Genomic DNA, 288358 nt, shown 5'->3' on the forward strand with positions numbered 1-288358 from the left:
CTCATCTATGGATCTAGGAATTCCAACCTCCATAGCTTTTTCTTCTCTCTTTTTGTGATAGGTGTTTGCATGCAGATGATTCTTGGGAGCTGTGGGGTTGATCTTTCATCAACTTCAACATGGTATCAGAGTTAGAAGGGCCCAAAAAATAATTACTACCTCAGGATCCATGCCAAAATACATCAGAAAGCATGCACAGCAATAACAAAAATTACCTCGCAAAGTGCGACAATTTTGTATCAAAATTGCCTTGATTTGTATGCCAAAAAATATTGATTTGTGTATCAAAAACTCTTGATTTGTGTGCCAAAAATCTCATTTTGTATGACAAAAAATCTTGATTTCATGCCAAAAAGCATAAAATCACCACCTCAAAAAACATGCCTAATCTAGAACCAATATTATTTTGTCTTAGATTCTAACTGTGTCTAAATTGGACAAATTTTATATGAAAACAGGGGTTTTTGGGTGCACTGAGCTCAACAGTGTTGTCTATATGGGCTCAAAGTGTACAAAAAATTAGTGACCCCTAGATTCAATACAAAAATCCTCTTAAAAATGAAACCCTCTAATTCTTGAAAGAAAAAATATAGATCTGAAAGTCAAGCCAAACTTCTTATAAATAGTTTAGGGGTATGAAGATCTAGAGCTCTGATATCATATTGAAGTTGATGAAAGATTAACCCCACAACTCCCAAAAATCACTTGCATGCAAACACCTATCACAAAAAGAGAGAACTAGAAGCACAAGGTATGGAGCCTGGAATTCCTAGATCCATAGATGAGACCTTCTTGATAAGCAAAAATAGAGATTTTTATTATCAAAAGTGAATGAGTTTTTAATTACAAAGAGATAGCATCCTTATAAAGGAGATCAAAACCCCAAAAATGTCTAACCTAGGTTGCATCATAATAATTAATAAAAGAATTAATTATTAGATGCCTAAAGTATAGCTTAAGCAAACTAGAGTTAAATGGGAAATATCTATTTACTCTAACAGTTACTTTGTTAAAGACATATTTGAATACAAAGTATATTAGTAGAATGATCTTGAGCGTAATCTTCACATATTAGTAAATTAAGCTTTTTTTAATTTTAATAAAATGTGATAATATATTTTTAGGCTTTGTTTATGTTGTCTAATAATTTGGAAATTCATAACATGCATATTAATGTATATAACATGAATCTTTTTCTTAGTCATAAGAAAGATTAATCTGCCAAATCATAGAAGTAGATTAGCCCATATGATAAAATTCAATGTGATCCAATTGTTCAGAAGTTCATTTTGAATTCATCTTCAATAGAATTTTTTTAGGTTTTATTTTATTTAGGATAAGGATTGGTGCTATCAATCTAGATTTAGATGGAACATGTTTCGTGTTATGTTGTTTTGATTTCTTATTCCCAAACAATAAATTATAGTTAACTAATCTTAATTTAATAACAATTCTAGGACGTTGTAGTTTTATTATTGATTCAAAAGGTCTAAATTAGTTAGCTAAATCTTGTGATTTTTTGGATATAGGTGTATTTTTATTTGTTTCAATCTAAAATCTTGTCAGTATGGAGCACATAACCCTAATAGATTTTGAAAGTATTGGTTTAAAATCTTTCTTAGATCTTCAAGTGTAAGAAATAAAATTTTAAGTTTCTCAAACTTTGAAATCTTTATAAATATATTTATTTGCCCTTATTAAATTCAATTGATAATGATGTTAAAATTAATTTTTATGAATTTTATTAATCTAAGTTTCCAAATAGTAAAATCATTTCATCTTTAAATACAAATTATGATAGTGAAATGAATTTGTAGGCTAATAAATATTGTCTTTTTAGATTTTTTTGTTATTGTCTCTTATCATTCTAAGTCTTTGGAAATTTTGAAAATATTTTTTTCAAAGTGCTTAATTTTTTGTTAGGGTAGGAATGTTTTTCCATATGTTTCTTCATCCAATTAGTCTTCATTCTAGCTTGTTGTTTCAATTCCCTTTTTAGTTTTTCTCCTATTTTTCTCATTTCTCCTAGTTGAATCCTTTTCTTTAGGTTTTATTTTGCATTATGTTTTTGTCAATGTTCTATATTTATTCTTGTATGATTTTAGTTTTCTAGAGGGTAGGATTCTTATGGTAGAGTTTTAGTCTTTTTGCTCTCTTTTTCTTTGTCATTTTCATTGGTAAGGGAACTAGTCTCTTTTGAAATAGTATATTTGAGAATTTTCATTCCCAATGATTACTACATCTCTAGGATTAATCTTCCCTTTTTTTATTCCCTCTTAATCTTTGTTGGCTTATCATCTTAGGCCATCTTTAATTTTTATTGGCTTATCATCTTAGGCCATCTTTGTTTTGTTTTCCTTGGATTTTGGTTCTTGGGGTGACCATCTAAAGTAACATTCTATGTTTGAGAAGTTTCTTCTTGAACATAACAATGTCCCTTGAAATATTTTATTATTGCATCATTTCTCTCATTTCCTTCTCTAATTTTTATATTCTGAAGATGGGCTTGTTTGAGCAATATAGCTTGTGCCAGTTTCTCTTTTCTTTTTGGTTATGTCCAACATTTAGGTTTGTTTCTCATTATTATGAAGAATATCATTCTAGTGAGAGAAATTCAATAAATTTTGTAGATAATTTTGGATCATGTGTATCCCAATGTCACTTCTTTTCTTTTCTATCTATATTGTATGCGGGTGTTATTTACAATAAACCCTCAAATGGGAGCGCTTCTTCTATGATTCCATTCCTTCTTATAGGTTTTTGTAAGTATGATGTTTTTCTTTAATTTTATTTGGTTAGTCATTTAATAATAAGGAACCATTTTTATCGATGAATTGTTATATTGTTATTCGATTTTTTTATAGTGATTTAGCATTTCTTGACCTTTCATTTATTAAGTAGTTTCTAATTTGACCCTTTTGATTCTCAGATCTTTCATATTCCATCGATCTCGATTATAGTAATATAAAAAATGCATTTCACTATTTATCAAGTTTAATTATGGAAACCATAATAAAGCTTTACAAACCATAAAAGGGTGAATGCACTAGGTTGTGGTGCCAAAAACATGACACACATCTTTTAAAAAGAAATCAATAGTGCATGCACACTTTTTAAACCACTTATTTATGGGTTGTAACCCATGGCCATCTCATTTTTTTAGTTTTCTTTTTTTGGTTTCCTTCTTTTCCCCCAACCACACACATGCATTTTGTACAAGGTGAAATCTTTGCTCACTCTCCTCCTCCAAATACCTCCTCATCACCGAAGATCAAGATCAAAATCTTCAAGTATGTTTTCTAATCTTGTTTTTGCACTTTTCGTATGTTTTAGCTTTTTTTTAGTTTTTATTCAAATTTGATTATTTATTTAAAATGTAATTGGTTTCTTATAAGAAAATGTGAATAATCAACCACCAAATCCCTAGCCTAGTCAACAAAATCAAAATGAAAACCCTAGTGAGGAAGAGCAAGAACCTCTGCAACCTCCATTGACTGAAAGACCTCCTGGCACCTAAGAAAATATAATGAATGCAATAGAAAGAGGGAAAATTGAATTAGAAGAAATCAATGGTAGGTTAAAATCTTGTGAGAAAACTAATCCTATGAGAGCATAATTAGCATCCTCCCTGGAGTCCATTATGAGCCATGTACCTTATGTTAGTGGTCAGTTAGATATTTGGGATGTTAAGAGAGAAGAAAGAAGAAGATATTATGCAAAAAAAAATTATCCTATAATGAAATAATGAAAGGTAGCATATGTGTATTGTTTAAAAAGTGAGGAGAACAAGGCACTATTAAACTACAACTAAAAGGTTCCCCATCCACTGGTGCATCCATGATGATATTAGAAATAACTTTTGGGATAGATGGTGGATGGTCTGTGATGCCCCTTCCTGCAATAATCATGAGGTTCCAATATAATTCTTATAGAAATCGTATTGTAAATTTTTCCTTTGGGAGATCTTTTTAATTTCACATGTTAGATTCTCAGGGTAGAGGTGGGGGGTCGTTATTTGAAATGTCAAAGGCACAACATAATCATAATTTAGTTAGGGTTCCTATTGTCAAGCCATAGGGTGAGCATTTCATTATTCATTCAGTTGTGAAGGAACATGTAGAAACCAATACTCTAGAGACTAGCAATGCTTTGACATAGACCCGCATTCATTATGTCAATCCATTAGTTAAGGAGGAGTCTTCTTTATGCCACGGTCACATGTTCATGTCATGTGGATCCTTATACATGTTTGGCTATCACATTGGTGACACTATGGATGATGGGCTAGTCACTGATGACTTCCTAAGTGAGACATTCGGCATTAACACATAGGTAAATTACAATTATAATAAACTAAATTGATCACATTTTGTATGTACAATGAATGACTAATAAATTAGTATATCTTGACATTGTTCAAAATTTAGTGTAAGAGTGTTGATGGCACCAGTACAGATTCCCTTACCCCATTTTATGTCTCATCAATGAGTTGATAGGTATGTATCGACTTAACCATTTAAAATATATATACATATATATATATATATATATATATATATATATATATATATATATATATATATATATATATATATATATATAAAGTATTGATTAAAAAAAATTATTTATGTGCATTAATTCTCTACTGGACCATCGACATTCACAAGGGATTCTGAGCCTAAGCATGATATGAGCTTCGTAGAGGTACATTGGTTTCATGTTAATTACTTGATTATATTATATTCTATAAAAAAATATGTAAATTGTATTATATGATTTGTAGTTTTTGATGTCAGAGATTCCTAATCTTCACCAGTGCATCTATCATGGAGTTGGTGTCGTCATGGCTAGTTCAGAGCCATTGACTGAGGTATGAAATTTTTTTCATAGTTTTAGTTACTATTTATAATAGTTATTATTGAAATTTCAAATGGTATTTATAAGTATGATCAGAAGATTATATTGATTGAATTGTTGTAGGGCCTTGTTACTCATAATCATTTACGAGCCTTTGAGCTAGATGTACAGAGTGACTATTTGATGGCGGTAAGAAATTAATTAATTTTGTGCGTACATATATTTGATTTCAATGTATAATAATTATTGATTCATATATACTTTGTTTTTATTAGTTCCAGTTAGAGAGGAGACTAAAAAGAGAATGAGCAAGTGTGTGAGGAAGACCTCATCATCCCCATCATCTCCCTCCATGCAACGACTGAAGATCTCTAGGGATTTGTTTTCTTCCCCTTATGGGAAGGAGAAGATATAAGGATGGATACAAGTATAGGCATTAGTGGACATATATCTTGGATATATGTTAGTGGACATATTCAACATACATTTGATGTATATATGATATTTTATATTTGATGTATGACATATATCTGATATATGATATTATTAGACTTAAAATTTTGATGCTTCAGTTTGTTCATGTATGAAATTATTGGTTATCATAATATATATCTTTTTTTTCTTGTTTACATTTTAAGTATTTCATTTTAATATAATTTGCATCCAAAATAAGCGTAGGAACCATTATAATAAGATTTGATAGTATCTCTTGACATGTGAACAAGGCTATGATATTAATTTGTATTTATTTTGTACAAGTTATGAGTACTTTTGATTATGATTAACTTATTCAGAGTTTTTGTTAGGATGAGAACAGTGAAACTTGAATTCTTATTACTGTTATACAATTAACATTGAAGTTTGACTCTTGAGTTTGCTACATTATGTAAATGTCTAAGCTTCAATCTTAATGTCATCATAAACATGTCAAGATTTTATATATTTTTTATCATCAGAACATGAGAAGACTTGAAATAAAGTTTTTAATTTATTCATGGAATTTGATATCAATATTTATTTCTTATCCATCTCTTTAAGAGCTTCATTCATGGAAATGTGTTATATATGCTCTTCTTAAGATTCTTATAGCTATAGTTGTTGTATTTTTTCTTGGATATCTTTTATTTGTCATTATCCTGATGTAGGACACCTAACAACCCATGTTTTGGCTTTGTTTGTGTTGTTGTTGTTATGAGGATTTTTGTGACTCTAGCCAAGTTAGGGCGGTGTATTGGTGTGCTTAGATCAAGTTGGTTTGACTAAGCCTTGTTTAGGTATGTACAAGCTAATAAACACTAGGCGGGACACTAGGTGGTCAAAGTGGGTCAAAGTCCATGCAAGCCATTGGTAAGCTAGATATGACCCAACTAGGTCCTAAATTATGATTTTTCATCTTGTTCAAGTGTTTAAAACTCATAAAATATAATGTTGGTTGATTAGGATCCCAAATGTCAAAAGTTTCTTAGTTGTCAAGAAGTTACTCAAATGGGTCTAGGGGACAAAAAGAGGCATAGTGGTTACCAGGGGACCACATTATGTCTAAAAACCTTTATTGAACCTTTTTTATTCCATTCAAAAAGGTTTCAAGGGTCTAGAAGTCAAAAATACAAAAATTGCAATGTAGTCATCAACTTTTAAAAATTGCTTCACAACATTTTGTGCAACTTTTTAGTTATGGTGTGAAAGGAAGCAAAGATAGTTTGTTTAACTAAATGCATGCCTTGGGAGGTCCTAAAAAACCTAGAAGAAGACAAATCTACTGGTAGGATGGTGCAAGAGTTCATTCTTGAATTTGAATACAAACATTTTGTTACATTTCCTTTAATAATTTTTGGATTTTGCAAAGAAAGTTTGAGATAATGGACTAAATGTTGAAGTTTTATCTTGGATTAAGTTAGTTCATGTTTGTAAAGTAATTTTTTCTTCATTAAAATTTTATTTAAGTGTTCATATGTTAAGGTTTTAGAAATTGTTTTGAAAACACCTTGTGTGTTGGTCTTGCCTAGGCAATCCACACAAAAATGACTCTCCCATGATTTCAAACCATGGAATCATCATGAAACTAAGGGAGATGGGAGAGGACACATTCTACATAATGCATCATAAATCTTGGACCTTGAAAATGGAGTTAGCTAATTTTCCAATGATACCCTAGGAAAGTTTTGGATACTTGGCTAGGGAATTACATTGTTGATTTGAGGAGTTTGGGGTTTGAATGTAGATGATAGATCAAACCAAATTTGGAGAAGGTAGAGGGATGAGAAATCATGTTTTGTGAAAAAGGAGGCATCCCCAAGAACAATTCATGTACCCCTAGGATTTCATCTTCAACTTATTGTATCTTTTCTATTCTCCCAAGTATCAACACACAATAGTTAGTGACTCTTAAATTCAATTATGTTTGGTGTGCCCGATAATGTTCAAGAGACTCACCAGTTGGTGACTTTTGAACTATCCAACACTACAAGTTTTAGCATCATCCAAGATGGGGCCAAAAAATCAAAATGGAATCTAATCTCCAAAAAGTGAGAGAGGTTGTTGTGAGTATCAACAACATGATCTTGTAGCACCTAGAATTGAATCCATACCTCACATGAGCTCCGAGTATGCCCCATCAAAGATTGTTTCCCTATGGCATTTAGTAACTCTTAGGGTCAATTTTGTTTGGCATTCTTGAGAATGTTTGAGCGATCAATAGGATGGGACAAGATTTGGACTAGGGTTTACCTATCCACTTGGAGTTAATGGAGAAGACAGCTTGATCCCACAACAAACGATTAGAGAGATTGACTAGTTGGCGACTTTGTACTAGCCAACACTACAAGTTTCAAAATCATTCGAGATGGAGCCACAAAATCAAAATGGAATCCAATCTCCAAAAGATGAAAGAGATTACTATAGGTGTTAACAACACAATCCTATGGCACCTGGAATTTCATCCATACCTTACACGAGCTCTAAGATATGTCTAATCAAAGATTGATGCCCTATGGAATTTAGTGACTCTTAGGGTCAATTTCTTTTAATGTTTCTAAGAACATTTAGGTGATCAACAAGATGGGACAACCTTGGGACTAAGTTTTACCCAAACACCCAGAGCTAACAGAGTAGACAATTTGATCCCATGACAAATAGTTAGAGAGATTCACCAATCGGTGACTTTGTACTAACCAACACTACAAGTTTCAACATCACCTGAGATGGGGTTGAAAAATCAAAATAGAATCCAATCTTCAAAAAGAGATTTTATTTTAGGTGTCGACAACATGACCCTATAGCACCTAGAATTGCATCATCTCACTCAAGCTCCAAGATATGCCATGTCAAAGATCGCTACCCTATGGCATTTAATGACTCTCAGGGTCAATGCCATTTGGCATGCCCAAGAATGTTTGATTAGTCAACAAGATTGGAGAACATTGGGACTAGGGTTTACCTAGCTACTTGGAGCTAGCAGAGAAGATAGTTTGATATGATGATGAACAGTTAGAGAGATTCACTAGTTGGCAACTTTGTACTAGCCAACACTACAAGTTTCAACATCACCTGAGATGGAGCTGTAAAATCAAAATAGAATCAAATCTATAAAAAGAGAGAGAGGTTATTGTAGGTATGGATAGCATAGTCTTGTATCACCTAGACTTGTATCCATACCTCACACGAGCTCTGAGATATGTCCTGCCAAAGATCGTTGCCCTATCAAGATATGTATGCCTAGGCCACTTTGTGCAAGATATGAGCAAAAGTTGCTAATTAGGAAAATTTGGGTATTTTTTGAGTTTTTGGTCAAAATATCCTAGGACTAGGTTTTTTTTTTTTTTTTTTTGAATAATATGGAACCTTTTTCAAGTACTAGAAGTGAAATCTAGTGAATATTGCAAAAGTTGCACTTTTTGTGCAAAATTAAAAAATTGTAAAAGTTGCTCAAAAATGTAACTTGGCTGGAAAGGAGTTATAACTATTCAAATAATATTTGAAGCCATTGTACTATGCATGTGATGGACAAATACCTCATTTTTTAGGCATGAAGGGACATATTGTACAAATTGGGAGAAGTTGCAATAAAGGATTTTGAGTTTTGAAGTCATTTTTACTGTTTTATGTACATTGGCCATACTCTATGGATTGGCAATTCTGATCTAGTAATTGTTTGAGAAGGATATTTGACTTACCTTTTTTTTGGGTTCATCTTTCTAAGCATAATTTTTCTCAAGTTATTCATGATTTAGTGCAGTTGGGTTTATAGGACAGCAATTTTGTGCATATTTCATAAATTGTCCTCTAACTATAATCTCTATGGTTAGATTTTCATGGTTTCTAGGGGAATGGTATTTAGTAGGGTCCTTTCAATGATTCTAGGGTTTCAAGACTAGAGAATAAGTGTTGCTATTTTTCCTAACTAGTCCTAGGTCAAGTACCTAAGAGGATTTGACCTTTTAGAAACATTATTTGGAGTATGATAGGAGTTATTCATTCCTAAGTGTTGGGTGTCTTTCCATGAATCCATTTTCTCTATGTTTCTTTGTAAACCAAGCCTAACTTGATCAATTAGGTTTATGTTTCCTAGTGAAGGAAAGGGAGTTGTGGAGTGGAACTAGAACTCAGTGTTTTTTTATTTTCTCCAACTTTGAAAAGGGTACCAAAAACCCTTATCTGTTTTGGGTCTTGTTTGGGACTTTGAGAAGTTAGATCCTAAAAACCTCTTAAGGAGGGCCAATAGGGGCTCATAGGGCTAGTAGGTGAAATTGGGGTTTGATACATTGTGCAAATGTGGGAATCAAAGCGTTAGTGTAGCTTATGTTTTCTAAGTGCCCTAAGTCCATTACATACCTTAAAACCCTTGGGAAAAACCTTTATGGTATTTTTCTAGTAATAATATAGCTGTGCGAAATAGGTCCTAAAACCATAAATTGGGTGAACTTGGTTCTTTTTCCTTGTATTCTTGGTGAAGTTTGGTGTCTTATTTATCTGATCAATTGGAGGATTGAGACTTGCTGAAACCTTGTGAGAATGTTGGATGTTTGGTAGTTTTTTGGTTAGGTGAAAGAGTGGGAAAGTCTATTTGAAGCTACCTAGTTGTGCACTCTGCATCACAGAAAGAAAGAGAGGTTATTTCAGGTGTTGACAACATGACCCTGAAGCACCTAGTATTGCATCCATACCTTGCATGAGCTCCAAAATACACCTCATCAAAGTCCACTGCCCTATAGAATTTATTGACTCTCAGGATCTCGAGTATATAAATGTTACATCAAATGTTTTTGTAATTATATTCAATCTAATGAACTAGTTGGATCTATTCTACATTTTAATGTCTCAAGTGTTGGCTCACATTTGACACGCGAACCTTCCAAAGAGTCTTATTATGTGGTTTTCCTTCATATTTTATCAAGTGGATATTCGACATGACAATAAGGTTTGAATAACGAAGAATCTTCCTCTCTATTTTCCAATCCTCGAATAACCACAAGTTAGGGTTCTTCATAGAATAACATCTAAGCTATGTACCAATTGCAACCACCACACCTATATGGTACTCTAAAACTTCACCATCTATAACCAAGTGATCCAAAAAATAAATGGCTTGGAAAAAATGACACAAATAATAATATGTCCCTTCCTCATTTTCTTCAAGTGTAATAATAGCAAAATCCATCCTGTAGTGATAAATGTACATAATGTGGTCATTAATTCAGGAAATACTTAGGTAAAAGTTATAAAGTTACGTATTGAACTTATAGATGTGTGTGTGTGTGTGTGTGTGTGTGTGTGTGTGTGTGTGTGTGTGTGTGTGTGTGTGTGTATTACTAGGTTGCACTAGATTAGACAAGTGGTCAAAGTCAATGGATAAATCCATCTCTACTATTTTGAGTGCTTGTGGGGGTTGATAGGTGTCAATTGGGTCCAAAACCTGTATATCCCATTCAATCAACTCACACTCATCCCAATTTTATATGCACATGATGGACAAAAGCACACCAAATTTTTGTGTGTGAATACACCATGAACTTGCATCAAATCTTCTAAAAGAGTCCAACTCACTTGATCTTGTCAGTGTGCAACAATCCTCATATGGTGCAATGTTAGTATTATCTATCAACCAAAAAAATTATGAATCATAGACTCACCTTCCTTACCTAGACGCATTGTAGTGTTACACTACTGGATGATGTATTTTGCATCTATAAATGTTGCTACATATTTGTACTTTAATTATTCATGAGCTAAGGCTTATTTGATACATCCATCTACACCAATGTGTTCTCTCTTTCCATGACCAGCCTCTATGAAATTCCACATATATTGAGTTCTAGACAACCTATGCATCCTGCTAAACCATTAGAACATCTATGCATTCTTGAATTGAGATGCACAATTATCTAACCAAATAATGTGCTAATTATATGGTATACCCCTGTTAGCCAAATCTCCATAAAATAGTTGAAAACAACCATCTACAAACTTTGTAGAATGTGATTGATCATCGCTGATGTAAAAATGGTACTCCCTCAAAATCTTTCTATCATCCTCTGTACTTGTAGGTGAATGCATAAATGTTATGTGAACAAATATGGAAACCTATTGACCAGTATAATACTTTGCTTGTGCCTCATTTTGTGGTTGTAGTGAGTAGTTATCTGTGAAGTCTACAATCAAAAAAATGTATCCTTGCACAAATTGAATTGAAAATCCAGTCATTGAGATCTATGACATAAATAATCTTTTCACGAAAAATCTTCATAAACTCATTGTTGATCTCAAATTGGTTTTGACAATTAAGTTTTAATACACTTAATTCATTTGCTCAGTTCATGTTAAACTAGTAATGCATGCCGAGTATAATATGTAAATATATAGATGTCAAGTTACAATGAGTGTCAAGTCACTCATGTGTCAGGTCACTCAAGTGTCAAGCAAATAGACCATGTCAAGTGATTAAAGTGTTGAGCAAGATAGTTGATGTCGAGTAGTTTAGGTGTTGAGTCAAAAACAAAATTACAGTATGTGTTGAGCATCAATAACATCAAGTGTCGAGTAACATAGATTGGACATTGTTGTTTTTGATGGCACAAACAACTCTGTAGACCATTTTTATGCCAACTTATGGATAGATATTGAAGCTTTGAAGATAAGGATGAATCTATTTGTATTTCCTATGCAATTACATGCAACCAATTATAAAATAGGAGTTAAGCGGCATAATGTATGAATCTTAGCCATAGATTCATATCTAATCCTAAGCCACCAGAGTCTTTATAAGGAAGATGAAGCCCTCAATATGTAAGTCTACATATGGTCAAGAGAGAGAAGTGATATCAAGGGGTGAATTAATGAATTGTTCAAAAATCATTCAAGGTGACTTAGTAAAGTGAAAGAATTGCAAAATTAGTTTGTAGAATAGAGGATCAAAGACATAACATTGACATATCAGATCGAAAAGTATCAAGAAAGATAGAATTGAGATCTAAAATTAGCAAGATAAAGTTGTAATTTGAATCAGATCAAATACTCTATTGTACTTTCTAACAACTATATTAGTTAGGGTAAAATCCTTTGGACTAAGGTTGACTTAACAATCATTGCAAAATCCTTTAACAGGGTGACATTTCAAATGAATGTTCTAAAGTCCTTTAATCAAGAACACTACTAATAGGGTGTTAAAATCCTCTAACAAGGTGGGACCAATAGTCCTTGTAAGCCTTTAATAGGGTATGTCTTTCATAAGGAAGATCATGTTTCATAGTCAACACTTTGTAACTATAATTGGTGATGCTTTATTGCTATAGTAGAGAAATGAACAGAGCTTACTAGAATCTCCAACATGCAATTGGATACCCTAAGCCAGATGATCAATGCTCATCATGAGTTGAATGTCAAAGACATTGAAATAACTGCATTGAAATTGCAAAATGAAAAACTACAAAGTGACCTGAAAAGAGAAACAGAGATTGTTGAAAGTTTCAACAAGCCAAATGAAGCCATCAACTTCTTTGAGAAACTATTAAAATATCCTAGAACCAAAAATGATACCACAGGACTAGGTTATACAAGCACTGAAGAAGGAGAATCATCCAAGATTGCTAAAGAAAGGAATGACAAAGTTAAGAACTCCAAACCCACTTGTCATTATTGTGGTAAGAAGGGACATACTACTAATTTGTGCAAGAGCAAGAATGCAAATTAGCATGTCAAACCTAAGAACATGGTTCACTATCATAAGTACAAAAAGAAAGGTCATCACAGCACATGAATGCAAGACTAGAACCATGCATGCACCAAGATCTGAAGGTTACTGCTACAATTGTCAAAATTATGGACATGGAGCCTTTGAATGTAGATTTAAATCCATGTGGTCACCAAACAAGTCAGCAAAAGAAAGAAGTCATGGACACTTCTATAACTGGGATTACAACAGAAGAAAAAGTTGTCATTATTGTTAAGAGTTGAGAGTTCCATTAGAACACACTTTAGTGGTAACTAAAATAGATGGTTGAGTCAAACTGCATGCTTTAGCTATTTGAAGACTAGTCATATCAGAAAACATTTTCCAACAAGGTCAAAGGCACCCAATTGTTAATTCAACAAAGGAAAAGGTAAAGAAGATATTGAAGACACTAGAGGAGAGGTGAACAAGACATGGAAAAAGAGAGATGCATGTAGTACATCAAATGGAGGGATCACTTTGCCTAATAGGTCAATTGGTCACACCTCATCAAACTAATTAAAAAGAGGTATGTGGGACTAATACTCAAAGTATTATACCTTACATCAACTCCAAAAGAGAATAGCACTAAAAAGAATAAATTATCATGAATAAAGATGCAAGATGATGAGGAAAGTCTAAGGTCAAATCTTCAAATTTTTATGTTACTACCAAGTGTGAGAAGACTTCTTCAGATGTCGAGTAAAATACTAGTAAGTGTCAAGCTATCAGCAAAGGTTAGTTAGAGTCAAGTTAATGGTAGTTATTGAGGAAGGGTAATATCAATATCTATCAAGTGAGGGAAATCTCTATAGATGTCGAGTGGAATAGAAATTGTGTTGAAGCTGAGTTTACAGCTGTACAAGAACCATGCAATAAATGTGATTTTTTGAAGGGTATAAGGTCAATTTTCACCTATTTTTTGTCACAAAGAATTCAAAGAAAGAATGAGAAAATCAAAGAAGTGATTCACTAACTAGTTTGAAGCATTTGCAAGGATCCTAGCAAAGATCAAAACACCAGTTCATCAAATTTTAAAGGTATTCTTCATAAGCCGAGCTATGCAATTTAATATTTGTTAAACCCTAGTTTTATGCAATGGAATCTATTTCAAAGAGTTTGAAGAATAAAGAGGCTTTTGAAGTCCAATTAGTTAGAAATTAGGTCAAACAACCCAATTTCAAAGCCATACCAGATATTACCTATGAACAAAACCTGTTAGGCGCATTATCCATGATTCCACCCAAGGTCATAATGGTTCAAGATGTGAGAAAATGTTACAACTATGAAGTATGAGGCATAGGTGACATGGATATAAGACAAGCATATGATAAATTGTGTGAAAGTGGTGTCCTGAAGGAGGAATTTAAGATTGTAGAGAGAAAGGGTTTGACCCGAGCCCTAGAATTCCCTATGGTATTCAAAACTGAGTGGATCAAGATAGTTTTGAGCAGAATACATGATGGATGTTTGTGGTTAGAATTTGGACCTATCAAGATTTCAAAAAGAATTTTTCATAGGATTACTAGTTTTCCAACCCTAGATCGGCCAAAGACCCTACGTAGTGACTCCAAAGAGGTAATTGAGAAAAATATAGGTGCAAAGTGGAATAAGAAAGGAATGACTATAGATGCCATTAAAAATCCACTTCTTGACTTTGCAATAAGGGTTATTTCACATAAATTTTATTAGTCAAGAAGGTTAAATAGTGAACCCTACATAGCAATTGATGTTGGTTACAAAATTGTCAAAAAAGATCATACCTATGATCTTGCAGAGTTTCAACTACAACAAATAATGGAGAACCTTGGAGCAATTAGAAAAACAAAGAGTGCTCAATGCAAATTTGGATCAATTCTAATTTTAATATTCTTCTATGTACAAAATGAGTTCCCATATATTGGTAAATTTAGTTGGAAGACAAATAGATTAGTGGTTGTCCAAATTAATGAGTACATTGAGAAGATGGGAGAGAATTTTGAAACTATGATGACAAGCTATTTTGAAGACTTTAAGAAGTCTATGAAGCAGAGGTTGAGGATATATGTCTCATTATTTGAACAATACTACAATGGCATATCTTTCCTTTTAGATATTGATTACACATACATTTAGGCTATTGCACCTAGGGTTAGATGGCTAAGACCACTAGGGTATGAAATAAATTTTGATGAAGTCTCAACTGCCATTACTACACTCCTAGTAGAGGAGATTGACAAAATAGCCAAGATATTTGGTAACTATGATGTAATGAAGACTAAAGTTGAAATGGAGTTGAAGATAGCCTCCACACTAAAGAAGAAAGAAAAATTAGTGAGGAAATTGAAGGCAAAATTTGAGGAAAGTGCAGGAGATGAAGAAGAAGAAGATGATGAAGATGATGAAGATGATGAAGAGGAAGAAGAGGTACAAGATCAAGAACCTCTAGCTTTGACCCAAGGCATGATTGAGGATCAAGAAGAAGAAGAAGGTGTTGAGGAAGAAGAAATTAAAGAGGCGCAAATGCCATCAACAGCTAAGAAGAGAAAGGCCAAGGCATAGCCTATGGAAAAAACCAAACGCAAAAAGATTGCCAAGCCCAGTCTAGAAAAACCTAAAGCACCAACAACAAGGGAAATTACAAGGGCCACCACACAAAAAGAAAAAGAGAAAACAAAAGCTACTAAATATAAGGGCCTAGTACAGAAGAAACAGAGGAGAAAATACAATGCACAACCTATAATCGTAGATGAAAGAATAAAGGTTGAAGATACAAGTCAGTTTAGAGTGGTAAGTCATGCACCTAAATCTGATCTTGAAAACATTTTTGATAATGTTAAGAATAATGCAAACTTGACAGGATTCAAAAGTATTAACTTTGAAAAGCTTAGTAGAGAAGAGCAAAACCAAGTAGAAGAGTTAGTTTATGCAATGATGTCTAAGTTCAAGAATACGCCACTTGAATTAGACAAGAATGCCAAAAGAGTTGTATACAATTGTTGAAAATTAATGGCATTACTACTTGAACCTAGAGAAACAAATAAGGGAATCAACATTAGCCTACATGATGACAGAACTAAAAAAAGAGAAAATTATCAAAGCAAATAAGAAGTATGGTAGTAGATTTGCACCTAAGTATAGGGCATTTGGCATACTTTAGAACAATATTGAAGATGTTGTGAAGAAATCCACTCAAATATAGAAATTAATATATGGTCTAACAACAGTCAAAGAAGGAGAAGAGGATCCCTTTGAGGGAAGAAATAATGGATATGGGGATGAGGACAAGGAGGAAGAAATAGTGAAATAAAAAGATGATACTACTATGGAGGAGACACAAAAGAAGATAGGTGTGATGGCTACAATTGAAGAGCAGCAAGAACAAAAGAGTGTGCAAGACACACAAATGTTGAGCATGAGCCCTCCACATGACACAAGCATGCCTATAGACATTATAATTGTTAAGGGTGTTCTTGATAGCTCAGCTTAGAACATCAATCCTTTCACTACAGAAGACCTAAAGAAGACCCTTGACTTATCCACACTGCAAACTAGATTATGTAAGAATCTAATATTGGTCAGTGTTGATGAACTTTAGAAAGATAGTAGCTAACATTACAAGGGAGAAGGTGAACACACAAGAACCACCTTCTGGCATCCCTTTAGCTACTAGTACTTAGCCTTTGGTGCAAACATTCAAAGATACATCTACAAAGGTTGGCACAACTATAAGAGTTGATTTAGTTGAACAAACATAGACTGCAATAAAAGAAAAAGAAGAAGAAACAACCAATGTTGAACCTGATGCACAAACACAAGGTGCAAGTTAGATAATGGTAATTGACCAAGGCAAATCTGAAGAAAAGGACATACCAAAGGAGAAGGAGCAAGAATCCATACAAGCATTGGTAAATCTACCAACATCTGGCTCTCCTACAAAAGTCCTTTAGAGGTCGAGCACTAAAGCCATACAATTTTAGATTTCAGCACAAGGCTCCAATTCATCAAAGGTTGCTAAGGTATTTCACTATGGAGATGCAATTCTAGATGAAGAAATAGTGATACCTAAATATGATTATGCAACCATGACATTAGAGTAGATAGGCATAATGCAAGAAGCCTTGGAAAGAAAGAAAAATCAAGAAATACTCAAAAAGGAGTATACATAGATGCAAGCATTGCAAGAAATAAAAGACATTTTCTTAGATGCTTTCAGTTTGGCTAACCTAAAGAATCAAAGCCAATATTAGAATAGCTATTATAAATTGTGGAATAGGTGAACAATGAAGACCAGGAGACTAATGCCAAACTCATGGAATGGTCTAAAAGAAAATTTCAAGGGAAAGTCAATGAAAAGATATATGGTGACATAGCACTATCATAAGTTGAATTGGATACAAAAATTGAGAAAGTGAAGAAGGTACTTGTGAAAATATTATCATTGTACACAAAATTGTGTGATCTCACACTCTTCACACAAGAAACAAGACATAGGATTTTCAGTCTGGAGAGAAATCTAAAATTATCAATTATGCAACTACCTTAAAACCTAGCTCAAAGTGAGAAGCATTTCCATTCATTGCTTCATACACAAAGTCAACTCACTATGTTAATAGCAGAAGAGGCTAATATAAGAGCCAAGTTGACTAATATCCAAACCTCCCTAACCCCTCACATGGAGATACTCCACAAAGAACTAGGATTTGCAAAAACATTATTGAAGAAAGATCCAAATCTTTCAACGCTAGATGGACTAGTTCACCTTGCAGCAAAGATAGCAATCAAAATAAAGTCATTAGATGTTGCATTAGACAACTAGGATGTTGCTTTGAAAATAATCATGGAAATCCATAAATCTTTTTTGGACAATATACCCTAAGCATATAGCCCATTTGAAATAAGTGTCAAAAAAGAGGAAGATTAAAGAAAGGGGGAGATACAAAAAAGATACAAAAAAATAAAGAAAAAGGGGGAGATAAACCAAAAGGGGAGCACAAAAAAAGGGGGAGAAAATAGAAGAATAGCAAACAAGAGCAAACAGCATAAAAAGAGAAGAAATAGAGCATATGAGACAAAGAGTATCAACAAGAGATAGATTTACTTGAAATGAAGAACAAATTTTGAATAAAACGGGCACATTAACTTAAGGGGAGTTACAAAATTTTTAGGCATATAGGCTATTACAAAATTTTGAGAAATTTTGAAGTTTTGTATATATGCCAAGTTGTGAATGTATTATACTCAAGGAGATTAGATTTTTTATGTACAATTAAGTGTTTTTGACACTAATGTCAAAGGGGGAGATTGTTGATCTCAGATTAGTTTTGACAATTGTGTGTCAACACACTTAAGTCATTTACTAAGTTCATGTTGAACTAGTAATGCATGTTGACTATAATATGTAAATATATAAATATCAAGTTGCAATGAGTGTCAAGTCACTCATGTGTCGATTCACTCAAGTGTCGAGCAGATAGACCATACTAAGTGATTCAAGTGTTAAGCAAGATAGTTGATGCTAAGAAATTTAGGTTTTGAGCCAAAAATAGAATTACAATCTATGTCGAGCATTAGTAACATCAAGTGTCAAGTAAAACAGATTGGACATAGTTGTTTGTGATGGCACAAAAAACTATGTAAACCATTTTTATGCTGACTTATGGGTAGATCTCAAAGCTTTCAAGATAAGGACAAATCTATTTTGTATTTCCTATGCAATTACATACATCCAATCAAAAAATAGGAGTTAAGTGGCAAAATGGATGAATCTCAGCTATAGATTCATACCTAACCTAAGCCACCAAAGTCTTTATAAGGAAGACAAAGCCCTCAATATGTAAGTCTACATATGGTCGAGAGAGAGAAGTGATATCAAGGAGTGAATAAATGAATTGTTTAGAAATCATTCAAGGTGACTTAGTAAAGTGAAAGAATTGTAGAATAGAGGATCGAAAACATAGCATTCACATATTAGATCAGAGAGGATCAAGAAGGACATAATTGAGATCCAAAATCAGCAAGATAAAGTTGTAAGTTGAATCAGATCAAATTCTCTATTGTGCTTTCTAACAACTATATCAGTTAGGGTAAAATCCTTTGGACTAAGGTTGACATAATAGTCATTGCAAAATCCTTTAACTGGGTGACATTCCAAGTGAATGTTCTAAAGTCCTTTAATCTAGCACATTTTTAATAGGGTGTTAAAATCATCTAACAAGGTGGGACCTAACAGTCCTTGTAAGCCTTTAACAGGGTAGGCCTTTCATAGGGCAGATCATGTTGTTTAGTGTGGAGCCTGATCAGTCCCCAAGTGGGAGATTGTTAAATTGTGGTGATTGATCAGAAAAGTATTGTACATACTTCCTAAATTCTTTGGGGTTCAAGCCCTATTTTATCAATATTTTGTGTCAACATGTAATTACTAATTATAACCCTAAAGCAGTTAAAATACTTGTATAAAAGGGCTTAGGGTTAGGGATTATTTCATAAGGTGTGATACAAAATTGATTCTTGCAGTGGTATTGAGTTGTAAGGGATTACGGATTGTAATTAGGTTGTAATCACTAGATCATAAAAATATTGGACTTGTTGTTTGGTGGACGTAGCCCAGGGATTGGGTGAACCACCTTAAATCTTGGTGCCTTGTGTTCTTTTCTGTGTGATCTATTATTTTTCTATTATTGGTTATATTTTTCTGTAATTGTTATTTCTATCTGTGGTTTAATCCTAACAAGTGGTATCAAAGAGTAATTGTTTTTTAGTTATCCTCTGTAGGAAAGTTTCACGGTTGAGTGGGAGTCTCACGGTTGAGTGGGAGTCTCATGATTGAGTGGGAGCAATGGCAGATGAGGGTAAGTTAAGGGTGATAGGTTTAATGGGCAGAACTTCCAATTATGGAAGATGCAAATGGAAGATTATCTATATCAAAAGGATTTATGGAAGTCGTTGGAAGGCAAAGCCAAGAATTAGGGATCTATGTCAAATGATGAATGGGATATTTTGGATAGAAAGGCACTTGGAAGCATTCAATTATGCTTGGCACCATCAATGGCATTTAATATTGCAAAAGCAAAGACAATAGAAGAATTGATGAAAACCCTAGCGACACTATATGAAAAGCCCTCCACTTAAAAGCAAGGTATTTCTTGTGAAGCATTTATTTAATATGAAAATGGCAAAAGGTGGATTTTTTACGAATCATTCAAATGAGTTTAATACTATTTCTAGTTAGTTATCTTCTATGGGTATCAATTTTGAAGAAGAAATTAGGACTCTCTTGATTTTGTGTTCTTTCCCTGAAAGTTGGAATGGCTCGGTAATGGCTATGAGTAATTTTGTTCCTGGATCTAGTACCCTAAAATATGATGATGTGATTGGTGTTATTTTGAGTGAGGAAACTCGTGGGAAAACCCCAAGTGGATCTACATTAGGAAGTGCTTTAAATGCACAAAACAGGGGCAGAATGACTGAGAGAGGAACCAATTCTAGAAATCATGGGAAATCAAGAGGAAAGTCAAAGGGGAGGAGGTATCAATTGAGAGGACCGAATGACTATTTGTACTATGAGAAACTAGGGCACAAAAAGAAAGATTGTTGGAATCAAAATAAAAATGAAGGAGATAAATAAAATGGAGACAAAGAGGAAAATGTAGTAAGTGAAAAATCCAAAGAGGATGCTTTTCTTCTATCTTTAGAAAGTGTTGATGATTCATGGGTTTTAGATTCTAGTGCTTCATTTCATGCTACACCTCATAGAGGTTATTTCATTGATTATGTCCAAAGGAATTATGGGTTTGTTTATTTGGGTTTGATTATGTTCCAAGGCTTAGTAGGAATTTAATTTCAATAGCACAACTTGGTGATGAGGGTTGTGTAGTTACTTTTAATGATAAAAATTAGAAGGTTTCAAAAGGCTCCCTTGTAGTAGCAAAAGGTGTGAAAGTAGGCACCTTATATCTTTGTACAGGTCATATTGTTCCTTCTACTTTAATTATTTCAAAGAAAAATGAATGGTCAGGAACAATTGTTGTAGTTGAGCAAGAAGAACAAATAGCTGTTGTAGATTCCGATACAGCACTATGGCACAACAAACTTGGGCACATGAGTGAGAAAGGTATGAAAGTACTTCATTCAAAGAAAGTTTTAATAGGTCTAAAATGTGTTAATATGGATTTCTATGAAAGTTGTGTGTATGGAAAACAAAAGAGAGTGAGTTTTACAAAGACTGGGAAGGAAAATAAAAGGGAGAAATTAAAGCTTGTGCATATTGATGTATGGGGACTGGCTCAGGTATTTTCCCTTGGTGGCTCTCATTACTATGTTACATTTATTTATGATGCAACTAGAAAAGTGTGGGTTTATTTCCTTAGATAGAAATATGATGTATTTCAAAATTTTAAGAAATGGAAATGCTTGGTTGAAAATGAGACTGGTAAAAAATTAAAATGTCTCAGATCTGATAATGGTGGTGAGTATTGTCATCATGAATTTGAAGATTATTTCTCCACTAATGGTATTCGTAGACAAAAAACTATTTCAAGGACTCCACAGGAAAATGGAGTGGCTGAATGCATGAATAGGACTATAATGGAATGTGCAAGGAGCATGAGGTTGCATGTTGGGTTGCCCTTACAAATGTAGGTGAAGGTTGTCAATGTTGTTGTATATTTGATTAATAGAGATCCCTCTACTCCTTTGGGTTGTGGTATTCCAAAGGAGGCATGGACTCATAAGAAGGTGAGTTATTCTTTTCTCAAAACCTTCAGTTGTGAAGCATTTGCTCACATAGATTCTAAAAATAGAACCAAGCTAGAAGCTAAGTCAAAGAAATGTGTGTTTTTTGGATATGGCATAACGAGTTTGATTATAGGCTTTGGGATTTTGAAAATCATAAAATTGTAAGAAGCAGGGATGTCATATTCAATGAGAAAGTGTTGTACAAAGATCTATTGCAACAACATGAGAAGAAAGAAGATGATTATGTAGTGCTAGATGATACTCCAAAAGCTAATGTTTCAGCCATCCACATGATGTGCAACAACCGCAACAACAAATACCACATACACTGATGAATGTTAGATGGTCAACAAAGCAAATTAGACCTCCAGAAAGATTCTCTCCCCTTTGTAGTCTATTTTACTTATTGATGCTGGTGAACCTGAAAGTTATGATGAAGCTATGCAGGTGGATACTAAGTTTTAGTGGGAGTCTGCAATGAAGTATGAAATGGACTCTTTGCTAAAGAATAAGACATGGGATTTGTGCAAGTTTCCTATAGGTAAAAAGGCTTTACAGAATAAGTGGTTTTACAGGTTAAAAGAAGAGGATGGAGGTAAGAAAAGATTTAAAGCTAGGTTAGTCATAAAAGGATTTGCACAGAAAAAGGGAATTGATTTTGATGATATATTTTATCTTGTTGTTAAAATGACTTCTATCCATATTGTTTTAAGTCTAGTAGCTACTAAAGATTTGCATTTAGAGCAGCTAGATGTTAAAACAACCTTCCTTCATGGTGATTTGGATGAAGAGATATATATGGCTCAGCCACAGGGATTTGCAGTCAAAGGTAAGGAGAACTTAGTGTGCAAATTGAAGAAAAGTTTATATGGTTTGAAGCAAGTACCTCAGCAATGGTATCTGAATTTAAATAGTTGTATGCATGAGCATGGTTACAGTAGGTGTCCTTCAAATCATTATGTCTACTTTAAGAGGCTGGATGATGATAGCTACATTGTTTTATGATTATATGTTGATGATATTCTTGTAGCTGGGTCTAACATGGATCACATTAAGGGGCTAAAAAGCCAATTAGCACATGCATTTGCTATGAAGGATTTGGAGGCAACAAAACAAATCCTTGGTATAAAGATTTGCAAAGATAGAAAAAATAGAACATTGACGCTATCTTAGGTTGATTATGTTGAGAAGGTGTTGTAACATTTCTCTATGGAGAATGCTAAAGTTGTCTGCACACCTTTACTTGGTCATTTGAAATTGACTATGGAGATGTGTACCAAGACACAAGAAGAGGAGGATAATATGTCCAAGGTACCCTATGCTTCATATGTAGGAAGCTTGATGTATGCTATGGTATGTACTAGGCCAGATATTGCACATGCAATGGGAGTTGTTAGCAGGTATATGAGGCATCCATCAATTGAGCATTGGAATGCAATCAAATAGATTCTCAAATATTTAAGAGGAACATCCAATAAGTGTTTACACTTTGGGGGCTCTACTATTGATTTATAAGGTTGTGTTGACTTAGATTTGGCAGGGGATATTGATACCAAGTGGAGTACTACATGTTACATCTTTACTTTTGGTGGGGCAGCTGTGAGTTGGGTTTCTAGGTTACAAAAGGTTAATGCTTTATTCACTATAGAGGTAGAGTATTTAGTTGCTATAGAGGTAGCCAAGGAGATGATATGGCTTTAATTCTTCTTGCAATAATTGGGACATTCTCAAAAGGATAATTAGTTGTTCACAAATAGTCAGAGTTCCATTCATCTTGCAAAGAATTTAGCTCTGCATTCAAAGACCAAACACATATAGTTGCGGTACCATTTCATTCGGTAAATTTTGGAGGATGGATAGTTAAAACTAGAGAAGATACATACCAATGACAATCCAATAGATATGTTGACAAAGGTAGTAACAAGGGACAAGCTACACTTCTCTTCAACTTTGATTGATCTTCTAGATTGAATATGAATAAAAGAACAATAGAGTTCAGGGTGGTTTGATCCAATGGGAGTGCCATGTGGTAGCGGTATTCCTATAGGACCATTCTCCAAGTGGGAGATTGTTGTTTAGTGTGGAGCCTGATCAATCCCCAAGTGGGAGATTGTTAGATTGTGATGACTGATTAGGAAAGTATTGTACATACTTCATAAATTCTTTGGGGTTTGGACCCTATTCTATGGAATTTTGGGTCAACATGTAATTATTAATTATAACCCTAAAGTGGTTAAAATACTTGTATAAAAGGGCTTAGGGTTAGGAATTGTTTCATAAGGTGTGATGCAAAATTGGTTCTTGTGGCAGTATTGAGTTGTAAGGGATTACGGATTGTAATCAGGTTGTAATCACTAGATCATAAAAATATTGGACTTGATGTTTGGTGGACGTAGCCCAGGGATTGGGTGAACCGCATTAAATCTTGGTGTCTTGTGTTCTTTTCTTTCTGATCTATTATTTTTCTGTTATTGGTTATATTTGCATGTAATTGTTATTTCTATCCATGGTTTAATCCTAAAAAATCATGTTTCATGGTCAACACTTTGTAACCATAATTGGTGACACTTTATTGTTGCATTAGTGAAGAATTGTGGGTGTCATCCCCACCCCAGTTTTACCTTCTCATTTGGAGGGTTTATGGGTAATCATATCAGGTGTCAAGTGTGTGTGTGCTTATATATTTTGATGCATTTATTCTACATGTTATTTTTAGTTCATATATTTGATATATCTAATGAATGGTAAAAGGTTTTAAGTGCTAAAGTTTGAACTTCTAATTCACCCAACCCCCCCCCCCCCCCCCCCCACTCTCAAAAGTATATATTTCTTATTTTTAATTCCAACACCCATACACTAGAATCTTTTCAATGATTGAATCACATCTTTTACATTGTTTCCCATCTTCTAGAGCATATGTCACTATCTTATATTTTTTGTAATCTACTATTTCATTTCCAATTGCATGTGTACTATCCATATGTTCACAAGTTGATAAAAGCTACAAAGAACCACAAAATAAGCATGTACCATCCAAGCATGACATCTTGTAAAATTTTTGACCATCCCCTATTTCACATAAAATTTTGGATATGAATTCCCTTGAAGATCTAGGTGGCTCATTCATGTCACAATCTTACAAAACAAACTTAGAATGCAAAAGTACACATATATGCCTTAAACATCAAAATGGTTAAAAAATTCAATATGTATCCTACAATAGCAAGAAGTGCATGTGTGATTTATCTTCACATAAAAAGGTTTACACATCACAAAAAATCTTTGACTTATTCGAATTTGAGGGTAATACCAATAAATTTTGCAAAAAATTGTCTTTGAGTTGAGTCCAAAAAATGTTTTGCATGTGGATTGCAATTTTGGCTACCAATCGTCCTTCTTACAATATCTCTTTGATTAGGGGAAACACACCTGTTATTTATCTAAAAATCTTCAATCAATGATTTCAAAGCTTCATTAATTTCTTTATCCTTTCACAATAGTCTACCGCTAAATATCCATTACTCATTTTTTGTTGGATCTTCCACTCTCTCATGTCTTACCATGGCTCATCAATCTCATAAGCAACTAGCCTGTCTTGACAACCCGCATCATAATTTGCAAAAATAATATGAAAAAAAGAAGTAACACCATATATTTGATCTATGAACATTATAAATTGAAACAAAAGATGCAACTTTATATAATTAGTATACAATGTTTTAGCTTCCACATAGGAAAACTATGGATGCCAATAATTGTCATCCCAAGCATTATATATCATTGAAGAACTCAATGAATAGTGTGAAGTTGTATGCTTTAAAAAATTTGAAGAAAACTTTGGTAAAATAAAATGTTATGGCTTGGGATCCTTGAAGATTAATCCCTTAGGGCCTATTTGGTTACTGGAATATGATTTGGGAATTGGCATTCAGAATCCTAAATTTGGGATTCTAGAACTTGAAATCCAAATTTTGGTTTCAAGAACTTTATTTGAGATCGAGAATTCATCATGAAAGTACATATTTCACACATTTATGGAGTTGCAATACCAATGAGAATCCATTCCAATGTTGCAGCATATCAAACCATAGTGTGTTCAATTGTCAGAAGTACAAACAATTACGGACTCAAAAACAACATATGCATGCCTTCACTTGTAAATGATGAGGTGGTCATTGTGGACTCCTCTAGTAGGCGGTTGAGTTTTCATAGAGACCATTTGCTAAAAGATAGAAAGTTGAACATGTTGCTAAAATGATAAGGGACTTTTCTAGGGTATTTTGTTAATGTAGAGGCTCACATAGTCTACAAAATAGCCACTACTTCCTCAAGGAGTTTCTCATTGTATAAAGTTTTGATTTTTTGATTCATGGTGTTTGGGTTGTAATCGACTTATATTAATATGAGTTTGTGTGTTTGAGATGTAGCAGTACATGAAATCTTGTAGAAACTGTGAGAAGGGAAGGAGACATTGGTGTGAGGACTGAACAATCTGTGGGAGTGATAATTCTGGGTGATCAATAGGTCAACATCCATTTTAATTATTTTCTAATGTTCATTTTGGGAAAATTGGAATTAAAATCATAATTAGAGAAGTTCTACCTATTTAGATGGAATACCAAATCTAGGTTTTAGGGGGTAAATGGGCTTACCAAATTCTAATTTCTTTCAATTTCAATTTTGATTTTTCGGACCCAAAGAATGAATTAGAAATTCTTAAATATTCTCGATGTCAATTCCATTCTAATTCTAGAAACCAAACGGGCCCTTAGGCGCCTCTGAACATGTACTAGGTCTTAAACTCAAATCTCACTGAACTCACAAGCTAGTTAAAGCAATGTTGATGTTGATAGAAAACTAAATGGGTTTCTTGTAGCATTCATTTATAAATCATGTTTTATAGTAGGGCTTGCATTGTTTATTTCCACAGATGAAGGCAAAATAAGTTCTCCTTACTGTAATTATGTCTCATTTATCTTCCATGGAGTTGTTGGTGATCTAAACCTTCCAACCCTTGATTGCTTTCCTTTCCTAGGAAATCCTTGACCTAAAATTGATGTAGCTAGTGAGCACTTTTTCAAAACATGGTCATCACTCAAATTTTTTATTTATTTTTGAAAACCTACAAAAATTATAGGACGTCATGAAAAATACATTGTAAGGTCCCTCCTCACATGTACTTTTTAAATATGAATTCCCTTGTTAAATTGTTGTAGGCGATTAGAATGGATATGAAATAATGTTTTATGGTTTAGATGTCCTAATAAGAATTGAGATCCTCATACATTAATGTTTTAAATAATTAAGTAATTCAAGAACAAACTACAGTGTCTCGACTGTTCAAACAATAAATTTGCACTAACAATAATACAAGGTGTTTCACTTAATGATGATGTTATTGATTTTGTGACCTTAATGACTATTCTTGTATTTAATCTGAATTAATGAATAAGTTTTATGTCATATTGATTATGTAATTACTGATGATTAAATGTGAGTAGAAATGAATTAAATAGTTAAGTAATTGAAGCATTATGTTCTGAGTTGCTCCGATCCATCCTAGCATAGTGATACATTACTGTTATTTTGATACTCACGAATCGAGATGTCGAGACATTATCTAATGCTTGAACATATTTGATTATTTCATGGTGTGTGATGTTACTTTTAGATATTTGATATTCGTCATTTAAGGTTTTATGTATATGTATGTTGATGAATTAAGTAAAATGTAGGATTAACACATTGATTTTGGAATCTTTATGACTAAGGATATAAGTAGGATGAAAGAAACCCTGATTGATGTATGTTTAAATTTATGTGGATTTCTTATATGTATATATACATATGTACATGTGATTTTACGGGACTACTGATGTGTGCAATGAGTGTGCAGATATTTTAGCTGAGAAACCCAACGGAGGAATAGAACTGATCTCTATGTGCTAATCTTGGAAACCTTGTTGTTCATAATTAAATTAATTGTGAGATGTATGTATGTATCTTTCTATGATCGGTAAAAGTTAATGTTCGTAACTGTGTTCTTATAGTGTCACTTGACACTCATGAATTTGCTTATGTTCTTCAGCATGCTAGTTAGGGTTAGCTGTGTAACCTTTGGACCTAAGTCAGATTCAGTTAGTGTCTTTTTGCTAATTGGGTTCTTAATCGAATTCAGTCACCCTTAATCTAGATTAGTGCTTAATCTCCTTTTTAGAGTTGTTAGTTGGTCCTAATTATTTCCTAGCTTTTGGCTTTAAAACATGAAATAATTATGCCCAAGGGGTATGGGTATGGGTTGGGGGTCTTTTCCAACCCCTAAGCCCCTTTTGTTGACTTTTGAGATCACTCAAAAAGTCTCATTTTACCTTTGTGCGAAAATTGCAAGTGGTTACCATGAGTTGCCTTACCTCACCTCCGCTTAGTGTTTAACCATAGTGTGGCTTGAGTTAGAAGCTTCTAGATTTGTAGGTGGGTGGGAGAAGTTATGGTCTTTTTGGTGGTTGAGTTTGAGGCCTTTTTAGAGGCCCTTCTTGGAGTAGTTTAAGGGTTACCCAATCTCTACATTTAGAGAGGAGTTCTTGAAGATTGAAGGAAGGAAGTGGAAACTCTACTCAAATTTGTTCATTGCCATTACCTCTTTGTGAAGGTAGAAAATTCTCATCTCCCTTATTCAGTTTTCATATTTGTTTCATGCTTATGCTACTTTGTTGTTGTTTCAATGTTTGTATGTTTGTGGGTATGTTGGAAAGATTTGAAAACCATGTTATTTTGAATGATTTCCTTTCATGTTTATGTTTGCAATTTTGAGACTTTTCTTGCATGGGTGTTTTGGTATGACTCACCCTTGGAGAGGGCAGAAGTGACCAATTTTGGGAAAGGTCTGTTTAGTTGGACTCCAACCAGTGTAGAGTCTCTTCTTAGGATGAGAAGAGGGAGAGAGGGTAGGGTGTTATGGGCCCCTACCCGTCAGCACAAACCTCGTATGAGTATGGCATTTTAAATGGTAGAACGAAAGTTCTTGGTTAATAGCCCCGATTGGGCATCTGATTTGGTGTTGTGATTGACTTCTCCTAGTTGCAAGAATCCACCTTTCCCTAGTGTTGATTCATTGTAGATCTTGTTGAGAAAATCTTGTATGAATATGTATGTTTGAATTGTTTTTGGTCACCTGATCAGATTTTGTTCCCTCCACAGTTCTTAGAAATGTGTTGCAGAAATTGATATGGAACCCTTGATGAGGGTCATAAAGGAAATTCAATTACATTATTGTAAATTTTGGGATTGGAATCCTATGTATTTTGTATTTCAAAACCTTGTTGTAATGGCAACGAAGCCGAGTTTTCTTATTGGTTCTTTCCTGACGGAGCCTTTGAACCAGGTAGGTTTATAGAAAAAGTGATTGAGTAAATATTCTTGCATTGAGTCTTATAGTTTTGTTTTCAGTTTTGCAAATGTTACTTAAAAATTAGATGTGATGGTGTTACCTTATTGCACATTTTTATGATTGGTAATCACATTCATTTAATTTAGATTAATCATAGAACATGTTGATATATATACTTAGCTATGAAATTTTAAGTTTAAAATATGTTAAGAAAATACTTATGTATTACATTTAATCCTTTTATCACCTTAAAATAAATAAATTTGTTAGTGTGTTTTTGCCCTGTATTTTTGGGCATGACATTTTGGTATCAAAGCGTCTGATTTCATAACACTTGAGCAATAATGGGTCCATATACAATATGGAAGTTTAAAACTGCATGGACTAAACCTCCTCTTAAATTTATGTATTTGATTTGAAGGAGAAATAATCCTATCTTATTGTATTAGCAAGATTTATAATTCAGATAAAAATAAAATTAAAATTATATATATATATATATATATATATAGGCTTTCAAAGAAACAAGAGAAAGGTTTCAAAAAAAAATGTATACTCAAAATAAGCATCTACCGGATGCTGTATTTTGTATGAGGAAAAGTTTAATTTTTTTTTTTTTGCAACAGAGCATATACCCAATAAGAATTTTTTTTTGTAAAACCTTGTTTAAATTTAATTAATATTAAAAGAAATAAATTTACAATAAAAGTAAAATAAATAAAATATCTTCTATCCTAAGTCTTTACCTAGCAAACTTTTTAACTTAACTCTCCATCCCCTAAAGTCTTCATCTACCCATTCCACTTGAATCCAAAAGTGCATGGGAAACTGCACACATCATTGTTTGATCGATATGAGATAGAGATGGGCAGTTAAGAGGAGGACATTTCTTCTGTTTCATGGCACCATTGGGTTTAATTTGCCAATATTTAATGGTCTTAGTCGATGCAAAGTTTATTTGTTCAAAATTGAAACACATGTGGGAGAAGGGAATTTTTTTTAAACACAAAAGTCAAACTTAACTTGAATGAAATTTGCAAACATTCAAAACATTAATATCCCCTGTCCATACGAATTCATTTTCCCAGCAACTTGATTTGATGGATGGGACCACGGGCGGCCTCCTTGATGCGATTTGCAGTCTTTGGGTTTTGTGAAGTGCTGGTCGGCTAGGGTCAAAAGGTGGGTGGCTTAGATATGGGAGGAAAGTCTTTTAAATATCCCCCTCCAACATGTCACCTTTAACCTTCTTGAAGATCATCATCCTCAGCTAGCGTGCAAGTCCAAATCAACATATTATGTGCTTGGGTAGTGAGCCAAAAGACCCTTGGAAAGCACCATGTTTGGGTGGCTAGGGTAGTTGTAAGAAATCAATGTGTCTGATGGAGTGGCAGTCGATTGGAACGAAGGACAATGAAGTCAATCAAGGAACGGGCAGCGACTCGATGCAAATATGTTGCATCGTAGCCGGTGCTATAGTTTTGTAGTGTTGCGGGATGTCGTTTCCAAATAAAAGCCTCCTAGTTTAGTCATATCCTGTGCTTGGCTGGTCTTGTCAGCTTAGAAATTGCGACCTCATGCTATTCTTTCAAAAGCCAGTAGGCTTAGATTCACATCATTCTTTCTCAAGATTTGATCGACCTTGATCATACCCAAATAGCTAGTCATGAAGGGATTTCAAAGATTTAATTTAGGTTTCCTTGTTTTCGTACTGTTCTGCTTATCTTTTTTGGATTCTTTGGCTGCATCTCAGTCTGCAAGTGTAAATGCTTCTTCATCCGACGTGAAATTTTGGATCGTAAATGGCAAGCGGAGTTCTAAAATACTTGCAGATGTTTGTGGAAGAGATAGATTGGTATAATAGATTGGTGTTGGACTCACTTTTTCCAAGGTACATTTGGTCACCATGGCCTAAAGTTTTACAGACATGGTTGCACAATTACATTGCTGGGATTATTGTTTATTTCGCAAGCGCAGGCCTCTGGTGCTTTTATATATATTACTGGAATCGCAATGCTTATTTCACCACAGAGGATATACCTTCAAAAGAACCCATCTTCTTGCAGATAATGGTCTCTATGAAGGCCATGCCTTTGTATACTGCTCTTCCTACATTGTCAGAATATATGATTGAACATGGTTGGACAAAGTGTTATGCTCGTGTAAGTGATGTTGGTTGGCCTGCTTATATTGCATTGACTGCTTTATACTCAATAATGGTGGAGTTTGGGATTTATTGGATGCACAGAGAGTTGCATGACATAAAACCTTTGTACAAGCATCTTCATGCAACTCATCACATCTACAACAAGCAAAATACTTTATCACCTTTTGCAGAAGTGGTAAAATTATTTGCAAATTGAACCCAATGAATGAGGAAACATAGAATATAGTCTTGTTCAGTAAGTAAGATCAAGCGAGGAATACCCAGTCAGAGAATTGACACTTAGCTATTTAAGTATGGTTTAGACCTAGATTTATATAATTCAAAGAATTGTTTTTAAAGGACATGCCTTTTTAATATTCCTACATGAGAGATGGATAATCCATTATGTTTGTGGGCATGTGAACATCCCATTCAAATGGTGTCATTTTGGCTCAACACTTGGGTTTGTGGGAGATGAACGATTGGAAAAGCACTGAAGGTATTTATAAAGAAGGGGAGATATTATGTCAGAAATATTATCATTACAATTTTTATCACTAGCTAGGGCCGCTATGAACTTATCGACAGCCAAATGTATGCTCATTTGTTAGTTTCCCATGTCTATAAGTCATGTTTTGACCTCCATTCATAGCGCCCATCATCTTTGACATGAGGTGCAATAGTTCAATGAATAATGAGGTGCGAGGATGAATGCAGGCACCAAAGAGAGGGGTGAAGCCAGCGGCGCCTATGAAGAAGAAGGTGGCCAAAGTGGTCAATCCTTTGTTGAGAAGCATCCCAAGCAGTTTGGTATCGGAGGAGCACTGCCGCCCAAGAAGGATCTACACCGCTTTGTCAAATGGCCCAAGATAATCCGCATCCAATGGCAGCACCACATTCTCAAGCAACGCCTCAAGTCCCACCCCCTCGCTCTTAACCAGTTCACCAAGACTCTCGACAAGAATCTCACACAAACCTGTTTAAGACACTTTTAAAATACAGACCATAAGACAAATCTGCAAAAAAAAAAAAAAAAAAAAGAAGGAAAGACTTTTGAAGAAGGCACAGTCAGAGACAGAAGGAAAGCCAATTGAAGTCAAGAAGCCATTGTTGTGAAATATGGTATCAATCACGTAACTTACCTTATTGAATAGAGTAAAGCTCAATTGGTTGTAATTGCACACGACGTTGATCCCATAGAGCTTGTAGTGTGGCTTCCTGCACTTTGTAGGAAAATGAACATTCCTTACTATGTTGTTAAGGGGAAAGCACGACTTGGAACTATTGTTCACATGTCCAAAAAACTTGGTCAGCATTTCATTTTGGCACCAGTGAGAAAGCGTGTACCCATGTTTAAAGGGACTTCAATTTATTAAAACTCCACTTAATTTCCCCCATCTTTCCACTCCTAGTGCATGCAATACGGGGGTTTACTACATGTTAACGATGTGGGGCAGGTCTGCGCACCTCTGACATTGTATTGGGGCAGCGCGCATTGCCTTGAGGTCTGCGTAGAGCGCCTTGGGGTGTGGGTCAGGTAGGAGGCCAAGGGGCCAAGGAAATAGGTAGATCCTAGGCTAGTTGTAAATTAGCCTACCTAATAGCTTTGTCAATATGTTTTGGTGTGTGTTAGTAAGATTTAGTTATATTTAACTTTGGATTAGTATTAGTGATAAGTTAGTAATAATGGTAGGATAGTTAGGATTTATTTGATGATAGTTTATCTATTTAAAGTTTTAAATTATTTAGTTTTTATTCATTTATTAAGTAGTTTGATTTATATATTAGTTGGTTATTATTTTAAGTGGGTTGTGTGGGTTAGAAGTTATTAGTTAGTGTTAGTATTAGTTAATAGTGTGATGATAGTTGTTAGCCTAGTTAATAAAGTCGTGTCAATATTTGATAATTTTAAACTTGAATTTTATTAAAGTGTATTTAGTTAAGTTGTGTTCAATGTACATGTTTTGTTAATGTTAGTTAATTAGTACCTTAAAAATATATATATGTATATGTAATAAATTCCTTTTTCGATTATATTGTCCTGGTTAAAATTTTAATTAGTATTATTTTATTTTAATTTTAGTATGATAGATTAAAGAAAGGTTGCAAATTATAGATCGTTAGTTGTAGTGATTGAATTAGATTAATTGAAAATGATATTATGTTTCATTTATTTTATCATTGAGTTGTATCTTATTTTAGTTATAATGTTATTATTTAGATGTGTTAATTTAAATAGATTATAGTTTTAACAAAATCGTTAGTAAAATAAGGTTGTAATTATAGTTAAGAGTTTTGAACAAACTTTTGAAATATAAGTAATCAAAGGTGTGAGATTTAAGTTATAAATTGGAAATTAGAATTCAATTTATGTTTTGAGAATGTTATAGTTATATTAAAGTATATTATGATCTCTTTGAGAAATCAAAATTTTATTGAACACAATCACCTTAAGGGAAAACTAAATTAAGAACCCTAAAACAACTATGAATCACGAAAGTGGATCAATCAAACAACCTAGAAGTCAAAGAGAAAGTGTTTCTCAACATCTCTAGAAGAAGTCAGATTTGGGCTAAACCGATCACTCGTAGAAGCATTGTAGTTAGTACGTAAGATCAATCATAGTTGAGCGACATGGTCATTAGACCTCCATCTTATTTCAATTCTTGATACCTGTGATGTATTTGGGGAAAACTAAGATTCCTTATTTTCTCAGAGACCTTGGTATGGTCACATTATGTTAGCAATTTAAATTTTTGTGAGTAATTGGATTTATTTCCTCATTTGCCTAATTTCTTATTTTGGTACTCTTAATGTTCTTCCTTTTTGCCGACAGTGTGATGTGGGGCTGTTTAGCCAACTGTATTATTGACGATTCTATTTTGCCTCTTGGTTATGTCTTTATTTCTTGATTAAAATTTTACTATTGTGGCCACTCTTTATTTCTTTGATTTTTGACTTTTGAGTTGGATGTTTCATCCTTGATGTCGAATTTAAATTGTGAGGCACTTTCTTTTAAATTTTGTTGGCAAATGACATATGATGGGCCTACAAAAAGGGATTCCTGACGATTAAGTGGATGTTAACATTAGGGTTGGGGATTACTAGTGAAAAATATTCGTGCCCCACCCTCTCCAGAACTTTGAGTATAGGACTAGCATAGCATGAACATTTTAGTTGAGTGACTTCCAGGAGGAAGCCAAAGGCTAGTGGGGGAGGATGTAAGGTCCCTCCTCACATGTACTTTTTAAATATGAATTCCCTTGTTAAATTGTTGTAGGCGATTAGAATGGATATGAAATAATGTTTTATGGTTTAGATGTCCTAATAAGAATTGAGATCCTAATACATTAATGTTTTAAATAATTAAGTAATTCAAGAACAAACTACATTGTCTCGACTGTTCAAACAATAAATTTGCACTAACAATAATACAAGGTGTTTCACTTAATGATGATGTTATTGATTTTGTGACCTTAATGACTATTCTTGTATTTAGTCTGAATTAATGAATAAGTTTTATGTCATATTGATTATGTAATTACTGATGATTAAATGTGAGTAGAAATGAATTAAATAGTTAAGTAATTGAAGCATTATGTTCTGAGTTGCTCCGATCCATCGTAGCATAGTGATACATTACTGTTATTTTGATACTCACGAATCGAGATGTCGAGACATTATCTAATGCTTGAACATATTTGATTATTTCATGGTGTGTTATGTTACTTTTAGATATTTGATATTCATCATTTAAGGTTTTATGTATATGTATGTTGATGAATTAAGTAAAATGTAGGATTAACACATTGATTTTGGAATCTTTATGATTAAGGATATAAGTAGGATGAAAGAAACCCTGATTGATGTATGTTTAAATTTATGTGAATTTCTTATATGTATATATACATATGTACATGTGATTTTACGGGACTACTGATGTGTGCAATGAGTGTGCAGATATTTTAGCCGAGAAACCTGACGGAGGAATAGAACTGATCTCTATGTGCTAATCTTGGAAACCTTTTTGTTCATAATTAAATTAATTGTGAGATGTATGTATGTATATTTTTATGATCGGTAAAAGTTAATGTTCGTAACTGTGTTCTTATAGTGTCACTTGACGCTCGTGAATTTGCTTATGTTCTTCAGCGTGCTAGTTAGGGTTAGTTGTGTAACCTTTGGACCTAAGTCAGATTCAGTTAGTGTCTTTTTGCTAATTGGGTTCTTAATTGAATTTAGTCACCCTTAATCTGGATTAGTGCTTAATCTCCTTTTTAGAGTTGTTAGTTGGTCCTAATTATTTCCTAGCTTTTGGCTTTAAAACATGAAATAATTATGCCCAAGGGGTATGGGTATGGGTTGGGGGTCTTTTCCAACCCCTAAGCCCCTTTTGTTGACTTTTGAGATCACTCAAAAAGTCTCATTTTACCTTTGTGCGAAAATTGCAAGTGGTTACCATGAGTTGCCTTACCTCACCTCCACTTAGTGTTTAACCATAGTGTGGCTTGAGTTAGGAGCTTCTAGATTTGTAGGTGGGTGGGAGAAGTTATGGTCTTTTTGGTGGTTGATTTTGAGGCCTTTTTAGAGGCCCTTCTTGGAGTAGTTTAAGGGTTACCCAATCTCTACATTTAGAGAGGAGTTCTTGAAGATTGAAGGAAGAAAGTGGAAACTCTACTCAAATTTGTTCATTGCCATTACCTATTTGTGAAGGTAGGAAATTCTCATCTCCCTTATTCAGTTTTCATATTTGTTTCATGCTTATGCTACTTTGTTGTTGTTTCAATGTTTGTATGTTTGTGGGTATGTTGGGAAGATTTGAAAACCATGTTATTTTGGATGATTTCCTTTCATGTTTATGTTTGCAATTTTGAGACTTTTCTTGCATGGGTGTTTTGGTATGACTCACCCTTGGAGAGGGCAGAAGTGACCAATTTTGGGAAAGGTTTGTTTAGTTGGACTCCAACCAGTGTAGAGTCTCTTCTTAGGATGAGAAGAGGGAGAGAGGGTAGGGTGTTATGGGCCCCTACCCGTCAGCACAAACCTCATATGAGTATGGCATTTTTAAATGGTAGAACGGAAGTTCTTGGTTAATAGCCCTGATTGGGCATCTAATTTGGTGTTGTGATTGACTTCTCCTAGTTGCAAGAATCCACCTTTCCCTAGTGTTGATTCATTATAGATCTTGTTGTGAAAACCTTGTATGAATATGTATGTTTGAATTGTTTTTGGTCACCTGATCAGATTTTGTTCCCTCCACGGTTCTTAGAAATGTGTTGCAGAAATTGATATGGAACCCTTGATGAGGGTCATAAAGGAAATTCAATTACATTATTGTAAATTTTGGGATTTGAATCCTATGTATTTTGTATTTCAAAACCTTGTTGTAATGGCAACGAAGCCGAGTTTTCTTATTGGTTCTTTCCCGGTGGAGCCTTTGAACTAGGTAGATTTATAGAAAAAGTGATTGAGTAAATATTCTTGCATTGAGTCTTATAGTTTTGTTTTCAGTTTTGCAAATGTTACTTAAAAATTAGATGTGATGGTGTTACCTTATTGCACATTTTTATGATTGGTAATCACATTCGTTTAATTTAGATTAATCATAGAACATGTTGATATATATACTTAGCTATGAAATTTTAAGTTTAAAATATAATAAGAAAATACTTATGTATTACATTTAATCCTTTTATCACCTTAAAATAAATAAATTTGTTAATGTGTTTTTGCCCTGTATTTTTGGGCATGACATACATCATACAAGGTAAAATTGTCAAAATTGGATAGTTTTGACTACAAAAAACAAGATGAAATATCATTGAAGAAAAAGAAACAAGATTAATCAAGTACACAGAGAAATCTTACAAATTTACTCATTACATAATTCTTCTTTTATCTACCTAAATAATAGCCAATGATTTTATTTTTCTTGTTTCAAAAAGTGTACATGCATGGCCAGGTAAATCTTTGAAACTATGTCTTAATTAGCCATTTCGCTTGGTTTCATTGAAGGAAACTATTATCAAGTAGCTATTTTCATTTTAATATATATCATAAAGCTTTATCACTCTTGAATTTCTCTAGGGCTCATGAATTTTGGGATCACCTTGTTTAGTTAGGATTTTCCTTGTTTTACTATTGCTTACTTTCAAGATGTTGTAATTCTTTTTAACACTCTTTGCTACTTGATGTTAAATGCCTCAATATTTCACAAAATATTAAAAATAAAGGCAAATTATTACATTATACCAAACTCATACTTAAGTGTATTAGGAAAGCAACAGTGCGGATATACCTTCATAATGTCAATTTATGGGTGAAATAATAAAGAGTTCAAATCTACTTCAGAACATTGAGATAAGAAAAAGAAACAAGAACATAGAAAATCCAATGCACATAATATAAATAAAGGAGACCATATTTAACCTAGGAAACCCTTTCAAGGAAAACCCAAGAGCCAAGAACCCAAGCAAATTCTTTGTATTGTGGTATATACAATGAACTATGGATTCTTACATAGGCTCAGATTATGTTACAATCAACTTGAAATTACACCCTTGTTATGTCCAACAAGACATATAGTAATTTATACACACTACAATTTGTTACGAAATCCAATGCATTAACTACCACAAAACAAAACAATTACTAAAAACCTTATTCACTCCTCCAACAATGTTCTGGACAGTTACTCCCTTCAGCCTTAGGTCACTCCCTTCAACATCACATTAGTCCATTTAGATTTGGTCACTCTTCTTGGCTTTAGAAACTCCCTTTGACATTGAGTCACTCCCTTCAGCCTCGAACACTCCCTTTGTCATCTAGACATTCTATTCATCTCTAAACACTCTCTTCAGTCTTGGATACTCCCTTGAGTTCCTAGACACTCCCTTTAGCCTCAAACTCTTCCTTCAGCATATGGACACTCTCTTTTGCCTCTAGATACTCCCTTCATCCTCTGAAACTCCCTTCTACCTTAGAAAATCCCTTCGTCCTCTAGACACTCCCTTTGGCCCTTCAGAGTAATAACTTCTACTTTACTTCTTCACCATACATGAGATTGATTATCTATCCAAGAAGTTGCATGCCCAAACACTCCACTGTTAGCCTACTTCACCATTAGACAAGTTTCACATCGTGTGATATCTCACTGTATGGTGACACACACTATATGATGGTCTTACCATTGAGTATTATATGTGCTTCAGCATACCCAAGAATCTCCCACTTGATGAAGTAGGTACTCACATGGACATGAAGTTACATAACATGACCATGTACACTGTTCAAACTAAATTTTTCTCATTTTGATGCCTCCAAGGTATATAACATGAATTCAAAATCAACAACATATACAACCTATAACTTACAGTCTCGAGCCTCAAAGCCAATCTCCCACATATAGACTAAGAACTACACAAGTAAAGTCAATATGATATGAATCCATTTAAAAACATAACCATAGTTTCTAAATATTTATGAGCACATGTAACTAATCATTCCATGCAAACTCCAAATGCAACATTGCAATTTCAAAAAGTATCCAGAAAACAATCAATATATTCAATATATAGAAACTAAACCAAGATCAATGTCAAAATTCCAACCATAGCCTCAGGAACATAAACATGACAACATGGCCTAAAAAATCTCAACCAAAGAGATAACATGCTCCAAATGACCATACCATAATCTACACCTTTATCAAAGACTTTGTTGAGCTTTCAATATGTCAACATCTTCAGTCACATGAAGATTAGCATCTTTAAATAGTACTTTAGCAAATATGAAAAGATCATTTTGCAACATTTGAATCGCATGCCTTCAACATCTACAATACTAATGAAGATCATTCACTACCTCATTGCCAACAACTCTTGATAAATTTTGGTGACAACTCCCACTAAATTATGGTGTCACATCACACATAGAATCTACCTCACTACCAAAAACTCTCACTCTACAATAGTGTCGAGTCACACATGACATCATGACAAACATCTTCCACATGAAGATTGAATTACACTAACTAGTCATCATCATGATTGATTAGAAAAAGCATCATTGATTGCAACTTCATCATCACTCTAAGAAGGCTAAGAATTAGAAGAAATCTCCATTTTCTTATTCTTCTTCTTTTTGTAATCCTTTCGGATATGACTAGTCCACCTGCAGTTCCAACACTTCACTTTGGACTTCTTTCTAGAATATTCAAGCTTCATGTTATTCTTGCCTTTGTCCTTCAATATGACTCAAATAGTGAGAGCCTCTTTAGCCACCTCAAAATGTTTCCTTGACATCTCCTTTGATAGAAGTGCAGAAACTACTTTATCCATTTTAAACTAGGTGGTAGTACTTCCAATGATCATCACACGATGATCCTATGAACCAAGGAACAAGCACAACATTAACATGCAATGCTCTTATTCACTAACGAACAAACCAAAAAATGTTAGTTATGCAATTACCAAATTGAATGCATTGAAATGATTTGTCACAATTGTTCTCTATCCATCTTTAGAGAGTACAACTTATATCTCAAGAAGATATTTTTTTACCAAGTATTGTCCCTAATAAATATCTCCCAACTTCTTTCACAAAGAATGTGCAGCTTTCTCCTTATAAATGTTCAACAGAACAGAATTCGCAAGACACAACCTTATCAATCATCTAGCCTTTCGATCTATTGGATCCCAATCTTCCAGCCTCATGCTTCAAGGCTTGTTGCCAAAAATAGCAATCCCTAGACCTCAGTTAACCAACATATCTTCAACTTTAAGTTTCCACAACTCAAAGTTTGTGTTGTTGAAATTTTCAATGTATATTCTCCCTAAAACTCCTGACATCTCAACTTCTAGATGAATACTTTGCAAACTCCCACTAGAACCAAATTGACACAAATGACCAACCTTGCTGAACAAGGATAAAACAAAATGGTTTGGATCTAATGCCACTTGTTAGGAAAGCTATTCATGGAAATTTCTTCCTAATGCGAATTTATAGGAGAAATCATAGAGAAAATCTACTTCAAAATATTAAGATTAACAAAAGAAACAAGAACATAGAAAATATGATGCACACAAGATATACAAAGGAGACCATATTTGACGTGGGAAACCCTTTTGGGAAAACCCATCACCCAAGAACTTGAGAAAATTCTTTGTATTAAAATAATTAATATTACATACAATGAACTACAAATTCTTACATAGGCTCACGGGCTCAGATTTTGTTACAATCAACATGATATTATGCCCTTGCAAGTCCAACAAAACATGCAGCAATTTATACACATTGCAATTTGTTGTAAAATTCAATGCATTAACTATCACAAAAAAAAAAATGGTTAATGGTAGCCTTAGTCACTCCTCCACTAATTGTCCTAATAGTCACTCCCTTCAACCTTGAGTCAGTCCCTTTGGCCTTGGAAGCTCCCTTCTCCATCCAGACACTCCCTTTGCCTCTAGAAAATCCCTTCAGCCTTTGACACTCCCTTCAACATCTCGATACTCCCTTCGACCTTTAACACTTCCTTTGGCCTCTAACACTCCTTTCACCTTCAAGCACTTCCTTTGGCCTCAAGAGTTTCCCTTCATCCCTTCAGTGTAACAACTTCATTGTACTTCACCATGCACAATATTTAGTGCATGTCCAAGAAACTAACATGCCCATACTCTATCATGGGCCTTCTTCGCTATTGGGCTAGTCCTCCACCGTACAATATCTTAGTATAAGGTGGTCTCACCGTTGAGTACCGCATGTTCTTTGACACACTAAATAAAGAAAAACCATCTTCTATGATCTGGTGGTGAGGTGAAAATTACATGACAGTGATCCCCATTATAGTCAAAGTATTCTTCCCTAGCCTATACAAATCCAATGCTAAACACCTCAACTAAGTTTGGACAAGTCTATGGCTGATTTTATTGTAAGGTTGTATAAATATTCTTAGATTGTTGTTGATTGTTCCCCAAATCAAGAATAGCATGCCAAGCATATAGCATTTTTTTTTAATATCCAATTTCCCTTTGATGTTGTTAAGAGAGTTGCAATCAATTACATACTTTTGTGAGATGACCCAAAATATTAACACATCACCAGAGTCATCTCAGTCATCATTGCAAAAAAAGGGATGCAAAAGTACATTATTTTGAACTCAACCACCAACGTAAAATATAGTCAGATCCAACAATAAGCGACTGTAATGACCAAATGTAACACCCCACTTGGGAACCCAAAAGAAATAAACCTAATATGTTACAAAGTTTACTGGACTTTCTTTTTTAGGTTTAAATAACATCAAAGTAATAATAATGTGAAAGCAATATATACATACACATCAACAACACATAATCAATTATAAATACAGTTTCAATTCCTTAAGGATTCCTTCACATTGAGTCACATTTAATAAAATTTTATTAATAATTTTAAGTCTCAATTACAATGTCCATAATCATAAAATGAATAAACACATACATAGTCATATACAAAAATGAATAAGTACAACTAATAATATGAAAGCGCATCTAATGAATAACATTTGTTACACATGTCATAGGATATGTGAAAATAGATACAAGTACATCAATATACAACATAATATCTCATAGGATCTCAAAACACGTTAACATAGATACATCAAATGAATAGAAGTCTTGAAGATAAGAGGAAGAATGATAATGGTACCACTGTATCAAGGAGAATCCAACATCTATTAATCTGAGGGGGACCCAAATGGTAAGAATACACTATCTCCCAACCACGTGGTCACCTAATCAAGCTCCCACTATCATCGTGTAGAGAGATAATGTACGATCCACACACAGATAATCAAATCATAAAATAATCCTAGGCAAGGAAGCTTGATAGCCGAGACTACCTCAAGGGTAACACAAACTACTCAAGAGGAAGAGATAATTGAAATCAAAAGGACACTCATTTCAATACTAACATCTCATATCAAGTCAACATACAAATACCAAGACCAAAAATATACAACCATTTTGAAATCAATTTCAAGTGTCATAAGTACAATGACCAACAAATAATAATTTTTATCAATAAAAGTAAACTACTAATCACTAACTCCAACAATAAAAACACCACCAATGAATAATTGATCATTCATCAATTAAAGTCAACTGCCAAGAATAAATGACATCCAATCAATGAGTAACAACTCCTAATAAATGCACCATGAAAAGTAATATCCAACAAGTACACCACTACAGGAAAATATAAAAAACCATGAAGAAGACTCAAGCTACATACTATGGAGTCATCACATGAGCCAACTCTAAGGTTACCCTGGTAGTTTCTCAAGACCCCAACCCCATAGTGACTCTATGAAAAACTAGGATACCCTCTCATGAAGATGAGAAAACTAGTCATATCTCTCAAGGTATCATCTCTATCTCATTCCTAGTCTATACAAGCACTCAAGGCATGGACGAGGAAAAATCTCCAACTTATCTTTTTAATGTATCTCAAGGAAAGGGCTAGGCAAGGTACTTTAATTATTATGTTATCACTTGTTACACAACTTACAATGAGTTACCCTGGTAGTCACTTTGGGCCCCGTCCCCCATTGCAAGTCACTCCCATAGACATGCACATAGACTACCTTCCCAAAAATCATAAACCACAATAGTGTCCCATACCACAAGAGTAATATTGATCAAATTTGGTTCCTTAACAAGCAACCCAAAAAATAACATTGGTTCTCGAAATCCAAGTTCTCATAAATGCTCAAAAGCATTAAGCTCATAAAACATAAATCTCAATTCAAATAATAAAGTTCATCATTAGATCCAATCAAATAATCATAAAAGAAATCTCAAAAATGCCTCTAGTTTACATCCTAACTTGGCCAAATAAACAACACAAAGAAAAAATGCAAGACTATAAATAGAATATTAGAAAACACATAGTTTTTAGCCACATGATTTAATTCCGTCAATTTCTTTTGTTTAATTTGGGTCATAAGGATGTGTTTAGAAATAAACGAAGAATATACATGTTAATATAAATTTTTATACTAATATACTTATTTAAAACAATAAGTATTTAAATATCCAATCGTTTGTGCATATAAAATATCATGCAATATTATCATATTATTAATTTAAATAATCTTAAATCATAAATAATTTAATTAATAACATAAATGTATATTATTATATTTAAATATTGATATTAATTTCAATTTCTAAAATATTAATATGACTTTTATTTAAGTCTATTATTAATATTTACTTTTCCTTTAATTCATAATGCAACTAGAGATAAAATTATAAATTTAATTTAATTATTTATAATTTCTCTCATAAAGTCAAATAATTGTTAACTAAATGATTACAAAATGAACTCTACCACAACTTCTCTTAAAATATAATAAAATTATAAATATTTATTTATTAACTTCCCTCTTGCATTAATAATTGTATTTATATACAACTAAGAGTTTAATTAGACTTAAATATTCACTAATACTAACAATCACTTTATAACTAAATGGATAATATTTATTTAATTTTAGAAATTAATAAATTATTATTATTATTTTAAATAAATAAATCTAAAAATTAAATTATTTAAAATAAAAATACACATGCAATTAGAATTTTCACGTCTTTGATCTCTCAAATCATGCAATCATACTATACTTAATTTTCTATTTTTAGCATTTTTGTTTTCACATGCAACCATACTAACCTTCCTATTTTTAGCATATTTGTTTCACATGCATGCAACCATACTATACTTAGCTTTCTATTTTTAGCATGTTTGTTTTCACATGCATGCAGCCATACTATACTTAGTTTATTTTTCCAATAAATTTCGTAATTAAATTATTTTAGATGTAAGAAGAATATTCATCTATATTTAGAAAATTCATAATAATCACACAGTTCTAATGACAAATTTAAAGTTGAAACCCTAACTATTCAATTTATTAGTTTCTTCCAAATTTTCATAATCTAATATTCCCTATATTATCTAAAAGGGTTTAAAAGAATACATTCATAATAATTTTCTATAGTTTTTCTATAATTTTTCCCAGTCAAGTTTTCTTGATTAATAAGTTTTATTTTTCAAAATCTACAACATAATTCTTTATTCAACAATCACTACAGTAAATTAATAATCAATATGCAAACACCCAAGAAGACACAAAGTAGACAGATTTTTTAATAAAATTCTACAATGGGTTTTCAAACCTTACCTCAAAACCACATCTAAAATCTAAGACAATCTATGAATGCATGCAAATCCAAACCCTCCAAAACTTTCAACAATTTTTTTGATCCAGTTCCAAATTTTACTCCTCAAAACCTACGTAATTGCAAAATGAGCTCTAGATCTTTGATAAATAGTTCTCCCATAAATTGGGGCTCTAATTGTGCAATCATGAGAGGGAACTCACTAATCCATTATTGTTTATTACTTTATTACTTTTTACCTTTTCATAAAAAACTATTTTAGATATTTAATTACAAAATATCTTAATTTAAATAATTAGCTTTCTCTCTTTAATTAATTTTTAAAGTGTTTTTAATAATATATTTATTAATTTAATTAATAACATTATGTAAAATGTATTATTAAATAAAACTCCTAAATAATTATCATTAAATTAAATAAATATAACTACGCCACAATTAGAACTATAACTTTATCTTTAAATTTCATTATTTTAAATTTTATTTTCCTCCAGTTTATTAATTAGTACAAGCACTAATTGAAGCAGAGTTCATCATTTAAATTAATAATAACAATCAAAGCTCATTGTTTAAGTGCAACTATAATTTAATTATTATTCAATAAATAATTATAATAAGACAATATTAAATCTTTAATATTTTAATTCTCTGTTTCCAACTTCACAAATTAGACTTTTAAATTAAATATTTTAAACTGAAGTACATATTTAATTAGTTTATAATTAATTAAATATCATTATATTCTAATTTCTCTTTAATCAATTTCCTAAATTTAGACTTCTAAATTTAGATTAATACTTTTAAATTAAAACACATATTTAATTAGTTTGTAATCAATTAAATATTCTCATACTTTAACATCTTTTTTTAATCAAATAATATTTAATAATTCTCAATATTATATGATTAACCAAAATATTATAATTAAATCATTTACCAAATAAATCACATAGTGAAATCCACATAAAAGCAACATTACCAAAACAGACCAAAGCTCAAAATCAAACAACACAGACAGAGATAAACTCATAGGTTTTAAGAAGGGTGGAAAGTCAGTTATGAGTCCTCCTTGCAAGACAAGTATTTAGGCTATGGCTAGGATTGGACCTAAACATTATCTCCCTATTCTTACCATTGAGTTATTGTGATAGGGCACGCTCATCCTAGCAATTCAGGGAAGTCGATGCCCAGTACCTACATTTTGCCAAAAAGATGAGCATGTACATGTATATAAATTTATCTAAACTAAACAAGCAATGGCAGCGAATGGTACATCTGCAGATCTCGACTAGCAGGTGACTACGACTCCCTCCCTTAACCACATCAAACACAACAAACACAAAGATAAAACAGACGCACGCACCATATATATGCAAGTATGGGGTAAATACCATAATAGGTATAATTCAAACATCAAATTCTTAGATAAAATAATGTGTCATGACAAATATGAAGTAATCATCATTAATGTATCATCTGACATTGCTATGAAAGAAATCACATTTATTAACGATGAATCATTAAAGCATCATTAATGCACTAGTAACCATATACATTAAACAACACATGAAATATAATCAACCAAGTAATCATCGTTGATATATCTCTAGTCCAAGTTATGAAATAATATCCTTGAAACTAACACGTCCATGAAATAGGCATAAAAGAGTTCAATAAATATAACAAAAAAATAAACTATGCGTGGGCACTACACCAAAAAATAAGATTACATATATCTAAGCCTTGGAGAACAACCCAAACTAATATAATGTGTCAAAAGAAAAAGAAAAAAAAAAATGTTGAACAAATCAATAAACACAACCATGCAAAAAGATAAATGATATAATCATTCTGTATGGAACCTGAACCTCTCTCCACATTCAACGAAATGAACTCCCTCAACATTAAAACTTATATGTCAAATACAGAAAATTAAGTAATTCTTAAAAAAGAACCAAAGAAAAATCTAATTTGAAAATTTTACCTTTCTCGAATGATTTTGAATGCTTTCTTTGTTGCATAAGGCATTTCAGTCTTTGAGTCAAGATACCTACAAATGTTGAGACCAAAAAAATGGTCAGGGAGAAAATAAGTAACAAGATAAAAATTCAAAATAAGTTTGTTTCAATCTAGTGGAGCAAGGAAAATTGTATCTCTTGAAAAACTATGTCTTTCCTTGTGAATCTAAAAACATCAAGGGCTTGTTTGGCAATGGAAATACAATTGGAATAGGCATATGTAAATTCTTAAAATTTTGAATTCTTCATTCAAATGCACCAAAGTGGAATTGGAATACAAAGTAAAACAGGAATACGTATACCAATTTTGGCCCAAAAATGGGGTTTTGTAATTCCACCCAAATAGATGTTATTGGAATACGTATTCCTATTCCACTTTTATTTATTTTAGAAAACATAAACTTTGGGGTCTGCAAATTCCCCATCAAATATTGGCTGAACCAAATAGAGAACAAGAATACGTAGCCCCATTTTCTATTCCAAATTAAGTATTCCAAAATAGTTATTCCTATTCCAGCAGCCAAACAGGCCCCAAGCTATGTTATACAGAATGAGCCTAAAACAACATGATATATTCCCACTTCTTCAAGCAATGGCATAAGATATTTAATTTAATAGGCGGCTCTACAAATCAACATTAAATATCAGTTATTGACTTAGCAATCAACTAAATAGTATATTTGTATCAAAATTTCTAGTATACCTCGTTGGTATCTCTTATGCATAACCATTAGTCTTGCTACTTTACAAAACTTTTGGCAGATAACAATACACATTTCAACCCAAATTAGCATTGAAAGAAATAAATCGGGTTTACATGAACTAGCCAAAGATGGAATTTTCTCTAGTGTTGAAGCTTCTTTTTGGTTGCTTTGTAAACTACAGGATAGTAAGCTTAATAACCTCAATCATAACCACACCAAGGGCTTAAAATATTGTGTCCTACATTAGCCCACCCAATCAAATGATAATATTGCAACAGTTATAAATGAATTTAATCAATAAAATTATTTTTCCTTCAGCTACTCTGCTCAATCATTTTGAAAGAGTTCCCCAAAAAACATATTGTTGCAACCTTGTTGTTTAGACTTAGATAGGAATTGTTGGGTAAATGAGTCAAAAGGATTATGAAAGCATTATGGTTATTAAATATTTGTATGTATCAAGGATAATTAGAAAAAGAGTTAGAAATATTAGTGATGCAAATCTATAGGAATTCACACCCATATTCCTCTATTTTAGATTAGGTAAGCAAGTGTTTTGAAAGGGGACATGCCCCTTTATAAGCCAGAAGATTTACCATATGTAGCATAGATAACTAGGAAAAGGTTAGAAATATTATTGACAAAAATATGTAAGAAATTAAACCCAGCTTCCTTTGTTTTAGGCAAAACCTTTCAAGCAACCAACCCAAGATCAGAGTGGTGTACAAAAATGATTTAATGGTTTCTGTTTTACCATAGTAAAAAGATCATTGTCCTTGTTAAACTAAATTTTAATTGGGCTTAGAAGTCACCTAGATGCTTATTATGTTCGAGCATTATTGAGACCAAATTCTACTAAAATTCTTAGATTTATGGTTATGCATCTTGGAATGATCTCTAACAAGAATACAGATGGTCACACCTTGTTCGCCCGCATTAAACCTACTATTTGTTCAACGTCAAAATGATTCATGTAGAGAATGATTTGTGTCTGATCTTGAGTGGCAGGATTGGAATTCAATGGTGGTTTGAGTAAACTGCATGTTTATCTGGAGGTCTCCTAGTCAGTCACCCTTAAGCATCATATACTAATGGAAAAAATGAAGTTTGGAAAATTAAGTCAATTTTGATTGTTTAACACTTTTGGTTTAGGAAACAACCTTTAAGTGTGATATTTAAGTCATGGGCTCCTTGGTACAAGTACAACTACTTTCCAAAAATAGAGATAAGAGATAGGGTTACTTGCAGATGGCAATTCTTTTTTAGTAGTTTAAAGAGTCTCTTGCTAAATAAAAAATAGTAATACTTAAATCTAAAAGATGAAAGTAAATACTAACAGGAATGTCACATTAAAATAGAGTCAAATAGTTCAAAACTTGTCTACTCTACTAGGTTGTTATCCACAAGTTTCATCTTTAACAAATTTTCACAAAGGTGTGTTGTTGTTGGTAGGGTTGGGAATAAAATTAAAAATAAAGAATGATGTTTATAAAATAAAATATTTGTAATATCCTTCAATTCATTAAAATAAAGTGGTTTTAATAATCATTGGTTGGGTTAGATTCTAGAATTATAAATTATAAATGAGAAATGTTTTTAATATTTTTAAGTTATTAAATAAAAATATTTAAATGATTAAATCATTTAAATTGCCATATGAATTTAAAAAACATTACAGTGAAGGCCAAAATGCATAAAATAATTTAATATTATGTTTAAAATTTGTTTTTTAATCGGGAGACTCCAAGGAGACTTCACTTTTTGGATTCAAAGACTTGGAGTCTTTAGGAGACTTCTTCATCATTTTTGAGGTCTCTAAAGACAAAAAATATCCAGGGGGGGTGGAGATGAGTCTCCTCAAATCAATAACTCTCTTAGACACTCTATACAAAGGTTGAGCAAGATTGTAGGTGGACGTCTTAAACAAGAGATTTAAAATTTAAAAACTTAAACATCAAAATGCTTCAAGTAGAGAATGACATGGACCTAATCATGAGAGACAAGATTGGAGTGCATAAGGAGTTCAAATAAAATTGTGTTTCAATAAACTTGAAATGGTTGTTAGCAATTCTTGTTGTGCTATATAGATAGATCCATTAACATCATTGTAGATTTTTTCAATATAGTTGACAAACACTTTCATGATTTCTTTAGGCTTTGTTACCCAATTTTTGTTTGTGTCCTTGATTTTTTTTAATCTCTTGATTGTTCTTTTATTTTTGGTGCTATTGTGGAAAAAAATTGTGTTCGCGTCTTCTTCACCCAGCTACAATCTATGTTTTTGTTTCCCAAATATTTCCTCAATTAGAATGTTCCCATGTTTAGCGAGTAGCTCTTTTTCTTTATAATAACATTCAAAATTCATACCATTTTTTATTTCTTCATTGTTAAGTTCATCTAATGAATTTTCTATGGATAATTTTTCTTCAAAAATATTATTAAAACATTCTTTCTTCCATTGTAGCAGTTTATTTCTAAGGGCTTCTAATTTTGAGACAAAACTAAACATCTTTGATCCTTTAGAGGATTCCTCATCCCACCATTTTTCTATCAGATTCTTAAATTCTCTATGTTGAAACCACTTATTTTTTAATATGAATGGGTTTCTAGTGGGTTTGATAGGTTCATTGATGTCCAGTCTAATCCAAAAGTGCTCAAACCCTCATTTTGTTAGGACTTTTGATCTAATGAAATGTTGAAGTGCCTAAGGTCCCCTTTGAAAAAAAAACTATCTAATTTCTCAGTTATATGGTTGAATCATGTCCTTTTGTTCTTTCAACTAATGTTGTCATTTGTACTTTTTAATTTCAATAAGATTCTTATGGATTGCCCATTGGTTGAAGTTTTTTTGTGACTGTGAGATGATAGAGGGGCCTCCAAATTTCTCACTGATTTTGTCCACAATGTTAGCTTTTGGCCATTATGTGTTGGTTTGCATACATTAGTGATAATAAAGATTAGATTAGAGTTTATACTATGAATACTACTTGACATCTGATTATTGATTTTGCTTAGCAGTCCATATGATACTTTCTAGGGATCTCATATTATTGCTAAACCCCTGAAGCCCGTGTAGATTCTACTCAATCTGCCTTCCAAATTCCTATTTTGTTTTTCAATTTTTCTATGTTTGCTTGACTTAATTTAGTTTCTTGAATTATAGTTATTTCTACTTCAAATAATTTAAAATGTCTATTAATTATTCTTTCTTTGTTAAGGACGTTAATACCCCTAACACTTCAAGTTGTTATCTATATTGCTCCTTGGCTACCCCTTCCCTACATTAAATAGATATATTTGTTTGGCCTAATTTTCTTCATCTCTAACTTTATGTCTTAGTTCCATAAGTGATTTCCAGTCTTTATTTTTTGGTTTTTTTGGCATTTACTATACTTCCAACCCTACCTTTGTAGTCGTCAATTGTCTATCTGATCTAACTTTTGATAGATTATTCTGTGATTCAAGCTCTGCTTCTTCCTTTGTTTCCAATTCTACCCTCGGTGATCTTTCTATAATATTGTTAAAATTTATATCATTCTTTGCTTCATTTTGCTATGTTGGTTCCTCTTCCTCTTGATCTCGTATTTGTATGATATCATGTTTTGATTGAGTTGTAATTGTTGAACTCATTACCCTTTTTTACTTTGCTTGAATTGATTCGGTTTTGTCCTCTACATCCTTCTCATGTATATCTAATGTTTGTATTCTTCTCTTTAGTTCCTTTCTAGTGTTTCCTTATAGCTGATTGAACATGTTTGTCTCTAAGTCCTCTGTGTTCTCTGCTAATTCAATTTTTGGTTGAAGATTGGATACTTTTTTTGTTCTAATTCATTTGTTGGGATATTATTCATGTTAAAAAAAATTGTTTGATACCTGATCAACTACTTGTTGATGTGCTTTGCGAGCATCTTACCACAATAGCAACTGATTACAAATATCATTATGGACTAAGACAGTATCTCATGCAGGAGCATCCTAGGTGTACGGGCAATCTTGCATCACCCAAGAATATTTAAATTTCTAGTTTTTCAGTCTTTGTCTTTTCAATAAGGGTTATTCATGTATAGAGTTTCTATTTGTGGGAGCTTGCTAGTTTTAGTAAGTTATTATTATGTGCTCAAATTGTTCTAATCTCATATATGAAGGTTCATCTTTGACATATTAGCCTGTTGGATGAGTTTCATTGTCATATCATATGTATTGGTGTAGTTAGTGCATATTTTCGGTATGGATTTTGGCTATTTAAACTTTAGGTCCAGCGATGAAGGCCTAAATGGCTTTGAAACAAGGTAAAACCTCAAATGATGGACATGTGTACAATCATTCGATGTAGATCGGTAGCCGAGGATTCTGAGTGGGGTTATAACAGCCCATTGGGTCAACAATTTGCTACTTATAGGCTTTGGAAGTGGACCCATCCGAAAATGTAATTTGTAAATTGTCCTGAGTCGATCTTATGTAATAAAGAATAATGAAATGATATAATTTGAGGTTGGTCAACCTCAAGGGTTAGGGCTTATTGTCTAGAACCTTCTCAGGCAGTTAAAAGTGTCTATATAAGGAAGGCTTGTAGGTTATCTAGGGCAATTCTAGGTAATAGTCGTAGCTTTGTCTTGCTAACTGTTGTAAGGAAGGTTCCCGTGTAGGTTTGCATATTGTAATTTTGTAATTTTGCATTTGTGGCAATAATAAGAAGCCCATAATTTGTTCTCTCAATTTGTGTTTTCTTTGTTTCTGTATTAAATGGAGCACCCTTTATCAATATCCTTGATCAATTTGCTATGAATTTGGATATTTTCTCTAATATCTTCTATATATGAGTTATGTTGTTGGCACATCTCTTATTGCCTCATTTTATTTATTATTTCATTGTAATTGTTCCTATCTTGGACACTTCTTTCTATAATCATCATACTCATAATATCATGTGTTAGAGTCTTTGTTGGATCCTCCTAAGTGTTATTTCTATTATCTATATTTGTAGCCTGAATATGCTCTTGTCCACCTTCAATTTGGTTTAGTTGTGGATGGTTTATTATATTATCTTGTTCCCACTCTTCCTCCATTACTTATCATTCTTCTATGTGCTTCTTTGGAATATAAATTTGGCTTGCTAGTCAGGATGATGGTAGTTTAAGTTCAACATTTTCTCAGACTTTTGTTGTGTCTATGTTTTGACAATCCATACCCTTAGTACTATGTTTATTCTCTGGGTCGTCATACGCCTTGTAGTTATAGGAAATATCTTCTTTAGGTTTTTGACTTTGTTCATAGTTTTGTCTAGATTCTAAATTGAAAGATATATGTTGTAAATCTATCTATTGGTAATAATTTTAATAGAATCAAAATCATGTGTATGCTCTCAAGTTGATTAATGGTTTGACTATGTTGGATTCTTTCCAATGTGGTTCAACCCCTAGAACTTCTCCTATTGAGTTGCCCATTGGTATTGCACAACCCTTTCATACTTCCTAATTTGTATTACCAAATCAATTGCATTAGGTGGTGTATTAAGTACACTTCTGATTTGAACATTATGACATCACCCCTTAAATCTAGATTAGATCATGTACCAAAATTATATTTTAGAATTTAAAACATCTTATAAACTATCATAACAAAATTCTACCAAGCTTATTTTAGAAAATGAATAGTTTATGTACTCCGACATATTAAAACCATCTTTGAATGTCTTTTTTCAAATGAATTTGTGTCTATCTCATAAGCAACTAACCTAAACTTGATTGCCCACATCATAATTAAAACATTATAAATTGAACACCATATGTTTGATCTATGAACATTATAAATTGAAACAAAAGTTGCAACTTTGTGTTATTAGTATGCAATGTTTTAACTTCCACATAGGAAAGTTATGAATACCCATCATTGTCATTCCAGAAATTATGCACCATAGAAGAACTCAACAAAAATCTATATAATTTTAAAATATTTTCTTCCATAAACCTAGGCTTCAAGTGTTCAAGTTACAACAAAAAAAAATTCTGAAATTTTATTATGTCAACAATTTACATTACAATTTTAATAGAGAACTTGAAAATTCCAAAAACCTGAAGATTTCAAACTCTAAATAGCTTAAAAATTGAAACTTAGATTTTATTGTTCATTTATTTCATTGACACACTAAAACATACATCATTTTGCTAACTTATGGATATTCATAATCATACCTTCTTCTTTTTTGCAAAAAAAGGGTAGATGCTTACTCTTCCCATTTGGCTGCAAGAATTGTCGAATGCAGAATTCATTTATGCTGGAATAAGATCTCTTATGGTATTTGTGCATTCTTGGAATTAGACTAAGTTTTGTTTTAAAATTTTAATAATTAAATTATTAGTTTTAGTTTGGTCATATTGTAAACACTCTCTCTCTCTCTCTCTCTCTCTCTCTCCCTCTATATATATATATATATATATATATATATATATATATATATATATATATATATATATATATATGAAAATTGATTTTTTATTAATTTTTTAAAAAATCATTATTTTAATTAGCCTTTATTTTATTTTTTAAATTGACTTTATAATACAACCACCTTTGAAATTCATCAAAATTCAAAGGACATATTATATTGTATATTATAAATTTAAATCTAAATTAAATCAAATTATTTTAATAAGTATAAGATCAAAACTAAAATCGTTCTATTTTTAATATATTAAAGAAAATAAAAAATATAAATAAGTCGAGATCATTAATATGATATTTAAATGATCTTTCAACATAGTTTTTATTATAAAACTAAACACAAAATTTATTTGTAAAAATAATTTTATGAAAGTTTAGAAAAGATATCAAATCCGGTATCAAGTTTTTTTGTCATTTAAAAAAAAACACATTAAATGTTAAATAATGTTGATCTAGTTTATATTTTATGATGAACAGAGAAAATAGTCCAAAAATGTGATTAAGTGGCAAAATACAATCATGAACCCGACTACCCATCAAATTGGGTTTATTAAAAACGAGAATAAGAATAAGCTATTCTTATTCCATCTATTTTTAACATTTCCGTTATGCTCATTTTAGAGTCAAATTAGAATAGGCAAATTCTAATTCTAATTTTGTATTTTGCAAACAAACGCCAAATTGGTGAATGCAGGTATTATAGATTTTCATATTCCATATTCCTGTCCAATTCCTGCAAGCACTCATATCCATACAAGCATGTTCTATTTTTCCTTATCAAAAAAGAAAGAATAAAGAGACAAAAGTTTTCACTTTATGCTTCTTACAAAACATTTTAAGATATATATTAAATATTAGAGATTAACCAAAAAGTTTTTTAAGTTACAAAGTACGCAAATGATTTTGTACAATAAGAGCATACCTTATGTTGTCTAGTTTTAATGAAATTTACTTGCATCTCTATCTAGCATATTATGTAACCCTTTTAAAATATAAATTCTATTTATATACTTAGAGTTTGCATCCTCATTGGTATTGATGCCATGTTGGGTTTTACAATGTTTTCATACATTGACGACTCATCATAATGAGAGGATAAAAATTAAGGGGAAAAAATTGAACGTGCACTTGCATTGTCAGAAAAAAATTGAGTAATAAAAAAAGGATATCAATCAATATAAGGTCAAATATTTTATAGTTTTAATATGAAACATCTGTTTATTTTATTAGTGATGTTCTCTTTCATATAAGAGTATTTTATTTATTTTATATGATATATAAATTATTAATAGTATATTAAATAGTTTTTGTGTTTATACAGTTCATTTGTATTACATTTTTATAATTATAAATTGATTCATTTACATTATAAATAAATAATTATTACTAATAAATGAAGTTGTTATATATTATTATTTATATTTTCAAATATAGTGTTCAGACTATATTTTACTTTTGGCATAACCATTGTTCCTTCTTTTGGTACAAGTGCTAATTAAATGTTCTCCTTTTAGTACAAATACTAATTAAATACTCTCATTTTATTACAAGATATAACAATATGGAGATCTATGACTTCCAAAAATTACGTCCCTATAAATTGTGTGATAACACATAACCATTAATATTGTGCAATCCTTTATACTTTTATTTTGGATTACCATATTGATTACATTGGAGTGGTGCTTGAAGTACACTACTAATTTGAACATCATGACCCCATCCCTAAAAACTGATTAGCTCATATACCTCAATTATATTAAAAAAATTTAAAACATTCTATAAACTGCCGTAACTAAATTCTACCAACCTAATTTTAGAAAATGAATATTTTATGCACTCTGGTACGTTTCTTTAAATATTAAAAACATCTCTGACTGTATTTTTCAGATGAATTTGTATCAATCTCATAAGCAACTCACCTATTTTGACAAACCACATCCTAATTTGCAAAGAAATGAGCAAGAGAAGTAATACCATATGTGTTTGATATATGAACATTACAAATTGAAACAAAACTGACCTATTTTGACAACCCACATCATATTTTGCAAAGAAATGAACAAAAGAAGTAATACCATATGTTTGATATATGAACATTATAAATTGAAACAAAAACTGCTACTTTACGTGAATAGTATACAATGTTTTTGCCTCCGCATAGGAAAACTATGAATGCCTGCAATAACTGTCATCCCAGGCATCGTGCACCACTGAAGAACTCAACAAAAAGTGTGAGTCGGATGCTTTAACAAATTCCGAGACACCTTTGGAAAAATAAAATGCTATGGCTTGGGATCCTTTAAGATTAATCCCTTGGGCACCTTTGAACCTGTACCAAGTCTTAAACCCAAATCCAAATCTTCAAACATGCTTGCTTGCCTTATTTCTGGACCTGAAAGTGGTGATCCAAGACTTAATGTTGGAACTGATCCAGCAGGTGGTGTTACTGTATATTTTTCTTTTGTACAAGTTTTGGGATCAGATTCACCAATATCATGCCCATTGAACTCACGAGCTGGTTGAAGCAATGTTGATGATGATGGCAAACTAGATGGATCTCTTGCAGCATTCATATGTAAATCCTGTTTTATATCAGAAATAGCAGGACTTGCATCATTTATATCCACAGATGAAGGCAAAATCAGTTCACCTGACTGTAATTCTGACTCAGCTCTCTTCCGTGGAGTTGCGGGTGATCTAAACCTTCCAACACTTGACCGCCTTCCTTTCCTAGAAAATCCTTGACCTAAAATTGATGTAGCTAGTGAGCCCTTTTCAAAAATATGGTCGCTGCTCTGTCTAGGAATTTCTGAAAACCTGTAAAAAATTTAGGGCATACACAAGATGGAATAATCAGGCAAGGTGAAATTGTCAAAACCAAATAGTTTTAACTGCAAAAAACAATAGGAATTATTATTGAAAAAAACCAACAAGATTAATCAAGCACACAAAGCAATCTTACAAATTTACTCATTACATAATTCTTCTTTTATCTGCCTGCATGATAGCCAATGATTTACTTATATTTTTGTTTCAAAAAGAGTGCATGCTTGACCAGGTAAGAATGTATAGTTTTTCTCATCTAAATATTTTCAGAAGAAATGGACATAAATTGGTGAGATATAGTTTATATTCATGAATGTAGCCTTGGGCCACTGTCCATATAAACATCACACGCCCTTTCACTGCTACAATTCCAATAAGAGATAGACCAATGGTGAGACATTGTTTCTCTTCATGAAATGCAAAAGAGTGTCAAAATCCAAGACTAGTTAGTTCATGCTACTTTCATATAGACAGCAACACACTTGCCTAGAATCACGAAGAATTTATTAGTCCTGCTCTATACTTTAATGCTTCTTACAAATAACTTTGGTCTCCAGACTCAAACCTAACTTCAGTCTCCATTAGCAACATTCATGTTCTGCCAAAGGTTGCCTCAAATGGTTATTTGTCTTTGTACCTTGCAGCTTACAGCCACAGATGATAGGAGTTTTATCAGTACCACCCTGCTTTCACATAAGATTATCAGGGTAACCCCACAGGCCAAAGATTTATCCTGGGCATCATTTGATTATGTGATGCTACTCCCATGTTTATATATAAAGACACCACTGGTCCTGTTCTCTACTTTAATACAGATCAATCCCAGGTCTAATCTCTGGAACTGTCTATGAATTAACCCTTTCACTTGGTTTCACTGAAGAAAACTATTGTCATGTAGCTATTTGCATTTTAATCTGGGCATCATTTGATTATGTGATGCTCCTCCCATGTTTATATATAAAGACACCACTGGTCCTGTTCTCTACTTTAATACAGATCAATCCCAGGTCTAATCTCTGGAACTGTCTATGAATTAGCCCTTTCACTTGGTTTCACTGAAGAAAACTATTGTCATGTAGCTATTTGCATTTTAATATGTATAATAAAGCTTTATCACTTCTGAACTTCTCTTTGGCTCTGTTAAGGTTGTAGCTTCTGTCAGATTGATTTTATCATAAGATACCTTGTTGATGGTAAATCATCTTTAAGAGAAATATCTTATATATATAATATATATTATATATGTAATATAATATATTATACATAAAGTACATTATATATTAATATATAATAATATATTACATATATGGTTAATATATTTAATATTACATATATGCTTAAAGATGAGTTATACATATAGTTATTTATTAACTAATGATGATTAACTATAGAGACATGTTTCTTCTTGAGACATGTCTCCTCCTCTCATATTTAGGAGTCTTCAAATCTACATTTGGAAGACATCAATCAAATTGGCCATGTTAGTACATTTGCAGAAAATATCCATGTTACTCAACATGGTATCAGAGCAGGGTACAAATGTATAAATGAATAGTTGAATATTGATAATATTAAGGGGACTTCGAATCAAACTGTAGGATTGAAGAATGTTAAATGAAGAGAACTTATACAGACGGATTAGAGGCTAGATACAACTAACAAATTATATCAATGGGGAGGGTAATGTAAAGACAAGGAATGTGTATTCTTACTGCAGAATACCGAATTATACTGGCAGAGCCAATTAAGGAAGTTGACAGCTAGTCAATGTTGGGATAAAGAAAATAAAGAATGCCCTTATTTTAGATTGGGTGTTTGAAGGCCATAAATCATCTTTACTCATCAGTCATCTATTACTACAGCCAGCGGACAAGATAAGAAACTACAAATACAATCACTTGCCTTTCGCATAGAGGATCAAAAACATTTGAAGGATAGAGAGAGAAGATATTCTGATTTACATTGGTACAGATAACAGAAAGGTCTTGGAATAAAGAAATATGGCTGTACACTCCTTTATCAGTGACAAATGAGGGAACATAATATAAGTAATATTCTGATATAAATAGGTACAGAAAACAGAAAGGTCTTGGAATAAAGAAATATGGTTGTATACTTCTTATCAGTGATAAATGAGGAAACATAATATAAGTAATCGATGACTCTATGCTGCAAAACTCTAAAGTGATTTGGATTACAAGGAAACGTCAGATTATATGACAACAATATTAAACTGATTCAAAAAATAAATAATAAGACTAGCAACAACTTTATTTAATAAAGGTAGCTGCGAAAGGATACTCAGGATGTGTGATTCTCTATGTGCCTTCTCACTTTAAATGTGTGATATAAAGAGATGAAGCAAAGGAAATATAGTCTATAAAATGGAGCAAACTTCCTCATTTTCATGACAAGGTTCCCACCACTTACACGCATAGGAAGAAGTGCCTCCAACGTGGTTATCCACTGAAGAAGGACGATAGAGTTCATTGAGTCAAGGAAGATTAAAACTACTCATATAAAAAGAGTCACGGTACTCAAAAGAAGATAAGGTACTTGCACGTGGGAGGTGTCAAGTTCAAAGTGGCCCTACAAAGATTTAATCATTGATTCCATTAAGGTAAAACTAATAAGATATATTATGTTAAGATCTCTTCTTTAGATTGATATATTAGTATACGACAACAAAGATATATATGATTTTTGTAAAAGAATAATAAATATTAGTAATTTATATTCTTTAGGAGAATATTTATTTAAATTAGATATTTATCTATCTTATATTAGATTGATGAATATTTATTATTCTTGAGAATTATATTAGTCTCTCTCTCCTATTTTAATATGTACAATATGAGCTATTTGCCTTGATTTTTTCCTCTAAGGATGTTCTTGCAGGGAAAGGAAGAATGATATCAGATTCTGAGGGAGTTTGACACTTCTTCACAAGGCAACTTAAGATGAGGAGCTCAGAATATTGAGTTACTCAACATGGTATAACTGGGATCATTCTTAGATTAATGCCTAATAGAATGAAATATCAAATAAAAGAATTATTGATGTACAAATAAGAATTTATTATCCTTCAATCTTTTATTTATCTAATCTTTGTAATATCTCGCTTACTTGTTTTTCTATATGAGCATTTGCCTTGATCTTTTCCTCCAAGAATGTTCTTGCAGGAAAAGGAGGATTAATATCAGATTTAGAGAGAGTCTAACACTTTGTTAAAGGGAAGTTTAAAATAAAGCTTAGAAGATTTATGTTCATAGTGATTTTGACACATCTGTCAAGAGGGAACAAATAGAGGATATCATTTCGTCAACCGTCAATGATATCGATCATATTGATTCAGAGGGAGTAAACCAATGTAGTGATAGAATCTTCAGTGATTGATAAATTGTAACAATCAAGAGAACTGTAATTCATGCGACCATGTGAATGGGCCTACCCTTGTGTACATCATAAGAAAGTTGCGACTTTAATTAAACTATCTATGAGTCTCTCCTTGATAAATGAAACTTGACGTATGAGTTGTAGAGTCATTCAAGTGGCACAATCATACTCAATCAAGATACTGGCGTATTGTGGACGAGTTTGTGTTTGTTTCCCCTATTAAGCTTAATGAATGTTTGGAGCTTCAATGGATAAAAAGAGCAAGTTGGAACTTAGAAAGAAGTTGTCATATTTGATAGCATATGTAAAGTACCAACCTTCTTTTCTTGTAAGAATATCCTCAAACATAAAGGAAAAGATCAAAGCAAATAACCCTTATAGTATGTGTAGGCTTACAAATAAAAGGGAGACTTCAACGAGTAGATAAATGTAAAAGATAACAATACTTATCTGCACATGAAGATTCAAAAACTGTCCCTTTAGATTATTTGAGAATGGAACATCTCCCTCTAAATAAGGTTCAAGTGGGAATGGAACATTGACTATTGGAGTAATTAGAGGACCTGACTTCCCAGGATCATTGTTCAAAGGGAGAATTTTGAGGTGCAATCCTTTGTTAATGATATCTTCTCTATGAGGAGAAGTTCTAAGTGAAATTCCTTGTAATGCATTTTTCTATGAGATAATGAGGTGAATGCCTTTGTACCACACTTTGACTAGGTTCATGGTGGTTACTATTTCACATATAATATATAATGAAAGGTGACGATCTTTTATTGACATATATAAAAGGAAGGTAACCATTATAAGATGATGATCTTATAAATGGTAGACCTGTTATCATGGTTTTTTGGGGGGATATTGCCGAACACCATGATAATGAACAATCAAAAGGTAACCATTGTAAGGTGGCGATCTTACAAATGGTAAACCTGTTATCATGGTTCTTTGGGCCAGATTTTGTAGAACACCATGATAACAAACTTGTTAAGGTTCTTTGGATCACATCTTGTTGGACACCATAGTTGCTACTATAGACCACACTTAATCTGGTGTTTTTTTAAAAGTAATGAAAAATTACTTCAATTGTATTATGAAAGGTGAGAAATTTAGTCTCGCAGTGAATTGAATATCACACTGAGATAATATCTCTTCTTATTCTTGGGAACATAATGTGTTCTTTTAATCCTCCCTAGCTAAGAGGGAGTGTTAAGGTTGTAGCTTTTGTCGGATTGATTTTATCATGAGATACCTTGTTGATGGTAAATCATCTTCAAGATAAATATCTTAGATATATAATGTAATATATATTATACATTATATATTATTAAATAAGACAATAAGAATATATTACATATATAATTAATATATTAATATTACATATATGCTTCATACATGTCTCCTCTCATATTAAGAGTCTTCAAATCTGCATTTCAAAGACATCGATCAAATTGACCATGTTAGTACATTTGCAGAGAAGATCCATGTTACTCAATAGGCTCATGCATTTTGGGATCACCTTGTTTATTGAGTGTTTTCCTTGTTTTACTATTGCTTACTTTCAAGCTATTGTAATTCTTTTTGACACTCTTTGCTACTTGAAGTTACCATCTTCTATGGTCTAGTGAGGTTAAAAAATTTAGATAGCAACGATGCCCATTATAGTCCAACTAAGATTTCTTCCCTAGCTAATGCAAATGCAATGCTGGTGCAGGAGCACCTAGAGAATGGATCAACTCTAGTAGCAATTTTGGCTTATAGTGGTTTTGGCCAAACCACAATTAAATAAGGGGTGGTTTCTAATCCCAAGAGTGTGTTTGGTTAGGTTAGTAGACCCAGAGATCATGGGCATTTAGTAGGTTAAGGAGTTGGAAGTGCTGAGCTTGTAATTGCACAAGTTGTTCACTTAGGGTTAAGAGGATCAAAGGTTGACTTGACCAAAAAGGGAATAGAATAGTTGTCAAAATGGATGAAAATATAGGATGGAACCAAACTTGGCACATTGGAAGTGGGTCTGAGTCTAGGGGAAGTCAAAATAAAAAAGTTGTAAAAATTGCTCATGACAACTTTGCAAAGTTGTCATGACAACATTGACAACAAACGAGCAACTTTGCAAAAAAAAGTTAGATGGTAGTTCTAGCAACTGACAGACGTGCAGGAGGACTATATTAGACTATGCCACGACCAAAACAAGGGTTGGAGTTCATACTATACAGAATCACAATTGATAGTTCTGAGCGATTCAAGGAATTTGATCACAGTCCGGTTGCAAGCCACTCTTCCAAATCTTAATGGATTGAGCTAGTGAACTTGGATGCATGTTTAATTAGGCATTTCTTACTAGTTTCTGAATGTGCTTTTGATCTTGCAAGTTGGAACAATCTAGTAGAAGGAACAATCAGCAAGACATGGCTCTAACTTGACTTCCAATAGTTGAACTTCTATGGCCACTTAGAATCAAGTAGAGCATTGTAAATACTTTGTAAATATGTGTTTTTTGGTCAATTGGACAAGGTTTTCTATTTTTCCCACCAAGCCCTAGGCGAGCCCTAGTGAGCCCAGCAAGGTAATTTGGTGATTGCAAGTTGGAAAAGACAGAGTTTGGATTGGTATGTGCCAATCATGTTGGAGAATGTGAAGAGGTATGCCTAAAGGTCCTTAGGACTGGAATTGAGGAGTGGAACCCATTTGATAAGTCATTGCTTTGAAAACTACATTGGTTGTTACAAGACCCAGAAACCCTTAAAAATAGGGTTGTTTGGTAACTATGTTGTATGGATGGGTTCGGGAACTGAAACCAGAAAAATCTGAAAGTTCTTCCAAAAAGGTATATGGATCCTAAGTTAGTTTGGGGGTTTGTTGATGTAGGAGCATTTTGGGTTTGTTCGGTGGCTGCTTTGGAGTTCATGGAAGGAGGCTCGATAGTTTCTTTGAAGGGTGCTTGGACTAGTACTCAGTCGAAGGATTGGTGCTCAGTCGCTATTAGGGACAGTTTGAGCCCGGGAGCTCGGCATACACTGTGTTTCTTGGCATGGTATTTGATTACTCGGCATGGTCTGAGAACTCAGCATGGTCTGTGGAACTCGGCATGGTCTCTGGAGCTCGGCAATGCTTGGAAATTTATTGGTGCTCGGCTTGGTTTTGTTGACACTCGGTTTGGTCTTGGTTCTGTTGGTGCCGACTTGTTTGTAAGTCGACTTTTGGCATTTAAATTGTGTATGGGTATTTAATTTAGTGTTGTAGCTGACTTGTGGCTCAATTATTTAATGTAAGGGATTTAATTTAGTTTGTAATGAACTGAGCCAACTTGTGGCTTAGTTGGGTATAAGTAAGGGGTCTTGTAGAGTCTTTTGGGAGGAGGAAGAGCATTATTCATTCCAGCTTGGAGAAGGGGATGATGTGTAGATGTGAATTTTGAAGAGCTAGGGATGTGGTTTAGGAACCAGAGGATTGCTTGGTGGACCTGAGGGTACAAGTGTGGATTCTTGTTGGTGTTCTTATCTGAGGATTGCTTGGTGGACCTGAGGGTACAAGTGTAGATTCTTGTTGGTGTTCTTATCTAGTTGTGGATCTGGACTAGCTGGAATTGGCATGCGGTAACAGGATCTTGTGGGATCTTGCGGAGCTGATTTTGTAATTGTTGTTGTATTTTGGCCCTAACACGAAAGGCCTTACAATTAGGCATATTATATATAATCAATTATATCTATGAATAAAATATTGTGATTCGGTATCAAATCTTGCATTATAGTTGTTTTCTTGTGTTCTTTCCACTGTGTGGTTATTTGCGGGGGGTTTGGACATTCCTTTGGGGATTCTCCCGCCTTGCACTACGTCACTTGTTCAGAAGTGTGGGGAGATATGACTCAATCCCTAGTAGGAGGCCTAATTAGGGGCTAAAAGGCTACAAAACCAAAAGGGAGTTTTCAAGAGATTGGTAGGGGATATGAATATGGCCACAAAGACAACCCTCAAAAACCTTGAAATGGGCAAGTGAAAAAGCCTATACATGCCTACTTGACTAGGGAAGAACCCTATGTGAGTGAATGGGAGATTGGACACCAAGGAACCAGGATGTGTTTTAAGACTGGAAGTGTGAATCAAATTGATTGGTGAGGATCATTGGGAGAAGGGATTAGTGAGGAGTTATCCCTTGGACTATGGTAAAGGAAGAGACCCTAGTAGACTAGGAGAGTAAAAGAGCCTAGTGGAGTACCTAGACAATGCATCTAGGACCTTGTTGAGATCTTCCCCATCAAATGCTAAACACCTCAGTAGATTGATGTTGATTCTTCCCCAAATACAGAATAGCATGCCAAGCATGTAGCATATTTTTTTCAATATGTCCAGTTTTCCCTTTGATGTTGTTAACAAAGCCACAATCAATTACAGACTTTTGTCAGATGATCCATAATCTTTCCGAAATCAAGAATAGCATGCCAAGCATGTAGCATATTTTTTTTGAATATATCCAGTTTCCCCTTTGATGTTGTTAAGAAAGCCACAATCAATTACAGACTTTTGTCAGATGATCCAAAATCTTCTCCAGTTCAAGAATATCATGCCAAGCATGTAGCATATTTTTTTGAATATATCCAGTTTTCCCTTTGATGTTATTAACAAAGCCACAATCAATTACATACTAACACATCACCAGAGTCATCTCAGTAATCACTGCAAAAAAAGGGACGCAGAATCCAGTTATTTTGAATAAACACCAACCTAAAACATAGTTGGATAAATAACAACCACCAACCTAAAACATAGTTGGATCCAACAGTAAGTGACAGCAATGGCCAAAAAATAAGATTATCTATATCTAAACCTTATGAACAACCCAAACTAATATGATGGGTCAAAAGCAAAAACAAGGCAAATGTTGAACAAATCAATAAACACAACCATGTAAAAAGATAAATTATATAATCCTTCTGTGTGGAACCAGAACCTTTCTCTGCATTCAACAAAGCGACTCCCACAACATTAAAACTTAAATGTCAGATACAGAAAATTAAGTAATGCTTAAAACCAGAACAAAAATATCCTAGTTTGAAAATTTCACCTTTCTCGAATAATTTTGAATGCTTCCTTTGTTGCATAAGGCATTCCAGTCTTTGGGTCAAGATACCTACAGACATTGAGACCAGAAAATGTGGTCAAGGAGAAAATAAGCAACAAGACAAAATTTTAAAATAGCTTTGTTTCAACTTTCAATAAGTAACCATGTATTTCCTCATTAATCTAAAAACGTCAAGCTATGCTATAAAGAATAAACCTAAAACAGTATTGAGACATTTTCACTTCTTCAAGCAATGGCATAAGATATTTAATAGGTGTCTCTACAGATCAACATTAAATAAAAGATGTTAAGTTAATAATCAACTAAATAGCATATTTGTATCAATAATCCTCGTCTAGCCCATTGGTATCTCTGATGCATCACCATTAATTTTGCTACTTTACAAAACTACCAGCAGATAACAATACACGTATTGACCCAAATTAGCAATCAAAGAAATAAATTGGGTTTGCATGAACTAGCCAAAGACGCAATTGTCTTGACTCTCTAGTGCAGAAGCTTCTTTTTGGTTACTTTCTAAACTATGGTAGAACAGTAATTTTAATAACCTCAATCAGAATCAAACCAGGGGCTTACAAATCGTGTGCCCCACATTAGCCAACCCAATCAAATGATAATATTGCAACAGGCGTGTATGAATTTAATCAATAAAATTCTACTGCCTTCAGCTACTCTGCTCGATCATTTTGAAAGAACTTTCCCCAAGAAACATACTGTTGCAACCTTGTTTAGACTTAGATAGGAATTGTTGGATAAACGAGTAAAAAGGATTATGGAAGCATTGTGATTATTGAATAACTGTATGTAGCAGGGATAACCAGAATATAGGTTAGAAATATTAGTGAAGCATATCTGTAGGAATTTACACCCACATTCCTCTGTTTTAGATTAGGTAAGCAGGGATTTTGAAAGGGGCCAGACCCCTTTACAAGCCAGAAGATTCAGCATATGTAGCATGGATAACCAGGAAAAGGTTAGAAATATTACTGACAAAATATGTAGGAAATTACACCCACCTTCTTCTGTTTTAGACAAAACCTTTCAAGCAACCAACCCAAGATCAGGGTGGTGTATAGAAATGATCCAATAGTTTTTGTTTTACCACAGTAAAATGAACATTGTCCTTACCAAACTAAATATTCATTGGACTTAGAAGTCACCCAGATGCTTATTATGCTAGAGCATTATTCAGACCAGATTCTAGGAAAATTCTTGGATTTATTGTTATGCATCTTGGAATGATCTTTAACAAGAATGTAGATGGTCAAGCCACAGTTGCCCATATTAAGCCTGCTATTTGTTCAACATCAAAATAATTCATGAAGAGAATGATTTGGCTCTAATCTTGAGGGGAAGCATTGGAATTTAATAGTGATGAGTAAAATGTCATTTCAATAACTCTCCTAGACATTCTATGCAAAGATTGAGCAAGCCTGTAGGTGGATGCCTTAAACATGTGATTTAAAATTTGAAAGTTTAGAAATTAAAATGCTTCAAGTAGAGAATGACATGGACCTGATTATGAGAGACAAGATTGGAGTGCATATTAAGTCTAAATAAAATTGTGTTTGAATAATCCTCTTCATCATTGGAGACTGCTTAAAACTACATCCTTGCAAATTTTCTAGTTTCATATTAGTCTTTTACAGTTTCACATTACTTTTTTAAGTGAACTGTTACCTTAGGACATATTGTGTAACATTGTAATTAAGCAGAGGGTGCGCCCAAGCCAACTATTAGCTTTAGAATGATTAAGAATACCAGTGGAACTAAGCATGTTTTCGTACTTGAAACATATTAATAAATATGACTGCATCTGCCATCAAAGCTCTCTACAAGTTCATTTTAAGGGTAAGACCCCTACCCCTGTTAAGGAATGTTAAATCAGAGGTAGAAGATTACCTTATAAGTAATTGCCAGACAATGATAGATCTGATTGCTTTAATTCTGATATCAATCACAGCAGAGGTATAGATTAAATGCCTAGTATAAATTCTTGATATCTTACTTGTCTTTTGCTCTTTCCAATAATATTACTGATGCTACTTTAGTAGTCGCAGGTTGACATATATATGTGCAGATCACGGGTAGTGTAAAGACATGACTCTACGTGCCCAAACATTGGGTCATGTCTCTACATGAGACTACTCTTAACCATTAGTTATTATCCTTAACCACCAAATGTGTTTCAAAGAGTCCGATCATTATTGGTATATGATATTTCACAATACCCGATCTCAGTCAGTGATATGGCACAATGAAGTAGTTTATGATAACAGTAAATAACCAAATCATATTCACAGTATGATCACTGCTTTATAACAGAGTTTTTGAATCAGATCGAATCAGTTTGTACATACATACATGCATGCGCACACATACATGCAACATGGATGCATGCATGCATATACACACATGCATGCACACACATACATCAAACACGCATACATGCATGCATGCATGCACATACAAAAATACATGCATACATGGATGCATGCATGCATACACATACATACATACATGCATGCACATACACACACATACATACATACACACACATACATACATACATACATACACACATACATACATTAATACATACATACATACATACCAAAGAGTCCGATCATTATTGATATATGATATTTCACAATACCCGATCTTAGTCGGTGATATGGCATAATGAAGTAGTTCATGATAACAGTAAATCACTAAATCATATTCAAAGTATGATCGCTGCTTTATAACAGAGATTTCAAATCAGATCGAATCAGTTTCTACATACATACATGCGTGTATGTATGTGTCTGCGTATATATATATATATATATATATATATATATATATATATATATATATATATATATATATATATATATATATCTCAAAAGTCCGATCATTATTGGTATATGATATTTCATGATACCCAGTCTCAGTCGGTGATATGGCACAATGAAGTAGTTCATGATAACAGTAAATAACCAAATCATATTCAAAGTATGATCGCTGCTTTATGACAGAGATTTTGAATGAGATCAAATCAGTTTGTTCATACGTGTGTGTGTGTGTGTGAGAGAGAGAGAGAGAGAGAGCAATAATCAGATACAGGATATCCGAACAATGCTACAAATTCAACACTCCCTCTTAGCAAGGGAGGATATGACTATTTCACAAAATTATGATTTAGACTCAGTTTAAGATTCAAATGCTCATCAACACAATTATCTGATATCCGACACATTCTAGGACAATAACTAGGTATAGTCTATCAAATGTCTATCTTGACCTTAAGATAACATAGAGTCATGATCTCCGCCTCATTCCAGGACTAAGGCAGTGTTGAGGTTTTCACACCATCGCCCCAAAACTTTGGGGACCCCCTTTTATCTTGATTGCCTTGGCAATTTTTTTTGAAGATGTCCAAAAAAATTTCGATTTTAGAAAAATTTCGCCTTGGACACCTTTGGGCCAGGAAGAAGGAGGTTAGATTTGTTTTTCACCCAGTTTTAACTTGATTTTCCAGAACTGGTAATTTTATCCTTAGGCCAAACAGATTTCAAAGACGACATTTTTTTGATGGTTAGAACAATATTCGGTAGGATAAATTTACAAATTTTTGGACTTAGAGGATTTATTTTGAAAATTGGATGTAATTGTATAATCTTGAGTATTTTTTTAAAATAAAAAAATCTTTTTAGATTTAATCGTTTTGAAAATTTTAATTTTTTGATGAAAATTTTGATTTTGTAATGGTGAAATTAAATTAGGAAAATTGATTTTAGATTCTAGAGAAATGATTTATTTTTGTTAAAAAATTAAAATTGCATTGCAAAATTGATTTTGGATTAAAATTGCGAAAATTGGCAATAAAAAGGTTAAATTCGCCTTAAAGATTTTAAAATCTTTTAAGAAATTGGTAAATTAAAATTGAAAAAATCGATTTTGGCTTGCCAAATCCGATTTTAAATGATATTTTAATTACAAAAACGTCATTAAATGAAAATGTTTAGCATCTCCAAAGCTTTATTAATTTTATTTTTGCAAGTTTGGTCTTAACCGGCAATTAAAAAATGCAAAATTTCACTATGGAAGAGGTAATTTTAATGATGCATTTAAATCTGGGCTAGAATTCTGCACTATTTAAATTTTCTCTCTCCCAGGGCTAGTTGGCCAGCTAGGAGTGTGTAGAGTTGGGTATAAGAAGGCTTCCCCCTTCCTTCATTTCTCATTCCACAAGCAGGTCTCTTTCTTTCCTTGGTGACTTTGAGGCAGCCTTCTTCCATTTTGGCAATTTTTTCTTTGCAAAGGGAGAACATTATCAGATTTAGCAATTTTTGCAAAGAGCAAATTTTCATGTTTGGGGTCCGATTTTTTTCTTCCATAGAGAGCTGCAATTTTTGCCCTAGCCGAAATTTGTGGAGGTCTGATTTTCCTAGGTTGGATGCTTTTTGTTGATGAAAAAGTACATGATCAAGGCCCTGATTTTTGGCACATGCATGGGCAATCTCAAGAGGACAAAATTCTGATTTTTTCTAGCTAGGGCATCATTATTTGCAAAAAACTTGAAATTATTAGGTCTAATCCGAACTTCAAAGAAGACCCGGCTATTGGTAAAGGTAGATCCAATTCGTTCTAGAGCTGAAAGGAGGTCCTTAAGCAGATTTTGCTCCTAGTTCTTGTCTGGTTTTGTTTCTCTTGGTTCTTCTCGCATTCATCATACACCACTTCATCATCCCATCTATAGGTTGAAGATTGAAGACATAAGTGTAGAATCCATGATAGAACATTTGGCGAGGTAGAAATAAGCTAGACCACCCTAAGAATGAAGTTGGGGGATATGTGTAGTCCATCCTAAGGTAATGAAAGGGCAGAAATAAGCGGTAGTTCCACCCCTAAGTTGAAGATTGGAGATTGATAAGTGTAGTGATAAGACTTGGCAAGGCAAAAATAAGTTAGAATCCATCGATAGAAAGAAGGTTGGAAATCGATAAAGGTAGTCCATATCACTTAGAATGAAGGGGCAGAAATAAGTGTTTAGGATGGTAGATGTTAATGCAAGCAAGAACCCTAAGGGAACAAACACTAAGAAAGACAAAGCGGATATGATGCCCAAAACCACCTTCTTCTAAAAAATGAGGTGAATTACCGATACCAATATCGGTACAATAAACATGATACAGTTGAGAGAAAAACAATGGATCAGGTTGCCAAGTTCCACCAAGATAATCAAGATGCCTACTTCACTCTCCTAAAACAAAATTGGGTACATGAAAGCAGAAAGGGAGTCACCAAGGCATCAAGGTTCACCCGATCAGACTTCAAATCAAAGTATGGCAACCTCATTGTGCTACTCAGCTGAATCATGGGTGTCTCACAAGGTATGCAATTCGAGAATTGGATGTATTACTTTATTGATGAAATTGTAAATGGAAAGGGCAAGTTTGATTGGGCTAGAATTATAAGTGAAAATCTAGAATTACAACTTAGGGCAGTGCAAAACTAGAAGCAATTCCACATGGGGTCCTAGCCCTTCTATTTGATTGCAAGCCGGCAAATGTTGCAATGCGAGCTTTGGTGAAGAATGAAATTGGGTAAGGGGGTGAATTTGATTGAAGATTGAGATTCAAGAAGCCCCGCAATTTCAAGAAAGAGCGGATTAGTAGAAGAGATTTGAAAATATTTGAAGACTAGGCAAGGCTTGGCTATTCATGGAAGCTAGCTTGGTTGGATTCGAATGAGAAGGTTGGAAGACCAAGAAGGTTAAGGAAGGCAAGGATAATGGGGAAAGTTAAGTTCGATTTCAAGTTAGTGGCCAAGAGCAAGGCTCTCAAATTGCAAAGAAGTTTACATCCAGGGAAGCCATCGAGGCCAAGGCAAGATTACCCCAACTGCATGAAGACCTCATCCTTTCAAGGTCAAGACATCAAGTACAAGCAAGTTTGAGTAGTGATGAAAAAGTTTCTAAGGACAAGCTCAAGCATCCAAGGCTTCACCTTATCTCAAGGATTGAATAAATTTATAAGATAAGGTTGATGAGGTGGCACTTTCATGTGCATGCAATCAAATCATGCCAAGTGTCCTATGTTCTCATTGGTTGACAAATTATTGTAATTTTCTCATTGGCCCACAAAGTTGGTGCCCTCATGTAATTGGTTGAATAATGGTAACCCTAATTAGGGTTTGTAAGATATAATCTTGTCCCTTGATTTTGCCTCTTAATCTCAACCATTCATTGTAATTTGGAGCCTTTATATAAGGCCATTTTGCTCTCATTTGTGGGGGAGTTATGTTGGAGAATTGTTGCCAAAATACTATCAAAATTGTTCTCTATTCATTGTTGTGGCTTGCATGGTGGATATACATGATCATTTTGGTGTATTGCATGGTTCTTCTTATCTCTCAAATTAAAGTAGGATTTCATTTCATGTTGTTAGAGTAGAAGTAGATGGCTCATTGTATGGTGATGTTAGTGAATGTTTGATAAGGTCATATATACTAGGCCACAAGCATCCTAGCGGCTTGTTAGGAAGCCTTGTGTGGTAATCTAGTCCAATCGCTCCTAAGTTCTACTTGCATATCATCTTTCTGCTTGTACTTCAAGTTGGGTTGGAAGATAGGTGTCAGTGTGAAAATCCTAAGAGTATCCCTTACAATCATCACACCAATGGAGGTAGCACCGCTCGAAAGCTTTCATTTGGTTAGATCCCCGTCCATTTCCTAATTTCTCCATCCATAGGAGTAGTAGTAGAGCAATAAGCATTTAGTGGTAGGAGTAGTTGAAAGTGAAAGTGATCAAGGAGAAAAGGACAAGTCAAGCAAGCGAAGTACCACCAAGTTATCTTCGAATGAATAACTTAAGCCCACCTACATGATTACCAGCAAATGACATCGATACACTGAGTTAGTATCCACAGGTGTAAAGAACATTGGAGTTATTCTCATGTCCTCATGAGTATTAACTTTTCAAGAGAAGTCTTGAGTATTTGATATTCCCTATCAAGTATTCAATCGCTATATGTTATGTAGTGGTACAAAAACTAACATCAACAGGTAGTCTATCATGATTATTTTCATTGTCATGAATTCTAGCACAATATAGGACAAATCCTCATAGTCTTATTATGATAATAGATCAAGAACTTAACAAAAAACACAACACAAGTAGTACCATGACTTCCAACTTATCCACGAGACAACAATAGAAGTCAATCATGATACTTTTGTTATCACACTATCCGGCACATTCCGGTACAACAATTTAATGAAGTCTATGTTAACAGGTCAATCTATTGTTAAGGTCGTCACCTTACAATAGAGACCTAACATCTCATAAAATGAAAGATCATCACCTTTCATAACCAACCACATGTACACAAAGATATATATATATATATATATATATACACAAAATTGAGAGATTATCTCAATAGTTACAATTATAGTTTTGTCATACCAAGTTTTCCTCTAAAGTATTCCACTTTCAACTTTGCAAAAGGTTTGGTGGATATGTCGACACATTGCTCTTCAATGCTAATGTATTCCAACTTGATGACACCTCTATCTACCACATCTTTGATGTACTGGACTGGTGTCTCTATATGCTTTGCTCTGTTATGGAAGATTGGATTCACTTAGAGCTTGATACAACTTTGATTATGGCAATGTATAACTGTAGGTTTTAGAGGCTTCCCAAAAAGCCAAACCAGTAACTTCCTTAACCATACTACTTCTCAAGCTACCATGGATACAGCTATGTCCTCTGGTTCGATGGAACTTAAGGCAACAAAAAATTGCTTCTTACTAAACCAAGATATCATTACAAATCCAAGACTGAAACAACATACTGTAGTGCTCCTTCAATTAGTAGAACATCTAGCCCAATCAGAATCTAAATATCCATGAAGTTGTAACTCAATTGTGTCCTATTTCAGACCAAGTCCATAATAGGTGTCTCGCAAGTACCTCAAAATGTGCTTTGATGCCTGGAAGTGAATCTTCTTATGTTCACACAAAAACTGCCCTAGTGCATTTGTGGCATAACAAATATCACGACGGGTATTCACTAAGTACATTAATGATCCAATTATTTGTCTATAATATGTAGGATCAATGGCCTCAGACTCATGCGCCTCAGCTTTGAGTTTATGAAGATGTCTCCATAGGTGTGGATAACGGTTTGCAATCTATCATGCCTAATTTGTTCAATATGTCAATGGTAGACTTCCCTTGGTTTAGGAAAATGCATTCTTCCTTTTGTCTTACTTCTAATCCCAAGAAATAGTGTAGAAGACCTAAATCTTTCATTTTGAATTCAGTTATGAGGTTTTGCTTACATTTAACATTAAGATGGTCTTCGTCAATTACCAGAAGATCGTCAACATAGAGAACTAGTTTTAACATATCTCCCTCTAATTTCTTGAAGCCTATGTTAGGATCTGCTTCATTTCTTGAGTACCCAAATTTGACAACATGGCTATCTATTCTCTCATACCATGCCCTGGGGGCTTGCTTAAGACCATATAGAGCTTTCTTCAGTTTGAACACACATGACTTCTTCTCATCAATAACAAACCCTTCTAGTTGTTCCAGGTATACTTCTTCATTAATGACTTTGTTTAGGAATGTTGTCTTTACATCAATCTGATGGACCTTCCAACCTTTGGATGCAGCTATTGCAATTATGGTTCTAACAGATGGGTAACGAGCAACAAGAGCAAATGTTTCATTATAATCAATTCCTTCCTTCTATGAAAATCCTCTGGCCACAAACTTGGCTTGTATTTTTCAATGGTGTCGTCAGGTGCTTGTTTAATTTTGAACAACCATCTAAACAACTAATTTATCTTTGGGTCTTGGTACAACATCCCACACATTATTTTTCAATATAGATTGATATTCCTCAATCATGGCATCTATCCAGGCTTGGGATTTTAGGGCTTCTTCAATATTAGAAGGTTCAGAATTTAAGGACTCATTTGTGTGAGTAACATAACATGAATTATTTCTAGTCTTCTTGGTTTCTTTAAGGATATCATCGAGGGCCACATTCTTTTCTTCATCATTCTTCTTTCCATAAGGGCCTTTTCATATTGAGTGAGTTATCCTTAGGATTAGGTGTTGTGGGTCAATTATCTTCTGTACAATTCTCCCTCTCAATCATAGTGTTTTCATTATCCTCAGAAATGGGATCATCATTAGGTTCTTCTATATCTTTAGAAGTTTTGTATGCAATATCTTCGTCAAAGTTGACATCTCTACTAATTTCAATTGTCCTTGACCCTAGCCAGTATACACTATAGGCTTTGGAAGAATCACTAGAGCCGACAAATATGCCTTTCTTTCGTGAGGGGTCTAGTTTAGCTCTTTTCTCCTTAGGAATATGAATATATACAGGACAACCGAAAATTCGTAAGTGACTTAGATCAGGTTTGTTCCCTAAGAAGACTTCTTCAAGTGTTATGTTTTCTAAAATTGCATGAGGGCATTTGTTTTGAATATATGCATTTGTATTAGATGCTTTGGCCTAAAATGTTATATGAATATTTTGATCATGCATCACAGCCTTAGCTACTTCAATCATAGTTTTATTCTTCCTTTTTGCTACTCCATTCTGTTGAGGATTATATGGTACAGTATACTCTCCCAATAGATATGCAGAACTCTTTAAAATTCTCAAAGATATATTCTCCTCCAAAATCAGACCACAGAGTTTTGATCTTCTTCGCAATTTGAATTTCAAATAAGACTTTAAATTTGGACAGAACATCATTTGACTCTTTCAGTTTAAGGAAATATATCCAGGTTTTTCAAGAATAATCATCCACAAATATGATGTAGTAAGAGTATCCTCCTAATGAAGGTATTGACATGGATCCACAATTTGAATTGGATGCTTTGGCCTAAAATGATATATGCATATTTTGATCATGCATCATAGCCTTAGCTACTTCAATCATAGTTCTATTCTTCCTTTTTGCTACTCCATTCTGTTGAGGATTATATGGTACAGTATACTCTCCCAATAGATATGCAAAACTCTTTAAAATTCTCAGAAATATATTCTCCTCCAAAATCAAACCTTAGTTTTAATCTTCTTCGCAATTTGAATTTCAACTAAGACTTTAAATTTGGACAGAACATCATTTGACTCTTTCAGTTTAAGGAAATATATCCAAGTTTTTCAAGAATAATCATCCACAAATATGATGTAGTAAGAGTATCCTAGAAGGTATTGACATGGATCCACCTAGGTCAACATGAATGAGTTCAAGAATGCTCTTTGATTTATGTTCACTATAATGAAAAGGAGAGGTTCTTTCCTAGTGCACATCCTTTACATATTCCTTCATGTTCAAGTTTAAGGTTAGGTCAGCTTTTTACAATTTTCTATATAGAAGGTAAAGTTCGAAAATTTAAGTGTCCTAGTCTTCTATGCCAAATCTCATTTGTTTTCCCAATTTCATGGTTTAGGGCTAGATTTGGGGAATTACAATGTTTGTATAGGCTCCCTTCTAACTCCAATAGGAATAGCATTTTTAAAGGTTTAAATTTTTCAACTAGCAGAGAACTTTATTTTCTTGAAAAGCAATCTGATATCCTTGATCTGCTAGACTGGATATAGAGATAAGGTTTCTATTGATTCCAAGAACAAATAGGACGTCTTTTAAGTGCAAGTCAACTCCAGAATTTAGATGTACTAAGCAGGTCTCAATTCCTTTCACAAGATAAGTGGAATTGTCTCCTATAGTCGCTTCTTAGGTTGAATGTCCTTCAAGTGTTTCAAACTGATCTAATATGCCTAGAGGCTCCACTATCCACAACTAGAATTTAGATGTATTAAGCAGGTCCCAATTCCTTTCATAGGATAAGTGGAGTTGTCTCCAATAGTTACTTCTTTAGTTGAATGTCCTTTAAGTGTTTCAAACTGATCTAATATACCTAGAGGCTCCACTGTCCACAATCCAAGTGTTTCTATCAGTGTTCAACTCACTTGATCAGGCAAGGAAGAATAGTGAATTTTCCCCTTCTTTGACTTCAACCATGTTGATCAGATTTTTCTTTCTTTCTGGACAATACATGTGAGTATGTCCAAATTTCTCACATTTGTAACATTGAACTTTGGATAGGTTTCTTTTCTTATAGTCTGTATTTTTCTTTCCTCTCTTCCTTTTGAATTTATCCTTCTTATTATTTGATCTTGCATGTAATGCTTGAATCTCTTCCTCCTTATTGGAGATGATACCTCTTGAGATTAACCGTGACTCTTCTCGAGTGCAATCAATTTTGAGTTGATCAAATTTGGGTATAGAGGGATGATTGATACATTGAATAAAATTTTCCCATGATAACAGTAGTCCACATCGTCTACATTATTTCCAATGGTAGAGAGTTGATCCCTTAGTTATTTTTGAGAAATATGATGAGATTGTATCTCCTTAATCCATTTTGATATATTGAGTTGTTTTAATGTAAGCAGTCTCCTGGCATTGTTTATTTCAAATGTATCTTGATTGGTTTTGAGCACCTCATAAGCGGTAGTTAATTTTGATAGTGATGGAAGAATATGATCTTTAACTCCATCAATGATGATTTTCTCAGTTTTATTGTTATGTCTTTTCCATGTTGTCTTTTATGTTTTATCTACAGGCATTTTATTATTTTCTTCTATAAATGATTCCAATTCGAGTTTTTGAAATATTGTTATGATTCGAATTTTCCATACCCATGCGGAAGCGGCCATACAGAATGAATAAGAACTACGTGGCACACGTAGGTGACGAAATACAGCAAATGCTGGAAGCCGGCATAATATTCAAAGTCCAAACAAGTGAGTGGGTGTCACCAATTGTGATATCCATGAAGAAGGGGAACCAAATCCGGATGTGTGGACTTCTGGTGCCTGAATGCTGTCACGATAAAAGATCCCGTTCGCGGACACAATTCTTGAAGAAGTGGCAAGACACGAGATGTACTCCTTCATGGATGAATTCTCTGGTTATAGCCAAATCTCCATTGCTAAAGAAAATAAATTAAAAACTACCTTTGTGGTGGAGGATGGAGTATACGTTTACAACCGGATGCCATTTGGATTGTGTAATGCACTTGCCACATTTCAGAGAATCATTTTACACCTCTTTGACAAAATTTCAATAAGCAACTTCCAAGCATTTTTGGATGATTAGTCCATCTTCAGTGGACAGGACAACCACTTGGCGGCACTCCAGGAATGTATGGAAAGATGTCGGCGGGCACAACTCGCACTAAACCCTAAAAAGTGTCGGTTCATGATTCCTCAAGGCAAATTACTTGGGCACACTCTGTGCAAGACAGGATTGAAGACCGACACAGACAAAGTGCGGGTGATTGTGGCAATGGAAGCCCCGATGGAAGTAACTCAAGCAAAATCCTTTCTCATGCACATCGGATACTACAGACGATTCATAAAGAACTATGCCCAAATTGCTCTTCCCCTTGACAAGTTGATACGAAAAGGAGAACCATATGTCTGGAGCTCCAACCAAGAGACTTCCTTCAAACAGTTGAAGAATGGATTGTTGGGGGCACCTATCTTGGCATATCCAAACTGGGACAAGGAGTTCCATGTCAATATGGACGCTTCTAACTTCGCCATAGGTGCAACGTTGGCGCAAACTAGCGACCATGGCCTTGATCAACCAATATATTTCGCAAGCCGGCTACTTTCAAAAGCTAGGAAGAATTACAACACCATTGAAAGGGAGGCCCTAAGGATGGTGTACATTGTACAAAAGTTTCGACGTTACCTCTTGGCTACACCATTCACCTTTACGTGGACCACCAAGTGCTGATGTACCTAGTGAACAAACCAATCATCCAAGGAAGGATTAGTAGATGGTTGTTACTCCTGCAGGAGTTCACCTTCATTATTGTGCGACCGGGGAAGAGTCACGTCATTGCCGACCAGCTATCTCGAATCAAGTCAGGAGAGCCACCGGAAGGGGTCAATGATGATTTTCCGAATGCACACTTGTTCAGGATCCCAATTTTCGAGGGAGATGCTGTTAGGTGAACGACAGAAGCTAGTGTTAAGGAGTCAAACCTTCCAACTAATAAATGGCCTCCTATATAAGATGGGACTAGACCAAGTACTAAGGCAATGCGTAATGGAAGAAGTACAGAGTGTTTTGAGGGAGGCACATGAAGGTCCGACAGGCGGCCACATGGAACCTGAGACAACTGCACGGAAGATCTACTTGCTGGATTATGGTGGCCCTCACTTTACAATGACGCACGAAAATGGGTGTTAAGCTATGATACATGCTAGAAAGCCAGCAAACCACTTAAGTGGGACTTCATGCCATTAAACTCTTCTCACGCTCTGGATTTGTTTGAATGTTGGAGCCTAGACTTTGTGCATCCACTGAAGGCGAGTAGGGCCCAACGTTGCCGATACGTGGTAGTGGCCACTGAGTATTTAACAAAGTGGGTATAGGCACAGGCACTGCCAGACAACTCTGCAATAAGCGCAACAAAGTTTTTATATGAGCAGATCATCATGCGATACGACATACCCATCCAATTGACAAGTGATAGAGGAGGTCACTTTGTGAATCACGTGATCAAATTACTAACAACTGAATTCAAGATTTTTCATTCGTTGTTGAGTCCATATTACCCAAGAGCCAATGGCCAAGTGGATGCAACAAACAAAATCCTCGTGGCTATCATACATAAATCATGCGGCGTAGAACAGACTGACCGAGAGGAAAAGTTGTCTTCTGCGCTATGGGCCTACCGTACAATGTTCAAAGAGACAACTGGACAGACATTGTTCCAATTAATGTTTGGGCAAGAGACCGTGGTACCAACTGAATTCATGGTCCCGAGCCTCCAGAGTGCAATTGAAAATGGACTCAAAGATATGTAAAGTCTACGAGAGTGCCTATATCAACTAAACAAATTGGATGAACGAAGATTAACAACGCAATGGGCGACGAAGATGGCCAAAACTCGTCACAAGGCATGGCACGATAAACATTTGAAAAGGACGAGGTTCCAACCACGCCAACTAGTGCTTCAATACAATGGCCGCAATGAGATCAAACAAGGGAAATTCAAGGTCAAATGACTTGGACCATATAAAATCAGAAAGTTGGTGATAATAGTTCTATCAAATTATGGACCTTGGATGGGCAAGAAATTCTTGATGCCATTAATGGATCGAAGCTAAAGATCTATCATGAATGGCAAGAAGGCAAGGGGTAATACTTGCCAGAAATTAGACTTAGGAAGTTATTTAAAAAAAATTAAAAACCTCGTGGACACAAGTATCCGACAAACACAACTATCCCATGGACAGAACGTGGTCGTTGGCATCATTGTTCCATGGATATATCAAGGCCTGCATAAAGGGACAAGGCATATGCAGCATGGCCACAGGAAAGAAGTGGAGTAAAAGCAATAAAAAGGAACCATTGTCATCCAGAGAAGTATTGCCACGGGAAGGAGAAAACAGAAGCATTCCATGGGTAGTAAAACAAAGTGACACAAAGGGAGAAGGAAATATACCATACGGGAGAGGGACAGAGGATACTAGGAAGGTGAGGACAAGAAGCAGGCCGAGGAGGTTGAAGCAAGACGTGTCGAGGAGAAGTAAAAGGAGAAGCAAGCATAAAGAGCAAACCTAACCGTTTTGTGCATAAAGACAAAACAAGAGACCGTTAATCAGTTGGAGTATGTAGTGTGCAGGGAAAAGGAGACAGTGGAAGGATCAGTTGAAGAAGAATAGTGCCAAGATGGACAAGAATGCGAGAGTATTGGCGTCAGGAGTTCGTGTTGCAGGGCCAGGAGCATCGAGTAGCAAGAAGCAAAAGGTGCATCTTAAAGTGCAGTCATCCGAACAAAAGGCCAACATTTCTCATCTCACAGTACAGTTTGAAGGGTTGAATGGCAATGAGTGTTGCAGATGGTGGGAAGAAACGATGGAACAAACCTCGTTAAGCAAATAATGGTCCGTGTGCCAGTACACTGGGTGATTCAACTTTCAGTGTTTTCCATACAGCTGTTTGAGCCTATGTTAAGAACTATGATCGAAACATACAACATGCATAGCAGAACACATACATTTGTATATGAGAAGCATTGTCTCACGGTCTCCGTCAAAGCCCGCAACTTCACTAGGGTTCTTGGCATTCCTAGACAAGGAGGCCGCAAAGTGGTAACTACGAACCACAAACTTCTGCAAGAACAAAAGGAGTATTGGGTGAAGTTGGTGGGACGCGACCTCACCCCAAAAGAATGAGTCCATCATAAAGGGTACTAAGAGTCGAGGACTGCGGCGAGACTTCATTTGAGAAGGCCATTGGCGGTGTATTATGGACGTGATAAAGAGCAGGTTAACCGAGGCGAGTAGGGCTTCAGATATTGCCCTACCACAAATTACCTTCTTGAATGGCATTATGAATAGTATGGTATATAGTTGGGTGACCGTCCTCGCTAATCGAATGGAGGAATTAATGACACTGCAGCATCGCACATTCTATATCTCGCACCATGCTATTGGGTTGTTTCTTGAAGCAGGACTACATCAAATCTCAGCGGATGAGTTTGAAGTCCTACCGAGAGGAAGATTTGCACCAGGAGAACCTCCAATATTCTACTGGAGGCATTTGGACACGGGTGGCACGATGACCTTCCAGAAGAGGGTAATGCAGGGCTTAGATGCCTATGGTGACACTGATAGTGGACAGGAGGATACCACGAAGAGTGGTCAGACCAATTCAGAGGGAGACAATACTTCCGCAGAGGTTGGGAACGACGAGACAGATGCAGGGTCCCCATCTAAGACACTTTTCACTCCTTAGTTGCCGACTTCTGCACACTCGATAGCCACCAACCCCATGTCGCTCATTCCTCCATTCGACTAGAGGCATGTGCCTGTTGTTATGACTCCACCCACGGCCATGGTAGAGAGCACAAATGTATCGACTCAGATGGAGGTTGTCAAGGAGCCATCCCAACTAGCCACCCTTGAAGGAACTCCCCAGTGGATTCAATTGCCCAAAATCTAGTAGTCGCAGTTCCAACGGCAAGGTTAGTGGAGATGCACCAAGCACTAGAGCCCGAGCCTCAAGTTTGACTTGGACGTGATTGACACAGAGGTTGTTGCCACTGTAGCTTCATCCCTGTTGGTTGAACCTGTGAGTGTGGCCCAGCCAGCACAACCAGAGGGTGTTGAAGTGCAACCAAAGGACGAGGGTGTTGAAGTGATGGACCAAGCTAGTGTGTTCTTAAGACAGCAATTCCGACTCACCCCTGCAAATGTTGGCCCCTCCTTCCAATCCCCAAGGCGGGGAGAGGTATTCACAGGAGTATTTGCCATTCTAGCACCACAGGGCGAGAGTACCACAATCCGAGGATGCGCCTAGAGATGAGGGGGCTACACCGGAGGTGGACATGGCTGCCAAAAAAGGGGCAGAGAGGGATACAAAGATGGATACGAAGCAGGATGCCAACACTGAGGACAAGCTGAATTATGGGTCGGATGAGAGAACCACGTCATACATTAGGGCCATGGAGGATGTGTTGGAGAGAGGTCAAATTACTGGACAACATGCTTTGACCCGTAGCAAGGAGTTGCAATTGATCCGAGCCTATATCCAAAGGGGTTGTCTGGAGCATTCCTGAGGGTGGTTAGTCATAGAAACGCCAAAGATGTTGGTTGATTGGACTACAGAACCCGAGTTGGGACTGTGCAACACTACTATGGAGAAGCTTGCACATGAGTTCGTAGCAACGTATAAAGACACCTATTATTCTTACCAACGTGCAAAGGTAGATAGAGAGGCCGATAGAGTTGTAGCTGTGAGGTCCAGTGAGGTAAAGGCTCAAGCGGAGCTAGCTACCCAATTGGCTAGCTACCAAGCAACATGGGAAGCAAAGCGAGCAGCATTCTTACAGGATAAAGAAAAGGCTGAAATAAGGCTACAAGAGGCTCAGGCACAAGCTATGGAGGCAGCACTTCTATTGAAAGAGGCAGTGAAGGTCAACACCAAGACACAAAAGGATTTGCGCATTCGGACAGATCAGGTCTACGAGCTGCATTGGTTGCTAGACACTCCAAGGACGCAACCTCCCCTTTAGTCTTTGTTTTGATGTATTTTCTTCATTGTCTCCTATTTTGTAAATTGGTAAGTCGTTAGGAGACGACTTTTCTTTTTCTGGGGAATAATGTTGTCCGATGAACTAGGTAGTTAGACGGTTATGGGTACGGGCACGGTTGTGTCGCTTCATTGGCACTGTGTCAAATGTTATAAATATGGCATACATTTATGTAATTGGCATCATATCGATATTGAATATTATTATCTTGTATGGAAGCATTTGATGAATGAATAATACTTTACTTTGTTAAGTTATATGTTTATTTCCTATTCACCTATGCCCTGAACATTTGGGGAACAAATCATTTGGGAGGGCAGCAATTTAGAAAATCACTTCAAGCAGCACTCATTTATTAAAGCATTCAAGGATTATCAAAGGATTTACTTGTCCATCCATTTAGTAATATTAATCAGCGACTATCCAGAAATAACTTAAGTTGCTGATTTCTAATATTTGTGAATCCGAAGGATGCTTATTTCCAGGCTCACGAGTACTGGAAGTACAAAACAATGTATTCTTACTGAATTTGCATTCAAATCTTGGTCGAGGAAGGCAAAAAACATCTAAGGTGAGCTAAGAGTTAGGAATGTGATGCTTTCATTCTCTTGGGCAAGTTAGGGATGAAACCATTGGTATTGTCATTATTGAGTTAGGGACAGCCCTCTAATTCAGTAGATTTGTAAAGTATTTCTGGAGAATTCATGATTTGATCAACTTTGGGTATTGTGACAATGAAAAGCTAGCCAAGTCAGCCTAATTTTCTTAGAGTTGTGTGTGTGTGCATACGTGCATGCGTGGTTAATAAGTTAGTTAGCACAGATCTAGGTAAATAAATTATTTACTTCTAAGTGATGGAGTAAACATAAATATCTTGATTACATTATGGGATCATTAAGATATTGATTGGTTTCTAAACTATAAATTTTGAAAGGATTATGTTTATCTAAACAAGGAGCCTATGCGCCAAGTTCCTGCCTTCATGTTTTTATGGTTGACTGAAGTAGTATTGCATGAATCTTTACAAGAACAATTGTGGTAGTATTTCAACATATAATGGAGTTTGGTGCTCTTGTCATTGAGATGGATTATAGTGATAAGTTTCATGTTGATTGGTGATACAGATAATTTTGGTGTTTTGATAGATGTCACACGTGGATGATTTGCCAATTTGGTCTTTTATCTGTAATAGATTGGAAGCCTTTACTAAAGATGAAGTGGAAATATGGTTTGCATGAAGGAAAAAAGTGTGGCGCACATTTTTCTTTATGCATCAGGAGTTTGATGCAAGGGCGTCCATGGTTCATGAAGATTTTGGCCTTTTTTGTGGAAGATTGGAGGTGCTCAGATATCTTTGTGGTATTTCTTAGCTGGAGGCTTTATTAAATGGGCTCACTGGAGAATCTCTGTGTTCAACATATCTTGTATTATTGGCCTATATTGGGCTCTACAAATACTATGTTTTTAGACAGCCGTGTTGGCCCAGTAATGCTTGGCTTGATTGGTGATGTTCGAGGGAGCTCGATCATTATGCTTTCTTGGTTCTTTTCCTGACAGTCGATAGTTTTGCTGACCAAATGGTGTTCTAGCATATCTTCATTGTTTCTAAGTGATTACATGTTCTAGGATGTACATTGTTTTTGTGGTGGTTGGCAGTGCATTATTCTATGAGAATCTTGTGTAATGAATTGTACGACTTTTGTTTTGTTTTTTGTTTGTAGGTTGTATGTATGTATGTATGTATATGTATATTTATGTAAGTATGTATGTATGTATATATCTATGTATATGTATGTGTGTATATATGTATCTCTGCATCTCATTGCACCAAAGTTCCTGCCTTCATGTTTTTATGGTTGACTGAAGTAGTATTGCATGAAGGGGAAATTAAATTAGTTACAATTTTTGGCAAAAACTTGTTGACAATAAACTTTTTCAGCTACTTAAATCAAAAAAAAAATTGTTGATTACTTAAATCAAAATACCAAAATATGTAGTAAGTTTGAGGGGTAGTATTAATGGTGTAGAAAAACTTAAGCAAAATTGTAAAATAGTAGCTAGTAAAACATAGTTTTAAAAAATAACATTTTACAATTGTCAAAAATAAACATCAATGTAAAACTAACAAGAAATATATATATAAAATAAGAAATAAAAAGCATTTAACTCTATATTTGAACTTGGTAAGATAGCTAGTAAAATATAGTGTAAACTTAAAAAAATAACATTTTACAAATTACAAAAATAAACATCAATGTAAAACTAATAATAAATATATTTAAAATAAGAAATATAAAACATTTAACTCTATATTTGATTAAAATATTTAAATTATACAACTTAAAAAATATTTAATTCTATAAATTCATATGACTTCTTCTTCATAAACTATCTTAAATAATAAATGTATTTAAAATAAAAAATATAAAACATTTAACTCTATATTTGATTAAAATATCTATATTTGAATAACATTTCACAAATTACAAAAATAAACATCAATGTAAAACTAATAATAAATATATTTAAAATAAGAAATATAAAACATTTAACTCTATATGAAAATAGATAGGGGTAATTAAATTGATTAGACATTCATTTGTGAGGTGGAAGATAAAAATGATTGGTTTTTTTTAAAAGTTAATCCACTTGTCACAAATGTGGAAAAGATGAAGTTGTAATTAATGCATTCATTAATAGAGTCGTTAGAAAATATTTGTATTTTTGTTAGAGAAAATTGAATTTTTTCATTGCCTTTTTTTATCAAGGGCCAATACAATTTTCAAAAAATTGTGTTTTTCAATTTCAAAAAAACATGCAAATTAATATAGCTTTTGCAAACATTAGTATATCTTCAATTTTTTAGATTTATGTAACTAATATGGAATCTCATGATTCCATTAACTAATAAGTTGTTTTTCTTGATCTTTCTCCTCAAGGATTGGCTTGCAGGAAAATGTTGACTAATATTAGATTCAGAGGGACCCTGATGTTAGAGGCATTCTTGAAAAAAGAGGGAGATTAAGAATTGTGGACGAGTTTAAGAAAATGGAAGGACATGTTTGCTTCTACTATTAAACTTAATGAATGTTTGGAGCTTCAATGAATGAAAAGAGCAAGTTGGAACTTTAAAAAAAGTTCTCAAATTTGATGTGATGCACAAGTGTTCAAAGATATAAGAGTGCGAACTTTACATTGTGGGGGGAATAATAACTAATGTTTTATTCCCACTTGAACCATCTTTAGTAAGGAGATGTTTTATAACCCTCATGGGCAGATATGTACTCGTCTAAGGATGTTCTTACAGGAAAAGAAAGTTGGTAGTTTACAAATGCTACCTAATATTGTGCAGAGTCAATCTAATGATATTATTTCCAAAGACCCTAATGATTAAGATGGATAAAGTGAGGCTCTAGAAGAAAACATCTTTGATGATTAAAATTATGATATTCTTCTACATTTAGAGGGAGTATGACACTTCTTCAAAGGCAACGCAGGAGCTTGGGAGATTGATACTCAGAGGGAGTCTAGAAATACATGTGTGTGATTGCATGATTTTGATGAGCCCACTCCTATATATATCGTGAGGAAGTAATGACTTACCTCCAAAAACTCAGAAGATTGATATCAGATTTAGAGGGAGTTCGAAAGGCATCCTTGGGTGAAGAGAGGTTCTATTGGAGTAACTAGAGGACCTAACTTCCCAGGATCATTGCTCAAAGGGAGAATTTTGAGGTGCAATCCTTTGTTAATGATATCTTCTCTATGAGCAGAAGTTCTAAGTGAAATTTTTTGTAATGCATTTCCTGTGAGAGAATGAGGTGAAAGCCTTTGTACCACCCTTTGATTGGGTTCATGGTGGTTACTATTCACATATGATATGTAATGAAAGGTGACAATCTTTGATTAACATATATAAACAGAAGGTAACCATTATAAGATGATGATCTTATAAATGGTAGACCTGTTATCATGCTTCCTTGGGCCAGATTTTGCTGGACACCATGATAACAAATAGTCACAAGATAACCATTGTAAGGCAGCGATCTTACAAATGGTAAACCTCTTATCATGGTTCTTTGGGCCAGATTTTGCCGGACACCGTGATAACGAACTTGTTATGGTTCTTTGGGCCGGATCTTGTTGGACACCATAGTTGCTACTATAGACCACACTTAAAGGTGGTGTTTTTTAAAAGTAATGGAAATTAATTAAATTGTGTGTTATGAAAGGTAAGGAATTTAGTCTCATAGTGTATTGAATATCATACTAAGATGATATCTCTTCTTATTCTTGAGAGCATAATGTGTTTTATAAATCCTCCTTCGCTAAGAGAAAGTGTTAAGGTTGTAGCTTCTATCAGATTGATTTTATCATGAGATACCTTGTTGATAAAAAATCATCTTTAAGAAAAAATATTTTATATACACAATATATATTATATATGTAATATAATATTTTATATATATATATTATTATATAATAATATAATAATATATTACATATATGGTTAATATATTTTACATATGCTTAAAGATGAGTTATACATATAGTTATTTATTAACTAATGTCAAATGATGATTAACTATAAAGACATGTCTTAACTATAACGACATGTCTCTTCATGAGACATGTCTCCTCCTCTCATATTTAGGAGTCTTCAAATCTGCATTTGGACGACATCAATCATATTGGCAATATTACTACATTTGTAGAAAAAATCCTAGAAAACCAATACTAATGCCTATCAGTCCATGTTGCATTCTATCATTCCTCTTCACATAAGTATCTTCAACTTCATGCGTGGGCTCCTCTTGATATTAAAGAAAACTGAATGTGCTTTTTAAGCAGACATTTGATTTTTGGTGGATGGTATTTTTTCAGACAAAAAGGAAATTTATTATGGTCAGGATAAAATTCTATCATTTCGAGCTTTCTCAGGTTGGCAGTCTGATCAGGATTAAATTTCTGCAATATTTGCAATCTTGCTGTATCATATTCATAGCATCTGTAAGACATCAAGAAAATCCTCTGACGTGAGAGAAGCAGAGGATATTCTGAGCTATTCTGAGTTTATGTAATTTTGTGCTGTGAACTTACATTTCTCATTCACAGTTTATTATTATTCTGATCATATTTCAATCAGTGTGTGTAGAAGACATTAAAAGAGATAGAGTTTTGTATTTGATTTGCAATTCTAATAAAAGACCTATCTTTAGGTGGGCTGGGTTGTTTCCCTCAGTGAGTAGGGTTTTAACCAGAATAAATATTTTGGTGTATTTTGTGTTCTAATATTATTTTTTGTTGTTTTTTGTTGTTGCTCTCATATATCTTCTGGTTCTTATTTTGACATGGTATCAAAGCCAGGTTTAAAGTAATTCGATCTTGAACTAGTAGTTGCATCAATCTGTATTCTCTTCTTGATTATTCTCATTTCTTCATTATCAGTGTGTGAGATGGTGAATGCTCTTAAAGTGGAGGATAGGTCTAGAGGGGTAATCAATTTTTGCTTCTTGGAAACCAATAGTTCCAATTTCTCTCGAGGAAAATGATCTTTAAGATTATGTAAATTCTGATGTTACAGAGTCATATGATGATGCTGGAAAAGCTAGTGGAAGAAGAATAAGGTTATGGCCTAAAAGATCATAATTGATTCTTTCAAAGATCATTTGATTCCAGTGATTTCAAAATTGGAATCAGCTAAGGATATGTTCAACACTCTAAAGGATTTATATGAATTTAATAATACCAACAAAGTTCTTGCAATGAGGTGTCAATTATTGCACATTAAGATGTCAAGAGGAGAAAATAAGGTCTCTTATTTCATAAAAATTACAGAATTAAAAGACCAACTCGCTGCTATTGGTATCTTTTGCTGATAAAGATCTTGTTATGCTTGCAATAAATGGTCTTCCTCATTCTTGGGAGTTATTCATTCAAGGCATTAGTGGAAGAGTTGAACTTCCAAAGTTTGATCGTTTAAGGACAGATTGCATTCAAGAAGAATGTAGATCGGAAGTAAGAGAAAGTGACCAAAGAAGTCATTATGAAGATGATCGTGTTCTTGCAACTCATACCTCTAAAGGCAATGGGAAGAAAGAAAATTTAAAAGATTCACAGACAAAAGCTCTGAATCTGCTACTGATCTCTAGAAAAAGGAAAAACATCTCTCTTGAGGGTTGTTTCACACACGACAAATTTGGCCATTTTGAAAGAGATTGAACTATAAGACCAATACCTCATGATGATGATGCTACTGCAGATGTGGAGAATTATTCTCCTCAGAATGAGTCTAGCAATAATTCTGAAGGTTTGCTTCTTATTTCTGCACTTTCCAGTAATGTTCCCACAAATAGAGATACACAGTTGATTGACAGTGGTGCATCTCATCACATTACTAGATACAAAGAACACCTATCCGATTTGAAGGTAAATGACTCATTTACAAGTAACCATTGGTGACAATGTTAGTTATTTGGTTAAAGGTGCTGGCTCTACATCTTTCAAATTGGATTCTGGTATTCCTCTTCACTTATTTGATGTGTTATTCGTTGCGGATATAAAAAGGAATCTAATTTCTATATTAGCCTTAAAGAATATCATGTGGCTTTTACTGATGGTAAAGATTTGGCATGGAAAAATAATTCTAATTTTAAAACAGCTCATGAAATTGGAGTTCATCATGACAGCATCTACAAACTTTCAGCTCGTCCGCTTCGTGCACTTGCTCTCAATTCATCAGATTCAAGTAAATTATGGCAAAAGAGCTTTGGGCATTTAAATTACATAACTTTACCCTCTACGGAAAAAGTAGTTGTTAGTCTTCCTCGTTTAAATCAGAATCATGGAGTATGCAACGGATGTGCTCTAAGTAAGAATATTAAGAGCACGTTTCATTGTAGTGAATCTAGAACTAAACAAAAAATAAAATTAATTCATCTAGATTTGCACGGTCCCATGTCTGTTGCAGTTCTTAGAGGGCATTGGTATTTCCTTGATGATTTCTCTCATGAATGTTGGATCTATTTTCTTAATCTAATGAATTTGATGAAGTGCTATCTCATTTCAAAGAATTCAAAGCATAAACCTATCTAACAAAAGAATTAAGATTCTAAGATCTAATAATAGTGGAGAGTATGTGTCCCAATTTTTTCATAAGTTTTGTGTTGAAGCTGGGATTAAGGAGGAGTTTTGTGTTCCCTATAATCCTCAACAAAATGATGTGGCTGAAAGAAAGAATAAGATTGTTGTTGAGGTAGAAAAGGCAATGATTCATGATCAAAGTCTTCCTACTTTTCTACGGTTGAAACTTGCAGGACAGCAGTTCACATTCAAAATCGAAGTCCACATCAGACTCTTGACAATATGACTCTAGAAGAAGCTTTCTTAGGTACAGACCAGACATTAGTTATTTCAGAAGTTTTGTTTCCCCTGTGCATATTCACATTCCTAAAGAGAAAAGGGCAAAGTTGGAACCTTCAAAAAAGAAAGGGGTATTTGTTGGTGATAGAGATTCTTCAAAAGCATATAGAATTATATTTCATGACAAATACAAATTGAAATCAGCAGGGATGACACATTTGATTAAATTATAGCTTGAAAAATATCCAAAATCTAACTGTGAAAATGGAGGAAATTTTTTGAATTCTCAAAAAAATTAATGTCACTCGCTCCCTTCCTACACTGAGATGGTCCAAGTTATCCATCATGCACCAGCAAGGTATAAACCACCTGGAAATGAAAAGCTTCACACTACTTTGCTTTATTAAAAAAAAACTCGATTAGATGAACAATCTACACCAATGAAAAGAGTGTGGGCCACAGAGGGCTGCAATATTGTGAGGGATGGGTGGACAAATGCTGGAAACTTAATATCATGGTAAAGAATTCAGAATTTCTTCATACCCAGCTATGTCAGGGCATTGAAGAGGTAGGGGCCACACATGTGGTCCAAGTAATTACTGATGTTGTCCCTGTTTGTAAAGAAGCAGGTATGTTAGTGCAAAAAATTGCATGCATATATTTTGGACACACTGTTGTGTTCATTCGTTGAATAATGCACTCAAAGACATTGGCAAGTTTGAATGGATTGTAGACCTCAAAGAGAACATAAATTTGCCAAGGTGGAGCTACTCAAACCTGTTGATACACGATTTTCTTCTTACTTCATTCTTCTCGACTACCTTTGTCATGTCGAAGGAGCTTTGTGTTCCAAACTTGTTATTGATGCATAGACATCTTGGAGACAATCTATATCAGATATTGCAGTTGAGGTGAGGAATGGTTCTTGATGAGCAATTTTGGGCTGATGTGAACTTTGTTGTAGACTTTATTAAGCCCATATGTGAGCTGATTAGATTTGCAGATTTAGATAAGGCATGTTTGGGAGAAATCTATGAAGCAATAAATTCCATGTGTGAAAAAGTCAAGACAATAACTGATGCAAAAGATCCTTCTCTATATCCTTTGATAGAGAAGTTAATGGAAGATGGAATAAGCTTAACACACCTCTTCATTATACAAGTGACTAGGAAGAGGGATCCACATTAGGATAGAGGTAATTAAAGGATTTTGGGATGCAATAAAAAAGATTTATGGCCAAGGTGAGGATGCTTCAATTTTGAGGAGTCAATGGAATAAGTTTTCAAGTGGGCAAGGTGATTTTGATTCTATGGAAGCTTTATATGATATAAAATCATAGATAGACCCTATAGAGTGGTCGTGGAACCATAGACGGGAAGCTCCTAAATAGCAATAATTTTCAATAAGATTGCTCTCACAAATAGCTAGCTCTTCATCTTGTGAGAGAAAGTACTAACAGGTTCATTCATCAACCACTGTTATTCTACCAACAAAAGAACCTAAGCTCGAGAGTGAACACTATTTGGATAGCATCATAATTGAGGACCTTAATATGGATGATCAAGGCATAGAAGACTAGACAATATGAATAAATTAAGATGCCCCATGTCTGATTTTCATTTTAGTTTGTCATTTGCATATCAGCTTATTGTTTATCAAGCTTAATCCAATATGTACCCGCACCTGTACCCATACCTGCGCACCCATGCAACCTTGAGAAAAACTTATGAATTGTGAGGGAGTGTTTTTAGCATAATCCTTTATGGATTTATAAGTTTCTTAGTTGTTGGGAAGAGTCGTATAGGAGAATTTTAAGGTTGAGAGAGGGATTTGTTGTCATGTAATTGATTCTTTTTCTTCCATGGAAATTTCTGATAGTGACGAGGGTTTGAATGATGCATCTCAATGCAATATCCCCTTCAATAATAGAATCTGTTATTAGCTCATAAATGATACTCTTGATTAAAAGGATATATATAATAACTAATTGATACTTAAATAATGAATATATAATACATGAACTAAGTAGTTAACAAAATGAAAATATCCATATATAATTAATAAATATTTACTTACAAATGAATGAGACTTCTATATAAAAATAAATTAATCCTTAAACAAATCCATCACCAAACATACCCCTAAATACATTAAACACCCTAAATCAATATATGGTCACAAAGGGGCATGCCTAAGAAGGACCATGTCAAATGACGTGGGTATGTAGTACTACAAATAGTACATCATCATCCAATAAAAACAAACGCAAGAATAAGGAAAAGAATAGCGACTAAGGGTGACATGGAATATCGTGAGAGATATAAGGGAGAAGAAGTTATTAATAAAATGAGTTATGGCCATCAAGCATAACGGAGAGATAAGGTAGACCAATAATATTGCAAAGGTATAAATAAACTATCTCATAATAATCCCACACATGGATTTCACAAAAAAAGAGAGAGAGAATCGAATACCAATTACTACCAACTATATAGGAAGATTTAAAAGGGTGATAAATAAGTGTTTTAACCCACTCCCAAGTGATACATGGAACTATTGCCTTTGATTATTTAATGCCTATCAAAAAAGTGACATGGGGAGTAAAAAGTATATAAACTCTTAAAAGGAATCCCATTCACAAGAAAATCAAAGTAAGAAACGAATATTATTCAAATCAATATTATGTATATATTCTTGCATGGTAACATTATAAGTAGGGAGACTTATCAAACAAATATTTATAATAATAGATATAATGTGAGAAATGTAATTAAATCCTTATAATATCAAATACTTACATTATTCATTAGAGATAATGATAAACCTTATATATAAAATTAATAGCTATTAAGAGTAACTTCTAATAATTTTTTATATTGGAAGGATAGGCAATCATTAATTAAAATCATATTGTTTAAACATGGAAAATTTCATTTCTTACTCCGTATTGTGGTATTTTTAGATAGGGATTTTGTGGAAGGTAAAGGCGAAGTAATTTTGGCCACATGGCAAATTATTCCAATACTAGGGTTAAGCCTTGAGGGACGTTGCATGTAGTCTGTTTCACACAACCTTTGCACAATAAATCTACCCTCTGAGAATTACCTTAGTAATTAGAGGAAGTAATGGGATTTTCACATAAAATAATTAGATAAATAAATTGAATTCATCATAATTCAAAATTAGATATTTAATGATTCCTTGACACAAATAACCCTAATTAGCAATTATTATGAAAATTAGTCAAATGTACAAAAAGGGATCATTATTACAATAATAGATAGTTTCTATTATCTCTGTTTAGTATCTAATAATTATCTATTGTAATCTTCTGTAAATATTAGAAACATATTTAGTTTTATGTTTCTATTCTTTAGTTAGTTGTAGATAATTGTTAGTTTTCTCTTATAGCTAGAATAGAAAGTTCCTAATCTTTACAATTGTTTCCCAAGGAAACATCGTTTCATTCTTTTGTATCTATAGACCTCTTGGTCTTTGTTAATAGCGAGCAAATATTTTCCAATTACTTTGTAATATTGTATCAGAGCCAATATGTAGTGCCTGCCCCTAGTTTGCATTTCTGTTATCATTACCGAACTCTTTTAGGCCAATTTTATGCTTGATTACTAGTAGTATTGTTTTGAGATTATTAGATATTGTTTTACATTCAATTAACTATATGATGGGATTACTTGGTACTCTATATTTCATGTATGCATGATGATTGTTATAGTGCTTTCAATTATTGATGATGATTAGCTAGATGATTTATTATCCTATGTGTTTTCTTATGGATACTTACCCCATACTGCATGTGTATGGTGTGTGTGTGTTTGTTTTCTTTATTTATGGCATTTCTGATGTAGTTAAGGAAAGGAGTCGTAATCACCTGCTAGTCGGGATCTACACAATGCACCACTTCCTACCATTGTTTGTTTAGCTTAGAATATTGTGCTTGTACATGCGTGGATTTTATGCAAGTTGCAGTACCGAGTATCGACTTCCCTGAATTGCCAGGATGAGCATACCCTATCGCATTATCTCAATTGTAAGAAAGGGGAGATAAATTCTTAAGTCCAAATCCTAAACCTTTAAGCCATTTGTCCTAATTGAAAATTTCAATTAGGACAAGTATCTGAATTGACTACCTTCTGAGTGCGTTGAATGACGTTAATTCGTGATTATAACCCTTTAGTTTGATTTTGTATGTGTTTTGCTATGATGAGTTTTCATATTTTATTTTATGAGTCTTTGGTGAATTTTCTATTAATTAAATCTAATTAAAAGATTAAATTAATGATTTAATTTAATGGAAAATTATTATGATATTTTTTTAATTGAAAAATTAATTAAATAAAAAGAATTAAATTTGAAGATAAAAGTTATAAGAATAAATTTAGAACGTGATAATATTTATTTAATTTAATAACAATATATTTAGAGTTCATTTTTAATTAAATGCTAAATAATATTATTATTTAAGTTTATCAAATTAAAAGTTCAAAAATAAAGTAAAAAGTAAAAATATATTAATTTATGAAAAAGGTTTACGTTCGCATGATGCGTGCATGAGATTAAAATATAAGAAATTAATTTAAAAGATAAAACATGTGAATTTAATAAGATATTTTAATTGCATAAAGTGCGCTTGAGTTTAAAATTTAATAAATTAATTGAAAAATGAGTAAAGTAAAAAGTAAATAAAGTAATTTAATAATTCAATAAACGTGCATGAGAAAAGATAAAAGAAAGATAAAGAAAAGTTTAATTAGATTTGAAGTTTGGTGAGCGAAGAGTTCTCTCGGGTGAACGCACAATTAGTGCTCCGATTTGAGGAGAAAACTCCTTATCACCAATTGAAGGTTCATTTTTGAGGGAAGTGAATTTCGGAAAGAAAATTTTGGGAAAATTGTTAGAGAGAAATTCTTGGATAGAAGCGAATTCTCTTGCAAATCTTTTGGGGGTTGTAATTTTACCATTAGAACCAAATAGGTTCTTTTGTTCATCCAGTTAGAATTATGTTATTTAGATAATCCTGTCTTCTTCGTGATTGTTAAAATCGATTCTCTGAATTTCGTTGCATGAATCTATCGCTCTCTTGATCTGAATCTATGATATTTGTATTGTATCTCATCTGTGTAATAAGATTCAAAGAAAAAAATCAATTAAAAAACCCCATTTCGTAGATTAAAGAGTTTTTAGTATGTCTATTCGGGGAGGAGTTGAAATAAAAGAAAATCTTTAAATTAGAAATTTGATTGGTTAAATATATTTTTTCCTGTCAGACTAAAATTATAAATGTTATTAAAAAAATAAAAAGATAAAAAGATTTTTTTTTTTTTTTTGGGGGGGGGGTGATCTTGTTTTTGGAATATATATATATAAAATAATATTTTTAAAAATTATAATGTAATTGGTGGAGGGTGGTTTGACCACACCCCCACCTCTGCCCTTATGGCAGCCTGCGACTGTTGACACAAACTGCGGCAACGGCCGCAGGCCTACAACAACAGGCACGCCGCTGCAGCCAACCTATTAAAGGGAAGGTTGTTGGCTTCAAAAAGGTAAGATAAGTTTTTTTTTAAATTTGAAATTTAGTTTTATTATATTTAAAATTTAACTTTAATATATTTATTATAATTTTGAATAATATTTATTATATAAAATTTTATTAATTGTTAAATTTTAATAATTATTTAAAATATAATTATTTTGATATATATAATAATTAATTAATATAATCTAATTTAATTTAATTAATGTATTTAATAATGGGAGTTATTTAAAAGGAAATGGGAATTTATTAATAATCCTGATTTTTAATAAAACTGTAAGTTGTTTTACTTTAAATTCAATGGAATTATGTGTAATAATTTGAATAGATGGTTAATTAATAATTATCCTTCAATTATTTTTGGAGAAATTGATTTAAAATATAATGGGAGGGTAGTTTTCTTTATATCTTATTCAAGGAGATGAATGGGTAACGTATAAGGGTTAACTGACAATCTTTTACTTGTAATGTACTTTGAAAACGAAAACTGAAAGAACCTTACATTAACTCAACAGTATGCTTTCAACTTAAACCAAACTATTAGACTATCATGTTTTCTATGTATTGTCTACGCTTTGGGGGTTTTGGGGTTGATTAGATGTTGACCAGTATAGGTTGTTACTAGAGACTTGGGGGTTGTGTGATTGTGATGCTATTTTGTTTGATCTCGATCTTTAAACCCAACCATGGTAATGTGTTTAGTATGCTCTGTGATGGATTGTATTTATTGTTTGTTATTGCTTTCCAGTCATCTTGTGTAACATTGAGGTGAAATATATGACATGTTTGACTTAACCATTATTGAGTCCTCAATCAGTTATAATGGATTGCTTTCCAGTCGCTTTAATAGGACTGAGTTGTTTGTTTGCTTTGATCTTGGTGATGTCATGTTGTGACATGTTTGACTTAACCATTTTGAGTTGTTGATCAATATTATTGGGATACTTTCTGGTTGCTCGTTGAGAACCGATGGCTATTGTGATTTATCTTGGGATGCTTTCCAATTGCTCATGGAGAACTGATGTGTTATTATCTTTTGATGCTTTCTAGTCACTTGTGCAGGACTGAAGTGATTTTATATGATTATTGATTTATACTTTTATGAGCCTAGGGTAGGTTATCTACTTGTAGTGTCGGGAAGTGGCTTGCAATGGGGGTCGGGGCCCTAAGTGGTTCCTAGGGTAACTCATTGTAAGTCGTTTAATAAGTGAAAACATTACACTAGATGAGAGTAAAATGAACCTAAAAAGAGCCATGTATGTTCTCGCCCATGCCTCGAGTGCTAGTACAGACTAGGATGGAAATAGAGAGAACGCTTGGTTGCGACCTCGCATTCCGTAATATGCCTTGTCAGTATGAGAGGATACTAGTGGCTACATAGGGATCACTAGGGACCCTGGGGTCCTAAGAGACTACCAAGGTAGCTCCAACGTGATTCGTGCGATGACACTTGCCCGCTTACATAGTAGGTTTCCTACGTGTCTTGTGTGCCTCTGGGAGTTAGATATCGATCTATCTTAGAACATTTGAGTTAGAATGCTTTTAGGATTTCTTGGACTTATGTTAGAATGCTTTTAGGATTTCTTGGACTTAGAGAGTACTTTTGATATGCGGTTTGATATCCTATTTGGGACTTGAGACTATCTCCTCAGCGCGGTGGGAGTGGGCCATTTAGATCCCACGCGGTCGGGTGGTAGTGATTTTTCACTCTTACCATTGAGATCCGTCCGTAGTCACCGTGGTTGGAGCTTCCTTGTCTGCATATCCTTTCATTCTATCTTGTATGATTTGATGGGTGGTTATATCTTATGATGGATGTTTATATCTTTCATGGTGGATGCTTTCATTAATTTTGTTGTACTTAGTATCATGGATTCAAGGAGGATGATGTATCTTTATTTCTACATATGTATATTCTTTTAGCCTTTCATACACTATGACATGTACAGTGGGTGATTGAGCATTCCGAATTTCATTTCCCAAGAGGCATTCGGAACAAATGTATATTATGGACTTTGGAATTTTTAATTATTCTTTCATGTGGATGTGGTAGTTGTTAAACTTAGTATTAATTAAATTTAAATGTGACTCAACGTCTTGGGATCCTTAAGGAGTGTAACCTGTTATGTATGCTTATAGTTGATCGCATGTTATTGCTTCCGCTACTATATGTTTGATGTGAATGATTTATCTCCAGGGAAATCAAAAGTTTAACAGTCGCCATTATGGCACGTGGAAACAGCGGATGCTAACCATCCTCGAATATCGCAACAACGATAAGGTGGTTCTGGTTCTCAACAGAGGTCCTCTACTCCAACTTCAGAAGGCTCCAGGTAAAAAAAACATTCAATGCAACTATTGCCACAAGTATGGGCACATGAAGGTTGAATGTCAGAAGCGCTTAGTTGCCCTATCTAAGCAATCTGGTTCACAACCCACAGCAAAGAGTGAGAAGCACCTTGAGCAGACAGAATCTGCCTTTTGTGTTTTTTGACAGCTTCGTGCTCTAGATAAATTAACCATTAAAGTAAGGGGTATTACAATAATAGATAGTTTCTATTTTCTCTGTTTAGTATCTCATGGTTATCTATTCTAATCTTTTGTAAATATTATAATGTTTCTGCTATTTAGTTTTTTGTTTCTAGAATAGAATGTTTATATTCTTTAGTTAGCTATAGATAATTGTTAGTTTTCTCTTTGCTAGAATAGAAAGTTTCTATTCTTAATGATCGTTTCCTAAGGAAACATCGTTCTATTCTTTTGTATATATAGATCACTTGGTCTCTGTTAATAACAAGCAAATATTTTCCAATTACTTCGTAATAATCATTGTACTCAAGTTGGATTTGTCTTCCTCAATTTGTCTCCCTCCTTTGGTTGAATTTTTGTACAATTTGAGGTATGGATTAAGTTTTTTTATTACAATATTGATTTGATAAAATATGGATCTATGTAGATGTTATTATGATGTACGATATCTGTAATTTCCATTCTTAAGAGTTATTTAAAAGTTGAGTTCTATTTTGTAAAAATTGCCATATATTTTCCTAGGCCTTTTAGCAACCCATTTTTGGAGATTTGTTATATGAACAACCTAAATTGAGTCTAGGGTTCTTGGTTTATTTTTTGTAAGGAAAAGTCAAAGATCTCAAATCAGTCCCTTAGATTTTCTTTTTAGTGATGAATTCATGCCCTAATATGTACATTTTGTCAAACTAAATCTGTCCATTTCAGGTTCAAATTTTTCAGTCGAGTTTATTTGAATGGTACAGATTGTAAAAGTCATGCACAAACCTAAATTTGATAACAACGATGGTCCTATGTCTTATCTTTCATATGCCACTAGTTTTATTGAATTTTGATATGTTTTGTGAGAGTTAAAACAATTTTAGTGAACACAAGTCTAAATCCTAACTAGGGTTTTCTGTCATAGAATATAAGCCATAACTTTCATATTCGCCATTGAATTTTCATATAAATTTAAGGGAAAGTATACATAGGTGTTTTGTTCATTATCACTAAATTGATTGGATTAATAGTGTGTTTTGTGAAAGATATGGGTTATTGTTCATTGATGACTTTTCTTGGCACTTAACCATTATTGGTAAGTGTTAAGAGGGTTGTAGGTTACCAGAGGCTTTTAGGATCTTATGTTTTATTCATTTGGACCTTAATTGTATTGAATATTGTTTTGATATCATGAATGAAGGATTTTGATTTCTTCTCATGAGTTTTGAAGGCTAGACTAGGGTTTAGGGTTGTCTAGTGAACTAGGGACAACTAGAGGTTTCCTAAACCCAATCAACTGATGTTTTGATGTAATTATGGAATGTTTAGTCATTATTGTGTTTTCCTATGCTTGAATGATGTATTCTTAAGGGTGGCTCACCAAAGGTGCTAGGACCTAGAAGTGGTCACTAGAGGATCCTATGAAATAGGAGACTAAAGCCCTAAGTGGGCTGGCTTCTACATGTGAGTTTGTAATCAAATGAAAACAATAATAAAACAAACTAGATATTGGGGGGTTTGGTTAACACATTAATCAAGATAAGAGATATGTGAGCCACACTTGTTCTGTGAGAAAATTGGGACTATATGCCATCCTATAGAAGGCCTAAGAGAGGCAAGATGTCATTACTTCAGGAGGTTGATCCCAACATTAAAGAAAGTGTGAGGAGACCACATTTGGCCAGATGGAGTACTAGGACCATACGTCATTCTATAGAAGGCCTAGGTATGGTAGGGTGACAATTGTTCAAGAGGTTGATCCCAACATTTGACAAGTATGCCATGACACTCACCTAATCAGTATCATAGAATCCTTCACTCGATGTTGTTGTCTCTGGTAGTCCTTTTTGCATTATTGGTTTTTGTAATAACCTTGATGTGCTTTATTTTAGGAAGGGTACTACCACCTTAGTTTTTATCTCCTAGCTCGAGGGTGTGGACCTTTTTGGTTCCACGTGGTTTGGTGGTTAATTTTATCAATGTACTATTCGTGGTCTCATGGATGATCCTTACTAATGTTCCCTTCTAGATTGGTCTTTGAAGACTTTATATTCAAGTATATTATTTTAAGTTGAGATGTACTAATGTGTATGTATTCATGTAAATTTAATCTCCTAAAGGAGTTGTAAGTATATGACATAATGATGTAATTTAGTTTGAATGCACTGTAAAAAGGTTAAGGGAGAAGAGAACATATTGTATCGTTTTAGAACATTTAAAAGAATTTTTTTCAATAATGGTAGTTGTTTAAGTATCTCTTATGTTGATGGATAAAACTTAAAAGGAAAATGAATCTAGGAATAGTTATGTTGCGATATATCTAATTGAATTATAGAAAGGATAGAAGACATTATCTTTTAATTTAATGTTCAAAGGAAATTATGATATGATGAATGGAGACACTTACTTGATTATATTGATTAGTGAATGGTTTATGTTTACTTAATGCATTTATAATGAATGCAGAATGATAAGACAATGCATACCTTAGAACATCTATCACTACCTTGGTGTCTAAAAAGAACTAATATTAAGCATAGACTAGTAGAGGTTATGAATTCGATGATTAGTTTTTGAAGTAATAGCTTGAGTTGATAATTCAAATAATGATAGTTGATTAACTTATGTTTAACTAAGATATAAACATTAAAATGATCGTAGACTGATAAATATCACAATTCAATGTATATATTTACAAATGTAAATATCTTTAATGATGTTGCTTTAGCAGCGACGTTAGGGAACCTGTGTGGACTTAGGTTGGCTAGTAGTATCACATTTGAGTTTTGTAAACAAGTGTATTTTTTTTGTTTTAGAAATGATGCATACCTCATTGGTAAAAAAATTTACTTGCACTTTTAGTTAGATGGCTTGTTCTCGGGTTCCCTAGTGGGGCGTTACAATTGCCAAATCATTTGCATTTGCAAAGTTGATAAATAGTACATTGAATGAATAGCGTAAGTCCCCACATGGTTACCAGCAAACCACATTAGAAATTGAGTTGTGTCCAACAAGAATAGGAACCTTGGATCCGCCTCTATGATCTTTCTTTGCAATCTTGGCATGTGTGGTGTCTTTGTTCAAGTGAGGATTAAATATTTGGTGTTTCATCTTAGAATACTAAGTGTTTTATCTTGAATGTTGGAGAGGTCACGAAACTCACATCGACACTACCCTGCAAAAAAATTGACATAATCTGCTAGTCATTTGACCACAAGTGTCTCCTTAGAACACTATACGACATGAACCTGTTGTCAATACCTTCCCTAGTTGGACTTATGATCAACCAAAAACTTTCTACAAGCTTCCTCATATGACCAAAAACAAAAACAAGTTGAGTGCCTACAGACCGAACATTGGAGATTTAAATAAACACTTCAATTTTTTTGTTTATAAAAAAATCAGCAAAAACCTTTGAAACCAGAAATTTGCCAAAATATTGTCAAAGAAGTTGATGAAAAACAGCAACACAATTTTGTGGAAAAATCATCAAACCTTAAATGCAACACAATTTCATGTCAAAATCGGCAAAAACCTTCAGTTTGCCAAAAAACACTAAAAGCCCAGAAAAAGACTTACGATTTTGACGAAAAAGTCATCCAAAACTTTGACGGTTCAGAAAACCCACAAATTTTGTTTTAAAAAATTACCTTAAAAAAAGAAAGCCAAGATTTTAGAAAAAATAATAAAAAACCCATGATTTTCTTAAAATTGTGGAAAACCGAGAAAAAAATCATCAATTTAAGGAAAATCATGCAAAACCCTAGCCAAGTATATGAGAGCAAACTTCAATCGCAAAAATAAATAAAATTCAAATTTAAATTTAAAAAACTTTATTGAAGAAACCCTTTGTTCTGAAAAATTATGTTCGTAGAATTTTGATTTTATTATTAATAAAACAAATCAGTAAAAAAAAATCTTGTACAATAGCTCGCAATTTTCCATAAAAAATTGTTAAAAAACTTCTAAAAAATAATTTTAGGTATTGTACTACAAATTTTCAAAAAAACTGTCAAAATATTAACCTATAGGCTTTGATACCATGAAATGATTATTGATTGATATTCAATATTAAACAAAGGTGAGGAATACTTCTTCAATAAGAAATTACAAGATCTTTTTGTAACAGAAATGATCGAGAACTAAAGACAAAATAGAATGCTTCTAAGCTAACTAAATTTATTAAATAACAGAAAGACACTAAAAACCGATTGACTGACTTGAAAGGAAGCTGCTTAAATGAACATTATACTAAATATTACAATATTACTTTAATAATTATTGTCTCTTAATGCTAACATTAATAGTAAGATCGCATGTTCAAATATGGATAAGAAGTTCATCTGACATCTTCACCACATTGTACATTAGCTATTATTTGTTTTTCTCCAAGAAACACAAATTTAAATATCACTTACATACTTGGCAGGCTGGCCTGTAATAACACATACTGGCTGTTCTGGATCTGTATTAAAAACAAGAATTTTCTATTAAAACATTGCATTTGTTCAATATGATACTAAAAGTACAACCAAAGCATAGAATATCGCATTGCAACAACTTCTTTTAATCAGATAAAAAGATTGATGGATTAAAATTCTCAAAGGACCAACACTAGCAGAAAATATACACGATTTACAGACACTTATTCAATACAAACTGTGCTTTGACAATTTACAACACTTCTAGATTGTCAATATGGCATTCCTAGAAATTTATAATGGTGCATTGCTTTTACTCTATAAGAATAAATTATTTATAAAATTTTACTGTACTCAGCTTATCTCCAGCAAACATAACTTAGACAATTATACATAACATACATAGGACAAGATAAATTTATTAATGTCCAGTGGAAGACCACAACGTGGGTCAAAGGGACTGCCAAAAGCCAGAAAGGGGCACCACAAAAAGGACCCGGGGGGGGGGGGGAGAACCAGCCAAGGAAAACCCAAACCTTAGCGCTACAAAATCTGCTCCATTGAGAAGAACCTCAAAACAGAAAGGGTGACCAGAAGAGGTTTGAACCACCACTGACACTTTTTGGAACGCAAGGAGAACCACTACTGAAGAGAGCACTTCTTGGAGACCACAGGCTGAAAATGGCTAGAGGGGGAACCAAGTTGGCACTTGGTTCTACAAGGTAAGTGAATCCTGGGGAGGGATGAGATATGCTGACGAGACAGAGTAGTGTCGTGGTGCTAAAGAAATAATGAAAGGTCCCAAAGACTAGTAGACTCCTAAATATAAAGGGCAAGGCCCCTCTTGTCTACGTATCTAAAAAATGTGGAGAGGGACTAAGCTCCATTGAAGAGGAGGTAGAATCTAACTGTGATCTCATAGTATATAGGACAACGTAAATGAAATGCTCCTCAACCTCAATCTATCTCATACTATATAACTAGCAAATCATGCTCCCTGTGTCTAACTAATGGTCTATCTCAATACTGAGACAATAATAACCTGTCCCCAAGGAACCAAGGGGGATCCACCGAGTGCACCCAATGGTAGGATAAGGGGTACGAATAATGTGTCCATCTCTCAGCCCCAAAAAGTGCTCAGCATCGAACACCGTCTTTGGGCAGAAAGCCACATGGGGATTAGCCAAAGTGGCGTGTATAAACTATATGTCAATATCTATTCTGACACACTTGTTCAACTCCTCTATAGAAGAGAGGAGATAGTGAGGAGCATCTACAAAGTACTAGAAAGAAGGGACCGAAACCCCACAGCTCCTAGATAGTGAGAAGAGAAACCCCATTGGTAATGCTAGAGCCGAAAAACGTCGAAAATGGTCCCAAGTGCCCCAAATTCAACAAAAATAATATCATGAGGAATAGTCTACTTACATCTAATAATGCACTAGAGAAGAGCCTAAACCTAATTTGCACAAACCACGTAGCAATAAAGAACAATAGGCCTAATCAATGTGTCCATAAGTATCATCTTAAACGTGGTGTTCTTGAAATCGTCCCAGATGCATTATCTCTCAAGAAGAACCCAAGAACCATGACCCTTGTTGATCCCTGACTAGAGATTAGGTCTCAAATTGAATACAAGAACTAGAGAAATTAATTCCCAAGTAAGTGTAGGAGGAAAAGATCTCAACCTCAACACCTTTGACGAAAAACTAAGGTGAGAGAATTTTAGGCCATTAAAGACCGTGAACTTTGTTTTCCCCAAATCAACTATTATGTGACTATGGTCAAAGAAAGCCACAAAGTTGCCCAGTTGTCTTTAAAAACACTCAAGAGAAAAAGCCAAGAGAACAAAGTCGTCAACAAAGTGCAAAATAGAAATTACAATCTAGTAGAGATGGTAACAATCCATCAAAATTGGAGTGTTCCACAAGAAATCCCTCCAATTCATTATGTAAATACAACATAAGGTGGTAGAAAGGGGACAGCCCTACTTAACATTAAGGGTGCTCTAGATAAAGTTAGAGAATCTGTAAGGGATCTTAAGAGGGCTCAAGACACTCTCATAAAAGTCTCATAATAATCGTTAAAAGGATCTCAAAAATACCTATTTCGCAAAGTCTCTAAATAAGAGCAGTCCTAGGCACAGAGCCAAAAGCTTTGCAGAAGTCCACAAAGCATTAGTAGACCGTGAAGAACTATGGCTGGTCTCCTCAATAAAAGGTCTAAGTCAAAATATGATCCATAGTTTGGTAAGCTAGCTTGAGACATACTTATCCTCAGAAACATGTACCACTTTGCTCTAATTCTTTGGAAAGAGTAGCATAAAGAATTATGACATATGGTTTGGAGAAAGTGTGGCCAACCATAATAATCCTGTAACTATTGGGATCTAATGCCAGGCGCACTTTATGGATCAAGTGGATGATATGGTGTGACTAAGGAGAAAACCCTATGTTAACCACATGAATTAATATAGTAGATAAATAAGAGTTAAGGACAACACTACCATGCTTGAAGAACTCAACTAAAAACCCCTCCTCATCAATCGCTCTACTATTGTTCAAGATTCAAGCAGCTTCCATAATGTTCATCTGGATGAAAAGATTACAATGAGGGAGATGACATGGAGGAGGGGATGGTTGGGTATGTCACAGTGAGCTATGGTTTAGAATCTCCACAGTTCTGAGAATCACCCTAAGATCGCCGGTTTGGCAATTCGATTCATGGCAATTCTTTTGGAGCCGGTGAATCAAATCACCAATTTTTTGTCATGAATCGATTCAAGCAAAAAATCGCATGAATCGGCCTAATTAATCGGCAGCGTGGGCAGCCAAAAGTGAAGAGTTTTTTTTAATAAAAACACTTTTTTTTAATGTTTTTTCTTGCCTTTCCTCTTTGTTTTAACCCTAAAGGGCATTCTAATTGTTTAGCATGAGTAGAAGAGAGGATTTTCATCTTAGATTCTTACATACATACGTTTCATGGATCTTCATCTTACATACATTCTATGATTTGAATCATTATGATCCTATGATTTCTATTTACTTCAGCTACAGCCTACAATTTACATTTTATGTGTAACATTGTTACGTATGTAATGGATTTGTCATTTATGTTCTGGATGTTTATATATGTTAACTTCTATGTGATGATGGTATAGTGTGTTTAAGTTATATTCAATAAAGGGTGTATGAAATAAGTTTTAAATTGTTAAAATCTCTAAATCTCAAGGGTTTTTTTTAATTTGCCGATTCGTGGACGATTCGATTGGTCATTCGTGATTCAATTTGGCCTTTCCGATTCCGATCCGATTCTAATTCTCGTTACTTTGGTTTAGATCGATAAGAAGGGGGAGCAGTGAGAGAAAAGGGTGTGCCAAAAGGATTTGAGGGGATGAATGAGAGAGACTTGAAAGGCTCTTTTGTGTTGGGAAATGAAAAGACATTTTTTGCAACAAAGGAGATGGCAATTAGAGATTTTAAGCCTTGTATATGAGGTTGGGGATGAGTAAAGGCATTCCACCAAGCACAATGGTGGGTTTTATAATCCACATTGTACCATTTGTTCATAGGACATGTATTCTTATGCCTAGCATGAGGGAAACGATGGGTAGAGAAGTGAGCAAAGGACAAAAGAGCGGCTTCCCAATTGTTAGTGGAAAAACGCTCAAAGTGGTGGTGGCACACTCAAGAGTGAAAAAGAGTGAGTTGATGGGAAGGAGCTATCGAGAATAATGGGTACAACATCTATACAAGGGGAGAGTTGTCTACGCACACTGGAGGTGGGGTGAGGGGAAACATATGAATTGAGAGACTAAGGAGAGCATGATCAACCAAAGGGATGGGAGTGATAGGGAGGTGGCTAATGGACAAAATAAAGGAAAGAATATAGCGAGCGTAATCCATGACACTCACCACACCGAAACAAGGCATGCAAGTAAAGAAGCAAGGTAACCCATTAAGGGCCACAAGATCAAAGGACTCACTAAGCTAAAGAAGGTGTCAATCGTACTTAGTAAACGGTCCCAAACCTCATTAGAAGATCTTTAGAGGCCCAAAATAACAAGATTTGTGTACTCAATGCATAGTGTTTGTCACTCGATCATTAAGGGGGGGTTGAACTACTTGAGTCTGTGCATTAAAATCACCAAGAATGAGAACGTCTCCAACAACAAAACGACGAGATGCTATCATCAAGGTCAGTGTAAAGGTCATCATCAGGATTCGTTATTTAGTGCATATGGAGAAGAAGCAAAAGGGAAGTAGCAAACCGTGATAAATATGTCTTCTAGGCAAGGGATAACATGACCAATCTGGACCAACAAGAAACCTACCAAACTCATCTAACAAGACAATATAAGTTTGTCCCTAAAAACAATTACTGACAAGGCATGCAACATTCTTGGGTCCATAGACCACACTAGAGCACCTATTGTCATGCCTACAACCAATGAAATCACAAAGTACCTGATAGAGGACAAGCAAAGCTTTCATGAATTTCTGTGAGGAATGGATGTTGGAATAACCAAGAGCATCCTATAACAAGCCGGAAGATGACCAAAGAGTCTCATTACCATTCCAACATTTGACCTGTAGAGTTGTACCTATATCATTTTTATTGCCCAAAATAGGTCAGTCCCATAGGCATCATTTTGTGGCTGCAATGGTATTCTTGGGTTCCCACCCCAAGGGAAAGGAATCCCCTATAACTACTGTCAGGTTCCTAATAACAGCCTATTTTCCATCTTGTCTCTCTGCAGAAACAAGTTCTCTGGGCTCTTTCAGCTCTGTAACCTGCAATATGGTGAGATTGTCTAGAAAAATTTGTGTGGATAACGTGAAAAGCTTTCACTAAGCCTTGAGAGTACGTGGCTTGTCAGAAGCAGAAAGAAAATAGAGGAAAAGCGTAGAACCATGCCCAACCCAGGCTCTATCAAGGGTGATGTCACTGATGTCAAGCTGCTCGCAAAAAAAAGAGTATCTAGTTGTCAACAGATCAAGGGGAAAGGAGACCCCATACTTTGAGGTTGCGTTTGCAAGCTCTTGTAATGTATTCTTCCATGACTTTGGACAAAACTAATTTCGCAATGCCTGCAAGAGTAGGGTTCTCACAGACCGAGGCCCAAATTTTGATCTGTTTATTCTGTTTCAGTTCTGAAAACTTCATGCTTGTTGTCCAGATCAAACTACTTGGCTTTCGGCTTGCTGACGTCTCTGTCTTTCACAGTAACCTTTGCCATATTTGTGTTCAGCAACTTCCTGAGTTCGTCATTGTCTGCCATTACTGAAGATGATTTATAAAACATTTCAAGCAAGGATCGCTTGAGTGAAAGGTAGTCTAATTCTAACCTCTCAAAGTGGTCAAGCATTTCCATGAGTGTGGAACCTATCAAAAAAAAATCCTCTGATATGTGTGCAGTGATGTTTTCAGGGGAGGGGAGGGGTGCGAACCTCCATTGATTCCGTTACAAAGAATGCAGGAAGATGTCTTGTAGCTGAGCACAGAAAGATGCCAAGCACAAAGGAAGGAGCCACGAATGAAAGAAGGCATGGACGAACCATGGAGCCAGAACGCCAAAGGGAAGCAAACAAGACGGAAAAAGCAGCACCGATAACCAGACAAATAAGATAAGATTAGATAAAATTATTAATGTCCAACAAAAGACCACAAAGGGTCTAGGGGAATGAGAGTTTACAACCAGACAGCTGACAACAGCAGGAACACCAAAACAAGAACAGAAGAAGAGAGAGGACAAGAGAGAGACTAAGAGTCCTTCCTAGGCAAAAAGAAATCAGTCACAGAAGAGAAAAGACAAACCCAACTATCCAAGTAGAAGAGAATAGAATGAATTGTGAACTATGCCAGGATCATCCTATTTCATGTAACCCTTCAATTTTTACTTTAGCAGCAAAGCCATATTCTGTCAATTCTTCCCAAATTCTTTATTAATAAAATAGATGCTGAAGCATACAAAAACAGAATTTCTATATAAATCGCAGACCCTGTAAACCTAAAATAACTTACAAGGGTGTGTACAATTTATCACATCCATGTTAACATCAAATGCAGAAAAACAGATTTTATATTTAAATCGCAGACCCTGTAAACCTAAAATAGTTTGTGTGCAATTTAACAAATCCATGTTGACATGACATGCAGAAAAATTATGCTTATTGATCATTTTAACAAGGCAAAAATGGCTGTATGTAATTTACAAAGGCCAAGCCTTGGCAAAATCATCCATTGATAAACAGACAATGATATTCATTCCTGGTCACCATTTATGGAAGACCACAGTCATGTGAGAGGAACCCAAATTACAAATTGAAATGACAAACACAGAATGCAACATATAAATATTAAACATGTAGCCAATATAGAACTAACATCTGAGGGCAGACAAAACTGCAAGGTGATGCTAGGAAATAAACCTCACAACGGACATCTGCAAAATTCTTACTGGTAATTCACTTGGTCATGATTATCCTCATTTGTTTGATGGTTTTAGATACCTAGCAGTTTTTTTGTGATTATAGTGCCATTTTATCTTCAACACAAAAAATCCTTTATAAGAATTAAACTCAAGATACTATTAGATGTATGCACTAACTGCACAACGGATCTCTAATCATAAATATTATAATTAAAGGTGTGTTGTGTGCATTTGCATCCTACTCTTATTGATATATAATATTATAAGACAAACAGCAATATTATTTGACCCATGTAAGAAGAATTCATATGTGGAAGATCAACTTACAGGGAGCAGATTTTGAAAAGACAGCTGATGGAAATGTTGACACATTAGTAAACTCCAAAGTGTTCTTCCCTGAAGTCAGCAGTTAAAGTAAACCACCAACTTATAATTAAGTGCAATAAATAAAAAGAAAACCTGAATCAATGCATGTAAACCTATGTGGAGATTTATTTTCTATAATGTTTTTTTTTTAAATAGATATATACGGAAAAAATACTATGTATGGTAGCACATCGGACTAACAATCCTTGACTTCAAAACTAGAATTATTGTACTAAGCATGCAATAAACTGCTGGTTCATCTTTAGAAGATATTTACCATCCTTTGAATAGAAGCGTATTAGTGGACCTGAATATACAGATTTGTTAGTATTGGCCTTTTTCTTAACCTCTTCCTCCCGCGCTAGCATTTTTTCCAAATGTCGTATGTTCATGATTTCTGGAAAAGTATTAACTTCCTTTCAGTGCTCCAAGGAAACAGAAGATAGTTCTTTTAAAAAATATGATGCTCATAATTCTATTCATTAAAAACCACATCCTTTTTGTTTAATGAAAAGAAATTACAAAATACACGATAGACGGCACACTAGCACTGCCAAAGAGTCGTTGACCAACAATATATATCTTACTTGAACATATTTCATGAGATTTGCTAAATACTGTATTCATCTATGTATAGGCAGTTCACAAATCAAATAATTGTTCAGCAGTCAATTAAACATTTGTACTAAGTCATGAAATTTTATTTTGCTCTGGACCTTGGTTGCAAGCCTTGAGATCTGTCTACTAGAATCTTGCATGTAAAAAGAAGATTGTACTTATAATTAGATTTTGTTCTCTGTTGTGTTGATTCTCTATATCTGTTAAGATGTTTGCTGAGATCATAAATAATGGCTTATTATCTAAATATTATATCAAGATGGCTTCTAAAGTACCTAACACTCGAAAATGGGCCTAACTAATCCTAGATAGTTCCTTAAAGAGCCTCCACCTCTTCTATTACATTAAACCTTGATACAGAAGCCCAAGACAATATCAGATATACTACTATCTTTGATAAGAAATCATTCGAGATAAACATAATGAAGGAGGAAATACAGGCCCTCCCATACATGCAGCATCATCATGGACAGCTGGATGGACATTAAATGCTATATACTCATTAATACCATGGTCACATGTAAGGAGGGACCTTATTTCCTTAGAGCAATTGATTGTTCATGGAATAGCAGCAAAAAGCATTTGAGTGATTTGAGTGAAAATAATCAAACCAGAAGCATAAGATTTTATTTTCAAAAAATAGGGATTTAAATGGGAAAACAGCAGATTTAAAAAACTCAAAAATGTAGATGAAAAGTACTTTAAACTATTTCAAATTTCAATAGCACACAGATGAAAAGAGCAAATAAAATTGAGAATTTAGCCTATCAATTGTGGAATAGAGAGTTTTTCTTTTATGCCGGGACGGGCAGACAAAGGACCCCAATTTTACGATGGTGGCGGGGGAGGGGAGGTTGCTGTATACTATAAATATAAAACTTGAAATGCTATTTATGAAATGATATTTCAGTATAAGATACCAGATTCAAATACCTGACCATGGCAAAACTGCAACATGAACTACACACACCAGTTAGAGAGATAGAGAGAGAGAGAGAGAGAGAGTAATATGAAAATAATTTCAGATTTAAGGTGAGGTACATGAGAAGTTTGAGGGAGATTGTTAAAGTGGATATTTATTAGAGTTCTGCATTTTATCTCTGCAATGGTAAATTCATCATACATCTTGCATAAGGAGAGATTAGGTTAATTGCAACTTTGGATACTGCCTAGGATTGTATTAAAATGGAATAGTATAAATAAAGTATCCTTACGATGCCCTTGGAATCATCGAAGTAATGAAGGAATAGGTGTTGGACGACATTTTTGCAGCTTTATGTTGGCATCAGGTTTTAAGTATGTCACTGATTAAAAGATATCAGGTTTCCACAATCCATGCAGATTATTTGTGGAGTTTCTAGGTAGACTGTGTAAGGATTTTTAATTTTTTTTCATCAATCTTTTGGATCATAGTAGAGAGAGTAAGGAGATCATAAAAAATATTAAATGAAACAATAATATGAAATGAAATGAATCTATATATAGTGAGTCCTGTTTGACTGCTGTAGCCATTCAGAAGCGGCAGTGTTGTATATTTGCAACAATTGGTATATGTGGTTAGAACAAACATAGCCATGAAAAGAATGTCAGATGCTAAGTCACAAGGTTCGAGTTCGAGTTCAGGTTCGACAACTATAAAATTCGCTTAAAATTCGACATTAAATTCGCCTATATAAATAAATTTTTTAAAAATATAAATAATAAATTTTTAAAATATATATATATAATCAAACAATATTGTAATTTAAATATGTTAAAAATATTATTTTATATATTAATATATAATTATTTTTTATTGGTATTATTAGTATTATTAGTATTAATTGATAAATGCATTATAATTTTATATTTAGCATTTTAAAATTAAAAAAATACCATTATTTCTAAATCACAATTTAAGATGTTTAATATCATTTAAATAAAAACTTTAAGACGAGGTTAATCCAAAACATTTTTTATGTTTTACGTTGAAATATTGACTATAACTTCACGCGAAATGCAGTCGCAAGAGGGAAGTCTGGGCATGCAGCCAAAGTTGAGACTGCAGAGCAAAATACGACTCAAAACAACAGACATTCATAAGCCGTTTAAATCCAACGTTTAAGAAGCTGCAGTTCGTAATCATGGCAGAACTGTTACGGCTGAGCACTGTGAGCACGGGATTGGAATATGTCTGCATGTTGTGTTTGAAACAAAATGACAACTGCACCAGTGTCGTGTCTGAAACGACATCACAGGGATAACCAAACTTGCGTGAATCACATCTGGTCTGCTGCGATATACACATTGGCATAATTTCTTATTTTTAACCTAAAATCGAAATCTTCCGAATTTATTGGCAAATAACAACAATTTTTAAGATTTTTTTTAAGTTCGCCGATCTTCAAATCTCATGGCCGAAATTCAGCGAACCCTGTGACACAGGTCAGATGTATCTATGCTTATCAGGCTTCCACCAATGGAAAAAGAAAGAAATGATATATACAGCAAGTGGCTATGCTTTTATATACAGCCGGAAGTTTGAAGATTGTCGACACAACTGGGATGTCTTCTCAAAAACACGAGATGTCTATGGTGTCAATTATTGACAGAATTCACCTGTAAGGATGTGAATAAGAACAAAAGGACGTTAAAATGCTTGCCAGAAAATGAAAAAGTTTTCGGGTGTGCTATAACTATTGGGTGAGGCACAACATTTTTTCCAGAGCAAAACAGAGTGTTATCGGGGATTATGTTATTTCAAACAAAAACTAACTAAAGGTTCAAAAATTTCAGATGAATACATTTGAACAAGTCTGCATCAACAATCTGATTATTTGTATTGAATGCATCTTTGATCTTCAAATAGTTCCATTCAACTAATGTGATCTGTAAATTAGACAAAATTTGGTTAAATCGTATCTGTAAGTAAAATTTACGTACATGGAAGGCTGTCATATAGAAAGATGAAATGTGGTTCTTTACTTTGATAGAAATCTGGAATGTCACTTTGTATTTCAGATCGATCATATATATAATATTATGTCTCAGAATGATCATATATTGTAGTTGGGTTAACCTCTCATTGATCAACTTTGATCACCATTTAATGGCATGTATTTATGGACTTCTTCAATTATATCAAAGAAATACACACTTGTTAATTAAACGTGTGGGTTCAATATGGTTGAAGAAGTAGTCAGTTATAAGGTGGTTGTAGTTGTGCATCTCCCTAACTGTTGACAGTTACTGCCAATAAAGAAAGGAGAATAATCTATTTATATACAGCATTTGGAGGCGAGTGATTATGGGTTTTATGAAAGGCAAGATTCTGATATGTATAGTACAGGAAACTTTGTGTGGGTCATTTTTAAACAAGAATTGACATTCATGAGATTACTGAAGAAACAAGTTCAAAGCAGAGTTCATGACTCGGACTCACCTATGACTCAGCAAGGTCAACTCGACCCATGACTTGCTGAGATCTTTCACAATTTAAAACTTGTTTCATGCACCCAGTATTGAATAAAACCTGAAAACACTATAACATCATCAAATAGAAGCTAATTTGATCACATACATTAACATACATCCATCACATAAGTACAGGCAGGGAAAATATACAAATGGCATGTAGTAGTCACTAACTATTAGTACAGGTAAGGAAAATATATACATGGCATGTAGTAGTCACTAACTATTACATGCCATATATATAGGGTGGTGCGTGCATGCAGATGCAGGGCCCCTACTATTCGTGAGAAAGGCCCTACAATAATCTGAAGGGGGCGATGGTTGGCATGTTATGTGAACGAATCTGGAATCTAGCTACTATAGTAAGTCCCCCCCCCCCCACAATTTGATAGGCCCTTAGTAAAATCTGCTTTCATTTCATAAACTAATTATTCAATAATCCCCTTTCCATTTCTAATAATAGGATAGGTGGGGGCGCAAGAAAATAATAGGCCCTTACAATAATATGGGGGCCCTTATAATAGGCCGGGGTAGGGGTAGGGTCTGTTGGGACGGCTAGTTTCCATCAAGCTAGTTTCCCACCCCCCGGTTGTTGATTGTAGGGCTATTGGTATCTCCGCTGTTCTCCTGCCCACCACTAGAATCCCCAACCCAACCCAGGGGCCCACCCTGAGTGGCACATCAATATCGGTGCAGCAGTCAATCCGGGCCACTATATATGGCATGTAATAGTTAGTGACTAATACATGGCATGTATATATTTTCCTTGCTTGTACTTATGCGATGGATGTATGTTAATCTGGGTTACTGGATTCGGACCCTGGAGCTCGGGTCCAGATCCAGATTCATCTGGATTCGGATTTGTGCTTGGGTCCGGATCCGAGTCCAATCAAGGTCCCTGATTGGGACTGTGGGCCATAAAAGTGGTTCAAATTACATTAAAATATCATTTTTTTAATATTTTCAATGTATGATTTTCTTTACAATATTAACACTGATTAATGAGCAAGTATTTAATTATCTTTGACATTTGGCATTGATCGATGATCAAGTATCATTGATATATTCATACTATGAAATGACTTCATAAGTTAGTTTTACAACTATACATGTTTCTCTCTTTTTTTTTGCACACACACACACACACATATACACTCACAAACCCACTCATGAACCCAAATGGGAAAAAAAAATCGCGCAAACCCATGAACTCGAACCCTGAACCCTAATCAGCAACTTAGATGTTAATGTATGTGATCAAATTAACTTCTATTTGATGATGTTATAGTATCAAATAGAAGCTAATTTGATCACATACATTAACATACATCCATCACATAAGTTCAGGCAAGGAAAATATATACATGGCATGTAGTAGTCACTAATTATTACATGCCATCTATATATATATATATATATATATATATATATATATATATATATATATATATATATATATTCCTTCCCTGTACATCTGTCTTCAACAAATACAAGATCCTGCTTAGGAGTAGAATATCATGTGAAAATAATTGCAATTAGCATACAAAATAACATTAAGACAATCTCTACTGTATTGTAGTTGATTGAGCTGGTAATGCATTGTTTTCTGGGTTATACCTTGGATCTTACACTAGCCATAGCTTAGTGATTGAAGTTGGGGGTTCACAGACAAGCATTGCAGCTTCTTCCTTTGGCATATCAGAGTAAGTATATTGTAGCTTTAAGACAAAGAAACCTCTTTCTTCAATTTGCGCAGGCCATGCCCATCGACCCGGCGAGTCGTGACATGACCCACATGACTTGTCCGAGTCATGAGGGTCATGGCCCATGACCCAACAAGTCATGGTGACAGGTCATGAAAATCTGCCAGCAACTGTATGGCCCACGACCTGCCTAAACTCACATGACTCATCAACAGTTATGGAACACTGATTTAAAGTGAAATTCCATGAGATCACTGAATCTATTGGTAATACTGATCAAGTATCACAAAGCTTCAATGAAAGAGTTCTAAGGCGCCTGGAGATCACTGTATTTGTTCTCCTATGCTCTAGAGAAAAAGGCAAATAAATGTGTTATCAGATTAATGCTTTGTTGTGTTGCATCACATTTCATTAAATTCTGAACAGGTTATGTATAGTGAGAATAGGTAATCTTCCTAAACCATGCCCATCCGACCCGACGAGTCATGACATCACCCACATGACTCGTCCAAGTCATGAGGGTCATGGCCCATAACCCGCCAAGTCATGGTGACAGGTCATGAAAATCTGCCAGCAACTGTACGGTCCACAACCTGCCTAAACTCACATGACTCGTCAACAGTTATGGAACACTGGTTTAAAGTGAAATTCCATGAGATCGCTGAATGTATTGGTAATACGGATCAAGTATCACGAAGCTTCAACGAATGAGTTCTAAGGAGCCTGAAGATCACTGTATTGTTCTACTATGCTCTAGAACAAAAGGTAAATAAATGTGTTATCAGAATTAATGCTTTGTTATGTTGCATCACATTTCATTAAATTCTGAACAGGTTATATATATAGTGAGAATAGGTAATCATCCTAAACCAGAATGTGTCAGAATTACAATAACAGCAAAGCATTTAAGGATTGATTTACAGATATATTTTGCAAGGATGCACTGTCTATTCCAATAAAGAAAGATATCCTGAATTATATGCAAGGGTTTAAACAATATTGTCTTAGAACAGAAGTAAACTGAACGAAAGAAAAATGTTTTGCTATGTCTGAAACAGTTGTTCACATATTCAGTTATCAGGAACTTTAATTTGAAACTTTGGAAGTTTTGCTCAAGATCTATTGATCGTTCCAGTTTACAGGTTACATATGTATATTCCAAGGATGAATACAAATTGAAAACTTCTGTTGTATTTGACAATCATTCACTGTATCAAAACATTAACAACTTTAAGGACTGAGAGGGTTGGAGCCCTGAATATTGTAAAGTAGGTGCTAAGATAATGATGTGGAGTTAATTATCAGTTTGTGTAAGTTGCAGCTTATCTTGTGGAAGAGTTGAAGCTCTTAAGAGGAGAGGGGTTTGATGACTCCTTAGGGTTGGAGCCCTTAAAGTTGTAATTGGTTTCAAATTTGTGAGGCTGGATTAGGACAGTAGATCCTAGCAGCATTACTCGACGTGGATTTTCCCCTTTGGGTTTCCATCACCTAAAGAATGAAAAGAACCAAACCTTTTTCATTTACCAAGGTCATTCACAAATCAACCTTCAATCCACAAAACCCACCCAAACCCAGAGCAGCAGTTCTTTCTCTTTGGCTCATATCCTTTTGCACCCATGTGTGAAGTACAAGGAAATCTTCCTACACGCTCTAAACAAACTCCTTCCATTCCATGGAATTGTCAGTTTCTAGTTCTGATTTTTCTACTCCACTCCCAAAATCACCATGTTACTAATCGCCTGCAACAACTCTTCCAGGTCAAAGGAATGATGTTCTTGTTCTATACTGACTGCAACATTGGTGAGCCAATCATCCAACTAGTTGCTTTCTCTGAAGCAATGGCTGACTTTATATTTGTCAAAACAAGGAAGAAGTTTGCAAATCTCCAGTAGCGCATATTGCAACTGCAAGTTAACCACTTCTTTGGAAATTAGTGCAGATGTAACTATCTGTGAATCTACCCGTGCGTATCTTCTTAACATTCAGTTTTATTGCTAACCTGAAACCATATAGGGATGCATTCACCTCTGCCAAGTATGTCACAACTGGGAGTTTGTTTACCACAGCCCACATGATCTTTCCCTGACTGTCTCTAATCAGACTTCCTGCCTTAGACCTCCCTAGGTTACCTTTAGAGGCCCCATCAAAATTAAATTTCATAAAACTATCAATAGGAGCTTCCCATTTTACCTTCCAGCTTCAACCTAATTGACACCTTAGACTGTTTGCCAATAATAGACCCCTTAAAACTTTAAAAGAATATGAATAAGTTTCCATTCATTTTAAATTTGATAATTAATAGAGGTGAATGTGGAGGATAATGTTTCTTTGAAGTAAACGTGACCGTATTTTCAGATATTGTTTTTGCTATATCACATACTTTTTCAGATGACACATACTGCTTTCTGAAGTTCCTCTTATTCATTTCCTTTCAGATACCCTGGGCAACTATTGCTGGAGATACCCACCATATTACTGCACAAAATGAATCTTTGTGAAGCAATGGCCAACCTGACAGTAATTCCCTGAATGTTTTTGGTATTGATCCATAACAATTCAGCCTGTTCAATAACCAGCACCAGAAACCTTGGGAAGAAGAGCAAGAAACCAGTAAATTATCTGTGGATTCATTTTCCAAGCCGCATAGAATGTACTTGAATGCTTTTGCCATGCCCAATTTAATTAATCTAGTACTTGTCAAGATTTTATTGTTAAGAGCTAGCCAGGTGAAAGCACTTGCCTTTGGAAGGATGGAATCATACCAGCAAAAGGTAAACTCTCTTCATGGCCTATAACCTTCTGTGATTTTTAGAGACTCGTACCGTTGCTTCATATTATATCTACTACTTTTACTTCTGTCCCAGATTAATGATCATACTCCGAAGAAAAGATGTTTTTTGTTTTAAGATTCCTTTCAAATCATTTTCTCAACTTGAGCGATCGGCAATGTCAAGCAGTCTCTCCACTTGATGAATGTATGTCCATCTGAATATTTTACTTGGATGTTATTCTTTACTTTTCAGCCCGACTCTTGCTGTAATATTAGCCAAGCATGCTGAAGATTGGGATGGGATTGAGAACCATTCCATGAATCTTCCCAGAATAGTGCTTTATCTCTAGCTTTCACAAGCCAAGGTAGATAAGGATTACGTCTCTACTCCTAACAATGATATTCCACATAGTGGACACTTTCAAGGGATTTACAATGGTGAGAATTCTCTCCAGATGACTCTCATCTAGATATTCAGTTCTAATAATTCGAGCCCATAATGAGGGTAGTTTTTCATAAATTTTCCAGGCCAATTTAGCACCCAAACTGAGATTTCTTTCCTCCAAGCTGTGAATGCCCGTGCCACCTTCCATTTCAGTTTTGCATATGTCCTCCCAGGATATTAATGGATTCTTCTTCTTATCACCCTATGTTGCCTTTCCATAGAAAATGTCTCATGCATTTCATGAGTAATTGAATAGAATAAAACTTAATATTTTTATTTTAGTTTTTCAAATTAAATTAAAAACTAATATATTTTAAAACTTGTGTTTTTTTAAAATAAAGTTCAGAATTTTTATAGCATCTTTACTGTGGAAAGTCAAATATATTATATTTTTATTTTTGCATCTTATTAAATGGAATTTAATATTTTTATTTTGTGTTTTAGAGTTGAAAATAAAAAAGTTAAATTTATCTTAATGTTTTCCAAAATAAAAGTAAAAATTATTGGCACTTTTATTTTATTTCAACCCTATTTCGATTGTAAATCTATTTAGCAATGTTAAACTGTTTTGATAATTTTATGGATAGATTTACTTTGCTTTATAAAAAGATTATAAGGTGAATTTAATGTCAATTATTTTTACTTTGTCGAACTTCATCCAAATTTTATTGTTGACGAACTCAAACTCGAGTTTTGTGTGCATGTGCATTTTTGTGTATAATATTATAATTTTCTCAAATTTAGAATGTAAAATTTCAAATTATACATATAAATAATACATGTGAAAGAGATATGGATCAAATATGTGTGTGTGTGTGTGTGAAAGAGAAATCAACTTAAAGTTTACATTCATAGATCAAATTAACTTTAAATTTATTAATCAAAACTAAAGAATAATATTAAAAAGATTAAATTTAGGACATGTTTTAAATCTATTGATTTAGAAATTTTATTTTAAATTGAATACTTATCCTTCAAGTTTCATAATTTAATGAGCTTAAGGGGTTGACCCCACAACATGATGGTAGTACCACGAGCCTCTCAATGGGGAGGTCTTGAGTTTGATTCCTACTAGCCCTACATTAGATTCCAAGCACAATGCATTGTTGTTGACGGTAGACTCAAAAAGTTATGCATGATAAAAGAGTAGCACAACTTTCTCTTGCAACACCAAAAAAGCGTGAACCCCTCCCATTGGAATATAGCCCAAACTATATGTGTGAGGCTAAAGTGTCAAAAAGCAACCGAAAGGAGATGTTTCGTCAATGGTTCTCAAATGAAGATATAAGGAGGTTTAATGGGAGATATAAGGGGTAAAGGAGATTGGCGACAAGGAGAGACAAGGAACCCAGTAGATATAAAGAATAATTGCACAAAGAGATGACGGAAATATGAGCAATAAGGAGGCTAAGGGGGACATAACGAGGTGAGACATAAGGAAATAAAGAAGCGATAAGATGGTAGGCATAAGCAGATGGCTACTAGCACAAAACAAATCTACAAGGGATTAATGCCTCAGGACTAACAATGTATTCACCATAGGGATGGGATCACTCAAAAGTGTTCGCCAAGCAAAAAAAAAAGTTCATGAGCTTGAGGCTAGGCTTTATACCACAATTTATTGTTAATATTAAACCATCAACTTAAAAGCCCAAAACAAGGAAACCTTACCTTCCTTTTTTTTTTGCATGAAACACCCAAAAAAATGGGTGGTGTGAGACATTTTTTTCTTAATTTAATTGTGGTTTGAATGCAATTAAAGGGCAAGTGAATGGTCAGAGTTGTTGATCATGATTTTGGGGAAAAATGATTTTGAAAGGGAAGAAATCGTGATTACTAGTGATCGGTGACTTTTACATTTAATTGTAGTTTTTATGATGTTTTCTTCTATGGACTTCAAAAACCAAGAAGTGTGTGGATTTCCAATTTCAATCCTCTAAGATATCATTGAGAAGATTGATAATAACAATATGGTAATAGGTTGTGATAAATATGGCATATATGCAACCTAAAAGCATATGTTGATTGGATACCTTGCATGGCACTCAAGGATATTGACAAAATTAAGTAGACCAAAGATTTGTAGCCCATGAAGATAGGCCTAATTGTTTATCTTCAATCGCCACATGTCACGCAATGTAGTCCTAAAATAATCAAATCTATTGAAACCAAATGTGCATCTTATTTGACTCACTTAAAAAGGGTGGCTCGATTGGAAGAGGCTTAACAACTTATTCCATGGAGTCGTTGAGACTCATAATAGAAGCACCCACAATAAAAATAATTATAGCACCCCATCCTTTCATTACGTCACTATCCTCGTATGGAGCCCTCTTATTGATCATGTTTATATTATACTATTTAGGATCTAAAGCATAGGCAACACAAAGAAGGGATTTGTTAAGTTTGTTCCATATTCTATGTGTATTTTCTTCTATCAAAGTGTATAGAATAATATCTCTTGCATATGTTATTTTTGCTACTCTTTCACACATGGAATTTGTTTCTTCATTAATCTCTCCCAAACATGGCTTGTTTGAATCTGCAAATTGGATCACCTCGCATATGGGCTTTAAAAAATTCAAAAAATCTAACATCAGCCCGAAAATGGTCATCAAGGACAAAATCTCTCACCAAAACTGCAATATCTGATGCAGATTGTCTACAAGTTGCCCGTGCATCACTAACTACTATGGAAACCAGACCTCATTTAGCTTCGCAAAGACACCCTTGAAGTCAAACGTAAGATGCAAACCATGTATCAACATTTTTGGCATAATTTGCCTTGACAAATCTTCAATACATAGCTTGTGTGTGATGATTGATATACATAAACATTTATATTTTAAATAAGGTCAAAAAGCCAATAAGTATTGCCAATATCTTTGAATACATTATCCAACAAATGCATACAACATTATGTTGAAAATATTATTTTTTGCACTAGCATGACTATTACTATACAAACGAGGGTAACACATAAAATAACTTGGAATGTATGTGATATCCCCACCTCCTCAATACTATCACATAGCCTTACAAAGGACATTCGCATGTTGGGTATTGGATGATTTTTAGCATCTATCCATCCAATTCAAAGTTGTTTACTTTTTCAGAAAAAATAATAAAAATTTTGTGTTGCAAAATCCTGGATAAGAAGTCACAAGAAATATGTGTGCTAAGGAAAATGACACACTAGGTGCATGGGCCAAAAATAAACCCCTGAAACAGCGTGAAAAAACAAATGTGGGTTGAGAGCTTTTGAGGCTGACAAAAAAATGAACCAGAGATGAGGTTGCGCATGCGAACAAAGAAACAGTCATCGCCAAACTTCTAGCTTGCCAAAAACGATGCAGTCAACAAACACTAAAAAAGCCCCAAGTCGTACAAGTTAAAATCACGGGCTTGAAATCTAAGAAAAACTAGTGTAATCCAGGTACGTGCACCCGGGTCAAAAACCCGAAGCACCTGGTGCGCGTATGCACCCGATGCCGGTGCGTCGTGCACCCAAGTACCACCATCGGTAGAAAAAGCGCCGCCGCACCTCGGCCACACTGGTCAAGCACTTGGGTGGAACGGGTCAAAAACCCGAAGCACCTGGTGCATGTATGCACCCGGTACAAGTGCACTGCGCACCCGAGTACCCCCCACTGGCAGAAAAAGGGCCACCGCACCTCGGTCGCACTGGTCAAGCACTCAAGTGGAACGCCAGACTCAAGTGTGTCGCGGGTGCTCGGGTGCAGGGGTATGCACATGAGTGTGCACGAGGTGCTCCCAAGGTGCTCACGGGTTGCGGCCAGCTAGATGGCCCAAAAAGTTATTAAAAAAAATACTTTTTGTATTTCTTTTTTAATTTGTTTTTTTTAGCAAGCTAACCCTTGGGATGATTAGGACTTTGCAATAGGGGATGATTAGAGAGCACTTGGGATGATTCCATTCTCATCATTGACATTTTGTCATTTTGTTGATTGTACTCACTTTAATATGGCTATGATACATTATTTCATTTCACTGTTTCATGCTACTCAGCTCATTGTCATCATGAGCATCTTTATGATATATGATATTCATATTTGAACAATGAATTTTGAATCTTACATCTTGAACTAAGTTAATTTGTTAAATGGTCATTGGTAATGGTTAGGAAGTTTCAAGTTTGAACTTATGGTTTATGAATTGCATTTCAATTTTCTCTATTCAATTATATTTGGTATGTTATATAATATATTTAAGTGTCATTTCAAAATTAGCATTTTCAATCATATATATATATATATATATATACTCTGCAACCCCCTCCCTCCCCTCCCCCCACTCCCCCCGTCCCCCACCCTCCGCACCCCCGCCGTCCACAAATTGAGGCCCTTTTTTTTCCCGCACCTGAAACTCATCCCGACATTTCGTCACACCCCTGCGCCGGTGTAACACTGAGAAAAATTATAGCCACACAGTGATGAATGGCTAAATTTTGCAGACAAAAATACAGGTTTTTTTACAAAAATCGTGGATTATTGTAACACAAAAAATTTGCATTCAAATATGAACAAATTTGTGGCCAAAAAACAACAAATGCAGCCATAATTTTCAAGGGGAAAACATAAAAAATAATTCGTATTTTGGGGCTACTGTTTTCTGATGCAATTTTTGTGCACTTTCGAATTTGCAAGAAACCCTAGTGTGGGTACTACAAACTGCACAAAATGGTGAAAAGAAATTTCAAATTTCCTGACCAGGGGGGAAAAGGCCCAAAAAATCAATGCTCTAATAACATGAAACTTCAAAAAAAAAGGAATGAATTTGGATTACCCATACACCAAATAAATAGAGTAAACGCTGCAAAAAGCATCAACAAAGAAGCAAAGTCATCTAAATAAAGACATCTAAACATAGAACAGATTAAGATAAATCAAAAGTAGAGCCTAAATGACCATTAAACTAAGATTCTAGATAAAGGGCTAAAAATAGCAAGAATCTAAATAGTCTAATAATAACACTATTTTAACTTTACTCAATTTGATGACTAATATTCATATTTTATTATGAGATTTATTTGCCTTGCTCAATGGAACTTCTAAAATTTCAAATGCATTTCAAGAGTTCAAATGAAAAAGTTGTGAAGATTTTCATTAGAGCATGAAACTATGTTCCTCCATAAAAGGGTCTGCACCTAATTAAGCATCAACAAAAAATTTTAACTAAAACTTGCAATTACATATAATGGAGGAGACCATTATAAAGCAAAGCATGTTTTGAAGTTAATAAAAGCTTTAGTATAGTGTAGAGCACACACCCCATTAAAAGCAGCAATGTTTTACAAAGTCAAAATGTAAAAGCAGCAATATTTTACAAAGTCAAAATGATGAGTGCACCTCACAGTCAAAATCTAGTATTTTACTTAATACGCCAGAATTTGCTTTGAAAAGACATTCTTATAACCAATTTTTCAAGTATTATATGTATGTGTCACCCTGTGCTCCTATTCCCAAACTCGAGCCCTCAATACCTTCATCCCCTTATCAAGGGACACCATGGGACATAGATTGCACCTAATTGTCATGACCTTGAGGTAAAAACAATGAGTTTGAGTCCAAGACAAAGTGAAGAATGAGGGTCAAGGAAGAAGTAAAGGGTAACACTTCTTTTTCTTCAAATGTCAATACATCAACTCCATCGTATCCCCAATTTCTTTAGTAATTAGATATGGATACTCTAATGCTCCATGTCATTAAAATATGTGTATCAAATAGCATGTTTGGCCAAATAAAGGCCAACATACAATAGAGAGACCTACAACAAATAGCGTCAACCTATCATGAGATGGAAGAAGCTCAATGCTCCTTCGTACATGATCTCCTATGCATTTAACCCAAAATAATTTGTAGAAAAATCTAATATGGTTATTTGCAACTTGCCCACCAAGAACATACTAGTCATTCACCTCATATCACAAACACTTGTAGTAACTTGCTGCTGAGGGGGGTCAGTCTACATATAGTTTCATTTGCTCTGTCAAGAGGAACAAGTTCACCATTAAGGGTGAAAGACACTTGCTAAGTACAAATAGAATAGGTGCACCTAGAGAAGTTGACACAGAATGAAGGGGATCAAATTGTGTATAAAAGGTTGGCTAGTCTTAGTTGCAAGAGCTAGACTAACCTATTAGTTTTAACAATGATGACTGTGCCATGGAATTCGCATCGGCCACTAAGTTCAATGCAAACTTAATGAAAATTAATATTATAATATTTATATTTGGAATTTCGGATCAACTGATTGTAAAATTGTTTACAAATTTAGTGAATTTCAACTTGTTTTACTTTTTTAAAATATTGAATTTGATATATTAATTTACTATAACTGTTGCCCCTAAAATATATTCCCTCATATCTTCTCGTTCTCTCTAATGCGTAACTTCATTCTCTCAAAAAATGGAAACATGTGGGTTTCGTCAGCAATTCCCCAACTAGCTGCAGCCCTCTAAAAATTCATTTCAAAAAATGTAGTATCTTTTCTTATAGTTTCTTGAAATCCAAACCAGCCTTGCTGCTGCTGCAGTGTGCTGTAGTCTTAAACTCAAATTAAGATATTAGACTTCAGCATAAATCTCAAAACGGCATCCAGCAATGTTGCTGAACTCATGTATTCACTGTTCTTCTAGCTGTCAAAGAGATGCTCAAGAATTTCATCAGTCTAGGAACCATAAATTACTAAACCAATGACTCTCGGGTCAACAGGTGGCTAGATCTACAACTTTGTCCTTTTCTTAATCATTTTTGACAGTTTTTAAGATTTTGACCAGATTAGCCTGTATAAGACATCTTCAAACCCAGTCAGATTACGCCCTTGATGACCTCTAAGCACTCCAGTGGCTTTGCTGGACCTCATTGGTCCTGAACTTTTACTCCATTGTCAAGGAAGAAAAAGGCCATCACCTGAATCTCATCTTTTTGAAGAACTATATTCCTTAATGTATTTTGAGTTGATTAGGAAAAAATTCACAGCTTCTTATATATAGAACCTTTAAAATAGTTTTAAAATCCATGTCGCAATACAACTCTAGTTTGAAAAATGATAAACCCCCTCCCATGTCTATGATAATGTCTCAACATTATAGACTGCATGGTCTTTAGCAGCAGAATTTCCATGCAACTGCTAACAAAAAAAGAGGGGGAAAAAAGCATCTCACCTGTTTGTGCAGCTTCTAGAAGCATCTCTTCTTGAGTCATTCGCCTATCCTCGCCCTCTCTTTTCCTTTTCACAGGCTGAAAAAATTTCATAAACTAAATTAAATAAAAATAGGTTGGAAATTTTTACAAATCCTGCAATTCAGCTATTTCATTTTGTAAAGCAGAATTTGCAATACAACCACACATAATTTCCAAACCTCCAGCACCTAGCATAAACTTCATGATTCTTCGAACTTTTCATCCCTATACATATTGAAATGGTTAAATCTAAAAAGAAAATAACCTTCTTGTTAAATGTTAATTAAGGTATAATCACTAAGCTTTAAAACAGATATTCAAATGTATTGCACAAATATGCATATGGAAAAATCAAGATTTTCTTAACAAACCAAAGACAGTTTAAACAATAAATAAATAAACAGACTAATAAAACCTCGCATATGGGAGCAAATTGACTATTGTGCACTTTTCAAGCAAAGCTAGAAAGTATAAGCCTTGAATGTAAGTGACTCATAGCTTATAAATTAAAAAGGGCTCAAATGAACAAGAAAAAAATCTTTGGAATTGACCCAAGCTTGTGCCTAGAAAAAAAAAAGGACTAAAATGACTTTGAAACAAGAATATAAAATTATATCAGTGATTCCCGTGATTGTACTGAATGAACACAATATCGAATTCCAAAGTCTATTGTGCATAAAAGCCAACATCAAATGGATGGTTTACAAATTTTCCATTTTTTCAGAGCCTTAGCAAGTCATTCAAAAAGATAATTTTAGCCTCAAATTAGTCGTGCTCATGAGGTTTGAACTGTGACTTGCCCAGTTTGTATGTCAGATCAAGACCGAAAATTCACACTACTGCCACCACTATAAGAAAAACAATACATTTTCCACTTACCTGTTCCTTGCGCAGGGCAGTAGTAGTAGAGACCCTAGGGCATTGGAATTCTGCTACAACATATTCATGCTTGGGCAGCTTGCTCTATTTTGCACATGTGAGAAAGAGAAGAGCAATTTCTTACCAATACTCACCATGGGGATTGTCAGACAAGGAGTTATTTTCATCAATCAAAAATGGCCATCTTCACGGGAATTTTGCATACATTCCACGGGAATTTTGCATACATTCCACTAATTAAAATCTTCTTTTGCTTCTAAGTAAGTTTCAACATTTGTTTACCTTAGGGATTTTGGGCAACCATTTCAGATTTATGTATTTTGTTCATTCCACTCTCAATGATAACCTCTTAAAGCACCAGTAAACAATGTGCCCAACATGTCTAAACAAGCTCAGAAATCAACAAGTTTTGGTTCCACTCAAACCTGTCATTCAATGTTGCAAGGTATCAATATATACCAACAAAGGTCAACTCTTTTTCAATCAGTGGAGAGGTTCAAGGCCCAATAACAATATCAGAGGATGATGCTGAATGAATCTGGAGCTGATGTAAATAAATGTATCCAGGAAAGACAACCTCGGCGAAAAAGGAGCTGCTCAATGTTATTATTGCTTGCACATTTAATGTTATATCTTGGCAATACATTGGCAGCTCAGAAGAAAATAAAATTACAAATTTGACATCTGATTTACTGGAGAAGGTTCCATTGATGAAGGACTTATTAAATGTTCTCCAAATATTACACAAGATGTTACCTACTTAGCAACTTTCTATGATAAAATATTAAATAGTAAATATTTACCATATTTTAAACTCCGTTAGTGGTCCATGATATAGATCTTGCACTCGAGTATATTGTGATCACCGGTGCATTCTTGAAGTAGAATTTTCTTTGCATCAGTGAATCCTCCACATGTAGGGCTCTCCCAAAGGACTGCTGTAAGCAATTCAGAGCAAATGCCTTGCCAAGCCCTTGAATAGTTCACACAGTCCCTCTACAAAAGACCTATGAGCCTACTATTTGTCACACTTGGAACCATCACCAATCGCCTTTGAAATGTTGTCACAGTGCCCTTACCAAACCCTTAAATGGTTTGGATAGGCCCTTTACAAAAGACCTATGAGCCTACTCTTTGTCATGATTGGAACCATCACCAATAGCATTTAAAATGGTCAATGGGCCCTTGGTCTGCTGGTGAAGTTGAAAGGTTCTTAATGAGCCCACCAAGGATCAAGTCTTTGCTAAGTGTAAGGGTTCGACATCGAAAAAAGGGATGAGGTCGGGATTGTGCCCTAGACAAAATTGGCAAATGGAAACCCCTCAATATTTAACTTTTAGCCAAAGAGGTTAAGCCTAAGGCTTGTCCTCTTGTATCCTTGTTCCAATTTCAATTTCACTTTAGAAAGTCAACAGAAGTTATGGGTGGTAATAATGCTGAATTCTATTATAATGTTGAAATTTGACTAAGTCTGAAATTTTTTGGAAACTCCCAAACCTAGAATCTTTATTATAACTCGTATGAAGCTGAAAACTATCTCAAGCATCTTGACACTATTTATATATAATATAACTTTAAGTAAAATAAGGGTTTCTTATATTTCCTATAAACCCTCCCGCCCTTTGAGTTGAAGAAACTAACTTGTAGAATTCAAGATTTAACTTGCAAATGAAAAATCCTTACACTAGGTCAGAATCCGACCATGTCCTAGGATTCAAAAATCTTCTCCCCCTCAAATTCTGCCCCTTGTAGGAGCGAGTTGCAAGTCCGAATTGGTGAGGAAAGTGAAATAAAGGTGCAAAATGATGTGTTTTGGAGGTGAATTTGCTAAACCAAAGAATACTCAGGAGATGGCAGAATCTGCCTACCTCCTAGGATACCCCAATCCTTGAAGAGGTAATACTCTTGCCCCTTCGAACAAGAGCAATTTGAGACATGATTTGATGTAGAAACCAAAGCAAGAAGCATGCTATAAAATCGAAGATGCTGATGGATGAATCAAGGGTGAGAAGATGAGTTTTGAAAAAGGCAAAGAAGTGACTACTCTAGGCATGGCTGAATCTACCTGCCCTTAAGGATTCCAAAATCCTCTCCTCTCATTTCCACCTATGGACAAAATCCTTAGGGTCATTAGATACAAGTTTGGCATGACATAGATGCCAAAATCTTGGTGGAAATCAGATTGTGAAAGATGAAAACAAGAGCATAAAATCAGACTTAATTAATCTGAATTCCACCTTAGAGACAAAACTGGAGTTGGAAGAATGAGGAATAAAAAGAAAAAGGTGTTGCAAGGCAAGTGGAGACATTAAATAAGTTTGAATGAGAATAATTCTCTACCCACCTTAAGTTCTTCCTTGCTTTTCATTTGGATGGAGGCATAAACTAAGCTTTCTAGACTATGTGATAAAAGACAACAAAGAGCAGCATCATGAAAAGAATGTATATGGCCAAGTTGTCTGAATTCAATGAGAGAAGTTATGTATTTGAAGAAATGGAAAGCAAAGGAAAATCCTCTAGGCATTGTGGATCCACTTGCCCTTGAGGATTCCAATATCCTCTCATACCCTCAAATTCCACATATGGTGATGGTGCTAGAAACATGAATTTGACTTGTGCATGATAATGGAATGATGATGAGTTGATTCAAAATCAAACGAAAACACTTCAATTTCACCACATGTCATAGGGAAGTGAATGTGAGTTGGAGAAAATGAAAAACAAAGGATTCAAAATCCTTAAATACCTCTAATTTCCATCTTGTAAGGGAGAGGATGAAAACGTGAACTAAGTTTCCACAAATTTGCATCACAGACAACAGATGTGAGATGTGAACAAGCACTTAAACAACATAGATGTGAGATATAAACGAGCAGTCTATCAGCATCTTCACATTTGTTTAACATTGTAAACTTCTTGAACTTTAAAACAAAAGACACATATCTGAAGCCACAATAAAATATGGCATGAGTCCACTTTAAAACTAGAGAACAAATGTGCAGAAAAAATTAAAATGCGGTGCAAGAAACATTTAGATACAAACATCCACTACAATTAATTGGTGCCCTCAAGTCCATGCAATGGAAAATTGTAACAAGAAGCAAGTCACTAAGATGTCACATAGGAAAATTGTGCACCATTTTTAGGGAACAACAAAAAAGTAGAGATGTAAACCCAAGTACACCTAGGTTTCCAAGATAAAGGGACAATGGGATGGAGAAATGGGTTTTCGATATAGTTTTTTAACCAAAGCAAGGGCCGATAAGGGATGGAAATGGGGATAGCTATATTAAAAATAGGAAAATTTTAAAATACATAGAGAAATCTGAAATTTCGAATATATTCATATGATATAACAATCATCATAGCAACATAATTGCACTAATACATCTAAAATCAATGATCATTCATCAAATAATCATATAACATAGCATTGTAGCAATCGAGTTGAACCTTGAAATGGGAGTTCAAAGAATCAAATAAGAGTTCAAATTTCAATTTCATACATGCATTATTTCATACACAGATATAATTCATTGAATCTAAAGTCAAAATGCCCAAAGGCTGCAATTTTCCCATGTATAAAGATTTAACTATCATTGCATCAATGTATCATAAAATGTCAAAAGACTTCAAATCTTAAAGTCAAACCAAAGATAGTATGTTGTCGTCCCTAATCTTGATTCATATCACTGTCACTACATTGAGACCCATAGGTTGCATCATCCAACAAAATGTCAAGCAATCCTTGTGGTGTGTTATCCTCATCAACTTGGGTAGCATCTTCGGGATTAATACCTTGTCATGAAGTTTGAGTCGATCAATACTCTGGAGTCTAACAATCTCTAAGGAAGAGCACTATGCACAACCACTAACTTCTCCATTTGTCTCGAGGTGAGCCTATTCCTCTTGATGAAGTGGATAAAGCCATATGTAGAGCAATTTCTCTTCACAACAAAGAAACTAGCAACCTACGAGGAGACGAATGGCAACCGTCCTCAACTCTAGTGCATTGTCCCATGCCATTGCCATCATCCAATGGGTTTTTTATATTGCATTATTGTTCTATCCATCTTCACCTCTGTTGTGCTAAATATTGAACCTTCAAGTTTTGAGAAGGCAACCCATATTATGAAGGATCTTCATGACACAAATGAATACATATTTTGAAGGCTCTTCATAAACCCATGTCTCATCTCGACATCATTACAAGGAGGAAACTTTCCAAGGCTTGGGCTCATACAATTTAGGATTTTGGGCAAAGGCTTCCATATGAAGGGGAGTGTTTGTAGCATTCCACATCAACATTCAAGTTTTCTTAATATACTTCTCATATAAGTCCATTTGATTGATATCTCCATCTTCTGAATCGTGATGTCAAAAATCTCATATATACCTCTAAGACTAGAAGAGTTTATCAAATTACATCTATAACAAGGGAGATGAATGAGCAAATATATCTACAATAAGAATAAGAATAAATTTAGAATTTTTTTAATTAAATGACTTAAAATCAAAAAATTAAAGTTAAAATCAGAAATTTAAAAATGAGAAATTTTTTATTCTTTATCAAATCTGGAAATCACCAATGTCTTATCTCACTATGGACCACCAACTGCCATCAAATATCCTCTGTTTGATGGCTTTTCCTTCAGAAGTGTTGCATTAGGCCACCTATTCCACTACAAATGTGCATATCACCATCCTATCTAACAAAATCAAGTAACTACAGTATCTTGTCTCTACAAGCTTGAGAAATCCCTTCTTTGAAAATGTCCTGAAGAAAGCGAGGTGTGTTGATTATAAATGAACATTTAAATATTCTCCCTTATGTCATCACTTCCTTTACCCAATCCAGTTTCCCCATGTCCTTCAATGCATTTTTCAATGCATAAATGAAGTCCGAAAGATGTGGTTGTAAGCACCCTACACCATCAAAACAACCAATTTGCACATGTGCTAAATCAATAATCACCTTAACCTTTAAGGGCCCAACCTCCTCTATGACCTCTCTTAGAACGCTAAATTGAAAATCTACATCCCTGTGTTTCCCTGTACAATCAACGACTTTAAGAAAATATGAGTTTGTTTTGCATGTGACTATGATTTTAATGGATGGCCAATGACTAATATCAGTCTAGCCATCCATCACAATGGAACAACCTATCCTCATCCAAGTGCTACTCATGTCCTCCATCACCAAACTTAGCTTCGAATACGCTTTTTCAAGGAAGGCGGTGTGTAGTTTATGATATCCAATTGGTACAAAAGAGGGACCAACATTAGCTACATCTTTGATCATTTTTTTGAAGAACCGGCCCCATGAAATAGGATCGCATGAGCATTAAAGAAATCAACAAGAGAAGACTTGATCAATTCCCATGCTTGTACATTATACAAATCTGAAACTGACCATGGCTGCCCACTATCATTAGCCTTTGTGTTTCTTTTCTCAACCTTTTTGTTTGTACACTACAAATGGTACCGCCACTAGGTGACATAGGGTGATGAGTAGATGGTTGTGAGGGCAGAGGCACTAGGAAGGACAAAACTTTATTCTTGCTTTCAGCCTCCATATGTATTTATAACAGACTAACTTTGCATCCTCCTTTAGCGTTTACAAAATTTAACTCCTTTGCCCAAAACACGCACAAAATATGAGACCACATCCTTGTGTAGCTCCCTCTTATTTCACTTTTGCAAATATGACCCATATACACCCTACTTCCACCTGGACTTTTATTTTTCCCATCTATTGGATGAACAAGGCAAAGAAGAAGTATTCTAGCTATGTTCCCCTGAGTTTCCAGGACGGGGATGGCAAGGGACAGTAGGACGGATTTCTGAGATGGCAAAAAGTTTTGCCGATTTTGGGGACGAAAGGGGATGGCTATATAACAATAGTAAAAATTAAAATGTATAGAGAAATTTAAAATATTTAGATGAAAATATGGATAAAGCATGTACTTTTACATAATAGAACCTTAAAATATAAGAATCAGCAGAATTGATATGCCAAATTTGTGCTACTTTGGGAGTCAAAATCTCTGATTTGTTCTAGAAGTCAAGTCAAAGTCCCCTAGGTGTCCCCAAGTCTCCGAGAAGTTTCCAGGACGGGGACGGCTGAAAATATAACGAGGATGAATCCCCGAGTAACACTGTATTTTAGGGTTAAAAGGGATTTGTGCAGAGTTTTTTACAATAACTGAAAGTATTTCACATTTTTTATGTGCGTGTTGTGCTTCACCCCCAAGATTTACACTACCAACCCCAATTACAACTTCTTCCACCTGTCATCATTCATCACTATCACCACTATTTCTCATGTTGCACAAGTTTAATGAGTGTACTGAAGCTTAAAACATAAAAATACAAGGGAAAATAAATTAAAATCAGACACTTAATGGACTTTTAAGTTTTTTTTCTTGAAACTATGAAAAGATTTGTAAAACAAAACCGAATTCTATAACCCAAAACTGTTTCCATTTCTAGTACCTATGGTTTCTGGGTGGAAAGGCATCCCTGGATAATGTACATGCAAACAACTAGCAACTTCCAAATAATAACAGTAAAAACACCTTCCCAATAAGAAAGCCAAAGACATATCTACATTGAAGAAATTCAATATAGATTTGAAATTTCAAACCAAGGCATGAAGGTAGAAAAGAGATCTAGATTGTTAAGTATAGTGGATCTCTGATAGACAAACAATTACAAAATGCTTGTAAATAAGTTCTGAATTTATGCAAAATATAGGTACTTATCTTTTACTGTGGCTTGCAGCAAAATCTTTTTCAGTCTTCCTTCTTCAGCAATGGTTAAAGCTCCTGATCACTGTATAGCAAAAGGTGAAGGTGATAACAATAAAACAATACTGATACTTGACCGCAGGTACTTAGATGCCTTGAATCGATACTTTTCCCAGCAGTAGTGGTGAGTATATATATATGCATGGAGAGACATGACTCCAAAGAGTCATGTCTCTACGTGGCCCAAAAGCCACGTAGGGACATGCCTCTTCGGAGGCATGTTTAGTTAATAACAACTGCCCAAACAAATTATATAAGTCGTCGCCCGACAACTCAAAGGGTCCGATAATGCTTAATACATAACAAATGCAAAGCACAAGGTATGAAACCCGATATAAGTAATAAGTCAGCTGATAATATGAAGCCTGATCAATATAAGTTGGTCAACGGTATGCTTACTTTGCTGTTAATAATTCGTATGTATGACAAAGGTATATGTATACGTATATGTATGCATATGTAAGTATGAATATATGTACATATGCACATATCTCTGTGATACATATCAAACAGTGGTAGCATAAATTTGATGCTTATCTCTCTGTAATGTAAAGCAGATATCAATAACAAAATACAAATGCTTATATCTTTGTGATGCAAAGTAAACAGTGGTAGCATACAAGATTCATGTTTTGCTTCTTCTGACGCTAAACATTAACACTCCCTCTTTAGCTAGGGAGAAGAAAAACATCAATTAAATAAGAGTCATCATATAAGCAACATAATATGAACAGTAAATGATCTCTACTTGCACTTACAAGCAATGTCTAGAGATAGCACACATAGTCTCTACTTGCACTTATGAAATGTCAAGAGATAGCTCATATTATCTCTACTTGCACTTAAGCAATGTCTAGAGAAGCCCAAAAATAATCTCCACTTGCACTTAAGCAATGTCTAGAGATAACTCATATAATCTCTACTTGCACTTAAGCAATGTCTAAAGAAGCCCAAAAATAATCTCTACTTGCACTTAAGCAATGTCTAGAGAAGCCCAAAAGTAATCTCTACTTACACTTAAGCAATGTCTAGATAAGTCCAGAAATAATCTCTACTTGCACTTGAGCAATGTCTGGAGAAGCCCAAAAATAGATTTATTATTTACAAGATCGTCACCTTGTAAATAATTTGTTTACACTTGAATATGTCCATGAAAGATCGTCACCTTTCATTACAAATCAAATACTATTAAGTAACCAATGGAAACAAAATCTCAAATGAAATAACTCTTTTATTTCAAAAAATTTCCATTACAAATAATCATACCAAGTTTTTCTCTGAAGTATTTCAGTTTCACTTTAGCAAGAGGTTTGGTAAGGATATCAACCGTTTGATCATTTGTACATATATATTCCAATTGAATGACTCCTCGATTAACCATATCTCTGATGTAATGAAATGGAATTTCAATATGTTTAGAGTGATTGTGAAACACAAGATTAGAAGAAAGCTTGATACAACTTTGATTATCACAATAAATCACGATGGGCTTCAAAGGTCTTTTGAAGAGATCTAAAAGCAACTTTCGTAGCCATACTGCTTCTCTGGCACCCAAGGAAGACGTAATGTACTCGGCTTCAATAGAGCTTAAAGCTACTGAAGTTTGTTTCTGACTAGTCCAAGAAATCATACCAAATCCAAGACTAAAACAATATCTTGAAGTGCTCTTTCGTTCAATAGAACTCCCAACCTAATCAAAATCTGAGTATCCAATTAGTTCAAGATTGACTTTGTCATATTTGATTCCCATTCCAATAGTACCCTTCAGATACCTCAAGATGTATTTAGCTGCATGCAAATGTATCTTCTTAGGTGCACACATAAACTGACTCAAGGTATGAGTTGCATAGCATATGTTAGGACGGGTATTAACCAGATACATCAAGGATCCAATAATTTGTTTGTAGTAAGTGGGATCCACATCCTCAAATTCATTCATCTCATCTTTTAATTTGTGTATGTTTATCTCCATAGGGGTAGCAGTCGATTTACATTCCATCATTCCAAACTTGGTTAATATATCAATTGTATATTTTCCCTGATTTAGTATAATACAGTTGTCCAGCTGCCAAATTTCTAATCCTAAAAAATGGTGAAGTAACCTTAGGTCCTTCATTTCAAATTCTGCAGTGAGATCTTGCTTACATTTCTCTATAATATGTTCATCACCTGTAATCAACAAATCATCAACATATAATACAAGTATAACCATATCATCAACTTTAGTTTTGAAGTATAGATTCAGGTCAGTTTCATTTTTGGCATATCCCAATTTCAGTAGGTGATTATCTATTTTTTCATACCAGGCTCTGGGAGCTTATTTAAGACCATAAAGTGCTTTCTTTAATTTACAAACATGAGTCTTGCAATCAAAGGTATTGAACCCTTCTGATTGTTCAACATAAACTTCTTCAATCTTACCATTGAGAAATGTCTTTTTGACATCCATTTGATGTACTTTCCATCCTTTAGATGCTGCAATAGCTAGGATTGACTGAAGTATATCTGGTAACAGGGCACAAGTTTTTTCATAATCAATACCTTCCTTTTGAGATAAACCTCGCGCTACAAATCTTGTCTTGTATTTTTCAATACTACCATCTGCAGCATGTGTAATCTTGAACAACCATTTGAAAGAAACAATTGATTTGTTTTCGGATCTTGGTACAATGTCCCATACATCATTTTTCAATATAGAGTTATATTCCTCAATCATAGCTTCTTTCCAAGATTGATGTAAAAGTGCTTCTTTAACATTAGTAGGTCCAAATTTTATGCATTCAAATAGCAGTGCAACATAACAGGATTGATTTCTAGTCCTTTTGCTTTCCTGAATTATATCATCTGGTTCAACTTGATTTTTTGCTAACATTTTTCTGGCCCAAAGGGGTCTCTTCTTATTGGCATGGTTGAAGTTTTCTGATTTTGTATGATTAGATATGGAGAAGATGTCAAAATTATCCTCCCTCTCAATTTTTGTAGTTTGCTCTTCTTCTGAAATGGATTCATCACTATTACTAGAAATTTTAAAGGCAGTATCTTATTCAAATATTACATCTCTGCTAATCTCAATTGTTCTTTGCCCAAGAATGTAGATCCTGTACCCTTTTGAAGTTTCACTGTAACCAATGAATATTCCCTTTTTCCAGAAGGCTCCAATTTGTTTCTCTTTTCTTTTGGTATGTGAATATAGACTGGACATCCAAATATTCTTAGGTGGCTTAAATCTGGTTTAACACCGGTAAATACTTCTTTTGGAGTGGTGTTTTCTAATATAGAGTGAGGGCAACGATTTTGAATGTAGACAACAGTATTGGATGCTTTAGCCCAAAATGAGTAATGAAGATTTTGATCATGTAACATGGCTCTAGCTGACTCAACAATAGATCTATTTTTTCTTTCAGCTATTTCATTCTGTTGAGGATTATACGGTACAGAACACTCCCTCTTAATCCGAACAAAAATATAGAAGTTTTTAAAGATATCAGATGTGAATTCACCCCCATTGTCAGACCTTAGGGTTTTCATCTTTTGTCCTTATTGATTTTCAACTAAAGCTTTAAACTCTTTAAACTTGGATAAGACCTCAAATGACTCTTTTTGTTTTAGAAAATAAATCCATGTTCTCCTAGAGTAATCATCAATGAAAATTACATAGATTTGACATCCATTAAGGGAGGGAATTGACATAGGACCACAAAGCTCTGTATGAATCAATTCAAGAATGCTTTTAGATTTATGATTACTTTTGGGAAAGGAATGTTTAGTATTTTAACCTAAAGCACACCTTTTACAAATATTTGAATGATTTGTTTTTAGATTTGGTAGGTCTTTTACAATTTTACCTATAGATAATAAGGCTCGAAAGTTAAGATGACCTAGTCTTCTATGCCAGATTTCAATGGAATTTGACTTATTATTACTAAGGGTTAATTTTAACTTTGGATTTTGATTATTACAAAGCTTATAAAGACTTCCATCCCTGACTCCAATGGAGATGGCTTTCTTAATAGAAGAATTATTTGTCCAAGATAGAACTCTATCTCCTGGAAATACAATTTTGTACCCTTGACCAGCAAGTCCGGAGATGGAGACAAGATTTATTTTAATCCCTAGCACATATAGGACATTCTTGAGTTGAAGTGTGATTTCTGAATTCAGTTGAATAGAACAAGTACCAATTCCTTTAATAGGGTGAGAGGAATTATCTCCAATAGTTACTTCTTCTGATTCATGATGTGAGAAGGTTTCAAACTTATCCTTAAATCTGGAGATATGACGAGAAGCTCCACTATCTATGATCCAGGTGTTGTGATTAGTGCTTAACTCCTAGAGAGAGCTGCTATAAATGCATAATTTTCTTTATCCATTTTCTCATTATTTTCTTCTTTAACCTTTGCTAAAGCTGCTTGGATTTTTTGTTTTCCTGGACATACATAATAGGAATGACCAAGCTTATCGCATTTAAAGCATCTTACTTTGGACCAGTCACATTGTTTGTGAGATTTGTGATCTTTGTTGAAATCCTTCTTGTTATTCTTTAACTTTCTTTCTTATTTGATTTGGAATATAATGCTTGGATGTTACCTTCTGTTACAAGATTCAAGAAGAGTTGGCAGATTAACGGATTTCCAGATAATTTATTAACAGAGGAACAAATGTGTTCCTTATAAAGAATTACAAGGACGTTGTTTCTAAAAGAAACAACGTAGACTGAAGACGGAATTAGAAACAAAGCTAGAGACAGGATAGGAAACATTCCTATTTGGACTGAAGAAAAAAGAGACGGGATAGGAAACATTCCTATCTAGACTGAAAGACAGACTACAAACAAGTAGTTGACTATTATAGAAAGTATAACATATTATCTTAATACCCTCCCTTAATGGTCAACGTACGGATGTCAGAATATTCTATGATAACTAAGACCCTCCCTGGATCTACAGAATGCTGAAACCAAGAAGCTTTGTCAGAAAAGTGCTATGACTCAAAATAAGTTGCATTTACAAAACTTCGTTTTTGTGGAAAAAACAGTAAAACCCAGAATCTCACGCAACCTTGCGTATTACAGACAACTTGAAATGATTTTTGAGGAGAAAATCAACAAACCCAGAAAAAACGGAAACAGATTCAAAAGGCGAAAATGCAGCTTCGCCTTGATCAGGAAGCTCGACAACTTGTGTTGTTGGCTGGGAAGCATTTTGCCTTGCTTGGGCAGCCAAACGTTTCCGGCACTTGAATTTCATATGGCCGAACTTGTGACAGTAATTACACTGTACATTTTGCTTCGTAGAGCCATCCAAGGATTAAGCAGAAGGTTGATGCTGGGAAGGCTGAGAAGACTGATGGTTGCCAATGTTCTGTTGAAAAGATTTTGCAGCAAAGGCTTGCTCAGTGGAGGTGGAACTGGAGCTGCTACCAAACTGTTGTTTCCACCGATCTTGCTGAAGCAGCAGGGTGCAGAGATCAGTGAACTTTAGATCAACACCAGTAGATGTGATGTTGAGAGTCTCGATAAAATGCTCATAGGATTTTGGTAAACTCCGAAGAGTGATTACCACAATATCCTCTTCCTCCATCTTGCGACCGATGGCAACTGATCACGGATTTCCTGAATCCGATTCAGGTGTGCCTGGAGCCAGATGCGCTCATCCATGACAATAGAAAACAGAGTGTTTTTCAGAAAGAAGGCTCTGCTCTTGTCGGAAGTCTCATGAAGACCTTTTAGATGTGTCCAAATTTCGGCAGCTGTCTTGCCGGATGGAATCTGAGAAAGCTGGTCATCAGCTACGGATAGTTTGAGAAGCATTACTGCCTCTCAATTGTTCAGATCCCATGTATCTTGATCAAGACCCGGAGAAGTCGGACGCTGCTTAACACCCAGAACAAGTTGATCGGTGTTTCAATATTCGAAGATTGCGATGATGCGCTGCTTCCAGGTTCCATAATTGCGACCATTGAATTTGGAATTATGTTCGAGCAGAATATTTGTCAGAGATGCCATGGCACGTTTTTCAATGAAAAACTGTGAAAATCTGTGAAGGCACGTTCTTCGAGGCAAAAATACGAAAGACCCAGAAGAATCAGAGAATGACCCAAAAGAGAGCTCGAAAAACTCAGAAGGAATCTGTTGTCGTTTTTTGGATCTGCTGGCTCGAAAATCGAGGCACAAAAATCGAGGCACCCAAAAAAAATAGACGACAACCCAATTGAGCTCTCGAAAAACCCACCAAGAATTTGCAAACAAAATATTTTTTCGACCCCAAAAATTAGGGTTTCGAACAAAATATCAGGCGGCGGCTATGGAGGTCAATAGTTGTAGAAAAAATGGTGGATTTGAGAAAAAACATTGCAGAACCAGACCAAGAACTAGTCGGATTTAGGGCTACAGCTGTTGGGTGGAGGTCACAGCAAGATTGAGGTGGAAATAGGAAGCTTTGGCAGATGTTTGCGGCTCCAAACGTGAAGGAGAATTCTCGACACAAATTTGATGAAAATCGTAGGTTGTAGACTCGATTTCCTTTGCAAATCATGTGGAAAACGCAAGCAAAACTCAGTATTCAGCAGAGTAATCACCGGTTTTTAGCAGTAAAAAAATGCAGCTTTAGACACCCAAACGAAATTGCATTTTTCAGATGGGCAGAAAAAACGACCTCCAAAAAACTTCCAGAATTTTGATTTTTCAGTCTCTTGAAACCCTAGTCAAGAACAGGCAGCAATGAACTTCAAAAAAAAAAAGAGAGATAGTTTCGAAAATTTTAGAGCAAATAATTTCCAAAGAAATTATAAAATTCTCGAAAAAAATTGAAGTATTGGCTCTGATACCATGTTACAAGATTCAAGAAGAGTTGGCAGATTAACGGATTTTCGGAGAATTGATTGACAGAGGAACAAATGTGTTCTTTATAAGGAATTACAAGGACGTTGTTTCTAAAAGAAACAACATAGACTGAAGACGGAATTAGAAACAAAACTAGAGACAGGATAGGAAACATTCCTATCTGGACTGAAGAAAAAAGAGACGAGATAGGAAACATTCCTATCTAGACTAAAAGACAGACTACAGACAAGTAGTTGACTATTATAGAAAGTATAAGATATTATCTTAATACCTTCTTGGTTTAAAATTAGACCTCTGGAAGCTAGTCTAGACTCCTCTTGAGTGCATTCATTCTTTAGTAGATCAAATTTTGGGAGTTCAGGGCGTGAACTTAAACCTCGTATGAAGGTTTCCCATGATAGCTAAGAGCAATCATGCTTAGTTCTTTATCATCCATTTCACTTTGCATAGTAGCGAGTTGATCCTTTAATTCAGTAATTCTAAGAAAGTAAGAGGTAATGGATTCTCCATTTTTTCATTTTTATATAAAGTAGATCTTGTTTCAGAGTTAGCAATCTACTTGTATTGTTAATTTCAAATGTATTTTGAATGGTGGAGAACATTTCAAATGCGGTTTTAAGATTGGCTATGGATGGAAGCATATGATCCTTTACCGAATCTTATGATTATTTTCATTGCTTTATTATTATGCCTTTTCCATATTGCTTTCTCAGATTCATTTTCAGACATGGGTAAATTTGTTTCAATGTGATTTTCTAATTCCATCTCTCTTAGAATTATTTTTAAGTTTGGTTCTCCAAGATGAGAAGTTTGATGCTCCATCTAGCCTATCTTGAATTCTTACGTGATTCACCATTTTAATGCTTGAAAAAAAAAAAAAAACTTTTCCTACCTTTAACTTTGGCTCAGTTTTAAAAATTAATATTTTGTAAGAGTTTTCTTATCAATACTGCTCTGATGCCATGTTAAGTATAGTGGATCTCTTATAGACAAACAATAACAAAATGCTTGTAAATAAGTTCTCAATTTATGCAAAATATAGGTACTTATCTTTTACTGTGGCTTGCAGCAAAATCTTTATCAGTCTTCCTTCTTTGGCAATGATTAAATCTCCTGATCACTGTATAGCAAAAGGTGAAGGTGATAACAATAAAACAATACTGATACTTGACTGCAGGTACTCAGATGCCTTGAATCAATACTTTTCCCAGCAGCAGTGGTGAGTATATATATATGCATGGAGAGACATGACTCCGAAGAGCCATGTCTCTACGTGGCCCAAAAGCCATGTAGGGACATGCCTCTTCGGAGGCACGTTTAGTTAATAACAACTGCCCAAACAAATTATATAAGCCGTTACCCGATAACAACTCAAAGGGCCCGATAATGCTTAATACATAACAAAGGCAAAGCACGGGGTATGAAACCAGATACAAGTAATAAGTCACTGATAATATGAAGCCCAACCAATATAAGTTGGTCAACAGTATGCTTACTTTGCTGTCAATAATTCATGTGTATGACAGAGGTATATGTATACGTATATGTATGCATATGTAAGTATGAATATATGTACGTATGCACATATCTCTGTGATACATATCAGACAGTGGTAACATAAATTTGATGCATATCTCTCTGTAATGTAAAGCAGATATCAGTAACAAAATACAGATGCTTATATCTCTGTGATGCAAAGTAAACAGTGGTAGCATACGAGATTCATGTTTTGCTTCCTCTGTCACTAAACGTTAACATAGATGACTAGTTCACTCAACTAAAACTGTGATCGCAATTCAATCCAGAGAGAGGTAACAAGAGATGACAGAAGGCGAGAATATAGACAGGGCTAGAATATAGACAGGGTTAAACATGGCCTCACGAGACAATAAATACCAATACTAAGGATTATCAGGTTTCAAAAGTGCCAAAAATAGCACTGATGCATCTTACGCTGATTTTTGAACTGCAATGCAATGATATGAAGCACAATGAAGTCAATGGTAACATAGCAAATAATCAGGTAGGGAGGATGATGGAAGTCACCATGTATCAGATATTCTAGTCTATATCCAGCCTATGCACTATGTGATGCCTATACATCTTGCCAATTACTAACTGCATTAAATAGTTTATGTTTCAAAATATTCCTTATGGATTAAAAAATACGAAAATTTGTGAACAATAAGATTTTTTGAACCATTTATAACTTTAAAACAGAAAAATTCATTTAAATTTATACATGCATGATTGGCAATGTAAGCAAGCAAATGATCTTGGAAAGAGCTTCTTATGCTAAATGCAAATGATAGATAAGTACCCTTATTGAAGCTTGTAGAGCTGCCTGTATAGCCTCTCGCTCAGCTTGTCGCACTATGACTGCTGTTCTTGTAGACTTTCTGACTGTCTTCTCTACTTCCAGATCAATAGCAGTCTCCTGATCTTTGGAGTGAGCAGGTTTTGACTCCTGAGCAGAATCTTCTGCAGTTTCAGGGGAAATCTCTAAAGAGGATAAAACTTTCTTTTTACTTTTTTTCTTAATAGCTTTCCCAGTCCCAAGAAGGAACTTCTTCTTCTTAACAGTCCTATACAGCAGAGATCATCAACAAAAAGAAATATGAGTATCTAGTGATAAATCCTGTGAAGCGTCCAATAATAAATGACATCACATACTTATGGGTGCAAGCAAATGAAAAATCAATAATAAAAAAATACCTTTCTTCTGCCTCTGTAGGCGCTTCATCTGCTACAGGTTCCTGAAATGGGGAACAAAAGGAAAGCCAAATATAAAGAGATACCCTTCACTCAAATTAGTTACTCTAAACCAAATAAAACACACTTACATCATCATCAAAATCACTGTCAAACTCATCGACTGCCTCCCCTTCTTGTTCATATTCGTAATCATTTTCCTCCTGCAAGAGGCATTTCATATTCCGAAATAGCCAGGTCATTTCAACTCAAAACATATATTTTCTTTTCAGAAAATGCCTATACATGAGAGAAAGCTATAAATGGTGAGACATTGTGAGCAAATCATGTGATTCAACTGCTTGAACATAAAGTATTTTTAACACATGCATTCTAAGAAACACAACAAGAGACAATTGATTTGATGTTTGTTCACCACAAGTTACAACCTCCAATTGGGGCTAAAATAAGCTCAAGATCGGAGCTTTAATATACTTGCAACTAGTTGGAATTGTAATCATTGTGATTTTCACTTGAAAAGCAAAGACTAATTTCTATATGGAACCGACTGAGGATAAAATGCCAATTGACCTTGATGAGATTGACCCAATGTCTGAGCGGATTGCTTCTAATGATGAATCTCTTGAGCCTGAGGATTTTGAGATCCTAACAAAGACCAACTTGGATCCTTGTTATATTTACAATATCCCCTTTTTGAAATAGAATTTAATAATAATAAATTAAATTTACATTGTAAATATAAAAGGATAAAATTAAACATAAGATTACTAATGTTTAGTTAAGTTCAATGAATGGTCAAAAGGCATGAGATGAAAAGATGTGACTCCCTCAAACATGAGATATAAAAAAAGGAGAATTTCATCTGAAAAGCTGGAGGAAGGGAGGGAGTGGGCAGGGGGGATTTAGTTAAGTTTAATAAATGGTCTAAAGGTGCAATGAAAAACGGTGACTCCCTCAAACAAGAGATATAGAAAGGAGAAGAGAACTTCATCTTAAAAGAGGGGAAGTAGGGAGCAAAAAGGGAAGGTGTAAATCAAGAACGAATTAATAGAAGAAAACATGGAAGTGGCTCTCTCTAAAGCTTGTATTTATGAAAGGTTGTGACTCCTTCAAAAGGTGAAACTATGAAGGGTTATGACTCTCTAAAGGTTGTAATAATGAGAGGACATGACTCTCTTAGAGGGCAGTAATAGATTATGAATCTTTCAAATGGTTGTAATTATGATAGATTGTGACTCTCTCGAAGGGCAAAAATAATGATAGGTTGCAACTCTTTTGAAGGGTGGTAATTAGAAAAAGCTTGTGACTGTTTTAAAGGGCAGAAATGATAAAGAGAAGTGACTTCTCTCTCACATCAGATGATATAAAGGGGCAAAGATTTATTTGGGGAATATTAAGGGAAATAAGATATAAGGTCTCAAATCAATTCATTAAATATTCTGCATTTAATCAGTAATTTGGTATGAATGATTAAAATTTGATAATATATGAAATCTAAGAAAATGAAATTATTATGTGATCTTTTATGAGTACGATCTAGGCAATAATGTGTCATTATTTATAATATATATGTTTGTTGTAATCAACCATGGTAGGGGTAATAAGAGGATACAAGAAGGGGAAACAATTATGAGGTCCTATTCTAAGTACGTCATCTCATGGTGATGACAAATAGTTTCATGAGGCCAACGGGGTGCAACAAGTGCCCCACCCTTTTGCTTAGAAATAAAGGATATTTCAAATGCCCTATTGTAGCATCTATAAACCCTTACCATGGTTGACTATTAGGCTAAGAAACTGTAGTCATAAGGATGAGAAAAAGGGTGACCATGGAAGAGGGGAACAGCTACAAGATTCCTCACTAGGTACATCACCTCGTATGGACGGCAAAGGGCCACATGATGATCAAGAGGGATGGTATTTGCTCTTGGGGCCTAGGGTACATGATCATTTTAAGGCACCCTAGTATGCCCCTTATCCTAGCTCTCTTAAGGTTAAACTCCAACAATAAAATATAAATATCTTATGATTGAATTAATGTCCCTAACCCTTGTAGGAAAAATCGATGCATCAAAGTTTAGGAAGATCTCTTTTCTATATTATGCTTCAATGATTTCCTAACAAGTTGCAATATCTCAACTAGGTATATGATGTTACCAACTCTGTCCTACTTGTTCTACTTGGACATTGTGATTTAAGGCAAAAAACTAGGGCATTTACAAAAGGGGGCATTATAATATTGAATGACTTGGGAGAGGCCCTTACTCAGAAACTTTATTATTAGGATTTCCTCCCTTTAGCATGGCTTTAATTGTTGTAGTTATTGGCTACATTTGATTTTTTGGAACTTTGTACTCAAATTCATTTGTTGACTTTGCTCAAAATTACGGACCATATTTTACTATCACCTAATAATTTTGAAGTATTCACTATGAAGTATGTTTTAAGCAATGCGTAATATGAATCTAAACAACAAAAACTAATTTTCTACAAATCACAAGTTAAACCTCTCTATTATATATGCTTTTTGTATGTCTATGCTATGGAGATGCCTTATAATGTCCCCGTCATAAAATAAATGTATTTAATTAAGCCTTGTTAAGGGGCCGATTGATTTAATATATCTCGGACCCATTTTAATTTTTGTTTTTGTAGTTTGTGTCATCATCGGCTATCTTTGCACACCCTTGGAAAGTTTCCCGACGGGTAAGCACGGCTTGTAGGCAGTCTATAGGTATGCAATTTGGATTATTTTCTCTATACTGCGGATTCCTGTTGCGATTCTCTATTGTTCGTCATTTCGAAAGTGAATAACCTTCCCTATTTGGCTCTTGTAGTTTCAATGGGATTCAACCCTCACCCTATTCTGACGCTTGCAACACTTCGCTCGGAGCTGGCAAATCGGAGCACCATCTTTTGGCAATTATTGATTTAAGGTTATTTCTATTCAACATCTTTGTTCTTGTCAGCATTATCTATATATTTGTGATTAATCGTTCAGTATAGGTCTGAATCAATTCTGCCCCATCCGCAATTCTAACACTCAAGGTACATACCATTTCACCCTCTTGTCTAAGCTTTGTACGGCCTTATATCCGTACAGCCTCTCCTGCTAGACCGTACAGCCAAGCCTCCTAAGATCGTACGGATTGCTTTAAGCATATCGTACTACCATCTCACAACCACTGTACGGCTCACCTTGCCTTTCGTACGGCCATATCCCAACCACTGTATTGCTCACCTTGCATACTGTACGACCATCAACTGCTCTCTCTCAATTGTACAGACTCCTCATAAGCCATCGTACGGCCAGCAAAGGATACCATACAATCTCCAAGCACTCAACCGTACAGCCACACACAGGCTGGATGCCATTCTGACCTTGTCGTACATCACTTTGCTTGTCCATTGCATTACAATGCTCGTCTATTCGAAGTTGAACGTATTTGGGAACATTACAGTGGTATCAGAGCTTTTGATCTTGCCTGCCTATGGAAGTGAATGCAAGTTTATACTCGAAGGAGAAGGTGAAATAACCCTATTGATAGAATGGCAGATCATCAGGATCCTACGATAGAACTCATGAATCTTTTAAGAGAGCTGAACAAAAACCAAAAGCAAATCAACAAAACCCTAAGGCTTATGCAAGAAACTCTAAAAAAATTGGCCAAAGGAAAGACAATAGGAGAACCAAATGGGCATAGCGATGATTATGTTTCAGGAAGGACAAACTTTCAACCCTCTCGCTCTCGACCCTCAATACCCATCTTCCTTCCAAGGAAAAGAGCACCACGCCAAGGAAAAGAGCCCACTTTTGAGGAAATGCAAGAAAAACTTCGAGAAGATTGGCAAAACGCGAATATGGAAGGTGATATATCTTATAGAGACTATGTTGATCAAAGAATGAGATATTCTGGCAGGGGAAATCGAAGTTATTTTAATGATGATCTTAGGAGAAAGATCGGAAAGGTAAGCTTGTCGCTATTTGATGGATCTGGAGTCATTACCGCACAGTCATGGGTTCTAAAGGCAAATACCTATTTCCAACTCAATCCAATGCTCGAAGAGGAAGCAATCAAGTTCGCAGCACTTCATCTAGAAGGAGTGGCGCATGAGCGTGGCATCATGGATTGGTCACAACCAAGTGACCACTTATGTCGAGTTCACTGAGAGACTCATTGACTGTTTCGATGGGAAGGATCATGAGCTAAACTTCAAAGATCTAGCTCAGCTAAAGCAAATGGGCACGGTAGACAATTACATCACTGAGTTCCAAAGGTAGTCAGTACTAGTCACAAACATCTCTGAAAGATGTTGAATTGTGTTATTCATGGATGGGCTGAGAGAGCCTTTGAGAGGTTACATCAAAAGGTTCACTCCGTGTGCACTCATGCAGCTACACCAACACCATCCCCACAAGAAGACAAGGACAAGGAGCCAATCCAGAAAAAACCTCAGTTTGATGAAGATTCTCGACAAGAGGTACAGAGGAAAAAGCTTTGTTTCACATGCAAAGAACCATGGGGTACTGGTCATCGCTGCCTTGAGAAGGGAAAGATTCATTACATTAAGGTGATCCTTGATGATGATGAAGAACAAATACCTACAATGACTGACGAAGAAATTACCCAACAGGAGAGAATAAATGCCCTGATACAAAAAGGGGGTTTCATTGCAACCCTCACTATAACGACTAGAAGCGGTATCTTCAGGGTTCGTGGTACACTTCACGGAAAATGAGTCCCAATCATGATTGATAGTGGCGCTACACTCAATTTCATCAATTCATCTTTGAGCATGAAGTTGAGCATGAAGGATTTGAGGTTAAGGTTGCAGAAGGAACCTTGTTACCTTGCACTTATGTGATCCCACGGCTACAAATTTCCATGGGAAACTATACCATGGTAGATGATTTCTTTGTCATCGATTTGGTTGATACTGATATCATTTTGGGCATCCAATGGTTGGAAACTCTTGACGAGTACACCCAAAGTTTCAAAAGGACAGACTTTTCATTCGAGATAGATGGCAAGAAGGTGCTAATAAGAGGAACGTCAAATAAAGGATCAAGGGAAGTCACAATCAAGAAGATAAAGGCAATTTTTAAACAAGAATTGCTCCCAGACGCTACAAGTAGAAATGAGATAGTCAACACCTCACCACATTCCTTGGATAATTGGCGGGCCCATCTATTGGTTGAGTATTCCAAGAACACTTTTGCATGCGAGTTAATGGATGGCAATGTACGCAATGAAAAATACAAAGTTATTGATGACATCATTTACTTCGGCGAGAAGATCTACTTAGTGCCTGACTCGGAACTGGAGGAGCTGATTATGGAAAGTTTCCTAGAACAGAGTTTGCATTTGCTTGAAGACAAGCAAATTTTGGGACGGGAGGATTGTAATGTCCCCATCATAAAATAAATGTATTTAATTAAGCCTTGTTAATGGGCCAATTGATTTAATATATCGCGGACCCATTTTAATTTTTGTTTCTGTAGTTTGTGTTGTCGTTGGCTATCTTTGTACACCCTCGGAAAGTTTCCTACGGGTATTTAAGCACGGCTTGTTGGTAGTCTTTAGGTATGCAATTTGGATTATTTTCTCTATACTGCAGATTCTTGTTGGGATTCTCTATTGTTCACCATTTCGGAAGTGAAAGACCTTCCCTATTTGGCTCTTGCGGTTTCGGTGGGAATCAACCCTCACCCTATTCTGACGCCTGTAACACTTCGCTCAGATCTGGCAAATCAGAGCACCATCTTTTGGCAATTATTGATTGAAGGTTATTTTTATTCAGCATCTTCGTTCTTGTTGGCATTATCTGATATATTTGTGATTAATCGTTCAGTATAGGTCTGAATCAATTCTGGCCCATACCCCGTCTGCGACTCATAACACTCAGGGCACATACCATTTCACCCTCCTGTCTAAGCTTTGTATGGCCTTATATCCCTACAGCCTCTCCTGCGAGACTGTATGGCCAAGCCTCCTAAGACCGTACGGCCTGCTTTAAGCATATGGTACGACCATCTCACAACCACCGTACGGCTCACCTTGCCTTCTGTATGGCCATATCCCAACCACCGTACTGCTCACCTTGCATGTCGTACGGCCATCAACTACTCTCTCTAAACTGTACAGTCTCCTCATATGCCATCGTACGGCTAGCAAAGGACACCGTACAGTCTCCAACCACTCAACCATACGACCACACACAATCTGGATGTCATTCTGACCTCGTCGTACATCATTTTGTTTGTCCATCACATTACAGTGCTCGTCTATTCAAAGTTGAACATATTTGGGAACATTACACACCCTTAAATTTCAAAAAATGAATGTAACTTTTGTCTTTTTTACTTTAGATTTTTACAATTTTTAAATTTAAAATTTTTCTACATTTTTTAAAATAATCTTAAACTTTTGGTTTACCGTTTTTTTCCTGAAAAAATGTGGGTATGATACTAAGTTTGGACTGAAAATCAATGCTTGACAATTCTTCAAAAATAGAAACTAATAATCTAAATAAACTTACCCGAATCAAGTCTTTAAAGTGACTTTATTATCCAAGTAAGCCTAATCTTCTAATAATTAATTAATAATAGTCTAATAGATCACAACCTTTCAACTTGTATCGGAGGTTCATCAAAGTGTGAGAATGTAGTGGCCAAAGGAGAACATACACAAAACCCAATATCATTCCACTATCATCAAAGTGTGAGAATGTTGTGGGCAAAGTAGAACATACACAAAAGCCATTTCAATATCATTCCACTATCTTAAACACTTATACAAAGGGCCCTTTTAATTTTAATTGTTGGAGACAATTCTAGATATGTCCAATATTCATGCATGACATATTGCAAAGTCTTTTATTGCCAAACTTTTTTATGCGCATGTAATCCTATTTCATTTGGCATGTTTTTAATTCAAACTAATGTAAAGGTGTCTTATATTGGTCCCTCATTTAACGCCCCTACAATATAGAACCTACACACTACCCTCCTTATTAAAGAATGTGCTGAGGTGACTTTGGTAATGGAGGACATGAAGCAAACTTGGTTTAAGTTGGGCTGCTCCAGTGTCATTGATGGTGGAACATCAACCACCCATCAGCATCATAATCAAATGTACATTTGGCTATTATTCTCTTAGAACTATTGGCTGTTCAAGGAAGCACGAGCATATGGAGTAATTTCTGATTTTGAAAGAGGCCATTGAGGAGGTTGGACTCTCAAATGTTGTACAAGTTGCCACCGATTCAATACGCGCAAAGTAGATGGCATGAAGTTGGAGGGTGCTTACAAGCACATTTTTTGGACCTCATGTTGTGCTCATCCATATGGTATAATGCATAAAAATGCATAAATTGAATAAAGCAAGTGATGTTAGAAGCTAGAGATGTTTAAATTTTTGTTTGCGCCCACCACATCATTTGCTCTTTTCAAGTCTCTTTTCAAAATGAAAACCTTTAGAAAATAAATTAGGGGAATGACCTTCAAATAATTAAAAATTTGGTGTGACCTATTGTATGTGCACTTAGATTATAAAGCCCTTTGGGTATTATGCAATCAAGCTTTATTCCTTTGTCATCGGGCAAAGATGTGAATATGGCTCCTTGAAGATGTAAAAGAACATTTGAATTTGCATTTTGGAGGGAAACAACACGCTGAATGACCTTTCTTAATATAAGTTAAATTAATGAGCTCATTCAAATTTTATAATATTATTCTTCACACAAATTGGGTATCCTAATCTATTGTTATTGGAAATTAGAGGCCGAAAACCCACAAATCCCGATAACATCTGTTGCACAAAAACCCCTATCTAACATTAAGCAATTACATTCAAGGATTGCATATGAGCTTCATTGTTTTTCTATTCGGGTAGCTCCTGTCAACACCTATTTGTTGAGTTCAGTGGCTCTCTGACTCGGTGAATAGGGATTGTGTTGAAGTTTCGATAGCTAAGATAAATATTATTTGTTAATTTGATAGTGTTCTATATTCATTGTTCCAACTAGACTTCCGGTTCTTTGTCTTCTTGGCTTCCTTATTGTGATTAAGATTTTTCTCTTCAGTATTACATCTCCTTGGTTTTCGTATCCTTGTCGACACTGGAAATAATTGATATGGCATATCATCAATGATCTGTATTTATCTCCTATTATTTGCTGGAAATAATGGTGACATGGCAAGATATGACAACGCACTGTAATGATTCTTACCTAGCATCAGGTCTTCCTCTTACACTGAGCCTCATCGGGTTTTGAATTAAAATTTGTCTCCAGTTATGTAATTGTTATCGGACTTCTAACAGTTTACACTTGGCATTCCTGTGCAACCCTTCAGCTTCTGATTGAACTCTTTGCTGCTTAAAATGAAAACAAGGAGGTGTGTGCGCCATTTTTTGAATGGGGCTTGTTCATCACGACTTGAAAAATCATTATTCTGTGCAAGTTATTCTATATGTATCAAGATCAACAGGGGTGTGTGTGGTCTCTGTGCTGTTAGCAGCGTTAACAATAACTACAACTGTTGCATTCTCTCTGCTCTATGTGAGCCACTGCATATTGTCTGTTATTGTGTTTTCTAAGTTGTGGAGTTATGCGTTACTATTGTACTACGTGTAGTGATGTTGAGTACTATTTATATTTTGTATTGCAATTCAAGGTGAATGTGTTGAATTGGTTCTATTAGAAACTGTGAGAGTTCTGATAAAATAAAAGGCAGGCTTATTGATTGTCTGATCCCTCTCCAGTTTTGAAGCACAGTCGCCCATAGCAAGAAGTCTTGTACTTGATTTGAAAACTCAATAAAGGAGTAGCTTTTGGGTGTGGCTGAGTTTTTCCCTTGAGTAGGAGGGTTTTCCCAAAATAAATAATCGTGTCATCTGTTTGTATGCTTTTCTGGTTTTTTCATATGTTGCAATTATATTATTCTGGTTCAAAACTTCAACACGGTATCAGAGTGGGTCAAAGAAAAGATCCTGAACCAAAAGAGGTCCATTGGATTCTAGAAGAATCGTTATGTCAATTGGGTGTTGAATATGTTGTTCGATGAATTATCGAATACTGAGAAATTGTTGCTAATTTGCATGCTCATGGGCATTTAAGAGGTTATAATGTCCAAAGCTTTCCCCGCAGCCTTCATTTTTTACATCGACAGGGAGGATGCTCATCTTTGCTTGAATGTTTGGCATTAATGTCTATGAGGATAGCAGATGTGTTATTCAAATTTTTCATTCTTTGCCTGCACTATAACTGTGTGATGGCAAAAGATCTATTGGTGGATTGTGAGGAAATTTAGGCAATAAAGAGATAATTATTTTATGATAATACCTTTGAATATTGATCATGATTTTTTTTATGTAGTTAATATAATTCATGTTATTACAGTGGGAATAGTGAATGCTTTTAGCATAGATCTATATATGTATCTCTTCATGATAGGTTGATTCTATCAATTATTATTAATCTCTCTTGGTTGCAGGACAGATTGAGAAGCAACTGGGTGATGAGAGATTACATGCAAAGTCATGCATGATATAGAAATGAATATGGGTGATGTTGCTTGCAGCCATGGGACTGAAGTGATGATACATAATGAGGAAGAACCTATATAGGTTGTCATTATGATTAGTTTCTTTTATGAGGAAGAAATGATATTCAGAGGGAGCTTGTGTGGCAGAGGGAGAGTGAAAAAGCTCCTTGCTTGATCAAGCATTGGAGTCATTTAATTTATTGCTGAGCGGGAGGATGATCTTTATGTACTTTAACTAAGTTACCAGATTCTCTCCAGCAACCCTCAAAGTCTGGTTCAATTCTGTCCAAAGTCTGGTCCTTGTCAAATTCTTCTTAAATTCTCCTAGAGAGCCACAGATTCGCTGCAAATTCTGTCAGAGGAATCTGGGCAGAATTTGGAGCAAATTTTGAAGAATTTGCTGCCCAGCAGCCGAACACAAGTTCAATTCAGTCTCAAAACAAATTGCTTTTACTTTTTTTTAAAGTTGTTTTGCCTAATTTGGTTTATTCGATCCTCCCAACCCTAAAAGTGACTGCTAAAAAGCCCAAAAAAATGTGGTTTATATGTCATTTATGCATTTATGAGTGAAAATGAAAACTTTCTTATAGAGGAAATCCAAATTGACAATTAGTGAAGTCCAAATTGACAATTATACAGGAATTTCTTTTTAAAAACTATGATATATTCTTTGAATCCAGTGCTTAAATTCTGAATCTCAACTTTTGATCTAGCTTGGTTAGAAATCCTCTAACCAATATTTTAAAAAATAAGAAAACTGCACTTATCTTTCGATGATTCCTTTCATTCTCAAACTGTCCCTTGATATGGAAATATGTCCCATGCATGTGACCAAGCAAGTGTATGATGTTGTATGTATGACTAAATGATGCAATTAATATCCTATTATATTAAAATATAGACATGGTGGTGTATTTTCCTATGTTGCTTTACTATTAGCATACTGGTGTATGGACTTATTTGTTTTTGCATACACACACACATATTATTAAAAAAAAATATGTTTTGGTACGGACGAACCCAAAACAAATCCGAACCCAACCCAAAAAATATTTGGACAAATTTCGAACCCACATCCATACCAAAATCCGAATCAGCAACTTAGTACTTTAATGAGTCCTTCCCTATTAGAGAAATTCGAGGTGCAATCCCTTGTTAATGAATTCTTCTCTGCAAGATAAGTTCAATGTGCAATCCCTTGTTAATGAGTTCTTTGAAAGAAAAGCTCAAGGTGCAATCCCTTTTTAATAAGTTCTTCACTGTGAGAGAAGTTTGAGGTGAAACCCCTTGTTAATGCATGCTTCTCTGTGAGAAATGTTTGAGGTGAAACCCTGGTTCCACCCTCTAATTGTAGCCATGGTAGATCCACCCTTTGGGAGTACCCATGGTGAATGTCATGTGACAGACTCCATGACTTAGTTTTATGCTCTTTCACCCTCTGGGAGTAGCCAGGGTGAATGTCATGTTGAGATGACAATATTATGTTGACAAAATTCGTGATAAGATTTGTGTTGCTGACATCTTTGGATGCAGCTTCTTATGTTTGTCATATTCAGAATAATCTCTCTCTTGCTAAGAGGGAGTGTTAAAGTTCTGATAGCTGAGATAGAGATTATTTGTTAACTTGACGGTGTTCTATAGACATCGTTCCAACTTGACTTCCATTTCCTTGTCTTGCTTTGGCTTACTTATCACGAATCAGATTATTCTCTTCAGTATTCTATTTCCTTGGTTTTCGTATCCTCCTCACCACTGGAAATCGATTGATATGGTATCGTAAATGATCTGTATTTATATTCTATTTTTTGCTGGAAATTACGGTGAAATGGCATCATGTGACAAAGCACCGTAATAATTCTTACCTGGCATGACGTCTTCCTCTTACACTAAGCTCCTTCAGGTTTTATATTAAAGTTTGCCATCAGTTATGTAAATGCTATTGGGCTCGTAATTGTTTACACTAGGCATTCCTGTTCAACCCTTCAGCTTCTGATTGAACTCTTTCTTGCTTAAAAAGAAAACAAGGAGATGGTGTGTGCACCTTTTTTTGGAGGGGGCTTGTTCATCACAACTGTGAAAAATCATCATTTGTGTAGAGACTTATGTATGTATTGGGATCAACAGAGTTGTGTGTGGTCTCTGTTCTGCTAGCAACCTTAACAGTAGCTAAAGTGTTGCATCCTCTCTGCTCTATATGAGCCGCTGTGTATTGTCTGTTATTGTATTTTCTAAGTTGTGGAGTTCTGTGATATTATTGCACTAAGTGTAGCAGTGCTGAGCATCATATATATTTTGTATTCCAATTCAAGGTGTAAGCATTCAATTGGTTCTATTAGAAAGAGTTTCGATACAATAAAATGCAGGCTTATTGATTGTCTCATTGAAGACCACAGTCAGACTTCAGAGTACTGACAAACTCCAGATTTGCAATTGGATGTTGATCCTGAACATGCCACCCGAATTGATGACGAGGGACCCTAGGGTTGGTTAGGGTCCCACTAGATGAACAATCTCTCAAAGTGGCAATGAATTAGAGTCAAAACTCCAATTTTGATGCAATACTTGTAGATGCTCATAGGGGCAGCAGCATAGCTTATATGTTTTTCTAGTTGAATGCTGCATTGTTTGGAATCTTTGCTGTATTTTTTGATATCATATAATATTGATATATCCTATGCACATTGATAATAAATTATTAAAGTAATTAAATTAGTTAAGTTGTCTGACTCTCATGTGAACTCTGACTACTCTAATGCTGTGCATAAAGGATCTGTAATATACATTCCTATACATTACTATATGATGAATGCTTTATTGAAGTTATCATATGAATATTTGAAATTCCCTAGATTTTTAAAAAACAAAAAAACCCTGCTTTACATAGCTATCTCCTTTGCAATACCTTAAAATGACCTCCAAATAGTCCATCTCCATGCCCCCTATTCCCATCCCCATTCCATAAGCTTGGTCGAACATAGGTTTTCCCCTGAATTTCGAGTCCCAAACAGAACTTGGGAAATTCTTAACAAAAAAATCATTTAAAATTTATAACTCTAAGTCATGTTCCTAACAAAGTGTTTATTTTTTCAATGCCCAACACGGCTTATACATCATTGCTTATAAGTTTAGAACATTTACAACAATAAATATCTTCAACACAGCCTTTCTAAATTATACCTCTGTATCATCTCGTGTATTATTCATCAAAGAAAGAGATAAATTCAAGGAAAATGCAGAATCTCTTCAACTACTGCTGTTATGCTCACATGCAGAAACTCTTCAACTACTGCTGTTATGCTCACATGCAGAAACTCTTCAACTACTGCTGTTGCCCTGACATGCAGAATCTCTTCAGCCAATTGTTGGTCTGCCCACATGCAATTATATTTTGGCCTCCCTCTCAGCCACGTGGGAGTTAATTGAGGGCTTCATATTTAGCTACAGGCATTATTCTCAGTATGCATAGACTGCACTGAGGGTTAACAGTCTTATTCAAAAGCAAGCCATTGACTGCAAATAACAACATGCAATTTAATCAAGACAAACATCCATACCTCTTTAAAGGCCTCCTGACCCCAAAATTGTTCATCAGTCTCTAACTCATCATCCACCAGCGTTGCCATCCTGATGAATGAGCATATCAGTCACGGAATATAACTCGATACATAGAAACTAATAAAATAGCTAATCTTGCAAATTGAAGACCTCAATTTATTCAGTCTAGTTGACATAACAATTTTAGCCTCAATACATTTATAACATTTTATCTTCATCACACAAACTATCATGTTACTTTCCCAAATGAACTGATTAAAAACAAGGACGCATAGCGTCAGGTTCCTGCCGAAAGCTTATAAGATCAAAGTATTAAACTATTAAAAATGTATGCAACATAGCTAGGTCTCGTAGTTGTTCCAGTTCTTGCTAAAGTAGCTTATCCAGATCTTGCTTCCGCTGTTGCCTTTACAGAAAAAGATCCAAATTCTTATATTCGTACCCTTTCAATAGTAGGGGATAGACAGATTCTGACCCAGGCTTACGGAGAGGAGGGCGTCCATCTTATATATTATATACGTTATACAACCAGTCATCTTAGTAGAATGTCAATTGATTTCTTAATACTTATGTATGTTTAGCTTAAGTCTTATATAATTAAAGTATTTAGATTCTCCTTTAAGCAAAATTAAATTGTAATTTACAATGTTCAATTTGCAACTTTTACAAAAGAATTTTATTCTAAGACTTATATGTTTATATTACTATTTTATGACTTTTATTAAACGTTATTTTTAATTTTTGTAATTAACAAATATAAAGATAGAAAAAAATGATATAAAGCTTTATTCCTTTATTTGTTAAACTAATTCATATTATAAAACTAGATTTTCCAAATTTTTACATTGTAGAAAAGTCTAAAGTTAAGGAGAAATATATTTTAATTTAATTTTTCAAGAAAACATGTGTCAAAACATGAAGAAGATATTCTTACATATTGTCAAACTTATTTATTTCATTTCAGCAAGTTGTCTTATCATATTAATGGTAGCAAAGATATTCTTACATTTGTCAAACTTATTTATTTCATTTGAGTGAGTTGTCTATCACATTAATGGTAGCTATAAAGTTTCAATCAAAAAAAAATTAAAGTGAAAAAATAAAAGCTAACTCATGACTGTAGCAAGGATGCAACCAATAAGATTAGAAATAAATACTTTTTTGCAAATTAGTAAAATATCAATATATTTTAGAACTATATAGAGTTAAAAGTTTTTGAAAAATAAAAGAATATGATTGGATACTTTAATTGGAAAGTAGCATTTCACTGAATGCTATAGTATCCTGCCTTCAGCAGGAACTAATAACTGATATAAAAATTCAAGCAAACTGAAATCCAAAACGTTATCAGACACAAAATTGGATCAACCATTCCATCGCTATAAAATGTTAAATTTCCACAGAGAAAGGATCTTGGTCTGGGTTGCTTCTTCCTCACTCAGACACACCAAATTTAAAGCAAATGACAAGATCTCATTAATGGACTGACATTTTTTAAGCCTTGAAAATTCATTTGTGAGACACGCAATCAATTATAAATGGCATGAGGTTATCCAATGACAAATAGGCATCATTACATCCAATTTTAGCCCCAATGTCTCAATAGACCACTATTATTCAAAAACAGCAGTTCCTTCCAGGAGCAGGAAGTTAAGAAGCTTTAATTGTGATGTGATTTCTCTACAGATTGTTGTCAATATGCATGTGTTTTATGATGATGCCACTGATGTCAAACTAGGTTGAAGACATTATATCAACATGTTTAAACTTTAAAGTATATACTGGAATCATAAGTTGATGTCCAAGTGCTCAAAAGTGTCTTTGGTTGGCTACTTTTATAAAATTTGAAGAAAATGGTCATCTTAAACACATGAATGATGAAATGGTCATCTTGAACACACAAATGATGAAATAGTTGCCCTTAAATTGATTAAGAAAAATTCAAATAACTTTTTCAACCACTTTTCACTTTTTTTGATTTTTCAACATAGAAAGCGGGCTATCATATATCTCAAATGCAACTTTTGAAAGCTCATACTTGTCGATGGTGCCACAAATTAACTTGAACAAGTCCTCCCTCCAGCACCAATTTAAATGATGTCACACCACAATGGAGGGTATTCTTGAAATAGTCTCCCCACTTGATAATTCCACTATTGATGATTCTTCCTTTCTTGAAAAGTCGATACAATCCAACATTCACATTCAGGCCCTCCTAGCGCCGATTTCGTTGATGTGAGTTTGTGACTACTACAACATGCAAAATAAGTATCCTATCCTCTCTTGAACAAGGAAGCCTCATATACTAAACAATATGGCAATTGTGTGATCAAATAAGGCAACCACAAGGTTTACACTACAAACTAGCAACTTTGTGTAGGATATAACTCAGTGAATGTGGCATGATTTGTTGGTATACATGCAAAGCCTTATGGTATTCATTCAATAGGATATCAACTTTCTAAAATGACAAATGATTTGGCGATCTAAGCTCTTCAATTACTTCTAACAAAACAAAGTGCAAAAGGATTGGGTATAGGAAACCAAGTTATTTCTAACTACCAGTCGAGAAACTATTGATAATGTAGTGAAACTAAACCAAACGTTATTTTGCTAACTTAGGCAACTACAAAAGAGAAGGTACAATCTTCTAAGGATGTGTGGGATGATTTTCAAATTACTAACATTCATTCAAGTACCCAAGTCTAGCACACAATCCGAATGAATTCTCAATTAAAGTTAAGTGCTTGCAATCAGTTCAGCCTAGCCTTGCACCATTACTTGCAATCAACAAGTACCAAAAGGTATAAACATAAGTTTCATCATGAATCACCAAAACAATGTCTTTCATTGTGATGTGAATATCAGGATTTAACTGTGTGATTTTGAGTCAAACTTGATGACCCATGTTTCATGAGTAGTGATTCAACATGAATCCATCTCTCATGAGAATAAATGGAACACTTAGCACTCATTGGATCTAGGTGATGCTCACAGGGGTGAAGCACTGGGACTTCCCGGGAGGTCACCCATCCAAGTACTACTCCAGCCTGAGCGCGCTTAACTACGGAGTTTCCTCCACAGTTAAACCCAAAGCTTGCAACCCCATTTGCAAAACCTTCACCAAGTGTTGTGCCTTATGAACCATTCATTAGAAAGCCCCTTAAGCTCATGAATTGATAAGTAGGACATGATTTCCACAGCTAGTCAAATTGTGATGTGAATATCAGGATTTAACTGTGTGATTTTGAGTCAAACTTGATGACCCATGTTTCATGAGTAGTGATTCAACATGAATCCATCTCTCATGAGAATAAATGGAACACTTAGCACTCATTGGATCTAGGTGATGCTCACAGGGGTGAAGCACTGGGACTTCCCGGGAGGTCACCCATCCCAGTACTACTCCAGCCTGAGCGCGCTTAACTACGGAGTTTCCTCCACAGTTAAACCCAAAGCTTGCAACCCCATTTGCAAAACCTTCACAACTCTATTTTAACAACTTCATTTAACAACTTCTATTTAACATAAGCAAATCATATTCTAAGTGAAATGTACGAAACCATGCAACTCTCTAAAATAACATAAGTAATTCACCATGCATTCAACAATTAATCTACATTTACTTTAACAGCATTTTAGCAACAATTTCACCAAATCTCTCTTTTACAAATGATTGAGTAAGCCCTATTTAGAGGCCTCAAATACAATAGATGGTTAAATTAATTCAAGATCAATGGCCAAGATTATTCAAAGTAACCCTAATTAGGATTTGTTACAACTACTTACAAGCGTTAAATATTGACCAATGAGAAAATTGCATTGCAATGAAATATGTATCCATTTGAGGATGAACAACGGGGTAAAACATTAAATGTAATCATGTACACTTAAAACAACTAAATTCAACGGGGTAAAACATTAAATGTAATCATGTACACTTAAAACAACTAAATTGGATGAACTTGGACATGTCAAAGTGGAATTCTCTAATTGGTTAAAGATGAGTGAGTGCCACCTCAGCATACTTATCTTGTAAAATTGTTTCAACTCTACTTCTTTATCCTCCAAATTTTGGAAATCTTCTCATTGAGGAGTTCTTGAAAGGTGCTTGTCTTGATATCCTGGATTTGATTCTTCCTTTGTATTAATGCAAGTAGCTTTGGTCTGACATTAAGTATGTATATATGCACAACAGCATGATACACATGCTGTTATACATATATGCATACGTACATGCTATTGTATCTTCCACAGTCTGAAACCGATGAGATATCCATTTGAGAAAATTCAATGGGGTAAAACATTAAATGTAATCATGTACACTTAAAACAACTAAATTGGATGAACTTGGACATGTCAAAGTGGAATTCTCTAATTGGTTAAAGATGAGTGAGTGCCACCTCAGCATACTTATCTTGTAAAATTGTTTCAACTCTACTTCTTTATCCTCCAAATTTTGGAAATCTTCTCATTGAGAAGTTCTTGAAAGGTGCTTGTCTTGAAATCCTGGATTTGATTCTTCCTTTGTGTTAATGCAAGTAGCTTCGGTCTGACATTAAGTATGTATATATGTACAACAGCATGATACACATGTTGTTATACATATATGCATATGTACATGCTATTGTATCTTCCACAGTCTGAAACCGATGAGATATATATATATGTTTAGAAATCATTAAGGCATGATCGAGATTATTTTTGGTTCCTTTGATGTTTAGATCATGATCGATCTATCCTTTATATTGGGCCGCAGAGGTAATGATTGGTTATACATTTAATCATTGTGTCTAAGACTAACTAATCATGAGCATTAGTTAACTATAAACAAGTGTGAGAATGAATGTCCATGTCTCCATTTGGAAACATGGCCATTCATCCCCACACCCCTTCCGTTGATATTTATCCAATCTGCCCGATGTAATCTTGGCATCGAAATCTATTAATGCAAGCACTCCAAAAGGATCGAAGATAATTCTGAATTCAATAACTTTATTTCTGTTATTATTGCACTAACATTTGCAAATTCTAGAAGTGATTCAAGTATACTAGTGTTATTGTTTGTACTTGCAACAAAATTCTTCAATCAATTTAAATCTGGTAATAAACTTTACATGGTATCAGAGCTTGGCAAAGGAAAGATCACACTAAGTTTATAAGGATCAGATTTTACTTTAAATAATAGTCCTCCCTCTCTCTACAAAGATGACAAACACAATGAGATTCGAACATCACCTTAGAAGTGTTGACAACTTCAAATCTTGGACACTTTGATTAATGATGTTGTTAAAGAAAAACAAATTGGAATCATTTGTAAGAGAGGACAAAGAGGAACCTAAAGATGATCCTGAGAAATCAGAATGGATCGAGAAAAATGAAAAGGCTATGAAGATAATTGTGGATGTTGTTCGAGACAACATAGTACCTATTGTGGCAAAACATATCACAGCATATCATATGTTTCGAGCTCTTGAAAATGCATTTATAATCAATAATACAGGCAGAAAACTTGCTCTTAAAAGGCAGATGAATAATGTAAGCATGAATAAAGGAGAAACTATAAATGCTTTCTTTATGAGAATCACAGATTCGAGAGATCAATTATCTTCACTTGGTTATGAGATTGAAAATCAAGAATTATCCTTAATAGCATTAGGAGGACTTCCAAACTCCTGGGAATCCTTTGTACAAGGTATAAGTGCTAGGTCTAAAATCCCTAAACTAGATCGTTTAAGATCAGATTGTCTTCAAGAAGAATTGAGAATAATGATTAAGGGAAAACACAAAACCCTAGATGAAGATGTTCAAGTTCTTAATACAAACGTTCTTAAGAAGGGAAAGAAGAAAAACAACAAAAGGAAAAGAAATTCTCATGGAAAAGGACAATCCAAACAGAAGAAAGACTTGTCCAAAATTCAATGCTTCAAATGTGATCCATATGGACATTATGCGATAAATTGTCCCGATAGATCAAAACCTCAAGCATCTTTTGCAAAATCTGAAAAGTCAAATGAAGGCAATGAATATGAGAAATATGTCATCTATTCAGCATTATCCAGCCAGATATCAACCAAAACTAATACATGGATAGTTGACAGCAGATCTTCAAGACACATCACTAGATATCAGGCTAACCTAGAAAGCATGCAAATAGAAACAGATGAAGAAATTACAATTGGTGATGATTCTGCACATTTCGTAAAAGGAATTAGGACCTACACCATAAAATTGAAATCTGGAAATTCTATTCAACTTCCTGGAGTTCTTTATGTACCAAGTATTAAGAGGAATTGAATATCTATATCCGCACTTGAAGATGATGGTTTTAGAATTGCATTCATGGGAGGGAAAGAACTAGCGTGGCCTAAAAATTCAACCATTAAAAGGGCTCTAACAATAGGAGTAAGACAAGGACTTTTATATGCGCTATGTGCTAAGACAAACCTTGCATTTGTACATGAGACCTCAAATTCAAATAAAATATGGCATAGAAGACTAGGTCATATCAACTTCTGTGACCTAACATCAATGGAGAAGTTAGTAACTGGAATGCCCAAGTTAAACCATATACACAATGAATTATGTAAAGGTTGTGCCTTAGGGTAAAACACTGAAAGGCAATTTCCTCATAGTTTGAGCAAAACTAAAGTAAGTGTTGGAACTAATACATTATGATCTATATGGGCCCGTGTCTATACCTTCTATAGGAGGATTCTTGTACTATGTGATATTTGTTGATGATTTTTCAAGGAAGACATACTTCCTTAAATGTAAAGAATCTAAAGAGATTCTCTCTAAGTTTAAAGAATTCAAAACTATCACTAAGAACTCATCTAGTAAGAACACTAAAGTTCTGAGAATAGATAATGGGAAGGAGTATACTTCTGAAATATTTGAAGAGTTCTGCAAACTCACTAGGATTAAGAGGGAATTCACAATCCCTTACAATCCTCAACAAAATGGGGTTGTTGAAAGGAAGAACAGAACTATTGTAGAAGCTGCTCGAACTATGATTTTTTATCAATATTTGAGTATGTCCTTCTGAGCTAAAGCATCCAACACAGCAGTCTATATTCAGAATAGATGTCCTCACTCAAATTTAGACAATAAGCCTCCTGAAGAAGCATTCCTGGAATGAAACCTGACATTAGTCACTTAAGGATATTTGGATGTCACGTGTATGTTCATGTACCTAAGGAGAAGAGGACTAAGTTAGAACCTTCTGGAAGAAAGGGTATTATCATTGGTTTTAGTGAAAAAGTAAAAGGATACAAATTCTACATACCTAGACAGAAACAAATAGAAGAGATGTCATCTTTGAGAAGGACATTGCTTTCAATAGAGCCAAAACTTCCGATGAAATAGATACACTTGATGTATCTCCAAAAGAGGATCCTACTCCTAAGATTCAAAGGGAGTTCCTTGAAGAGACTTCAACTGAAAATGAAATCCTTCCAAAGAGTCTTGATCACACTAAAGGCCACTTTGGGCATGAAAAATAATTTAGGAAGGAGATGGATTCGCAGCCCCTTCAAGAACCTTCCGAGAAAGCAAGAGACCTAGAAAATTGACATATGATGCTTTCATGTGTGAGAGTTTGAATCCTGAACCTTCTAGTACTTCTGAAGCACTTAAACATCAAGCTTGGAAAGATGCCATGGTGGAAGAATACCAATCTATATTAAAAATGATGTTTAAGACATAGTTCCGAGACATTAGGAAAACTATGTTGTGTCTTCAAAATGGCTCTTCAAGGTTAAGTATGTTGCAAATGGCAACATTGAAAAAACATAAAGCTCATTTTGCAACTAGAGGTTTTGCTCAAAAGGAAGGAATTGACTTTGAAGAAAACTTTGCACCAGTTGCCAGGTACACTTCTGTTAGAGCTGTAATAGCCATCACAGAAACCAAAGGTTAGAAAATCCATCAAATGGATGTAAAAATTGCTTTTCTTAATGGAAAAATAGAGGAAGAAGTATACCTGGAACAACCAAAAGGATTTGTAACTCATGATGTTGCCTCTCATGTTTGTAAATTGAAGAGGGCTCTATATGGACTCAATCCGGCTCCGCGGGCCTAGTATGAAAGGATTGACAAATACCTTTTAAGTTTTGGATTCGCCAAGAACGTGGCTGATACAAATCTCTACTCCAAGGTAACTAAACATGATATGCTAATTCTAATTCTTTATGTTGATGATATTTTGATAATAGGGAAGAACATCTCATTAATCAGTGTAAGAAAGATTTGGCTTCTGAATTCGAAATGAAGGATTTAGGAATTCTTCATTACTTTCTTGGTTTGAAAATATGTTAGAAGTCTGGTAATATCTTTCTACATCAAAAGAAGTATACTATTGATATTTTGAAAAGATTTGGAATGTGGGACTTATTACAAGGTAATTGGTAAATACTTGCTTATTAATAACAGAGACCGAAAGGTCAATTTATACAAAAGGAAGAGACAATGTTTCCTTAGGAAACGATCGTAAAGAATAGAAACATTCTATTCCAGAGAAAACAAAAAACGAAAGCAAACTAAAGCTAAAGATATTTACAAGATAACCATTAACTAATAATAGACGTCTTATCTATTATTGTAATACCCTCCCTTAATGGTTAATCTATCTAACACACCAAGCTGTCCTCTGAATTTGACAAACTTATCAGGACCAAGAGGCTTGGTGAGAATGTCTGCAGTCTGATCTGAGGTAGGAACATACTGCAAATCTATAGTCTCGTCTTCAACCAGCTGTCGTATGTAATGACAATGAACATCCACATGCTTGGTTCATTCATGGAAGACTGGATTCCGTGCTAACTTGATAACGCCTTCATTATCAACAAACAGAGTAGTCAGTCCTGCTGGTGACATCTGCATATCCCCAAGCATCCAACGAAGCCAGACAGCTTCACATCCTGCCTTAACAGTCCCTCTATATTCAGCCTCTGTAGAAGAGAGAGAAACTGCCTGCTGCTTCTTGCTGGTCCATGTGACTGCACCGGATCCCAAACTGAACACATATCCAGATGTTGACTTTTTATCATCAACAGAGCCTGCCCAATCTGAATCTGTGAACCCACTGAGTTTAGGATTAGAACTCCAAGAATACAGAAGTCCATAATCAAAAGTGCCCTTCACATAACGAAGCACACGCTTTGCTGCCATCCAATGATCAGCCTTAGGAGCTGTCATAAAGTGTGAAATATAGTTGACTGCGAAGCTGATATCAAGCCTAGTAGCAGATAGGTAGATGAGGCTGCCTACTAGTTGCCTATACGTAGTATCATCAACCGAAGGAGAATCAGACTTGGCTGATAACTTGAGACCTTTCTCCATAGGTGTAGATGCAGGTTTGCAATCCTGCATTCGGAATTTGTCTAACAAGGCTCTGGCATATTTGGACTGAGAGATGAATATACCAGAAGACTGTTGCCAAACTTCAACACCTAAGCAATAATGCATGAGCCCAAGGTCAGTCATATCAAAAGACTGGCATAAGTGTTGTTTGATTCCCTGAATCAAAGATGCCGAACTGCCAGTGATGATCAGATCATCCACATAGATAACCAAAAGGATGATGTCACTGTCAGTAGTCTTGATGTACAGATTTGAGTCTGAAGAACTCCTCTTGAAGCCTTGATCACTGAGGTACGTATCAATCTTGATGTACCATGCCCGAGGGGCCTGCTTCAAACCATAGAGAGCTTTTACCAATCTGAGAACCTGATGGTCTTTACCAGCAACCTTGAAACCAGGAGGCTGCGTCATGTAGACCTCTTCATGGAGATCACCATTCAGGAAAGCACTCTTTACGTCCATCTGATGGACCTTCCAGCCAAACTGTGCTGCCATGGCTAAGACTAATCTGATGGTGCTCATCTTTGCAGTAGGAGCAAAGGTCTCCTCATAATCAATGCCCTGACGCTGAGAAAAGCCCTTTGCCACTAAACGAGCTTTGTACTCATCCAAAGTACCATCTGATTTGTATTTGATTTTGTAGACCCATTTGCAGCTAATGGGTTTCTTCCCTGGGGGAAGATCAGAAAGGACCCAAGTGTTGTTCTTCAGCAGGCTCTGGTGTTCAGATTGCATGGCCTGTTCCCACTCTGGAATTCCTTTAGCCTCGGAATATGTTTGAGGTTCAAACACACTGTGAATGTTGGCCATAAGAGCAAAGTTAACAGAATCTATAGTTTTGCTTTTTTTTTCGAGTAGTTCTCCCATCAATGAGCTCATCATCATGAAGATCAGCAAGTGTCTTAGCCCACCACTTAGGCCGGAGAGGAGAATGACCAACAGTAGTACTAGGAGATGCTTGATCAGCAGGATCCTGATCAGAAGAATCTGGATCAAACTCAGGTGAAGCATCTTCAAAACAAGGTGATCCTGCAGGAGAAGCCGGAGGTGGCTGTACAGGTATCACTGGCAGGACTGGAGCTGTAGGAGCTACTGGAGCCCTCCCATCAGGTGGACCTAATGGAAGCCGAACTCCCAAATCATGAACCTGCATAGGCTGGTCTGCTGGATCAGGAACAAGAGAAACAGGCATGAATGGTCCTCGCTGCTCATCAAAGACTACATCGCAGCTGTATATGAGACGAGATGTCTCAACATCAATAAGGCGGTAGGCTTTGTGAAGACTGCTATATCCAGCAAGCATCAGTTTCTGACTCTTGGCATCCAACTTGGTGCGTGAAGCATCAGGGATCCAAACAAAAGCAAGAGAGCCAAAAACCTTCAGGTGACTGATTCTAGGCTTGCGACCTGACCAGGCCTCTTCCGGAGTTTTACCTTTGACCGCCACTGTGGGTGACCGGTTCAACAGATAAACTGCAGTGTTAACTGCTTCTGCCCAAAAACGCTTCGGAACATGTCTGTGTTCGAGCATGGAACGAGCCATCTCGGTGATTGTCCTGTTCCGACTTTCACTACACTGTTCTGTTGTGGCGTGTGGGGTGTGGTGAACTGGCGTTGGATGCCATGTGTATCCAAGAAGCTGGAGAAAACATTAGAACAAAATTCCCCCCCATTGTCTGATCTAAGAGTAATAATAGATTTCCCAGACTCTTTTTCAACTAAGGGTTTAAACTTCTGAAATACAATAAATGCATCGGATTTCTTTTTAAGGAAATACACCCACATTTTTCTACTGAAATCATCTACAAACAACAGAAAATACTTGTACCCAAGAACAGAAGGAGTGGCCATAGGGTCGCAGATATCAGCATGAACAAGCTGAAGTACTTGAGAAGCTCGCCAAGAATTGCCACTGGGGAAAGGTGTGCGATGTTGCTTCCCAGCCTGACATGCGTCACAAACTCCAAGGTGTTGGGTTTGAATCTCTGGCAAACCAAGAACAAGCTCATCCCGAGCAAGTTGTGAGAGATAATGCACATTTAAGTGCCCATATCGCTGATGCCAAAGTGAGCTGACGGAAGATCGCCGAGCAGCCATAGCTAAGTCCTGAGAATCACCAGAATCAGTAAGTCTGAAAAGACCATGATCCTCAAGACCAATTGCAATAGTAGACTTAGTCGCCCGATCAGTGATGGTGCACTGATGTGAACTGAAGGTGACTGCCAAGTGTGGAGAATGTCGCAGCAACTGACTGACCGAGAGTAGATTTAGTTCCATCCCTGGAACGTAGTACACATCAAGGAATATGAGCTTCCTCCCAACAGACTGAATTTGAATGTTGCCTTTACCAACAACCGTGTACTCTTCTCCACCACCAAAGATAACAGAATCTGAATAAGGCTGGTAGTCAGTAAACCAGTCTCTACGGTGAGTGAAATGTCGAGAGGCACCTGAATCAATGTACCAGGCAGATGACTATACATGATCTGCAGGTATTTTAGCCATGAAGGCATAAAAGGCAGATTCCACCTACTCAGTGTGCTCTGCATTGTTCGCTTTGGGTTGCGAACCTGATTGCTTAGACTGGGCAGCTAAGCGTTTCCGACATGCAACCTTCATGTGACCATACTTGTGGCAATAGTTGCATTGAATGTTCTTTTTTGGTACCATCGGATGCTGGAGCAGAAGACTTCTGCTGAGATGGTTGCTGAAACTTGCCCTTATCCTTCTGAAAGGATTTCGCAGCAAAGGCTTGCTCAGTGGAGGTGGATCTGGAGCTGCTACCGAATTGTTGTTTCCACCGATCTTGCTGAAGTAGCAGGGTGCAGAGATCAGTGAACTTTAGATCAACACCAGTAGATGTGATGTTGAGAGTCTCGATAAAATGCTCATAGGAATTTGGTAAACTCCGAAGAGTGATTACCACAATATCCTCTTCCTCCATCTTGCGACCGATGGCAAGTAACTGATCACGGATTTCCTGAATCCGATTCAGGTGTGCGTGGAGCGAGGTGCGCTCATCCATGACAATAGAAAACAGAGTGTTTTTCAGAAAGAAGGCTCTACTCTTGTCGGAAGTCTCATGAAGACCTTTTAGATGTGTCCAGATTTCGGCCGCTGTCTTGCCGGATGGAATCTGAGAAAGCTGGTCATCAGCTACGGAGAGTTTGAGAAGCATTACTGCCTCTCGATTGTTCAGATCCCATGTATCTTGATCAGGACCCGGAGAAGTCAGACGCTGCTTAACACCCAGAACAAGTTGATCGGTGTTTCGATATTCGAAGATTGCGATGATGCGCTGCTTCCAGGTTCCATAATTGCGACCATTGAATTTGGAATTATGCTCGAGCAGAATATTTGTCAGAGATGCCATGGCACGTTTTTCAATGAAAATTTGTGAAAATCTGTGAAGGCACGTTCTTCGAGGCAAAAATACGGAAGACCCAGAAGAATCAGAGAATGACCCAAAAGAGAGCTCGAAAAACCCAGAAGGAATCTGCTGTCGTTTTCTGAATCCGCTGGCTCGAAAATCGAGGCACAAAAATCGAGCACCCAAAAAAAACGGACGACAACCCAGTTGAGCTCTCGAAAAACCCACCAAGAATTTGCAAACAAAAAAAAATTTCGACCCCAAAAATTAGGGTTTCGAAAAAAAAGGCCCTAGCTGAAAAAAGCTTGAAAAAACTTCAGATTTCTTGATGAAAAACGGTCGAATCTGCTTCCCAGAGCACGATGACAGACTGAGACGGCTAAGAGCATGAAGATTTGATACAGAAACATGCAGATTTTCACCCCAAAAACGCAAGTCTTCAAAAAATGGCCACGATTTCCACGCAATTTGCAAACCCGTAATTCGAGAATTTCTCCAAGCAGAAAAACCCTAGGTGGGTTTTGGAGAAATTAGCTGAAATAATTTTGGAAAAATTTAAACAAATAATTTCAAGAAGAAATTATAAATTTTTTCGAAAAAATTTAAGTATTTAGCTCTGATACCATATTACAAGGTAATTGGTAAATACTTGCTTGTTAATAACAGAGACCGAAAGGTCAATTTATACAAAAGGAAGAGACGATGTTTCCTTAGGAAACGATCGTAAAGAATAGAAACATTCTATTTCAGAGAAAACAAAAAACGAAAGCAAACTAAAGCTAAAGATATTTACAAGATAACCATTAACTAATAATAGACGTCTTATCTATTATTGTAATAGGACTATCGACCTATGTCTACACCTATGGAAACCAACTTTCACAAGCTAAACGAAACAAATGTTGAATCCAGACTAGTTGATCCCACCTCATACAGACAGATAATTGGGTCCTTGATGTATCTTGTAAATACTCAACCTGATATCTACTATGCAATGAATGCATTAAGTCAGTTCATGTGTGAACCTCGTGAGATTCATCTTGTTGCTTTGAAGCATATATTGAGATATCTCCAAGGTACTATTGAGTATGAACTTAAATATGAGAGTACCAGCTTGGAGTTACATGGATAATTGATTCCATTTGGGCCGGAAGTGTAAAAGACCGGAAAAGCACATCAAGATGTTGTTTCGGTTTAGGATCAACCATGATTTCTTGAATTTGCAGAAAGCAAGCTTCTGTTGCTCAAAGTTCTACTGAGGCAGAGTATATTGCAGCAGCTATGGGAGCTAGAGAAGCAGTGTGGCTTTGGAAGTTGCTTTCTAACTTGTTTGGTGAACCTATGAAACCTACCACTATTCACTGCGATAACCAAAGTTGCATCAATTTATTTGTGAATCTAGTATTTCATAACAGATCTAAGCATATATAAATTCCTTACCACTACGTAAGAGACATCGTGGAAGGAAGAGCTATTCAATTAGAATATATTAATACAGGTGATCAAACAATTGACATTCTCTCCAAGGCTCTTCCTAAAGTGAAGGTTGATCATTTCAGAAAGAAATTTGGCTTGATTGAAATGTAAGTTTATGAGATTGAGTCTCAACTTTGTAAATTTGTATTATTTAAATAAAGAGGTTCAAAGTGTAAACTCTTTTGTCATATGTGTGACTCTATGACTCATGGGCCTACCCTATGTTTATTATTTAAGGTGACAATATTTTATAATGAAATATCGATTTTGATAATATAAGGTGACAACTTTATAATTATTAGATTACTATCATGATGAATATCATGTGACTTGATATTCAAGGAAAAATCATGAGACTTGGTTTTCTTATATATATCTTGAGGATATTACTTTTCATAAAAAGAACTTATATATATGCACTTTGTCTTCCCTAGCTAAGAGGGAATGTTAATGCATGTAGCTTCGGTCTAACATTACTGTGGCAAGCATATACATATGTATATATGTACAACAGCATGATGCACACGCTGTTATACATATATCCATACGTACATGCTGTTGTATATACCACAGTCTGAAACCAATGAGATATATATATGTTCCGAGATCATTAAGGCATGATCGAGATTATTTTTGGTTCCTTTGATGTTTAGATCATGATCGATCTATCCTTTATATTGGACCGCAGATGTAATGATTGGTTATACATTTAATCACTGTGTTTAAGACAGTAACTAATCATGAGCATTAGTTAATTATGAACGGGTGTGAGAATGAATGTCCATGTCTCCATTTGGAGACATGGCCAGTCATCCCCACACCCCTTGCGTTGATATTTATCCAATCTGCCCGATGTAATCTTAGCATCAAAATCTATTAATGCAAGCACTCCAAAAGGATCGAAGATAATTCTGAGTTCAATAATACTTCATTTCTGTTCCTACTGCACTAACGTTTGCAGATTCTGGAAGCGATTCAAGTACATCGGTGTTATTGTTTATACCTGCAACAAAATTCTGCAATCTAAATCTGGTAATAAAGTTTACACTTTGACTTGACTTGCATCTAACTTTCCTTATTCGCTTAGTATTTGTTAACAATAGAATTATCTAAATATTGGTCGGTCGACTTTCTCCTTAATCGCCACATTTATATTGTTAAAGGTTGCACACAACACATTGGTTTATAAGAGTTCCCTCTCTTGAGGAAGGTGCATCTCTAGAGGAGCATGCTGTCTCTTAAATAAAGAATTATTCCTTGGAGAAGTATTTGGAAGAATATAAAAGGCAATACTGATCATTCACACAAAGGAGGCAAATTTGAATATATACTATTGTCATCAGCATGAGTTCCTCACACATGACACAATAAGTACCATTTATATCCACACAAGACTGACTGATGATGCAATTTTGTTACGACTGCATAGCATAGCATAGCTAATATTATCTATATCTGCTCATTACTGATTAGGATATGCTGTTGATATCTGTTTATCACACATACAGAATATTTAAATACATACAAAATATTGAATTCTTTATCTGTGTTCATGCCCCTTTTCTGATTACAGTGTGGTATATTGGCCCTACATTCATTCTCTGGCAAATTTGGCTGGAAAGATACAGAGGAATTTTTCAGGACAAGAGAATGATGAGCCATCAGGTTTGGATGCAAATTACCAGCAGCCTGCAGGAAACCCTGTTAGCGAAGTGTGATATATCTACTGGTGTGGATCCTAGAGACTTGCCTATTATTCAGAGGTAAGGGTTGGAGGGTTGTAGGTCCCAGTGGTCCCCATCTCGTGCGTTTCAACATGGCAGAAGTAAGGTTCTTAGAGATGGTTCTTGGAAACCTCCTTCGAAGGAGGTCTTGAAAGTTAATAACTTAATACTGATGCCTCCTATAGAGACAATCCTGGGAATTGAGGTGTTCATAGAGATTCCTCAAGGGTAGTGCAACTTTTCTTTTCAGTCTATAAGGGTTTTCACACTAACAATCATATGGAAGCCTTGGCTATCCTTTAACCCCTGAAGATGTGTTGTGCTTTGGGATGGTGGAAGGTCATTTGTGAATCTGACTCGCAAGTGATTCTTTATATGTTGACTAATACTGCAACAGAGGATAAGAACTGGCAATTAGTGGGGGTGGTCAACTAGATTATCAGGCTGAGTGGATCTTTAGATCGTGTTACCTTTGACATATCCCTTGGAAGTGGAAGAAGATAGCAGATCGATTGCCAAAATGAGTTGTCGAACACATGGGAGTGTGGGACGTCAAGGACATTAATGTTCTATAGTTTTAGTCAAATAAAATATAAACCTAAAGAATAACTTCTTGATTAAAGATTATTTATATTTATGTATATAATAAAGATGATTATATATCAGATGTCATGTCAAATGATTGATATTTCTAAAAGAATATAATATATATCAATATATATAATATATACTATTCCCAAATTATGTATATATATATATAATTAATTCATCTTATATTTCTACCTCTATTCAATTCTTATTTAACCCGATAATGTCTAGCATTTCTAAAGTGAATATATTAAAATGTAACATGTACATTATTCCTCGCGTCACATCGGCCATGTAAAGATTATCTGCATGTGATTGGAGTTTTTAGACTGTCTGACATGTCATCGGACATGTTCCTTTTGACTGCATTATTAGACTTGTTATCGGGTGGCTTGTGCATACAATTGTTGTCAATATTAAGATTGACTAATTATCTTATTCACCTCATTAAAGTTCGCATCTGTGTGCATCATGTATGTGGCAAGGGGTAAAAGTGGGGTCGTACCCCTATGTACATGATATGATATTTATAAAGGGTCATATCTTTTCTTTTAAGATATACAGAAAGACATTTTTCACTAGTCATATTTTATGAAGACAATTGAAGAATAAAGTGGTAATCATATATTGATTTGTGATTGTATTAAATGAAATTTATAATATGGTTGATTAGTAGTGATTTCAAGAATATTAGTAGACCCTTGCATATTCATTTATTTATAATTCAATATAAAGATTTCTCATATATATATATATATATATATATATATATATATATATATATATATGCACACACACACACACATATATGTGTGTGAGTGTGTGTGTGTATTACATTCAGTGAATTAAATCTGATCTAAAAGCATAACACAGGATTGGGCTCAGTTGTCTAGTAAGCATTCTCATTTATTGAAAGATCTTGTAATGGAGGATATGTGTGAGTATTTGGGAAGCTTAAGTGATCATTGATTATTGCTTGGCCTTTGGGCCAGTTCCTTAGTTGCTCCATTTGAATGACCATCATACTATGCCATTCATCTGAATGTCTCTGTAAAGTGCTATGCTGTGCTATGCAGTCCATACTAGGATAAAGCATCAATTCCAGGTATCAATTTTGCTGAGATACATGTTTTGACATTGTAATCATAAATTTACATTTGAGCCCATGATAGAATTTGATGGTATCCTGATAATAGTTGTGAATTAACATTCTTTGACATCAATGACATCTAACAATTTGGTCATGCTTTCTCTGTTTCACTTTTGATGACACTCTTGAACTTGGAATGGACTCCTAAACCTCACTCTGGCAAGAGACCAGAGACTGAAACAAAAACACTTCAACAGAACCCTAAAAAGGTAAAAAGAAAGAGGGTCCGCATTTGCAATGGGGTGATATGTTACAACATTAAAATAGATATCACTTATAAAATTCAAGTGCATACAAAACTAATTGATAATAATGTGACTTTAAACAAATAATCACTTATTTGTTTACAAGAAAATCATCTATAAATTGGTGGGTCGACTTTCTCCTTAATTGCCATATTTGTATTGTTAAAGATTTAACACAAACACATTGGTTTGTAAGGGTTACCTCTCTTGAGGAAGGTGCATCTCTTGAGAAGCATGGTGTCTCGGAAAGAAAGTTCCAGTCCTTCAACAAGTATATCGATGAGTATAAAAGGCAATTGATCATTCAAATGAAAGCGGCAGACCTTGGGCACTACTAATAATACACAGCAGATTCAAAAATATATTGTGGTCTTTGGTATGACTTAATAAGTACCATTTATAGCTGCACAAGACTCACTGATGACGCAATATTGTTACCACTGCTTAGCATAGCATAATAAATATTATTTATAACTACTCATTACTGATTAGGTTATGCTGTTGATAACTGATTACAATATACACAGGATGCATGCTTAATGTTGAATTCTTTATATGTACTGATTGATTCTTAAAGGTTTTCAATGGTAGGGCAAATGACGAATTACAAGGGAACGATGATGGGGTCATCTTCTAGGTACACCACCTCATGGTACATGACCTGGGAGTCCCACAGGACCAAAGAGGTACAAAGGGTACTGCCTTTGGGCTTAGAAAGGATGGACTTCACTTTTGTGACTAGATCTGTTCTTCTAGTATGTGCATATTTCTAACTAAAGAGAACTATTTTATGAATTATTATGATAAATTGTTCCTAACTTGTTTGCAGGATCTCATTCAAAGTGAATTGTATCTTTGGCCCTACTTCGTTTCAATTAAAAATTGTGGCCTAGGGGAAGACCTGGGTATCTATAATTTGGGGATATTACAATTAATCAGGAACATATCATCTGGTTTTGCTTTATCTAAATTTGCCTAAATGTTGCATGAACCATTTTTTAAAATTTAGAAATATATTAATGCAAATGCCAAAAATGTACAACTTCGCCATTTTTCAATTAATATTAATAAATGTTAAGGGGTAGTATCTTGTAATCATGTAAAATATGCCTAGTTTTGCTCACGCTATGTAATGATCAGCTGATGATGTTTTGCCCCCATCTTTCTAGATCTTTCCAGAACACCGAAACGAGCATTAAATACTCGGCTCTGGGTCTTTCTTCAGACGATCCTATTAGTGGCAGCTTAGGTGTTGGTTTGCTTAGGTTTAAGAATGGATTTGAATATTAGTTTGTATCATGCGTTAGAGGTCCGTACAATGGCCTTTAGAGGTAATGTCAAGCCGGAAAGATGGAACAGTATTCTTAATCCTGTAGATGACATGAGCAGGGTAGCCATTAGTCGGGTGTTAGGGGAAGGGGTCTTCAATTATGACTATACTTGGAGAACAAATAGCCACATTTTAGGAGCATTTATTGGGTGTTTGGCAAGGGTAAAAATTGGGAAATGGGAGATCATCAGGCTATGTTCCAACATTTTTATTCGGTTGGGCTGGAGGGCTTAGAGCAGGTGGTCTGCAGTATAGATGATAACCTTAGGGTTCCCCTGCCTGAAATTTACATGTCCCATCCACCCGGAAGTTTGGAACTAGCTGTCATTCCTAGGCGCCCCTCTCTGATCATTTGGGAAAACATCCTTTTTTACCTGCTCTATAGATGATAACCTTAGGGTTCCCCTGCCTGAAATTTACATGTCCCATCCACCCGGAAGTTTGGAACTAGCTGTCGTTCCTAGGCGCCCCTCTCTGATCATTTGGGAAAACATCCTTTTTTACCAGGAACGGCCCAAGATGGAAGCCAGCATTCAATTCCTTCTGCACTGGAGAGGAATCATGGAGGACCCAAACAAAGGATGGCTACTGCATGATCCACGGATATTTGATGCCTACATCCATCCTGGGGTTTCATTTGAAGACCTGAATGCTCTGGAATTCTGTTTGCCAAACTTGTATAAATCTAGCAAGGAAAGGACAGCCTTCGCTTCCCTCCAGGCTCCAACGCAAAAGATCTGAAAGAAGCTGCTGAAATCATCATGGTATTGTGGAAGATGGAAGAGGAGACCTAGCCTAGGAACTTTCTTGATGGTGGTTTTTTGAAGAACTAGTCCTGGTTTTTGTATCCACTTTCCATACCTACCTATCCAGAGATTTTGGCTGATATCCTCTTGGGTTGGAACTCTAGTTTAGGCTCTCTGGTCTTCTGCTATCTATTGTCCCCCTTCTTTCCTCTTAGTATGGTTTTATAAACCAGATATCGTTAATATCAGTTTGTCCTTTTTTGTTTCCGCAACCCGGGCTGATTATCTTTTTGGTCTTCTTCGACTCTGCTAATTCTCAGGGGGTTTTGGTTTTTAGGAATTTTTCTTCGTTAGTCCTATCTCATTTGCAGAGGACAGCAGCTTCCTCAGTAATTATATGGTTCAGAGTAATGTATATAAGTTCTGGTTGTCATTATAAAGAAAATTATACTTTTATGAAAGAAAACTGTCTCTATACATTTATAGAAGTTGAAAATAATACTCAAGAAATTAAAAATTGGCATAAGATGTAACCTTAAATTATGCAAATAAAAACCAATTAACTAATAACTGAAATGTCACTGCTCAATAATAGCCAACCTTACATAATCATCAAAAAACAGAACAAAATATAATAATTTTTTGAGTTGAGTACTAACATTTAACATTGAGTGTGAAGTGTGGTAAGTTGCAGAGTAGAGGAGCATGAAGACTACAAAAGGGATAAGGTCAAAAATTAGCATCAATCAATTCTGATGGAGCTACATCACCTCACAGTTTGATTTTCTTCCATACCGAAGCTTAAAGAGTAGATTACTCATCAACTCCCTATGGTACTGTATGGCAAATTTGGAACTTCTACAAAATATTAAAACTGGGGTATGCCCCCAGTGCCCGTTTGAACGGAGACTCTTGCAAAGCTTATTTCATTAATATATATCATAAGGCCTCAGCAGTTTACCGATCAAAATATGTGTGTGTGTGTGTGTGTGTGTGTGTGTGTGCGCGTGCTATCAAATTATCAAAAGTAGTGAAAATTAAAATGTAGACAAGAAATGAAGGTTATGTGAGAGAACTGCATTTGGAATTTCTCTTTCTTAAGGTGTTTGTTTTTTTTTTCATTATATTATGATACAGTGGTTACAGACATCATATCTGAGATGCAAGGAGGCTATATCAAACTCTAATTTGCACCAGATATGTGGTTACAGCATATCCGAGTCTGCTAGCCTAGTTGGCTGACTTCAAAAATATACATATGGCCTGCTGGCAAAACAATCCAGTAACAGTTGAGCAGAAGATATTGTATTCAGGGAAATCCGTGTAAAAAAGGTCCATGTCAACTGAAATGGCAAAAATGTGTGTCAATAATAGTTGCAACCAACCTCTGCTAGTGTTCTTGTAGAACATTCCCCAAGGAGGGAATTATTTTACTTTCCACAAATAGCCAAAACAGATCAATAGGTCACAATGTATAATCAGTTGCAATGATGAGCACTAGGGTGAAAAAGAATCCTAGGTCACAAACTTAGAGAAGAATGCTGTAAGCACTGAGGAAAAAATATCTTACAGTCCTAAATTCTGTGCCAGCTTCACATTGCTGTAATGTGGATCCTATCGGAGTCATTTGCAAATTGCAGATTCTCTCAGAATCCTTTCTGATTACACTCAAATGGATTTTTTGAGAGGACAAAGTCTAGGATAAATAATGTCACTGATAATCTCACATGTGTGTTCTCTTGAGCTAACTCTGTTTCATATAACTTAAAAATACATTCTTTTAAAGACGGATGCTAAAAAAATTATATAAACAGCAAAGAGAGTAAAAAGTGCTTCTAGAATCCCAAACTTAAATCTATTGACCTATATTCGTAAATTTGAGTGAATAAATACGTCTGTCTTTTTGAAAGCTCTCAGTTGATATGCCTTGGAACCCCATATAGTGAGGATTTACAACACATGGACCATCTGCATCCATAGTTTGGTTATTGTAGTTCATTAAGCACAGCCTGCTTGGTGAGCTCCATAATACAGTTCCAATGGTTAAATCCAAAAATCAGAAACTGCTAAGTAAATTTGTCAATAGCTAAGAGGTAATCCTCAAATAGTATTTTAGTAAGGTGGTGTTGAGAGTAAAAGACACCTAGCAAACTTGAGCTTAAGCATAGTAACAATGAATTGAAGGAGCTGATAAGAGACAGGTGTCCTCCTGAACCAATTATGTGTAGCATTGCATCAGGACCCATCATTGGGTGTGAAATCTTACCATGTCAAAATTTAAAAAGGGAGCTTTACGGAAGCAGTCTCATGAAGAGACCTGAAGGAAATATTTGACTATTAAACAATAAACTCGGAGCGGCAGTTCATATGGTAGGACATATTGAGTAGGCTCTGCAGAAAGAGGACATGGTTTATGGTACCGCTTGAGAAATTTGTTTCCAAGCCTCTAAAAATGTGGTTATAAAATTTCTCTGTTTACGTTGTTTTTAATATTTTGCACTGCCAGTTTTTGGTACTCTGAAATTTTTGTAGGGAAGCATAAAACTTTCATTGCATAATATCCCGAATGACCCTCACTAAAAAGCTCCGTTTCGATGTAACGATTGAATAGCTTGCAATCAATATAACCCATCAACAACTACTGCATACTCAAAAGGATACGCTCAGTGAATATAATTGGGAGTCCAGTAATTTCACATTACGTAGTACTGTGAAGACATATAACGTTGTCCACTCTGATGTTTTCTAAAAAGCATACACTCAAATTTAAAATATAGAAATTCACCCTACTCAGGTTGCGGCGCCATCAATTACAGTAAAATTGGGCATCTACGCGAGGTAATAATATATTCCCAGCGAGCTTTTGTGAGCCAAACAACTGTGCAAGCAAGCACTTACTTTACTGGCAGGCCAGAACTCATCAGCCCTTGGTTCTAAAACGAATTTAATCGTTTATACATACAACGCACATTAAAGATGAAAGGTTTCGATCATATAATCGAGTGTTCCTCTGGTTGTAAGAATATTAACCGTTTTCCTCGAGTTTTCCGCATTGTGCGCTCGAGAATTTGCACGGGTGCCTCCTCTGTGGTCGCCATTTTGGCGCTTTGTCTTCCACTCTTCTCTACGCCACTTCAGCAATTTCTCTTGTGGGCAATGCAAAACCCTACAGATCAAAGCATTGCAGTCAGATTTCATCTCCTTTGTCCATCTGATAATCACAAATATTTTCACAGAATAAAATAAGCACACACTTCTTGTAATTCAGGAAAAGCTAAAAAAAAAAATACTTGCGTTGTTTAAATCGGCAAGCTCGGTAATCTGAAAAAATGCGTCTCGTTAAGTGTAGAATTCCTTAAAGCCCACTAGTACTTCGCACATGCTAAGAGTTGCGCGAGCTCTTCAAACCCTTACTTCGAGTGAATTTTCAGATCAGAACCTAAAAAAGAAATCAACTAAGAAAACAATTCGAAAACTGTTGTGAATGCGGACGAAAAGTTTGGGACTGACTAAAAGGTTTGGAGCGAAATTTTGAAGAAGCCCCCTCGATATCAAACTAGCACTTGCATCAGAAGAATGTGCAAGAAGGTGCAAGGCGTATGGTAGTTGTGACGGCAATATTAAAAAGAGATATTGTGGAATAGTGACTTATTATTTCAATTAATTTCAATATATTAGAAAATGATGTCCTGGTTAATATATATGAGACACATAGAAAGAGAGGAAAGAACACCAAGTATTGCATGTTATTGGGTTTAAATAATAACATATTACATACATTATTTTTAATGTACTTAGAAAATTAATATTAAGTAAATATGAGTCTAGATCTTACTAGAATAAAACTTGCATTGCATAACAAAAATTGGAGACTACAAATACATTTCTTGTTAATTAACTATATCAAAAAATTAGAGATGTCTACTATAATACTCTTTAATAAGAATTTTGCATATACTCTTGTTGAATGGAAAGAACTAAATGGGTAAGTCATTAGGCATTCATAATAGAAGCTCACCTTCAAAGCCTTATTAGATATGTTAGATGTTAATATTGGGTTAATTACTCATGGAACTTTGAGTGTATAAAAAAGATGAAATACAAACTACAAATATAAAAGGTGAAAAATGGTAGTAAAATGACATTAGAACTGCATATCTAGAAAATGTTTGAATATTGTTAGCATTCAAAAAAAATCACTTGCTGGTGTATATTAAAAGCTCTAAAACATATAAGTAAATTTCTTTCAAGAATTAAAAACTCTTTAAAAAGATGTTTCTTTTAATTGTAATTGTGATGTTAGTACAAGTAATAAATATTTGGATATTTGGTTATTTTTCACATTATGATATTTGAATTTAACAAATTTCTTCAATTTCTTCCTTTATCTTTTTTCATGTCCATATCCAATAGAAACCATATATACATACAAACAGTGCAAGCGTGTAGATTGACATTATTAAGTAAATATAAAATAATCATATTACAACACCTTAAAAATATATATATTTAAAGATTATATTTTAAACTTTTATATCCCTATTACTCAAAAATATATAAATAACATTCATGAAATATTTATAATAGTTAAAAAGTAATAGACTATTAATTATTCAAACATACTGAAATTATATCCAAAACAAAACATTAAAGAAAGCAACAAAGGTTGGAAATGGGCAAATGATGATCGCTTACCTAAAAGCTAAATAGCTATTTCAAATTAATTTAAATACATGCAGAGCAAATTTATTAACTAACTAGGAATGAAAATTTCTCCTAAGACATAGCCACAAACCAAAGAAAATAAATTATTTTCATTAAAAAAATCTCTTCCAATTCAAATGCATACTAAGATCGTGTTTGGTAAAATATCTATAAATTTTTCTACTTCAGAATTTTGTTACTGTTTATAAATTTATCCAAGTCATTATTAAAAGGTCTTTAAAAAACTCAATTAAAAGTAAAAAATTTGCCACCTAAACTCATCACAAGATTCGTTAGTCTGGAATTGGGGCTAAAATTAGTTATCTAAGAAAAAAATAGTAAAGAATAAAATAGTAAATTAATTTTTTTATCGAAGTGTTTAATGGAATCTACAAAATAGCTACTAATCTAGAATCAGAAGCGAGTCATAACCTGAAAGCATGGGCAGAAGAGAATAAATAATATGAATCTCAAAATCTAAGAATGTGAATGAAATATGAATACGAAAATCCTAATCTAAGAAGAAAAATATGAATCATGTAATCCAAGAAGGAGAAAGAATTATAAATATGAATCTTTTTAATGTAAGGAGAAAGAATTATGAACATGAATCTCATAACGTAAGAAGAGGAAAGAATAAAGAATATGGATGTCATGATCTAAGAAGAATCAGATGATTCAGACAACATTAGGCAAAGAGTATGATCTTGTCTTCCCTTCCATGAAAATAAACATACAGCTCAAGCCATGATTCCCAGGCCTCCAAGTCTAAGATGTAACAAAAATGCAAGAAGTCTATATTTCCTACTCACGTGGAACAGGTGGAACCCTCGTGACATGGAAGCTACAAAGATGCTCTGCACTCTTCAGAAACTTGTTAAATAATCTCCCCCCACAACTCATCCAAATTAGCAATATACCAATACAACTCAACCCTAATTGTTGTGACCAGCTTGGGCAAAATGCCTTGAAGAAGAATCTCAAGCTCATCCTTTGGCACACCTCAAAGAAGAACACGATGAGGAGGGAAAGAACTTTCCTTCAACAAAGAAATATCATCCCTAGAAAACATTGCCACTTTCCTCATCATGTCTATCCTAAGAGCCACGTGGTAGAACCTCTACCCATTCATAACACACTTCTCGTAACAGACATTGTCGATAAACATGGCCTATTTGAGTGTTCCCACATTTGGTGGCATCTTACAGTATGGTATTCTCTACACAGAGGCTCTCTTTCAGCCACATCTCGCACTCTCTTGCCAAATTTATCCACTAGCATTGATTTACAAAAATGGGATGTCACTGAAAAGCTACGTGATTTTCTGTTAAAGAATGAAATGACAATAAAAAGCTATGTCCCTAGTCTTCTAATCATTACAGGGAAGCCTACAACATGTGTGGTGTGTTGTAAAGCCAATTTCAAGTCTAAAACTAGGTAAGAAGTGGTGAAATATGAATAGAAAGTGATCAGTATATAAAGATTCACTATGTAGTGATAACAGTTATCTAAACACAAAGGTGTCAAATCATGGATTAATTCATTAAGATCACATATAGTTGTCACTATTACTTATCACTACTACTCGTCATGACTACTTCTCTTGTCACTACTACTTCTCTTAGAATTCGAATAGAATATGGTAACAAGATCATGAGTACTTATATTGTCACTACTACTTGTTATGACTACTTCTCTTAGAATTTGAATTGAATACGATAGCAAGTTTTGGGGCATTAGAATTTGAATTGAACATGATAACAATCATGATGGCATGGCCTAAAACCATTCATGCGTGAGTCAAAACTATTTTTTGGCAGTCATTTACCAGCGTGAGTCAAATTCTAGTTGCAAGCAACCTCGTAGGAAAAGCCTATTGAGTAATTTGAAAACTCTTGTGAATGTGAACAAAAAGTTTGCGACTGACTATAAGGTTTGGAGTAAAATTTTGAAGAAGCCCTTTTCTAAGAGGAAAACTCTAAATAGTTAATGATAAACTACAAAAATTGTTTCTAATAGTCAAAGGATCTTTAGTCTACGGTGAAGTTAAAAGGTTCACAAAGAGCCCGCCAAGGATAAAGTCTTAATTACAATATCCAAAATTTGATTAAATAATTGATATATTTTCTATTTCATGTATTAAATAAATATAAATATTCCTAATAATGAAATATTAGCAATGATGATATTTGTAAGGGATAGCACTTTTACTATGTCCTTAGTTAATTTAGATTTGATGATGATTCAATATAGAAGACACCAAAGAAATGTAATTAAAATTGTATCGTATTATATTATTATTATTGTAAATATGTTTACTTTAGGTTGATGGTTTGTCTTTAGTCTTTTTTTTTATGAATTTATGTTATTGTTTTAGTGGTATGTTTGTTTTGGCTAATAAATGTGCATCGTCTAACAATGGAAGCACGTTCTTTTAAGACCTTTTAGAACTCTTTAGTGTGGTTTGGTACATTAAGATCTCCATTTGTATTTAATTACTTAAATCAAAGTCCTTTCTTCTTACAAGTTTGCTCAAAACTCTATGTTGGCACCAATTTCTATGCATGGCTTCCCACTTGTTCATCTAACTATATAAATCATACTTTAAATGCTTTTATGATCGTTTCCCTTACATGTGCTACCATTCTTCCTTGGTCTCACAATATTTCTTGGATCTATAGCCCATTTCTAGGCCCTTTCACCTTTGAGTGAGGGACAATTAATATAATTTGCTTTTCCATGTCAAAAGGTAAAACTATGGACATTTGTGTAGCGTATATGGCTTGTAGATTTGAAAATTAATATAATTTGGTTTTCCATGTCAAAAGGTAAAACTATGGACATTTGTGTCTTTAGTAATGTGGTTTTTGGCATACCTACAAGGGAAACATTTACTATTACATTTTTTTAATGTGGATGTTGTAATTCATCGATAGCATCTATACTAGCATTTAGGTCCAAACCTAAATGGTACATCTGATAGGCATGTAGGGGGTTGTTATCATATTCAGGACAAGGATACATAGGTCATCATCTATTTGAAAATGATAATTCTCATAAAATTTTGTTGGATGCTTTTCAATTTAGTTGATAGAATTTCACGGCTATGGTTGACATAACTACATGAATATGTTGTTTGGCACCCTGTCATAAATTTGATTCTTTTGGGTTATCATTTCAACTCGCATGTTTTTGAGCCCTTAACATCAATGCATTTTGCAGTTGTTTTTTCTAGAAAAGAATTTAGATGTGGCATTGTAAGTGAAATTATAATTTCCTTGATACGACGTCTAGCCTAATCAAATGTATTGCATAAAAATAAGCATAAATTGGCCTGACCTAGTTAATAATCCTAGATGGGACATTTGATCTAATAATTTGTTGTAGCAATTTTAGGAAATATAAATGAATGAATAGAGGTGCTTAACTCTGTGACCCAAAAGTGCATGTTAATTTGAAATGACATAGGAATTTGAAATAGGTAATGGCAGTTCCTTGATCGCTTTGGAATTGGAAAATATAATGATTACCCGTGGATTGATGAGACTGGGGATTGGATCTAGTTTATCTCATTCCAAGGAAATTACTAGATTTGCACTGGATTTATGACTCTATGGGTTTGAGCATGGAACATAGATATGCAACAAGGATAATGGGCAATGGCCAAAATATAGTTTTAAATGAGATTACCATATATATATATATATATATATATATATATATATATATATATATATATATATATATATATATATATATATATATATATATATATATATATATATATATATATATATATATATATATATATATATATATATATATATATATATATATATATATATATATATATATATTACATCTATTGAATATAGAAATAACTCTCCATATGATAATAAGGGATAGAACAATTGCAACTATGTTCCCTATGGAATTCTTTGATGACTGTTGCACTGGCATTCACACGACATCATTTGATGTTAATTAGAGTGAGGAATTACATGGAGACCATGACTATGATTGCTACAATGGTTTATCATTATCTAGCTTCATTAAAGAACATTAGGTAAAACTATAATATCAACTTTAAGAAAGTGTAGTAAACCTTACCTTGAGGTATAAGTCAATGGCTTTATAGAGCTGATCATGGGCAGGCCTACAAGAGGATGACATAGTTTGTGAAACATAGGAATTATGTTTTCAAGCTTAAAGGTGCACTCTTTGTCTACACTCCATGCAAAGGAACAACAAAGAAGCCCAAACAGGAAGGTAATAGGTATGATATCTTTATCCATAGGGAGCAACTTTATGTCGATCTCTGTCTCTCCAACTTATGTCATTCCTATAATCTCATTAATTGAATCTTGTATATTGTAGTGGAACAAAACTTGATGTAATCATCTTTCACCTTGAATATTTTCTTTATAACCTTGAAATGCAAAGCTACAGTCAAAGTTGTCACCGATAACTTGATTATGGCTATCCTTTTCAACTAGATTCTCTCAAGTATTGTACCTCCCACATGCCATGGTATCATTATAGATATTAACATGTCTAACCTTGCATTAATTCATCACACACCTCTAATCAATAGCTACAATTTGTAAGAAACCTAATTAAAATATTCATTTATATTAGAAAGTTCACATTATTGTTGTTTCATATATTATCATTATTTCTGGTGTCCATGGGAGAATAAGTTATAGTGGATGTTGGATGTTGAGAGAAGAAGTTATGATAATCTTTCTTTGTTTGTGTTGTATATTTCTTAAATATGTAGTTCATATTGTGGTTCTAGGTATTTTATGGATCATGTTGATGATGTTGAAGTTCAAGGAGCCATTGTTAGGAAGTTAAAGGTTATGTGCTTGCTTGTTTTTTTTCTTTCCGCCCTTGTTGTATGCATAGTAGCATCTTACGAAGAAGGTAGAAGACAAGGGTGTAAGCAAAGAAGAGTTGCATGTTCTTTTTATAAGTGTATTATCCATGTCAAAAGATAAAATTATGGACATTTGTGTCTTTAGTAATGTGGTTTCTGGCATACCTACAAGGGAAACATTTACTATTACATTTTTTTAATGTGGATGTTGTAATTCATTGGTAGCATATGTAATAGCATTTAGGTCCAAACCTAAATGGTACATCTAATAGGCACGTAGGGGGTTGTTATCGGATTCAAAAAAACGTAGGTCATCATGTGTTTGGAAATGATAATTCTCATAAAAAAAATTTGGATGCTTTTCAATTTGGTTAACAGTATTTCACAGCTATGGTTGACATAATTGCATGGATATGTTGTTTGGCACCCAGTCATAAATTTGATTCTTTTGGGTTATCATTTCAACTCACATGTTTTTGAGCCCTCAACGTCAATGTATTTTGTAGTTGTTTTTCTAGAAAAAATTTAGAAGTGGCATTGTAAGTAAATTTATAATTTCCTTAATACGAAGTCTAGCCTAATCAAATGTACTACATACAAATAAGCATAAATTGGCCTAAACTAGTTAATAATCCTAGATGGGACATTTGATCTAATAATTTGTTGTAGCAATTTTAGGAAATATAAATGAATGAATAAACGTGCTTAACTCTGTGACCCAAAAATGCATGTTAATTTGAAATGACATAGGAATTCGAAATAGGTAATGGCAGTTCCCTGATTGCTTTGGAATTGGAAAAATGGATTGATGAGACTGGGGATAGGGTCTAGTTTATCTCATTCCAAGGCAATTACTAGATTTGCACTAGATTTTTGACTTTGTGGGTTTGAGCATGGAACATAGATATGCAAAGAGGATAATGGGCAATGGCCAAAATATAGTTTTAAATGAGATTACCATATATATATTACATCCATTGAATATAGAAATAAGTCTCCATATGATAATAAGGGATAGAAAAATTGCAACTATGTTCCCTACGGAATTCTTTGATCATTGGTGCACTAGCATTCACACAACATCATTTGATGTTAATTAGAGTGAGGAATTACATGGAGACCATGACAATGATTGCTACAATGGTTTATCATTATGTAGCTTCATCAAAGAACATTAGGTAAAACTATAATATCAACTTTAAGAAAGAGTAGTAAACCTTACCTCGAGGTATAAGTCAATGGCTTTGTAGAGCTGATCATGGGCAGACTACAAGAGGATGGCATAGTTTGTGAAACATTGGAATTATGTTTTCAAGCTCAAAAGTTGATGACGGTACGCTCTGATATCACTGACAAAGGTACGCTCTAATACCACTGACGAAGGGCCACACCACCCTTACCAAATCACAACCAAGAATGCAACAATATGAAGACAATTTTATTATACTTGAAAATCCAATAGCAATTACAATAACATTTCTCCAAGATCTCTCAAGATCTAATCCAAACCCAAGCTAGTCCAGATCCACACTCTAGTAGAAACCTCCGAGATCTCAACTTGTGCTCGCAAGCCACCAAGCAACCTCCTTGTTTCTAAACCGCAGCCACTAACTCTTCTCCAACTTTATCTAAGATCCAAGTGTAAACTGCCTCACATTCGGTGCTCTGTCTACACACTCACAAGTCCATCATAATCCTGCTGTAAACTGCCTCACATTCAGCGCTCTGTCCATAGACTCAGGAAAACTCACTCTTCACTTTCTCCTTCTCTTTCACACCTTGAAGCCTTCACACCTTCCAAAGCTTTTCCTTCTCGAACTTCTCCTTCTCAAGCTTTTCACCTTCTTCTCGAGCTTCTACTCCTCAAGCTTTCACTTCTCAAGCTTCCACTTCTCAAGCTTCTCCTTGAGCTTCTCCAAGCTTGATTAGAAATGTTCATATGCCTTGCTTAAATAGGCACTTACCACCCAATACATGACTTATCCACAACCTTCTAGAATTCCTCCACAACCTTCTACAACTTCCATAACCTTCTACAATATCCACAACCTTCTACAACTTCCATAACCTTCTACAATATTCATAACTTTCTAGAATTCTACCCACACCTCGATAAATGGAATGACAACCATTTATTTTTTATTTTTTTCTATTATGCCACCTATGCACCTCGAAAATAGAAATACCCTTTTCCTTTCTTTTCTCCTTTTTTTCCCTTTTTTATTTTTTTTATTATTTCTCCTCTAATTTTTGTCACTTTCTCTCTCTTCCAGATTTTTTTTTTTTTTTTCCAATTTTTTTTTTCAATTTTTTTTTCAATAATTTTCCCATGCAAGATGCTCCTACATTAGACTCCCCCGGTAGATAGAAAAGTGTGTCCCACACTTTGACACCAAAAAATAAAGATCTACCACCATCTTCATCTTCACCAAAGGTTTCCACCTCAACGGGGACAAGAAAACCACCATGCAAATCTTCCACGTCTGCATTACTCTATCAAACACCAGAATCTCAACCATCCAATTAGCATGCTCACTCCCAAAAACAAATTGAACATAATTCTTCATCAACAAACCCTCATTCACATCAGCAACTAGTGAATCCACACCAATAGCAACAAACCCCACATCAACAGCCACGTGTAGATCTCCATCAACACATGCCAAACTCTCTACACCAGCAACCTCATTGCTCACAACAAGATGCTTTGCAAGATACAAGTCACCACCAACAACTGGATCATCCACGACCGAGTGCTCCACAATCTCCATGTCAGACTCAACCATTTGATCATGAAAACCAACCTCTGTCCCAACATCAACAACATTAGGAATATTTTCAGCAACAACCTCTAGTTGCTCTGCAGGTTCTGCATCAAACTCCACAAACTGATAAGCAAAACCAACCTCTTCCACCTTGACCTTCTTAGCTTGATCAGCCAATCTAGCATCCAACCGAGAAATCATCTTTAAAAAATTCCTCTCCACTATATCATGGATTTTTGCAATCATCTTAGGGTCCAATCCTCTCGGATCCATCTTCCAAGATCTTCGTAAACCCTCTACAACAAATCATTCCTACACTCCTTGTGACAACCAAATTGTTTGCAAGTCAAATCGCAACCTGCCACCTCGCACGAACAATCAGGAACCACGTCACAAGTCTAGGACAATGGATTTGCAATCCACAAGCTCTCTACGATCATGCCTCAACAAGATCAAACTTTCATCTTTGCATCCATCGATCAAACTACATGTCCTCCCAAGGTTCTGGTGCAAACTACCTTAGCTTCGACGATCTGTTTACATGCTCAGGAACTCTCACTCTAATAAACTTCACCCAACCAAGGTCCTGGTACAAACTGCCTCACACTTCGATGATCTACTTGTACACTCAGGAACTCCTGCTCTGATAAACTTCACCCAACCAAGGTCCTAGTACAAACTGCCTCACACTTCAGCGATCTGCTTGTACACTCAGGAACTCCTGCTCTGATACCACTTGATGAAGGACGGCTCTAATACCACTGATGAAGGGCCACACCACCCTTACCAAATCACAACCAAGAATGCAACAATATGAAGACAATTTTATTATACTTGAAAATCCAATAGCAATTACAATAACATTTCTCCAAGATCTCTCAAGATCTAATCCAAACCCAAGCTAGTCCAGATCCACACTCTAGTAGAAACCTCCAAGATCTCAACTTGTGTTCGCAAGCCACCAAGCAACCTCCTTGTTTCTAAACCGCAACCACTAACTCTTCTCCAACTTTATCTAAGATCCAAGTGTAAACTGCCTCACATTCGACGCTCTGTCTACACACTCACAAGTCCATCACAATCCTGTTGTAAACTGCCTCACATTCAACGCTCTGTCCATAGACTCAAGAAAACTCACTCTTCACTTTCTCCTTCTCTTTCACACCTTGAAACCTTCACACCTTCCAAAGCTTTTCCTTCTTGAACTTCTCCTTCTCAAGATTTTCACCTTCTTCTCGAGCTTCTACTCCTCAAGCTTTCATTTCTCAAGCTTCCACTTCTCAAGCTTCTCCTTGAGCTTCTCCAAGCTTGATTAGAAATGTTCATATGCCTTTCTTAAATAGGCACTTACCACCCAATACATGACTTATCCACAACCTTCTAGAATTCCTCCACAACCTTCTACAACTTCCATAACCTTCTACAATATCCACAACCTTCTACAACTTCCATAACCTTCTACAATATTCATAACTTTCTAGAATTCTACCCACACCTCGATAAATGGAATGACAACCATTTATTTTTTATTTTTTTCTTTTATGCCACCTATGCACCTCGAAAATAGAAATACCCTTTTCCTTTCTTTTCTCCTTTTTTTCCCTTTTTTATTTTTTTTATTATTTCTCCTCTAATTTTCGTCACTTTCTCTCTCCTCCAGATTTTTTTTTTTTTTTTTCCAATTTTTTTTTTTCAATTTTTTTTTTCAATAATTTTCCCATGCAAGATGCTCTTGCATCAAAAGTGCACTCTTTGTATGCACTCCATGCAAAGGAACAACAAAGGAGCCCAAACAGGAAGGTAATAGATACGATATCTTTATCCATAGGGAGCAACTTCATGTTAATCTCCATCTCTCCAACTTATGTCATTCCTATAATCTCATTAATTGAATCTTGTATGTTGTAGTGGAACAAAACTTGATGTAATCATCTTTCACCTTGAAGATTTTCTTTGTAACCTTGAAATGCAAAGCTACAGTCAAAGTTGTCACCAATAACTTGATTATAGCTATCTTTTTCAACTCAATTCTCTCAAGTATTGTACCTCCCACATGCCATGATATCATCAGAGATATTAACCTATCTAAGCTTACATTACTTCATCATGCACCTTTGATCAGTAGCTACAATTTGTAAGAAACCCAATTAAAAGATTCATTTATAGTAGAAAGTTCATATTATTGTTGTTTGATATATTATTGTTGTTTCATATATTATCATTATTTGTGGTGTCTATGGGAGAATAGGTTATAGTGGATGTTGGATGTTGGGAGAAGAAGTTATGCTTTCTTATTGTCATAATCTTTCTTTGTTTGTGTTGTATATTTTTGAAATATGTAGTCCATACTGTGGTTCTAGGTATTTTATGGACAATGTTGATGATGTTGAAGTTCAAGGAGTCATTGTTAGGAAGTTAAAGGTTGTGTGCTTGCTTGTTGTTTTACTTGCCACCCTTGTTGTATACATAGTATCATCTTACGAAGAAGGTAGAAGGCAAGGGCGTAAGTGAAGAAGAGTTGCATGTCCTTTTTATAAGTGTATTATCCATTCTAATCACACAGATTGCCATGACCAAATACACATGACTAGAGTAGTCTTCTTTCACTTGGCTGAAATTCTAAGAGAAAAAGGGAGCATTCAAGATATGATAAACATAACATTAGAAGAACAACTTGTGATGTTCTTGCATACACTTGGCTACAATTTAAGGAATTGTAAGATTGGCCATAACTTTGGTCACTCGGTAGAGATAGTGAGTCAATACTTACACAAGGTCTTGAAGGCTATCTCAGCATTACAAAAATATTATCTTTTACCCCTTGCTCCAACCACTCCTCTAGCAATCGATAGGAAGGACTGTTTTGATCTTTTCTTCAAGGTAAAAATCATAATGACATTATTTCTTTGCTATAGAATCAATAATATTAATATGTATTTGATAATAATATTTATTTTTACAGGTTTGTATTGGTGCACTTGATGGAACCCATGTGCCAATTACTATTGAAGTGGAAAACCAAGCAAAATATCACGATAGAAAAGGCAACTTGTCACATAATGTTTTAGGTGTTAGTTCATTTGACTATAAGTTTCAATACATTCTTTTTTATTGGGAAGGGTTTGTTGCAGATAGTGGGGTGCTTGCTTCGGCTCTCTCTAGAGCAGATCCACTTATGGTTCCTCCTAGTATATTAATTTATATTTTATATGATTGTATGATATCTAAAATTTATGCTATATTTTGACTATAACATTTTTTCTATTTGTGTAGGAAAATTTTATTTAGTTGATGTTGAATACCCAAATGTACCCGAGTTTCTTGCTCCATATTGTTGTACTTGTTACCACCTAAAAGAGTTTTGTAGAGTGAACCCAATCAACAGTCCTCAAGAGTTATTTAACCACTGGCACTCCTCTCTTAGGAATGTAATAGAGTGTACATTTGATATTTTGAAGCAATGATTTTCTATCGTGAAGCATGTGACATCCTATAATATCATGACCCAAACAAAGATTGTATTATCATGCACCATACTACACAATTTTATTGCAATGGAGGATGGTGTTCCATCCGAAGTGGAATTAGAAGATGATGATGGTCGTACTCTGATAAATGTGCCAATTCTTGAGACTTATGGGATGAATCAATGAGATAGAGATGACTAGACAAAATTTTGAGATGAAATAGCTCAAAAGATGTGGGAAAACTACAACTCTCACACTTAATTGTACCACAAAATATGAACATTTATTTGCATTTAAATAGAGGCAGGAAAATTTACTGTGACATATAATATGGATCTACTTAAATTACCTTGACATTTCTTGTGTTTGAGAAATATTTAAATGAAGATTTGATATGAGTAGTTTGTTATCTGTATTATGGAAATTTGATGTATGTTTGAAGGGGATGTAAGTGTGTTGTATTGGCTTCTCAATAAATTTTGCTATATTTCAATTCTAGAACAATAGTTTTTCATCTGTATTGTCATCTATATATAGAAATTTGATATGTGTTTGAAAGGGATGTTAGTATTATTCTTTTATGAATGTTACTCATACAGATGTCAATATTATTCTATATTATTCTTTGATATATGTTAACCATACATACGTAAATATTATGTTGTATTATTCTATAATTTTCTATATTATTATTATTATTATTATTATAAATAATCCTCTTCTACATATCAATGAGAATTCCATCACCCCAAAAAAAGTCTTTGGTTTTATATCTCAGCTCTGCCTCTTCATTGTTTTGATAATTTTGGTCTTCAAATAAGATAGTCTAATACTCCAATATTCTGTCATAAATTTTCATCTTGTTTTATGCATCTAAAATATTGCTTTCTAACTAACAATTACTGAAAATGTCATTCATCAATCTCTTGATGAGCATTGATGAGGGGGTCCATGTCACTGTTGTTGCTTTCTCACCTAGAAATGTGAAAGTTGTTTGGACTCGAGATACGGAGTGAAAATTTCTCAATATACTCATTGAGCAAGTCACATTAGGAAGAAAAGGAGAAGGGGGGTTTCGGAAAGAAGCTTGGACCAACATTGAAAGGAGGTTCAATTTGGATATGAAAATGAATCTTGTAAGAGACAACTTCATGAATAAATTGAAAACATGGAAGCAAGCTTATTGAATGATGAAGAACTTGAAAAATATGAGCGGTTTCGCATCGAATGAGACTACTTAGTATGTGGATGTTGATGATGTTGTATGGGAAGAGTTGTTAAAGGTAATGTATGCTACACAATGTTTGTAAGTTAAGTTAAATATCTCTTAATTAATACTAATGAAAGATAAATATCTAATACCTTAATTTTGCCTTCATGTAGCAAAAGGATTTCAAGAATGATAGGGTGTACAAGAGGCAACCATTCCTCTATTACAATGACTTAGCAATCATTGTTGGGAATGACATTTTTGATGGAACTACAACTGTAATAGCCCAAGAGAATGAAGATGGGAACCTTTTTGATGAGGCAGTGGATCTTGATGATGACAGAGGCTTCACTATGCCTATGGATGGCACTCCCAAATTTGATGAAGGTTTCCTTGGGATGAATGATTCTAGTACATCTATTAGACAAAATGCTTCCACATCATCATCAAGGAGGCCCAAGAAGAGGAAGGCAAGCATGGCTTCTTCTTTAGATGTGATATGTGAAAGCATACAAGATATATGGGAAAGCATGAGGGAGTCTCGACCAGTAAAAGTTGATAAAGGAGAAATGAAGCAAGATATATCAGCTGCATTTGCAGCCCTCAAGGCCATACTTGGACTTAGTCGAAAAACTATGATTGTGGTTTATGACACTTTTACTTTAGAACCTACAAAAGCTTAGGGGTTCTTAGAGATGAGTCCAAAGCAGAAAGGAGGGTATGTCTGATAAATTTGGAGGATTGTAGTTATTTTCCAACATGACATTCTATGTTTAGTTTGTGTTTCCATTTTGACTTTATCACACTTTTGCATCTGCGGAAGCTTCAACTATTATGTGCATGATTAGATTTTCATCTACTACTACTATTTTTTATGTATTAGTTTCTTCCAATTATAACTTATTTGCATGATTAGATTCTCACTTGCTACCACTATTTTGTGCATGATCATATTTTCATCTGCTGCTACTATTTGTAATGTATTGGTTTTTTTCCAATTATATCTATGAAGTATAATTTTATTTGTATAATTTTATTTGCATTTGATTACTTTAGTCTATCAAATGTTTTCAATGTGATTAGATTTCTTTAATCTATCAAATGTTTCCAATTATAACTTGTTTGCATGACTAGATTTTCATATGTTGCCACTATTTTGTGCATGGTCAAATTTTCATTTGTTGCTTCTATATTGTGCATGATCGCTACTATTTTTAATGTATTGATTTCTTCTAATTATATCTATAAAGTACAATTTTATTTGCATTTGATTGCTTGAGTCTATCAAATGTTTTCAACATGGCAATTTTAGGCATACCCTGCAACTTTTTTCATTTTACACATCTATCTATAGGAGCAAGACATCTGGAATTATCTGTTTACATGAAGGAAAGAGGGCAGCAACTGGGGTATACACTCTTATCTAACTGTGATTTTTATGTGAGGAATATATATATGGCTCTTGTTTTTTAAAAACATCTTTGTACCAATTCTTGCATCTTCACCATTGTTGTTTAGTATTGAATGCTATCATTTATGTGGATTGTGGAAATCTGATAATGTTAACTATGCATTAGTTTGAGCTAGATTTGAATTTTTATATTTGATTGAGCAGATGATTGCTGGGGTGAGACCTGAAGGCGTGTGCTTTTTAATTTTATTATTTGTTAGTGATGTTACTTATGGTTTAATATACGTCTTTATACCAGTTCTTGCATCTTCACCATTGTTGTTTAGTGTTGAATGCTATCATTTATGTGGATTGTGGAAATCTGATAATGTAACTATGCATTAGTTTGAGTTGGATTTGAATTCTTCATATCTAATTGAGCAGATGATTATTAGGGTAAGACCTAAAGACGTGTGCTTTGCAATTATACTATTTGTTAGTGACATTTCTTATGGTTTAATATATGTCTTTGTACCAGTTCTTGCATCTTCACCATTGTTGTTTATTGCTAAATGCTATCATTTATGTGGATTGCAGAAATGTGATAATGTTAACTATGCATTAGTTTGAGTTGGATTTGAATTCTTCATATTTGATTGAGCAAATGATTGTTGGGGTGAAACATAAAGATGTGTGGTTTGCAATTGTAATATTTGTTAGTAATGTTACTCACCCTTCTTATTTATCTTCAATCTAGTGTTTGATGTATTTATGTAGAGGCTAAAAATAATTGCTTCCATGTTATCTTGGACAGTTGCTCCATATTCAAAGGCAATGCTTCCAGACTAGTAGACTACATAATATAAAGCCTGGGTGGGCATTTTGAGTGTCATGCCTTTTTACCTCTTTATTTATAGGAGCCTATATTGGCAAAGTATTGGGATAACTTGCATCATCATTCACAACCAACCCTCTTTTTCACACTTTTTTGGTCAAATTGATTTCTAGGATTTAGAATGGCACAAACACATTTGAAGATGTGGATTTACACACAATCACACATTTAAATTTTCCCTTCACTATGGTATTTGGGACCATAAATTTTTCCATCAACACTCTAACCATGATTTTTGTATGTCTTTGTGTGAGGAATATATATGTGTGTGTGTGGGGGGGGGGGGGGGCTTATGGTTTAATATATGCATATGTACTAGTTCTTGTGTCCTCGACATCGTTAGTGTTGAATGCTATCATTTTCTCCCACAATCTCAATGCCTTTGACGATTTGTTCGCACTACAATAGTCGTCAATAACAAAAGTATAACTGATATGGTTGGGAATAAGTCAGTGATGTCAACACCAAAAACACCATCCCAGTAAATTATGATTCTCAATCTCTCCACATCTTATATTTGCTTTATGATATATAAAATGAATGAATATATATATATATATATATATATATATGTATATATATATATATATATATATATATATATATGTCTACTTTTATATATATATATATATATATATATATATATGTATATATATGTATATATATATATATATATATATAAAAGTAGACATATATATATATATATATATATATACATATATATATATATATATATATATATATATATATATATATATATATAAAAGTAGACATATATATATATATATATACATATATATATATATATATATATATATATATATATATATATATATATATATATATATGTACATATGTATATATATATATAAAAGTAGACATATATATATATATATATATATATACATATATATACATATACATACATATATATGTATATATATGTATACATATATATATATATATATATATATATGTATATATATATATATATATATATATATGTATACATATATATACATATATATGTATGTATATGTATATATATGTATACGTACATATATATATATATATATATATATATATATATATATATATATATATATATATACATACATATATATATATATGTACGTATACATATATATACATATACATACATATATATGTATATATATGTATACATATATATATATATATATATATATATATATATATATATATATATATATATATATACATACATATATATATATATATGTACGTATACATATATATACATATACATACATATATATATATATATGTATACATATATATATATATATACATATATATATATATATATATATGTACATATACATATATATACATATACATATATACATATATACATATATACATATATACATACATATACATATATATATATGTACATGTACATATATGTATATGTACATATATATATATATATGTATGTATATGTATATACATACATATACATATATATACATATACATATATACATATATACATATATACATATATACATACATATACATATATATATATGTACATGTACATATATGTATATGTACATATATATATATATATGTATGTATATGTATATACATACATATATATATATATATATATATATATATATATATATATATATGTATGTATATGTATATGTACATACATATATATATATATATATATATATATATATATATATATATATATATATATATATATATATATATATATATGTACATATACATACATATATATATATATATATATGTATATACATATACATATACATACATATATATATATACATATATATATATATATATATATATATATATGTATATATATATGTATGTATATGTATATACATACATATACATACATATATATATATATATATATATATATATATATATATATATGTATATATATATATGTATGTATGTATGTATATATATATGTATATATATATATGTATGTATATGTATATGTATATACATATATATATGTATACATATCTATATATATATGTATACATATATATGTATATATACATATATATGTATGTATATAGACACACACACACACACACACACACACGTATATATATGGGAATAAGTCAATGATGTCAACACCAAAAATACCATCTCAGTAAATTGTGATTCTCAATCTCTCTACATCTTATTTTTTCTTTATGATATATAAAATGCATGCATATATATATAATAGAGTATTCAAGCATTTGTGACAATATACAGTTGAAAGTCACATGTCATTTGTTAAAATTTGTAAGTCACAAGGTATTTGCATCGCTAGCAAGATTGGACTAAGAAGTCACAGCATAGTCCATTGAATACATATATCAAAATATATTTTACACTTTTTGTTGGAATACTTTTAGAATAATTGAGAGGGGGGGTGAATCAGTTATCCAAGGTTTATATGTATAAATAAAACTTTTCACAGCTTAGTAACATTCATATTCATGCATGCATCCATAAGATTATGCAATCACTAAAACTTGTAGGTTACTGTCAAATCAACTTGCAGAAATGTAAAGCATGAAACATAACAAATTCATTAGCACACCTGGCAAAATGATTTACGTGAAAACCCAATTTGGGAAAAACCACCAGTAACATGCTACTCTTTTTCACTCTTCTGAAGTGATGCCCATGAAAGGCCAACCTTATTAAAGGTTACAATCCACGCTGTAAAATGTGACTTGGTTAAAGGATTTTAATCACCCTATTAGGAGTGAGCCTTGTTAGAGGACTTTGGGCCATTCACTTGGAATGCCACCTAGTTAAAGGATTTACAAATAATTGTTAGGTCAACCTTAATCGAAAGGATTTACCCTAGACTGATACAATTGTTCGAGAATAACAGTAGAGCTTTAATCTAATACAACTTACGACTTCTCTTGCAAATTACAAATCTTTGTTTAGTCCTCAATTCTGCTTGGCTTTCATACTTTGCAGCTCTGATAGCTTGTTCACCCTTCAAGCATTCATGTCCTTAAGCTTTCTTTCTTAGCATGTCATTGTAGATTCTTCTCTTAGGTCTCTTGATGAAGCAAAACCCTTAACTCCTTATCTTCCTTAGGTTCTCGAACATGACCCCTTTTCTTCATGACTAGACATTCTTATAAATCGAAAATTAAGATATTTTCCTACTCATTTTCCATTGTCTAATTTAGGGTTCAGATGGATTAGGTAGGATACAGTGTATCTACCTCATATCTTATATCTCTTTTAGAAACTTCTCCTATAATCCATTTGAATTCGCCTAAAACTGATTTACCTCAAATTTTATGCCACCAGCTCATCAACCTTATCTCAAATTCATCAAATCTTCGATCTTTTAAATAATGCAACAGCTTGACATTATTAACCTTTTGATGCTCGATGCATATTGCATTGCTTGGCATCCATTGTGAAATTACTTGGCACCTACTAAAGTTTATTTATGCTCAGCATCAACTAAACTTTACTTGGCATCAACTATTTTGCTTGGCATACACTAGAATAAACTTTTACTCAGCTCCAACTAATTTTCTGCTCAGCTTGCACTAGCTTTGCTTGGCACCTTCTATCGACTCGGTCAAGCTTGGCAGACAAACTTTGTGTAACTTGTTCTTCAAAACTTTCTGAGTGTAACCAACCTTTGTAACCTTAAGTAGATTATCAACACATCATGTCATCACTGTCTTAATTGATCCTTGTACTTTATTACTTAATCATAACTCAACCTTTCCTCTAGGTGCTATTATTACCTCCTATTGATCAAATCCTGTTCATTAATCAACTAAGTGATAGTACTTGAATATTATAAGCAATTGTCTTACCAAAAAATAGCAAGTTTGACATCAGTGACAAAACAATGATTGAAAATGTAGTCTTTCTTAACAATCTTCCTCTTTCAATAATATCTATCAACAATGATCTTTTCAATCAGATGGATTTGATAGCTCTTCCAATGTATTGATGTGGTGTTGGACCTGTAGCAATGAAGATGTCACGTACAAAGAATAATCCAATGCGTAGGTTTTTGTGTTGTCCAAATAAAAGAAAGGTTGCTAGTAATCTCTTATATGTTTATTTTATTATTTTATTATTGTGGCAAGCCCTAATGTAGTTTTGGAATGCAGGGGGACAATGGCCAAAATTTCTTTGAGTGGGTCAAAGATGGCTCATCTACATCAACCACATCAAAATCTACAGAAGAAGAAAGGAAGGATTGCAAGTTGTATATTGTGTGGGAGATAGTTGCTAGGGAGATTGGTTCCATGGTGAAAGCCGAAATTGCATTTCAATGTAGACTTAATTCAGTTCTAGTTTTTATAAATGCATTATTGGTGATGGTGATTCTAATTTTAGTAATGAAATGACCATGTTGTTGTAAAGAACTATTATGATCGTGGAGACTAAATCTTTTATGGTTTTGCATATAAACAATGAGAAAATTTGACTAATTTCACGAGTACATTATTGTGTATAATATTTTTATATTTATATCTATTCATTTTTAAAATGTTGAAATAAATTAATTTCATTGAATAAAATAAAATGGAAAAAAATCTTTACAATAAATTGAAATAATTAACCAAATATAATAATATATAATAATATATCAAAACAACTAAAATATATTAAAATATAAACTTAACTGTATTCAAATTCTAATTTTGTACAACCAAACAAGGGAGTGACATATTCCCAATCAAATACTAGGCCAACCAAACAAGAATGGGATTGCTATTTTCCATTCTAATTTTCTATTCCTATGCTGACAAACAAATGGGCCCTGATTAATTTAGAAATGCATTAGTCTAGTGTAAACAATGTACATTCATACATTAAAATGTGATGTTTGGTACTACTCCTTAAGGGGAGTGGTCGCATTGAGAAGAACTATCAGAGAGCTCTTACTAGATTAGATTTTGATAATAATAAAAATTATTGACACTTGACATGGTTTTTGGCTATAGATTGGATTTATCCAAAGCATTTGGTTGATCATAAGAATTATTAAATCTACTTGATAGGGAGAGATCTTCCAAAGGGGGATAGGTCTTTGATACTTGACATTATTATTGTACCCTTTTCCATCAATGATAAATGAGGAGAGAATCATGTGAAAAACCTTTCATCAAGGAAGGTATGTATATGGGAAGCTGAAAGGCTATATATATTGAGGATATTCAAAAAATTGTACTTTTGATGAATACTTTTAAATCGATGGTTTTTATTGTTATGTTCCCATCAATGTGAAAGGGAGAGATTGTTGAGATTGGGGAGATTATTGGAACTTGGAGAGATTGTTGGAAAACATGTTGTATTAATGATATTTTTTAAAAATAAATATCAATATAGGTTTTGAGGTTATAAAAAGGCTCAAATTTTGTAAGTTATAGGTCATTGATTAGTTTAGTATGGATAATGTTGGAAGTTTTGGATATGTGAGCTTATATTTGTGTTGGTGAACAATTGTAGAGATAATGTCTATGATCGGTGTACTTTATATGATTATTTGGTATGTTATAGACAATTTAGTGAAGACTAGAAGAAAAATAGTGAACATGAGATTTATTGTAGAGGTTGTTTCAATATCTTTGGCAATGCCTTGATGACAAGCATAGTAGATGATAGAAGACACTTTGGTAATGTATGTTTGGTTTTTTGAATCATTTGGTTAATTCTAAAAAGTTCACTGATGTATAGCATGCAATATATTTTATTACAAGCTAATTGAATCATTGTAGCATGTTGATTATTATTAGAAAGTGTTAATGATGTATTATAGAATGTGGAACACTTCATGTGATGATTGTGTAATTTATAAATAAGTTATGTATGTCTTAGCATGGTCATATGTATTTGATTATGCATTGGGGAAGCCCTAACATGCTGACCTAAATGATTATTTGTAATTGGTATAAAGAAATTTTATTTTCCTCACTTGTGATGAATAGAACGGTGAATTGGATGTGAGCCTTGATGTTGGATTACCATTATAGATCTTAAAATATTATCATATGCTTTAAGAAGAGGTATGAAAGGAATCTATCATTCCTAGTAGACTTCAATGGAATTGCATTGGTAAGTAAGTTATAGATTAGTTAGATCATGCTTATTAGATTCATTATCGAAAAATATTTATCGTTCACTCTTAGTTGATCACTTAGGTAGCTAGACTTTTATTCTTATCAACTTATAACATGGTTAGAACCTTTTAATAAGGTTTCAAGGTCTCTTAATAGAGATACTTATGTTGGAAACTACAATTGGAACAATTGTTATGTTGTCATTGATGTGAAACCTATTGGTAAGACAGGGTGTGAAGCCTACTGGAGACGCATTTACTAAAAGTGTTGGGTGTGATATCATTTGATTTATGAAGAGGATTTGAAAAGAAAGGATCATGAGATGACCCAGTGAAAGGTTGAGTTGAGATGTGTCAAGTATTATGGAAACACAACAGGCACTTGATAAGTTAGTTCTTAACAAGATAATGTGTCATTCAATCAATACACAAGATAAAGAAGGCAATTGGATGAAGCTAAGAGTTGAAACAAGTTATAAGGATAAGATTGGCTGAGTATCAGTAATGCACAGTCAATGAAGGAGCTGAAGCAGAAGATTAAGGAACTTAAGAACAAAAATAGTTCAAGCTAGGTGTTAGTTATTGTCAAGAAAATGTATGAAGGAATGAAGTAATGACTGAGCATAGTAATGGTCAAGTGAGCTTGTTGATGTCGAGTGAGAAAGTATAGTGATTGTCAGGTTGCGTAGTGACGATCAAGCTAAAGTACACAACAATTGTTGAGTGACAACAAATGTTATAGTTTAAGAAAGATTTGAATCTAAGGTCGATACAATTATAATTATCATTTAGTAAAAGTGTGTGGAAGAAAGGATTTGTGAGTTAGCATATTTAATGCAGGAGGGGAATCTATTAAGTTATCAAAGGCAAGGATTTGATAAGAAGTTTCTAGAATAAGGAGGACAAAAAGATGGAAGGATTCGATGAATCTGACTTGACCCTAAGATCAATAGTGATGTTTAAGTGACAAAATATTGAAATTACCTATTTAAGGAGGTATAAGGAATGGATTACAAGGTTGATTTGTTGTTGATTAACGATCTTAAGGAGAATTTGTCGTAGGAATTAACAATGGGAAAGTGAACTTCGAGAGGGAGGAGGGGGGGTGAATCAACACTTCAAAATATTGACCACACATCCATCTCACAAATTATCATGTAAATTGAAATAGCTAGCTACACATATCCATCCATAGCATGAAACAAATAACCCATAACACAATAAATTTGTGACCTAGAAACCCTCCAATGAGAAGATAAAACTGGAGTGGGGATGATACTGATAAATCTTTACTACTATAATTGTAAAGTGTATCCAATAAAGGTTATAATTGTTTGAACATAAACTATGATCTACCCTGTGAAAGATTTTCCCTATTAAGGGCTTATAAACACTATTAAATCTTACCCTGTTAAAGGATTTCAACACCTTTCTAAAAGTGTGCCTTGTTAGAGGACTTCAACTTATAATAAAGTAAGCACCTTGTTAAAGGATTTACAAAAGCCTACTAGGACTACTTGGTTAACAATTTTTTACTAATTCACCTATTAGAATGTTTTAGCCTTGATCCTTCAGCTAGCACCTCTCTACTAGATATCATGTCTCCTCTTTTCCTGATGTGTACTTGATCCTCTTGGTTAGATGTGTCTCTTATGTCCTTTGACTACTCTGCTATGTTCTCTCTAATTGATTCTACAATTCATGTCTCTCTTACGACCTCCTTAGTTACCATGAATGCTCTCTCTATACTTAGCATTCACCCTTCTCTTCTCATCCACAAATACAAACTCTTTATGGTTTTCCCTCCTTAAGAAGACTCAAGTGATCTAGGGTTAGGTAGGAATTATTTTTTCACTCAGAGCATCCCTTAATCTAATTGGTTGCATGCACTACATAGGGATTCTCAATGTATCTTTGTATATATCTTCTAGAATCGTAAAACAATACTTAAGTTCACCCAAAAATGGTTTACATAGGAGTTTGTGTCGTTACAAACAACTATGCCCAAAATTGTTTACTCGACACTTGAAAGCTCTAATGCTCGACATTCCATATATCCTTAACATTGTAACTCGGTTCCTAAATGACTCGATATCCACTATTTTACTCGACATATATGTCTTGCTTGTCACTTGGGTGACTCAGCACATACCATACACTCGACACATACTGGTGCTTGGCACTAACTACATATATTGCTTGGCATACACTACTTACTCAACACATACAAAGTTTTGTTAAGTAATGACTTAAGTGTTTTGTCATTGCCTTGTCAAGATCAAAATGAGATCAACAATATCCCCCTTTGACATGATGGGCAAAAACACTTTTTTGTGCATATATAACCTAACTCATGTGCATAACTCGAATAATTCGTATCTCATGGAAAATTTCAAAAAGAATCAAAATTTTGCACAACTGATGACTTAACTATCATACCTTTCCAAAATTTTATAATTCCCCCTGAGTTGAGTTTTCCTTCTTGTTGTTGAATTATGTATAACTCATGCTGAGTAAATATGTCGTATTGTTGTCATCCCCTATTTCTATCTTAAAATTGTGTTCCCCTTACTTGTAAAAACTTATAATCTCACTTTTATTCACTACAACTACTATCCCCCTTTTTTAACACTTATGTCATTTGGGTGGTACACTGATAGTGTGTCTGTCTATAAATGTTTTGTGGACCTTAATGATTATTTTCAATGCTACATCCTAGTTATTGCATGCTACCTCTAGAGATTGGTATTGAACATCTAGCTAGGTAGCAAGGTCAACTAAGCCATCATGTGTTGAAAATTGATTATCTTTCTTCATCAATGTTTCAGTGAAGGCTAGTTCCTTATGTAATACTTCTATGTGAGGGGTCGACATGAATTGGATACTAATAAAAGTAGCACTGATGTTTGCATCTTGTGAATATAATGTGGCTAGCTTACCTTGAGTAGAGAGCAGCCTCTGAAAAATGTGTCTAGATTTAACCAAGAGATAGTTTCAATGTTGTACCTGTGGACCGTAGATCTCCTTGTAGTCAGCCAATAGACCTTTGCACTTCTTGTGTGTATAAATTCACATCACAAAGCTTTGTGTATAGAGAAAATATATTCTCCAACACCTTTTTCACATCCTCCATCTTGGTTGCTAAGTCAACCTATCTTGGTGCAATAGCACTAGAAATCTGTTCAAGAACTTTAGAGTGAAACTTTCTTTTAGACCATTCCAATAGTTTGGTGTTTGCATCCAAGTTTTTATCACTAATCTTATCCACAATATGGACTAGTTTCTCAATAGTTGGTTTATCTTCATTTGTAGCTGGGAGATTGAAAGCATTAATAAATATATCTTTGATGTCATAAAGCACTTGCTTCTACTTATGTTCCCTTCTTAACAACTCTTTTTGTTTCTTCCTATGTACAACTTCATGTAGAATTCTCATTTGCTCGATGGTTGTTGTGGTTAGATCAAACTTTGGAAGTTCAATCAACTCATCAAGACTTGTATCTCCATACGATATGTCTTTTGATTTTCTTGATGTCCTTGCACTTGGCCTAGATATTTGTAATGGTGTGGCATGAGTGCTCGGCCTCTAAAGAGCTTGACGACTGGTAGGAGTCACAAAAATTGGTAAGGTAACCAGAGCTTGGATAGAAATTTGTTCCTCTAGAGTAGTATTCATCTTCAATTCTTTAGGCTTGTCCATCTAAGTATCCTCTTTCTTCTCTTCACCTTGTGTCTATGGTGTAGGTGTAGGACATGCTTTTTGACCTAATATGATTTATGTTCCATCATTCTCAATTGTAAGTAAGGCTTGCTTGTGAGAAATGAATGGCATTAGAGATAATGCAACCGGTGTTGTAGTAACACCTTGTTTTTCAGTGCTTACACTCTATGTTTCTACAACTTTTACCTCTAGAGGCACATTAGATGTGTCTATTTGTTTATCCCCTGCTGCTACCATATCTGCCTTTTCAATTTCTTTAGTTCTCACCAATACAAGATTTTTCCATAATTATGTTGCCATGGTGGAACTCTTCAATATCTTCTTTAAGTCATCCTCGGTCAAAGGATTAATATTCTAAGAAGAATTGTTAATAACATACTTGATTTGTATTGAGACTTGTTGACTCACTTGGTCTACATGTAGAAGATTGTTTCTCAGCACTAGTACCTCAGGTACATTTTGATAATCTTGCTTCTCTTCTATAGCTATAACCTCTTCTTTTGCTGCTTCTTTCTTAGTTCCTCGCATACTATCATCCTTGATTGACTCATCTTTTGTAGTCTTTGTTGCTTGTTTAGTTGTCTCTTTCTCTACTTTCTTAGGGTCTTGCAATGCTCGCTTACCTTTCTCTATTATTGCAGGAGTGGATTACCCATAAATTGTTTTCTAGATATGGGTACTCTTGGTCACTACATCCTCAATCTTCTTATTCAATATATGGAAAGCTCTATATTTGGAGGCAAATTTTGTTTTGTGCTTTTCCATAGCCTTGGTGATCTATCTTTTGTCCAATTATGGCATTCCTTGGGATAAATTTGATTCCCTAATTTGTCTTTCTATTTGTAGGTTTTATTATCATTTCTTCTCAACTCGGTCATAAAGACTCTTAGGTAATGAGTTGGAAATCTCTATAGGAGTTTATTTGAATGTAGTCATCATTACATATATGGCTTCCTTTATAGTATTTTGTTTGACTTTGCCTATCTTATCAAAATCTATGTGTGCAAAACCAAACAAATTTGCCTTTGATTTTATACTATCACACAAATTATCTAAATCAAAGGAGGGACTATGGCTTACCACCCTGAACTGACTCATGTCATCTGATTTTGTCTTCTCCTCATTTGACTCAGCTGAAGCTACATATTTCTCCTTTCATATATCTTCTTGAGTGCTTAGCTAAGCTTTGTTGAAGCAATAGTCCTCTTACCTTTAGGTTTCTTAGCAACCTTGACTTGCTTAGTAGTTTCCCTTTTGTTAGCTTTGGTAATAGGAGTTGTTGGCTTCTATTGTGACAGTTTCACAAACTTCTTCTTGGGTTTCTCCACTTCAAGCTCCTTAGTTTTTCTTTTCTTTTCAATAGGCTTAGATGCTTCCTCAACTTCTTCTTCCTCGGTACCTTCTTCATGAGCTCCCTCATCTTCTCCTTGACCTTAAGTAATTTATAAAGGGGCTTGGACTTGTTCTTCCTCTTCTCCATCTTCATCTTCTTCTTCATCTCCCCCTTCACCAAATTTCTCCTTTAGCTTCTTCACAATTTTATTCTTCTTTCTTACCACAAAAGTTGACTTCAAATCAATTGTAATTTTGGACTTGGCTTCCTTGTACTTGCCAAATGAGGTGGCACTTTTATCTAATTCCCATGCCAGTAGAGTTGTAATAGTTGAAGATGCCTCATCGATGTTTATCTCATACACAAAGGGCTTAAGCCATCTGACCCTGGGTAGGACTGCCTACACATATGTATAATCAACATCAAATAGAAAGAAAACTTCATCATAATGTTTCTCAACTAGTGACACTAGAATCCTCAGTCTCTGCTTCATAGACTTCTTAAAGTCCTCAAAAATAACTTGTCATTACTGATTCAAAGTTATCTCCAAGATGCTCTATGAATTCTCCATTATGAATTACAATAGACCTGTTGGTCTTCCAAACGAATTTACCAAATGAAGGAAATGTGTTATGCACATAAACTAATAAAGAGCCAAATTTTCAAGATGCACTCTTAGTTTTCTTTATGGCCTTGAAGTTTTTAGATAGTTGTTGAAGTTGTAACTTGGCAAGGTCATAGGTGTGGTCTCTCTTTCACTATTTTGTATCCTAAATATACATCTATGTCAAACACACAATTCAATCTACTAGATTGAAAGAACTTGTGAGTTATCACTCGCATCAAAAGCAATTAGGGGGTCTAAGATAGAATCTATAGGCATTCCCCTATTATTCCATACTACACTTGTATTATTCTCAATTATCTCTTTTGAGTTAATTCACATGCTCTTGGGTTGGTCTAGGGTACGATACTCTAACACTTGGCTAATGATCCTTTCTGTGATCTTAATGGGTCCATTTTCTATCCAAATTAAGTTATCATGTATACATTAGGGAAATCTAGTGCACGGATCAACTCTTTCCTTTCTACGATTTTATTCTCTTCCCTTAAAACTCCATCATCAAAAAGTTGACTATATAATCCCCTTATCTCCATGTCACCTATACTTCCAAAGTTGCATTTGTAACAACACCTGATATCTTGAATCATTAAGACTTTTAGTGGTATCATTGATAGCGCACTAGACAGGTCTTCTTTATAAGCAATTTTAGGTATTGCCTGGGAAGGTGGTTGTCTAACCTCATTACTAATTAATTTCACATTCAACACTTCCTTTCCCTCTTTCCTAACACTTGCATAAGAGCTTTCTACCATATTTGATACCTAGGGTTTACGAAAACTCAAACAAAAAAACTCGACACTAGTAAAATACCTTTCCAATTTGGTGAATATGTTGAGTTGTAGTTGAACTCAGTTTGCAAATGCAAGAATCTCCTATTGTAATTTTCCTTCATTCTCTTCATGCACTCTTCGATCTCAAATGAATGCAAATGAGTCAAGAAATGACTATATAACCCTTATAATTTTGTAATAAATGATTAATGCTTACATAGTTGTAAGCTCGATCAATATAGTGTTTCCAACTCACTCGACTTACACATGACTTCCACTTCACTCGATTCAAATAGCATGCTTGGCCAATACTACTATATCTTCACAGCTCGACATCAACTAAAATTCCATTCATGCTTGGCAATAACTGTGAAAATTTTCATGCTCGACAAAAACATGAAAACTAACAAAACTAACAAAACCAAAAATTCCTTCCAAGTTCTAACTATTCCATTTCATCTTAATTCATGCATATACAATCCTTTAAAAACACATAATCTTGGAACTAATGTAAAATATTTCATTGAGATATTAGTCCCACACATAACTTTTGATTGCCTAGTCAGGGGTGATGTGATCACCTAATCCATTGGATGAAGTGACCTTGTCTGAACTTAATGTGCTACAATCTTCCCTCTTCTTCCATGTTTTGTTCATTTACACTTTGACTTTCTCAACATAAACCTTCTCTTTTCCTTTATTGAATTCACTACTTGGTGCCTTTGACCTTGTTGGATAGTTTCTAATAATGTGACTAGTCTTCAAATAACTAAAGCATGTAGTTTGGTTCAAACATATACTGTAATCACTTTTGAAATGAGTTCTAATGCAATTCTTAGGAACATGTCCATACTCTTGATAATAGTAACAACTATACCTTGTGTTCTAATCCCAATCGTAGGATTTTCCATTGTGTTGTACCTTTGTCTACTTATTTGATGTCCACTTGGCATTAGATCTGCATTCATATGTTTTATGTCCATACTTCTAACAATTTTGGTAATATCCTTCAAACATTTGTGTGCTTAAGGTCTTGGTCCTGCATTCATGTGCCTGATGTCCTTGCTTGTTTCACTTATGATAGTAACCCTTGAATTTATGCTTGGGGTTCTGATTTTCATTATTGCTCCTGCAAACATTTGTTGTATGACCCAACTTTCCACAATTATGACAAGTGGTGTTGTAGTTCTTACCTTTGTTGTTTCTTTGTTCACCACTTTTAGATGATTATCCTTCCTTGGTGCTGGTATATCCCAATCCAATAGTATCATTGTTAGATCTAGGAGATCTCATCAGTTTCTCAAAGTATTTGATGGGTTCACTAGGTTTTTTGAAACTGTCAACAAATTCCTTTTCTCTTCTTAGTTCATTCCTCAGTTGTTCATTCTATAACTTCAGGGTTGTAATCTTAATGTCCTTTCCATTCAATTCATGATTTACAATCATTAATTGATTCATTGTGTCCATTTACATGTTAGAAATTCTTTGTACTTCTAATGTCTTCTCTTCCAGTCTATTGGTCAGTGTTTTTAGTTATCTTCAATCATAACCTTGTCTTCCTAGGCTTTCTTTTTCTACTCAGTCACCTCACATAGCAATACTAATTGGACTTCTTGTTCTATCTTAAGATTTATGACCTCTTTAGTTAGGGCACTATTCTTTTCCATTAGATTTGCAACTGTTGCATCAAACTCACTCCATTTTCCATCCACAAAAAAATTAGTAGTGTCTTCCTCTTGATGATGTGTGTCATTTTCCTTGATAGCTATCTATTTCCTTCTCTTCAATGAGCACTTCAAATAATCTCTTGCTTCATTAAGTTGGTGTAAGGCCAGCTAGATTTCAATCTTACGGTTCTCAATAACTTTTCCCAACTTGTAGACTTCCATCTTCAAGATCTTTCCTCAGAGCTACAAAGCTTTCCTTTTTAGAGAATAAGGCTCTAATACCAATTTCTGAAAATAACAATAGGAAAGGAAACTCTAAGAGGTAGGGGGTGATGAATCAACACTTCAAAACTTTGACTATAAAACATTCACCACACATCCATCTCACAATTTATTATGTAAATTGAAATAGCTAGCTACAAATGTTCATCCATAGCATGCAACAAATAACACATAACACAATAAATTTGTTACCCAGAAACCCTCCATTGAGAAGGTAAAAATGGACTGAGGATGACACCCACAAATCTTCACTACTACAGTTGTAAAGTGTATTCAATGAAGGTTACAATTGTTTGATCATAAACTATGATCTACCCTATGAAAGGTCTAGCCTATTAAAGGCTTACAAAGACTGTTAACTCTTGCCTTGTTAAAGGATTTCAACACCCTACTAAAAGTGTGCCTTGCTAGAGGACTTCAACTTACAATAAAGTAAGCACCCTATTAAAGCATTTACAAAAACCTTCTAGGACTACTTAGTTAAGAGATTTCAATTGATTCACTTGTTAGAATGTTTCAACCTTGACCCTTCAGTTAGCATCTCTTTGCTAGATATCAAATCTCCCCTTTTCGTAATGTGTATTTGATCCTCCTGGTTAGATGTATCTCTTATATCCTTCAGCTGCTCTACTATGTTCTCTCTAACTGATTCTACAATTCATGTCTCTCTCACGACTTCCTTAGTCACCATGAATGCTCTCTTTGTACTTAGAATTCACCCTTCGCTTCTCATCTACACATACAAACTCTTTAGGGTTTTCCCTCCTTAAGAAGACTTAGGTGAGCTAGGGTTAGGTAGGAATCAATGATTGTGATTCACCCATTTTTCCACTTAGAACATCCCTTAATCTAATTGGTTGCATACACTACATAGGGATTCTCAATATACCTTCGTATATATCTTCTAGAATCATAAAACAATCCTTAAGTGAAACCAAAAATGGTCTAATAGGAGTTTGTGCCATTACAAACAACTATGCCCAGAATTGTTTACTTGACACTTGAAAGCTTTGATGCTCAACATTCACTATATCCTTAACATTGTAACTTGGTTCTTGAATGAATCGGCATCCACTATTTTACTTAGTGTCTGAATCACTCGACGTATATGTGTTGCTCGGCACTTGAGTGACTCGACACATACCATCTACTCGTCACATACTGGTGTATCACCTAGTTTGATAGTGTAAAATGAAAACTAACTATTAAACGAAAGCTTTAACCATACTAAACATGGAAAACACTTATGATAGGACTGATTGTTATCACCACAAAAGGAAGAAAACCAAGAATGGTAGGCTCCTAATGGTATAACATATGATGCAATAGATTTATCCCTAATGAGAGGGGATGTATGCTCAAATTTGTGCTCAAGCTTCCAATGGGTGGGGGTTTTTTACCAAGTGTATGTATGGTTGAGGGTTTTAGCAATGGATTCATGGAGTGATTCCAACATTATAATGGTATTTTGGTAGTTTATGAGCTCTCAAAATAGCATTATAACTTTGCATGGAAGGTGGATGATTTTGTGAAGGGAGGAGATTCAATTTATAGGCCAAGGGTTGGAGAAATGGAGGGCCAAGATGTCAAGATGATGAAATGATGAGGGAGGGTCAAGATGCACTCAAAAGGGAGCACATGGATTGTGCTTGTTTAGCACCAATAGGGAGGTGACACTTGTCAAAGGGTGACTGGATGAAGGGAAATCAAGGTTGATGGTCAACAAAGGAGGCTGAAGAGATAAGGGCTCCATAAATGCCTTGTAAGAGTCATTAAGGGAGGTGTAAGAGGTGTAAGAGTCATAAATGTTGGAGGGTAAGGGTGAGGAAGAGATTGTTGACTTTGGTTTGGGTTAGCAAGTCTTAACCCATGTTTATGATTGTGCACATGATTAGAAGAGGATTTAGGATTATCTTAGAAGGGTGGTTAAGAGTGAGTGATTTAGCTTTGATGGGATGGGTTGGTTAGGAGACTAAGTGAGGTTAGTATGGGTGAATGGGTTGGATTAGGGGTTAGGAAGATTTTTTGAATTTTAGATATTTTATTAAATGATTTATTCAATAAAATGGAAATATGGAATTAAATTGAATATATTTAATGATTTATCCAATTTAATAGAGGAAATAGGGATTTAATTGATAAATTGATTTTGGGTTATAATTTGATTTTATCAACTAGGTTATAGTTAATTAAATTAATTAATTAACTAATGGATGACGATTAATTAATTAAATAGTAAATATTTAATCAATAATGTCCTAGGAGATGACTAAATATGATTACTTATTGATGCAATCAGATTTAGGTGTCTACATTTTGCCCCTCTTTGACACAGTGTTGAAGCAACATTATTTCAAAGAAGTTTGAATATAAACGACGCAAAGAAGACTTTTTGAAGCAATGTGGTTGCCCCAATCTTGAGTAGAAAGAGAGAATAGACTATATGATGCCCCCTCAAGAAGGCGAGGGGGAAAGAAAAAGTGGCACGATGATGTCTTGACAAAAAAGTAGGAAACTTGCAAGGGCCCGAAAGGCTCAAAAGAGGAAAAACAAACAAAAGAAGAAAAAAGGGAGAAAAAGCGAAGGGCAAGGAAAAACTAGAGTGCTAGATGACCTAAAGGGGGAGTGAGGGCACTTGTGGGGGGCTATAAGTGGCGAAAAGCAGGCGAGAAGGGGTCATTTTCATTCAGATTGAGGATGAGATATTGCTAGTGAGGAGCTCTACATTGGAGAGTACAATGGCGGGTATTGGGCGAACAAATCACCAAGCAAACATAGTGCGACAAGTATGAGGGACACCCGATCGATCGGTAGGGTCTAAAACCTCCTTATGATTTTCTTGTGTCAGTTTTACACTGCATTCTCGCGAAAGCAAAAATGCAATCTCCTAGGCACGAGTCCGGCGGGAACGTGAGCGAGATCAGCGAGATTGCAATCCTGTGAAAGTAGCACCGAGCAGGAGGTTTGCATGGATCCAAATAGTATTTTGCAAGAAAGCATTCCCGATGAGAGTTTATGTGGGAATGGGGCTAGTTAGGTAGGATCACATTCCCGAAAAGAGGAATGCGAGTCAGGTCGCAGGAACACTAGCTCTTAGTTTAAGGGCTTACAAAGCAGGAAAGTGGGAATATGGGAAGAGGGAGAGAACATGATCCCATGGGACCAGGGATTAGTGAGATCACGATTATATAGCTACCATGGGAATGCACTAGCGGGATCAAGGGAAAAAGGCCAAGGGGAATGTCAAAGGCAACCTCGCGATCCCATTGGAAAATATTTTCGCAAGAACGCGAGTGTGTAGGCTTTGCGAGAACGCATTTCTGTGGGAACGAGGGTTGTGTTGAATAAAGGCAGAAAAAGCTAGGGTTGAGGAAAGGGAAGGTGGGAGGATAAAAATGGAAAGAGAAAATTGACGTGGGGAGTTGTTTTGGTGGTGTGCAATGGTCCTTGGATGCATTAGTGTCATGGGAGTGATGAGCAAGAATGTTGCGTGCCAGAGAGATGCTGACACCTGCCAACTGGGCATGGATTGAGGTAATCGAATTGGGCTACCTGGCGAGGTTGCCCCATACCCAGACATACATGGCGATGGTCACCGCGCTGTGCGAGGGATGGCACAATGAGACAACGACGTTCCACTTATCGACTGGGGAGATAACGGTGATGCTAGAGGATGTGTATCGCATATTCAGATTGTCAGTGCGAGGGACACCAATCATGGCGACCAGAGAGATGACAGCAAAGGCAGGCGTATAGAGAATGGTAGGGCCTAGAGTCGAGTACAGGATCTGACAGGGACAGTTTGCACTAGATGAGTATCTGGATTGCGTGGTAGCAGAGCGACAAATCTATTTCTATGTGTTAGGGCTGGTTTCGGGGTACATTGCCCCAGATACATGTGGTACAGGGGTTACACTAGCATTGATTCTAGTGGTGATGCAGATTGTGGATGTAGGACATCTAGTGGCCTGGGGTTCTCTGATGTTGGTCGAGCTATATCGGGACCTGCATTAGATAGTGTATGAGGGTGGCAGCCGACAGGGGAGGAGTATCGGGTTCCCGAAACTGTTATAGGTATGGGCATGGGAGCATATTGCAGTGCTTAAGCCATTGGGGCATAGAGATAGGTAGACAAAAGAGCCAGTGGTACATGGCTAGGTCAAGCCATTGACATACCACCACATGAATTCAGTGAACTACTGGAGAGTGTGCATCGATGAGATAGTGACAGTGGTGTGGAGGCCATATAGGGGCCTGGGACTATGGGTAGAGAAGGGAGAGCAACTCCCATACACTATTTCCCCATGTTTTGTGTTCGGGAGGTGGGAGTATGTAGTAGAGCAATATAGGCCAGACAAGGTGCTACAACAGTTTGGATGGCAGTGACGACTCTAAGGGAGTTGAACTGGTATCAACAGGTGACACGCGAGCCAGTATCGATGTACAGGCTAGCCCTTCAGAGGGATGGTTTGTTGAGGGCATGGTTGGAGCTAGAGCCACTGCAGTGGGATTGGTTCAATGAAGCGACAGATGTGGGCTCCACATAGGAGTATCGAGATACCTTTGTGCAGTTGAGACCAATGGGGAGAGCACAGGGCATGAGGTCAGTGGTGGTGGCAGGTGAGCTAGCCCGAGCAGCCCGACAGGGGCAGTATGGGGCTAGAGGGTTACAGCAGTGGGCAACAGCTGTTGTATAGGAGGAGGAGCCAACCCGATAGAGGAGGAGGGTGGGGGGGATGAGAGGAGAGTTGAGGAGAGGGGAGCCCAACCAAAGAGAGGAGGAGAGGAGGGGGCAGAGGAGAGGAGAGGAGAGGAGGCATAGGGGCCATAGAGGGAAATAGGGGGAGAGGCAGGGGGATCGTTTGCCAGGGGAGTAGATGATAGATTGGCAGCCTAGTATGCCTCGCTAGAGCAGGCACATGAAGTGATGAGCCAATTGCTTCGTGATACACAGTAGGAGAGAGATCAGCTCCGTGTAGAGTGAGACCAGTTCAGATAGGAGCGGGATATAGCCCAGGGGCAAGCAGATAGGGCAGGTGTGGAGGTGGGGAGGCTATAGATAGAGATGGGCCGGGTGGAGGGGAGATTGGATGCCATGACTATGGAGCAATAGGTGGTGCAGGCGAGACTAGACGCCCTCCAACAGGAGCAAGATAGGTTGGTGGTGGAGGTGGCAACCTTACGGGCATAGGTGGCAATGGGAAGGGGTCTGGATGAGCTGCGGAGGCTCCGAGTAGAGATGGAGGATTTGAGGGAGAGGGTTGGATTCTACCGGGGGAGGTACCATGCCATAGTCCCAGCATTGTAGATTGAGCACTATAGGCAACCGACTTGGTCAGGGACAATAGGTACCCATACAGGGATACAAGGAGGAGGGGAGAGTGGATGGAGCTCTGGGGGGAAGAGTACAGGTGGGTCCTAGTGCACAGGGTAGGGTCGAGAAGGCGACAAGGGAGGAGGGAGGAGGCAAAGAGCTTCGGGACAGGGGGAGGACTGATGAGGCCACCACCTCCACCACCACCACCAGAGGCTAGGAGAGGGGTAGAGGAGGAGACTAATGATGCAGGGATGATGGATTGACCATCAATGAGTAGGTTATTTTTGGGATATTGAGTATTCTGTACATATTGACTTTTTGAGATACATGGATATTTTGTGCGGGCTGAGACCCGTTTGTATGATATGGACATTGTACACTGATGGACTATTATTCTTTCATTCTTTCATTGATATATAGATATAATGATTCTAGTGACATATGTGTTATGGACTGCTGATGTTATGTATAGAGTTTGATATGCGTTGGATAGGCAGTGATGTTTTGATGATATTGCTGATGATTGGTGATGCGGGATGTGATATGTGTTGAGATTTTATGATCATGCTGACAGTTTTTGATGCAGGATGTGATATGTGCTATGATTTGGATATGTGATGTGAGATGTTTTTGATGTGAGTTTGTTATGATGATGAGGATATGATGTGATTGATTCTAGCTATGAGTTGGCAAATGTGTCATGCTATATGTTGATAGGATTTGCTTTATGCTGATTTAGATGTGATGTGAGATTTTTTTATTTTATTTTATGTGATCTTGAATGATGTACTTCGCTTTATGATAGATATAATGTGAGATGTGGTGATGTTTATCCTTAATGATATGTTTTCTTTTGATGATATTGTAGATGCGATGTGAGATGTTTATGATGTGATCCCTAGTGATAGGATGTACTTTATGATATATGATGTGATGTGTTGTTTTATGATGTTAAAAATAAGCTAAACAACAAAAGATAGAGGACTTACCAATAAATGATTGAAACAAAAAGATTTACGATATTTGAAAATGAACAATGCACCTACAATGTTAAGGTGAAGCTTTGAATGAAAGGATGAACGAACATGCTAGTTAAATGAAAATCTAATGGTACACTATAATGTATAAAATGAATCCTATTTAAAATGATGAATGTCAAATGTAATGAAACGGTGAACTTTAGGATGAAATCCAATTTTAAATGTTGAACATGAAATGCTAATGAAAAGATGCCCTGATAATGAAATTTAATTTAAATGGTGAATGCAAAATGCTAATGACAAGATGAACGAAGGATGAAATGATAATAATAATGATGAACTGAGGATGTTCTTAAAATTTAGACAAACAAAAAGAGAGGTTGGTAGATGTATGATATTCTAAAAATAGCCACTAGCTAGAAAGACATATAGCCACCATTATGATAAGAAAATGCAATGATACTTGATGATATGATAATAGGATAAGAAATAAGATAGTATAACATAGTGGAGCCTAGGAGATACAAGATAAATTATGATGGTAGGAATAGGATAACTAATACTAGACTTATGATAGGGAGCTTATGATATTTAAAAAGTGATTTAAAGAGATGTTGACTCTAAGGAGAATAATGTTGGAAAATGAGTGACCAACAAACTCGCAATCAGGATGATAGTGATGATTAGGGCTAGGATAGTGATTTATGATAGGGGTCACATCATGATGAAAATGAATAAGAATTGATGTTCAAGGATTTGAATCAAATGATTATGAGGGTGGAAAAGGTGAGAGTTCAAGGGAGAGAGGTGATGAAAAGGAGAAGGACGCCAGGGTTTCTGAAAATAAATGTGAGTCATAGGGGAAGCTTAAGCATGGGGTACTTCATGAGGAAGTACCACTATGTAGTGTGAGCACTTTATTTGATATAGGATTGTTAGGGATCTGCCAAGGTTACTAAGAACGTCAAGTCCTTTTCCCCAAAATTCCATAGGACTAACTCAAACAGGCATGCAAGGATTGCCCCAACATCACACATGAGTCTTAGAGAGATTAGTGTTGGAATGATGTTGGGTGATCCACAACCAAACGAGATTACCCAAGTGCATCATGTCTAATCGAAAGATGAAAACATGCTCGAAATATGTAAGGATAATATCAAATTGACTCTCAAGCAACAAAAGACTATGATCAAAACCAACCTCCTAAGTTGCCCCAGTCAAAACACACCATGATATGAAATGATCATGGCGATCTTGAGGAGGAAACAACGAAAGATACATGAAAATGATCAATCAAAAAGTACAAAGACACCAAAGATTTTGCAAAGTGAAAAAGTAACCTTTTGCTAAAGAGATCAACTAAGGAGCTACTAATAAGTTGCAACAAGACCTGGATAGTATGTGTAATAACAACTATCCAGGGACATGGGAACTCGAGATTAGATAACAAAACATAGTAGTAGGTATATACATGATAGGGGAAAGCTCAGGATGAGGAGATAGCGTTGCTATGATACATGGGTTTGGTACACGGGGTTATGTAAAGTGTAATTATGTACAAGGGTCAGGATACTGTTATATTCACATAGGTATGGTACATGGGAGACAAGGGTTAGTGTAGGGGTATGAGACACATGTTATATGGGCTATATATGCTACATATGGTAAAGTACAAGGATAAAATGCACTTGATAGGGTACATCCAGTAGAGTACAATGGTAGAATACATTGAGTATGATATATGGGATGCTATAATATAGGAGTGAGGTGGGATGTTGCATAGTGCAAAGTGTTGGAGGATGATGCTGCGAAGCATGGCGAGTAGTAAAACAATAAGGAATACCTTGGCAAAGCAAGGGGATGAGTGATATAATATGAAGGGGTGATGGAGGGGTGTGTGTCTATGATAGATAATGGAAGAGTTGTAGTACACTTGGTGCCTATTTGCTAGGTTTTCACCAGGGACCTATCCAAGGTGCTTGAATTGCCAAGTTTTCACCATTGGATGCTTTATTTTTCTATGCCTTTTTTTTATTTGCAAATTCTGCCCTCAGGCATAGAATTTCTTGAGGTGAATAATGTTGGTGAGATCATTCAGGACTTCACCTTCAAGAGTAGATAGCTGATAGGCTCGAGCCAAAAGATGTCGTGACCACATAAGGTCCAAGCCATGTGGGCTCAAACTTGCCTTTCTTTTCTCTGTCAGCTTGAACCTTCATATTCTCTTTAAGGACCATGTCACCTTCCTAAAAATTGTGTGGATGGACTTTCCTATTGAAATTGCGCTTGAGGAAAATTTGATAGACCATGAGGTGGTCATAGGCCTGTTGCCTTTTTTCATCAAGTAGATCAAGTTGGGTAAGTCGAGACACTCTATATTCTTCATTAGATATTTGTCCTCGTAGAGAAATGCAAAGTGATGGGAGTTCAACCTCAATAGGTAGGACTGCTTCAACACCATAGACCAAGGAGAATGGAGTTGTGCCAGTAGCTGTACAGAATGAAGTGTGGTATACCCATAGGGTGGGATTAATTTGCAAATACCAATCGCGGTTGGAGTCATTGACAACTTTCTTGAGGATTCTGAGTAGAGTTTTATTAGTTGCCTCTACTTGACTATTACGTTGGGAGAAATATGGGCTAGAAAAGCGATGATGGATGTGAAGGGAAGTGCACAATTCCTCCATAATTAGGTTTTCAAAATTGCCGCCGTGGTCTGTGAAAATGGTAGCTGGGATGCCAAAGCGACATATGATATGATACAAGATAAACTTGGAAACCTAAATTCCTATGGTAGTAACAAGGGGAACTGCTTCGACCCACTTAGTGAAATAATTAGTGGCGATGATTATCCACTTGTGCCCTTCTGAATAAAGTGGTGTAATAAAACCAACAAGGTCAAATCCTAAGCAGGAAAAAGGCCATGGTGGTGCAATGGTTTGCAAGTCCTATGCTGGAGCCCATATTAAATTAGCATGTTGTTGACAAGGTAAACATTGTTTCACAAATTCACATGCATCATGTTCTAGAGTAGGCCAATAGTATCCAGCTCGAAGGATCTACTTTGCTAGCACCATCCCGCTCGTGTGAGCACCACAAAGTCTAGTGTGTACCTCTTTGAGAGCCATCGTAGCCTCATTTTGATCTAAACATTGTGAGAGAGTATCACGATAACCATGACGATATAGGGTTTGGGTGATGATAGTGTAACGGGAAGCTCTACGAATAAGGTTTTGGCGTTGGGTTCATGTGAAATGAGGAGATATGATACCATTTAGTAGGTAAGTGTGAATTTCATGGTACCATGGAGATTAGGGACCAACCGAGATATAGACCCGTGTTGATTCATCATTCTTATATGTAGGTTCGTGCAACTGCTCAACCAATAATTCATATTGTGTAGCTTCACGCAGTATTTCCAAGAGAGAAACAATAGTAGCCATAGCATCAGCTGCCTTATTCTGGAGTCTAAGTATGTATATGAACTAGATCTGAGTGAAATGCTCCTTTAATTGATCAACTAGATCTTTGTAAGGTAGTAGCTTGTCATCCTTGATTTGATACTCATTCAATGCTTATTGGATGATAAGGTAAGAATCACCATAGACCTAAAGCTCAGTGATATTCCATTCAGTGGTGATTTTAGTCCCGCAACAAGGGCCTCATACTCTGCAATGTTATTGGTGCATTGAAATTGTAGCTTGAAAGATTTAGGAATATAATCGCCTTGAGGTGTAACTAGGAGTATGCCCACACTGGAGCCATGAGATGTATAGGAGCCATCAAAATATAGCTTCCAAAGTGATTGTTCTTTTATCAAACAGAGGTGTTCGTTTGGAAATTCCATGATGAGTGGGTGATCTGCAACTAAAGGTGCATTAGCCAAGTCATCTACAATAGCCTGGCCTTTGATGGCCTTTATGTCAACATATTGAATGTCAAACTCACTGAGAAGCATAACCCATTTTGCCAGGCGTCCGGTAAGTATTGTGCAAGAGAGAATATATTTCAATGGATCAATCTTTGATATCAGTTGCACAGTATGACTCAACATGTAATGACTAAGCTTTTGGGTGGCAAACACCACTGCTAAGCATGCCTTCTCCATTGGCATGTAGTTGAGCTCATAGCCCACTAATGTTCGACTAATGTAATAAATAGCTCGTTCCTTTCCTACATCGTCAAGTTGTGCTAGAAGAGCACCTAATGCCGTGGGAGTAGCTATGATGTACAGTATGAGTGGGCACCCTACAATTGGAGGAACCAAAATAGGTGGATTAGCTAAGTATTGCTTGATGAGCTCAAAATTGCGCTGGCAAGCTGGGTCCCAACTAAAATTCTGATCTTTCTTAAGTAGGTAAGTGAAGGGTTGACACTTATCAGCAAACTGAGAAATGAACCGTTGGACTGATTGGAGTTTTCCCTATAAAGAACGAAGGTGCCTGAGTTTCTTATGAGGAGCCATATCCATGATGGATTTGACCTTCTTAGGGTCAATCTCAATACCACGTTATGACATAATGAAGCCTAGGAGCTTTCTTGAAGTAACACCGAAGACACACTTCTTTGGATTTAGCATAAGACAATATTCTGCCAAGTCGATTGAACACTGCCTTGAGGTGAGATAAGTGATCCAAAGCATTGAGAGCCTTGACTAGAATATCATCCACATAATCCTCAAGTATCTTATGGATTAGATCATGGAAGATGACCGTCATTGCATGCTGATAGGTTGCCTCGGTGTTCTTTAACCCTAATGGCATCATGGTGTAGCAGAATCTGCCTCAAGGTGTGGTGAATGTCATTTTATGCTGATCTTCTTCTACAATATGAATCTGATTATACCCAGAGAAACCATCCATTAGTGACAAGAGTTCATGACCTGTAGTGAGATCCACAATCATGTCGATATTTGGTAATGGAAAGTCATATTTTGGACAAGCTTTATTAAGATCCCTAAAATCAGTGCAAATCCTGATATTACTAGAGGGCTTGGTAATAGGTACCATGTTATAAATCCATTCAGAATAATCTATTTGCCAAATGATTTTGGCCTCTAGCAACTTTTCTAGCTCTGCTTTGACTAATAAAGCCACTTTGGGGTGCATTTTTCAAAGTTTATGTTTGACGGGCTTGGCCCCTGGATCTACTGCTAGATGATGCACAACTAGTTTGGGGTCCAAAACTGACATGTCCTAATATGACCATGCAAAGCAACCCACATTTTTGTGGAGAACCTCAATAAGAAGACCTGCTTGTTCAAGTGGTAGAGAGGTTGCGATGTATGTGATATGTGGTATCTCTGTCAAGCTGATATTTACAGGCCGAGTTTCTTCTATCAAAACTAAAGATATAGGAGGTTGATGCTCTTGTGGAGGGAGGATGAAATCTCCATCTTCAGGTGCCCCTGAGAGGTTTTCACCATTGGATACGTCCTTTATTTTTGTTTCATTTTTTGAGTCACCTAATGGCGCTCTAGAGGAGTTCTCACCATGGGATGTTTTTCTTTTATCTTTTTTCTTTTTTGTTTCTTTTTGAATTTCATTTTTGCAACTAGAGATTTCCTCCTCCCTAAAGTAACATGCAGGATCCAGCTTGTAGACATATGTCGATGGTGGCGGCAGCCATTTATGTGGCATTTCTACCCCCATCAATTTAAGGAGCACATGCTTGGTACAGAACTCGTCAACATGAACGACACTCTATTGGTCCTAATCTATGAGTTTGGGGTGAGTGAGGGGGAGGTCGATGAGATTCAAGGATAATTGGTAGAGCACGAAGGCTCCAAGGATTATTTCATCAAGGAAAATATCATCGTAAGCTTTCTTTTCAACTTCCTCAAGTATGTCTTCAACCTCAACGAGAGTGTTTTGGATGTTCGTAAAGGCATGGCCTTTTGTTGTAGTGCCCCCAGGTGCAGGGAGTCCATAGCCCAAGCCTTTGGTTTTCTACCCTTGGTGTGCTTCTATAGGCTGTCTCATACTTGATTCCTAGTGGCCTAAACCACCTCCTTGATAATCCCATTGCTCTATGGCCAAGCGATGTGATCAAGGATATTTATGTTTAAAGTGATCAAGAAGTGCTACACTTTTAGGAAGTGGCTCTTTGTATAGCCATGTGTTAATGTTTGGTACATTTTTTGCTCCACCAAGGATACCTTTGATAACAAATGTGGTAGGGCCTAGCTAGTGGAGTCGAGAGGTGGTTTCCAATATAGACCTTTGATGTGTCAGGCATCCTTGAGTATGTGGATCAAGTGGTAGAGAACCGACAACAAAAGCATCTATGAGATTATACTCACCACAACCTTGGTAGTTGATCTTAACAGTGGAAAGAGTGGAGGCTAAAATGGTGTCCAGATTGTGGCAAGTGCCAAAGGAACTAGTCGTGGTGGTGCCAATTTTAATCCTAGGACAATGATTGGTGTATGAAGCCTCAACCACATTGCAATAAGCAAAGGGTTCAGGATCTGCATGGATGGTTATCTCAGTGCCATTATGGAGGAATTTGACACATTGATGATATGTGGATGGAATGACCTTCATGGCATGAATCCATGGACGACTAAGGAGGATGTTATATGGAAGGTTAAGACCAACTACATGACAGAGTGTCTCTTGAGTAACTGGGCCGACTCTGATAGGGAGCAAGATGGTTCCTTCAGTATTACATTCCAAATTGTCATATGCCTTGACGATGATCACCTCATTGACGATATTTGCTTCAGTATATCCTGCATGTTTGATGAACTTTAGAGTACATAGGTTTAGAGTTGTTCCATTATCTATCATGACATGTTTAACTACAAAGTCATAAACCATGACAGCTATGTGAAGTGGGAGGATGTGATCAGGTTCAACTATTAGGATATCAATGGTTTTGAAGGATAAAGCACATGAGGCCGAAAGATAGCTAACCAAGTTGTGAAACTTAGTGGTGTTTATGTCAGAGGGGATGTGGGACTCATGTAGAGTGCTGTCAAGGATCTCTTGATAAAGTGGGCTTGTCCATAAGAGATCCAAGATGGAGACCTCGGTCGACATGTTTTCAAGGTGTTCCAAGATGTTATACTATGACCCTAGTGAAGGTGATTCTAATGGAGATGCTCGAGATGGAGGTGGTCATGCTGATGGTGGTCCGATTTGTGTAGATACAGGTTGACCAGCTATATTGAGTCGTGTTTGGCGGGTAGTAACTGCACACTAGGTGTCAGGGCCCTTGATATTTATGATGTTGATGGATGGTTCAACTTGTGATATGCAACCAATTAAGCTACCATAGTCTAAGTATGCTGAGGTATAATTCTCAGACGTGTCTTAGTTGTCACCTTATTTACCTAGAGCATTGTTAGGCTTGTTGATAGGAGGGTTTGTAGGTGCCTTTCCCAAGTTCGTGTTGTGAGGAGGGAAAGCATTTTGATACATCATCAATCCTGCATTAGGTGAGGGTTGTGCCCCCATTGTGATCTCTTTTCAATCAACGAGGTCCTATACATAATCCTTAAGTTGCATGCATTTAAGGGTAGTGTGCCCTTTGACATGATGGAATTTGCAATATTTGTTATCTTTGTACCAGGATGCTCTAGATTGATTGGGCTCCAAGGGTTGCGTTTGTGGATACCAAAAAAGGTTATCTTTGGCCAATTTTTTGAAGATTGCATCAAGAGGTTCCCCCAATGGGGTGTATACGCGTGGTTGCCTCTGAACATGGGGTTTACTACTTGTCGACAATGTGATAGCATTAGTTTGATTATGAGGAATAGGTATTTGCTGATGAGTTTGCACAGGTGGTTGCTGATACATAGGGGGTTCCTGTTGATAAGTTTGTTGTTGGTAAAATGTGGTGGGAACATTGGTAGCTTCCCCAACAATATGAACTTGTCTAGTGTCAGTGGCACCATCTATCATTGTATTCTTATTTTTGTTCCAATATCGGGCTTTGTCATTGATCAAACCTCGGTCCTGGGTGTTTACTTTGTACAATCTAATGACACCATCCTTAATGAGGCCTTGCTCAAGGCCCATCCCCTTTTGTTTGATGTCTTTGTATGTTTAAAAATAATTCATAACCATATGATGAGCAAGACTTGGGTGTGCGTTGTTTATGAACATCTTGACAAGATGACACTCAAGGATGGTACAAGAGATTCTTGTTGTGAGGATCTACTAGCGTTGCAAGTATTTTGCGAGGCTTTCTCCATCTTTTTATTTAGTGTGGACTAGGTCTACTATAGATAGTTTAGTTTCAATGAGATGGGTATACTGAGCAACAAAGGCCTCAGAAAGTTCTGCAAAAGTTTTAATAGTACCTTGAGGGATACGAAGAACCATTCCAAGGCTAGTCCTACTAGGCTCTTGGGAAAGAGCCACATGAGGAACACATCATTATAAGCTACCTCTTGACAATGCATATAGAATTCCTTAACATGTGACTGGATCACTTTTCCCCCTATATTTGTCAAACTTAGGGATCTCAAAATGTTTAGGAATGGAGTCATCATGATAGTCCTATCAAAAGGGTATGGGCAATCATTCTCAAATTTGAACATTTTGGTGCATGTTCCATCCTTGAGGGCTTTAAGAGCATTTTTCATCTCTTTCCATTCAGAATTTATAGGTGGGGTAGCGGGTGCCCCCGATCTAGGTGCCCCCGGTGTAGGATATGTGCCAAAATCTAAAGTGTGATACGAAAAACCTTGACACCCATATGGTGTCTGTGGATAAATGGTTTGCATAACTGGTGGAGTGGATGCTATGGATTTTTGAAATGTGGGTTGCACGTATTGTTGCATAAGCTGAGGTTGGTGTGGTAGATAACTATGAGGTTGCTGCCTTATGAGATAGTTCTGTGTGGGTGCTTGGGATGCTTAGGCATACTACTGGTGTGAAGACTACGACTGAAATGGTGGTAATGCGAATAATGCTTGTGCTATGCTCTAGGAATATATACCATGCCCAATATATGTGGGTTATGCACCTGCTTGAGAGTATGACTGATTTGGAACAAGTGTAAGGTAGTTAATTTGCGGTAAAGTGTTTACTATAGGGAACTACAGTGAGGGTGGATTTTGGCTATTGCCTAAAGGTGGCATGGAGAAATAATTAGTGAGGGGTGGGAATGAATAGCTATGTGAAGCAGTGGATGACAGTGTCAGAGGTGCGGACGTGATTGTAGTGCTAGGGGGAAGACTAGTGATAGGTGCCTATGTCACTGTAGTATTCCAAAGTCCCAAAGGAAATGCGGCTAAAGAGCTTTGGTTAGCTACAAAGGGGTTGATAGTGATGTTTGGTGGGATGGAAGATGAGGTATTGGACCCTAATGGTGGTATTTGAGTAGCAAATGGACTAGATGTGATATGGGGTGGAAGCGAAAAGGTAGTGCTGCTAGATGCAAATGGAGGATTTGGTGGAGCAAAAAAATGAGTGGTGGAAATAGATGCAGATGGTATACTTGAGGTTGGTTGAGATGTAGTATGCACTAATGGTTGAGTGAGAATGGGATGAGTGTTCTGTGCAATGGGAATTGGCACCTAGGTCGAGGGTATGTTTGGGTCTATTGGTTCTACCTGAGGTGGTTGCCATCCAAACAATGGGTGAGTAGGATCTCTTATGTTGATAGGTTGTGGATGTCCAAACTCAAAGACACCAACATTATCTCGTAAGAAATTTTCCATGATAGTTTCCTTGTTGCGATCTATGATGGCATTTACGATGGTAGCGTGATCAGGTTAGTTCATGAAAGCCTCAATATCTATGGATGAACCTAGATCTTTGGAGGTTTGTGGTGGTGGATTTGATGGTGTCATGGATACTATAGAGTATGGCTACACTCGAGATGTGTTACCACTATGACTAGGATCCATATCTTTGTTTTTCTGTGTGTTCCTACCAAAACATGTGGTGGGTGGCATGAAAGGATGTTTTTTCCTAAAGATGCAAATGTAGCGAGGGATGATACTAAGGATGTATGATACTAAGGAATTCTATGTTTTCCTAAAATATGAATATGGAAATGTGATGGTGATGTGAAACGTGTGACCCTAACCTTTGGCTCAAGGTGATGTGGGACACCAATAACAACCTATTCCTAAAAAAGTGTTGTGTTTCAAGGATACTCAAGATGATGAGAGATGTGATGCAAAAATGTTTCTAAGTGAGCAAGGAAATAACACTAAGATTTTAATAATGCATGTGGAGGATTCTTCTTCAACAACCTAAGATGAGAGGAGATGGTCTAACTTCAAATGCTTGAATGGGGTAATACAATTCCTAGATGAGAGACTAAACCTATAAGTGTGTAAGTGTGTGTGAAAAAAGAAAAGACCCAATCAGAATGAGTAATAGTAGAGTTATTGATAAAGCTCATATTAACACCACGTCGAAGGGTTAGGTTTTGGACTTTGTAGTCCCATTCAGTTTGCAATGCTACCTCAGCTTCGTCTTTCTCAGTTTGATCCAATTTGGCAATCTTAGGTTTAGGGGTATGTTTTTTATGTTCTGCTTCGATTTCCTTATAAGTTGGTATTTGAGGAAGCTTAGCCTTTTTAAACTTAGTTTTGGGATGGCCTGACATGAGATATTTCCAAGGATTTAAATCACAACTATGGGTTTTGGAGGTAGTGACTACGCTAAGTATACCTTCTAGACCTTGGGTTGGAACATAAATCAAATGAGAAATAGCAAGTTTTGAATTTTTTTAAAAAAAAAAATTTTAGAATTAATTTGGCTAACTATCTTCTAGGCAAGGAAAAATGTGTCATTTTCGGTCAAGTAGATTGGTAGCAAAAGGTATTTTGAAAAGAGTAACTTTTGGATCTCTTTAGAGCAAAAGGGGTTTGTTGGTAACTAGACTTTTGTGGGGTATTTTCTAGGTAATAAGTGTAGGCAAAAGGTAAACTTAAAAGTAGTGTTGCGAGTGGGCTTGCCAACAACCATTTCTTAGATATGAATGTGAGGTCTCTCAAAGATAAAATTTGTGATATTTTTGATCAAGAAGGGTAAATGGCAAAGTATTTTTGAGAAAGAGCAATACTTTGAGCCAACAAAGGATTTATAACTTAAGTTCTACTCAGTGATTTTTGGGGGAATAAGTAGATCACTTTGAAATAAATGGACAAATTGGACCAACGAGATAAGCAGTTATTGTGAATGGACTTGCTAACAACCGTTGTTTTGAAATGACAAAGGTGAATCTTTCTTTCTTCTGATACGGGGATAAATGAGCAAACAATTTCTCAAAGGACAAAGCAACTTTGAGAAATACAAATAGTTGATCTCTTTAAGAAATTTATTTTTTTGATAGTAACCACTGAATTGTGTATGTTCAACAAATGTTTTTCATAGGTCTTGAGCAAAATTTAAGATAGTTCAAACACATACTTTATCCCTACAGTCAGAATTTGATTGTCATATGCTATTCAATGGCCCATAGCTTGATGTCTCTTGGTTCCAGTACAATATTTCCCTCTAATTGAAGAGGTGAGTCAATACAAGAGTCGATCGACAAAGGATACACATCAGAGAACCTTCAAGGCATGACAAATAGAAGTTCCCCTTCTGCGGGAACAACGACCCTTGGAGATGAAACCCAAGTGGCCTTATGCCTCTACCAGGGGAGCACAATGGTGAGTAATCTTGAGGGCTGTTGTTTCCCTTGCACCATGAGTAACATACCATTAAAGAAAGTGAGATACTTTAGACTAAGAGGGTTGTAAATGGGTCTGTGGAGTCTCTGCAACGGTTATTACTGGCTGTGATCCACTTAAGGGTCTATTTCGAACATGCTGAAATCATGGGAAAGTTTTTCCACCTTAGACTACCCCCAGAAACATGCCGCCCAAACTGAAGAGATGGAGTGTGAAGGTTTACCCTTCCCCTCATTTATATATCGGCTAGACTATTTACCGGTTTGAGCTTCTCACCAAAGGGGAAGCGCTTCCTAGAGGTAGATGAACTCGCTAGAAGCACTCCTAGGTTGTTGTGAATGATCTTGCTAACAACTTTTGGTACATGTGTCACGTACTTTAATGGTTTTACTTTGCATGAAAAGAGAGAAGTTTAAGATGCGCGAAAATGCACAATCTCAAAACACACAAGACATGGGGTTCATTGCTATTTGGACACTTTAATGCTCTATTCTACAACTTTTGAAAACACATGTGTTTAGCATATAAGATTTTTTGCAACTTCACAACGTCGCCAACAAAATTAAATCAAGTCAAAAAAAGGGAAATTGCATGCCAAAGCTTCAAAGAGGAGGGAATAAGAGCATTTTAAATCTTTAAGGCATTCGAGATTTGATGAAGTTTATTTTAAGCCCCAAATTTGAAGTGTTTGCGCATAATGTTCTTTAATGCTTTAAAATGAAGTGTTCATGGCAATGGTTAATTACTAATCATTCACTCCATGAAAAAAGCAAGATTTGTTCAATTTTAAGTCATTCAACAGATGATTTATGATATAAAACCTTGACAAAACACATCAGCATAAAACCTGCAAATGAAAATTTGTCAAAAATTTGAGCAAAACAAATCACACTGCGAACCCATAGGTTAAGGAAGTGATCCCGCAAGCGCGAGAATGTGAAAATTGTCAGCAGGAACGTGGAAAAAGTGAAAACTGTGAGTTTTAGGCAAAAACACAGTGTGATCCCATGATTTAATGCAGTGATCTCGGAAGCGCGGGAAAGTGAAAACAGTTATTGAGAACACAGGACAAAAAACTGGTGAAGATAGAAAATTTAGGCCGCAAATTTAAAAATGCAGTGCGATCCCGCAAGCAAGCTATCCTGTAGGTATACTTCGGAGCGTTCTCATAGGAAATTGTTTCGACAAGTTTGAGAGGTCAATTGTTAGCAACGATTAGCAAGTTTGACCAGGCAACAAATGCATTCCTGCAAGGAAATAGTAGTAATCTCGTAGGAGTTTAATGCATTCCCATAGAATGAAAGATCGACAGGGATGCAAAGAGGTTTTTTTGCTAGTGTGGGAGTTGCTTGTAGGATGAACTGTGAACTCATAGTCACGGGTTTGCATTCCTAGGGTTGTGAGATTGCGAAAATAAGTTATTTAGAAGTGTTTAAAACTAAAAAATGTTTAGATGGCTAGGAACACGTTTCCCAAAGATCAACTTGTGTACCTACATCAATGTTAGCAAACCACCTACACAAACCCACAAGCAAACAACGTTATTTTGGTTAGTTCATAAAAAAAAATTAAAAAGCTGATTAGATTGACCCAAATGCGGTGTTCCACCGGGTGTGCCAAAATGTATCACCTAGTTTGGTAGTGCAAAATGAAAACTAACTATTAAACGAAAGCTTTAACCATACTAAACATGGAAAACAGTTATGATAGGACTAATTGTTATCACCATAAAAGGAAGCAAACCAAAAATAGTAGGCTCCTAATGGTATAACATATGATGCAATAGATTTGTCCCTGATGAGAGGGGATGTATGCTCATGTTTGTGCTCAAGCTTCCAATGGGTGGGGGTTTTTACCAAGTGTATGTATGGATGAGGGTTTTATTAATGGATTCATGGAGTGATTCAACATTATAATGGCATTTTGGTAGTTTATGAGCTCTCAAAATAGCATTATAACTTTGCATGGAAGGTGGATGATTTTGTGAAGGGAGGAGATTCAATTTATAGGCCAAGGGTTGGAGAAATGGAGGGACAAGATGTCAAAATGATGAAATGATGAGGGAGGCTCAAGATGCACTCAAAAGGGAGCACATGGATTGTGCTTGTTTAGCACCAATAGAGAGGTGACACTTGTTAGAGGGTGATTGGATGAAGGGAAGGCAAGGTGGATAGTCAACAAAGGAGGCTCAAGAGATAAAGGCTCCATAAATGCCTTGTAAGAGTCATTAAGGGAGGTGTAAGAGGTGTAAGAGTCATAAATGTTGGAGGGTGAGGGTGAGGATGAGATTGTTGACTTTGGTTTGGGTTAGCAAGTCTTAACCTATATTTATGATTGTGCACATGATTAGAAGAGGATTTAGGATTAGCTTAGAAGGGGGGTTAAGAGTGAGTGATTTAGCTTTGATGGGATGGGTTAGTTAGGAGGCTAAGTGAGGTTAGTATGGGTGAATAGGTTGGATTAGGGGTTAGGATAGGGTTTAGGAAGACTTTTTGGATTTTAGATATTTTATTAAATGATTTACTCAATAAAATGGGAGTATGGAATTAAATTGAATAGATTTAATGATTTATCCAATTTAATAGAGGAAATAGGGATTTAATTGATAAATTGATTTTGGGTTATCATTTGATTTTATCAACTGGGCTATAGTTAATTAAATTAATTAATTAACTAGGGGATGATGATTAATTAATTAAATATTTAATATTTAATCAATAATGTCATAGGAGATGACTAAATATGATTACTTATTGATGCAATCAGATTTAGGTGTCTGCAACTGGTGCTTGCAACTAACTGTGTATACTGCTCAGCATACACTATTTACTTGGCATATACAAAGTTATGTTAAGTAATGAATCAAGTGTTTTGTCACTACCTCGTCAAAACCACAATGAGATCAATAGTTGTGAAGAGTTGAACAATAGAGGTGAAGTGTGATTTATTGAGGAGATGTCAAGCAAATTAGTAATGAAGATGTCAATGGAGGCTAGTTAATAAACCAATAGATGAGTGACTGGAGATATGAATTTGCAAAGTGAGTTATACTTTATAGATAAAACCTACTATTACATTCTAACCTTTGTATCAGTCCAAGATTCTTTAATAAAAGTTGACCTAACGACCATTTTGTGAATCCTTTAATCAAGGTAACATTATAATGGAATGATCTAAATTCCTCTAACAAGATCACTCCTAATAGGGTGATTAAATCCTTTAATATGGTTACATTTAAAGGTGTGTTGTTTAACCTTTAAAAGGTTTGGCTCTTAACTGAGCTCACTTTAAAAGAGTGAAAAATTGGTAGCATGTTACTTGGTGGTTTTTTTTCCAAATTAGGTTTCCATGTTAAATCCCATTGTCAAAGTTTTATTTTCATGTGTGGATGTTATTGTTTTACATGCTATCTTTTACAATAGTTTATTTACTGGCAAACAACACATATATAAACAAAGAGTTAAGTAAATGCATGAAATGTTAAAATGGTGATGATATGTTACAGAAGACTGAATAGGTAATTGAGATTGATTAATCATTTTGAAGTGGTTAAAAGTAGAATTTATACATTTGGACCTGAGGATAATTAATTCATCCCCCTCTTAGTTATTCTAAATCATTATAACAATTGGTATCAAAGCTTAGGTGCTTGTCAGAAAGTTTGAAGGACTCAAGCCAAAGGTCAAGATGTACAAGAGAGGTACTTAAGATAATTAAGGAGAATTTCCTAGCATGGAAAAGGCTAATGAAATTTATCGTCTAATATTGGATATTCCACATCCTATTACTTCGACAATGAATACATTGAGGTGCAAAGACTTATGACAATTAAAAAAATGAAAGAGAAGTAGGAGCACAACCAAATGATGATTGAACTTTCAGCAACCTTCAGTTATGCAGAATTTGATGATGTGAAGGAATGCACTACTACTACTAAAATATGGGACAAGTTGGAAAAAATCTATCTTGGAGACAATAATGTGTTAAGAGTTAAGGCATAAAGCTTAAAAGGAAAATTTAATGACATGAGAATGCAAGAAGGTGAGAATATTGCACAATATTGTGGTTGAATCAGAGAAGTGGTGAATGCTATCAGAGGAGTTGGAGTCATCATATATGATGAAATTGTGATAAGTAATTTATTGAGGACTTTACTTCCCATCTATGCAATCAGAGTATCCACAATTCAAGAATTGAGGTGTACACTTGGTAATGACCTAACCTTGGTTGGTCTAATTGGTAGACTTATTGCATTTGAATTATCAAATTTTGATAATTATTCCCCTACTAGTGTTGAATCTACATTCAAATCCCAACTAACTCTTGATGGACCTAAGAAAAAGAAGAAGACCAAGTATGCATAAAGTGGCAATGGATCTAATGATGAGCTTGATGAACTTGAGCATTGTTGGCAAGAAGACTTCCTAGAGGAAAATGAAAATACAAAGGAAAACTTCCTATTATCTATTTTACATGTAACCAAGTTGGTCATATTGTTTCTATATGCCCTAATAGAGATGACAAAGAGGAAAGGAAAGATTTCAAGTATAAAGGAAGAAGAGATGATAGAAGCAATAGAGACAAAAGAGACTATAAAGAAAAAGTTAAGAAATATTGCTATATTGTTGAAGAGGATGGTTTTGACATTACTTCTTATGAACATGATGAAGAAGTTGTTTATGTTACAATGAAAGATGATTCTAATGAAGATGAGAAAACTACATTGATCTTACATGCGAGTAAGAATGATAGATGGATAATTGATAGTGGTTGTTCACATCATATGATTGATGATACAAGTAAGTTTGATAAGCCTAAACATTATAATGGAAGTAGTATTGAGTTCAATAATGATGCAGCATGTTATTTGAAGGGTAAAGGATCAATTAAACTAAATGAAAAGGTCAAATGTGACAATGCATATTGGGTTGATAGTTTGAAACATAACTTGTTGAGTGTGGAATAGTTGATAAGTTCAAGTTATAGAGTTGATTTCCATAAAAAAGTCAAAATTCTATGATGCTACTGGTGAACTAGTTGGAAGTAGAGATAAAACAAGAGGTAACTTGTTCTACCTAGACCTATCTAAAGATACTTATCTATTTGTACAATGTGAAGATGTTTGGTTATAGCATAAGAGGTTATGTCATGTAAACTTTGATAACTTGGTAAGCATTAGTAAAATGAAAAGAGTTAGAGGATTACCAAGATTGAGAAAACTTAATAAAGTGATGTGCAAACAATGTCAAATAGGTAAAATGACAAAGTTTAGTTTCAAGAGAAATACATATTCTTCTAAATATATTTGGAGTTGGTTCATACTAACTTATGTGGTCCTATTAGAATACAGAGCTATTGTGGTGATAAATACTTTATTCTATTTGTTGATGACTTTTCTAGAATGATGGTTGTGATGTTTCTTGAGGACAAATCTGAAGCATTTCAAATGTTTAAGTGGTATTTGGGTAGAGTTGAGAAAGAAACATGTAAGAGTCTAAAATGTTTGAGATTAGATAGAGGTCATGAATTCATTTCAAGTGATTTCAACATATTTTGCAATGCCAAAGGAATCAAGAGGAAAATGAGTGCACCAAGGACACCATCATAGAATGGTATAGCTGAGAGAAGAAATATATCAATTATGGATTGTGCAAGTACACTAATTATGGAGAAAAATGTTTCACAGAAATACTAGAGAGAGGTAGTTAGCATTGTAGTCTACACTCTGAATTAAGTTCAAGTGAAGAAAGGAACAAACAAAATAACTTTTGAACTCTGGTATGGATATGCACCAAATGTGAATTATTTTAAAGTCTTTGGAAGAAAAGGTTACATATTGAAATATGCAAGAAAAGGTAAAATTGATGCAAAAAGCGATGAGGGCATATTCCTAGTTATTCCACAGAGAGAAAAGCTTATAAGTGTTTGAATTCTAGCACTAACAAAATTGTGGAAAGTGCAAATGTTAGAGTTGATGAATTTGCAAAAAAAAATGAAGAAGAATGCAAGAAAGAACTTGGAGATAATAGAAAGTTTGTCTACATCCATGAAGGTGAACCTATCACCTTACTTGAACTAGAAAAGGTGGTTGCCAAGCATCACCAATCTATCAAGCATCAAACTGCAGGAGTTGAATCACAAATTGTGACTGACAATCAACATACAGAGGAAAAAAAGTTGTAGCCAGAGATAATAAAAGATGTTGAACATGAAGAATTCAGTGAACAACATCAAGAGGAACTAAGGCCTGAACTTGTATTGGCAAAGTATGTTAGAAGACATCATGCACCAGATCAAATTATTGGAGATAAAGATTCATGAGTCATGATAAGAATAAGATTGAATAATGACACATGCTTATTATGTGAATTTGAACCTAAGTATTTTAAAGATACTTTAGAGAATGAAGATTGGATCAAGGCAATGAATGAAGAAATTAAAGAAATTGAGAAGAAGAAAATATGGACATTGGTACCCAAACCAAAAGATAAGAATGTGATTGGAACTAAGTGGGTGTTAATAAACAAGTTGAATGAGAATATTGAAGTCACAAGGGACAAGGCAAGATTGGTTTGTAAAGGATATGCATAGGAGGAAGGGGTTGACTATGGTGAAACTTTTTCCCCATTTGCAAGGTTGGAAGGAATGATGGATTTTCTTACATATGCTGCTTACAAAGGATTCAAAGTGTACCAAATTGATACAAAATCTGCATTTATTAGTAGAATTATGGAGGAAGAAGTCTAGATTGAACAACCTGGAGGATTTGTTGATCCAAACACAATGAATATGGTATGTAAGTTACACAAATATTTATATGGTTTAAAGAAATCCCATAGAGCATTGTATGAAATGTTACACATTTATTTGGTGAAATTTGGTTTTGCAAGAAGTAATGATAATTGTAATCTGTATCTAAAAAGTGAAGCTAAAAACAAGATATTGCTAGCTAAATTTTTTGTTGATGACATCATATATGGAGGAAAGGATTCACTAAGAAAATCATTTGTTGATCAAATAAAAAGAGAGAGTTTGAAATGTCAATTTTTTGATAGATTAAATTATTTGTTGGTTTACAAGTTTATTAGATGAACAAAGGAATTTTCATTACTCAATTAAACCATATCAAAGAATCTTGAAGACTTTTGGTATAGAAGACTCAAGATTAGTTGGAACACCAAAGATGAATGAACACAAATTTTCAAAGAATGATGATTCAATTGAAGTGAATCAAACATTGTACGGGTCAATGATTGGGAAACTACAATATATTGTAAATAAAAGGCCTAAAATTGTATTAGTTGTTAGAATTATTGCTAGATTCTCTGCTAATCCCAGAGAAAATCATATGATGCAAGTAAAGAGAATATTGAGATACCTAAAAGGAATAGAATACCATGGTCTATGGTACAAGAGAAGTGACAAATTTGAACTAAAACTTTATACAAATGTTGATTGGGTAAGAACTGTTGATGAAAAAAAGAGAAAAAGCATAGGAACTTTCTTCTTGGGTAGAAGATTGATTTCATGGACAAGCAAGAAGAAAAATTGTATTTCACAATCTACATTAGAGGATAAATATGTTGATGCAACAATGAATTGTTCAAATATTGTATGGATCAAGCAATTCTTAAAAGGTATGAAGGAAGAGTTAACTAAACCTGTTGTGATATATTGTGATAACACACATGCTATAAACTCATGAAAGAACCCTGTGATGCATACAAAGACTAAGCATATTGAGATCAAGTATCATTACTTCAGAGACCTGGTACAAGACAAAGAAGTGAGATTGGAATATGTAAATGCAAAGGAATAGTTAGTTGACATATTTAAAAAGGCACCACCTAAGGATGCATTTGAGTATTTAAGAGCCAAGGTAGGGGTCATTCCCCTGTCTACGGAAAACTAAGTAGAGATGCTACATTACATCAAATGTTTGACTCAGAATATCATGAACATTGATGTAGGAGGTCACATTTTAGGAGCTACCTAAAGAATGGGAGAAGCATGACACTTAACTATCAGTAGATGAAGTTTGAAATAACTTTTCCATATCAGTCAAATTAGTGAATGATGATGTGTGTATGGGTAAATGTCTTTGGCACTGTTGTTAAAGAGGGAGATGAGTATTATCAAGTTACCATACAATATTGATTAGATTCATATTGTTACTTAGTTACCATACAAGGATGGATACAAAGATTGAAAATATTACTACATGGTAGTTACCATTCATATATCAAAGATAAAGAATGATTATTGTCAACGAGGTTGACATATGTTAAGGTTGTTGTAGTGAAAAAGTTATATGTACTAAAATAATAGAGGGAGTGTCCTGAGATTAAATGGACGATAATAAAAATGAAACTAAGAAAGAGAGAACACAAACACAGAGGGAGTAGACAAGACAATATTGAATCTTTTTGGATTTCATGGGGTAACTAGTGAATTATGACTGGTGTTGTCATCAATGCCAAATAGGGAGATTTTTGAAAACTATAATTGGAGCAATTGTTATGTTGTTATTGATGTCAAGCCTATTGGTAAGATAGAGTGTCAAACCCACTGGAGAGACATTTAATAATAGTATAGGGTACCATATCATTTAATTGATGAAGAGGATTTGAAAAGAAGAGATCATGAGATAACCCAGCGAAAGGTTGAGTTGAGATATGTTAAGTATCGTGGAAAGACAATGGACACTTGATAAGTTGGTCCTTGACAAGATAATACATTTCTCAATATACACAAGGTAAAGAAGATTGTTGGATGAAGCTATGAATTTAAACAAGTGATGAGGATAAGCTTGATCGAGTATCAATATTGTATGGTCAATGAAGGAGTTGAAGTAGAAGATTAAGGAACTTAAGTAGAAATGAAACAAAAATAGTTCAAGTTGAGTGTTAGTTATTTCTGAGAATATATATGATGTAATATAGTAATGAATGAGTGTAGTAATGGCTAAGTGAACCTATTGATGCCAAGTGAGAAAGTATAGTGAATTTCAAGCTACATAGTGATGATTGAGCTGAAGAACACAGTGATTGTCAAGTGACAAAAAAAGTTATAGTTTGAGAAAGATTTGAATCTGAGGCCAACACATTTAGAATTTAGAATTAGTCAAAGTGTGTGGAAGATAAGGATTGATGAGTTAGCATATTTAATGCATGAAGGGAGTTTTTTAAGCAATCAAAGATAATGATTTGATCGAAAATTTCTACAAGAAGAAGCAGAACAAAAATATGGAAGGATTCGATGAATCTGACCTAACCTTGAGATCAACAGTGATGTTTAAGCAATAAAATATCAAAATTTCATATTTAAGGAGGCATGGGGAATGAGTTACAAGGTTTGTTTGTTGTTTATTGGTGATCTTAAAGAGACAACATATGTGAAGTGTAAATATTTTGTGAATTGTGATTTCTCGAGGAGATGCCAAGAAGATTAGCAATGGAGATGTCAATGGAGGCCAATCAATAAACCAATAGATGAACAAATGAAGATCTGAATTTTCAAAGTGAGTTGTACTTTATAGATCAAACCTACAGTTACATTCTAACCATTATACCAATCCAAGATCCATTAATCAAGGTTCACCTAATGATCATTTTGTAAATCCTTTAATCAAGGTGACATTTAAATGGAATGATCTGAAGTCCTCTAATAAGACCACTCCTAATAGGGTGATTAATTCCTCTAACATGGTCACATTTAAGAGTGTGTTGTATAACCTTTAATAGGGTTGACTCTTAACTAAGCTTACTTTAGAAGAGTGAAAAAATGGTAGCATGTTACTTGGTGGTTTTTCCCAAATTAGGTTTCCATGTTAAATTCTAGTATCAGAGTGTTATTTTCATGTGTGGATGTTATTGTTTTACATGCTATATTTTATAGTAGTTTATTTATCGGCAGTCAACACATATAGAGATAGAGAGTTAAGTAAATATGTGAAATGTTAAAATATTGATGATATGTTGTAGAGACTGCATGGGTATTTGAGATTGAGTAATCTGTTTGAAGTGATTAAAAGTATAATTGGTACATCTAGACTCGAGGATAACTGATTCACCCCCCAAGTATTCTAAATTATTATAACAAATTATGCTAAATTCATTATATTTGGCTCCTAAAAATCTCACATCCTTTTACAAGGAACTTGTATATTAATAAAATATCAAGTGGGTATCATACCCACCTAGGGTTTTCCTTGAGAACAAAAATGAGTGTGTTATGGAGAGTGATTTCTTGTTATTGTATTTTTTTATTGACGATAATTTTTATAAGTTTGGAAATAATTACATTTATACACAACTGGTTCACCCACCTCTCTTAGTTGTGAGGTGTGGACTTTACTTATTAACAATATGATCATTCATCTATGAATGTGCAAATTGGTCTAAATGTAAAATAAAGAAGAAAACCATTTAAATGATCACTTACAACTAAAATAGGTATTTTGTTTTCTAACATTCTTTCTCCATGTGTAAATACAAGTATTATCATCTTTATATTTATTCAATAATGTAGGAATAAATGTGCCTTCCATAAGGATTGAGTCCAACATATACCATGGAACAAAGATATAAAGGGATACCAAGTCATCAAGTGCACATAGCATCAATATTTGAGAGGTGAACCTACACTAATTTCACCAGGCATTGTTCTTGATGAGTCATGTTAATTCACAAAAAAAAAAATTCTTGAATCAAGAAGCTATGTGTGCCATAAGATAAAGAAGTAAAAGTGAAATATACATTTCTATAGGACATAGAAGATTAAAGATAATACAAATACAAAAAAAATAGTGAACCATCAAAGGGACTGTATGTTATTTCAAATTGAAACCTTTTAATTCAATATCAATATCATATAACCAAAAGATGTACATATAAAAATAGGGATATATGGACAAGAAAGAGTGATGCACAATCATCATGATATAGTTGAAGTCTCAAAGAAAGAGAACATGATTGTACATACGATGACAATACATTTCAATCAATGAAGAAGTAATGAGTATGAATAGGATTAGAAAGTGAATCAGTGGTAAAATTCATTAAGGAAAATATATGGTGAATAATAAGATATAAATACAAAGGAATGCATTTCAAGTTCAATGACATCTTTGAATCACAACAAAAATATTGCTACACGGTCAAACAATAAGGTTGCCAAATAGAATAGTAAAACATTCTCATTGGCATAAAATCAAAGTAATACTTTTTGTTATATGAAAATTATGTCAATACAAAGACAACACCCTACACATATAACAATATCAAAGATCCAATACAAATTAGCTATCACAGTGGAATACTTCATCTATCACATCTATAGGATAAAGAAATGCGTTCATTTCTAAACCATAAGGTATCTTAATGAATGGTGTTACAAGGAAATAAGGTATAGTTAGTATGATGGACAAAAAAAATGAATAAACAATCATTAGAAGGAAAAAAAGATACAAAAGTGAAATAAATAAGATACATAAAAGGTTTTATTGTGATATTATGATGTCAGATAAGTTTGTTACATAATTACACCAGTGAAAACACTATAAAGAATTTCAGTGATGTTTTCACCAATATCATAATCACAAACAACATCCAAATATTATGAAATAAATAGAGAATCAATAAAATATATGGGAATGATAACATCATGTATGATATATGTAGTGTTAACAAAGAAAAGATATAATGTTTAAGGTGCTATATTAGAACGAGTGATCTCCAATTTTTCTGAATAATTTCTACAAAAGCTTAATGGATTATAGTGGTTCTTCAAAAAGAATTATATATGTTCAAAGCAAAAGTTCAATTTGAGTTAAAATTCTATTTGAGGAAGGTGTATAAAATGAATTCAAATTCCCACTTTTGTGAGAGAATCTCTTAATAGACTTTGAATCAAGGCTATGAAAAGAGCATAAATTGTCAAAAGCAACATTTGGGCATGTGTGAGTGCCCATATCAAAAGATAGAGAATAAAATACACATAACATTAGTTGAAGCATAAATAAAATTACAAAAGTGAATCACTACAATCTTGGGCATATAAATAAAGTTTTCATTGTACATGTAGGAATGAAGATTCACATAAAGTTTTAGTAAAAGGTATTCTTTAGAATGTTATTGTTTATAGATTTATGTTTAGATGTCATTAGAAGAATCCTTAAAATAATCTCACAAAAAATGGTAAAGTAGTATATTAGAGTTGTAAAGAATCTAAAAATAAGGTAACAAGCACCATCATATCATAAAACACCTCATTAATGAACATCAAAGTTATGGACTTTATCAAAGGAAAGAAGCCCTTGAACCAGAAAATGACATATATTATGAGGTGACCAGTGAGAGACAAGTTATATTCAGTACAAAGTTACCTTAAGTGTGTGTTAATGGTGACTGATAAGGAAAGTGTTGGCCCCAGATTTTTTTTTGGGTCGTGGCTAACATTGTGGCCAACATGTTGTAGCCCTAAAGCGACATAAAATTACTTGTCTAAAAAGGGCTTAGAGTTAGGTATTTTCATTAATTTGTGATGCTAAATTAGTTCTTGAAGTGGTATTGAGTTGTAAAAGATTACGGATTGTAATCAAGTTGTAATCACTAGATCGTAATAATATTGGACTTGTTGTTTGGTGGACGTAGCCTAAGGATTGGGTGAACCATGTTAAATCTTGGTGCCCTGTGTTCTTTTATGTGTGATCTATTATTTTTTGTTATTGGTTATATTTGTGTGTAATTGTTATTTTTGTCTGTGGTTTAATCCTAACAGGTGGTATCAGAGCAAGGTTGTTTTTTAGTTATACTCTGTAGGAAAGTTTCATGGTTGAGTGGAAGCAATGGCAGATGAGGGTAAGCTAAGGGTTGACAGGTTTAATGGGTAGAACTTTCAATTATGGAAGATGCAAATGGAAGACTATCTATATCATAAGGATTTATGGAAGCCGTTGGAAGGTAAAACCAAGAATCAGGGATCTATGTCAAATGACGAATGAGATCTTTTAGACAAAAGGCACTTGAAAGCATTCAGATATGCCTAGCACCATTAGTGGCATTTAATATTACAAAAGTGAAGACAACAAAAGAATTGATGCAAACTCTAGCGAAACTGTATAAAAAGCCCTCCGCTTCAAACAAGCACTAGTAGAATTTGAGAAAATAAATGACTACATGACTAAAAAATTTTGCCACGTGACTAAACATTTTAGTCACTTGACTGAAACTGATCAAATTCTATTATTTTTCTACAATTCATAAGTATACATGACAAACTAAATGACTAAGTTGGTCATCAGATATGATCACAAGATTACATAAATTAAAAATAACTAAATAAATGACCAAATAAGTGACTAGATAATTAGTCAACCAAATGAAGATGATCAAATGAATGGTTATTACTCTTTTATACTAACTTTTCATAATATCATAGGCTTATATTAATGTCATGTCATTTTCACAATATATGAAGCAATTAAACATTCTTTTAGATTTGACTATGTAAGTTTTTGCCTCAATGTTATGGATCACAATCCTTACAATCCATCATTAGGATGAGAAAGAGGGCACAAAGAGAAATGAAGTTGATCAAGTTTTAGCTCCTACAAAGACTAAAAGTTGACTAAGACAAAGAAAATCAAGAAAATAGAAGGAGAAAGATCCAAAAGAAAAGAAAAAGAAAAAAAGAGAGCGGTAAATCTAAAAATCATGAGAAGAAGAAATAAAAACAAAAATAAAGCAATAAAGACATGTAAAAAATAAAAGAGAGAATAACATGAAGAATGGAAATAAAATGAAAGACAAAAATAATAATAATAAGACAAAAATAATACTAAAAGATTGTAAAATAAAAAAATAAATTATAATAATACAAATAAAATTGCGACACAAAGAAAAAAGAGATAATAAGAAGATATTATAAAATAAAAACAAAAATACTAAAATAAACATAATTTAAATAATACTAAAAATAAATATAATAATAAAAGAAAAGAAAATATCTCTTAAATTTTAAAATAATTATAATTAAAAATAATAACAATAGTAAAATGCGATTAATACCACAAATCAAATAAAGAAATATAAATTTTAAAAAAAGAGTGAAAAAAAAAAATATAAAAAAAAAACCAATAATAGTAAATAAGAGTAACAAGACACTTGAAATGAAAAATAAATCATACATACAATAACAATAGAGAACTAATGAAAGCAATAAATAGAAATAATGTTAAAAAGCAGAAGGCAGTGAGAAAAAAAAAGAATATTAAAAAAGAAGGTCATAATAATATTAATAATTAATAAATATTTTGTCTAATATGATTTTCATGCCATTTTTAAGATTGTATCTTATTCAATCCTTAAAAGCTAAGTTAATAAAGAAAAATCATGTGTCTTTTATTTGATTCAAAAATTGTTAATAATAAATAATTAAAGAAATAAAAAATATCTAATTAACATACAAACCAAAATATAAAATAACTTAAAAAATATAAGTTTGGGTGTATCCATTCTAATTAATAAAAGTTTGGAGTTCACTATCAACTCGGGGTATCAAACTTTCTAAAGTATTCCTCATTTCTTTTTTTCATTTCCTTGAAGCTTCTACTTTGTGCGGTAGTCACAATAGGGTTTGGATGCATGGTCTGATTAATGGTCTGAATATTAAAAAAACATGGAGATCCACATGTAGTGTCTTGTTTCTTGCATCCATTTTTTACTATTTTTCCTGGAGTGGTGGTCGTCATTGATGCGAGAATGAGGGTTTTGGAGTTTGAATGGAGATTTTGTGGCCTTCTCAGGAACAAAAATGGTAAGCCTCATTTTTTTCCTGCAATTAAAGATATGCAACTGTAGCTTTATTCTTTTACTTAAATCCTTGCTACGACTGTTGGCCTCAAATTCTTTACAAAAATACCCACATTTATCATATATTTGCAGCTTGAATGCATTCTATACTAGATTTTATGTGAATTCATTTTTCTATGTGCCATTAGTTCTTCCATTTAAGAAAATTGAAGGCCCTCCTGTGTTGGCTCTTTTTGTGTAAGGTTTTTCTTGGAATATTGGAGCTTTTTGAGGGCTTTGTGTTATTGTACACTATTAAATGCACCATGATGCTATGCGTGTTAAATAAACAAAATGGAGATCTTTTACTTTTTTGAGTGTTAAAAAAATGGTGAACACTTCTTTATTCTTTGTTGACATTACATTCTAATTTTTTTACTCATTGGCTATTATATGTATGAAAATTTGATATCAGAGAAGAGGGTTTTCATATTTCTTGTGATCTGACATGCATCTTTGTATATATGAGGGTTGGCCTTTGTTTTCTGGGTGTACTCTTTGTATTTAATTGCTAACTTTTGAGATCTTTATTGAAAACTCTTCATACTCTTAATGTTATGGTTGCATCATTCCTGGAGGCTGCAAGCTTATCTTAGTGATTTTATTGGAAATTTAAGAACATGCCTATACCGTGAACCCTTGTGATTTTTCATGTTAAGGAAACAAGGTATTTGGGTGTACTCATTTGTATTTAAATGGTGACTTTTGAGATCTCTACTAAAAACTCTTCAAACCCTTAATGGTATGGTTGCATCATTCCCAGAGGCTGCAGGCTTATCTTAGTGTTTTCTTGGAGATTTAAGAACATGCCTTTACCATTGAACCCTTTTTATTTTTCATTTTAAGTATATTTGTACTCATTCATGACATACTTTATTGTAATTTGAAAATTTTTTACAAGTTCGCTGCCTCTAAGACTCAACAGGAAAGCTTTCCCTACACAAATACTGGCAATCCTTTAATATTGTTTGCAATGCACTATATATATATATATAATTTTATTTTATTTCCTTTCCTTGCAGTACCATCTAATGTTGTACAGTTCCAACTTGCAAGAGACATTTTTCTGGTTCTATTATTCCTTGGCAGTGACATTTTTATGATTTATTTTGATTTGCATTGAATGATAAATTATTTGAGAGATTAATATTTTTTTTTTCTATTTGAGCAATTCCAACGTTTTTTGTTTTCTTATTATCTGTAACTCTGTTTCTAAGTTGTATATATATTGGTTTTAACTTCCAAATGATTCGACTTAATTTTTATTATTTATAAGATTTAATATTCTTAATATTAAAATTAGAGTCTAATAAATTGGATAATGCCTTCCTGAAATAGTTTGTCAGTTGGATTTGGGCAAGTCTTTATATTCAGATGCATAATCTATCAATGTATACACTATGACTAGAAACAAATGTCCAAGTCTATGGACTTTAAGATGAATATGTTAAGGAGAGTTCATGATAGATGTACACACCAATGCACTGATCTAAATTTCTTCAACATAAAAGATATTAAATGTAGACCATGTTATGATTATGTGCCATCCTAATGATTTTGTTGCTCAACATGTATTTGTTTTATTTGTGCATATTAGGAATGTATTTTCTAGCCTATGGGTATTTCAAACATTTTGTTCATACCATATACACAAATTTTGTGTTTTAAAATATAGGCAAATGAATTGCTTTCTTTTTGGGCATACACTTTTGTTTGATCTTCGGTAGAAAAAATTGTAATCTTTATACATTGGCTTTAAATTTTTATGTATTATTTTCTTTTCTCTCACAATAAAATGGAGTTACAATTAGTTATATTTTCCTTATCTATGCTTTCTCTGTTATCCATCATTATGTTTGGGGAAGACCTGCAAGATGTGAATTGGATCTTGAGGCTCTAGGATAAAGAACACCATCAGTTACCTATACAATAATGGTTTGCTTGTATACAGTAATCCATTTTATGATAGGGGTGTGTGTAGTAAAACCTCCTTTAAAAAGATGTATTTTGTCCATATAAATGAATTATTTCAGCTTTAAAGTAGAGGTTGAAGAACAGTTCTACCATAAGTCTAAAATAGATAATAGAACTTGACTGATCTGGCTTCAGACACAATTCTTACATATGGGCAGCGCTGCAAATGCTTCCTTTTGCTGTAGTAATTTTGACTTAGATTGCTGTAGTAAAGTTGCAGCAAACTTGGTAGATGAGAAGAACATATTTATTCCTAAATTAACAATAGATTAAAGTCAAACCAACCACTACTAAGCAACATAGCAATTTATAAGCAAACTAACTTCTTGTCAATGGTATAAGCAAACAAAGTTCATTATTCTTACAACATTCACTTTTCCACAATTGACAAAGTGAATAATTCTTCTCAATTTTCTTGTTTGAATTTAAGGTGATGTTTACTTGTGGAAAGAAAAGATGTCAAGAATGTTGTTTCTCTCATCATAGTGCAATGCCTTCTACTTGCTTGGCTCTATAATACTAGATCAACTAGTACATCTCTTCGAGATATTTTTCCAATGTGACAAGAATATTGGATTTTTAATTTGTTTGCTAAATTGAAGCTGATATCTTCGAGCATTGCAAATGATAGTTTAGTGGGCCACTATAGTGCACCATTTATATATATGCTCTCTGTGTCTTCTCGCCAGTCCCCTAGAGTAATCTTTGTCTTCTCACCAGGCTCCCAGAGTAATGAATTAAGGAAGCGAAATATTTGATGATGCATGTTGTGAGTTTTCAATAGAATTTTGTATGCTAGTACATTACAAGAGGATATAATAAAGGCAATGGAGTTGTCCAGTCCCCTTTATATTTTTATTAGAACAAGAAGAAATTTTTTGGCAAAAATTAGACCATATTTTCTTGAACTTATGACAAATATTTAATTCCAAATGTTTAGAGTAGGAACCATAATTTATTCCTAAATTTTCATTGAAACCAATGCATTCTTCTTTCTTACATAATTTAATTTGTGCGAGGAAAAAAACATACATGTTAGTAGTAGAGCAAAAGGTAACAAATATTTGATTTTTTGATAGTATGGGTATGTATTCAAGAATGCACACATTAAGAATATAATTAAAGTTGGAGAGGGCAACCAAAATATGTTAAAATATTAAATGTTCCACTTAATATTGGTTTTAGGAGTATAGTATATTAGATTAGTACATAAATAAATTTTTATTTCAATTTGTGAATAATTGATTTTCTGACATTATGGGCATGTATTAAAGAATGCTTGGAGACCATACTTAAAGTTGTAGATGGAAGCTAAAAGATATAAAAAATATTAATTAATCCACTTAATATTGGTTTCAGGAGTATAGTTTATTAGATTGATACATAAATAAATTTGCATTATTGTTACTATCAAAGAAATGCACATTGAGACCATGATCATTCTTCAATGCACATTGCCAATACCGGTGGGTACTCCACAATGGTAAGACCCAACTTTATTAGGTGAAAAATTCCCTATATTTCCAATGCATCTCCCAAACAACCTCACGTCATGCCAGAACAACTCTCTCTCTATTTGGGAGTTTGTGAACCATTCCAATATATTAACGTGAATGAAAATATTAAATTGAAAAGGGCTAAAGTATATATATTTATAAATGTTGATTGAATAAATCCCAAAGATAAACAACAAGGAGCATAAGTAAGGCACGAACAAACTAATTTCCACATTATCAATCCACCATGAGATATAGCAATTTGGAGTTATACAACAAATTTATATTACGTACAAAATACAAGAGCATCTTATATCATTCAAATGGAAATATACTCAATTGCAATTGATGAGAATTAAACCATTAAAATTTTGGAATCCAAAAGATAACCTTTTGTAAGGATTTGAGGATCATATTTTTTCATGAATAAAAATCAGAATTACATACATATAAATTTCTGAAGGATTTAGTGGTATGTCTGAAATGTACACCAGTTATGTATATGCAAGGATTGGGATTAGATCATACAACATAATTGTTAGAAGTTTCATAATCAATAAGAATATAATCATAGCCAATATAAATATAGTATCAACTTGAGGATTATATGAGAATTATATGGTGACATAATTTAGATAGCAGATGATTGTATCAATCCATCTTTCATTGTCTAATTTATCAAGAATAATGATGATATACACAATTTTCAACTATATTCCATACACTATACACTCATTGTGACGAATTAAAGAGTAGTACATGAATGATAAACAAAGAAGTTTGTTGCAATTGGGACTACAAGATTTTAGTGCAGAACCTTACTGTCCTACTAAGGTACATCACAGGGGCAATTGTTGTCAAGTTCTTTTAATTATTTAACATTATTTCATGTTTCATACAATTGGCATATATCAATGTTTTATGCACTTGTTCTATAATATTAGTAATTTTTATTATTATGATATAAGGTAGTTGAATTGCAACAGAAACCAAAAGAAATATCAATGATATAACAAAAGTAGGGATTATGCCAATATTTACTTTTTATTAAAGTTTGTAATCCACGAATTGAGTTGATATTGCAGGTAGCTACAAAAACCTCTATTTCAGCATTGTTTGGATATGTGATTGAAGATGTATTCACCCAGTCACATCATTTGGAAAGTCATATATGGTATTGGATTTAAGTTTTTTACTACTTTACTATTTCTATTAAATTTTAATAGCTCCTCTTATGGAGACAAAAGTAGAATGTATAAATCAAGGAATCAAATTCGTATATTTTATGTGTTGGATGATTTTTTAGGGACATAGGGGAGGGGATGCTATCAAACCATGACTAATAGAGTTATGCTACAAATAGGGAATGTCTTGGTGAGTTTGTTACATGGTTGCAAATCAATTATATGAGCTTTGTGAGGCTATTAGGTCTTTTCTATTTTGAATTTGTTTATTATAATCAAGTCGACCAAAATGCCAAACTCGACAGGTCCCAGCTGGTGAAAATAGTCAATAAATGTCCAACATTTGGTGTAATGAATACTTTTAGCACCCACTTGAGCATAAGGAAGAGAAAATATCTTATCCTTTAACACCTACATATGTAAAAAAAAGTGAGTATTTCAATTGATTGTGTTTCGTAGTTTTTAATAGATGTAATTTTTTAATGGGGTTTGATATTTATATTTAATGCAAATGTCTATTTTCTTGATATAAATTGCATAATCATTTGTATCTTTTTCTAAGAAGTTAGCACAAGAAACAATAGTTGTTTGTGGCCAAAGTGCTTTTAAATTATACTTTATAAGAGTCTATCACTACAATAATTTAGAGAAGTGTATTAGACATGAAATATAATTTTAAAATGCTTGAACAAAAGAATTTAAAATCGTTGAATTGATTTAGCTTATTATTTTTCATAATAACTAAAATTTGTGCTCTTTGAGAAGAGTATATCATGTTATAGTAACCATGATCATGGTAGATCTAATGTTGGGAAGACAACTTTGTCAATTTTTTGCATTTTCTTTAAAGGGTACTAGCTCAATAGAAGGGCACCTACTTTATAAGTAGGAGGATGGTGGTTCAATTCCATCGTGCCCTAATAATGATTAAATAAACTACCAAATAAACCACCAAATACACTACCAAATATATTACCATATATACTACCCAAAAAACTACCAAATATACTACCAAAACGACTACCAAATATAATACCAAATATACTACCTAATAAACTACCAAATATACTACCTAATAAACTACCAAATAAGCTACCAAAATTACCAAATAAACTACCATATTAACTACCAAATAACAATAATAAACGACTAAATCAATGATTAAAATAGTTTAGTCATAAATTTGGTTGAGAGATAAACGTCTGGCAATAAACTACCATTGGTCACATGATCAAAATTAGTCACATATCTACAATTTTTAGTAGTTTATTTAGTAATATATTGTTATTTTTGTACTAGTGAAGGTATTTCTCATGAAGCGTTTATTTAATATGAAAATGGTAGAAGGTGGATCTGTTGTAGATAATTTAAATGAGTTTAATACTATTACTAGTTAGTTATCTTCTATGGGAATTAATTTTGATGAAGAAATTAGGGCTCTCTTGATTTTGTGTTATTTTCCTGAAAGCTGGAATGACTTGGTAATGGCTGTGAGTAATTATGTTCCTAGATCTAGTACCCTAAAATATGATGATGTGATCGGTGTTATTTTGACTGAGGAAAATAGGAAAACCTCACATGGATCTACATCAAGAAGTGCTTTGAATGCACAAAGTACAGGCATAACGACTAAGAGAGGAAGTAATTCTGGAAATCCTGGGCAATCAAGAGGAAAGTCAAAGAGGAGGAGGTCTCAATCGAGAGGACTGAATGACTATTGATATTGTGGAAAACCAGGTCATAAAAAGAAAGATTGTTGGAATCAAAAGAAAAATGAAGGAGATAAACCAAATGGAGACAAGGAGGCAAATGTGGTAAGTAACAAATTTGAAGAGGATGTTTTGCTTCTATCTTTAGAAAGTGTTGATGATTCATGGGTTTTAGATTCTGGTGCTTCATTTCATGCTACACCTCATAGAGGTTATTTCATTGATTATGTCTAAGGGGATTTTGGACTTGTTTATTTGGGGGATAACGAACCCTGTCAAATTGTTGGAAAGGGAAAAATTAAGATTAAGTTGCAAAATGAGAATCATTAGCTACTACATGAGGTAAGACATGTTCCAAGACTAAGTAGGAATTTAATTTTAGCAGGGCAACTCGGTGATGAGGCTTGTGTAATTGCTTTTAATGATAAAAATTGGAAGGTTTCAAAAAGTTTCCTTATAGTAGCAAAAGGTGTGAAAGTAGGCACCTTATATCTTTGTATAGGTCATATTGTTCCTTCTACTTTAATTGTTTGAATGTTCAGGAACAATAACTGCAATTGAGCAGGGAGAACAAAGAGCTATTGTAGATTCTAATACAACACTGTGGCGCAATAGACTTGGGCATATGAGTGAGAAAGGTATGAAAGTACTTCATTCAAAGAAAGTTTTACCAGGTCTAGAATGTGTTAATATAGATTTTTGTGAAAGTTGTGTGTATGGTAAACAAAAGAGACTAAGTTTTGTGAAGACTAGGAAGGAAAACAAAAATGAGAAATTAGAGCTTGTGCATACAAATGTATGGGGATCGGCTTAGGTATCTTCCCATTGGTGGCTCTCATTATTATGTTACATTTATTAATGATGCAACTAGAAAAGTATGGGTTTATTTCCTTGGAGAAAAATCTAATGTATTTCAAACTTTTAAGAAATGGAAATGCTTGGTTGAAAATGAGACTGGTAAAAAATTAAAATGTCTCAGATCTAGTAATGGCAGTGAGTATTACAGTCATGAATTTGAAGATTATTGCTCCACTAATGGTATTTGTAGATAGAAAATTGTTCCAAGAACTCCATAGGAAAACGGAGTGGCTGAACGCATGAACGAGACTATAATGGAGCTTGTAAGGAGCATGAGGTTGCATGTTGGGTTGGCCTTACAGATGTGGGTGGAGGTTGTCAATACTGATGTATATTTGATTAATAGAGGTCCCTCTACTCCTTTGGGCTATGGTATTCTAGAGGAAGCATGGACTGGTAAGAAGGTGAGTTATTCTTATCTCAAGACCTTCGATTGTGAAGCTTTTGCTCATATAGATTATGAAAATAGAACCAAGTTGGAAGCTAAGTCAAATAAATGTGTATTTTTTGGATATGGCATTAATAAATTTGGTTATAGGCTTTGGGATTTTGAAAATCATAAAATTGTAAGAAGCAAGGATGTCATATTCAATGAGAAAGTGTTGTACAAAGATCCATTGTAGTAACATGAGAAGAAAGAAGATGATTATTTAGTGTTGGATGATGCTCCAAAAGATGATGGTCCAGCCATTCCTCATGATGTGCAACAGCTGCAACAACAAATACCACACACACCAGTGAATGTTAGACAATCAACAAGGCAAATTGGACCTCCAGAAATATTTTCTTCCTCTTTGTATTCTATTTTACTTACCGATGCTGGTGAACCTAAATGTTATGATGAAGTTATGTATGTGGATACTAAGATTCAATGGGATTTTGTAATGAAAGACAAAATGGACTCTTTGTTGAAGAATAAGACATGGGATTTATGCAAGTTGCCTGCAGGTAAAAGAGCTTTACAAAATAAGTGGGTTTATAGTTTCAAAGAAGAGGATGGAGGTAAGAAAAGATTTAAAGCTAGGTTAGTTGTGAAAGGATTTGCATAGAAAAAGAGCATTGATTTTGATGAGATATTTTGTCCTATTATTAAAATGACTTCTATTCATATTGTTTTAAGTCTTATCGCTACTGAAGATTTGCATTTGGAGCAGCTTGATGTTAAAACAACCTTCCTTCATGGTGATTTGGATGAAGAGATATATATGGCTCAACCACGGGGATTTGAGGTCAAGGGTAAGGAGAACTTAGTGTGCAAATTGAAGAAAAGTTTATATGGCTTGAAGCAAGTACCTCGGCAATGGTATATGAAATTTGATAGTTTTATGCATAAGCATGGTTACAGTAGGTATCATTTGGATCATTGTGTCTACTTTAAGAGGTTCGATGATGATAGCTACATTATTTTATGTTTATATGTTGATGATATGCTTGTATTTGGGTCTAACATGGATCACATTAAGAGGTTGAAACGCCAATTAGCACATGCATTTTCTATGAAGGATTTGGGGGCAAAAAAAAAAAAAACCTTGGTATGAAGATTTGGAGAGATACGAAGAATAGGAAATTGATGCTATCTCAGGCTGATCATGTTGAGAAGGTGTTGCAATTTTTTTCTACGGAGAATGCTAAAGCTATCATCACACCTTTACCTAGTTATTTGAAGTTGACTAAGGAGATGTGTCCCAAGATACAAGAAGAGGAGGATAAGATGTCCAAGGTACCCTATGCTTGAACTGTAGGAAGCTTGATGTATGTTATGGTATGTACAAGGCTAGATATTGCACATGCAGTGGGAGTTGTTAGTAGGTATATGAGTCATCCAGAATTTGAGCATTAGAATGCAGTTAAATGGATTCTCAGATATTTGAGAGGAACATCCAATAAGTTTTTACACTTTGGGGATCTACTACTAATTTATAGGGCTATGTTGACTCAAATTTGGCAGGAGATATTGATACCAGGTGGAGTACCACAGGTTATGTCTTTACTATTGGTGGGACAACCATGAGCTAGGTTTCTAGGTTACAAAAGGTTAATGCTTTATCCACTATAGAGGCAGAGTATGTTGCTACTACGGAGGCAACCAAGGAGATGATATGGCTTCAGTTCTTCTTGGAAGAATTGGGACACTCTTAGAGGGATAATTATTTGTTTACAGATAGTCAGAGTGCCATTCATCTCGCCAAGAATTTAGCTCTGCATTCAAAGACCAAACACATACAGTTGCGGTACCATTTCATTCGATCAATTTTGGAGGACAGACAGTTAAAAATGGACAAGATAGATACAAATGACAATTCAACAGATATGTTTATAAAGGTAGTAACAAGGGAGAAATTAAACTCCTCTTCAACTTCGATTGGTCTTCTAGATTGAATATGAAGAAAAGAACAATAGAGCCTAAAGTGGTTTATGTTGGTCTTAAAATGGTTTTAACAATTGAGTGTCAATACACTTAACCACTTTTTATATTGAAGCCGAGTACACTATGTATGCCGAACTATAGTATGTGCCAAGTCAAGATTCCAATAGGTGTAGAGTGATTTTAGGTGTCGAGCATTATACAGGTGCCAAGTGATATATAGGTGCTGAGTCATAATTGATGTTGAGCAAGTCAGAACACTTCATATGTCGAGTGAACCAAAGTCATACATGTGTTGAGCACTAGTAGTCCTATATGTGTCGAGTAACATAGAATCAACATATGAGTTTGTGCCCTCACAAACTCAGATGTAAACCATTTTTGGAGCCAACATAGAAGGATTTCGAAGGATGATAAGGATAAGAATGAATCTTTTATCTTTCCTATGCAATTAGCATGCAACCAATCAGAATAATGGAGAAGGCATGCAACCAATGAGAAAAATGCAAGGAATGCACAGGAATTCAAGATTTAATATGGATCATAGATCCATACCTAACCCTAGGTCTACAAAGTCTTTATAAGAAGGCTCAGACCCCACAATTTTATGTTGCTAAAGAGAAGAAAAAGGAAGTTGCTAAGCAGATAAGCAAAATTGTAGAACGTGGCAAACAATAGGGGCATCACAGACTTAGTGAATTGAGTAACACTTACACATCCAGTTGATCAGAATAGATCAAGGGCTACGAACATATATCAAATCAAGTAAGGATCACATCAGAATGAGCAGTTAAGTGCCTAAAATCAATAATTGAAGATTGTAAGCAATCAGGTCAAAAGGCTTCTAATACTCTTTAGTCATTGTATTAGATAGTAAAAACCCTATGATGATAGGTTAGCCTGATAACTATTTTGTAGATCATTTGAAGAGGTGACTAAATTTTTTAACAGGGTGACACTTTATGTAAAGCATTTGGAAATCCTTTAACCAGGTCACTATTAACACAGTGTAAAGCCTTTCACAGGGCAAGCCTTTCACAGGATAGACCATTAGAAGTGGTCAAACAATTATTCCTGCAATGATTTTTGTGGGTATCATTCCCACCCCAGTTTTACCTTCTTGTTCTTGGAGGGTTTATGGGTTATCAAATCTGGTGTTATATGTGTTGATGCATGTGTTTACTTTATGTTTAGTTAATATGTTTACATGCATGCAATTTACTTTCAATCATTTGTTTTAAAGGAGTTAAAAAAGGTCAAAAGTGTGGTACTTTTGATTCCCCCCCCCTCAAAAACACTCTTCCCATTTTGAATATTTCAACAATTGGTATCAGAGCACTGGTTCTCATAAAGAGAAGCCTAACAACTTAGAGAAAAGATCTGAAGATGGAAGTTTTCAAACTTGGGAAGATCATAGACAATTAGGTGATAGATGTGCACCTCGCTCTACAAAAATTGGAGGAAGCCAGAGAAGAATTGAGAAAGTCCTTAAAAAGAAGGAAGGATATAGCCATATCTAAAAATGACATACACTACAAGGAGATTGATACCACACAAGTATTTTCCAATGGAGATTCAAAGGAATTTGATGCAGTAATAGCTAAATTGATGGAGAAAAATAGAGCACATGCTGAAGAAATCAGATTACTTAAGCTTGAACAAGAGCCACAAGCCATAATGCTTTGTGAAGCGACTGAACAAAAGAAGAAAGCTATTGAAGACAAGACCATGATAGAAGATGACAAGAGAAATCTTACCAATATATTAGAGGAGAAGACAATTGAGTTTGAAAGAATCTCAAACATGCAGCTGGATACCTTAAGTCAAATGATGAATGCACATCATGAGTTGAATATGAAAGACATTGAGATTTCCAACTTGAGAATGCAAAATCATAAGTTGTAGAATGAATTGAAAGGAGAGAAGGAGATAGCAGAAAGCTTCAACAAACCTAATGAGGCTATCAAATACTTTGAGCAACTACTAAAATCACCAAGAGCTAGCCATGATACTTCAAGACTTGGTTACACCAGCACTAAGCAAGGAGAATCATCCAAGACTACAAAAGGAAGGAGTAAAAAAGGTAAGAACACTAAACCTACCTATCATTTCTGTGGTAAAAAGGGACATACCTTTAATGTATGCAAGAGCAAGAAAAGTCAATAGTATGATAAGCCTAAAAAGGCAAGCTTTTGTCACAAATGCAAAAAACAAGGGGATCAAGCACATGAATCTAGAACCAAGACCATAAGGACACCAAGATTTGAAAGTCACTGCTACACCTACAAAAAGTATGGACATGGAGCATTTGAATGCAGATCAGAGCCTATGTGTACACCTAATTAGCCTGCAAAGGGAAACAACCATGGTCATCACTACAACTGGGATTACAACACTAGGTATAGCTATCACTATAGTCACAAGTATGGACACATTCCTAAAAATTGCATAAGGACACATTTTAGAGGGAATTACAGTAGATGGTTAAGTCAAACTACATGTTTCAGCTATGGTCATATTAGCAAGAATTGCACAAAAAGGTCAAAAGCATCCAAGACTAAAGTCAACAAAGGAAAAGAGAAGGTTGATGTTGAACATATCAAAGGGCAAATGAATAAAACTTGGAAGAAGAAAGATGAGTGTAGCACATCAAATGGAGGGATCACTTCACCCAAAAAGTCAAGTGATCACATCTCATCCAACTAAGCAAGAATAGGTGTATGGGACTGATATAAAAAGCTATATCATACATCAATTCCAAGAGAAAGAAGTATTGCAAAAGAGAAATCAGCATGAGCAAAGATGCCAAGTCAAATATTGAAGCTTTTTCCGAACTGTCCTTAGATGCCGAGTAAAGCTCCAATGGATGTCAAGTTTCTAATAGTGACTGAGTTGATAGTTGAAGCCAAGTGAAGTAGAAAACTAGTGGAAGCTGAGTAAACAAAATACAATGGGAGCTGAGTCATAGTGAAACCTTCAAGTGTCGAGTTTACAGCTATATGCACTAAGCATTTAATGCTAGGTTTTGATAGGTATAAGGTTGAATTTTAATAATTTTCATGACATTCAAACATAGAGCAAAGACAAGAAAAGAGCAGGAGTTATCATACAACAACTTTGAAGTCATTTGCATCGATCTCAACAATGATTTAACATACATTTCGACGATCTAAGGTATTTAACAAGTGTTGAGCTACATAGTATTAAAGTTTTTAATACATTAAAACCCTAGTTTGGTATAATGGATTTAGTTCAAGAAACCCCAAAGGAAAGGAACGTCATGAGGTTCAGTTAGTTAGTAATGAGGTAAAACAACTCGAATTTAGGCCAATCCTTGAAGTCGCCTACAAAAATGATCCAACTAGCACATTATCCATTATCCCACCAAAAGTTGTCATGGTACAAGATGTGAGGAAGTGTTATAATTGAAAGATAGGTGCAGTAGGTGATCTTGAAATATTCCAAGCCTATGACAAACTGTGTGAAAACAAGATTCTGAAGGATGAATACAAAATAGTCAAGAAAAAGGGTTTGACCAATGCCTAGTTTACCCTACAAGTTTCAAAATTGAATGAATACGGATTGTTTTAAGAAAAATTCACAATGGATGTTTGTGGTTGGAAACAAGACTAGTAAAGATTACTAAAAGAATAGTTCATAGGGTTACGAGTTTCCCAACCCTAGATTAGCCTAAGACCTTGCACAATAATTCCAAAGAGATCATTGAGAGGAATATAGGATCCAAATGTAATAAGAGGGGTATGACTATTGATACTGTGACTGATCCTCTTCTAGATTTTGAAGTGAGTGATTTCTCATAAATTCTATCAATCTAGCAGATTGAATAGTGTGCCATATATAGCAGTTGACATAGCTTATAAACCGATAGAAAAAAATCACACATATGATCTGTCAGAACTTATGTTGCAGCAAATAAATGAAAACCTAAGAGCAATAAGGAGAACAAAAGGTTCTCAATGCAAGTTTGGTTCAATTCTTATGTGTATATTCTTTTATGTTATGGAAGAATTTCCTTCTATTGGAAAGGTGAATTGGAACCCCAACAAAATTGCAATTACACAAATCAATGAGTTCATTGATTAGATGGGTGACAATTTATAGGCCCAGATGACAAGCTATTTTGAAGACTTTAAGAAATCCATGAAACAAAGGGTGAGAATACCAGTTTCCCTAGTGGAAAAATACATAATGACATATTTTTTTGAATGACATTGATTATACCTACATCCAGGAAGCTATTCCAAGAGTAAGATGGCTAAGGCCATTAGGATATGAGCTCGATATAGATGAAGCCTCAACAATAATCACAACATTGCTTGTGGAAGAAATAGATAAGGGAACTACTCACTTTGGTACATATGATGTTGTCAAATCAAAAGTTGAAACTAAATTGAAGACAACCTCTTTTATTAAGAGGAAAGATAAATTAGTAAAGAAGATAAAGAAGAAATTTGGTGCAAATATTGAGGGAGAAGTAGGTGAAGAGTAAGAAGAAGAAGTAGTAGAAGGAGAAAGTGAAGAAGAAGAAGAGCAAGGGCAAGACCTAATAGAGTTGACCCAGAGCTTAGGAGAAGACAAGGAGGAAGGTGTCAAGGAAGAAGAAGCCAAGGAAGCTCCTACACTAGCCAAACAAAAGATAAGAAAAGCTAAAATTCAGTCTCCAGCTCAGCCCAAACCCAAGAAGGTCACTAAGCCTGCACAAGCCAAGCCAACACCAACAACGAGAGCTAACACAAGGACATCCACACATAAGGCCAAAGGCAAAAAAAGAGAGAAAAAGAAAGCCACTAAAAAACTTGATGAAGTACAAAAAAAGAGAAGAAAAAATGTGACACAGCCAGATATTGATGATGAGGAAAGAACACAGTCAAAGGATATTAGTCAATTCAGAGTGGTAAGTCATCTTCCTAAATCTGCCTTAGACAAAATTTGTGAAAATATTAGGAATGCAAATTTAAATGATCTAAAAAGTCTTGATTTCAATAAGCTAAGTAGAGAAGAACAAAATAGAATAGAGGAATTAGTATATGCCATGATGGCTGAGTTTAAGAATACACCTCTAGAGCTAGACAATACCATGCCTAGAGAGCTATATGAGATAATTGAGAATAAATGGCATTATTGTCTGAAAATGGAAAAGGAGATCAAAGAATCTACCTTAGCTCAAGTAAAGCCTAACCTGATGAGAGGTCAAATAATAAAGGAAAACAAGAAACATGGTGGCAAATTTGCACCTAAGTATAGAGCCTTTAGCATCCTACAAGATAAGATTGAGGATGTAGTGAAGAAATCCACACAATTGTGGAAAACAATTTATAAGATAACTAATGACAAGGAAGAGGAAACAAATAAAGCAGAGACCAGTGCCAAGGAAAAGATAGAGGAAAAGAAAATATAAGAGAAGAAAGGAGAGGAAGAGAAGCAAGAGAAAGAAACAGCAAAAGTATATGAAGAAAAGAAGAAAGAGAAGGAAGATAAGAAAGTTAAGAAGGATAAAGAAAAAGGAGAGGAGGAAGAAACACAAAAGGAACAAGATATGGCAACAACTAAATAACAAGAAGAAGAGGAACGAAGTGTGCAAGACACACAAATGCCACCTCCTAGCCCTCCTCATGTAACCATTACACCTGCAGAAGTAATAACTATCAAGGATGTTCATGACAATTCAGCTTAGAATATCAATCCCCTAACTGTAGAGAATCTCTCAAAAGATCCTTCACCAATCCACTCTACAGGCATAGTTATGCACAAACCCTATATTGGTGAGTGTAGATGAGCTACAAAAGGCAGTAGCAAAACCAAAACAAGACAAGGTGAAACCAAAGGAACCACCTTTCACCTATATAGATACTAGCACTAAAGTTTTGATGCTTCCAACACATACAATAGTAGGTGATACATTACAGAATCCAAGCACAGAAGAAGGGAAATTTGATGAGAAGGAGGATCCATCAAAAGAAAAGGAGCAGGTCATTATTTAAACATTGATAGAACTACCAAATACAAGCACTTCTATAAAAACACTTCAGAAGCCAAGCACTGAAACCATTCCTTTGCAGATCTCCACACCAGGCTCAAGCTCAACCAGAGTGGCCAAGGTACTTCGCTATGGAGACCTCGAGCTAGATGAAGACATTGTAATACCTTCTTATGACTCCAAAACTATCAAAATGGAGCAAATCACTAAAATGCAAGATGCCTTAAATAGAAGGAAGAGGCAGGAAATACTCAAACATCTTTATGGATGCCTTTAGCTTGCAATCACAAGATGAAGCAAAGCCCATAATAGAACAACTATCTGATATAGTTGACCAGGTGACTAGTGAAGACCATGAAACAAATGTTAAACTTATGGAATGGTCTGAAAGGAAATTTTAGGGGAAGGCGAATGAGAAAATATCAAGTGGTATAGCACTTGAATAGGTAGAGTTGGCCAAGAAAATTGACAAGGTCAAAGCTATACCTGAGAACATTTTCTCATTGTACAAAAAGTTGTGTGATTTTTCCAATTTCACACAAGAAACAAGTCAAAGGATGTTGAGCTTGGAGAGAAATTTGAAGATTTCTAGCATGCAACTGCCAAGAGATCTAGCTCAAAGTGAGAAGCATTTTGCCCAATCGCTTCACACTCAAAGAGAGTTAGTTGCATTAGCTAGTGAAGAGGCCAAATATAAAGGCCAAACTAATGCAGATACAATCCTCCATAACCCCACATTCGGAGGTCCTCCACAAAGAGCAAGTCTATGCTAAAACTATCTTAAAGAAAGATCCAAATCTTTCTACACTAGATGGACTTGTACATCTTGCTGTAGAGACTGCCATCCAACACAAGTCACTAGGCATTGCTTTGGAGAATTGGGATGAAGCTTTGAAAATGATAATGGAGGTAAACAACACATTTTTGGTGAAATATGGTATTACTCCTTTGAACCCTTTGACATAAGTGTCAAAAAGGGGGAGAAATAATAAGGAAGATAAGGGGAGAAATAATAATAAGGAAGATATGTCTAAGGGGGAGAATATAAATTTTGATTACATTTTTTATTAAATTTTATTCATTATCTTGGAGAATAAATGAATTAATTTTAGATAGCCACAAGGGGGAGATATAATGTTTTGGAGGAGATATGAACAAAATCAACTAGTACAAATAGAGTAGACAAAACAACTTAGTACTCAGGTAAAGGGTAAAGTCAAAAGACTTCAAGCACAATCAGCACAAGAATTTTGGTTGCAAAAATGTCAAGGCACAATCAGGTCAAGGGGAGTTATAAGGTATTTTGAACAAATTTTGTGGACAAGGTACTCATAAGGACAGATGAATAATGTTTAGTTAAGTGTTTTTGACACTCATGTCAAAGGGGGAGATTGTTGGTCTTAAAATGGTTTTGGCATTTGAGTGCCAATACACTTAACCACTTTTTATATTGAAGTCAAGTATACTATGTATGCTGAGTCAGGATTCCAACAGGTGCTGAGTGACTTTAGGTGCTGAGTGATATATAGGTGCCACATCACAGTTGATGTTAAGAAAGTCAGAATGCTTCATATGCTGAGTGAATCAAAGTCATACATGTGCCAAGCAAGACAAAATGCAATAGGTGCCAAGCAAAGCAGGATAGTATATGTGCCGAGCACCAGTAGTCCAGTATGTGCTGAGTAACACAGAGTCAACATATGAGTTTGTGCCCTCACAAACTCAAATGTAAACCATTTTTGGAGCTGACATAGAAGGATGATAAGGATAAGAATGAATCTTTTATCTTTTCTATGCAACCAATCAGAAAAATGGAGAAGGCATGCAACCAATGAAAAAAATGCAAGGAATGAGCAGGAATTCAACATTTAATATGGATTGTAGATCCATACCTAACCCTAAGTCTACAAAGTCTTTATAAGAAGGCTCAGACACCACAATTATATGTTGCTAAAGAGAAGAAAAAGGAAGTTGCTAAGCAGATAAGCAAAATTGCAGAATAGGGCAAACAATAGGGGCATCACAGACTTAGTGAATTGAGCACCAATTACACATCCAATTGATCAGAACAAAACAAGGGCTATGAATAGATATCCGATCAAGCAAGGATCACATCAGAATGAGCAATCAAGTTCCTAAACTCAATAATTAAAGATTGTAAGCAACCAAGTCAAAAGGTTTCTAATATTCTTTAGTCACTGTATTAGATGGTAAAAACCCTATGATGATAGGTTAGCCTAACAACTATTTTGTAGATCCTTTTAAGAGGTGACTAAATCCTTTAATAGGGTGACACTTCATGTAAAGTGTTTGTAAATCCCTTAACTAGTTCAATATTGACATGATGTAAAGCCTTTAATGAGGCAGGCCTTTCACAGGGCATACCATCAGAAGTGGTCAAACAATTATTGTTGCAATGATTTTTGTGGGTATCATCCCCACCCCAGTTTTACCTTCTTATTCCTGGAGGGTTTTTGGGTTACCAAATCTGGTGTTATATGTGTTGATCCATGTGTTTACTTTATGTTTATTTGATATGTTTACATGCATGCAGTTTATTTTCAGTTATTTGTATTAAAGGAGTTAAAAAGGTCAAAAGTGTGGTACTTCTGATTCACGCCCCCTTTCAGAAGTACTCTTCCCATTTTGAATATTTCAATAGTTTGATCTAGTGGGAGCCTCATGGAGTAGCAACATCGCTATAGGACCAGTCTCCAAGTGGGAGATTGTTGTCTAGCGTAGAGTGTGATTAGTCCCCAAGTGGGAGATTATTAGTTTGTGGTGACTGATCAGGAAAGTACTATACATACTTTATAAACCCAAAAAAAAATTGGGTTGTGGCTGATGTTGTGCCTAACATATGGCCGACATGTTGTAACCCTAAAGTAGAATAAAATTACTTGTATAAAAGGGCTTAGGGTTAGGTATTTTTATTAAGTTGTGATGCAAAATTAGTTCTTGTGGCAGTATTGAGTTGTAAGGGATTATAGATTGTAATTAGGTTGTAATCATTGGATCGTAATAATATCAAACTTGTTGTTTGGTGGATGTAGCCCAGGGATTGGGTGAGCCACATTAAATCTTGGTGCTTTGTGTTATTTTATGTGTGATCTATTATTTTCTGTTATTGGTTATATTTGCATGTAATTGTTATTTATGTCTTTGGTTTAATCCTATCATTAGGTAAGACAAGAAATGTCAAAACCCTCAAACTTAGATCATGTAAATCAAAGGAGGTTTAAGGATTATATTTCTAGGTTTCTTTTATCCCTTTAAGTTGTATCATTTTGTCAATTTGGAATGTAGTCATCGAATATAATAGAGAAAAATGAGGGAATTTTAAGAAGCCTCTATCGTATAGCCTTAGTTAAGTAAAGAACTCTTAGCTAATGAAAAATCTAAATGATAGTTGTATAAAAGAGAGAAAATGAATGAGTTAGCAAAGAATTTTTTTTCATGATGTTATAATAAAAGTGTTGGAAATATCCTACAATAAACCCCAGATGCCATAATAAAAAACCACGACCACAACCTTATAAACAAAAACCTTTGAATGTTGAAAATAAAACATGTTAGGAATTCATATTTTTATATTTTCTTTAAAATTTGAGCATTGTAATTTTTTTACAAAATATAGGAACTTAATAAGAAGGGTTTTCAATTGACTTTTGAAACAAAGATGGTCTTGGTGAATCAAATAAAAGTCATACATGTGTATTAAGCATGATTTCTATCAAATAAAAACTCATAAAAACTCCATGCTTTGGAACCCTATGTTCATCCCAAAAGAGGTCACTAAAGAACTTTCAAGAAAATTAATATAGTGAAATGAAATGAGTTTTTTTTGTTTGTTTTAGGATTTTTCCCTAGCCCTAGAAACTTCAATTTAGTAGGGTAGTGTTAGATTTTGGATTGAGTGTTAAGGTTTTAGGTTATATGAATAAGTGATTTATTATTAATTTGAATTAAATAATACAAAATAGGAGAAAACAACAAGCTCTTACTACCTTGTTTTGTTTTTCACACTCTTAAGTTGTAATAATATTTGCTAAGTGTTATTTTATAAAATACATACACAAATATTAGTTTGAGTGGAAAATAAAAACATGTACCTTAAGATTTACTCAAAAGGTAGTATTTTTTCTTTTATGATTTGTAAATCCAAATAGGATAGGTGGAAGTTTTATTTTGCCAAGTGTTCTTAATGGGTCAAAGGTTTTTTGCTCAGTTTGAAGTAATAATGAGCATGTGCCAAGTGTGTAGAGGGTTTAACTTGTTTTATAACTACTATGGAGGCATTGAGAGGGAATATAGGAGTTCTTGAAGTTACACTAGGAATGGATTTTACTTTGTTTTACAAACTTTTTATTTATTTTTGAAGGATTTTATGATGCAGGTGTTAAAATAATTTAGAATAATTGAGGAAGCGGGGTGAATCAGTTATCCTCAGGTCCAGATGTACGAATTCAACTTTTAATCACTTCAAATACTTCAAATCTAAACATTTAGAAGCTTGACCTCTATAGAAAATAATAAAAAACATAAAACTTGCAGTCCATTGTCCCAATAGTAACAAACTTGTAGAATTAAAAACATCAACAATAAAACATCTTAGATAATATCCGCACAAGTATGTCGTCGAGATTTAATGTGGAAACCCAATTTGGAGAAAACCACTAGTAACATGCTACTGATTTTCACTCTTCTGAAATATATGAGGAGCCAACCCTGTTAAAGGTTACAAAACACAATATTAAATGTGACCTTGTTAAAAGATTTAATCACATTATTAGGAGTGGCCTTGTCAAAGGGCTTTAGAATATTCCATTAGAATGTCACCTTTATTAAAGGATTTACAAATGACTATTATTTCAAATTGATACAATGGTTAGAAAGTAACAACATATTGATCTAATAAATACAACTCACTTTGCAAATACAAATCATAATGTAGCTCATATGTTGACCTCCATTTTCATCTTTGTCTCAGATCTACTTGGCACTCCAAGAGATCGCACTTCATCTCTTCATAACGCTTCTCAACCTCCTCCTTAATTTTTCTAGTCAATAGCATCAACAAAACATCTACTTGTTCACTTTTTTTTTTTGGTTAATACTAACATCACTCAACGTGTATTTCTAGTTCCTTAATCTTCTACTCTTTTTCTTGGTCAAGCCTATGCATTTGGTCTTCTATTGATAATTTCTTCTAGACTTCAATACAACTATCTTGTCCACTTGGGTTATGATTAAATAATCATATTGTCTTGTCAAGGTCTAACTAATCAAGTCCCCATTGTAGTTTTACATAACTCAACCTTTCCTCTAGGTTCTTTTGTTATGTCTTCTTCTCAAATCCTCTTCATCAATCATCTTGATATAGCACTCTACTTGGATAGCAATTATCTTACAAAAAGGTTTGACAACATAATAATTATTCCAATTTTAGTTTCCAACAATCTCCCTCTTTGGCATTGATGGAAACACTTGTAGTTACCATGAAGTCCAACACATTCAACTACTTTGAGAAGCTCCCTCTATGTTTGGTATCAAATCTTCATTGATATCCTTAGTTTCATTCTAATTCACATCTCAGTGTTGAACAATCTCTCCTTGTATTTCATTATGATTCTAATTCATACAACTCTAATATGTAAGACACAGACTCCCTCTATCGTATCAGATCATGAAATCAATTAGCTCCCTCTTTGATTGCTAGCAACACCTTCTACTGATTTACAACTTCACTTTACTTCTCTCTATGACATCTGCCTCTTTACATCTTAACATACTCTCCTTCTAGATGGTAACTTCATAACATCTCCCTCATTGACAATAATGCCAAAGACATTTCATCTATCTTATACATCTTCACCATGTAGATACCATCTTGTCAGTACTTCTGAATTTTATTCTCCATATTTTATGTTTTCTTATGACTGATACAACATCTTATGCTTCTCTCTTCACTACTTTAGGTAACTCCTAAAGTATTATTTTCTGCATCAACTTGTGAGATATTCTAATCAACACATTTGATGTAGAGCTCCATCTTAGCTTAAGTAGCCTTAGCTAGGGGAATCACCCCTAATTTACCTCTTAGATACTAATATGCATTCTTAGTTAAAACCTTAGTGAAAATATCATTTATTTTCTCCTTACTGTTCACATATTCAAATATCACTTCTTTATCTTGAACTAGGTCCCTCAAATAATGATACTTGATAGCAATATGCTTGGTCTTTGTGTGCATCATAGGATTCTTGGATATATTTATATCACTTGTATTATCACAATAGGTAACACTTGGATCAATGATTTTTTCCTTCATTCCTTTTAACAATTTCTTGATCCACACAATATTAGAATAATTAAGTGTTGTTGCTACATATTCAACTTCTGCTAGTGATTGTGAAATACAATTTTGCTTCTTGCTTGTATGTGAAACCAATCTCTATCCTAGAAATAAATCTCCACCACTTGTACTCTTTCTATCATTAATATTTCTTGCCTAATTAGCATATGTGTGCACTTTTAGTTTGGACTTGTCATTCATTTTGTAATATAGTCTATAGTCCTCTATTCCTTTAAGATATATTAGTATTCTTTTCATTGCCATCATATGATTCTCCTTAAGATTTGTAGTAAATATTGCAACAATCCCAACTACCGATGCAATATCTAGTTTGCAATGAATAACTTGTTGTAGCTTCATAATCATTGATCTATACAATGTCTAGCTCACATTAGTAGAATAATCATTCTTAGAGAGCTTATATCTAGTAGTCATAGGCATGCTAACTGGTCTTGAATCTTCCATCCCAAAAAAAAATAGTATCTCCTCGATATATTTTTGTTATGTAATGTAGTTACCTTCTTTCATCTGATATATACTTGTAAAACAACAAAAAATTTGATTTCCCCAAACATAGACACTTAAAATTCCTTCTACATCTCATTAGAAAATAATTTGCAAATGCATCTTGTCCACCAAATATGATATCATCCACAAATATTTTAGCTAATAGTATCCCTTTACCACCTTCAATTTTAAAGTATAGATTATTGTTGTATTAGTTCTTACAAAATCAATTTTAACTAAATAGTTGTACAAACTTTCATACCATGCTCTAGGGGCTTGTTTCAGTCCATATAGTGCTTTGTGCAATTTGCATACCATGTTTTTTTTGTTAAGATCAAAAAATCCTTTTGGTTGTTCAATTTAAACCTCTTCTTCTAGTATTCCATTCAGAAATGGAGATTTGAGATCCATTTGATGTACTTTAAATCCTTTATACATAGAATTTGCAAGCAGAGTTCTAACTCCTTCCAATCTTGCAGCTGGGGCAAATGTTTATCCATAGTCAATGCCTCCCTCTTATTGAATCTACCTTATATGTGACTAAGTGTTTGACACTAATCGACAACAAAACTTAGAGATACCAACACTTTATGCCTTAGATTCTGAATTATAACTTGTGAAGATACACTTCTCGCCCTTATCATCAAACTTTTGACTTTTCTCCTTTGGTATGTGTGCATATGCTACACACCCAAACACTCTCAAATGTTCAATCGTCCACCTATGCCTTGTCCATGCCTCAAGAGGTATCTTATCAATGACTACCTCTGTAGAACTTCTATTAATCAAGTAAACTTATGTGGTTACAGTCTCTCCCCAATATTCAATTGGGAGACCTTTTGCTTTCATCATACTTCTCATTGTCTCAACAATAGTTCCATTCTTTCTTTTAGCCACTCCATTTTTGTGTGGATTATAATTGGTTGTATGCTCCTTACTTATACAATTTTTCATGTAAAAATTCACAAAAATATTGGAGGTACACTCTCCTCCTCTACACGACCTTAGGACTCTAATGAAATACCCACTTTCTTTTTCAACTTGGGCTTTAAACTCTAAAGATTTATTAAAATCTTCAAATTTATTTTTCAACAAAATAAACCCATGTTCTATGATTAAAATCATCAGTAAAGGTCATAAAATAAGTACTCCCTCCTATGGAATTAACTTTCATAGGGCCAAGCAAATTAGTATGTACCAATTCTAATGGTGCTCTAGCCCTTGCTTAATTACCAAAATTGCAAGCCTTGCACTTGCTACTAGACTTTACAATACTTGGCAAACCATCGACCATTCTTTTCTTGGATAATAAATTCATACCAGCATAGCCAAGATGTCCATACCTTAAATACCAGAGGGGTCTTCAATCATGATTTAGTTCATGCCATAAGAAAATTGAGACATTACCTCCTTCCCAAGAAATTTGTGGTCCATACTGATAATCAAGCCTTAAAATTCCTAAATTCACAAGATAAGTTTAGTCACAAACACATGAAGTGCGTGGAGTTCCAAGCTTACACATTTACAATCAAGTATAAGAAGGGGCATAAAAATAAAGTTGCAAATGCACTATGCAGGAGGTTACTAATAGTATAAGAAATATAGTTAAGGAACATTGGCATAGACAATTTCAAAGATTTTACCCTAATGATGAGGACTTCTCTACTCCATATAAGGTATGTAAACAATTTCAAGACTATTTTCATAGTGAAATTTTTTGTTACACTCTTCAAGAGGGTTTTATGTTTAAAGGAGGAAAAATTATGGGTGCCTAGAGGTTTGATGAGGGTGAAACTTATCCAAGAAAAAATTAATGTGATTCTTAGTGGTCACTTTAGAGTGAATAAGACCCTAGAACTTATTCAAAGGTATTACTACTAGCCCAAAATGAATGCATATACTAGGAGATATGTAGAAATGTACACTATTTGTTAGAAAGCTAAGGCAACATCATCAAATGCAGGTTTGTATCGACCTCTTCCCATTAAAAATAGACCTTGGGAACACACCAGTATGGGTTTTATAATAGGCTTTACCAAAAACAAAATAGGGATATCATAGTGCTTTTGTCATTGTCGATAGGTTTAGTAAAATGATACACTTTGTACCTTGCAAGACTACTCATGATGCATGCCAAGATGCTAATCTATTTTTCAAGGAAATCATAGGGATCCATGGGTTGCTTATAAGTATTGTTTTAGATAGAGACTTTAAATTCATCTATCATTTTTGTAAGAATTTGTGGTAGAAGCTTGGAACTAACCTCTTTTTTGGGTCTATTTAGCATCCCAAAATGGATGGGTGGACCAAGGATGTAAATAGGGGTTTGGGCAATCTCCTAAGATGTCTTACTAGAGAATATGGTCAAACATGGGAAAAAGTCATTCCTTAAGCTGGGTTTGCCTGCAATGATACTATAAATATGACCATTGGTAAAATCCCCTTAGAAGTGGTTTATGGGTTATATCCAAGAGGAATTTGTGAACTTAGAGACTTAGAATTAGTGGAAACAAGAAGTGGATATGTAGAGGACTTTTCCTATGTTGGTGTTTGAAACTATTGAGCAACAAAATACTCAATATCACAGTGAAATTACTCACACAATCTAAGGATTAGCCAATTCCTAATAGCAATTACATGAATAAACCACTTTGACTCAACTTCAACAAAACCAAAAATGGTTTTCTACTCTTTAGGCTCTGCTAAACCAAGGCGGGTATACCTAGGGATAATTCTAATGCAAACTGTGGTATGAAATCATCTTAGTTTCATTCTAATTCTCATCTTTTACCCTTAGGCACATACACAGTTTATCGATTTTCTCTAAAAGCTTCTCAAATCTATATGCATCCCCTCTAAGTAGATCTTGTTATAAATCTCCTATGGTTTACAAGAATTCTTGGAATTAGTGGCTATCTAAGACTCAAAAAATTATATGCAAACGAGAGGTAACCAACATTTGTAACTTTAAAAAAAATGGAATGAAAAATGATTTTGATTTTATAATTGGTTTGATATGCAACAACAGCATTCACCCTGGACCAGTGCCTTATCCATTGGACAGAAAATTAACTATTGGCGGGAGATCTAATTCAAATAACTTGTAAATGAATTAATCAATTGTAATCACCCATTTCCATTCTTATGAAGTATCCTTTCTATAAACTCATAAACCCTGCTAATTCATTGAAGCATTTCTATAGTTCCTTGAATTAAAAGCAACAATGATATTAGCATACAACCCATCCAGATTCTATTCAGCCAAGTTAAACCTTATTTAAAATGACTTCAAAGTAGACAAACCCATAAAAAGGAGACACAAATTAATGGCACAAATATAGTGTAAATACCCCTTTGTATTATCCTTTCAGATGACTAATACAATGACTAATATAAATCAATTGAAAGCCCAGAACAGATTGTTATTTCTGTCATTCCAATGTGTCATCAGAGAGTACAATTGGAAGCAAACTCAAAACAACTACATACTTTTGGGTCGACTGTCTGTACTTTTCTTGAGAAACACAAAAATTATACAAGTTTTGGACCATCACAATGCCTTGAAAACTCATTTATATAGACATGAGTTACAACAAACAAAGGGCAATTGTGATTTGACAAGGGTCCTTCCAAACAAAACACCATAACAAGATACAAAATTGAGCATAACAGAATGCCAAGCACATTGAAATTATTTGGGTAGGCCCATTTTTGTTACTACTACAAATCATCAACTTTTGATTTGTCCCCCATTATTATGGATCTTCAGAATATGTGGCCACCAAACTGGCCAATGAAAGGTTATTCTGTGGTGCCTCCAAATCAATTTTTTCCTATGGGTTTTCATTGCTTTCACCTTGAGTAGGCAATATTACTTTTTCACCTTCTTCTTTTGTCAGATCTGGTGCTGATGTGTCAATGACTTGCACCTCACCCTTTTGTTCCTCTTCATCATCTGTACCACCTTCTTCTAACTGCTCATTAGAAGGAATATTTTTTTATCTAGCTGTTAAACTGTGCATCATCAGGCCAGTTGAATTGCAGGATATTATCTTGCTTTTTTAATATGTAGTTAGCCTCATTTTCAAGACCAACAAACTCTTGTCTCAAAGAATTAAAAAAAATTGGACTTTAACCAATTCCTCTATCGTGGTGGCCCACTAGGCATGCCCTTTTTCGTTTACAACTTTATTTATCCTTGTGCAGAAAAGATCATCTAATTCTTTACTCCATGCATCTTTATTTTTCAATTTATTTTTTCTATCCAAGGCACAAGGAAACAAATCAAATTTTTGATTCTTTTACTTGCTCAAATAAGAAACAATTTTTAGTTGTAGAGCAATTCTGCTGTTATCAAAATCTGACAGGTCATTAGCAACATCATACATTTTTTCAATATGGTCATGGGAAGACCTTATAACTAAATAACATAAAAGGGTGATTTCTTTCTCCCTTTTTCCCTGCTTATTAACAATAGGCTTGAGGGTTTCATCATGGATTTTTAGTTCCTTCCATGTACTTATTACTCTTTCCAACTGATCATAGAATAATGGCCATTCAATTTTATCTACTAAATACATTAGAGCCTTTCTAAGATTATCCTCATATTGCATATTTAACTCTATATGTAAGGCACATAGCTTGCTTTTCTCTTCTTCAAAATCCTCAGCTGTGTAATATTCTAGCCTTTGAGGTGTGTCTGGTATTTCTACAAGGGGGTTGGATTTAAAAGGTTCCACTGGAGGATGGGGGTATGTTATTCTTGGCTTAGTGGACTTCCCCATTAGCTTGTCTTCAAGCTCAATTCTCCTTTTTACCTGCTTATTATAGGCCTCAAGAATTGTTTCGTATTTATTTTGTAACTCAAACATAGCCTATTCCTCCTTCTTAGCAATGGAGAAAAGAAACTTGGAAGAATCCACATTCCAATGTGCTACCTGCACATGTGAGGTATCAACAACTCTTCTCACAATTATGCTTCCCATCAATCCAGACTCATCTGGTTGTGATGATGGGGCTCTAGATCCTCTTCTCAATGACCAACTGACCAATGCAACTTGATCTTCAATGAATGTAGTGCCTTGGAAATCCCCTTTATTTTGATCTTACAAAGTCAGTTTATTTGAAATAGAACTGAAAACTAAGGCATCAACAATATCCCAATTTGGCAACAATAAAATGTTAGATGCCTTCACCATTTGCCTTCCATCCTTAGGTCTTATATTCTAAAATTATTTTATCATTTCTTCTTCTTCTTGGTTCTGGATGGGAGCTTTATCCATTTCTAGATGCTCTATTTTCAACCTTTTACATTTTTCTTCAAAAACATTCATGTTTGTCCTCCATGCAAACTGCTGAAAAGTACTAGATTTCACAAAGCTGTCATCAGCCAAAAATTGATGACTTGCCTATTCTAACATAGGGTCAAATTCCCTGCCTCTATAGTCAGCTATTTTTAGGTCCAAACTTGGTATAGGAGGTTCTAGAAGGTTACCTTCATCCAATTCTACTTGAGTAATAAAGATACCTCCCTACGATCCCATCTATTCAATTGGCTCACCAATGAGTTGTTCTTCTCCAATCCTCAAAGGGGATTGAGTGGGTGAATATTCCTCAACTTGAGGTCTCTCTTCTCTCATTACCTTCTACCTCTTAGGACTAGGTTCATTAGGGCTCTCCTCTAGGGTTGTACTCGTGGATCCCATTATTTGCTTTCCTTTATCTATAGGAGCCCTTTTATTTTGAATTATAGTGTAACTAGGCTTCTTTTGTACAATTATTTGACCAGCTCCTACATTAGTACTGAAAGCCAACCTCCTCATGACTTCTCTAGCCTTATTAGGATAAGAATCAATTAAGTTACTCATGAGCTTATTTATTTTGTTAGCCTTTGTATTAGCATTATCTAAAGGACTATTTTTATGATCAAAACAATGAATGAATTCTAGGACCCAGGAGTAAACTCTCCATTTTTCTTTTTTAGTTTCCTGCTCTTGCAATGAAAATTTATTCCTTATAATGTCCTCTGGATAATATGAATCATGTTTGACCTATCCCAGCTTAATTCTATGCCTCAAGGTTTGATTAAAAAATCCCTCAGAATCACAAAAATAGGGATGGGAGACAACCATCATAAGCTGATCCAAAATTTTATAGAAAAAGAGCCAACCCCTTTGGTAATCACAAACTGATGGGCCACTGTGCAAGTAGGGAAAATTGACCCTAGTTGCCTTTTCAACATAAACATTTCTTCTACTCCTAATTGCCACAAAACTTTAGCCATTCCTACCTTCAAAGGTACTTGGTAAGGCAAGACATGAGGACTCCCTTTAAAACCATAGATTTTGAAAATAGTAGAAATAGAGTAAGAGATGATATCTCCCCAATTATGTGAAACTTTCAAATCATGGGGGTTATCCATATGCCTGATGAGACTCATTAGTACCTTAGGGATTTTGGGATTGTCACTCAATATGCAGCATCTCAATTTAGAAGCAAAATACCTATCAAATCTGACAAAATTGGCATTATTTACATCCTAGGTCATATGTGCGCTCCACAATTGGACTGGCAGTGCTTCCCCATGCTCTTCTCTATTCAATTCCATCTCATTACCAAAATATGTCACCCCCTTGAACAAGAACATATGCATTAATAAAGAATAGTGGCCAAAAGTTTTCTCCACTTTGCCCTTCGCAAAAGTTTTCTCCACTTTGCCCTTCGCAATTCCAACTAAACCAGTATGAATTTCTTTAGCCAAATAGGAAGAAAAATCAAAGATAACATCTACATCAAAAGAAGCAATTTGAACCATCATATACATAAGGCCAATGGGCATGAAATCCTGCTCATCTTCACCAAAAATATGGCACGAGGTCCTGTATATTTCTACAGCCTGGGAAGTGAAAGGACTCTTCCTAAAAGGTTCTCTAAAGGTTGCAGTAATTACTGGTAGAGTTCCTATTGTACCAATGTGCGCCCTCAATGTACCTCCCCTAATTACATCCTTCTTTAATTTGTATTAATTCTCTAATTCTGGCAAATTGATTGGCACATGGTAATCTGACAATGGTTCTAGGTGAGAAACCTCTCTAATTTCTTCAAGACTAATTGAGATCAAAGGAACGCCATCATTTCTTCTCACCACCCTAATAGCTTGGTCATAATTCTTGGCAATGGCTTCAAGCAAATCATAATCCATGAAAACACTTGGAACTACTAGCTTTCCCAAATCAAAATTCCAAACATTAGCATGTAGGGAAAACAAATTCCTTTCTGAAAACCACTTTTTAAACAAGACAAGACCAGTTTGAGGAGTTGTTGCATCCCTAACCCAGTTCCCCTTGTCATATAAGTCATTAGTAATTTTAAGCCTAGGGTTTAAGGAAATCAAATTTTTAACTTGTGCAGGTTCAGTGGTGGATTCTAGGAGTAATTCTAACAAATTGTCATGAACATTCCTATCCATATAATTAACTTGCCTAGAAAATGCTTTCTTAAGAGGCATCTTGATCGTAATAATAGGAACTAGAATGTTACAGAGGTTATATATGAGTACTTACTTGACTTTCCAGACTTATTCTTCTTTAAACCTCTATGATTTCTCTCGAACAAATGAGGAATTAGTTCACGTTCGTACCAGGCTAAACACAATATGACAACAAGCTCTTGTGCTTAGAAAACGTGAAATCTTTATTTGCGTGGGATTGGAAATAATGAAAATCTCCTGTATTATACTCTGTTTCTCCCACACATGAAGCTTTCATTCATCATAAATGTGCATAATAGAAAAATAGAGTGCAATCACACTTCCTTTTAAATTTGCAACGTTGATCCTTGAAAAATCCTACAATCTAGGAATGAAAACTAGGTTGACTCGCTTTTCTTCTTAGCACACTGGCAGTCAAACCAATAAACTACCTCCATCTGTATCTTTTCTTCAATGCTAGTGTTTCAATCTGGGCCCATTGATGACTGGAGACATGTGTCATCAAGTCGCTACCTTGCTATGCGTAACTTTCAAGCATCTTTGCTATAGCGAGTATGTAACAACCATTGATTTTGCTTTGATCGTGTGGCAAGTATTTGAAACAACTTTTAAGAGAATAATGGTGGGTCCCTCATTCACTAACTCACTATACATAATCTTCACACATCTTTTCATAGCGAGTTAACAGCATCGTTGATCCATGCTTGATCTGACCATCATAACTCTTTATATGTTTTATACACGGGGAGTGGGTCCAGGTTACCAATGGTGCTGAGCTGGCTTAATATGTAATCACACACACACACACACACACACACACACACACACACACACACACACACACACACACACACACACACACACACACACACACACACACATGTTGTTTTAAACCTTTAATGACATCTCATGTCCTTGGCCTTATAGTGTTTGTTACCTTCAGGCGGGTCGCTACATCGCTATTGGTAAAATTACTATCTGGTTAGCAATATAGTGAGTTTTGATGAATTCAAAATTTTTGACTTATAGATGCTCAGTAGGATGCCATCATTTCATTTCCTCTACATAGCTCAACTTTGTCAAGTCACTCGGTCAGGGCCCACCTTTGAGGATTTTCTATTACATCACAACCTTCCAACCAATCGCTACATCGCTACCAGCAAAGTTACCAACTATCCAACTAGCAATATAGCAACTTTTCACAGAAATAAAAGCAAAGCCTACACAAGATCTTCCTCAAGATTCTCAAAATCATTTCTCATTTAAAAAAGAATGTCATCTTTTGCAATGACAGGGCCCTCACTATGTCACTACTAGAAAATTGGTGTTTTTTTTAGCTAGCGATATAGCAACCTCTGACAGATTCACAATTCTGGTGACGAAAAACAAACATACATTGATTGAAACTTCACCAATTAATATTGGTGTCAAAAAAGTTAGTCATACATATTTATAAGTCTGCATGGGAATTTCCATGGTCACATCAACCTTTAAAAGAACACTACCTTTTGCGAAATTTGGGCACTTGCTATGCGGCCACCGACAAGTCACATGGACTTTCTAATAGTGACTTAGCAAATTGCCGGAGAAACTTGAGCTCTGATGACACCATTTGCGAGTTTTTTCACGTGCATTTATTTTTAAAACTAACAAGCCTAGGACATAGCACATGGTTATAATGTCTTCATGTTAACACATTTCTCGATGTTGGACTTTACTTTTTAGTATCACACATAGTTCTATGATGGTTGCTACCTCGCTATGCGTAATCTTCAAGCATCTTGCTATAGCGAGTATATGACAACTGTAGATTCAAATAAGATCCAACGGCAGGATAAAACATTTTTCAAAAGGACTCAACGCAAACCTCAAAGTAGATAGGAAAAGAATATTCACTTATCCTTTTTAAAAACTTTCGTGCCAGGATAAAATTTAAAAGGCAAGACTTAGGGTTTTACACAGATTTTAAAAGATATCAAGAATACGAGACCAAAACCTAAAAACCATAGGATCTAACAAGAGAACTCACATCTGATTTATTTTTCACCATGATTAATATGTAAAAAATCATACCAACATACCAAACCATCAAGGAGATCCATGACAGAGTTAAGAAAGCACTAGTGGTTAATATAGCTAAGATTTTTAAAAAACTTGATGAGAGGAAGAAGACCACTAATACCAAATAGGGAATCTTTTTATGGTCCATTTTTAAAAATAGAGGTTGTAAAAAGGAGTGCCTAATAAGCTACAGATGAGAAGACTAGGACCTAGTAAGATTTTAGTAAAATTTGGGAAGAATGCTTATAAGGTGGATCAACGAATTGATATAGGGCTTTCTCCAATGTTTAACATAGCAAATATGACACCCTACAAGGGTTCAATCCCAGTGGAAAGTAAAGAAGGACCAGAGGCTGTAGAGAGTTTTCCCTTGATAGTTAAACCAAAGTCATGCTTTGAAAAGATACTAAGCTCAAGGGTATCCAAAAAAACTAGACACATAGTTTACATGGAACACTTGACCAAATGGAAAGGCATGGATAAATCAAAGGCTACATGGGTACTTGAGATAGAGTTTTAACAAGATGGGAATAGATCCAAGTCTGATCACCCCAACAACAATTTTAGTTATTTCTTCCTAGGGAGAATGGTGTAGGAGCACATTAGGGTGAAATACAAGACCCTAGTAAATCTTTGTCTTGTAAAGTATGATAGGTAAAAATTGTAATAAATGATAGTTGAAAAACCTAGAGTGTGTATGAGTGGGTTTATATTGTGGTTAAGGAGTCAAGTTCGTATTAATGCCAAGTTTGGCCAAGCAATGCACAATGTCCAAAAATTGTTGCCAAGTAGGCCAAATTGGGCTAGGTATGTGAAATTTGGTTCTAGGTGTTACGAGGGCCCACTTGAGTATTAAAAACTTTGATTATACCATAAAAAATCCATTTGGACCTCTTTGTTACAAGGAAGCAAGAGGTAAGTCAGAAAGTAAAAAGTTGCAAAAGTTGTCAAGTGCAACATTAACAACTTTTCAACAAATGAGAAACTTTGTGAAAATCAATTTTGGGAATCCTAGAATTAGTTGGAATTTTTTTTAATGATGTATTTAAGGCCTCTCCACGCTAGCACTAAGTTTGGGTATCTTAATTGAGCAATTGTAATGCAAAGAAACAGATTGTTACTACATAATTCTATTGCAACTAAAGCATCTTGTAAATAATGGATCAAAATGCTCCAATTTCATGTGTAATTAGTTAGTTTAGATTTTATTTATTTATTTGTGTACAGTGGTGTGGATAGTTCAATAGTTTTGGTGTGTTAAATAAAATTTCAAAGCTCTTTGCTAGTTTTTGGATTGAACAAAGAGCTTGGAAGAAAAATGCTTCTCATTTGATTCTCAATTGTTGAATTTATATGGCTCTTGGAAGGCTAAAAGTATGGAAGGTTGAATATAAAATGTCTTTGAATGGAATTTGGAAAATGCAGTTTACTATTTCTAAAGTGATGCCCTATGCAAGTCATCTTGTTACCTAGCTAGGGATCACTATAAAAAGTTTTCTACTTACAAGAGTTGAATAATTGGCTCAAACAAATAAGTCACCTAGTTGTAGAAAAGTATATATATGATGCATAATGAGTTGGAAGCTTCTATAAATCCATTTATTATTGGTTTGAGGAAGTTGAGCAATGTTTACAGATTAACCCCTTAAAACCATCACTAAACCCTTAATTTTTGGATAAATGTTGTACGACTATTTGACATAACCCATTAAAATATTTATAGAGAACAACATGGTAAAAGGAAATAATGACATAATTCTTCAAATCCAAATAGCTAAAAATGTTTTTCAATACCTTAAATTGAATTTATCAAGGAATATGTGTTGGAAGTTTATTGGGAAATTAAGATGTTGAGAGGGCAGTGTCATGCCCAAAACTTGAACAAGACACACACACATACATAATATTCAATTTTAATTTTTGAAAACAATTTAAGAAATCATATCAAATTATTAATATATTATTTTCCTACAATTTTTCAAATACTTTTACTCATTTTCAAGAAATATTTAAACTAAAATATATTCATAGTACTGAAAATTCCTTTCAAATATTACAATCATAACTGGATACTTACAACAATATATAAATTACATAAATGAAGATATACTTTTGATCTCTTACAATACATAACTTTTACAAATGTTCATAATAAATCATCTTCAAATCTCCAACAAAATGAAAATCTTCCAAGCTTTTCTTCAACACATATCCATTTAGAAACCTATAGAAAACAACACTAAAAATCATGGAGAGCTCACCTCTCAGCCTAGGTCTCTATGAGACCACCCACCAAGCTTGGAGAACCAAGACCAACTGGGTAACAATCAAGAACAAACACATAAATCAATAATTATAGGATACAACATTTAACACCTATTTTGAGCTTACACAATAGCTTACCAGAGCAACCAATATAATGGGTGATGGTGTGCCTAAAAACTCTAAGGAGAAGCCAAATATAGAAAACCAATTTTTTCTTTACAAGGCATATAAAATAAATACCAACTCTCACAAAATTTCTCCCCTCATCACCCCCAAAGTGCATGACAATGTATTGGCACATGCAACTCATACTACATGCTTATCCCTCTTCCTTCCAAGGAAGAGACTCTATACTCTAGGGATAGGCCCAACTAACCCCTTTATCCAAAGGCCACTTCTTCCCTCCCAAGGGTGAGTGATGTCCTTCCACACCCATAACATTATACTCCCAAAATCAAAGTAAAAATAAGGTGATATAAATTCATCCACAACCAACAATATAGTTGGGACAATGAAAAACACACATATGCATCTATAGAAAAATTTACACATCTTTTATTTAGAAAAATAATACAACACATAATTTCTAAAACATGGCAAAAGCTCCAACCTTTCTCCAAGCTATGGCAAAAGAACCAATTTGAGAAGAGCCCTCTATCCTTCCTTGATCCAACCTCCAAAACAAAAAAAATCTCTATAACTAGAGAGTGGTTGCATGACAACTCTATTTTTCAATTCCCCTCTACAAGAAAACTAAACTCCTAATTTTTCTCCATCATGAAAGAGAACAAACACTTTAACTCAACCTAAGTTTTCTTGTTTGGTTGGAACTTTCAACTCAATGAAGATAAGGTGGGGAGTTGGGTAAGACTTCTTCCATTTTTGCAATACTTTAAAATGATATTTTAACTAAAGCAAAGACAAAATTAAATCCCTAACATACAATACTAACATGTAGGTAACTTAATTTCACTAAAAGAACACCCTATGACTCAACTAAAGCCCTCTAAAGTCACCCTAAACTTGAAATTCAAAATTCAATTTAATTAAAGCCTTCATAAGATATTTTTATGCAATAGGATATAACTTAAACATTTCTAATTGGTTAGGAATAAGGTTGGATGTCTTTTGCCAATATTTAAATCTGACTCGCCACTTAAACACATAAAGAACACAAGTGTCAAGTGACACTATAAATATACACTAACATTACGAGTGGCAAATAAATTTTCACAAATTGAATCTAATTGAACACACTCGTTCACATTACATTCACAAAGTAAAATATTTAACAATGAGGTTAAGATCTCTTCGTTGGACCTAACCTTGGCATTCTTAGTTAATATAGAGGTATAGTTTTCCATTTTACCATGGTTATTTCCTGCACACTCAAACTGCATATCAGTATTCCAAGATAAATAAATCATATGCATGTATATAAATCCTCAATCAATTATACATTCATAATTGAATCAAAACATAGAGCATTTCTCAACTGAATTTCAAATAGCATCTTTCCATTTCTAAACCATTGTGCATATGTAATACTAACTTTATTGAACTAAACATGATATAACCATTTCCAACATTTTATGATTTCCAAATATATAATCCAACTTTTGCATTCAAACATAATTTCGTGCTCAATAAAATAATCAACGAAGTACATGAATGTAAATAATCATCAAGCATCATCAAAAAGTTTTAACATCATAAATAATTACCATAAAATAAAGTGTCTCATAGTATCAAATATTTTACGTAATAGTCCAAAATATAACAAGGTCACAAAATATAAAGTATTTGAAATGAAAATAAACTACTATGGTATGCTATGATGGGCCAAGGTGAGGCATCATATCCTCCCCCCTAGGCATGAACCTCCTCTTGGAGTTCATCAAAGAGGTAAGTGTATTGTGCTTTCATATGTATTTCATCTTCCCATGAAGTCATGTCCACATCATAAAAGTCCCACTAGACTCTAACTTGGTTCAACTCTCTACCTCAAAGTGCTATGGTTTGTCAGTCCGTAAAGAGAATGGGCTCTAGTGCTAGTTGCCTGTTTAACTCTACTAGCGGCCTCAAAAACCTCGACCTCGTGTTCTACATGGTGCTTATCAATCACTGGAAAAATCTTATGAGATCTACCCATGTCACTTACTATGGGCTTCGAAGAAGCCCCTCTCTAAAAACCTAATGTTACACCTTGTGGGCAATCTCTAGCAATGTGACCCATACCACACAAATGTAACATGGTCCTCTAGCTTGAATTTGAACACCATGTGACTTAGTCTGTTGAGTACCTCCAATATTATTGGATCCTTACAACAATTCAAAAATTACATAAATGAAGATTTACTTATGATCTCTTACAATACATAAGTTTTACAAATGTTCATAATAAATCATCTTCAAATCTCCAACAAAATGAAAATCCTCAAAGCTTTTCTTCAACACATATATATTTAGAAACCTATAGAAAGCAACACTAAAAACCATGGAGAGCTTAGCTCCAAGCCTAGGTCACTATGAAACCACCCATCGAGCTTGGAAAACCAAGACCAACTGGGTAACAATTAAGCATAAACACATAAATCAACAATTATAGGATACAACATTTAACACCCATTTTAAGCTTACACAGTAGGTTACCATAGAAACCAATAGAATGGGAAAAGGTGTGCCTAAAAACCCATAGAAGTCAAATATAGAAAACCAAATTTTCCTTTACAAGGCATGCAACAACCCATACTACATACTTATCCCTCTTCCTTCTAGGCAAGAGACTCTGCACTCAGGGGATATGTCCAACTAACCCCTTCACCCAAAGGCCACTGTTTCCCTCCCAAGAGTGAGTGATGTCCTTCCACACCCATAACATCATACTCCCAAATCAAAGTAAAAATAAGGCAATAGAAATTCATCCACACCCAACAATATAACAGGGACAATGAACAACACACATATGCATATGTAGTAAAATTTACACATCTTTTATTCATAAAAATAATACAACGCATAGTTTCTAAAGCATGGAAAAAGCTCGAACATTTCTCCAAGCTATGGAAAAAGAATCGATTTAAGAAGAGCCCTCTATCCTTCCTTGATCCAATCTCCAAAATCGAAAATCTCTAAAACTAGAGAGTGTGTACATGACAACTCTATTTTCCAGTTCCCCTCTATAAGAAAACTAAACTCCTATATTTTTTCTCCATCATGAAAGAGAACAAATACTTTAACTCAACCTAAGTTTTCTTATTTGGTTGGAATTTTCAACTAACTGAAGATAAGGAGGGAAATTGGGTAAGACTTCTTCCATTTTCGCAATACTTGAAAAATAGGATTGTAGAAGTGTTAGAAAAGTGATTTTAACTAAAGTCAAGTCAAAATTAAATCCCTAACATATAGTACTAACATGTAGGCAACTTAATTTCACTAAAAGAACACCCTAAGACTTAAATAAAGCCCTATAGAGTCACCCGAAATTTGAAATCCAAAATTTAATTTAATTAAAGCCTTCGTACAATATTTTTATGCAAGGGGATATAACTTAAATGTTTCTAATTGGTTAGGAATAAGATTATATGTATTTTTCCAATATTTAAATTTGACTTGCCACTTAAACACATAACAACACAAGTGTCAAGTGACACTATAAAATATACATTTTAACATTATGAGTGGAAAATAAATTTTCACAAAATGCATCTAATCAAACACACTCATTCATATTACGTTCACAAAGTAAAATACTTAATAATGAGGTTAAAATCTCTTCATTGGATCCAACCTTGGTATTTTCAGTTAAAACAAAGGTATACTCTTGTTCAACATTTTACCACGGTTATTTCCTACACACTCCAATCACATATCAATAGTCCAAGATAAATAAATCATATGCATATATAAATCCTTAATCAATTCTATATTCATAATTGAATCAAAACATAAAGCATTTATCAATTGAATAACATTTTTCCATTTCTAAACCATTGTGCATATATAATACTAGCATTCTCAAACTAAACATGATATGACCATTTGCAACATATCATGATTTTAAAATATATAATCCATCTAACTTTTACATTTAAATATAATTTCCTACTCATTAATAAAATAACCAACCAAGTATACGAATGTAAATAATCATCAAGCATCATCAATAAGTTTTAACATCATAAATAATTACCATAAAATAAAGTGTCTCATAGTACCAAATAGTCTGAGTGACAATCTAAAATAGTCCAACATATAAAAAAGTCTCAAAATATGAAGTATCTGAAATGCAAATAAACTAATATATATGCTATGATGGGCCAGGGTGAGGCCTCACAAAGGATGAATTAGGATCTATTAAACCTTTATCCTTCAAAACAATTTTACTGTATTCACCATGTTAACCATCTCATATCTAGCTTATGCATAACATAACTTGAAGTATCAAATGTTGAAATAAATTTATCTATCAATCACATCCATGAATGTAGACACATAACACAAAAGATTTTGGTAACCCATAAAATGTCCAAGGTGAAGGTAAAATTAGGGTGGGGATGACACCCACAAATCTTCACTACTACAGTAACAAAGTTAGTCTGTTAGGACTACAAATTTGATCACTTCTGATGATCTTCCCTGTGAGGGGTCTAGTCTCTTAAGAGCTATATAAGACTGTTAGGTTTAACTTGATTAAAGTATTTAATAGTTACAACGAAGTAAGGACTATGTTAGGAGATTTACAAAGGTCTATTAAAACCACAATGTTAAGAGATTTACCCTGATTCAATTTGTCAAAACTGATTCAGTACCTTATCCTTTGGTCTACACTTACAATTACTGATTACAGATCTCCTCCTTCCAATCTTTGATCTGATCTCTTATCTAATATGTCTTTACTTTGTCCTTCACTACTTCATTAGGTCACTAACTCTATTGCTTTACAAATTTCACATGCATTCTCGAAAACCTAATTCCTTCACATAATACTTTGCTTCCTTCGCACACTTTACATTATCATTAACTATATCAAAATAGGGTTTGGATCTACCTATTTAAAGACATTTTTAGAGTCTTATAACATTTCCCTTTTTTCCTCTTTATTTGATTGGTTGTCCTCCCTTCATAGGGATCGGTGATCCACATCAAAACATGTAAAAACCACTGTAGAAAACTATATTATCATTAAATGTCATGTACATGTTGACTCAAAATGGTTTACCTTAGATTTTGTACCATCCTAGACATTTTTGTTCACTCTATGTTACTCACCACACATTGTCTCTGATGCTCAGTTGTAACTATTCTTCTTCTTGTTGCTCAGCCTTAACTTACTTGACTCTTTTTGTATAACTCGACATCTATTTATGCTATCCACTCAACATTTACTAAACTCAGATTGTATGGAAGTAATTAACAACCAAAGACTTTCTCGACTCCTATAGAGCTCGACTTATACATGATTATTTACAAATCTTTACATGACTTGGCCTATATAGAGTAACTAGGTCGCAGTGATGACCGACTGACTCTGCCTTATATATGAGTAAGTGTTTGACACTAATAGACAAAAGAACTCAAAGAGACCAACACTATCCCCCTTTGGCATTAGTGCCAAAAACATTTTCTCATGATTACATCTTTACATTACAAAGGCAATAGTACTCCCCTTATGCATATGACTCGGTTCTTATAGAACTTCAAAACTTACTTTTACAGTCATAGTATACAATAAATATTTTACATGACTCAAATAGTCTAATTGTAGCTTTGTCGTACCTTGTCTGACTTCTGCCATTCTAAGCTTCGATTCTCTGATTAATCATCTTTGTCCATTCTATCCCTTGTCACTTTTCTTCATATCATCTATCCCCCTTGTTTTTGTCACTTATGTCTGTTGTTGGGGTTGTGTAGATGGAATCAAACCACATGTGTAAATGAATGGTTTATGTGTTTGAATGATCATGACAAGAGCATGATTCCATGTGGTTCTCACTGATTCCAAAAGTTGAATCTTTATCTCCATATTGGCTTCTAAATCAATTAAGTTATCAACAATAGAAATATTATGATCTCTTTAAACTAGATCCTTTGTTGAAGCCAACTCTCATTGCATAACCTCCAAGTGAGATATCGACATTTACTAGATGGAGATTAGCTCGACCCTCATTTTTTGTAACTCAACCTTCCTCCCTCATGAAAACAACAATCTATTGTAATGCATTGAGCTCAATTCAGTTGATTGAGAGATAGAGTTTCCTAATAATTTATTATTAGCCAGAATCCTTTGAATGTTTGTCTAAAATTCATTTCTAAATCTTGTCACATCACTAAGAATATTGTACAAATTATATATTGTCTGAACAAGTTCTTCAATATTATGTACAAGTGCTACCAATTCAACCTTTATGGTTGAAATTACAGTAGAAAATTTCTTTGTTACTTTCTTTTCAAACTTCTTTTTAGACCAAGACATTAGTTTTTCATTTTCTTTAATATCCCCAGTTTTGACTTTTTCAACTATTTGCACTAGTTGAGAGATAATGGGGGCCTGTTCATTAATGGTTTGTATATCAAAGGCATCAACAAATATATCTTTGATATCATGCAACCCTTGTTTCTATTTTTATTCTCTCCTTAACTCTTCTTATCTTTTCTTTCTTGCTAAAATATCTTACAAGATGATAGTCTATTCAAATGTGAGATTCCTTAAATCTCAATTGGGTATCTTAATAACTTCATCTAGAGTAACAATAATACCTAGAGAACTATCCTTTTTATTCTTTCCTTTGTTCTTCTTAGGAGTGTTTCTTCTCAGCACATCTAGAGTTAGAGTAGGTGAGGGGGTTTCACCACTTGGCCTAACTTGTATTTCAATGATAGAGACAAAAATTGTTGCACTCAACACTATCTTTGAATCTTTGTGTATTTCTTCTTCTTTTTCCTTTTCCTTCTCTTTATGTTTAGTCTCCGTTGTCCCCTTTGTTAGAGATCCTGAGACATGTGGTCCTTCTTGACATGTAGTACACTTTTCTACATTTGATTTCTTTTCTAGTTCCTTTGTTCTGGCCTCTCCTTTTCTGACCCCTTGATGTCTATTATCAATGTTTTGGTTTGAGAAGCTTTTTTTTTTTGTTGCTCCATCTATTTTATTTGTTCATTAAAATCAACAATTTGGACTTGTGTTTCTCTTGCCTAAGGATAGTCCTTTATTTATTGTATTACATGAGTGTTAGGTGTGGTGGTGTAAATAGGGGATATATTTCCTTGTGGACTCGACGCACCTAAATCTTCTTCATCACTTTGATCATCTTCAATAGTTACAATATCCACTTCTTTCTCCTATTCTAATCCTCATGTTCTTAGTCCAAAACTTTTTCACAATAATTCATTTTGTTGTACAATAGCCTCAATTTTATTTTGTAAAATCACAAATTCTCTAAATTTAGGAACAAATTAGTTCTATACTTCGCCAAAAATGTTATCTTTTGCTTATTTGTCAACTAATGCATGATTTCAGTTAATGTGTCTTCTCTTATTTGCCTTTCAATTTATGTTGTCTGATGCCACTTGCCATCAAGTCTACTATACAAATCACTATGAATCTTATTTTCCAATTCTATAGGTGCTAGCTTATTCTTAGCCATCATTTATAACATTACCTCTTCTACTGTAGACTTGTCAGCATCACTCAATGTCTCATACTTGACGTATCTAAAACTTGATAGGCCTGTAGAGTTTCTAATGTTGGTACATACCTCATCAATATTTTTGGGCTTTGTATGGACAGTGACTTGGTGGTGACCAAGTTCATCAGATTTGGTTCTCTCTGCATCTTCCTCTTCAATATTTTTTTGCTCTATCAATATTCTTCTTTTTGGCTGACCTTTAGTGGTTGGAATTTTTCTCTTATCTGCATTTGTGCCACTTAAATATTTATTAGATTTTGTAATCTTTACTAAATGTTTCTTTAATGGTGTCTCGACATTGGCTACTGTTGTTTCCCTAGTTCTTGATATTAGTGGTGCAGGAGGGGAGAGGGCTTACATGTTACCTTCTTTTATTCTTTCCTCACCTTAGGCCCAATGATTTTCACTATTTTGGCCTCTTCTTTGTTGGTGGGGTGACAAGTGCTAGGGCTTGACCCTATTTCTCTGCACTCTTCCTCTTCCTCTGCATCACTATCATTAGCTTGATCTTCTCCAAGACCTTGCGTAAGCGTCAAAGGTCCTTTGCCTTTGGTTTGCATGTCTATCTTTCCTTTTAGGTCTTCGATCATTTTCTTCCTTTTCTTATCAGTAGAAGTTATTTTGATGTCTACAATTATTCTTGATTTTGCTTCTTCATATTTGCTAAAGGGCTTGACCTTTGCATCAATTTCTTCATTTAGTAGTGCAGAAATTGCTGCACTCGCATCATCAATCTTTAATTCAGAACCAAAAGGTTTAAGTCATGCTTCCCTTAGCTTAAATTGTTATACATCTATGTAATCTGCATCAACTAGAAAACACACATCATTATAATGCTTCTCAACTAAGGATGTAGGAATCCTTAATCACTTCCTCATTTTCAATTTTAATTCTTCAAAATATCCATCTAGAGCATTTTCAAAAATTTCTCCCAAATTTGTGATGTACTCACTGATTTGCCATGTAGCAGGTTTTCTTTGTTCTCATACAATATTTCCAACAGTAGGAAACTAACTCTAAGTATAAAAGAAAATACACATGATCAATGATCCAAACTTACACATTGAGTTGTTTAATTTCCTTATTAATACAAATTTCTCTGTCAGTTGCAAGCATTGTAGCTTGGCAAGATCATACTCATGATCTTTCATCACAAATTTCCACACCTGATCAACAGCCATATATAACACATTACTCTATCAAACTGACTAACAAAATTTATGAGAGATTACTCTCACTGCAAACTCAATCAATGGATCAGTGATGGTTGAAATAGACATGCCATGTCCATTCTACTTGGCCTTGGTATTTGTCTCGATAGCTTCTTTGCTTTGGCAATGCACTGTCTTTGTCTTGTCAAGTGTTGGGTAACCAATAATAGCATGTATCATATTCTTTGTAATCTTGATCAACCCATTCTCTATCCATAACTCCAATCCTACTCAGCACAACCTTGATCCATTCAATCTTGAAATTTCTTGGAAAATCTAGGGCACAAGTTAACCCTTTTCTCTCAACAATCTTGAACCCATGTGTCAATACTCCCTCGTCACATAGTTTCTCATATGCTAATCTTATTTCATAGTCTCCTACTTCACCGATTTTACAAATATAACAACTTTTTTACATCATGAATAATTATAACCTTAGGTGGTATCAATGATAATGCAACCATCGAATCTCCTTTCATAGAGATTTCAAGCATAACACAATATTTTGGTGGAGGAAAAGTGTCATTTTTCACCAATTGAAAATTTCTTGCCCCTTCTCCTTTATTCTTTTTTGCTAATGATAATGATGGCATTTTCACATTTAGGGTTTTGAAACTTTTCTTTATGAACAACTTGACACAACTTACGATTAATACTTGATCGCACTTCAACAACAAATCTTCTCTAAATCACCTTAAAATTTCTTCACGATTTGCTCAAACCGCTTTGTGCTCTTGTAATATGAATGCAAGGTTTGTGATATGCCTTCAAAATTTTGATATATACCTTCATTCATTTAGATTAAGGTTATCATAAATGGCGTGTCTTCTATTAGGTGGAATCAAGCTATCTCAATTGCCATTATTAACCTTTTGAACTCGATCTTCATTATATAGTTCAGTAAATTCCATCTAACTTAGTCTATACATTATTTTGGTCATTGGGGGTACTTGGTCTATATTGCAGTACTAGGTCAATATAGATAATATTATTGATGCTAAACACCCAAAATGTAAATGATTTTGTTGCACTATATTTTTCATAAATATGTTCTAATGCATCTTATTTCATGCATATGTGAACTTTTTTGTATTTATGTTAGGAACTGATATATGACAAGTCATTAAGTACACAATTCCTTACACACCTTTCTTTATCAGTTTGAGGTGGTGTGATCACCTTCTCCATTGGATTGACTGATCCTGTCTTCCTTTATTCCACTACTTTTGGCTTCCACCTTTTACTTCAAGGTTTGATTCATTTCATTCTTTGTTTGTTTAGCATCCACTTTTCCCTTACCCTTATGTGGTCATTGTTAGGTACTAGTGCTTGGGTCCTATAGTTCTTGCTCACATGTCCAACCTTGTGACAATTAGAACAAAATTTCTTGGGTGCATTGACCTACCTTCTGGTTGTCCAGTTAGATTTTGCTTGTGATCTACATTCATATGCTTTATGTCCAAACTTTTGACAATCGTAACAATATCCCTCAAATCTAGGTGCAGTAGGTGCATCATTCATATTTGGCCTACACTCGTGTATTTGATGTCCTTGCTTCTTGCAATAAAAATAGTTACCAATAAACTTAGGTTTAGGGTATTGTTTACCATTCTTGTCTCTGCAAATGTTTGCAATATGTACAAGTTTACCACAATGATAACATGTAGGTTTTCCTTTTGATTTTGCATTCCTTAGCTCTCTATTCTTGGATGATTCTCCTTTTTTCAGTAGATGAATGTTACTTTATATGTCCTTGTCCAAAGGTGTTGCTAGATGACCTAGGTGATTTCATCAGTTCTTCAAAATATATTATTGCTTCATTGGACTTGTTCATCCTTTCCACAAGTTCTTTCTCAGATCTTAACTCATTCCTAAGTAGGTCACCCTGTGATCTCAGATTTTCTATCTCCATGTCTTTCTTATTCAATTCTAGATTTGCACGTATCGATTGATTCATCATTTCCAACTGAGTGTTTCTAAGCTTTTGTACATCAGATGACCTAGCTTCAAGTCTAATAGTCAATTGTCTTTTTTCTTCTTCGACCACAACTTTGTCTTCTTCATCTTTCTTCTTTTGTTTATTCACTTCACATAGCCTTACTGACTGGATTTCTTGTTCTTTTTTCAATCCTCTGACTCATTTAAAATATTGTTCTTCTCCAATAGATTTGCAATGGCTACATTTACTTCAAGTTGTTGTAGTATGAGCTAGATGTGAATCATTTGATTGTCAATGATCTTTCCCAATTTGTAAGCCTCCATCTTCAAGATTTGAACTCTTAAGCTATTAAACTTATTTCAAGAGAACTATGCTCTACTATATTCATCATGTTAACCATCTCATATCTAACTTATGTGTAACATAACTTGAAATATCAAATGCTGAAATAAGTCTAACTATCAACCACATCCATGAAATGTAAACGCATAACACAAAAGATTTTGGTAACTACAAAGGTATGTTAAAATCACTATGTTAAGAGATTTACCTTCATTCAATCTGTCAAAACTAATTCAATACCTGATCCTTCGGTTTGCACTTACAATTGTTGATTATAGATCTCCTCCTTCTAATCTCTGATATGATTTGATCTGATCTGATATGCCTTTACTTTTTCCTTCACTACTTCATTATGTCGCTAACTCTGTTGCTTTACAACATTCACATGTAGCCTCCAAAACCTAATTCCTTTGCACAATACTTTGCTTCCTTCACACACTTCACATTATCATCCACTATATCGAAATAAGATTTGGATTTGTCTATTTATTGACATTTGTAGAGTCTTCTAGACATTTCCCTTTTTGTTTCTTCATTTGATTGGTTGTCCTCCCTTCATAGGGATCGATGATCCATGTCAAAACATGTAACAACCATTGTAACAAACTCTATGATCATTAAATGTCATGTACATGTCAGCTCGAAATAGTTTACCTCAAAATTTGTACCATCTTATACATTTTTGTTCACTCTGTGTTACTCGATACACACTGTCTCTGATGCTCGGTTGTAACTATCTTTCCTACCATTTCTTGAACTTAACTCACTCAACTCCTTTCATATAACTCTACATCTATATGCACTATTTGCTCGACATTCATTGAACTCAACTTTTATAAAAGTACTCGACGACCAAAGACTTGCTCGACTCCTGTATAGCTTGACTTATACATGATTGTTTACAAGTCTTTACATAACTTGACCTATATAGATTAACTTGGTCACAATGATGACCAAG

At 34.7% G+C, this 288358-nt stretch overlaps 1 protein-coding gene and 2 pseudogenes across 2 annotated transcripts; 2 read left to right on the forward strand and 1 right to left on the reverse strand.

Moving 5' to 3' along the window:
- The first annotated feature begins 30964 nt into the window (after positions 1-30964).
- On the forward strand, positions 30965-31525 carry LOC149536041 (delta(7)-sterol-C5(6)-desaturase pseudogene; annotated as a pseudogene).
- Positions 31526-32019: 494 nt separating this feature from the next.
- On the forward strand, positions 32020-32684 carry LOC149536042 (large ribosomal subunit protein eL8y pseudogene; annotated as a pseudogene).
- A 23075-nt stretch (positions 32685-55759) lies between these two features.
- On the reverse strand, positions 55760-178912 carry SWC2 (DNA binding protein SWC2). 2 transcript variants are annotated; one of them, XM_089807425.1, is made up of 12 exons: positions 178612-178912; positions 178348-178483; positions 155325-155394; positions 142355-142426; positions 142227-142267; positions 141832-142096; positions 124964-125039; positions 109066-109185; positions 108750-108818; positions 101991-102033; positions 64988-65053; positions 55760-56520 (listed from the first exon to the last, which is right to left on the reverse strand). In XM_089807425.1, the coding sequence occupies exons 2-12, from the start codon at positions 178413-178415 to the stop codon at positions 55986-55988; spliced, it is 1425 nt and encodes a 474-aa protein (XP_089663551.1). In that variant the 5' UTR covers positions 178416-178483; positions 178612-178912; the 3' UTR covers positions 55760-55985. The 2 variants fall into 2 exon arrangements, with proteins under 2 accessions (XP_089663551.1, XP_089663552.1); XM_089807426.1 differs by lacking the exon at positions 109066-109185.
- Between the last annotated feature and the right edge of the window lie 109446 nt (positions 178913-288358).

The sequence above is a fragment of the Cupressus sempervirens genome, chromosome 10 (assembly GCF_028749045.1).
Source record: "Cupressus sempervirens isolate cs-2001-9-10 chromosome 10, ASM2874904v1, whole genome shotgun sequence".
NCBI classification, from domain to species: domain Eukaryota; kingdom Viridiplantae; phylum Streptophyta; class Pinopsida; order Cupressales; family Cupressaceae; genus Cupressus; species Cupressus sempervirens.

Bases quoted from the DNA above. Each gene is read 5' to 3' on its own strand.
- SWC2 (XM_089807425.1), bottom strand. From the start codon at position 178,415: ATGGCGACCACAGAGGAGGCACCCGTGCAAATTCTCGAGCGCACAATG. The intron at 102,034-108,749 runs GTAAGTTGATCT...TTTTTAATACAG, and splicing joins CTTTTCAAAATCTGCTCCCT to ATCCAGAACAGCCAGTATGT. The intron at 56,521-64,987 runs GTGAAATTTTCA...AATTTTTTACAG, and splicing joins TTCAAAATTATTCGAGAAAG to GTTTTCAGAAATTCCTAGAC.